Raw genomic sequence first — 281262 nt, 5'->3', positions numbered from 1 at the left:
TGGAGTGTGGGGGAAAGAACCCGGATGTCAGAGCTAGACTGTCTGGGTGCCAGTCCCTTTCCACTACTGACAGCTGGGTGACCTTCAGCAGGTTGCTTAACCTTCTCGTGCCCCTGTTTCTCCATCCATAAAACGGGGACTGTAACAGAACGTATGTCACTGGGTGGTTGTGAGGCATCTAAAGCTTTTGGAACAGCTCTCTAGCTAAATAAATGTTTGCTGGATTTAATAGTATTGTTAGTTGCTGTCATTATCATCAGCCCCCACTAGGGCTCTGACCCTCCTTTGGCCTTGCCCTGCCCAGGGGCTTGCTGAAGGCAGAAGGTTGGAGAATGAGCGGAACCAGACTGGAGGCCCTGGCATTGGGGATCCTGGCTCAGGACAAGCCCGCAATCCCCACCTCCTCAGTGTGCCCACCTCTGGCCTCCCTCTGGACCCTGGCCTGGGCACAACCCGTTCCCTTTGCCTACCCCAGTCAATGGCCCTGCAAAGCAGCCAGCCCCCTCCCAGTGCCCGGGTCCTGACTACCTCCTGGAAATAAAGCAGGGTCCCCGGGGCCCACTCAAGCCCAGGACTGCTCTGCCAGGGTGCCAGCTGGTGCCCACGGGGGCGGGGCCGCGATTTGATCATGTGGAAAGAGAAAGCTGGAGGCACCCCCAACCTTGGTGGCCCCCAGCAGATACAAGAAGAGAGTCTGGGCCACCCAGGACATCCTAGTAGCTTCTTTCCCCTGGGGACAGAAAGGAGTGGGAGCTGAGATCAGTCCATCCTGTGCCTCAGTTTACTCAGCCATCCCGGAAATGGAGTCTTCCTTCCTGTCTCCCAGGCTCCCAGGGGCCCCAAAGGCCTTGGCATTGGCTCTCAGAGCTCCTTGCCCTCTTTCCTTTCTTAAAGAATCCGAGCTCAGCCTCCTCTTCCCCGCCCAGATTCTCTCCTTAGAAGCCACTCAGGAGGACACTGAGTCACACAGTGGTAGGAAAAAGCCAATCGCACGCTTGAGACAGCCCCTGCTGAGCGCAGGGCTACATCTCCAAGTCCGCCCAGGGCGCCGGCCCCCTGCAGGGTCACCCGCGCTCCCTGCCCCTGCCCCTTCCCGCCGCCACTGGCCCTTTAAGAGCCTCTCCGCGCGCTGCCGTCCCGGATCAGCCAGAGAGACCATTAAAATTTTATGCAGAATGAAAATGGGCCAGGTCTCCAGCTTCCTCGCTCCCATCCAATGATTTATTACTCGCAAATACCACAGAACTAATTAGTATAGTAATTAATTAATACGCATTTGCATATTTGCATGTGCAATTAGTGCAGTGGAGTGATTACTGGGAGAATGAGGGGCCCCGATTGTCAGATGTGAGGGGGAAGTGGCCTGGAAAAGAGTTAGTGGGAATGAACTTTGTAGGGAGCGCGATGGCGGGGAGGGAGGGGAGGCGAGCAGGGGTGAGGCTGGGGGCGCCGGGGCGCCTGTTGGGGCGCAGAGCGGCCACGCAGAGGAGCGCCGGGCCCGGGTCCCCCGCGGTCCCCAGACGCCGGCCGGGGGTCGCGACCCGGGCGCCCCCGCCCCGCCCGGCCCGCGGCCCCGCCCCGCCCCCGCCGCGTGGCACGGCTCCAAGCGCGCGCCTGATTGTTATGCATTGTGTTTCTTGTAGCGAGCGGAGCCGGGCGGAATGGGGCTGGCACAAGCTGTTTCCCTGCCACGCGGCGGTGGCACCTTAAAGGGGCAGCGTCCTCTTCCCGCCGCCGCCGCCGGCCCGCCCCCGCAGCCGCCGACCCCACCTCGGAGCCCGGGCGCCCAGCACCCTCTACCCCGGCTCCCGGCCAGAGGGCGCGCGCGGAGCCCCCCCGGGAGGGGCGCGGTCCCGGGGGGCGCGGGGCACGTGCCGAGGGAGCCCGGCGGCAGGAAGTCGGGGCTGCGAGCGCGGATTGGGCGGCTGGGGCGCGCCGGGCGCAGTGCCAGGCGCGGGGCGGGGGTGGCGAGGAGAGACCGGGGAGCAAGCCAGGAGGACAAGGAGAAGGAGCGAGTGGCAGGGGCCCTCTGGGTGCCAGGTGCTTCCTCATAGGACGCCGCCGCTGCTAATCCTCGCGGAGATCCTGGGAGGCGGGGCTCCTTGTTCCCATTTTACAGATGGAACGTCAGAGAGGCGCCGCAGGCGGCTACTGAGCAAGCCGTAGAGCTGGCGTGCTTGGAGCCGGTCGGCCCATCCCCAAATGCTCAACGCGCTGCCAGGGGTCAGAGGAGGGAGTGGCATTTGCTGAGGGCACATCAGGGAAGACTTTCTGGTGGAGGAAGCACCTCACTGAGCCTGCAAGGGCGAGTAGGGCACCCTCCGGAGGAGCTGAGGGAAGAGGGTACAGGGCGGAGAAACCCCATGTGCCCTGTGTATAGAGGAAGCCCCTGCCTCCCCGCCCATGAGGAGAACTTGACAGACCTAGGACACCGCACTGGCTCCTGTGACCTGGGGACCAGGACGGAGGACAAATGCTGGGCACAGATCCTTCCTAGGGCACTCTCCTTTCCCGGGCCTGCCGAAAAGGACGCCGTTTATAATAGTGAATAAGAGCATGGACTCAAGAGTCAGGCAGAACATGGTTCAAACCCGGGCTCTGCCACTTACTAGCTGTGTGACCTTGACACATCAACCTTAACTTCAACCTCTCTGTGCTTCAGCATCCGGGTCTTCAAGTGTTGGTAATGGTAGTCCCTCCCTCCGATGTCTTGTCAAGAATGAAATAAGATGAAACTTGTGAAGCCCGGTGCCTGGCACAGATAACGCTTGCCATTGTCATCATTACACTGTGACACGCGTTATTACAGGGAGCTCTGAGGCCCCAGGAACAGGAGGACCCCACGGCGGGGATCAGGGTTCTGGTTTCTAGTCCCAGCTCTGCCACTCAGTTATTGCGTGACACCAGGCAAGTCGCTTCCCCTCTCTGTGCTATGGTCTTTTCATCTTCAAATGTGGGGCTGGTCCCCAAGGCTCCTTCCCCTAGACTGTTCCCTTCCCTCCCCTGGACCCCACTTAAAAAGTATCCACCTTTTATGCCAGGCCGTCCTTCCTGGGTCCACTCCTGGGGCTGAGCCAAGAGAGCTCTGGTTAAATTGAGACACCCCCCCTGCCCTGACCAAGTCCTCCACACACGCCCTGCCCCGGTGGCCCTTTGGGGCTGTCCTCCTGTGAACACCAGCACCACGGTGGCATGGGTCACCTGTGCCTACTGCAGGCCCAAGTGTCCCCTGCATCCATGCCAGGCTCAAGGAAAGCATCAGAGAACTGTCCAGTATCAGGCCCCCAGAACTCCCCAGCCAAGACCCCTGGCTCTGATTTCCAGGGGACGAAACCGGGAAATGTCCAGGTCACAGGGTCGTCCACAGCAGAGCCTGCCCAGGGGAAAGAAAGCCCAGGATGCACCTTGGTTCTGTGCTCTTCCCGCTGGCTGCACGGTCAGTGAAGAGCCCACCCCCCCCATCAGTCATACTCGGTGGCCCCGGAGTGCACTTCATAACCTACTGTCCATTGGTCCCCCTCAGTGCTGAGGTGCAGGGAATGGGTGACCAGGCTGCACTGTTCCCATTTTACAGATGGGAAGCAGAGAGTTACGTGATTTGACCAAGGTCAAGGTGCTGCTAAATATGGGGCTGTTGCCACCTGGAGCTCCCTCTTCATCTGCCGCTTCCTGCTCGGACCCTGGAAGTGGAGTTGGGAGGGGGCAGGAGCAAGGTGTATCAGCTGCTAACGTGGAAAACTGACAAGAGAAGCAGAACAAAGATTCAGTGATGAAGAGAACTCCAGGAACATTTTTTAAAAATAAGGTTGGTCAGCAGCTTGGAGTGAAATCAGCCGCCTCTGGACAGGGCTGTGGGCTGAGGCAGCACTTTCACACCTGTTAGCTCATGTCCAGCTTCTAACAGTGCCAGTGGGCAGGGCTTATCGTAATGATCACACCCATTTTACAGAGGGGAAGGCTGATGTGCCATGTCCGTGCTGGGATTGGTGGGGAGGCTGAGGAGGGACCTTCTGGGGATGGGTGCCCTGCCCCAGCTGCAGCCTCCCATTCTGGGGTGGAACTGGCACCTCCTCCAACAGTGGCAGGACAGGCCTTTGGTGCCACAACCACAGACAGAGGAAATTCTGTGTGCTGGGCTCTGGGCTCAGTTCCTGCTGGTGGAACGTGCTGCCCAGAGAGGCTTCCTGGAGGAGGTGATGCTTACGCTTTACAGGTGAGAAGGGGGAGAGGATGCTCCAGGAAGAGGGGACAGCCTGAGCAAAAGTCCCAGGGCATGAGGTTTGGGAAAGTGGAAACAGTCTAGAGCTGAGAGGACAGAGTTAAAGGCGGCAGCCAGGTCAGGGGCATGCTTAGGGTCCCCAAGGAGCCTGGCCTGATCCTCAGAGTGATGGGGAGCCATTGAAGGTCCCTGAGTGGGTGAATACCATGTTTGGATTTGCATTTCAGACAAGATTGACAGGGTGGGTAGTCTTGGTAGTGTGAAGGTAGCCAGAGGAGCCAGGCCCTTGGGAAGTCAGTGCCAACTTCCTGGAGGAGGAGGGCCTGGGCAGGCCCATAAGTCAGAAGGGTTCTGAGGGATTGGGGAGTGGCATCAGCAGAGATGAAAAGGCAGCAGGAGCGGGACTCTACTGTGTCCCTGGACCTCATCTCTCCTCGGGGAGTTGCATTTAGTGCACACCAAGCAGGAGTGGGTTTGGGGGTACGAAGAAGAGGGGGTCTGAGCCTGCTGGGGACAAGTCCTGTGGGGCCTCATGTGGCCTCAGGACCAGAGTCTCCTAGCCCCAAGCCCTCTCTGTGAGGGCCACTTTGGGGAGAATCTGTGACCCACCATCCGAGTCTACCTCTCCAGACTGAAATTTGTGTGAAAGACAAGGGCAGGGTTGGGGCGTCTGGGTTGACGGGGACCTTGGCCTTCCTGCTCCAGGAGAGTCTCTAACCCAGCCAGGCAGCAATGCAATAAGCGTTTGTCCAGTGCCAATTCAGTAAGGGCTGCACGAAGCCGGGGACTAGAGAGACACAAAACAAGTAGCACTGCAGCCAAGTCAGGGTAAATGGACCCTGACAGAGGAGGTAAGTGGCCCTGCCTGGGGAGAGGTCAGGGAGGGCTCCCAGGAGGAGGTGTCCGGGAAGCATCTTGGAGAGGAATGAGGATGCATTTTGTCAAAGGGAAACTCAGGGACCAGGCCCATAGGGAAGGAGCTCTTCTCTGAAAAACAGGGCTCAGAGGCCAGAAGTCAAAGGTTATGAGAGCAAAGGTCACTCCACTTTTAGAGCAAGGGAACAATCCTGAGGGGGCTGGCTTTGCTGGAGGACTAGTCTATCTCCTCTATCCATCCTTTATCCCAGTTTGCGGGTGGGGCGGGGGACAGGGATGCAGCGGTGGTCTGACCTAGGACTCTCCGTGCCATGCCTAACCCACCCATCTTTGGGTGGGGTCTAGGCCCAGAGTGGGAGCCCAGGGAGCAGGGAAAGGAGGTGGAAGAGAATCCTGGTAGTGAGCTGGGGATCAGGACAAGAGGTCAGCACGGAGGAGGGGGCGACACCTCACTGGCCCTCCCCTCCCCCTCCCCTATGGCACCACAAGGCACGCAGCCGCATATCACCCGTGCCAGCCCTCACCTCCCGGCAACGTCGCCGCATTCTCAGCCACGCCATCTGGCGTGCCCGCCGCTCCCCAGCACACTGCGGCGGGCGGGGAGGAGGAGGGGGCAGCGGGGCAGGTGCCCACCCCAGAGCCAGGAAGAAGCTGCAGGTCCCCCTCCCCCTGCATCTTTTGGACTTGAGGTGGGGCAGGGGGCCGGGAAGAGGGTGGCAGGCGCTGCTTTGCTTCAGGAGGAAGCTTCAAGCACCCCGAACTGCTGGAAGAGGCGCCGTCTGGGCAGTGCCAGCCTGCCCCTCCCTCCCACCGCCCCACCCCCCGCAGCACTGCTAATGCCAGGAACACAGGCCCTTCAAGGAGCTCCAGATTCCAGCCTTTCCCCTCAGATCTGAGGTGGGGTGGGCAGAGCAGGTGTGCCCAGCTCCCCATGCCCGGCGCTCACTGCTTCCTTACCTGCGGGCCCCTCCACCTAGGCAGGCCCGGGAGAGAGGTGTCGGCTGTGGGAGGGCCAGGGATGGACGCCTGGGTTTGGCCCACCTGCTGCCCGTCCCCCCCAGCCTGGCGCACTGGTGGGAAACCCAGTCTCCTTCAGCACACTTGCCCCCACCAATCTTATGGGGGGTGGCAGCGACTGGCTAGCTGCCCCTCTGCGTGTCAGGATGGAGTGGAGTACTTACAGATTTATGTGTGTGTGTATTTATTTTGGTGGAGCAGGGGGTATAATGAGAGCAGTTTTATAGAACATTCTTGCTGTCCCCTGAGCAAGATTCCCCCAGACTGCTCAGGAATGACCTAACCCCTCCCTGCCTCCCCCTCCACTCCTCCTCCGCACTCTCAGCCCCCTCACCCCCTGCCCCCCAGGACCCGAGCCTGTACAAAATGGCTGCCACCCCTCTGAGGCAGCCATTTTAGGTGCCCAGACTGTGGCCTCCCTTGGGATGGGGCTATGTCTCCATGGGAACCTCAGGCCCCCAGCTCCCGGCTCCCTCTGCGAGGTGTGGGTGGCAGAAATGGGGGTCTTCCAGGCCTGGCTGAGGTGCCCACCATCCCCCTTTTCCTCTCGGAGACCTGGAGGGGACCAGGCCCCTCACCAACTCCCTTCCCCCAATGCCAGGGGGAGGAACAGATGGCATCTCTGGGTGTCCTTCTCCTTCCGTCTCCTTCCTTCCATTTCTGGCTCTTTCTGTCTCTCCGTCACTGCATCTCTGCATCTCTGGTGTAGAGAGGGCCGCGCATGTCCCTGCGTGTTCATGCTTGCTCGTGTGTATGTGGACACACGTGTTGTGCCTCTTTCAAGCCCATGTCTGAGGCAGGCCCATCCCACACCTCCCTCTGTTCCAATTTTCCCCTGGTTTTTATTGTATCTTCTAAAAAAAAGTTGAAATGTGTCGAGTGAGAAAAACTTGTTCCATTTTTCTGAAGGAAGAAAAGACAGGGGCAGGAGACAGACCTAGAGGGATGAAGTTCTCTGTACCCCCAGGTATGCCCCCCAACCCCAGGCCTCCTTCTCTGGGGGCTTCTCAGACCCAGAGAGCTGAGGTTGTTCCTGACAGGAGACCCAAGGGATGGGAGGACCCCCCTCCCAAGGACCCCCCTGTCCTGAACAGGTTTCTGCCTCCAGCCTGGAGGGGCCTGTGAGACCTCTGGTGGGTTTAACCCCACTCTCAGTGTCCAAGGGAGAAGGCAGGGGGCATCTTCCTCCCCTAAGGAATCATTCATTCACTCCCCCTTTAATTCAGTTTCTATACAGACAAAGCATTCTGAATGTGTGTGGGGAGGGGTATGTGCAAGAAATCAATATTGTAAAGCATGTTACAGTTTACAAAGTGTTTTAATAAAAATAAGAGCTGGCGTTCATTGGAGGCTCACTATATTGCTGGTCTTGTGCTAAGCTCATTACATGTATTATTCCATTTAGAACTAACAGCAGCCCTATGAGGGTGTAGCATAATTATCCCCATTTTACAGATGGGGAAATCAAGACTGAGAGAAGTTACATAACTTGCTCAAGGTATTCAGCATTTTTTAAAGTTGGTAAGCAGATTTGGCCAGGAATCAGAAGCCCAGAGCATACACATGTAGCCAAAGTACCATAGAGCCAGGGGACTCAAGGAGGAGGGCTACTAGGATGGAGGATCCTGCCCTTGGTAAAGGGACAGCAGAGCCTCAGAGGCTGTGCCCAAACTTAGATGGGGGTCTGGCCAGCACTCCTGAGTCTCTGCCCTACCTGAGGCCCATCCGTTGACCCCTTTCTCTGCCATGCTCAGAACCCCCCATAGATGGGATAGAATCTGCCATCGAAGGGATTCACCTTCCCAGACCCAGAGTGTATGAATGGAGGAAAACTTACTCTCCACTTCTCATCCTTGGAGACCACTGAGGCAGACTGTGGGTCTTAGAAGGAGCACTGGGCTGGGAGTCAAGTACCTGAGTTCCAGACTCATTTCAGTGCTTCGCCTGTGTGTTCCTAGGTTAGTCAATTTCCCTCCCTGGGACTCTGTCCAGGGGCAGATGGGACTGTGCAGTCTGAAGCTTTTTCAGTTCCTGGCCAGGTGACTCTGAGAGCCCCCGGCAGCACCAGCATGCCCTTCATCAAGGCCCCCTTAGCCTTTATGTGCTCTATTTACAGCTGAATTCAGTCTACCCCGCACCAAATCTTACCAGCCCAAGGCCTTCTCTGGATGCTGCTAGAGGGAGAGAGTGACGGTCCAGTCCTCCTCTGCTCCCCTTTCTACCACCACAGTGCTCGGCACATGGCTGACATTAAAACGTGTGTGCTCAAAGTGTAGTTGACACTGGATGTGCGTGTATCAACCAGAGAGTGGGGAGGGGCAGAAAATGTGGTTCTAAAACACACAAATGGCCAAACTGCAGTGAGGGCAAGGGTCTCTTGACACCTGGCTGTGACTACCTGCTCACACTCCACACTCCGGTCTATCTGAGTAGGAGTGTGTATCCATTTTCTGCACCCCGGGGTGAGGAACAGGTTGGGGTGTGTGTGTGTGTGTGTGTGTCTAAGCTACCTCCCTCAACCTGGGCCATTTACATCTGTGCCTGGCCCAGTGAGAGGGTTGAAAGGTGAACTGCAAGATAAAACAGCAATTTCCTACCTTCCTTATGAAAACACCTGTCTGACCTACCTCCCCTTGGCCACTCTTGGGGTTGGCTTCGGGTATTTTTTGCAAGAGGAGGAAAATGCTCAAGTCTCATCCAGGAACTTTAGGCAGTTCCCAGCCCAGCCCCCTCCTCCTCCTTCAAATAACCAAGTCAGAAGGCCAGGAGAGAGAGCCTCTGGTGGGATGTCACCTGTCTGGCAGGGGGAGGGCAGGGAGAGGGAGAGTAAGAGGTTTCTGGGTTAGGAATCCAGACTCAGACCCTCTCCTCCACCCCCAGATGAGGTGGGTACATGGGCTCATCTCTCCAGCTCCTCCCCACCCCCACCCCAACATACAGCTGCCCCAACCACTGAGGAAATGTCTCCCGTCGGCTGACTCCACAGACACACACACGCCCATGCAGAGGCACAGACATCCAGGCAAATCTTTCCCTTTCTCTATCTTTCCCCTGGTTTGAATTTCCTTTAGCCACATATGTTGTGTGTGCGTGAGGGAGGGGGGAGGGGCAGACAGGGATGAGGAATGGCATGGTGCCAACATCTACCTATGGGGCTTGGGCCAGGGACACCCCCATGCCCACCCTGGGAGGGGGCCTCAGCTGTCCCTTTGTGGCCAAGGGAACCCTCCTGGGGCGTGGGGGCAAGCACAGAGGTCCCTTCTCCACACCCCAGGGTCTGGTCCCTGACTCACCTTGGGGGCATGCAGGAGAGGAAATGGACAGAGCAGGACCCTGGTGGGAGCACAGAATTGGCCATCACAACCCCCCAATTTCCAACCTGGCTACCCCATTGTTCCCATGTGGGGGGCTCTGTATCCGAGGGGGGCAACTCCTCCCACCTCCCGCTCAATCCCTGCTTTCCCTGCGTTGGGCGGGGAGGGGAGGGCGGCAGAAATATTTATTTATTTCCTTTATTTATTTAATTTTTTTTTTTTTTTTTTTTTTTGGAGTAGAGAGTGACAGATGGCGGCGGGTCCCGGGGGAGCCGGCTCTCCCCCAATGCAGACGCATGCCAATCACCGTCTCTCATGTGATAGCTGCTGCCCGTGACGTGCCAAGCCCATATGGCCTGGCATAGAGGCTGGTACCCCGCCTGGTAGAGATGCCACACTCGCTCCGCGGTTCGCATGGCGCTCTGAAGACGCCGGCGCCCGCCGCCTTGAGGAGCCGCTGCCCCCGCTCCCTGAAGATGGGGGAACAATGAAATAAGCGAGAAGATTCCTCTTCTCCCCCCTCTCTCTCTTGCCCCCTCCCCCCCTCCCCTCCCCTCTCCCCTTGACTCCTCTCCGAGGTAAGTTGTCCGAAAGGGAGCTGGATCTGACCCGCCGGTTGGGAAGGGGGGGCAGCTGCTTCGGCCGACAGGAGGGTCCCCAAATCCCTCCTTCCTGGGAAGATGCCCCCTCATTGGGTGGACATCGGAGGCGCCCCAGGTTCTCTCTCCCCGTGGGGCTGCAGCTCAGGGGGCTGCGGAGGAGGCGTCTCTGCCTGCGACGGGCTTGGGGGGAGAAAGGCAGGATCCTGGGAGGACGCGAAGGGGCCGAGATGGGGACCACCCCCACGGTTGTACCGAAAAAACCTGCGACCTTTCCCCACCGCCAAAAAAAAGAAGCAAACAAACAAATTTGGATTTTTTTCCATCAATCCCGAAATACAACGAGATCTGAAGAGCCGTGTGGGAGGGAGGCAGTTTGAAGGGGGAAGGGGGTCCCTGACCGCAGGGGAGACGGACAGGGCTCGCTTCTCTCAGTCTCCTCCCCACGCCCCGCTTCTCCAGTCCTTGCCGCCCAGAGCCAGCTCCCGGAGCTGGGGACGCTTCGGCTGGAGGAGCCGATCCTCCCGCCTCTGGAATTGGGGCTGCGGGGGTGGGGGCCGAGCAGGGGGCGGCGCGCGGCCAAGTTGCAAATTGGATTAGGGAGCGTGGGGGTGAGAGCCACGGGAGGGGTGGGGGAGCCCGGCCGAGGGGCCCGGGCCTCGAGAGCCGCGGTGCCGGGGCAGCTGTCCCCACCCGCGGCCGACCAGCCTCTCTCCATCGCCGGGAGAGAACAGGCTTTCAAGGCGGGCGCGGTGCCTCTTCTGGCAAAGATATCTGGTCGCCAAAGCCCCCACCCCGTCCCCGCCCTGACCCTGAGAAGAACCAGGTGCGGGGAGCGGCCCCCCATTCAAGTGAGGGGCGGAGCCGGGGCCCAGCGCTGGGGAGAGGGCCTGGGCCGGGATCCCGGGCGGGCAGCCGGGTAGGGCTGGGCCGGCTCTGGGCGGGGCAGCGCAGGCCGGGGGCATCCAGGGCACCCTGGGCAGGAACCCGCTCGAGACTTGAGGGTGGAGGCGGTTTGCTGGGGGGTTGTTGTGACCCCGGCGTGCCCCTCACTCTGTGCTGTCTGTCTCCCTTCCCGCCCGCGGGGCGCCCTCAGGCACCATGCTGACCCGCCTGTTCAGCGAGCCCGGCCTCCTTTCGGACGTGCCCAAGTTCGCCAGCTGGGGCGACGGAGACGACGACGAGCCGAGGAGCGACAAGGGCGACGCGCCGCCGCCGCCTCCGCCTGCTCCCGGGCCGGGGGCTCCGGGGCCCGCCCGGGCTGCCAAGCCAGTCCCCCTCCGTGGAGAAGAGGTGCCGGAGGCCACGTTGGCCGAGGTCAAGGAGGAGAGCGAGCTGGGGGGCGAGGAGGAGGAGGAAGAGGAGGAGGAAGAAGGGCTGGACGAGGCGGAGGGCGAGCGGCCCAAGAAGCGCGGGCCCAAGAAGCGCAAGATGACCAAGGCGCGCCTGGAGCGCTCCAAGCTTCGGCGGCAGAAGGCGAACGCACGAGAGCGCAACCGCATGCACGACCTGAACGCGGCGCTGGACAACCTGCGCAAGGTGGTGCCCTGCTACTCCAAGACGCAGAAGCTGTCCAAGATCGAGACGCTGCGCCTAGCCAAGAACTACATCTGGGCGCTCTCGGAGATCCTGCGCTCCGGCAAGCGGCCAGACCTAGTGTCCTACGTGCAGACTCTGTGCAAGGGTCTGTCGCAGCCCACCACCAATCTGGTGGCAGGTTGCCTGCAGCTCAACTCGCGCAACTTCCTCACAGAGCAGGGCGCCGATGGCGCGGGCCGCTTCCACGGCTCGGGCGGCCCGTTCGCCATGCACCCGTACCCGTACCCGTGCTCGCGCCTGGCGGGCGCACAGTGCCAGGCGGCCGGCGGCCTGGGCGGCGGCGCGGCGCACGCCCTGCGGACCCACGGCTACTGCGCCGCCTACGAGACGCTGTATGCGGCGGCGGGCGGTGGCGGCGCGAGCCCGGACTACAACAGCTCCGAGTACGAGGGCCCGCTCAGCCCCCCGCTCTGTCTCAATGGCAACTTCTCGCTCAAGCAGGACTCGTCGCCCGACCACGAGAAGAGCTACCACTACTCTATGCACTACTCGGCGCTGCCCGGCTCGCGGCCCACGGGCCACGGGCTAGTCTTCGGCTCGTCGGCTGTGCGCGGGGGCGTCCACTCGGAGAATCTCTTGTCTTACGATATGCACCTTCACCACGACCGGGGCCCCATGTACGAGGAGCTCAATGCGTTTTTTCATAACTGAGACCTCGCGCCGGCCCCCTTCTTTTTCTTTTGCCTTTGCCCGCCACCCTGCCCTCAGCCCCCTGAGCGCAGGGACGTCCCCACCTACCCCGGCGCCGGGCGCAGGGAGCAGGCCGCCGGTCCTACCGCTCTCTTAGGCAGCGTGGTCCTCTTACCTGTGGGTGGCCCGTCCCAGGGGCCTCGATTCCCCCAGGGGACTCGCCTTCTCTCTCCCCAAGGGGTTCCCTCCTCCTTTCTCCCAGGGAGTGCTTCTCCAGGGACCTCGCTCTGGGCGCTCCCTGGAGACACCCCTCCCCCATTCCCAATATCTTCGCTTGGATTTCCTCCTCCGGTTCCTCCCTGCAGGCCCAGAGGCTTTGGTAAGGGGGCAGCTGAGCTGTAGGATGCGGTTTTCCCTTCTCATTATTATTTTAAAAAGACACCCAGCTGCCGAGCCCGAAAGGAGCAGGGCGACCCCCTTTTTTGGAGAGGGCAGAAGTCAGGGTGCCGGAGCCCGTGCCTGGAGCGTCCTCACCCCCAATCCCGAGTCTCCGCGTTTTGCGATTTTAATTTTGGCGGGAGGGGATGTGAATTGAGAGGAAAGAGATAGACCAAGACAATTTGTAACTAGAATCCGTTTTTCTTTTTTTCTTTTTTAAAACAAACAAACATACATTAAAAAAAAAAAAAAAAAAAAAAAAAAAGCTAAGAGGCGACGGAGGCCGAACGCAGAGTCCGGATCGGAGAGAAAACGCAGTAAGAACTTTTAGAAGCAATAAAAGGCAAAAAATACTACTACCAATAATAAAAAAAAGACACAAATATCTATGCAAGGAGGTTCTGACTGAGCCTAGCGGCCCGGCCCGGCCCCGGGATGCCCCTCCCGGCCCGCGGGCCGCCCCGCCCCAGCGCGGGTCTGTGCACTTTGGTGAAGCGGGGGCCCGCGCCGCCCCTCCCCCTCCCCAGGTTCTTACAATCAGTGACTCGGAGATTTGGAGCCCCAGTGCCACTGCCCTCCCCCCGCCCCGTCCCCGTTGTGCGTCATGCTGTTTTTTAAAAACCTGTTTCCAAATTTGTATGGAATGGCAAACTGTTGGGGGGTCGGTTTGGGGAGGGAGGGTTTGCATGAGAGACACACACACACGCACACCACACCGCACGCACACGCAGGCCCGGCGCAGGCGTCCGGGGGCAGAAGGAGGTGAGCTCCCCGGCTCTCCCTCCCCCAAGGCATTTCCGTCCCCTCCTGGGGGTGAGGGAGTGGGGACGGAGACCCGGGGGCAACCCCACACCTGCCGGGACTGTGCCTCGGTGGGCGCCAAGCGCCTAGCGATTTCAGGTGTCTGGAGAGGGGGGGTTTTGTCCGAGGAATCCTCCTGGCTTTTGCCCGGGGGTGGGAGGGGAGAGGGCTGAGGGCTCCTGCGGGAGGTTTCCCCAAAAAGGGGCAAAAGGTGAACCTCTCCCCACAGAAGGCAGGGGCTCAGGCATCTAAACACACGATGCAAAAATGCAAACCCACAGACGACACACCCACACACTCACCCACACACTTACGCAATTTTACCTTCCTCTTGTAGCGAAGATGAAACTCCCGTCGGACACCCGAAGTGCATTGCGTGTTTCTGTTCAGTTTAATGACGATTAATAAATATTTATGTAAATGAGATGCAAAGCTGGACCCAGTTTCTCACGGTGGCCTCATTTCCTTGAGGGGGGAGAAGAGGATTGAGCTGGGGCTAGGGTGATCCAGGCAGTGTCAAGTGACTGTGCAGAGGCCAGAGAGAGGAACCCTGGACATTCCTGGGTGGGATTCCCACCCTGCAACCCCCTCACACACACCAAGTAGGCACAGAAACAGCTACACTGGCTGCCCCTCCCAGACCCGACCCAGACTCACACCAGCCTAGCACAAAGGCACTGATATCTGTACACTTCTTCAGTCCACATGCACCTCCCTGGAAGATAAAATATCTTTTCATAATGGAAAAATGATCAGGTTGGGAACAGCCAGTCATTTCACAACCCTCTGCCCACTGTTGCAAAAAGCAAGTGGGTAGAGACAAAGAGACAACCATTTGAGCCAGACAGGGATATTTTTAAATTAAAAAAATTATAAAGTCATGAGGATAAAATATTAATGGAGGAAACCCCCTTTCCATCTTAAATTTGTGTTTCAGTGGACTCAAGGAAATTGACCATTTTGGTCTCAGGAACGTTGACATTTTTAAGGGTGTTGATGAAGCTGGAGGAACACCCCAGTGGTCTGTGTGGTGGATGAGTCTGGGTGCCCACCTGGTAGAGTGGAGCTTGACCTAACCATTTGCTCCCTGGGACAGGGCAGCAGGAACGCCCTGGTCTACATCTGGGCAGCCTGCCTGGCACATTTCTGACCGAGGGAACCCCTCAATGAGTTGAGGGGCTGGGGGGGAACCAAGTGCACTGAGGATTAGCCTCTCCAGCTCAGACAGAGTGGCCTCACAATTCTTTTTCTCTGAGCCTCAGAGGCAGCTCTGAACGGCCTTCCCTGAAAGGGCCCCTCTCCCCCCAGACCGTGGCATGCATCCTAGTCCTGGAATATCTGAAGAGGGATCTGAGTCCCAAAGACCCCCATCCTAAAGCCTGAACACACTTAAGAATCCCCCAAAGGGGCTGTTTCTGATGTTGCTTGCTTAAATTGTTTTTCTTAAAACACTGTGGCTCATTTTAGAGCTGAAATGGGGGTTTTAGTCTTGGGGTTGAGGATTGAGGTCAGGCTTGCTAAGGCTTTTAAAGGCTGGGTCCAAGATCCCAAGATTCGATTGCCCTGACAGGCAGGAAAGGGAATGGCAGTTGAAGAAGGAAGTCCTAAATGTCACAGGGTGGATCCAATCATACTGTCTGAATTTGAGCTCATTGGCTCCCCTAAATGTCTACCCCTAAACCCCCTCTGTCTCTCCAGTAGAGACGATTTCCGCTGGATGGTCAGGACCTCTGCTGGGAGAGGGAGCTGGGCCGGGAGCTGTCCGCTCCAAGGTGCTGACCCTCGTCTAGCCTCTCCCCTTCTGGCTGCAAAGGCAGGTTCCCAGTGCCTGGCTCTGGGGAGTGCGTAGCATGAGGCCCTTCACAACATCCTGCCTCACAACATCCTGCCAGAATTCTCCCACAGTTTTCAGAGCATTTCACCGGAATTCTTTCAAAATTTCACTGCCGTCTCTGGAATTCTCTAGGGATCATTTCTCTAGAGTAAGATCACAGACTAGGCCCTTCGTCCCCAGGATTTCTTCCTGTCTTCAGGGTCTTACAGATCTCTGAATCGCTCCTATTCTTGGGAGAAAGGATTGGACCCACCTTCCTTCTCCCTCACATCTTATAGGGAGTGTGGAACAAGGTGCGCAGTCCAGATTCTAACCTGAAGAAGTCTGGTCTCTGTGCGTGGCGCATGGTGTAGGGCGAGGCCTGGCAGGGACAACTGGAGCAAAAAGGGACTCGGCACTCATCCCAAGACCTGATTCTTATCTTGCCCTGGGAACAAGGTTAACTGGGCTTCTCTCCCACTCAGCCAATTTCCCAGAACCTGCTCTGAAGTCCTGGCTGGGCAGGATCCAGGTGGCTTGGGGCCGGGAGCAAAGGACCCCTCCACGTGCCTCCCCTGGCCAGACCACAGACTTCTGTGCATGGCTTTTCCAGCTACCCTGTGCAGCTCAATTACGTTTTTGAAGCCAGATTCCAGCCCCTTTCGAAGGATGTTGACAACTCTTGGGCCACTGCGTCTGTGATCCTGTCAGGTGGGGGCGCATGGGCCCCTTTTGGGGCGGAGATCCCGAGCTCCTCCGCTTCTTCTGAATGCCCGTGTCCACACCAGCCGCCCCTTTCCCAGTTCCTGACCCTTCCCCCACAGTCCTTGCACTCCGGCTGCACTCCATTCTCATCGCTCTCCTCCCCAACACTCAACTTCCCTGGCGAGATGGCGAGATGAGCAGGAGAAGAAGATGTGCACGGACACCCGGCCCCAAACGTCCCCTCGCAGGTCTCTTTCTCTCGCTCGCTCTCCCGCTTGCGCACACACCCAGAGAAGTGCCAGGAACAGAAGGGGAGGGGAGGAGAAAAGGGGCCAGCGCGGTGCCGAGGGCCAAGGAGGGAAGGCGGGGAGAGGACGCCCTCCTTGCCCTAGCCGGAGCGGCAGGATCTCCAGGCGCTCACCAGCCGGGTCAGCTCAACCCCTGGGCTGCCGCACGGACGGCTGGAGCCAGGTTCGATCGGGAGGGTGTGTTCCCTTTGATTTTCCAGCCCCTATTCCAACTCCAGCGTTTGGAAACTGACAGAGAAAAAGAGATATCTCTGAGTCCAGGCCATTTGCCCATCTGATGGGAAAGGGAAGGAAATCCATCGCTCCCTCTCTCCTCACCCTCTAACTCTATTTCAACCAGGACCCGGACAGTGAGCCACTGACCCCCAGTGAACGTCCAGTTCTGATTTTGTCACCCAGGAAGACAATTCAATAAATCACTAGGGGAAACTGAGCTCCATGAGTGTTAGCCACAGGGAAACCCTGACATTCCCGAGACTCCACGGGGCTATGTTTGCTTCTCTCTTTCTCTTTCATGGGAAAGTCCACAAGCTGGTGGACACAAGAATTTCTGGGCAGAGGTCAGAGATTTCGTTCTCTCTTGGACAACCTTTGCTTCCACCTCTTCCTCAGAATCTTTAACATGAAGGCACCTGCTCCTACAGAGCCCGTGGATTGAAGGGGGGCATTAAGACTGAAGTATGGTTCTAGATTCCACAGCTTCGTCCTCAAGGAAGGTGGGAAGAAAGAGAAAGGACAGGCCAGGCCTGACCAGCCTTGGCCTCGACCTCCTCTCCCAAGCCGCTATGTGACAAGCCTGCTCTTGTCTGCTCCAGTGTGCTCAAAGGAGAAAGCTTCTTTTTGCGGGGAAGTGGGAGGGGGCAGATGGGTCTCTGCTGTCAGAACAGGCTTCCCAGCTCGCAGCCCAAGACACCGTCATTTTTTCTTCCTTCGGGGCTGGGGCACCCAGGTGCTGGCCACGGGCCCAGAGTGGAGGTGACACCTGGACTTTCAGAATCCTTGAAACCCTGTCTCGGTTCCGAATCCTGAAGCAGCTTCTGCCTTTCTGTTCTGCGTCTTTAAAAATTCTCGACAAAGTTTCCCTGGGTGAGAAGTGGCAAGAAAGGGTGAAGCTGCCTCCAGAGAGGGTGGTTCTACTCTCTGAAACTTTCTTCATCCTAAATCACCTGGGCAGGAGCAGCAACCCTGGGAGCGTGGAGGCGAGCAAATGCCCCTGGCCAGGGCTGGCTTCATAGGGAGGAAGACAACGGATTTCTAGGGGGAAACCAGGAGAGGAGTCGCCTTAGCCCTCTAGAAGGAGAGGAAGCTGGGGCGCTCCCAGGGAAGGGAACAAGGGAACCCCCAGGCGCTGCCAAGGGAGCAGGGACATGGCGTTGTGTGGAGACGCTGCCCAGATGTGCACTTGAATTTGGCTCTGGAGCCTCCAACTCTCCTGCTCGCTCCAGCGCAGGAAGGCAGTGAGGTCTCCCTGGGCCGATTGGGGCTGCCGAGTTCCATACCAGAGTGTGTCTGGTGCTCGGTTATTCGAACCTCTCTCTCTCTTTCTCTCTCTCTGCCTCTCTCAGTGTCTGTCTGTGTCTCATTCTTCTTTTTGGAATTAATTCAATTAGGAACGGTCTTTTCGGGGGCTCTCCCGCCTCCCGCCGGAGGGCTGCGCTGGCCAGGAGGCCGTGGCTACGAGGTCAGGTCCCGCTGGGGCCTCAGGAACCCCCAAGTCCCTTTGGGGACCCGCGTGCCAGTTCCTACCCTCAGCCAAGTCTTCGCCAAGGGCACAGCTGGGCGGGGTCTGGGCAGTCCGCCCGGCTTGGGACATCTGTTCTCGCCAGAGTCGCATTAAAGGCGAAGGGTGGGGGTGAGGGGCTCAGAACCAACCCCTCAAGCTCAAACCGATGCCCACTTTCTCAACCGCAGGTGGAGGCAGGAGGGGACGCCGGACTCCCATAGTTTTTTTCCTCTCCCTAGAGAACAGCGTGAGAATTGGGGTGGGGGCACAGGGGGCTTTCTCTCTTCCCTTCATATCCCCCACTTCCCAATCAGATGCCACATCCGGCCTCACTTCTGGAGGGCAGCAGGGTATTCCTGCCCTGCCAGAGCCACCGGGGAGCCCCTGGAGGTGCCCACGCCGGGAATACCGCGGAGGCTGCCGGCCGGCCGGCGCCGAACTGATCCCGCTTGCAGCGAACTCCGCTCGGCTGGGCTCCGGGGCCGAGGCTGGGGCACGGCGCAGGGGGAGAGTAAAAAACAACTCAATTAAAATATCGAAAACATTTGGGTTTACATGGACCGGAGATCAGTGCTTTAAAAAAATGTCAGAAGAACCAGAATGCCCCTAAGCAAAATCAAACCAAAATCCTTAGCTGCTGATCATTTTGTAGAAAAAGAAAAATCCCTCAGACACTTCTCCCCTGGTGCCGCCACGGAAGAGCTCCCGCCTGGCCAAGCCCAGCGCCCCAACGCCCCTTCACCACCCCAGCGCCCTGGCGCTGAGCCCAGGTCGCCCCCTGCCCACCCTTTGCTCGCGTGTTGGTGCCAGTCTGTGCCACTCAGCCGGTGCCCAGTGCCCGGTGCCAGGCGCGGGGGGAAGGCGGGGAGGAGCCGAGGCTCCAGCTTAAATTCCATGGCATCTGTTCATTATTATACAGTGAGGATTTTTATATGGACAGCTAAATTAAAGACAGATTTTTGCCAGAATTGCAGATCCCATAAAAATGATGACACAGGATGGGGGCTTTTTCTTTTAAAAAAAGAAAGAAAGAAAGATTAAAAAACACAACCTAACAAACCACCATCCAAACCCCTCTGTGCCCCGCTCCTCTGTCATGACAAGTTTCTTTGCCCCCCTTTGCCCACCTTTTCTTCCTGCACTAGCTGGGGATGCCCAGGGAGAACCAAACCCAGCGCTCTTCACACCCAGGCTGCTCACAGACGCCCAGTGGCCAAGCAGCTCACTCCCATAGCCGCTGGCGGGGGCAGAGGCAGGGTGGCCCGGTCGGGCACGGAGGGCCAGGACGGGGACAGGAGCAGGCTTGGTGTCTGGTCCGGAGGGCAGCACCAGAAGGGGACAGTAGCCAGGGGGCTTGACCTTTCTGTGTTCCTAACTCAAAGGGCAGGCTGCATTTTTGGCTAGTTGCCAAAGTTCCAGCAGCCGGTGAGGACCAGGCATGTAGGGTCCTCTATTTGGGGACACCCCAGACAGCACCCACCTCCCCCTTGCCCATGAAGAGTGTAACACAAGAATTGGGCACTCGGAACAATTTGCAATTCGGGGGAGTTCTGGAATTTTGAGATTCTAGAGTGCTGGAACTGGCACCTCGGTGTTATTCGAGAACTCCCAGGGATGCTGAATTTCTAGAATTCCAAATGGTCCTGTCTGAGGGAGCAGACCTCCAGACCTCAGCGGTCCTCTTTGCCACCACTCAACTTTGAAGCTCCAGGGTGACACTGTGGGGCCCTCAAGGCTGCTGGAAAGGACTGGACAGGCAACAGGAGGAGGACAAAAGGGCAGGGCCATTCCACAGGGTTCTGGAAGTGTCCTCTCAAATTAGTGGGAGCCTTTCTTATTTTTCTTTCTTTTTTCTTTTTAAGAAAAAAATTGTTCTCAGGGGAGAAAAACAAATATCAGTAGAGTCCTCCAGACAATTGCTCTATCTGTGTCTGTGTCTGTCTGTGACTCTGTCTGTGTAGCTGTCTGCTGGTCTCTCTCGGATTCGGAGCTGACAGAATTCATATCAGAAGAGTGAACGCAGGGACATCTGTGTGCAGAATGACTGTGCCTACTCGAACCTGCCAATCGCTCCTGGCACGAGCTGGGTAACAAATGCCTGTTACCTCGGAATGCTGGCGGGTGGGGGCAGGGTGGGGGAGAGCGCCTGGCACCACCCCGACTGCTAAGCCCTGCCAAGGCCCCCTCCTGCCCGCCTCGGGTTCCGCCCCCTTCCCTGAGTTGGGGGCCCACGGAATTGGATTATTCATTAATTAGCAGTGATTAGAAAATTTGGGTGTCTCTCCGCTGGGCCAACCCGGTCTCCTCCACCTCCCTAATTTCGATCCACACTCCCCTCCTGCCCTCTCCCCACGTTTTCCGGATTAACTCCCGGTTTCTACTGAGGGCAGGCAGCCAGTTGTTGATGGGGGGGGGGAGGCTCACGGAATGCAGGAGAAGGGGTCTCTTGAGGGAAGAAATCAGCCAAAGTTGCCAGGAGGAGTTTCTGTCGCTAAATGTGAGGGTCTGTGTAGATGCGTCGCTGGGCTGGGCTGTAGGGTGGGGCAGATAGCTACAGGGACAGAGACCGTGGAGAGATGAAGCTTAGGGGAAGCGGAAGAAGGGAAGGAAGGAAACAGAGAAGGAGGCAAGAGGCCGGGGCAGCGCAGGCTGGTTCTCTCCACGCAGGAACCGCCACCGCCACCGCCATCGCCACCGCCACCGCCACCCTGCGGGCCTCCGGGGCCTCCTGGCCTCGGGCCGTGCTCCAGGATCGTCAGCCCGCTCTGCGATGGGGGGTGGGAGGAGGAGGAGGGCGCCAGGCCACAGCGGGTGCCAGCTGGGGGAGGGGGCTATTGCGAGGAGGGGCGGAGGGGCGGAGAGCACATCTAAAATTCCGAGACATCTGTTCACCCAGGGAGGAGACACCGTGCGAGAAGCCAGGGCGCCCCCGCCCCATGCGCTCTGCAGCCCAGTGCTCCAGGGCGGGACCTCCGCACCCCAGGCCACCTACGCGGGCCGGCGCGGGAAGGGAGAGGGCGCCAGGCATGCGGTCAGGGCGTGTGGGGGTGGGGAGTGCAGGAGCTGCTGCTGCTGCACTGATGGGTCCTCAGAAAGGGAGAAGCGGGGCTCAGGGGAGGGCCGTGTGGGACAGAGACCCTGAAAGGGAGGGTGTAGGGAGACATCTGTTGGAATAGATCCCCGCCCCCGGCTCCTCCCATCCCCCCACTTGCCCACCGCATCCCTGCCAGAGCACCCGCAGACACCCCCCATGTACACGTACACAGACTCCGATCACCACACGCTCAAACATAAATGCTCCCATTCCTGTGAATACACAAAAGTCCGCATAACTGGCCCCTTTCCCACTCAATCACTTATTCCTTCAAGAAACTTTATTGGGTCCCTAGTCTGTGCTGGGCCTGGGCTGGATATTGGGGAGACAGGGGCCCCAGCCAGGAGCTGTCAGCCTGATGAGCGTGCACCTGCCCAAACCGCTGCCCTGGCTCACAGGCTCACAGGCTCACAGGCTCTGTTCCTGATGGACGGGGGGAGCTGGAGGGAGCGAGTTCCAGTAGCAACAAACTCCTCCCCCATCTGTAAGCAGCTTCCCCAGGAAAATCCAGGACAGAGTCTGGGAGCCCCAGAAGGGAGTCCCGGACCCACTGCCAGTCACTTGTCTCCTTTTTACCTACTCCCTTTTGGCAAGAGCCCCAGGCCCAGGTTTTGCCTGAACAAGCTCCAACTCCACTTCCCACCAAGCCTGGAGGACCACCTCTCTCTCCTTGGTGCCCTGGCCTGGCACCTACACCTCCACCAGGGCTGCCCTAGCTGGGCTGACAGAGGCCAGGCCTCTCAGCTGGGAAATGTCCATGTGGTTGCTACTTAAAAACTGATTTATGAGGCCGTGGCGGCTGCGGAGGCTTGGCCTGCAGTCCTGGTAGTAATCAAGGGCATATGCCCATCTCGCCTGGCACTGCCCAGCTCGTGAGCCCGGCCCTGGCCTCTGCTCTCCTGCTGGGAAGAGAGAGGCATAAAAGGCACCAAGTCTCCTTTCTCTCCAAGCTATCTCTCTCCTCCTCCACTCTCTTCCCTTTCCTCCTCTTCTTCTTCTCTTTCCTCTCTCCCTCCTCCCTTCATCCTCCTCCTTCCCTCCCTCCCTTTCTCTTCCTTCTCTCCCAAGTGGCACGGACCAGCCTGTGTGCCGGGCTGGCGCTCACAGCTGCAGCCCATCTGCTATGATTGAATGGTGACAGTGATGAGACAGGAGCTGGGGGGAATGGGGGGACATAGGGGCTGCCCTGCTACCCCTCACCCCTCCTGTGCCAGCCCCCACATGCTTCCTTGACCTACAGAATGAGACCATCCATTTTGCTGGTGCAGAGTGGGGGAATCCCAGCTCTCTAAGTAGTAAGGGAATTCTTTTCCTTCCAACTAGATTCCGGAAAAGGGACACGGAAGGAGCAGAGAATAGGTAGAAAAGGGGGAAGGAAGGGAAGGAATTGGGGTTGGAAGAGAGGTCTGGAAGAAATGACCCAAATCCACACTGGCTTGGTTAGGGGCTGGGACACCAGCACTGAGTAGGGCAGATCGTTGCAGCTTCAGGCTGGGCAGGGAGGCGCTGGTGTAGGTCCAGGGTCCAACTTCTTCAGGAATCCAGGAAACATCCTTGATAGCCCCTGGTGGGAAGACTCAGTGCCCTGTACCCTAGACTCTGTCGCCTTCTTTATCCTGGCATTTCCTCTCTGCACTCCAGAAAACCTCTTGACCCCCCTGCTCTTCAGGAGTAAATTTGAAGATCTGGGAAACAACAGTCCTCCATAGTGCCCAAAGGGAGACCCAAAGGTTGGACCTGAGGCTATACAAGAAGGTCTAGTTAAACATGAAGAAGAATTTCCCAACTGATCCCATGCAAGGCCAAGATAGAACAACAACAATAATACAGAAGCTAACATAACATCCATTTGGAGCTCACTATATATCGGTAATTGACTTAAGCATTATACATGAGTTGATAATCACCCCAACATCGCTGTGAGGTCAGGTCTGTCCTTATACCCACTCTACAGACAAGGATGCTGAGGTACACGTGCCCAGCTGTAGTCTGGGACTGCCTTCTTCTATTTTGGTAGGAGAAAAATGGAGTAACAGGAAGTCCAAAACTTTTCAGAAGGAGATCCAGTTTCCTTTCTTTCCACTTACTCCTCTCCTTCTGCCTCTCCTCTTCCTCTGCCTGCTCCATACCCTCCATCCACTCAGTGCCCACTCTCCAGTGAATGCCCACACATGTGGCTTTGCCTCCTGCCACTGCTCACACATGCATAGGTAGAAACACCCCAAGGAGGCGCCCACCCTCCCCACCCCACCATGAGGAAACCACACATGCACTTGACTGCGTCTGACCTCACCTTCCTCACCAGAGCAGCTGCTCCTCATGTCGGTAGCCCCGGCCCAGGGGGTCTTTCTGCCCGAAGCTCTGGGTGAAGGATGCCACTGTGAACAGCTGCAGGGCTGAGCTGGAATTCCACTCTAAGCTGGGCCCCTGGGAAGCTGGAGGGGAGCAGTTTGCTTCACCTGGCATATTCCCCACCCTTTCCCTGGACACCAGGGTCTGTCTGGGCCTCTCCTGCCCTCTGTCTCTCCTGCCATCTGCGTCTCCCCCTCCCCCCTCCTCCTTCTCAAGCCTCTTTCATCTTAGTCTTCCCTTCTTTCTTTCATCTTTTCATCCATCCTCACACATTCGTACTCCTTCCCTTTCCTCTTTTTTCTCTTCCAGCCTTTCCTCATCCCTTCTCACTAGTTATATGATAACCCCCTTTAGTCCTTGAAAATATCCCCCTACCAGGAGAGTGGGCATACATCACGTTCCATAAATTCCACAACTAAGGGGCTGCTGGTGGGAGAGCCATCTCTACTAAACAATCTCATTGGAGGGAAGTCTTTATCTCAAGAGAGGGAGAGAGAGGAACCCATAATCCAATCTTATGGATAAGCATTAAGCAGACGCTAAATCCCTGCAATCCCCAGAACAAATCCAGATCAACATTGTTGTCCACTTGCCCAACACAAATTGGGATAAGAAAGCAGGTAGGGAGCTATCTGCAGGGCCATTATTGGGCTTTCTTGGTGTCTGCCTCCTTCTCCTACTATTTTCAGGTCCTCCAGGACAAGGTGGCACCTGGAAGGGATGACTAGAGGCCACAGAAGCCATACACCCAGGGTCCCGCAGCCGCCACAGCGTCCTTACCAAAGTCTTCCCATTCTTGGCCCTGGAGGGCAAAGAGGGCTAAATCCTTGAGTCTGAGCCTGTACTTGGGCAGGGATGGGTGACTGAGATCTCCTCCCATCCTCACCTCCCTCTCCCAGTCCCAGGGTTCAGGCATTGGTTCCCTTGGTATCCTCTCAACTCTCTCTCACTTATCACTGGATTTGTCTCTTCCCTCTCTTCTCTCTCCTCCGTTTCTCCTTTCTTGTTCACCACCCATTCCTAAGTCCCTTTCTCCCATCTCTTTCCTGTCTGGTCCTTCTGGAGGGAGGAGGGTTAAACCGCTCTGGTTTCAGCACCACGGACAGAGATGCTGGGTGGGTTAAACAGCCTAAGTCTAGGCCGTTAACTTCTCTGGATCTGTGCGAGTGGCAACTGCCCATGAATTTCTTTGGGCAGGTGTGAGTGTGCATGTGCGTACCCGAGCCTTTGTGAACGCCTGTGTCTGTGCCTCTCTGGGGCACACGCCTGTGGGCGTCTCTGGGTGCATCTGTGTGTTTGTATCTGTCTGTGCCGTGTCCCCGGCTGCTCCCCAAGTCCCTGGCTGGGAAAGGGGACGAGATGGGGACGCTTCGTTCTGGAGGTGGGGGAGGTAGCGGGTGGCTTGGTATCCCAGCCGGTCCTGGGGGCGTCATCCTTGCCCAGACGCACGCCAGGCACCATGTGGCATGTGTGCCAGCCGGCACAGGCTGAGGGCATTCTGCCCAGCTTGGAGGAAGGTGGGGGGGGGGGGGGAGGCAGAGAGCTGGATATGGGCAGGAAGAGGTGGAGAGCTGAGCTCAGAACTCTACTCTGGGCCCAGACCCTTTCCATCCTGTGAGAACTCCACCTACAGGAAATTTACAAGTTACCTGCCTTTGCAAGGGCCCAGACAGCCAGGTAATCACCCCTCACACACACACGCATATCTTAAGAGAAATGCACAGGATGCAGGCTGTTTTGGCTTGCATGGATGTGTGCAAATCACATGGTTCTTTGCACACCAGTTCCTGCAAAAATGCAAACACACACACACACACACACACACAAACACCTAAGCCATCCTCAGAGGATAGAGGACACAAGAATCACCCCTTTGTATCACAGAGCAGGATCCTGCACTATATAGGTGGGGCCCTCCCTCCTACAATACCGGGCAACCACTCTAAGAGGCTGGTAGCTCCTATGACAGCTTTGCCTCCCTAAGAAATGGACACATTTCCCCAGCCCAGGGCAGGCCCTGGGGTTGTCATCAGGGGTGTCTGCTCTCTGTACCCAGGGCAGTCTGCACGCAGGATAATGCTGCCACTGTGCTTCATTTGAGAAAGAATAAGTGAGAAAGAGAGGAAAGGCATCAAAATGACTCCTGCGTTCCTTTGCCCATGGAGCCAAAGTTTTCTTTCCCCCAGAGAGTTTGGTATACTGGGACGATCCTAGATTTCTCATCCCAGTGCCAGTTCTAACTGTCTGTGTGACCCCAGGCAGGTTATTTCCCAGAGATTTAAAAATGACAATTCATGTAAAGGATTTAGCTCAAGTGAGTTGTCATTCAGTGGTGCCTATTATTGTTTTGCTACTATTATTGTTGTATTATTAATACTATGCAAAGAATGTTTGGCAGGATTGAATGAAATCATATAGCCAAAGCTCCCAGCGCAATGTCTGACCCATAGTGGATACTCAATGAATACAAGCATAGTATGTATGAGTTTAGTGGTAGACTACCAGGAACTTAGGCAGATAAAGGGAGCTGAGAATGACAGAATTCTCTTTCCAAACCAGAGGGACGCACTCCCAAGTGCAGAGGAGGAACGGAAGTTAGACATGCAAAAAAAGGTGAAGGATAAGCCAGGGAGCAACAGAGCCGGTGGTCAGAGTAGACCCCCTGGGGGTGGAGCATCCAGACCTCCATTTCTCAGGGCCAGGGAAACCTCAGGAGAGTCTCCAAGGCTGAACTATATTTATACACATGTCTTCCCACCTGTTTCTCCTCTTGGCTGCTTTGGCTTCTTCTTCTTCTTGTTTTGTTTTGTTTTTTTCTCTTTTTTTTTTCCCCCTCAGACATGACCTTGCTCTGTGGCCCAGGCTGGAGTGCAGTGATGTGATCATAGCTCACTGTAACCTCCAACTCCTGGGCTCAAGTCATCCTCCATATCAGCCTCCTGAGTAGCTGGGACTACAGGTGCGCACCGCCAAGCCTAGCTCTTTTTGTTGTTGTTGATGACTGGTGTTTTGTCTGCCTCCCCTCCTGGTCTGTAGGCTTGCTGAGGGTAGGGATCCTAGTATTTCTTCTGCTACCATTGTACACTCTGGACTCAGCATGGAGGAGGTACTTACAAATGTGCGTTGAATGGCAGAATTGATTAACGCTTTGTCATCTTTGAAGAGGGATGGGGAAGGGTGAGTAGGTCCTAGTGCCTGGGCTCCAACCCGCCTCATTAGGGGTTGGTTTCACCTCTCTTTCTTCCTCTCAGGAGGCCTGTCTGCTGGCAGCCTCCTAATTATGTTTTACTTGACTATAAATCTTTTTGTTAAATGTAATTGAAAAATATACTTTTCAGATCATCACATTAACCTAGCATCCGCTCTAAGGTAGTAATTAAAGGCTTCCTAGAAACTCCCACTAGGTTGAGGAGAACTGGCTCCGAGATAATCCTCTGACAACTGGCAGAGCACGGTGACTCACGCCTGTAGTCCCAGCACTCTAGGAGGCCGAGGCGGGAGGATGGCTTGAGGTCAGGAGTTCGAGACCAGCCTGAGCCTGAGAAAGAGCAAAATTCTGTCTCTACTAAAAATAGAAAAATTAGCCAGGTGTCGTGGCATGCGCTCCTCAGGAGGCTGAGGCAGGAGGATCGCTTGAGCCCAGGAGTTTGAGGTTGCTGTGAGCCAGGCTGACAGCATAGCACTCTAGCCCAGGTGACAGAGTGAGACTCTGTCTCAAAGAAAGTAGATGCAAAAAAAAAAAAAAAAAATGAAATGAAATAAAAAAATCCTCTGCCAACCCCAAATGTGTAGGCGCTAGCCCTTCTGCCCCCAGAGAAGGTGGAGGCTGCCCATGAGACGGGCTCACAGGTGATAGGCAGTGTCCTCCTCCTCTCTCCCCATTACAGGAATCATACAGCTGGGAGCAATGCCCAGGCCCCCAGCCCAGCACGCCCTCTGGGACCCAAAGTGTGCCATGGTCCTCCTCTCATTCTCTCCTGGGCCCCTGGCTCAGAGCAGTCTCAATTAGAAGGCCAGAAAAGAAAACTCACCTTACGCGAGTTAGGTCTGTCCCTATTAGTCTTTGCAGCTGCCTGAGTACAGGTTGGGGAAACTGATGCTCAGAAATACGACAGGGTTGGAATTCAAATGAGAAGGCCAGAGTCGTAGAATTAAATGCCAAGGACTGGTCTTGGTGGCTGTGCCCTCAGGTCAGCCCTTCCCCTTTCCAGGACTCCAGTGCCTCACCTGTTCTGCTCCTTTACAGCCCACACCTGATGCTCAGCGAGTCTGCATGCTTTGTCTGCCTTCACAATAAATCCGGAGTCTGAGCACTTCCCACCGCTCCGCTGCCACCACCCTGCCGTTCTCTCTGTCCTGGAAGACCACAGCTTCTGCCCTCGGTCTCCTCCGGGATGGAGGCTACTTTTGTTGCAATAGCCAGAGTTATTTTTTTAAAATAACAGTTTCATTGAGATATAATTCACCTATTTAAAGTATACCATACAATGGTTTTTAGCATATTCATAGAGTTGTGTGACCATCACCACAATCAATTTTAAACATTTCATCACCCCAAAAAGAAACCCATACCCATTAGCAGTCACTCCCCATCCCCCCTACCCCCTAGCCCTAGGTGTGTGTGGCGGGGGTGATTTTAACATATTAAGTCAGATGGTATCACCCCTCTGCTCAGAACCCAGAGCCCTCAGGCGGTGCCTTTTCATTCAGAGTAAAATCCTGCAAGGCCCTACACAATTTGACCCTAGGATTCTTCCCCAGCCTCATCTCCTTCCACCCTCCTCGTGCTCCCTCCCTCCCCCAAACACTCTGGGAAATCGGTTGCCTCCCAGTCTTTGCACTGGCTGTTCTTTCTGCTAGGAAAGCTCTTCCCCAGGTACCTGTCCTCTTTCAGGTCTGTATGAAAATGTCACCTTCGCTAAGAGGCTTTTGCTGGCTACCCCAGCCAAAACTGCACCTCCTTTTCCTCTCCTCCTTCCTTGCTCCCCCCCCCCCCCGCCTTCTCTTTAGTACAGATCGCTATCTAACACACTATGTATGTTACACAGTTATTATTAAATATGTTCATTGTCTATCTCCCCCCGCCAGTCCCACAGTCACATACAAGCTCCGTGGGGAGGGGGTTGTTTTTGGTAGGACAAGACCAGGCACATATTAGATACCCCAAAACTAAATGTTCAGTGAATAACTGAAGAATGCACTCAGTAATACAGGTGGTGATTGAGGATCTCAAAGTGGCATCCACTCTTCAGGGGGGCAAAGAGACCTATTTGGGGTCCAGCTCTTGGGTTCCCAGCTTTGTCTTTCTCTTCTCTCTCTTTTACCTCTTGGTCTTCTCTTTTTTATAAAGCCATAGCTCTTTTATCATGTTATAAAAATAGGTTTAGCGAGCATCTCCTGTGTGCCAAATGCTGTGTATTGGTTGCCTTGTGTCTTCATTGCAATAACCACAGGAAGTAGGCACTCATCCCATTTTTCAGATGAGTAAAGTGAGGCTCAAAGATGTTAAGTAACTCACCCCTAAACTCTCCAAGAATGGTGGTGCTCACTCACTGTGCTAACTTGGCCCAGGCCCTGTGTCGAGTGCCTTAGACCAATAGAACTCTCTTCAACGATGGAAATGTTCTATTTCTGTTCTGTCCATGTGGAAGCCACTAGCCAACATGAGGTTACCGAGCATTTGAAGTATGGGTAATGTGACCAAGGAAATGAATCTTAACTTTTATTTAATTTTAATTACAGTCGACCCCTTGAACAATGTGGGAGTTAGTTTCAACTCCCTGCGCAGTTGAAATTCCATGTATAATTTTTGACGTCCCCCAAATTTAACTACTAATAGTTAAGTTATATATTATATGTATCATATACTGTATTCTTACAATAAAGTAAGTTAGAGGAAAGAAAATGTTATTAAGAAAATTATTAGGAAGAGAAAATATATTTACTGTTAATGAAGTGGAGGTTTTCATCCTCGTTTTCTTCATGTTGAGTAGGCTGAGGAGGAGGAGGAAGAGGAAGATCTGGTCTTGCTGTCTTTGGGGTGGCAGAGATGGAAGAAAATCCACATATAAGTGGACCTACCCAGTTCAAACCCATGCTGCTCAAGGGCCAACTGTAATTTAAATTTTTTCTTTTGAGACAGAGTCTTGTTCTGATGCCTGGGCTAGAGTGCCGTGGCATCAACCTAGCTCACAGCAACCTCAAACTCCTGGGCTCAAGTGATCCTCCTGCCTCAGCCTCCCAAGTAGCTGGGACTACAGCTGTGCACCACCACGCCTGTTTAATTTTTTGTTTCTATTTTTATTTGCCCAGCTAATTTTTTTTTTTTTTATTTTTAGTAGAGACAGGGATCACACTCTTGCTCAAGCTGGTCTTGAAATCCTGACCTCAAGCAATCCTCCTGCCTCGGCCTCCCCAAGTGCTAGGATTACAGGTGTGAGCCAACCATGCCTGGCCCCCAGCTGGGATAAAGTTCTTTGAGTGCAAGGATCTTTATCTCAAATATCCCAGTGCCTCAAATAGTAACTGGCACACAGTAGGACATCAATGAAAGTATGTTGAATAAATGAACAAACCTGCCCCGGTACTTCTGCCTTTGCAGCAGCAGAGTTCAGATTCTAACTAGATCCCCTCTGCTTCCAAAGCAAAGTTCTTCCCCTCAAAGCCACGTTCTCTTACATATTCTCCCTAGCCTCCTCCCCAAGTTCTCTCCCTTAGGGTGATCCTGGGCGGACCCAGTAGTTCTCTGTTCATCCGACCTCTAATCTGGTGCTGAAGAATTTTACTAAATTTTACTAAATCTCAGAGATCCTTCTCCCTTCAAGGCAGGAGGCCTGGGTCTGTTTTGCAGGCTGAGGCCCCGGGGTGTCTCTTCCTCTCCCTCCCTCCTCCTTCCCCCACAAACACTACTTCCCCCTCTGCTGAGGAAGGGCCAGGGCAGGGGGCCTGGTCATTTTCCCTTTTCAGGTGGGATACTCTGGGACCCTAGCCCCCCTCCCCACCTATGAGTATGCATAAGTAGATGGAATACTCCCCCTTCTCCTTACTCCCCACCCCATGAGAAAGGATGAAGAGGTATGTCCTCATGGCAGGGGGCATGGGCAGGAGCTCTTCTTTAAAACTGGCAACTGGGGTTGTTTGTGTGACTCCATTAGGAGGGATGGAAGTTAGACAGCAAGAAGGACTTCCCAAAAATTAAGAAGTGAAGGAATGAGATATCTTCTCTTAAGAACTAAGAGAATTAAATACACTCATCTTCCTGAATGGTCAGCAACATATCCTCAGAGCTCTGGATCTCACCCCTCCCCAGCTTCCCTTCTCCACTCCCGCTCATACCTTTTCCCACCTCCCTCAGCTCAAGGCCACTTACTGGGGCCAAAACAGAGGGCCAGCCCCATATGTATCCCAGGGAATATTAAGCCAGATCAGGAGGGAAAAGCTGACCTCTGATGCGTGGCCCAGGCACCTTCTAGCAGTGGAGTGCAAGGAAAAGGCTGAGGCTTCAGGCCAGTCCTGGACCACCTGTGTGGTCCGGAGAAGTTGGTCAACTTCTCATCTGTTAAGTGGGGCTAATAGCACCTGCCCTGCAGCAAGTGCGAGTTGGGAGATGGTTCCCAGGAAGTTCCTGGCACAGGGTGGCACTTACCAGTTAGCATTATGGTTGTTACTACTTAGGTTCCGAAAGGGCCTCTCTTTCATCCACAGGAAGGGCCTTTCCCTCCCATCGTTCTCCATTTGGAACTTTCATCTGGACCAGGGCAATAGTTTCCTTACTGGCTTCCCTGCCTCCAGTCTTATCCTACACCCTGCCAGAACTTTATTTTTAAAATGCAATCGACTGCTGAAAATTCCTCCAAAAGTTCCCTATTGCTTACCAGGACACAGCAAGCAAGTGGTTAAGAGTTTGGGCTCTGGTGTCAGACCTGGGTTGAAGGCTATCTCTGTCACTTTCTGGCTGTGTCTCTTGGGCCAAGTTACTTAACATCTCTGAGCCTCAATTTACTCCTCTGAAAAATGGGATGAGAGGACCTACTTCATGTGATTGTTGTAATGAAGAAACAAGGCAACCAATACAAAGCATTTGGCACATGGGAGATGCTGGCTATGCCTATTATTATAACATGACACATCATAGCTCCTGAGCATGCCATGCAAAGTTGTCAGTAGCAGTTAGACAATAGGAAGGACTTCCCAACTTGTAGAGCAGGATTGTCAAAAAGAAGAAGCTGGCCTGCCCATTCAACCTTCTTTCCTGCCATCCTCCACGTGAACCTCACGTTTTAGCGGCAAGTGCATTACTCACCACCCCCCGTGCTGAGACTTCTCTTTAGTGCTTTTGCACATGCTGTTCTTCCTGCCTAGAATGCTCTTTCTCTCCTTGCTCATCTGGCAAACTCCTACTCTTCAGTTAAGACCTAGTTCAAGTTTCCTGTCCTCTGCAAAGCCTCCCTAGACCCCTGAGCATGGTCTATCACGGCTTCATGCTCCACCATCCATTGGGTTAACAGCCACAGGCCCCAGAACCAGGCTGTCTGAATTAGAATCCCAACTTGTCACTTCCTAGCTGGGTGACCTCAGGCAAGTCACTTTGCTTCTCTGGGCCTCGGTTTCCTGATATGGAAAATAGTGGTGATGCTAATGATATCTACTTGATAAGGTGATTGTAAGGGGTAAATGGGTTACTATGTGTAAAGTATTTGCTCCCACAGTGGGCGCAGAGTAAACGCCTGGCGAGGGTGAGCCGCCATGATTATGTCAAGGCAGGGCTTGGTCTACATATCCATTTCCCCCACCCAGCTGTGAGCTCGGGGGCCAGGGCTGGAGCTGATTGAGTTTATGCTCCAGGTCTCAACCCCAGTACAAGGCTGGCACAGAGCAGACACCTGGCACCTACGCCTGGATGGACAGTCATGAAAGCTCTTCTTTATCAAGAGCTTCCTCGTGCGCCAGGCCCTGTGCTGAGCCCCTGATGTGTACCAACTCATTTGTCCTTTAGAATAACCCCTATGAGCTGGGTACCAATGTTCTTCCCATTTTACAGATGAGAAAATTGAGGCCCAGAGGTAAGTGACTTAGGGCCCTAGTAAGTGAGCAAGTAGCAGAGCCAAGGTCCATCCCTGGGCCCAGCTGGCTCCAATCTACCCCTCTGAGCCTCAGTTTCCTCATGTATAAAATGGGATAGCTGTTCTTCCCAGCTCTCAGGTTTACCATGTGAATTAGCATATGTAAATGTAAGAGGCATCAAGAATGGGCTATGTGTCCCCCTTATCAACTGGGTAATGCTTTGTCTAGGATAAAAACAACTTTTCTGGGGGTGAAACTGAGTAGCTGACACTCAAAATGGCCCAATGCCCCAATTGACCCCCTCCCTAGGGTTTGTCTGGAGCTTGGGGCCATGGGCAACCTCTCCCCTCTCCCTGTTTCCTGGGTCACTGCCAGCCCCTCCACCCCTTCCCCTCCACCAATCGCCACTGGAGGACAATAGTGGGCAGGCCCGGCCTTTGTGAGAGGGCTCAGGCCAGTTAATCTCAGGCCGGTTGGGGAGGGGAATGTAGCGGACCAGGGGGAGGGGATAGGGGCATGAGGGGGACAGACAACAAGCGGGCTGGTGAGAGGACGTTGGAGGCAGGGGGCCTGAGAAGTAAAAGCTTGAAACAGGCTTTGGGGAGCGTTTCCTCCGAATGTAGATTTGAGCTCCTATTAAACTTGCCAAAAATTTGTGTTAGCTAATGGATTCTTAATTCTGTCTAAAATGAGAGAGGGAAAATTATGCCATTCATCTTGTATTGGTTTGAAATTACATCTGACACCTAATCGATCATACTGTGGAACATTAACTCTTTGGAAGAGACCCAACTTTTCCTCTCTCCCTTGCTTTCCAGGGCTCTGGAGCCACCCCCCCACCCCTGATTCCTTCTTTTGTATTTCATTAACTAAGCAAAGCTCTGGCTGTCTCTGGGGGTGAGGGGGTGGGAGTTGGGGAGAGGGTTCATTTGAATCACGGGAGATAACCAGGCCCCCCCATCCCTTGCCTGTGATCAGAGCCCCCACTTGCAACCTTCAAGTGACCTCCTCTCTCCTCCTGCTTTTCCCATGCATGCTGAGATGTGGAAATGCAGAATGGAAGGCACGGGGGTGTGGGGCGACCTCAGAGCCACCTTCGGGGCACCAGGGAGAGGCGGGGAGCCAGGCAAAGCTGAGCTGGCACCTGGGGCTGGGGCAGGGGCCGTGGCAGGGGGCTCACCTGCGACTTGCCTGGCAGATGGGTGAGGAGGAGGAGGGCAGATGACAATAGATTTGCCTCTGGGGATCCTGATGAGCTCTGACTGAAAACCCCAACCCAGACCTGCTTTTCCAGGAGGAGGACTTTCTGGCAGCAGGGAGAACCCACTGGAGGCCGACAGACCTGGGCTGCGATCCTGGCTTCACTCCTGACAAGCTGTGTAACCTTGGGCAAGTTATATAATGCGTCTGAGTCTCAGTTTCCTTCTCTGTCAGAGCAGAATAATAACACCATGCACGGGGCTGGGATGAGGACTGGATGACACGATACAAGGAAAACTGGGACAGAGCCCGTCGCCTGGCACACAGTAGGTGCCCAGTAAAGGTGACAAGTCAGAGTCCAGGTCTCCACTCTCTCTCGCTGCTTCTGTAGCTTCCCCATCCCCCTCACCTTCCTTCTCCTCTCCCACCTCCAACTCCTTGGTTCTCCCTGCGGGCAGACCAAGGGCTGAGAAGCCCCAGGACCAGGCCAGGCTGTGGGGGCCAGGCCAGGCTTCCTCCTGAGAGGGCATCGCAGGAGGCCTGGGCTTCTGCATGGCCCCTGGCCCTCTTCCTTCTGGAGCTCCTCTGTCTCCTCTGAAAGTTGTGGGGGCCGTCTCCTGCGTGGAGAACTCTCTCAGCAACTGCCAGCCTGCCTCGAAGGTGGGGGTCCCTTGAGGAAGAGGAGCTCTAGGAGGTTAGACCCGAGGATGGGGCAATCCAGTTGGGAGAGAGCCACTTGCTTTTACTTGGGCCCCTCTGACCTCTGCCTGTGGATTACAAAGGGCTCCTGTCCCCACTTTTGGCATCCCATAATTTTACTGCAGAAGGGTGGATTGGGCTGGGAGTGGGGGCTTGGTCCCTCAAGGGCAAAGGAGAGCAAAGGGAAACAGCTGGGGGTGAGAGAGGGCAGGGGGCAGGAACATCACCTCCAACCCTATTTCTCAGGACACACCATGGCTTCTCCCTTCACTTGGCTCTGGACACTATGGGAAAGAAGGTTCCAGGGCCCTCAAGCTCCTCCTGAAGGGGGCTATCATGAAAGGAACGTGGCATGCAGCTGGCCTCTGGTACAGGACAGTAAGGGAGAACTGAGAAGCCTCTTTCATGGAAATGTGGGTTACCTCTGGACCTTCTTAGTGTAGACTTCACTCTCAAAAAGCACCTACAAATACCTGAATGAATCAATGTGCAGATGACAGGCCCAGACTGGTTTAAGCAACCAGTCAAGGTCACACAAGGAAGCATGAGCTCCCATCAGATATCTGTTCTAAGTGCAGGAAAGAATGGCCTAGAATGCCCTGACTGTATTTTTGGGCTTTGTGGAGGAGCCCCAACGTAGGGACTAAGAATGACAAGAAAATCTCATCCAGTTCCCTTATTTTACAGAGGAGGAGGCTGGGACTCAGAGAGGGAGGTGTGATAAGCCAGAGCCACAGGGTGAGGCAGGGAAGCCGAGCACTTGGGCCTCTGACTTCTCCACTGTATCATGAATCTGAAGGGACATTGTCTAGGCCACTTGTCCAGTCCCAGCAGAACCTACAGGGGCTGGAGTTGGAGAGGCAGTGAGGAGGGCTGCTGAGAGAGGCTTTCCCTGAGGAGAGAGAAGAGCACAGGGGCTGGGGAGGTTTCCTAACTCCCTCTCCCACCCCGACATACACACACACACACACACACACACACACACAGAGGCAGGGATTTTATTTCCAAATGTCCCTTCTCTGGGGAGCTCACTGTTTCCCAGGAGATGCCTGCTGGAGATGCCCCTTCCTGCCAGCCTCCCTGGCAGCCACTAGGCGGCTATGGCTTCCTCTTCTGCCTGGAGACGCCACAGCCAGGGTCCCACGTGGCTTGTATTAATAGGAAGTGAAGCCGAGAGCGACAGGCACTGAGGATGGAGCAGGCCAGACAGGGGTGGGTGGGCCAGTGGGTAGACTGAGGCAGGCACACACGAGGCCACACTGTTCAAGAGTCCTGGGCGGCTTAGCAGGCCTAGATACACGTGCTGACCTGCCTCTGGTTACCAAAGGAAAAAAATGTTCCCTGGCATCTTTTTTCCAAACTGGGAATGTTTTTATTGTGTTTTCCTCTTGAATATAAAAGTAATGCATGATTGTTGTAAAAATAAGTAATTCCAACAAAAGGGATTGAACAAAAGCCCTAGACTCAAATTTTAGAATCTGTCTTTTCCCCATAGGAAAGTAATTAGCCTCTTACTAAAGAGTCCAGAGCAAGAGTCTGCGGTATTCAGGAAGGAGAGGGGAAGCATCATGACACTGTGGAATGTTCTAGAATCTGGGAGGTCCCCCTGCAGCAAACCCCCCTTGTATTGGAGAGGCTGCTGTATGCATCTGTTGACCCGCAGAAGATCAGTGGTTTCACAGCGGAGTTCTTCCCACCCCTTCTGTGTTCATTCCCACATGCTCACCTGCTGAGTGCACCATGCTGCCACACTGTGGTCACCAGTAAATATGGGTTGGAAGAATACATTAATGAATTTACAGAAGAGGAAACAGGCCCAGAGATAGACACTGCATTGCCAGAGTGGCCCAGATAGTGTTCACAAACACAACAGGTCTGGGAAAATGGCCTCAAATTCTCTACCAGCTCCCTCTTTTCCAGGGGTGAGGAGGACGACTAAAGGGTGGGGTTACCCAAATGGGCCAAGCCCATATAAGAAATTTCCCATGTCTGGCCCTTGGACAGGACAGGGCTGGGGCACTAGAGGGAGACTGCCAGGGATTGTAGAAAGAGAAGCCCCACGCAGAGAGGGACAGGAGTGGCGGAGAGCCTGATGTGAATTTAGATATTGAATCCATGTCATGCCACTGAGGTGGAGAGCAGTTTTGCCCCTCTACTCTGACAAGGGGGCAGCTTTGGCTGGAAAGTTCAAGGTCATCTTTCTAGTTAAGAAGGGATTTAAGCATATGGAAGGGACTCACCTCCCTCAATGGGATCCACCCAAATAGGAGGGATGGAGCCAGCCCCTCATCTCCCTTTCTTCTTGCCAGAGAACTTAGGTAGGGTCCTGCCATCAACACATTACATATCATCCCATTTAGTCACTGACAACCGTGAAGTCTTAGCCCTATTGCACAGAAGAATAAACCATGGCTAAGAAAGGCAAAGTGACTTGCCCAGTTCACAAACCAAGTGGCAGAACTAGAAAGACTCCGTTCTCAGGCCTGGCTCCCAAATGTTCTTTCTACTAAGGTCTTAGCACTAAAGTTTGGGGGTAGGTGGGCACACTCTGCCAGATTCTGGGACAGGTCCTCTCCCTCACAGAGACCTTCCTTTGAGCTTACATCCATGCCAGGTGTCCTGTGTGGCTTGGGCAGACCCTGTCCCTGACTCCCCTGAGAACTGCACTTAAGCTGCCCAGGAAGTCACGTGATAAGATCCATGTCACCAGGCCTTGGCCCACGTGACCAACGCTCTTCGATGTCACCTTTCCCATTTTGCTGGGACTTGTTCTCCTGAAGTTGTCAGTCCCCCACCGTGCTCCTTCCCCACCCGAACCCCTCCATATCCTCCTGGAGAAGGCAAAATGAAGACAGCCGTTCGTGGCCCAGAGCGGGCACTTGGGCAGACGCACATAGCCGGACGGTGCTCTGCTCCTCCTTGGGTCCCTGCCCGCCCACCAAGGGGGCAGAGGCCGGGGTCTGGCCCTCCCTCCCTGCCCTGCCAGCCGCAGCAGGGCACCAAGGGGCCGGCAGCCTGAAGAGCCGATGGGAGCGAGGGCCCAGGCAGGGGCCCGCAGATGCCGCCTCCGCCCCCCTTCCTTGGCCTGGGCCCCCACGGTGTCGGGGAGCAGGAGGAATCAATCAGGATAATGAAGCCGCAGCCTGCCACGCACTGCGGGGGCACTGAGGAGCGGGGGCCAGTGCCAAGTCCGCCAGACGGTTCGGAGTAGCCGAGCCCAGCGCGGCCCGGCGGCAGCGGCGGCGGCGGCAGCAGCAGCAGCAGCAGCGGCGGCGGAGGAAAGCCGGGGCCGGCGCGCGAAGGCCGGACGCAGCTCCGCGCAGGCCCCTGGCAACGGCGCCTTGGCAACCGGGACGCCCGAGAGAAATCTTAAAGCTGCAGCGCCTCTTTCCCCGCCGCTACCCTCGCCGCCTGGACCCCAGGGGAAAGGGTCGTGAGGAGAAGGGTTGTTGGCGGGAGTCAGGCTCTGTGCCTCTGGGGACTTCGGGGTCCGAGTCCGACTCGTACTCTCACTCGTTTATTTGTTAAATGTATATTGAGCCTACGTGCCTGAGCATGGGCTAGACACTGGGGAGGGGAACGAGCGGTGATTAAAAATGAACAAGATCCTGCCAAGAGGAGTTCACAGTCTAGCGCGCAAGGCAGACCAGAATGGCTGAGGTGAGCAGAGCCCTGTGTTATCCAGGATGAGGGGACTTCGGCTGGAGGGCTGAGGGCCGTTGTAAAATATTCCTGCAGCACCTGCCTTGCTCCACGCTGTGGGTTGGACACTTCTTTCCTGAGCGGTGTTTTTATCCCCCCGCAACATCCCTGTGAGATGGCTATTATTATTATTATCATCACTATTATCAATCACATTTTAAAGATCAAGACTTAGAAGCCCAGAGAGGTGAAGAGATTAGCCAAAAATCTCCTTTTATGTTTTGGAGACTCTAGGACTGGGTCGTAGGCCTTCTGACTCTCGCCAGCTTTCATTATGCATGATGTCTGCAAGGTTAGACCGGAATGAGGGCTTCCCAATATAAATTGTGTAAGAAGTGAGAAAGGAGCAAGGGCAGCGGAAGGAAGAGAGATGGCTGCTTCACCTTTCTGCTGCCCCTACCCTGACCCTGTCTGCCCCTGTCCTCACGCACAGGCCTGGATGTGGGCAGAGGGCTAGATGAGGTGACCTCCAGACGTCTCTCTGGTTCTGTGATTTGATAGCTCCTGCCTGAAGTCCAGGCACTGTGCCACCCTTCTGGGCAGCAGTAGTTGGCAGGGGGGCTGCAAATTGCAGGGGATTCCAGGCTTCTGAAACAAGGGGTCAGGGTTGGTGGGAGAGACTAAGAGGGTGGCAAGGGGGCTTTGGCAAAAGAAAGCTTAAGCCAGTATCACTAGGAAGCTGGGCCTCATCTTCCCTTCTCTTGTCCACCTATCTTCCTCTTTCTGAACATCCATTCAGGCAAGAAATCTGTGCCAGGGCCTGGGGTAGGCTCAGGGGCCATTGGTGAGGCAAAAGCATGCTGGCTTTGGAGCCAAGCTCATCTGGTTTCAAATCGCAGCTCTGACATTTACCAACTATGTGACCTTGGGCAGGTGACTCAATCTCCCTGAGCCCCAGTTTCCTGGTCTAGAGCCATTTATATCTACCTTTCAGGGTTATTGCAAAACTTAATTAAAGTAACAAAAATGTAGAGTGTCTGGCACATGGTAGATAATAAATGATACATTTAAAAATGTCTTTGCTTATTTTGGTAGTCTGATAATGGCTCCCAAAGATATGTCCATGTCCCAATCCCCAGAACCTGTGAATGTTACCGTATCTGGAAAAAGGGTCTCTGCAGATGTGATTAAATTAAGAATCTTGAGATGGGGAGATTATTCTGGATTATCCAGGTGGGCCCTACATAACACCACAAGTGTCCTTATAAGAGAAAGGCAAAGGGCTGGGCACAGTTGCTCACCCTTGTAATCCCAATACTTTGGGAGTGCGAGGTGGGAGGATTGCTTGAGGCCAGAAGTTCAAGACCAGCCTGAGCAAGAGTGAGATCTTGCAAAAAAAAAAAAAAAAAAAAATACAAAATAGAAAAAGTAGCTGGGCATGGTGGCATGTGCCTGTAGTCCCAGCTACTTGGGAGGCTGAGGCAGGAAGATTGCTTGAGCCCAGGAGTTTGAGGTTGCAGTGAACTATGATGATGCCACTGCACTCTACCCCGGGCAACAGAGCAAGACCTTATCTCAAAAAAAAAAAAAAAAAAAGAGAGAGAGAGAGAGAGAGGCAAAGGGAGATTATACACACACAGAAGAACAGAAGGTGATGTGAAGATGGAGGCAGAAATTGGAATGATGGGGTCACAAGTAAAGGAATGCAGCAGCCACTAGAAGCTGAAAGAGGCAAGGAACAGATTCTGCCCTAGAGCCTCCAGAAAGAGTGTGGCCCTGCCAACACTTTGATTTTGGCCCAGTGAAATTGATGTTGAACCTCTGGCTTCCAGAAATGTGAGAGAATAAATTTCTGTTGTTTTAAGACACAAGGTTGTGGTAATTTGTTACAGCAGCCCTGGGAAACTAATGCACTTATACTGGGGATTCCCAGGAGTCCATGGCCTAGTGGGAAAAGAGAGAAGTAAACAGACAGTGCATAGGGGCACCCAGAAGGGAGCCACCTTGCCAGAACTGGGGAGTGGAGGGGTAAGGTAGGTAAAGCTAGTGGAGTTAGAGGGTACTTAGCCAGATGAGGGGCCAGAGCAGGAAGGGCATTCCAGGCAGAGGAAACAACATGGGAAAAGACATGCAGAAGGAGAGACACTGCCTTCAGGAAGCTGCCCACATTTGGGAGGACAGGTGTGTGGGGAATGGGGAGTGGCATGACGGAACTGCTGAGGTGGGCAGCAGAGGCATGAGAGCCGAGGACGTTGGCTTCCCCCGCCGAATGGAATCAACCCCTCCACCCTGCACTGGTACTGTGCCCCAGATCAGAGAACCCCAGACTGTCAATACTGGAAAAAAGCCTTAGGAATCAATGAATTAATCTTGCCATTTTACACACAGAGAAACTGAGGCCCACAGAAAATGAGCCAATCCAGGGAATAAGCTAAAACCAGATGGCTGGCTGCACTTTGGCCTCTCTCTTGAGCCTGGGTGTTCCATGTCTGAGAGTCTCAGAGATGCTGCCTGGAGGGCCCTCTGCAATGTACTTCCAAAAAGCACCAACCCTGTGGTCTCTAAACAAAGAGGGTGTTATTTGCATATTATTTGCATGCTGCTAATTAGATAAGAGGCAGATTCATTCAGGCCCTCCCCTTCATGTCTCCCTGTCCTATCTCACTACATAGAGTTGTACTTCCTCATACATCTCTTGACCTCAGCAACTTCTCCCAGAATTGCAGCTCAGGCCTTACCCCTCAAGTTCTCGTACCTAGGCCCAGTTCAACACCTATTATGCACTTGGTCCTGCCTGGAAAATTTGCCTGGTGAGTCTTTAGTGTATCTACTCTGGATGGAGGATCTTGGAGAAGGTTACAGTGGAAAGAGAGGTGATGGGCTGTCCAGCTTGAGATTTTTTCCTGGGAACAGGGAGAAGTGAGCTCCATCTCCTGGTAGCCCAGGGGCCATCTAAATGGGGCTGTGAGGGTGGGGGAGGAGGGCATTCCTTGGGGATCTGGTGGGCAGGTGCCAGCTGCCTGCCCCAGGCCTGCCCCAAGCTGCTTGGCTGGCAGCCATACTAGCCCCTGGAGGAGCTGTCTCCTTCTTTAAGGGAGGGGGAATCCTGGGGAAGGTCTGGGAGCATCCCTTGGCCTGGCAGCCTAATATGGGTAAGGTTGAGGTTACCATGTGGGTTACTGTGGACCCTCCATTGGGGACAGCACATCCAGATTCTCTGGGCTGCCATCAACCCAGAAAATTGTGAGGCACTGTGCTAAACTAAGCATGGTGTCTCCTTGAGGGCAGGCACTCAAAAAATGTTTTCTGATAATGAGGGGCCATCTAACTCTTGGAGAGAGGTAAGGAGAGGGGATCATAGAGAGGCACAGATTCTGCCTCTCTCACCTCCCATTAGCCCCTTCTTCCCTCTGAAACCAAGGCTGTGCCCACCACCTCTCCTAGCTGAGATGTCTGAGCCTGTCATCTGGTGGTCAACAGAGAAGGCACCACACTGTGGCCAAGACAGGCGCACAGGATGACCTCAGGTGCTCCTGGCCCCCATCCTGGTAGAGGAGCTGGGGGGCTCTGTCTCCACAGCTGACTCCAGGTAGCTGCCAGGAACTGGGGAATTCAGATCTGCAGAAAAACCTGGGCCACAGTTTAGGTAGGTTAGCAACTTGCAGAGGCCAGCTTGCCGGGGGTTAGGATAGTGGCCTGGATAGGGAAAGAAAGACTGCCCTCCGTGTGTTGATAATTCCTCTCCATGCATGGGCGGTGTGTGAGTTACATGTACATGTGCTACAGGGACCTCAGCAAGCATCCCAACCCGCACGCACAGCTGTGTACACACATCCCACTGTGCACAAATGTATGTTATGTGTTGAGTGTCTTCATGGAATTCTACCTTCTCTCTTCTCTGCAGAGCAGGCCTTCTCTTCTTGATTCCTGGCAAATGGGAAGATAGGGAATAAACCTCAGTTTCACTACTCCCAGCCCTGTGCCCTCCATTTTGCCATTTGCCCGTGACAGCAAGAAGTAGATCCCTTCTTGGTCCTGAGTAGGGGACCCCAGCTCCTTAATGGTCCAGATGACCCTATCTTGCACCAATTCCTCTGCCCTGGTAGCTCCCTCTTCCCTCCCTATTCCCCTGCTGTGTCCCATGCCACTACCTCCTCTAGTGTTCAAATCAAAGGGAGAGGTGGGAGGAACTTGGGGTGATGCTATGGGTGTGGGAGGAGGAAGGGTGGATCAGATACTGTTCGATTTTGCCCAGGTCCCATCGGAGCACTGCTGCTCATTTAAAATTCCGATTTAAAGCCGAGCGGCTCTTTAAATTTCCACATTAGCATGCCGCCCTGATGCCAGGCCAAGATGTTGGGATGGATTTGGCAGGAACGCCTCCAACAGCGGCAAGCAGCAGCATTTGCCAGCAATAAAACAACGCATGAATAAAAGAAGGCCGCTTGGCAGCAGCAGCAGCCCAGGTAGTTGGGTAAGCCCAGGAGGGGCTCTCATATGTGGGGGCTGAGAGGCAGGAAGGCCCATGCAGGGACATGTGTGAGTGTAGGCCTCTGTGGCTCTCCTGGCCCTCACTCCCAAGGTATGCCTGCAGTGGAATGTGGGGTGAGGGCCCAGGCAAGACTGGGGTTTCTCCCTTGTGCCTATCTCACCCCTTTCCCCCAGGGTTATCTTCTTAGAGGGGACAGATGTTGCCTTTGATAAGGACACAAGGATTTGGCCTGCAGCCTGAGTTGTCCTGCTTCATTAGGGGCCCAGAGAACAGGTGGGGTCAAAGAGAGAAACACTGCTCAGAATGGCTCCCAGATCCATGACCCCAGATACCTGGGTGCTTTGGAGACTGTTAGGATAAATGGACTGAGTGAGAGGCTGCTGTGAGGACTGGGTATTGGCGCTGAGCTGGGTCAGAGAGATGCTCTGGGCTGGGAGGTCAGTAACCGTGTGTTTGTCCAAGGTTAGTAATGGGGAGTGGCCACAGAGAGCAAGGAGCTACCAGGCCTGGCCTAACTTTAAATCTTCACAGACTTGGGAATATTGTTTGAGGTCAGATGGTAAGGGCAGAAAAGGAGTCAGACAGAGCCCTGGGCTGGAGGTTGGATACCTCCTAGAGGTCATTTTGTCCACTCCCTGCTTCCTAGGGTCTAGAGAGTACAGCCCCAAAGGATTTGTTGTTCCTGGATCCTGTGTTCCTCTGCTCCAGTTATCTGGCTGAGGCTCATAACCCAGCTCCCCAGACATTTCAAGGAGCAAGCAGCCTGTCCTGCTTTTGGTAAAGTGTCTATCCTTCCTACTTGGTTTAACCATCTCCTTCCCTGAAGCCCAGGGGAAGAGGACAGAAACAGACAGAGGGGCAGTAGCAATGGTCTCGGCAGTCCCAGCTAAAGCAGAAAAGAGAGATTTTCTTCAGAGCGCCCTTCTCTGATGGAACTCCTCTCCCTTCCAGCTCACATGAGTGATCTCAGGCCGCCATGTGGGAAAAAATTTGGGGGACTCTGAATTCTCTTAATCCCTGGAGAGGCTAGAGAGCAGACAGGCAGGGCCAGACTCTGGCACAGCAGAGGCCCCGTATCTTGGAACTAGGGCTGGTCCTGTCCTGATAGCTCTTTCCAGAGAGAACGAGGCAGCTTGACCTCCCAGGTACCCTGTTCCCTGGTCCATGCACTGGGGTGGGTCAGCTCAGGGTGAGGGAGTGGCTAAGAAGCTGAGTTTAGGCCAGAGAGATATCCCTTTGTCATTTATTCATTCATTCAACAAATATTTACCAAGCAGCTGCTTTATGGTAGGCACTGTTGCTGGCACTGGGAGCACATTGGCAAGCACAGATAGATATGGTCACTGCCCTCGTGGAACTTCCTATCCAATGAAACTAGGATCATTTTTCAAATGACTACACAAATAAGTATGAGATAACTCTGCTAAGTGCTCTGAAAGTTGGATATATAATGAAAGTGTATAATTGGGAAACCTGACTGAGTCTAAGGTGTCAAGGATGAGCTTGCAAAGGAGACAGAGAAGGAACAGTCAAAGCTGTAGGAGAATTGGCAGTGACATCACAGAATAAAAGGAGAAGGTGGTCACCTGTGCAGGGATGCCGGGAGCTGATGAGACACCTATTTGCCCTGACTCCTCACATGCTAGTTGTGAGTACAGGTATGGAAAGGCTCTGGCATTATGCCTGGCTCACAGGTGGTGCTCTGTAATGTTAGCTCCTTCTCCCCCTCCCCAAGCTGAGCCTCACTCCAGGGACCCCAGATTTCTGGAACAAAGGAACTGCCCAGGTTTAGCCTCCTGTCAACTCAGGCCCCCCAGCCCCAGCCATCCAGTCTCCAGTGAAAGGCCCCAGGCCTCTCCCTGCTTCTCCAGATTAGTCCCATCACATAGAGCCCAAGTAGGTTAGGGAACCTACTCCCTCCTCTGCACTGGTCTTCCACGAAGAGGAGCTGGGGACTGGGTCTTGGAGAAAGATGCCATCCTGGCCTTGCTGCTGGAGCTGAGCCTGAGAAGAGAAGAGGAGAAAGTTGGAATCTCGAACACCTCCCAGCACTGCCTGGGGTGAATCTGAGTGCTTAGGTGGGGAGAGGGAGTAGTGGGGAGATGGGGAGGGGCGCTGCCCACCCACAACGGCGTAGAACCCAGAGCCTTTTCCATTGCAGACACTCCATCAGTCTTCCCCAGAAGGCTCGGGTTGGAAGAGGTACGGAGAAGGCGGGTGTGGCGGGTGAAACTGTACAGTCTGTGAGCTAGCACGATGGCAGTAAAGGTGCTGACCGAGGAAAACAGTGGAGGGTCAGGGTGAGGTGTCAGCAGGGCTGCTGAGGACTACAGGTCAGAGGTTGGGACTGGAGGTGAGAAGGATGATAGGGACAAGCCACATGACTCTCCCTGGAAGGCTTCAAGTTTGATTTTGATTTATAGCTTCCTGCCCCACCAACCAGAGGGCAAAGAGTGATACCCCTTCTGCTAACAAACTAATGGAAGACCAGCAGATAGGAGAGCTGTGGGAAGGGGTATTCCTAAGTTCAGGGCTGAGCTGGATTCATGATGTCTCCCTCTCCCCAGCAATCAGATATTTTTTAGGCCTTAAAATAATATTTTAGTTTTCAGAGTGTTTTCTTTCACATATTACCTTAACTGATCCTGCTACAGTTCAGCGAGGTAAACATTATTATTATTTTTCTTGGCCTACAGATGAGGCAACAAGGGCTTTAAAAATTAAGTGGATAATAATTTGGGGATCACAGGAGAGTAAGGAGAGGGGGACCCAAACCCAGGTCCCCTGACTTTTGTATACAGGCCATGTAGACGTTCCTTGTTCAGTTTTGGGTGATATTGTACAGCTCCCACTGGCAGATCAGGTGTGGGGTTTTCTAGCAGAGAGCTTAAAGGAACTCCTTCCTAGTGACTGCAAATCTTTGGGAGATACCCAGACCTTGGTGGCCACACATCAGCACAGTCCCCTCTCCTGCATACCAACATCCAGACACCAGGAAATATAAGGTCTGATGGCCTCTCACATACAGAAATACAAGAGAGACCTAGACTGGAAATGGCCTGGAAGCAGGAGCAGGGACAGGTGTGGGGAGTGGAAAATGCCAGCCTGGGAAGCCGCTGTTGGGGTCCACTCCAGGTCCTGGAGCTGACCCTTCAGAATCCCTGTGGACACCCCCTTCCCACATTCCAAGTTCTAAATACTTTTTTCCTCACTCTATACTATACTTAAGAGAATGATTCCACAGCTTCCCTTGATCCCCTACCTATTCCAGTCTTTTCTCCCACTCTTCCCTGTTCAGAAGTTCTTCCTCAGGTGTAACCTTCTTTCTTCAGGCTGCAGCTTAATCCCTCCAAGAGCCCTCTCAGACAGGTGCCAAGGGAACCCAAGACAGGGCTTCAGTTATTAAATATAAATAGACAGGGGAGGGGAACCGAATATAGACACAGATATTATATCTCTCCGTCCCTGCAAGTTATTAGGAAGAAGACACTAGTGGTTGCTAAGCAACAGGTCTCCATAGAGGACAAGGCACCAGAGGAAAAAGCCTCCTTTGACTGAATATTGGGGTGGGAGGGTAGGGAAGGTGGGGGTCAAAGGGCTCAGACTGGCAGGCCAGCTGTCCTCCAAGACCAGCCCTTTCCCCAGGCCATAGTAAACTCCGCCTTTACAACCTTCAGGATTGGTGGAATGAGGAAGCCCTCAGGCACTCCTCCCTTCCTGCAAGGAGGAGGGAACCTGGTTTCCATAGTAACCCAGAAACAATCCTAGCCTGGTTTTGCTTATGGCTTCTCTGTAACCCCCTCTTGGAGCACCTACCATCATAGATCCCTTTCTCTTACCCCTAACTTCTGATTTGAGGGGAAGGTAGAAAGGTTGTTGGGGTGCTACAAAGCTGTTCTCACTTGGTCCTAAAGCGACCTATTAAGGCTCTAAAGGAGGGGTGACTTTTAGGGGAAAGGGTTTTCAGGTGTCTTCTGACCTGTGTACCTCCTAAGGGGTTGCAGAACGCAGGGCCAAATGGTGGCATCAGATGCAAACTGGGCCCAGGCTTGCTTTCTAAAGGGCGAAAAGAGACTGGGATTGGAGGTTAGGAGAGAATGAGAGGGCAGGGTCTTTCAGTGCCCCTTGGCCACCCAGGCTCCCATCCTCTTCGATCTTAAGTCCACCGTCCTCAAGATCCGGAGAACTGAGACACAGAACATTAACGTATGTCAAGTATAAGTGAGTGGCACCGAGGGGCATAATCTGTTTTTCTAATATGACCACAAGCAGAGTGTTAGAAGAATTAGGCCGACAGCTGCTGGTTTTTCCCCCCTTTCTCTTCCCCCCTCCTTGCTCTCCCTCTCCCTTCCTCCTCGGCGTTTGCACACACCAATGGCAGCCGAGCCCTGCTCGCGATTTCTCTTAATCTTCCTCCGCCATCCTGCGCTCTTTCCGCAGGCGGTGCTGCGAAGCCGGCAGAGCTCCGCGTCACACCTTACTGCTCTCTGAGATTGCTCCACAGAGAGCTCAAGGAGATGGCAATTCGGCGCTGATGCCGGCTGGCAGCAGTTGGGAGAGGGGAAGGAGAAGAGAGAGGGAGGAGGGGAGGGGGAAAAAAGTTGGCACGGATACCAAGTTTTTCCCTAGAGATATGGGGGGGGGGGGCAGAGAGCGAGAGAAGAGAGAAAAATGACACAGAGAAAAGGAAACAAGGAAAAAGAGGCAGAGTGAGACAGAGAGAGAGAGAGAGAGAGAGAGAGAAGTTCTCTCAGACATCCACATGTGGGCATCCGTAGCTCACCTGACTCATGACCCTCAAAATATCACACCACCCAGTCGGGGTTCCCGCTCACCCACTCCCTGCCTCACCGCTCCCCCCAGCACACACAAATACACTCCCATCTAACCTGAAAGTCAAGAGAGGCCTAGGCATGTTGTGTGTATTCGGGAGTGTGTGTGTGTGTGTGTGTGTGTGTATACGCCTGTATGTTGTCTCTGTTTTGGATCGCAGTAGAATGCAGTATGTAAATGAGATGGTTATTACCGCAATGTTCATCAAGCTGAGCCGAGAAGACATTAATAGCCTGATGAATATGCATGTGAATTTGTTAATTAAGTTAATTATTCTGCTGAAAATGCATTCGTCTTCCAAGGACATTTTCCCAATGATTTTTACATGCTCTAGCCATTAGTCATGCTATATTTTATCAGGGAAATGAGTTTGCTTAAGTTGTAAAAAAAAAAAAAAGTAAAAGAAAAAAAAAGAGAAGGAAAGAGAGAAAGGAGGGAAAAAATGAAAGAGGAAAACGTGTTGAAGTTGACAGTATAAAGGCATTTGAGGCAGGCCTGAAGTTTGAGGCCCAGCTGGGCTTTTGAAGCCTGCTCTAGATTTTTATGGGTACCTCACTCTACAATTTTTTGCCCTTTTTTTGATGACAAACTTTTTTTTCCAGTGCCAAATTTCCAACACATTAATTAATTGTTGTAGCCAATTAACTGTAGTTGTGCAAATGAGTTTAGCACTAATTACCATGCAGTGCCTGTAATCACATAAAAAACTTGCTGAGAGAGAGAGAGAGAGAGAGAGAGGAGAAGAGAAAGGAGGAATGGGAAGGGAGTGGTGGCAGGAAAGGAGGGGGCCTGGAATAGAGGAGCAGCCAAGGAAAGGGAACAAGATGGGGAGGGTCTTGAGATTTCCTTACCATCTTGGCTCCAAAGAAAGGTGGCTGTCTTCCCGGCCACATTCAGGACTTCCGAGTGTCAGGAAATCTCAGTGTGAGGAGGAGGGGAAAGAGCCAGTAAAGAGTGGTCTCCTTTGTCTAAGAACTTCCAACCAAAAACAGAGGATTAGAATGGGTATTTCCAGTTGTTTCCATGATGCAGTGTGGTCCCTATATAATCCCTATAATCCCCATTCCAGGTCTCAGCCTCAGTGTTTATATCCCCCATGGCTGGAATTACTGGGCAGGGACAATGGGTGCTACTGGGAGATACGCTGTTCCTGATGGGCCAAAGAAGTTGGAGAAGAGTGATTTGTAATCTCAGCCTGGTTCCAGAGCTGTCAGTAAATGGGGAAAACTATTATGAGTGCACAGCTACTAGAGCAGGCCAAGGGAGCAATGGTAACATCAACCATAAAAGAGCCAGCTCCAGCAGGAGGTGGGAGGTGGCAGCCTTTGGCCAGACAGAGCTCCCAGGAGAGAAGCCAAACCTCCTCTTCTTCGAGTTGGCATTTCTACCATCCATCACGTCTGGGCCAATTCTAGGTTTCCACCTGTCAGCTTCGACCAGTGCCCAGAGGCTGAGGGACAGACCAAACGATTTCTCTAGCTTTTCCTGACTTAGCTGTCCATGATTCAGTCAGAGGGGAAGAGCAGTGGTAAAGTCAGCACTAAGCACCAGACTGACATTTTTGCTTACACTTTTCTTGTCCCTTCTCCACCATGTCCTAGACACTGAGCCTGCCCAGGGTATGTGTGTGTAAACAAACTATAGTTCCTCATCACCAAAAACAACAACAAAAAAGTGCTATATCTCCCTTACTCTCCAGAATAGACAACTCAATTGTCATTGGCCTCAATTTCCTCAGACCTCAGAGATACATTCAACTGTACATTGAGCACTCATCCCCTGATAGACATCCAAAGGCTAGATCCTCCCTTCCCCATTTCAGGTCTCAGGTCTGTGGATAGATTGCTCAAGGGCTCCATCCACTTCAGCCTTGTTCTTCTCTGGCAAAGGGGAAACAATTTCAAGGGCACATGCCATATTGTCCCTTGCTCCATGACACTGCTGCTCATCTAATCTATGAACCAAAGTTGGCTGTGAGGACCTGAGTCGACCCAGGCTGTTCCAGTGCTCTCCCTGCCTCCAACATCACTCTGCTAGTACTACCCACACCATACCCTCTTCCCAGCAACCTTAGTCAAATGTAGAAAGGCCTTCCCCTGAAAAAGTCTGGTGTGGTGGAAAGAACCCTATTATCTTGGGTTCCACGGTCCTCTTTGCCACTTAACAGCATGTACTCTTGGGAAAATGACTTCCTGTGAGCCTCAATTTCCTTGTCTATAAAATGGAGATAATAGTAGTGCCATCTCCAAAGGGCTAGGAAGTTTAATAATTGTGAATATTAAACACTCATGGCCAAGCATGGTGGATCATGCCTGTAATCTCAGCACTTTGGGAAGCTGAGGCAGGAGGAGGAGGCTAGGAGTTCAAGACCAGCCTGGTCAACATAGTGAGACCTCATCTCTACAAAAAATCAGTTGGGCGTGGTGGCATGTGTCTGTAGTCCCATCTATTTGGGAAGCTGAGGCGCAAGGATCGCTTGAGCCCAGGAGTTCAAGGTTCCAGTGAGCTGATTGTGCCACTGCACTCCAGCCTGGATAACAGAGAGAGAGAGAACCTGTCTCTTAAAAAGAAAAAAAAAAAAAAGATTAAAAACAAAACAAAACACTCAGCAAACCAAGTGAAATGAACTATTTCATTCATTGCTAATGAGTACAAAGTGAAAGAACCTTGCTGATGGGCAACTTGGTAATGTAAAAAAATGTTTATGTTCACACAAAAATCTGTACATGAATGTTCATAGCAGCTTTATTTGTAACAGCCAAAAACTGGAATCAGCCCAGATGTCCTCCAACAGGTGACTGGCTAAACAAATTGTGGTATATCCATCCATACCATGGAATAAATAAAAGGAATGAACTATTGATATACACTATAACTTGGATGGATCTCCAGGGAATTATGCTACATGAAAAAAGACAATCCTAAAAAGTGATATACTATATAATTCCATTTTTGAATGACAAAATTTTAGAAAGGAGGACAGATTAGTGGTGCCAAGGCTTAAGAAGGGGATGAGGGGGGTGGGAGTGAGGGAGGGAGGTGTGTTTATAAAAGGGGAACATGAGGATTACTTGTGGTGTTAGAACTGTTCAGCTTCTTGACTGTAGTGGTAGATACTTGAAATTACACAGGTAATAAAATTATATAGCACTTAATACACCCACATATACATAAACAAGAATAAGTAAAACTAGATAAATCTACATAAGACTGGTAGATTATATCAATGTCAATATTCTGGTTGTGATATTATATTATGGTTTTGCAAAATGTTAAAATTTGGTGAGAGTAGGAAAAATGTACAAGGGATCTCTTTGCATTATTTCTTACAGCTGCATGTCAATCTATAATGATCAATGTTTTAAAAAGCTATGATAGATTATTAACGTCTCTGCTGGGTATAGGAGGAAGAAGGGGCTACCTTGTGTTTTTATTGTAGAATTCCAAAGGGGAAGATTAATAGATATTATTCTCATTTGGGTACACCAATAAAATGGACATAACCATGGAGGGTAGGTATTTGTATCTGCTGACCAGTGTAATTCCACTTCTTGGAATTAACCAATAAAAGTGCATGAAGTTTTATGTGTTTGGATATTCATTGTGGTATTATTTATAACAATAAAAATATCTAAATGATTAAAAATAGGAGATGAGTCTTATAAATCACAGCATATCTAGGTGATAAAATACTCTATAGACTTTAATTAAACATACTTAAAAAATACACCCAGTATAATGCCCTGTGCATAGTAAGCACTCAATAAATGGAGTTCTCTTTTTTTTTTTTGAGATGGGGGTTTGCTCTGTTGCCCAGGCTGGAGTGCAATGGCACAATCATAGCTCACTGTAGCCTTGAACTCCTGGGCTCAAGCGATCCTCCTGCCTCAGCCTCTCGAGTAGCTGGACTACAAGCACATGCCATCATGCCTGGATAATTTTTCTTATTTTTTATACAGACAAGGTCTCACTATGTTGCCCAGGCTGGTCTCGAACTCCTGGCCTCAAGTGATCCTCTCACCTCAGCCTCTCAAAGTACTGGGATTACAAGCATGAGCCACTGTGTCCAGACACCTTTTCTTTACTAGGTTGTTGTGGGCATCAAAAGAGCTAAGGCAGGTAAATGTACTTGATAAACCATAAAATGCCTGGCAAATGCTACTTGTTGCTATCCTTCTAATAACTATCTCTCCCAGCTCCGTTCTGAGTGAAGCTGTACTTCTAGGCAGAACAGTGACTAAGGTGCTCCAGGCTTGGGAAGCATGGGAATGGAGGGGAGTGATTTCTTGGGGAGTCTGAGTCAAGGGATTGGAGCTACTTCCTTTCCAGGGGACTGCCACCCATACTCCACACTACATATAAAACTATGGACATTCTACATGATAGATGGCATTTAGCCAATAATCTTAGGAGAATCATGGAGTCTTTGAAGCAATGTCAGCCCTGCTGACTTCATAAAAGTAGTAGTGCCCTATTGCATCGGCCACTGTTGACTGAGCACCTACTAACTATCAGGCACTGTCCTAGGTGCTTTACAGACATTATTCCTGAAATTCTTACAACCTTAAGGAGTAGCTGTTTATGTGCATTTCACAGACAGGGAAACTAGGACTCCAAGAGGTTAAGTGACTTGCCAAGGTAGCACAGCTGGTAAGTGGCAGAGATGGCACTGAAACCCAGAGCCGTCTGCTTCCGAAACCTGTGATCTAACCACCACATATACCACATTTAGAAGGACTGAGCAGAGGTGCACTGTGTGGAAACTGTGCTAAGCTCTCTGGAAGAGGCCTGGAAAAGTAACCCTGTTCTTACAGTGCTCCTTGGGTAGGCATAGACTGAAACAGGCAGAAGAAAAGTCTCTAAAGTAAAGTAGACTCATTCTAAAGTCTTTCATCCTGTGAGTAAGTTTTTCCATATGGTCTAACCTCTATCCTTTCTGCTAAAATCTGATCCCTTTTTCTCTCTTCTGTTTCCAGTGAGCATGGTGAGTAGACGACATGGTGCCTCTCCATGAAAGGTCCTAGGTCAAGAGGGGACAGAGGGGCTTCTCTTTCCCCAGCTTTACTGAGGCCATGACTAGGATACCTCAGTCTCCTCAGTCTCTTTGATCTGCCCCAAGGTATCAAACCAAAAGATGTACAGGAGAAAATGAACCAGGAAAGACAAGCAGAAAGGAGCAGCCTAACCAGACCAAGAAGACTGGCTTGAAGAATGTCCTGGGAGTCTCCTAGGACCTTAGTGCTGGGCTCTAAGTTAAGGTGGACAGTTTTTCCCACCAGGCTCAGCAGTGAGCTTCATGTTTGACATCTACCCAGCTGCGGAGGTCTGGCCAGTGTCTCTCAAGCCAGAGCCGCTTTTTTGTCTCAGTATGACATCTCTATAGCTATCTCCCTCTCAGACATAAAGGAGGGGGTTGGGGATTCTGCCACACTGTATTTACCCCTCCGTTTCCATATTACCTCGCTGTATTTGCTCAGGTCCAGGCAACCCAGTTGGAGGCTTACAGACGCCCAGGGAAGAGAATAATTTTGTAAAGAGGATGCTGGGATCCCAAGGCTAGGTCCAAAAGAGCTCTTCCAGGATCTCAAGGCCAGGTCCAAAGGTCTTTCCTCTTTTCTCTCCACGTTAAGAGCCAGGAGGGCAACTGATGCCTAAGACTGGACACATAATGGAGGGAGAGAGGTGTCACTCCTCCCTCTTTCCTCCACATGTTATTCTACCCTGCTGGGGCCCAAACATGCCCACTGCTCACTTTGGCTTCCCTCTGCCCATCTACTCTATGGACAAGAGAGAGTTAAAATCATGGTATGGGCAAGCTATAAATTTCCCATCAGTGTGGGGAAAGCAGGATTGTTGGCAGGGAGGGGGTTGGGCTGGGGGGGAGGGGGAGCTGGGAAAAAGCCAGGAGGTTGTCTCTAGGTAACAATAAACACTGCGAGCAAGGAGCAGCTGTTACACTTACTCTCTCTGCATCACAATGCTGAAATAACACTAATAAACCAGTGTGCCCAATGCACAGGCATACACGCACTTAGTGCTGGGACCCCACTGCACCCCTAGGGCTGCCCTCTGCTCCGGGGCAGGGCCCTTGATGGCAGTGGACATACCAGTCTTGGCCTGGATATACTTGTGGGGAAGAATGAAGACTGATGAGTCCTCCCCACCCCAGTGGAATTCTCAGGGTCGGGGGGCAGCAGAGGCTGGGGATCCTGGGTTCAGATCCTGGTGATTCACTGGAAAGAGTTCAAGTAGGGGTAGCTCTCAGTTGGGGGATGGGAGGAGAGTGAGAGAGGGAGAAGTAGAGGGAACAGACAACTACTTACCATGTCCTCTCAGACTGGGGGGGATGAGGTAGCCAGGAGTGGAGTCGGCTAAAGGGAGGTGAAAGAAAAGGTGGGCAGAGAAAGGGATTTGAGATAAAGGAGGATTAAGAAGCACGTGGTATCTTAGAGATTCTTATACCTCCTGGGGTTGAACTCCCCACACCTGCCTACGTCCCACCTGGTGTACCCAAGCTCCCCCTCACAGTACCACTTTTATATCCAGGGCCAGGTGATGTGTTGGTTTAGTTCAGGACTGAGCTTTGTTATGGGGGGTTTCAACAGGAGACCCTAAGCTTCTGATGCTGCCAGGGAGAGCTGGAGGAGTGGTGCTGTTCTCATTTCCCTGCATGAAGAGTGGCTGGTCTGTCCCTTTCTCCAACCAGTCATCTCTGGATCACCCAGGAGCAACTGGGCAGATGATCCCTCACCCTGGTGAGAAAGCAGAGCCACCAGCAATGAAAGGAACAGAAATAGGCAAATGAGAACTCAGGCTCTGTGACAGAACTCCCCTCCTCTTAGCCCATCCTTCTCTGAGGTTAAAGGTGAGGGTGTTTACTATTACGTGTCTGGATACACTGGCATCCAAGATCCCTGTTTCTCTTTGACAGTTCTAGTCACATGCCCCTGGGACTGTGGTCATAGTCATGAACGGTTCTGCTGGTCCGCCTTCTGGCCTCTTTCTCCTGGTGTGACCTCAAACACAGTATCCTGTGATCCCCAATTCAGAATGAATGCAGAAGATGCACATTGCCCACCTGGCCTGTAAAGCAGGAGGGAATCAGCACTTTAGAAAATCTATGGTTCTGTACCCACCTCACAGCCTGTGCCAGCACCCTGGATCAGCCAGCCTAGGAGTCCCTAGCTGTTCCTCTCTTACCCCAGTTATCTGTTTCTAGGGAGGAGAGAACTGAGACCAGGTTTTAGTCTTGTAATAGTGCTTTTTTTCCCTTCTTTCTAAATATTTGGTGTCAGCTGGGTACCCAGAGTTCTAGGCAGGCAAATGAGGGCAGAGAGGAATGGCTGTGTCTGCCAGGAAAGCCCCTTCTCTGGAAAGTGCTCAGGAGCACTGAGCTGCCCCAACACATGTGGATGTCCAGTACCCTCTGTACAGCCAATGGACGTAGCAGGACAAGAATAACTGGCCTCTCCTATCCTTTCCTCCCTGGGAAACCTCTCACCAGGAATGCCCAGCCTCCCCTTGCTCCACAATCCAGATGAGAGATCTTCATCCGCAGAGCTCAGAGTAGGAAGAAATGGGGCAAAAGAGACCTCTAACAGGCCCGGACCCCGTTCCCCTCTGTTGTTTTCATGAGCCGCCCCCATTGCTGTGAGTCACCAGAACCTTGAGTTTGGCTGAGTTGCCAGCAGCCTTCTCCCTCCCTCCCTCCTGCAGCCAGGCAGCTAAGCACCCAACAGGCCCGAGCCCACCATCTTCCTACCTGCAGGGCCACAGCCTTCTTCCTCATTTCTAGGAATCTGCAACACAGATACATTGAGAGGAGCGAGCAAAGGAGTGTGAGAGACCCCAGGAGGCGCTCTGTGCTGGGGCAGAGAGCCGGCTGCCTGCACAGTAGAGCAGGATCACAGCCAGAAGAGCTGGCACACTTGGGCGCACAGCCTTGTCGACATGTGAGACAGGGAGCTGGAGAGGATGGGGTAAGGATGCTGTTTCAGGAGCAGGCATCTTCTCCTGGCTTCCTCTCTGGTTAGTTTCTTCTTGGCCTTTCTCCTCGGGTGCCGATGGACACCATAGCACTGCCACGTCTGTCTACCTTTTTCTCCACCTTCCTTCTCCTTCTCCGTGGCTTCGGAAGCTACAGAGAGGGGACCTACATAGCAACCTTCAAGGTGCCAAGGTGGGAGGTTCAGACATCCAGATCTTTCCCCAATCACTGGGAAAAACTGATGGGAGGAGGACAAGAATAATTTGCCTTCACCTGGAAGGGGCTGGAAACCTGCCTTTCTCTCCAGTGTGCACCAACACTACAAGAGCCAGTAGGGGCCTAAGAGCTCTAGGGCCATGGCACCACATGAATTCATGGGCATTTCTAGGGGTTGGGGAGAGAAAGGCTCTGTTCTGTTCCTTAGAAAAACACCTAGAGGCCTGGCAGGTGGCTTACACCTGTAATCTTAGCATTTTGGGAAGCCTAGGAGGGAGGATTGTTTGAGGCCAGGAGTTCAAGACCAGCCTGAGCATGAGCAAGACCTGTCTCTACAAAAAATAGAAAAATTAGCCAGGCATGGTGGTGTGTGCCTGTAATCCCAGCTACTCAAGAGGCTCAGGCAGGAGGATCACTTGAGCCCAGGAGTTTAAGGCTGCAGTGAGCTATAATGACGCCATTGTACTCTAGCCCAGGCGACAGAAAGAGACTCTATCTCAAAAAAATAAATAAATAAAAAGAAAGAAAAAGAAAAAGAATACCACCCAGAATCTAGATTGAATGCTTTAACGGCCTTTTAGCCCCTCTAATATGCCTGCAATATGTTAGGGTAGGGATAGACAAAGGGGGTCCATCCCTGCTCCTTTGCTGCATGTTCTCCCCCACTGCTCTGTGTCCCAGGGTAGAAACAGCAGCTTTGTAAACAGCAGCCACCTAACAAATGCCCCAAACAATACTCACTATGAATGTCCTCCCTACATTAGACAGCCAGCCCCACAGATGGGACTACAGGTCTCAGTTCCCAAACTTCACCCTCTGCCTTCTCTCCACTTTCAGGCTTTTTCCTGCTCTCTCCTAACAAGAGAATCTTTCTTTCCATACTCCTGGCACAGCTTTCCTCCCTGCCAACACCTCTGGAGCCCTTGGAAGCAGGCAGGGGTCCTAAATGATTCTTTTTTTTTTTTTTTTTCCGGATGGATTCTTTCCAGGCTGTCTTAGGGGGATTTGAGGGAGTCCTTCTCATCCTGCCTGCAGTAGAGAAGGCAGAGAAGCAGACAGTCAAGGAGATGATCCTGAGGGTCTAAAGGCAGGGCAGGGTGGGGCTGGGGGCACTCAGACAGGAAGATCCTGCTCTTCCCAGGGGTTTTGGCGATATAAAATGGGGTACTAAGATAGAGAAGAAGGCAATTCTGGGGTGGGGGAAGGGTGTTGAGGGCCTAGAGAGTGTAACAAATTTTCTACTGACACTGCTTTCCATGCTCTGTGCCTATCCTTGCCCCCACCCCAACTTAGCCTCATGTAGCATGGAACAAAGAATGTTAAATTTTCTGAGGAAGGAGGAGGATGCCAAGAAATTCCACTTTTGGCAACTTGGTAAGAGAGCCCCCTTTTTCCTTCATTCCTTCCCTCCTTAACCCTAGCATGTGAACAGAAGGAAGCAAGGGGGTTGAGAGTGGGGGCAGCTGGAAACCTGCCTTTCTCTCCAGTGTGCACCAATACTGTAGGAGCCAAACGGGGCCTGACTAAGAGCTCTGGGGCCATGGCACCACATGAATTCATGGGCATTTCTAATTCAGCCTTCAGGGCCTTGACTTTGAATTCTGTCTCTATTCTAGGCTTAGACATGAGACAAGAGGTATAAGACCACTACTTTTTTTGGCATATGTTTCTCCAGCGGTTTATAACATGGCAGGGAAACTTATAAGATTTTTTTTAAAAAGCTCAATATTTAGTCTTGATTGGGGGATTTATTTCTTGCTTAAGGAGCTGGGGTAATTGATGTATTTCTTTCCCTGTAGACCATATAGGACATGGTAAAATTCCACCAGAGTAAGGGGCTGTAGGGGATTTGTGTGCTTAGAAGCAGGAAATGGATGAGACAATCTCTACAACAGGTTGTGTGAAGCAAATGTACCCCACCCCAATAATGCTCCATAGAAGCTGCACCTGCCTATGACTCCCCTAAGTTGCTTCTGAGACTCAGGTGACAGAGATGTGAAACTTCAAGCAATGGAGAATAATATCCCACATACCCTCTTCCCTTGACTTTCTTCTCCCCACACATACCTACCTTTCCTTTCCCTGTGTTCCCAGGAATTCTCCAAACTCAGGAATACAAAGCAATTCCAGGACAGGATTCAATTGATTTCCCCTCTTTGGGTCTTGGTTTCACCTGTAAAATGAAAGGGTCAGGCAAAATGAGCTCCAGGTTCCCTCCCTAGCAACAGTAAGGTTCTGTGATTCATACCCCAAAAGGCACAGCAGGCCTCATTTGCATGCCATTTTGCATGTAATCTCCATGGCACTTATTTTATGTCAAAACGTTCAGAAATATCTCTGAACCCTGCCCTTCTCCTCCCTCTCTCCACAGTGCCTGGTTCTATGGTCCCTAGCTCTTGTCCTCGCTCTTCAAGGACCTCAAAGCTCTGTCCCCATCTTCCTTTCACAGTTTTACAGCACTCTCTGGGACAAGCCCAACCAGACAAAACCCCAGGAGCAAGAAAACAGCCTCACCTAATAATCTGGCTGCAATTTTGGGCTCCAGACCTGAGTCAACCAGTGCAGTTCCAACCCTTTTGGAGGTCCTGGCAGTTGGGGGGAAATCCTGGCACCTTTCTGCAGCGCCTCCCCTCCTCCACCTCACTATTCTCCATGCCAGAACGCAAAGTGGCCAGTGATTGATGGGCCCGGGTTCCTGGTAACCGCACCCAATGGCCCAATCCTCCTCCCTTACCCAATCCCTCCCCTGTCCCTATTCAGATATCAGATTGTCTCATGTTGGTCCCTGAGGTCCCATTAATTAAAAATACATCCAATTAAATGGCAGGTGAAAACGTGCTATTGAAGCTCTACACCCCCCTGCCCCAGCTTGGTCTCTCCACCCCCCCAACCCCCCTTTTAAGGCTCAGCTGTGCTTTGAGCTGAGAAAAAAAAATAGAGAGAGAGAGAAGGAAGCAAGAGGGAGAGAGTAGAGGAAGACATAGGGGTGGGGGTATAATGGGGGGGGGGCTATTTGAACCTCTGCCAGGGTAGCATGTGCCAGCCTAGGAGGGTGGCACCGTGCCCTGGTGTCTAATTTCTGGAGGTGTGAGTAGGTTCAGTCAGCTGGGTACCCACCTTCATTTCCCTTAAAGGGGCAGAGGGCAGTCAGAGGGCATGGCTAGCTGTGCTGCCCTCCTTCTGCACTTGATGGGTGAAGGGCAGAAGTGTAAATGGTAGAGAGACCTTGTGGGGGGGATGTGAAGTTCAGGGGCTGGGAGAGTCTGAGGTCTCCATTCTCAGCATATCTTTGCTCTTTCCCAAACTGGGAAGAATATAACGAGGAGCCAGCTGGGACCCAGGTGGCAGGGCATGGCGATGCTCCCAAGTCTGGCTGTGCCTACTTCTGCCCATAGGAAAGCTGAGAGAAAGATGGAGGGAGGGAGGAAAGAAGGAGCCATAATTTGGGTGAGAGCAGATGGGTCAGATAGGATAAAATATGTAAAGATAGATGTTCATGTGGGCACCATGTCCCCTAGTACCTTATAGGTAAGAGGACCTAGAAGGACCTGTCCTATTTGCCCTTTCTCTAGGCAAAAAGCAGCAGCAGTAGTGCGAAGTCACCTTGGCCTTGCAGTCTGGCAGACTGTGAGTAGGGCATCTCCCTTGATGAGCACTGACCGCTCTCATTCTCCTCCATACTTATGGTGTCCCCAGCATTTTGCTAGGTAAGGCCTGTGCCCCCCAAAAGCCCTCTGGCCACAAGCAATACAAAGCTAATGGACACTGCGAGCTGCTGGGAGAGTAGCTAGGAAAGTAGGGGTGACTCAGGGTGGCACTCAGAATCTAGGCAGGAGTGGGGGGTTTGCCAACCCAGGGCCCCCGCCTGGCCTCCTTGGCAGCCTCAGCACCTCCTCACTTCACTTTAACGCTAATTGGAGATTTTAATCTGCACTGCTGCTCTGCTTGGGGTGCTGGGGGGAGTGCCAGCTGTGCAGTAATTCCAGCAGCACCGACTGTTTAATCAAGCTGTCCTCCTGGGGAGGGGCCCTCAGGCATGGGGGTAGGAAGGAGGAGGAGAACCTCTGTTATCTCCCTTAGCCTATTCAGCCTGGAAGGGCTTCATGGACACTGAGGGTCAATTAGGGGGTCCTCACTCCCATAGGGGTCCTGTGGCCATTTTGCATCCCTAGCAGAGCCATCATATGGGATATGGTGGGTATGAGACTCATGGGCTGAAGCAGCCCACCCTTCCTTCCTGCTTTCTGACACCATTTTTGGCTCAGAGCCCTGGAGTGTCCTGAGGTGTATTCCAGCCACTCAGGCTGCAAACATCCTCTAGACTCATCTTGAATTCTGCAGATTTGTGCTGAGGGAGGTGACAGGGTGACTCACTCTCTCAGGCTTCAGTACCCCCCCCCCCCAACACTTTCTCACTAACAAAGATACTTTTCTTAGAACAATTATAAGAGATATTTTTCCCCTTAAAAAACTCAAACACCCCACCCTCTGGGTCAGAAAGCGACTGTCACGGAGGCAGGGGGGCAGTGGGGTGGACAGCTGGAGCCTGCTACACCCTGAGAGAGAGAAGCACCTGTACAAGGTATTCAGTGCCTGGAATTAGGGGGCTTCCCAAGTTCAGTTGAGAATGAGATAGGCCACTAGGATAGGGTGCTTAGGTTCTCAGGCCATTTTAAAGGAAGAACAAGTGGTACCAATCATTCTTTTGGCTTTTTGGGCCTTGGCTCTCTGGGGGTGTTTCTGGACTCAGTCTTGGGGAAAGGGTGCCCTCACGTGCACTCTGTCTGCTAAAGGGCATGAGTTTTAATTGGTCAGCAGCGCCCTCGTGTGGCAGAAACCAATACTGCAGCTGCCCTACTGGCCAGGCTGCTTTGTGGGATGTGGCAACCTGGTTGATAGACAAGTGGCCAAGTTTTGAATGTTGGTGCTCTCTGTGCCATCAAGGCACCCCCACTACTACCCTTGGAAGTAGTGGACATTTCTTGCTTTCTAAACCTGGGACATTTCTTCCAGGGACATTTCTTGTTTTCTAAACCTGCCCTATTCCTCTATCCATCCCATCATCTCTAACTCGGTGCATATGCCTACCAGGAGAGGGAGCACCTTATCCAGAGGTGACACTTTATTGGGTCTGCTGTTTGTGCTGTTTGGATTGCAGGGGTGAGAGACATCCAGGGTCAAGAGGATAAGCTGATGTCACTTCCAATGCCCAGGAGGCAGGGAGATGCTTTGCCCCCACCCCAATCCCACCCTCAACTCTCCACAGGCCCCAGAGGAGAGCTGACACCTGAGCTCAAGCAGGGTGGGGCGGGTGCGGTGGCTCACACCTGTAATCCTAGCACTCTGGGAGGCCGAGGCAGGAGGATCACTTGAAGTCAGTTGTTCAAGACCAGCCTGAGCAAGAGTGAGACCCCGTCTCTACTAAAAATAGAAAAAAAATTAGCCAGGCAATTCAAAATAGAAAAAGTTAGCTGGGTGTGGTGGCACATACATGTAGTCTTAGCTACCTGGGAGGCTGAGGCAGAAGGATCGCTTGAGCCCAGGAGTTTGAGGTTGTTGTGAGCTAGGCTGATGCCACGGCACTCTAGTCCAGGCAACAGAGCAAGACTGTCTTAAAAAAAAAAAAAAAAAAAAGAAAGAAAAGAAAGACAGAAAAGACAGGGTGAAACCCAGTAGTTGATTCTGCCCTACCACCATCCATTCTGCACTCCCTGGGAGGAACTGGGAATGAGTAGGACAAACAGAGCCTGAGATCCTGGTCCTGAAGAATGGATACCAGATAAAATACCTTTCCCTGCAAAGATCCAGGTACTCTCCCAGGATACCAGGCCACTAGGAAGAATGTACATCTGGGGCTTCTGACTTCCGGCCCCCAAAAGGTAGGCTGCCTGTCATTAGACTCTTCATCTCCAGCATCAAATACTATTTACTGGTCCCTTCCCACACCCTCTAAGTGTGGGAAAAGATGGTCCTGAACTACAGAAAAAGAGACGGACATCTGACACCAGGAGAGGCTCTCTAAAGACTAGAGCTGGAAGTTACGAAGACAGAGAACTGAGTCACTAAGGCCTTCACCTTGTTGGAGATACTTAACAACAGAGAGAAATTACTCCCAGAGAGAAACATGACCCTGTTGATGGGTAGGGGAGCAGCACACCTACCAGCAGGCAAGAAGGGTGAGGTTGGCACTGGAAGCTGGTGACCTGCCCCATCTGGGCATTAGGGATAGAGGAAACAGGCTTGCAGGCCTCTACTTCTGGTGTCTTGCACAGTGTTGGACAGGTGAAATCTCCCACTGAACCTGGAAAGGAGGTGGAGAAGCTGATTAGAGGTAGTGAAAAGGGACAGCACTGCCCTATTTTGATTCAGAAGAAAGGGATAGAAAATAGCTTTTTGGGAAAGAAGAGGAAGATGGCAGGGCTGTGTGTATGGACAGGGTGGTGGGCCAGTGGGCCAGTGGGGCAGCTGTCCTAGAGGAGAGGGCTGAGAGTAACCCAGTAACTGACATCAGTAGCCCACCCAGGAGAAATACTCATTAGCACAGCTGGCCAGGAGGAAAGAACAGAAACAAAATGACTGCTAATGTCAAGAAAGGGGGTTACCCACTCCAGTTGGAAGGGAGAACTTGTTAACCAGAAGGTAGAACACCAGAATAGGGTCAAATAAAAAGCTAAGGAAAAAACAAAACAAAATAAGCTGAGGAAACTCCTCTGGAGATCTTTGGGAGTAAGAAACTTCCCTGAGACTAGAGAGGGCGTGGAGGGAGGGTTATCCCATACAAAAGCAGGCCAGTGGCCTCTGATTGGCCTTAGGTCCCTACCTGGCTTTCGGTTCTGTGAAAGAGACTGTCTTTGCCAGGCTCTGGAGGTGAGGTAACCCATGTGCTTTACCAAATTCCTTGGGGGCCATCCCTGCTGCTGCTGCCACCTGTAAAGGAAAATGACAGGCTACATTAGACATGAGACAAGGGACTAGACACCAAAGAGGGTCTTTGGTCTTTCACCCAGGGAGCATGGCACTGGTAGGTAGCAGTGATGGTGACAGTTACTACTCTTCCAATTCCCTCAAACCTGATTTCCCCAGAAGGATTCACATGAACCTTAAGTATACTCCCAGAGAGAGTCATAACTGTTCTAAGATTCTGATCTCCAGGGAACTAGTCCCAGGCTGATAAAAGCAAAACCACAGTTCCTATACTTAGAGATAAGTTGGGAAATTCAACAGAAATAGAAGCTGTGAAACCTAGAATTATAAAGGGCAATGAAGGTTAATGGTTAATACAAGGCTAATGCAAGAAGGTGACTTAGAGGAGGCCACCTAGTTTTAGATCAGATCACCAGCTTAGAGTTGTGGCTCTCTTGTTTACAATAATTTCTACAGGAAGGGCTCTGAGGCAAAAAATAAAAATTAAAAAGGCGGGGGGAGGGGGGGCCCCAACTACTAAACAGAAAGGTTTGCAGGACAGCAACTTGATACAACTTGGGCAAATAGGTCTATCATACATTCCCTGGGCAGAGACAAAGTTGCAGGGAGACCAACTCCACATCCCCGCTATGCTATCAATTAGGATGTGGACACAATGTAAGGATATGTACTGGGATGTATTTCTTTGTCATCAGCAGACAATGTTCATTTTGCAGATTCCCAGCCCCTCTGACCTAGACTCATATTAATAACCCTCTCTAAGCCACTTCTCCCTTCAAGATTCTGCTTCCAGCTTAGTAATGGTCAGCATTCCCTTCTCCGCTTATCAGTGGCTCCCAGACCCATATGCCCACAGAAAGCAAGCTTTGGAATGGACTGTAGATACAGCCAGGAGAGGTTCAAAAAGGGGAGGGGAGTTTCAGCACCAGAGTGAGATGACTTACAGAACCTGCCATGCATATCAGCCAGCTAAGCACACTAAGGTATTCAGGCCACTGTGGAGTACCACACACCAACTTCCTTCTCCCTCATCAAAGAACACCAAACAACTCAAAACTAAAAACAATAAGGGACAGGAGAGGAATAGAGGGTCCCCCCTAATTTTCCTGTAATCTCAGAGAATATCTAATTTTGCTCTGAGTTCTATAATCCTCTCATTCAGAGGCTCCAGCAGATGAGATATGTTTTCTTTCTCCCTTTTGATTTTTCTTTTCAATATAGGTATACTGTAACACAAAGGAGCCTGAGTTGAGATTTAGGGTAAATTCCTCACATTGCCTCTGACAATCTTTTCCTGCTATTCAACCTCCAGATGGTAACAAAGTGTTCTTTGAATTTTGGGGTTACTTTGAGGGAATCAGCATCTTTGGCCATGGCTGCCCCTTGTTTCCCAATGAACCAAGAGAACTCCTGACTCTAAATAAAAATTACACTTGTACAATTTGCAAGTCATTGAAAGATTATTCTTTAAGGTAAAATACATAAAATTCCTCAATTTTTCTACTAATGATTTTTAAATCTTACCTTCCCCCCTCAATCTCTGTCCCTCTCTCCTCAAAATCTCAGCCCTGGCTGGATGTGGTGGCTCACACCTATAATCCTAACACTTTGGGTGGCTTAGGAAGGAGGATTGCTTGAGGTCAGGAGTTCGAGACTAGCCTGGGCAATATAATGAGGCCCTGTCTCTACAATTTTTTTTTTTTTTTTTTAATTAGCCAGGCATGGTGGTGTGTGCCTGCAGTCCTAGCTACTGGGGAGGTTGAAGCGGGAGGATCACTTGAGCCCAGGAGTTAGAGGTTACAGTGAGCTATGATCATGCCACTGCATTCCAGCCTGGGCAACAGAGCAAGACCCTGTCTCCAAAAACAAAAAACCAAAACCAAAACCAAAAAACCTCTTACAGCCCTTCTTTCCTTTCTTGAGGAAGCTCAGGGCTCTCAGGAATGGGTCGTCTTAAAGTTGGGGGCGCTATACTCATGTAGGTCAAGATTCTGGCCTCTTGGACCTAGTCCTGGCAAGTTGCCATTAACTTCCTGTGATACTGTGGGTAAGGCACTTCCCTTCCTTAAGCCTCACTTTCCTGCTCTGTAAACTGAGAGTTTGGATTACATGACCTCTTTTCTAGCTCTGTCAATCCATGATTTTATAAGGGAAAAGACATAAGTGTCCTTCCATCAGGAAGTAAGACATTCTTGCCCTTCCTGCCTTCTCTCTGGGCCACTGCAGAAAGAAGCTCCCCTACAGATGCCTGTCTTCCTCTTGCAGGCTTAACTAAAGGGACAAGTGAGTTCCAGTAGGCCTTCCTTGAAGTGCCAAACTCCTCCCATTAAGAGGAAAAGAAGTTGAGGACTCTAACCCTGAATCCTGATAAAGCAGACAGGAGACTGAAGGCAGGTATGGGGCAGGAAGGAGTATGATAAGCATGCCCCCACTCCTAGCCTGCGCACACACTTGGCTTTGCCCTAGGGAGCCCCATATAAGTAGCGGCTGCTAATCCAACTCAACTGTGTGCAGATAAAAGCAAAGACATGTGTAAATACATCCACAGCATCGACATAAATGTCCAATCAATATCCGTACACTCATTCCTGTTCTCTCCTACTTTAGGCCTGTATGTGCCTGTAAGAAGCCATGGTGCGAGGGGACACAACATCCAGTCTTCCCCCTCCCAAAGTTGGAAAGGAAGAAACAGTGAGACAGGAGCTACTTGGCTTCCTATAAATTGTTTTGTCCTTCCTCACAGCTGCAATCAGAAGCTAAGGGCTCCCGCAGGCCTTGTTCTGATCTGCTGCAGGCGATGGAGGGTTTTTGAAACAGAGAGGACTTGGCTGCCGCCCCGTTTCAGCTGCCGTTGGGGCTGGCTAATGGGCTCATTCGGGTAGACCCCCGCCTGCTGCACTAAAGAGTCCCCTGCCGACCCCCTCCCCAGTCCCAACCCAATTAATAAATGGGGGCTCCCACTTTATGGCTCTGGGAGCAGGAATCAGAGATACAAATGACCCCCAGGGAGGGACAGAAAAAGGCCTTCCAAGAATCAAGCCAGAGAATTGTGCATCCACAGGCACATGCTGCCACAGGCTAGTCATATCCCATTTTCAAAGCATTAGAGGGGAAGAAACTGGCAAAAAACTGTATTTTCTTTCCCAGATCTAGAGTAGGATAGCATTCTTGAAGTCTGTGGGCACACCCCAGCATTAGATCTCTCTTGCCTAGTTCTCCAACCTGAAAAGGGCAGGGCGCAGGTCATCATCTGGACACACAGTGCATGCTCTACTGTTCTCCAGGGGCAGCGCCTCCTCCTAGACTCTGCAACACTGAACATACACATATCCTATCCCATCAATTGGTGAATAAAGTAAACACTTCCTACTCCTTAAAAACAAAGCAGCTCCCTCTTACCAAGCTTTCACCACCATAAACAGCACAAATATATCTTGGGATCATCATCTTGAGGCTATCTTTTATTTCTCCCCTTATAACCAAGCCTTGCTAATTCCTATGGACCCTCTTCCTTTCTTCTGAATCTCCTTGTCCTACTCTAGTGTAGGCCCTCACTACCTCATGTCTCAGCAAGAAGAATAATATTCTAGTGAACTTTTCTGCTTCCTTGACCCAGTACTGCTGCAAAAGTCCTCAGCATCATTTTCATCTCATCATGCTCTGCTCCCTGTTACTGCTTACTAAATCAAATTCCTCATTCGAGCCAACAAGATTGCTTCTCCAACTTCATTTTCTAATATTCCCTTCCAGTACCATTCTAGTTAGTCAATTCACAGCCCTCTGCACAAAACACATGAGCCCTCTTCCATGAGTCTCCTCTCTCCGCTTACCTCCTCTTCCGTTCCACAGCCCTTATCTTCTTTACTTTCAAATAATTATTTCTGATTAACTCCACTTTTTCTGATTATTTCTTTGCTTTGGTTTCCTCTTATTAGGGTACTGTTTTATAACTTGCATTAACATGTTGACTTATAAATACTGATTCTCCACTCTTCACCAAGTATAAGACTCACCTCTCCTACTAGACCCAGAAGCTTTCTAAAGGTGGGACCCTCCCCCAATCTTCTTTCTTAGAGGTTATCCTGTACTCAGGACATGACTGTGTTAATGATATTAATGCTCCTCACTGAAGAAGCCTTCATGCTATAACTCTTGGGATATTATATCAAACAACCACAAGGAATACAATCTCATTCTGTCAATTTTCAGACTGCCATGTGCCCTGACCTTCTGGCACTGAGTCTTTCCAAAATTCAGTTTCACGACTTCAAAGTGTCACAAAACAAAAAAAACCAAAAACAAGCATGGTCACCAAAGGAATTTGTTTATCTCCTTGATTCATAGTATATAAATACGATTCTCTTCAAAGACAGCTTAGGATGAAAGGTCCCATTTTGTTCCTTATTTCTAAGATTAATCCTGTATTTTCAAGTCAGGACTTGATTTTCTAGAATGGAAACCAATCCCAGAGCCAAGAGTAATCTTGTTCTCTACAAGCCCTGCCTCTAATCATTACATTTTAGAAGGTACCTAGGAATGGAGATTTGTGCATCTTTTTCAACTGTTTGGCAAGTATTTCCCTTAGATTAACCTCACTCTCAAATGCAGACTCTTTACTTCCTCTAGTTTAGCCCTGTGTGGTTAGAGAGGGAAAAAGTGGTCTACCACTCCCCATTATCCCCTACATAGTAAAAGAGATTTGCCTTTTATCCTTTCCATCCCCTAGCTTCAAGGTGCTTAACCACAAAGACAATAAAAGCAAAGCACTTAGCACAGTGCCAGACACATAGTAAATACCCAACAATGTTAGTTCCCTTTCTCTCCCTTCTTCCTCCCAACACCACAGGTTTCTCAACCCTTTCTGGGGCTGTTTTTTCACTGGCCAAAGATGGCACCTGAAGGAAACTGTTCTTTTGTAGCTCTAACATTCTGTAACTAATTCACATATTCTGGTTGGTTTGTTCTATGCACTGCTCTCATTTGGATCTAAAACGAAGGGAAGAGAAACAATACTAGTCTCCAGGTTGACCTAAAACATATAAAACCACTTGCAGGAGAGTTAAAACTCAAATACAAAGAACTTTTTAATGTGATGCATCCATGTCATTCCCTTCTTACTCCTGAATTACTCTCTTGAACTATGTAGATAACAGTGTTAAGGAAATGTCCTTACCTAAGTTATTTGCTTAATATATTTGCCTACATTTTCTCATTTCCTTATAGAAAATATGTCTTCAGAGTCTCCTATGGGTTCTAGGCCCACTCTCCAACCCTAAATAAAATAATACTGTAATCAAGGGGAACTCTACTCACAATAATGCTTTATCAGGGCCTCCTAAAATGAATTGTGAGCCTCCAAAGCAATTATCCCCTACATTTTACTAACTCAACCATAATTTTTCCTTCCATCCCATATCCCTATCTCCTTTATAAGCAATTATACCCCAAGCCTCTTTCTGTAGCCCAGCTACCAGACTACTCTAGTTCTGTCCTTCTTACCCTTATTTCTATTTCTTTCTTATATTGCTTAATTTTATGAGACTTTTGGTCCCCTAACATAAATTGCAAATACTAGAACAAGGCCAAACTAAGAAGTTCCTGAATTTATAAAACGGATCAGGACCCTAAGCTTTGTCTTTGAATTCAGCCTATTTTCTCCAGGGCTGAAAACATTCAAAATTGTATCAGCCTTGGTGCAGAGGGTTGTCCGTCTACAAGCTGATCCTCACCAAGGGTGTCCCTCACTAGGCATTGTAGTTCTGAGACACAGGAGGAAGGAGGATCCCCTCCTAGAAGCAGCCCATCAGATAGGCCCCTTAGGTAGAGAAAAGACAGCCACCAAGACCCAGGCTTTGTTCTTCATTTAGCTCTGACTGCTACATTGTGGCCTTTTCAAGTTTCTTCATGCTGCCTCCATCAGAGATGGTTTGGCTTGGATAAAATGTCCTTAATTCCTTTGGAACTATCAACACTATCTTTAGTTTACAATCATGCCAGAACAAGACATCCAAAAATCCATCTATTTCCAGGCCCTAGGGAACCTATGTCTAAGTGAATTTACTTCATGGCTATACCCTCTTATGCCAGAGAATTATGCTGTAGCTGAAGGGGCTGCATATTGAGACTGCTTCATTAACTAACAACTACCCATCTAGAGGGTACTAAGACTAACTCCCCATCAGCCTCTTTCTGTCAGCCTTGGTCTACTGATTTTTGAGATAAGAGATGAGACAAACCCAGTGGTCAAAGTGTTTTGGCATTCCTGTGATTAATCACCAGGGCATCAAAACAGCTCTTATCTGTTTTCTCTTAGATACCAGAGCCCTCTTCTCACCAAGCTTTACTTCCTGCAGACACCATCTGCAACTGAGCTTAGAAATGTCATCAGCAAAAGCAAAAATCTCAGGATTTAGAAGAAGATAAAGAGGTGAAGGTGGAAAGAGCGGAAGCAGGAAGACAAAGATGACAACTCCCTGGCCAGTAAAAGAATCTCTCATACCCCATACAACATAAACTAAAAGCTCTTTTCATAGCTCCTAGCAATAAAAAAAGTATGGTTATTTTGCCTTCTACTTCACTTCCCACCCCATATATTGAGGATCTGGACAGACATTTGTCTTCTGAATTGCCTCTCACTACCCTTCAAAATTAAGAAATAGCAATAACTCTAAATACCCAGCAGGGTTAAGCAATCAATACCTACGATAGGCCTAAATCATTCCAGCTGAATAGTGAGCAGGGAGAAAGAAAAATAGGAAATGAAAAGTGGGTGGGTAGGAGATGGAAAGATAGGTACATACAATGAGAAGGAGTAGAGTACCACCTATAATGCATGCAGGTGTCATACTCTCCCAGTCTTTCAACCCTGGCTTGGAGTAATCTCCCACTTATCTTGAGAGTATTCCCAAGGCCAGGTTATAGGAACACTAGAGGTGTTCCTACAGATGAGAATTGCCACACCTGGACGGTTAAATTAACCAAAGTGTCCAGGAATGCTCACTTTGGCTCTCAGGACAACCAAAAGACTCAGCAATTCTGCCTCTCTTGGAATAGTTGATTATTTCCTCACTTAAGGAATTCCCCATTCCCATTCCACTTAGCTCTGGTTCCAAATGATCAAGTTATGAAAAGAGAAGTCACTCAATAGCTAAAAGCAGTCAAGTATGAGGAGGCAATTTTTAATAACAATGGAAATCCCAGGTCAGCACCGAGAGCATTAAATGTTAACTTCTTTGAGTCATTAACCTTAACCATACAGTTAAGGATGCCTGTCTAAGACAAGACAGTGCCTAAGAAATTAAGGTACTGAACAATATGGTTTCTAATCAGAAATGGCCTTGGTTGTAACAGAAAAAAAATGCCAGTTAGTTAGGTCCTCAGCCCAGAATTGAAGACAGCCACTGCTATGAAGTGGAAACAATATTCTCTAGTAGATTGAAGTTCACACCCCTAATCATAAACTTGCAATTTATATAAAGACCTAAAATTAATTCCCTTTCTCTGGAGACTAACCAGGAACGCATCATTCCAAAAACTGGAACATTCTTGAGCTCTCCATTCTCCTTCCATGATGTGGCTTAGCCCACAGGCAAGGGGACACCACTCAAACTTTTGAGGATTCAAAAACAGGCTAGCAACCCTCATTATCATCTGTTTTTGAATTCAACTTCCTCCTAATTTCCCTTGCTCTGGTGTATCCCTTTTATGACTTGCTCACCCCACTTGTAATCTATCTCCCCCTCTTCCTTTCTTTCTCCTGATGGATTTTATCTGCCCTTTGCCTATTTGTCATAACTAGCAGGACTGTAGCACATACTACAAGGGAAAAATTATCTTCAGTGTTCTAAACCACGAAAGGGAAGGAGAAGCAATTCTCTCCTGAGGTGGAGATGGCAAAGACTTTGGAAATAATACGTATTTTAACCTTTAAGCAACCTTGATTCACTTTCTGGATTGGCAATGCATTAGGAAATCTCAACAGCACTATGGATACTAATCCCCATGTTGACCCTGTTCTGTAATGAAATGGGGTGGGGTGCTGGAAAGTCTGGTTTAAGAGACTATCTTTTAAGTATAAACTGCCGATTACTGACTTCCCTTAATGATAGTTGAGCTCAAACCCACTTACCTCTCCTGTGAGGAGGAAGTCAGGGTACATGAAGCTCAACTCTTTTGAAAGCCTGGTACCATCATTATTTGTGTAACTGTTTTCTACTTTTTTTTTTTTTAAATCACATTTTATGGTTTCCCCCAACTCATTTGTTATTCTCTAGTTCCTAGTCTAGTCTAGTGTTCTCAAGCACCTCTTCAAACCCTAAAAACTTTGGGGGGGGGGGGTAGTTTATAAGTCTACAGTGATTCTGAGACAGAAAACCCCTAAGATAAAGTGGAGGAAAAACGTCCTTTATACATGGCTAGATATGCTTAGAGGTACAGATTAAGAAGTAAATGCAATGGAGCAAAAGTGGTATAGTAACAGGAAATATTTAATTTTCCAATCTCCACTTTCCATTTTTATAAACTGAAAGAAAAAAATTTAATATATTACAAAATATCTGTACATAGACAAGGTACACCCGATGGGGGGCAAAAACAGGAGAGAGAAAGGAATACAGTGTCAGGAACCTAAATCAGGGAGAATGAGGTGGCAACTGACACTTTTCTGATGCAGCATTCTCTCTCAAAACCTGCTGGTCACCATTTTAGCACTGTAACTAGATATGCATATTATATATATACACACACATACAAGTGGTTGGGTGATGTCTATGGCATAAGCTAACATAAGTCCTACTTACAAATTTATGCTAACTGCCCTCCTTTAAACGTATAGATCTGATGTAGTTTTCAAATCCTTATCGTTCCTATGGACAGTTGAAGAAAAAACTAAGGAAACTGGGTCAAGCATATTTGTTTTCAAAAACACAAAAATGATCATGGTCAAACCAGTTCTGCCTCCCATTCATGAACAGAATCTGATTTCTCATCTGTTCAAAATGATGTATTTAATAGACTTAATATCTCCCATGGTACAATAATTAAAACAAAACAAAGCCAAAACCACTTTTGAATGTAATTGGGTTTGTAATTTTCAAATAGTCAAGCTGAAATTCTATCAAACCTTTACTTCCATCACATTAATAGATAACATAGCTGAAAAATTAACAAATACCTTTTCTTCCTCCTCATAGATTCCAGGATATTTAAATGAGTTTTCTCCTCTGCTTTTAGAAATAGTCAAAATTACCAAACTTTCATTTTAAAGGTTAGATCCCAAAATGGGAGTGGGAGTGAGATGGGATCATACACACACATACACACACTCACACACACACTCACCCCCTTCCCTAGTAGGGCTGAGGGAATGGAGGCTTAAGTATATTATTTAGGATATTTGGCATAATTAAAAATAATGGGTGGGAGAGGGGAGGGAAAAACATTATTGATGACTGCTGATAACCAAAATACAATGAAAATATATAGAGAATTTTATTCATATTTGATGGGAAACCATTTTGTTTTCACTGAACAGATACTTTTGGAAGTATCTCAGGCTAGGGTTCTTTAATCAAAAACAGGGGAGTGGGGCCCAATACCTCAAATATTCTAAAATATTAAGGCCCATGTCTGAGGACTAAGAAGTCAACAGACAGAAGGTTCAGATGAACTTTAATGCAATTTGCCAATAGCACATAAGTGAGCCTAGTAAATCTAACTGGACACTTATACAAAAAGCCACCAATGCCAAAATGGCTAGAAGGTTCTCTTTCAGTCAATGTTTGGCCCTGAGGGCAAGGCCAGACCAAAAACCAGAGGATAATAAAGAATACACACACCAATATCTACCTATTTCAGTAACAGGGGAAAATAGTCTTCAAGTAAGTATCTGAAGAAGGTTCTTCTTTCATTTCTTTAAATTTTTTTTTATTAATGCACCTTTCTCTTATAAGTAGATTTTATTTTGTAATATAAGAACTTGGCATTGAAATATGAAACTTAACTTGAGTTTGAAAACTATACTCCACGATGCTGAAGCATGTTTGCCTTTTCTTTATAAAAGGGGGCTAACCTATGTTTCACAAAGGTCTAAGTCTGTGCAGATAAATTATATGACATGTATCTGTTTTTTAAACACTCTATATGCTGGTACTCAGATAGAAATGGAAGCCAGAATGAGAAGCCTCTCAAGTTATCCCACCCCTCAGCCCTTCCTTTTTCCATTTCCTGTTTATGATAAGGCAAAATTCTTGCCAGGAAGCCACAATTTAACCCTTTTTGCCAAAACCAAAACCAATCTCTCTGGAGGAAAATCCCTAAAAGAATTGGCAGGATATACATGCTGGGATGTGTATATGTCAATACTGTTCTTTCTAACGGTATGCTGTTTTAAAGTTATTTTTTTAAAAAAAGGTATCAGGTATCGATATATCTTCAGAAAAATACCCACCCTAAACTAGGTTACATTTCCATGTATTTTCAGGATGTATTTTTTTTTTCTCTTTGACAATATCACAATGCTCTGTTTGAAAGGCTTTTTTTGACATAAAAATATATGTGTAAACAATATGCTAAATGCTCTTATTAGCCCTCTAGATATGGAGGCATCATCTCAAACCACAGCTCAGCAGCAATGTTATAGGCTGTCCGCATTTAGAAATCAACTTCCCCATCAGAACACGGTTTTTTAAAAAACAAAAAACATTTTAGAATTGAAGAGTTACAGAGAACAATGTAGGAGTTTGAATTTCCTTTCCTTTATTTCAAAAAAAGTAAAGAATTACCCCAGGTTCTTGAGCATCTCAATGATTATATATTTTTTCCAAACAAATGCCTCAGGGAAGTGGTGGAGAGGGAGAGGGAGGGAGAGACAGGGAGAGAGAAAGGGAAGAAGGGAGGGAGGGAAGGAGGGAGGGAGGGAAAGAGAGGGAGAGAGAAAGAAAAGAGATTGAGTAAAGTCTACCTACTTGCTCCAAATACCACTTTCTACAACCTGCTTCCTGTGCAGAAAGACAGGCGTTATCTTTTCTCAAAGTGGAGCAAACTTTAAGGATGAGTAATTTATTTGGAAAAAAGGTATTGTTCAAGATGCTCAATGGGGGAAAAAGTGTTCACTTAAGAGCAAAATGTGAGATTGTGGAGAGGAAGGAAACATTTATTTAGCCAGGCCATTCTGTTTCCCTTACAGCAAAAGCCTAAGAGCAGCTCAAATTTTGTGAACACTATTGTTTTTAAAGGAAAAAAGAAACAAAAAACCCCACCTAAATTAAGATTCAAAAGAAAGAAACCACACACAACGCCCCCCTCCCCAAAACTTTAAAAACCAAAGAGCCTCTCCTGAGCCATCTCAAACCTGAAACTGTTCTCTCTTCTGCTTAAGAAGTGCAGGCAATGAGCTAATAAAACATTTACTTTTCAATTTAATGACCTTCTCCATATTCTCTACTTATATCTACTAGGTAGAGTTGAAGTAAATGTCTGGCTATAGCTCATCCAGGGAGAACTGGTGCCAACATCATTATTTTATGTCGCCTGCTAGTAGCAAGTGAGCAAGGAATACAACGGACAGCTTTGCAGTAGCCAAATGCAGATGATTACCTCGCTCTGGCAAATGATTTCATTAAAGGTTCAGAGGACTGGATGGAAGGATGGATAGGGAAGGAATCTTTCAGGACACTGAAGTCTCTGGGTTAGTAAGGAACTCCTCTCCCTCTTCCCCCTCTTGGTGGGACTCTTGTAGGCCCTCGATAGAGTTTTCCATAAGCAGAAGACTGAGTTGGGGCCCCCCAGTGAAGGCCTGCTCCTGAGCTGCTGGCCCCAGTGGTTCCTGGCCCCAGCTCCCCATAGTTTTGCAATTTGGTCTCTGCATGTACCACAGAGTTGCTGCTTCCCTCAGCCTTCAGGAATGGTTGCCCGACCGAGTGTAATGCTAAAGGGACCCTGGCAAAACGGAGGTCCTGGTCCCCTGGGAACTGCACTGACCCTGTGCCCTGGTAATTGCTGGACTCCCCAAGGTGGCTCACAGAGCCTGAGAAGGTCCTGTTCTTCACCAGGGTCTGGACCAAGGATTCTGTCAAGGCTGGACCAGAGTTGCGTTCATCAGTGTCAGTGGCATTGAACCCTGTTTCAGGCCCATCAGTGTTTCCGTAAGTCCTGTTTGGATGGGGTCTGGTGGAGTACTCCATTGGTCTCATGGCCTGGTGCTCATGTGGCAGGTGGCCAGGAGGCTCTGCTTCAGGCTGGGATAAAAGTTGCAGCAAGGCGGCTGTCACAGCTGAATTCAACTCCTGGGGCCCGCTGGAAAGATCGCCTTCAACCAGAGGGGGTGGAGGTGGCGGCGGTGGAGGTCCGGGGGGCTCAGGGGGCCTCTTCTCTGGTGGAAGAATGTGAGGAGGACATGCTGTGGAAGGGTTACTTCTTTTAAACACCATCTTAAAAATCACATGTGATTATAAACACAAACACACACACACACACTGCCCAACATAAACAAATATTAATACAAGTAACCAAATATATAAAGAATAAAATCTTGGGATTAGGAAATTGCAATTTATAAATAAAATCAAGTGATTAAAAGTAAGACAGTTGCATTCTGGATCTAACAGCTGATGTAAAAATATCACATTTTTCAAATGACTGTCCTGATTTTTGTCTGAGATTTCCTTCCTTAAAGAACTGTTCTAATATGTAGGCTGCTGGCAGCCTCTCTGCCCCCTTTTGCTGTCAGATCAAAACATTAATGAAAACAAAGCAGAACGAAGATGAGCGGGAACAATATACATGCTGTGGTCACATTTCTAAGACGTAATCTTGATGTACAATAGAGACCTTTCATGGACTTGGCTAACATATTTTACAGAACGTTTGATGATATAAGGTTAACCTGAAATAGAACTCAAAGAATATACAGGAGAGATGAAATAAAGTAAAAACTTTTCATTACCATCATGTATAAAAATACACTTGCTTCTCCAAACTTTAGTCACCTCTCCCCATAACCATATTCTGAAGAAGGGGTATTAACCACCATATTGTCATTCAGCTTCCTATATTACAGTAATGATAAAAACTCAAGTAATTTTCTATCATAATTTTCTATTTTATTTTCCTACCTCCTGCATTTTTTCCAAGCTATGAAAAAAAATCACTATAGCAATGTCACGCAGAATGGGTCTGTTGATAAATACTGGTTTATCTTGGAGGCAGTGACAAGAACTGAGTGTTTAGAAAGTATCGAACTAATACTATACTCTGTCTTTACAAAGATCTTTTGCTTTACTTGAACCACTTCCCCAGACTTTCTTTTTTTCACTGTTGGCTAAATTTGCTTAAGCATGATAATCACTGTCTGAAAATGAACTCCTGCCAAGGCAGGAGAGGAGAGATGTAAAATGGCATGAGTTTGAGGACATACAAAACTACTGAGATAGAAATACAGTCAGAACAGTGCCCTTTAGAGAACTGGGAGTCACTCTGCTGAAGAAAAGGTTTAATGTTTTCAGATATCTTTCAAATTACCAATTTTTCTTTTTCCTATGGAAGTATATTTTTAAATGTCCGTTTAGTCATTCTTTCGTTATCTAACCTGTGATGTAAAGTCATTACTCAGACGAGCCCAAAACAATTTTTAGTTATAATTAGATATTTTTGTAGCATATTTACCTCAAGTATACTTTGCAAAGACAATCAGTAAGTAAGTTTGCATTCCCTTAGCATGCAGATGAAAGCACTCTGAAAACACTGCAAAATTATAAGGTTGTACTATAGAAAGATGAGGTCAGGTGCTATACGTAACATCCAAGTAGGGTGACCAACAGTCCCAGTTTGCCCAGGACTAAGAAAGCTCCCAGGTTACCAACTTCCAGCTTTAAAACCAGAGCAGCTCAGGGATGAGTTGGTCACCCTACATACAGTATCCATTCAAGTTACTTGTGGACTGATTGACTGTTGACTGTCAAGGGGAAAATGAATTTAAAGATAAAAAAATTAGCTGTGGAAAATTCATAATTTAGACAGACATGCTGAAAAAGGAGCGCTAACTGGACTATAATCATCTATGGATTTCAGAGCCTTTTGTTTTCAACACTACATATCTCTCTATATCTGGACATCACAGTACCAGTTATTTTTATAAGTATTTTTGGACCATTCAATAAATGAAATACAGGTCTCTTAATACTGAGGGTAAACAACTTTAAAAATACATAACTGCAGAAGTGGGCAAATCTAAACTTACATTCTTCCAGCTATACCACTTTTCATATTTAAACTTTGCCTTTTATGTAAATAGACTAATTGTGTTTCAGTAGAACTAATTCTTGTGCTCACATTCTTTCACATACATAAAATGAAAATTCTGTTCCAAAGTAGCAAAGCAGATGGATTGTAAAGAACTATTAAAATAAGGTTAATAAAACTTAAGGGAATTAAAAATAAAATATGAACTATATATCATATTGTCATAAGATTTAAGCATTAATGTCCTCAATCCTTAATAGTCTGTACTAATGGAAAGAGGTATTATTGAAATGTAAAAATAACTTAAAAACTTCATTGGACTTATTAGATTTCAACCAACACCCTTTCCCATTAAGCACAGAATAGCAAAACAGTAGCCAATTGACAGGTTGTCACCTTCTCTGGCTTATCCGGGCTGCCCTCTGGTGGAAGTGCTAATGAACAGTGAAATGGCCAAATAAGAGGCAGCAGAGAAACAAGAACGGGGGAGACACTGTAGAGGCACTAACTAAATAATCCAGGAGTGATTGTAATAATCAGTTGTTGTATTTTTATACTCTCCTCCAAAAAGTAAATCCAACAACTACTGGCCACAGGCCAGGCCTTTATTTTACTTTCATTTCACCATTTGGCTAATAGTTTGTTGGCTCAATTATTGCGTGAATTTCTTTCAATCACTGTGCTATTTAACTTGAACCACTTCTTTCAGGTATTTTGATCAGAGCTGAATTTGTGTGTGTGTGTGTGTGTGTGTGTGTGTGTGTGTGGGCGTGGGTGGAAGGAAGTGTCAGACTCTGGGAGATGAGATAAAGAGGCTTGCTTTAATTGTAGATTAGCTTTTTCTGTTACTCCATGTCCTAGACCTATAGAATCTCTTAAAAACAATTGGAATCATCATGACATAGTAGCAAAATAAATTAAGAAACATGAGTAAAAGAGTTCTAGTTCTTGCCTTTGTCAATTACCAGCAATGGGACCATAGGAAGACTTTAAACTCCCTGGATTGCAGTTTTCCTATCTATAAAGTAAAGTGTTAATGTTCTTTATACATGAAAAATAGCTTATGTATTTGACCCTATACCAGCAAAAATAAAGCATATACTTTCTGCACCATCCATATGAAATGTGAATGCAGGACCCTAAAGTTGAAGATTAGTATACCTCTTCAGCCCTTGTGTCTCTTCTTATTCCCCAATTCAGAGGGTCTTCATAGAAAGTGAAAGTTTCCAAGGAGTTAAAAAAACTCTGTTAAGTAAAGATTTTGCAAATAGACTGTGAATCAGAATTGATTAGAGTACTTAAACTTCTTTTCCCTCTATTACATACCATGCTGTGGTCATGTGAGATCAAGTTATAACATATTCCCCTTTTTCAGACTTTTTTTTTGGAGACAGGGTCTCACTATGTTGGCCAGGCTGGTTTCAAACTCCTGGGCTCAAGTGACCCTCCTGCCTCAGCCTCCTGAGCAGCTGGGACTACAGACATACACTTTTTTTCTTTATAAAATGCTCACTTCCTGATCTGGGGTCCATTCAATTATTTCTTTCAGAAACACAGATTTAAAGGAATTGTTTCTATATGTTATTATTTTTTGGAAAAGAAATGCATGGTGTTAATTATCTATCTACTTAGAAATACTCCCAAATTATGCTTCAGGAAATTAACAATGATATTTTATTAGAATTTTCTTGATTGTATCTTCCAGGTAAGACTCTGGTATCCAGCATCCATTCCGCTAGAGGTAAAGACGTACAATCTGATAATGGTTTGTTTGGAAGTCAGACTTTCAAGCACTAGGACTAGCTGTGGCTACCACACACACACAGTGGTTCAAGATACATTACTGGCTATAGTTGTCATTTCCTTGGTTATAGAACACAAGGGCTTTACTTACCTACCTTCTAGGAAGTGGAAAAACAATCAGTGTATGAAAGGTGCTTTGAGAAGCTATGAGACTTAAATTAAAGAAGCTGGCAAGAAATACATCACTTGATGCTATGTTCTCCTGTAGGCTAGGTTACAGAAAAATGGAAACTGAGGCCACTGATGTGAAAAAGAAAATGTTAAAGAGATTTTTAAGAGGATCAACAGCACCTGAGCTCAATGAGATTCATGACCGGTCTGTTTACCTGCTGCCTCCTCCTGTGGCATTGTGGGAGTTCTTCGGGGCCCCTGTGGCCCACTGTTCTTGTCACTGTTGTTTTCCTCCAGGCTGCCTGCTGGCTCTTGGGTTTTCATCAGCTGACTCAAGAGAACTGCCAACATATTCTGCACGTCAGCTGGTGTGCTTGAAGCTTCAGGGGTTGTCTGTTCTGCTGAAGGCAGGGCCACTGGGGCAGGAGGTGCTTCCTTCAAAGACTCCTCTGGGGCTATGGGCTCTGAGTCCTGCTGCTGGGAAGTAGCTTCCGTTAGGGCATTGATGGATTGGTTCAGGGCTTCCAGCTGTTGTTGCATTTCTGGATTGGAGTGGATGTTAAGCAGCTGTGCCATTTGAGGGACACTCAGGTCGGTTTGGCTCTGCAGCAGGTTCAATAACACTGCCAATTCACTTTGATTCAGCTGTTGTGTGATGTCACCGAGGCCTGTGGAGAAACAGTATAGCCAATATAAGAGGATGAGACAGGGTAAGGGCCCTTTGCCTTCTTCAACTGGCAATAGCAACTTATAATATCCAAAGGACATTTCATTTTAAATGTCTCATTTTTCATGCCTGAGATTATCATGACACAGTTATTCTTTATACTTTGAATTAAAATACACGGTTCCAGGCTGGGCGCAGTGGCTCACGCCTGTAATCCCAGCACTCTGCGAGGCTGAGGCGGGTGGATCGTTTGAGCTTAGGAGTTCAAGACGAGCCTGGGCAAGAGCAAGACCCCATCTCTACTAAAAATAGAAAGAAATTAGCTGGACAACTAAAAATATATACAGAAAAAATTAGCCAGGCATGGTGGTGCATGCCTGTAGTCCCAGCTACTTGGGAGACTGAGGCAGGAGGATTGCTTGAGCCCAGGAGTCTGAGGTTGCTGTGAGCTAGGCTGATGCCATGGCACTCTAGCTCAGGCAACAGAGTGAGACTCTGTCTCAAAAAAAAAAAAAAAAATACAGGGTCTAAAATATCTCTGCATTGTTCATAAAAACAATTTCATTTTATCTGTATTCTTCAAGGTTAGTGATTTTCAACCCTTAATACATATCAGAATTACTAGGAGAGATTTTAAAATTCAGATCCTTCAAGGCTCATCCCGAGAGATCTGGCAATTATATGGGGGTATTTGTTTTTAAAGCTCCATAGATGATTCTAATGTGTAGCCAGAGTTGAGAACTACTGTTGTAGGTGGACAGGAAAGGGAAAGTGAAAAAGAAGAAAAAGAATATCTGTAGTTCACAAAAATTGGTGGTACAACATGAGAACTACTGTGTTACAATAGCACGTTATGACACAGTTTTAGAAATATTTAGACCAAATAACAGTCTACAGAACAAAGTACATTTAGCAATTATGATTAAATTTTAAGAAGGTCTTATCAAATCTAACATAAAGAGGGTTCCAAATTATGTGTGTTAGAAAGCCATGGGTGAGCTAACTTTAAATCAGTCTTACCTAACTCACTCACTTATGCCACATATCTAATTGAGATACAGTGTTTCTCATTTCAGGAAAAGAAAATGATCTGTTATAGACTTTCTGGATCATATGTTCAAAACTTGGTTTATCTCCTTCTCCCCATAATGAGGACATTAACCTCTTTCCTAATGGTTCACTGGACAAAAACTAAGACACAGGCACACACTCCTTGTACTTGACCTTCAAAATCTGCTTGATAGAAGTACAAAGGCCCCATTCCAGAACTGACCTATTGCATCCCCAGCTGCAGGCTCCACCTTGCTGGGAGCAGGCTGAGGTGGTGCTGGGCTGCTGTTCTTCACAGGCTCAGCACTTGTCGCTGAGGTAGTTTCTTTTCGAGGTGCTTTGGATGGAGGTGGCTCTTCTGCCACAACACCACTTTGTCGCTGACGACGCCGTTTCTTACTCCACAATTCATGGCAATCTTGCCAGTGGGGGAGGCTAGAAAAAGACAAAGGAAAAGGGAAATGTGTATGGGAATGTGGTAGTGAGTAAATGGAGGGACAAGGGATTAAAATGGAAAGCAAAGAGTGTAGGAAATGGAAAGAATAAGGAAAACATAAAAATAACCAGAAAATTTAGTAAGTAGATAGTAGCAGTGTAAAAGGAATCATGGCAGATGGTAGTCCGAGGAAATAAAGTCCAAAAGGTTTATATAGGGAGAAACAGGGATCTTGCTAATACAAGGGATACACCTGCTATATAAACCCAAATAGTCTAGTCAAATACTGTTCTTCCTTGGCATAACAAGAATAAAGGAGTACTTAATTGGTCAAGTTTCAGTTGGGAATAAATAGTAGGACAGAAATGACTGGCTTATATATCTAGGTCTAGGAAAGATGGTGACTTGAGTCTTGGAACCATGTAACATAATTAATTCACATCTTATGTGTTATTTGATCTTTTTGAAGATCAAAGACTGCTTCTTTCCTCTTTCTGCCAACTGAATTTCCGTGACTGCTTATTACCTTTTTTTTCCTCTATGAAGTTCAGCACTGTGTATCATTTAGTATATTTCCTAATAACCCCATACTCAACAATACAAACAGTCCAAGCAGGTCAAATCTTACAACAAAATCTCTCTATAACAAGAGTTACCAAACTTCAGTAAAAAGTTTATGTATTTCGGCCGGGCGCGGTGGCTCACGCCTGTAATCCTAGCACTCTGGGAGGCCGAGGTGGGCGGATCGTTTGAGCTCAGGAGTTCGAGACCAGCCTGAGCAAGAGCGAGACCCCATCTCTACTAAAAATAGAAAGAAATTATATGGACAGCTAAAAAAAATATATATATATAGAAAAAATTAGCCGGGCATGGTGGTGCATGCCTGTAGTCCCAGCTACTCGGGAGGCTGAGACAGGAGGATCGCTTGAGCCTAGGAATTTGAGGTTGCTGTGAGCTAGGCTGACGCCACGGCACTCACTCTAGCCTGGGCAACAGAGTGAGACTCTGTCTCAAAAAAAAAAAAAAAAAAAAAGTTTATGTATTTCAAACCACATTCAGTATACCAAAATTTTAGTGCAATAAATGAATTTGGGCCAGGCATGGTGGCTCACACCTGTAATCCTAGCACTATGGGAGGCCAACGGAGGAGGATCACTGGCGGTCAAGAGTTCAAGACCAGCCTGAGCAAGAGTGAGACTCCGTCTCTACTAAAAATAGAAAGAAATTAACTGGACAACGAAAAATATATAGAAAAAATTATCCAGGCATGGTGGTGCATGCCTATAGTCCCAGCTACCCAGGAGGCTGAGGCAGGAAGATTGCTTGAGCCCAGGAGTTTGAGGTTGTTGTGAGCTAGGCCAATGCCCCGGCACTCTAGCCCAGGCAACAGAGCGACACTGTCTCAAAAAAAAAAAAAAAAAAAAAAAAAAAAAAAAAAAAGAATTTGGCCATTCCTTTGCAGCAATCAAATTTGTAGTTACTACCTAACATCCTATCCACTTCTTTAAAATACAGTCTTTCTTAAGGTAAGAAAATACCCAAAAAAAATCTGACATGAAAGCTATAATACTGTCAGTGATAAATTCAAAGAGAAAGACTTTTTATGTCCCAGAATATGGGATATGAGTGAAGAATCTCTGGAGGTCCTATACAATACAGGAAATTCATTAGATTCTAACGAAAGAGTGAGACATGCAAAGAACATATTTTTTACATCAAAATTCAATGATCTTCTCACCAGTGGATCATTTAAAAAGAAAAACAAACAAACAAAATTCAATGACCTGATAGTGATGCAAAATTAGGACTAGCCTGGGCAACACAGCAAGACCCCATCTCTAAAAAAAAGGTGTGGTGGGTACATGCCTGTAGTCCTAGCTGAGGGAGGCTGCACCAGGAGGATTGCTTGAGCCCAGGAGTTTGAGGTTACAGTGAGCTAAGAGCTACACCGTTGCACTCTAGCCTGGGCAACAGAGTGAGACCCCATCTCAAAAAAAAAAAATAGGACTGTCTTTGCAAGTGTGAGATATACATGGTAACCACAGACATGGTGACTCAACAGATGCAAAGGTTAAGAAGAAAAACTAGAAGGAATACTTTTAAAGAGGTTGTATAGAGCAATATTCTGGGATGGGGGTCCAGGGACAAATGAAGATATCCTGAAACAAAGTAGAACAAATATCATAGCTAAATTTACTCCTTGTTTAAAAAGAAAACAAAAAACCAATAAAGCAAACCTCCTTATCAACTATAATATGCAAGGACATTTCTCCATTTGGAACTTGGCCATTTACAGTTCTTTTTAAAAACCTATTGTTTTGTGTTTCTTATCTCCTGAGGCCTTGGAGGAGGTTAAGGGGCATGACATGGACACCAGCACTTACTCTGGAGGAGCCATTTTGCTGAGCTCAACATCTTTAAGGAAGTCACTCTGTAGGGTCTGTTCAGCTGTGCAACGCTTGCTAGGATCTAATGTCAGCATGTGGTCCAATAAATCAAGTGCTGCTGAAGGAATGCTGTGGAAAGGAACAGTGAAAGGACAAGTTCACAATGAACCCACAGTTCTCAAACCTGTAACCTTATATCAAAAGGTCTTTGAATTTCCAGCTCCATGTAAAACAGAGGAAAGGGAGTTGGAAGGTGGTAAATGCAAGCAAGCAGATTTGCTTCCACACAGGATTTCATAAATGCTATTAACATAAGTAAAAAACATGAAGCCAACAGTTCCATTCTCTTTTTTCCTTGGGAAGATCAAACGGACTATGAGAAAGTTTACATATTGTTCAAAATAAAATGACTGTCTATTGTCTAAAGCCTTCAGAAGAAAAAATGACAAAAGGGCTAGATAAAAATCACATACTGTTCAAAAATAAAATGTTTTTCTACAGCGACAACAATAACTTCCCAAACCAGGAAAAAGTCAAGTCCCAATTCCAGCCAGATAGAGAAATGAGATGTACATTTTTCCCAAACTCACAAGGAGAATTCTTCTCGTAGACGCCTTCTATATTGCTTCTTCGGTTTCATGGTGTTGAAGTAGGGCAGCTTGATAACATCAGGCCACACAGCTGGACAAGGGGTACCACAGAGTCGGCTGAAAACAAAGCAGAATGCAAGAGCAAGGAAGTAAATGAGTCAGCATCATGAATTTTGGAGGCTGTAGAAGCAGAAATTATTATCTCCTGAAGCCTGGGGAATCTTTGCTTATTATATTAGAGGGCATGCAGAAAGGTAAAATATGACCTTACTGCTTTTTAAGGACAGAAGGAAGAGCACAGAAAGAACTGGTTACAAGATAGCAAAGAAAAAATACTGACATAATGCAAAATAATCCACATTATTTGGATTCGTAAACATGTTTTTAATCCCCCACACTGGTTTTAATTACTAATTTTGTTCAGTTCAGTTAGTATCAATTTCAAAGGGCTGAGCTGGTCTTTTAGTGTTCCTAAAAGGAAAACTGCAAGAAGAGAGCCTAAGACTGGAAATTTTGATAGTTAATTGTGGGTTTATTGCATAACAAATGAGTTATACATCACCTTTATGAAATGTCTACATTAAAAAACAAACAAAAAAAGAACAAATAAAAGAGTGTCTACATTAGCCTGCTGTATTCTTCCCTTTAATTTTATTGGGAGGAAAAAAAAAAAAGCCAAACCAAATTTCATCCTAACTCTAGGCCTTCCCCAAATCTTCCACTATAAATTCTATTTTGTAACTATTTACATGATGTATACCTTACTAAGTTCTTCGAAGGCAGGGACCTAAGCTTTTATATCTAAATTCTAAAGTTTAACAGAAAAATAATCTGTTATATAATAGGCTCAATAAATGCTTGCCGAATAAATTTAATCTTAATCTTACCTAAGAAAAGAATAGCCATCCTAAAAAGGGATGCTTTTACATGAAGAATAAGTAACTAAAAATATGCAAGGTAAGACCTAAAAATTAGGTGGAATACAATTTCTTTATATGTATAGCCCAGGACAAAATATATGGCAAACCTGACTGAGTGAAGAGAAACTTACTTGGACATAAGGACCATAAAATCAGAATGACTAATAAGTGTTAGAAATTAGAGGACGAGATTACCTATTACACCTGGGTACTCAAGACCACATGCACAGCTGTACCTGATCAGTTCTAGCTGAGCCAGTTCCAGATTGGCTTGAAAAATAGGCTTCTTTGTGAATAGTTCCCCCAGGATGCACCTAGAAAAGGTAACATTGAGAGGTCAGAAGAGAAATCCCTGGAGTCTATTTAAAGTGTATATCAATAAACTTATATAGTATACCAGGCTGCATCCAATACACTATGTTGTAAACTAGCTGAAAATTTCATGAGTTTCCTAAAAGAAAATATTTCTTGCAGTGAAAACAGACAGTATAAAGGATTTAAATTTGCCAGCAGATCAAACTTTTGCCACCTATGAAGGACAGCCTATAAGCAGAGAAAGGGAGTCAAGAGTTCTTTTCTATCATGCCATTGTAAATTAAGGAAATAACTAAAGACAATTTTACAAGGATGCTTATCAGTTTCTATTAAAGGTGTATTAGTTTTTGTCATTAATCTGCTCTGTAGAATATGCACTATACTATAGCCCTCTTGGCATAGTATTGCAAAGGAAATCATTTGTCAGTTTCAGTAGGACTTTCAAATAAATTATGTTTAAATACCTCTGCCATCTTGAAAAGGGCTTTCAAAACTATATGGACCTATTTGCATGGTCTCAAAGTATCTTCCCATAAATTACTCAATAGTTACAAAAGAAAAACTGGTAACCATAATAGTAAGGAAAGAAGATAACAAGTTAACCAAATGATAAAAATTAACATCACCAATAAGTGGCATACAGTCCATGTAAGTAGAGACATGACTAAGAACATAACATTGCTTACGGAATATTGCAGCCAAAAATACATAACCAGAATATATATAGTAACTGGTCTGTGTTCTTTAAAAATGTACATGTCATGAAGGACAAAGGCTAAAGAACTATTCCAGGCCAGGTGCAGTGGCTCACACCTGTAATCCTAACACTTTGGGAGGCCAAGGCCAGAGGACTGCTGGAGGCCAGGAGTTCAAGACCCTCCTGAGCAAGAGTGAGAACCCATCTCTACAAAAAGTAGAAAAACTAGCTGGGTGTGGTGGTGCATGCCTGCAGTCCCAGCTACTTGAGTGGCTGAGGCATGAGGATCACTTCTTGAGCCCAGGAGTTTGAGGATGCAGTAAGCTATGATGAGGCCACTACACTCTAGCCTGGTTAACAGAGTGAGACCCTGTCTCAAAAAAAAAAGCGGGGAACCTGCAACTTTCTGATTTCAAGATTGTTCTTTTTTATTTTAAATTTATTTTGAAATAATTTCAGATTTATGGAAAAGTTGCTAGAATGGTACATGGAACTTTAATACAGCCTTATGCAGATTCTTGCAGGATGCAAGAAAAACTTTTCTTGGGGTGCAGGGGAAAGGGCAATATAAGTAACTTAAACATTTGTACCCCCATAATATGTTGAAATTAAAAAAAAAAAAAAGCTTTTCTCTGCTACACTCCTTTTAATAAAAGGATTTGTTCTGTAAAATTTGGATTCAGTCAGAAGGCTGGACTCAAGGATACAGAAGGCCACATGTGGCCCCAAGGCCACAGGTTCCCCACCCTATGCAACTACTTTTAAACAGTTCTGGAAAAAAACATATGGTATATGATTATATAAACGTATATTCTATGTATGTGTTACATTATACAATACATATATGTGCAAATGTGGCAAGATGTTAGAAATTAGGGAATCTATCATGAATGAATCTCTAAATAATTTATGCTGATTAAAAGATGGCATAAGGTCAGGCACAGTGGCTCATGCCTGTAATCCTACACTCTGGGAGGCGGAGGTAGGTTGATCGTTTGAGCTTAGGAGTTCGAGTCCAGCCTAAGCAAGAGCGAGACTCCGTCTCCACTAAAAATAGAAAGAAATTACATGGATAACTAAAAAATATATATATATAAATTAGCTGGGCATGGTAGCACATGCCTGTAGTCCCAGCTACTCAGGAGGCTGAGGCAGGAGGATCACTTGAGCCCAGGAGTTTGAGGTTGCTGTGAGCTAGGCTGACGCCATGGCACTCTAGCCCAGGCAACAGAGTAAGACTGTCTCAAAAAAAAAAAAAAACAAACAAAAACAAATGACATAAGGGGAGAATAAAAGTATATACTGTATAATTCCATTTGTATAAAATTCTAGAAATGGAAATTACTCTGTAGTGACAGGAAGCAGGATAGTAGTCTGGGAGTAGAGGGCTAGACCAAAGGTATTACAAAGGGGCACAAGGAAACTTTTGGGGGTTGATCATTACCTTGGTTGTGGTGATAGTTTACTGATGGATACATTATGTCAAAACTTACCAAATGTACACTTTAAATATATGCAGTGGGCCGGGCGCGGTGGCTCACGCCTGTAATCCTAGCACTCTGGGAAGCCGAGGTGGGCGGATCGTTTGAGCTCAGGAGTTCGAGACCAGCCTGAGCAAGAGCGAGACCCCACCTCTACTAAAAATAGAAAGAAATTATATGGACAGCTAAAAATATATATAGAAAAAATTAGCCGGGCATGGTGGCGCATGCCTGTAGTCCCAGCTACTCGGGAGGCTGAGACAGGAGGATCGCTTGAGCTCAGGAGTTTGAGGTTGCTGTGAGCTAGGCTGACGCCACGGCACTCACTCTAGCCTGGGCAACAGAGTGAGACTCTGTCTCAAAAAAAAAAAAATAAAAATAAATAAATAAATATATGCAGTTTATTGTATACTTCAGTAAAAAGGTTTACAAAATTAAGTGAATCTGTATAAGGCCATACTAAAGTTCTCTGTACTATTCTAGCAACTTTTCCATAAATCTGAAATTATTTCAAAATAAAGAAAAAATATTACATGAATATACTTTTAGTGTGCCTGAAATATTTCATCTTTTTAAAAGTGGGGAAGCTGGGCATGGTATCAGGTGCCTGCGGTCCCATCGACTTGAGAGGCTAAGGCCAGAGGATTGCTTTAGCCCAAGACTTCAAGACCAGCCTGGACAACATAGCGAGATCCAGGCGTTTGAGGTTACAGTGAGACCTGACTGGGTCACTGCACTATGAACCTGGGTGAAAGACTGAGACCATGTCTCTTTTAAAAAAGGGGGGGAGGGGGGGAAAAGAAAGGACAGTGAATTTCTTCTCTGATGTGTGCTTTAAAATGAGACTTATTTACAAATACTCACAAAACCAAAGTTTAAAATTCTTTAGCTTGACTTCATTTAAGAAAACAAAACATACCTAGCTTTTTAAGTAATTTACACCTATTAGAATTTATTAACTTCAAATGACAAAAGACAAATTCTAACTTCCAATATTCTTTCAAACCCTATTCAGAGACGAAAAAGTAAAAGTAAAATTTAATTCTATTTCCAACATTAACTGCCAAATCAAGTTCCAAGCAGTATTGTCACAACTGGTAAAATAAGAGACAGAGGCTGGGCATGGTGGCTCATGTTTGTAATCCTAGCATTTTGGGAGGCTGAGGCAGGAAGATCGCTTGAGGCCAGGAATTAGAGACCAGTCTGGGCAACATAGTGAGACACTGTTTCTACAAAAAATTAAAAGTTTAGCCAGGCATGGTGGACCGTGCCTGTAGTCCTAGCTACTTGGGAGGCTAACCCAGGAGGATCACTGGAGCCCAGGAGTTTGAGGTTGCAGTGAACTATGATCTTGCTCAGCTGACAAAGTGAGACCCTGCCTCAAAAAACAAAAAAAAAAGAAAAAACAAAAAAAGAAAAGAGAAAACCCCACAAAAAAGTACTAGGTTTTCAGATTCCAGGCATAATTTGTTATACTATTCTTTCTAGTTTTTCCCCTGATTTTTACACTAAATTGCTATACCAATTCTCTATAAAGAACATCCCAAAGAAGTATCTTTGGAGAGACTACCATGGATCATCAAAGTAGTAAGCTGTTATCAAAAGTCAAGCAAAATCTCAACTCATTGTCATTGGGCTTTAAAGAAGGTCTGTGTTTCTATAGTTTTAATTTCCAATTGTGTTTTTCTGTTTTCTTTTATTTCAATTTCCAGTCCTTAGATGGGGAAGACATCGCCATTATGTAATCAACACTTTGCTACTGCACTGAGGTGGCAGGTTGCACAGACTGAAATAATAGTACCAACAGAGCTATGAACTTTCCTCATGCATCTTAACGGGGTGTTAACTTTAGGGCCTAATCGTGACAATTTAAATGCTAATACTGTTAAAGCAAATAGTCCAGAACAAAAACACACCCAGCTTGAATCAGTAAAATTTAACTAAAGCTTCATTTGATTTGGGTAGGCTACCACAGAAATTATGCTTTCTCCATCACCCTGTTGAATTTTGAAATAAAACCCCTGTAGTGTTCCTCTTAAAGACTGACATTAATAGAGCAAAGGAAAGAATGGAAAAAAGTGATATGCTCTACTGGGAAGGATATTTGTCAGAATCATAAAGTATGGAGGTCAAGGACAGTTTGTAAGTGGGCATAAATCATACAACATAAGACATAATGAACTAACATGACCCATTTAAAACATCTATGCCTCTAATACACTAATTGTAGTCTCTAAATATCGTTTTCCACTAAAAGGAACTAAGATTCCTTAGAGAAATGGCTGATTCCAGATATGGGGAAGGAAATCAACAGGATGAGCTTGAAACCTGAAAACGAAGAAGGCTATCAGTATCAAAGACTAATATGTCGTGTCAAAAGGACTCAAGTAATAACCTGAAAAAGCTCCCACTGGCCAAAGACTGGACAGTTTGAATAGGAATGAGGATAATAACCACAATGGATTAAAACATATCAAATATGTTTAAATCTATGAGTTCATAATGAAATTAAAAGACCAAAACAAAACAAAACAAAAAACCCACGCTTCTCACTGGTCTTCTTTGGAGGACACTAGGAAACTACCTCATTATTTTGAAAACTGGCAAATGAAAGAATTAACCATCATCCTACCTTTTCTCTAAGATTTGTACCTGGGGCTAGCCAAATAGATGACAAGTTATCTTTTTTTTTTTTTTTTTCTGTAGAGAAGGGGTCCTTGCTCTGTCACCCAGGCTGGAGTGCAGTGGTGCAATCACAGCTCACTGCAGCCTTGGTGCATGTCACCATGGCTGGCTAATTTAAAAAAAATTTTTTTAGAGATGGGGTCTCACTACGTTGCCCAGGCTGGAGTCAAACTCCTGGCCTCACGCAATCCTCCTGCCTCAGCCTCCCAAAGCACTGGGATTAGAGGCATGAGTCGCTGCACCCAGCTGAGAAATCATCTTTACAACCACAAGTAAATTAATGGATGTGGGCAATGATCATCAATAACTGATAACATCTCAAAAATAGACAATTACATGTTATGAAAAATGGTCTGTGTATGTAAATCTGCCCTTGTTTAGAACTGTCCCCACAAGGCTGTAATAAAAAGCTGACTTATTTGTTATGGATATTTTTTTGGTTGTATTTAAATTCCCCAGAGATAACACACTTACTCATTGCCTATACTCTAGGTAGATGCTCCCACTGCTCTCTACCCTCAACTCTGACAAACCACTGATTATATAACTTCTGTTATAAGTACTCAAAACCACTCGTACAGTAATTTCAGGGTTGGTGGATGGTTGGAAATCAACCTTGAATCCACCTACAATTTACAGAAAATAAAAGGAATAAGCTGAGGCCAGGTGTGGTGGCTCACACTTGTAATCCTAGCACTCTGGGAGATCGAGGCAGGAGGATCACTTGAGGTCAAGGGTTCGAGACCAGCCTGAGCAAGAGACAGACCCTGTCTCTATTAAAAATAGAAAAAATTAGCTGGGCAACTAAAAATAGAAAAAAATTAGCTGGGCGTGGTGGTGTGCACCTACAGTCCCAACTACGTGGGAGGCTGAGGCAGGAGGACTGCTTGAGCCCCGGAGTTTGAAGTTGCTGTGAGCTAGGCTGATGCCACGGCACTCTAGCCAGGGTGACAGAGTGAGACTGTCTTAAAAAAAAAAATTGCTTAAAAATAAAAAAATAAAAAGGGATAAGCTGGGTGTGGTGGCACACACATGTACTCCCAGCTACAAAGGAGGCTAAGGCAGGACGATGGCTTGAGCCCAGGAGTTCAAAGCTATAGTGTGCCATGATAGTGCCTGTGGAGAGCTAATGCAGTCCAGCCTGGGCAACATAGTAAGACCCCGTGTCTCAAAAAAAAAGAGATAAAGAACCATGCTAAAAAATACCACAAGGACACAGTCAGCAAAATCCAGACTGAAAGAAGCTCTATAGGACAAGTGACCTAGTTTTTTTTAAGAAAATTTTAAGGAAGGCCGGGCGCGGTGGCTCACGCCTGTAATCCTAGCACTCTGGGAGGCCGAGGTGGGCAGATCGTTTGAGCTCAGGAGTTCGAGACCAGCCTGAGCAAGAGCGAGACCCCATCTCTACTAAAAATAGAAAGAAATTATATGGACAGCTAAAAATATATATCGAAAAAATTAGCCGGGCATGGTGGCGCATGCCTGTAGTCCCAGCTACTCGGGAGGCTGAGACAGGAGGATCGCTTGAGCCCAGGAGTTTGAGGTTGCTGTGAGCTAGGCTGACGCCACGGCACTCACTCTAGCCCGGGCAACAGAGTGAGACTCTGTCTCAAAAAAAAAAAAAAAAAAAAAAAAAAATTTTAAGGAAACAAAATAAAACAAAATCAGGAGAGACGGAAGAGGAATGTGTAATTAAAAAATTTGAGATAATCAATTGTGATCTACGGACTTTATGTGAATTTCTCATTTGGATCCTAATCCAAACAAAGTTAAAAAAAAAAAAAAAAAAAAGACAAATGAGGAAATCTTAATAAAAAAGAAGTGTGTAGGCTGGGCGCAGTGGCTCACGCCTGTAATCCTAACATTCTGGGAGGCCGAGGCAGGTGGATCATTTGAGCTCAGCAGTTCAAGACCAGCCTGAGCAAGAGCGAGACCCCATCTCTACTAAAAAAATAGAAAGAAATTATATGGACAACTAAAAATATAAATCGAAAAAATTAGCCGGGCATGGTGTCACATGCCTGTAGTCCCAGACACTTGGGAGGCTGAGGCAGGAGGATTGCTTGAGCCCAGGAGTTTAAAGTTGCTGTGAGCTAGGCTGACGCCACGGCACTCTAGCCTGGGCAACAGAGTGAGACTCTGTCTCAAAAAAAAATAAATAAATAAATAAAACAAAACAAAACAAAACAAGAAGTTGTGTCTCTGATATTAAGAAATAATCAACAGATTTCTCTGAAATCTGGCCAAAAGTTTATCCCCATCCTTTTGAACTTAGAGCTGCAAAAAGCCAACGTAGCAAGAAAACACAGTCCAAGTCAACAATATGTGTATTTCAGACAAAAGAAAAAGTTCAGAGAAGCTTACCCACAGCTCCAAACATCTATGGCTGGTGTGTAACGCTCTTCTCCCAGCAGTAGTTCTGGAGGTCGGTACCACAGGGTAATGACTTTGTTTGTGTAAGGACGACTGAAATGGAAAAAATCACCATGACACAAATTCACAAAGGCTTCTGATGAAAAATACTCATATAAATAAATGCAAACAGAAATATCTGCCAATTAAATATGAGATTGTTAAGACAGCTCCACAGCAATCTAACAATCCAAAAGTAAACTGCACATAAGTAGGAGATGAAGAAATAACTTCCATTCCAATTTGGGTTGATTTATTTCAGCCAAGGGGACAATTCAAAAATTTAGATAGAATTTACAATCTAAAATCTAGGTGGTGATACATTCAGATAATCAGGGAGTTCTGACAATTATTGCAACTTGCAGAAATACTAGAATATCTAAGAATAAAAAGGTTTATTTCCTATTTCCCACATGTAATTTTGATGAATACCTCACCTCTCTTCAGAGTTATAGAGCCGAGCAAGTCCAAAATCTGCTAGTTTGATTTGCCCACTGTAAAACAAAAAACAATTATTTTCATAAGCAATAGTAGTCGCCTCCAAACTATACCTGAAAAGTCAAGTGACAACTCAGTTGTTTAAAAAATAAGAAAAATAGGCCGGGCGCGGTGGCTCATGCCTGTAATCCTAGCACTCTGGGAGGCTGAGGCAGGAGGATTGCTTGAGCCCAGGAGTTTGAGGTTGCTGTCAGCTAGGCTGAAGCCACGGCACTCTAGTCTGGGCAACGGAGTGAGACGCTGTCTCAAAAAGAAAAATAAATAAATAAGAAAAATAAGTTTTAACTTCTCTCTCTCTCTCTTTTTTTTTTAATAAGACAGAGTCTCACTAAGTTGCCCAGGCTGGTCTCAAACTCCTGGGCTGAATTGGTCCTCCTGCTTCAGCCTCCCCAGTGGCTGGGACTACAGGAAGGTGCCACCATGTCCAGCCAATAAATTTTAACTTCTGCTGTCTTAGTTCTGCTCTTAATGGTCACTCCTCCTGATGAAGTCTCTTTTGACTACCTTCAGTTACTGCATTTTTGGATTTGACTCCTTAACTAAATATTTCTTTTATTCTTGGTAAACAACAGTACCTAAAACCTGCTAGATTAAATACTTACTGTTGGGGAAAAAAGACTGGGCTGTTTTAGATGAAGAGAGATTTAACAGGACTAATGAACAAATGCAATTCATAATCCTTGATTGATTCTGATTTCAACAAACTAGTTGCAAAAGACATTTTTGAGATAACTGAAAAATATAAAATACAGACTGGATATTAAAAGATACTAGGGAATAATGAATTTTGTCACAGTATTTAGGATCAAATGTAATGATGTCTGTAATTTACTTTAAAATAACTCAAGCTTTAAGTTGACTGATGAGGAGCCAAAATTAAAAAAAAATAGCTCAAGTAGAAATATAAAATGTTAATTGTGTATGTATTATTTATAAACTATATTCATGTCTCAATTTTCTTATAATTTTGACAATTTTCATAATAAAAAGCAAACCACAACGCCACTGTGGCTATAACAGATATTTTCTTTTTTTTTCTTTCTTTCTTTCTTTTTTTTTTTTTTTTTTTTTGAGACAGAGTCTCACTCTGTTACCCAGGCTAGCGTGCTGTGGCATCATCCTAGCTCACAGCAACCTCAAACTCCTGGCTCAAGCGATCCTACTCCCTCAGCCTCCCGAGTAGCTGGGACTACAGGCATGTGCCACTATGCCCAGCTAATTTTTTTTATATATATTTTTAGTTGTCCATATAATTTCTTTCTATTTTTAGTAGAGACAGGGTTTCACTCTTGCTCAGGCTGGTCTCGAACTCCTGAGCTCAAACGATCCACCCACCTTGGCCTCCCAGAGTGCTAGGATTATAGGCATGAGCCACCGTGCCAGGCCAATATAACAGATATTTTCAAATGGGGATTATAGCTGTGATCTGAGCAAACAATTTTTATGATGAATGAGGTTCCTTCTACTAAAACATACTGCCATTACCTCCTATGCCATAAAGACATAGACCATCACCTTAAAGGGGTTCTCAAACTTTCACCTGGAAAGCTTGTTAAAACAGTTTCTTGGGCCCCATTCTCAGAGATGCTGACTCAGTGTGTCATGACTCATGAATGTGCATTTCTAACAAGCTCACATGCATGGGATGCCAATGCAGCTGGTCTGAGGGCTATACTTTGAGAATCGTTCCCTTAAAAGGATTCCAACCACATTTCACTCTGCTCAGTATTCTATCTTTGACAGGGATGTGAAAAATATTTTAAGAAACCACACCACAAAATTTGGGGAAACTATTTTAAAATCATTTATCAACTATTTTGGATAAATCATATTTATCTAAATTCATACAGTCTGTTTAATCGCATTTATGGCCTTGCTATCTCTTGGGGAATGAAAAGTCAGCTAACTCTTTTGTAGGGACTGGTGATATCTTGGGTGCCTGAAAATCCAATCCAAACTCCCACCTTGTTTTTGCTCCCTCTGTCTCAAACAAAATCTGAATCTTTTAGAGTGCCAACATGATAGATACCAAAGGAAATGTTCACTGGAGCATTTCAGATTTCAGTTTTCAGATTTGGGATGTTCAACCAGTAAATATAACACAAATATTTCAAAATCTGAAATCTGAAAGACTTCTGGTTCCAAGCATAAGGGATACTCAACCTGTAAAGAGGTTATGCTAAGAGGTGCTCCCCAAAGTATGAGCAATGGGACAGAATGTTAAAACAAGGTAACCATTAGTAACAAAATTCTACATTGAATCAACACTTACCATTCCTAGTAAAGATATGGGCACCGTACTCACTTGCCCCAAATATCATTATATTTTTAAGTTCAATTTACAAGCAAATTCTCAGAAAAGCAAAACATAAAGGAATAGTTAACTTATATGGAAACAAAGAGGGTGGCTCAAATTTATTGGCATCCTTACTCTGAAAGCGAAAGTTAAAATGGCAACAGATACATAGTTATATTATAGAAATTAGGCTAGAACTAACACCACCATCTAGCATATTTCTTGCCAGGCTCATATTAGGTACTAAATAAATGTTTCTGGAATGAAATTAATCTGCCAAAGAACATCCTGATAGCACTTTTAATAACTACTGCTTTTCCTTCCAAGCCATCATGGTGATACAGAATGAAGTGTGGAAGTACTGGTAAATTTTGGCAATATAAAGTAGAACAGAAAAATTATTTATTTTGTCCTATCTCAGAGGAATAAGATGAATATGGGGATAGGTAGGGAATCCTTTCTGAGATCATGGGGTTAAATGCCTTCTGACAAGATCTGCAAGTACCTGCTGATGCCTCCATTCCCTCCAAGTTTAGTCCTCCCTCAATATTATACTTCTTTCCATACCTACCCTGGACCCTTGGTCAATTAACCAAACTACTGTCTTCATAGTCCCTTTATTTGTGACCTTTGGATATATTTAATCCACAATTTCCTAATTCTGAATCAATAGAAAATTTACCTTTTCTGCTCTACCTAGAGAGTTGAACACAAGCTTAAGGAACAAAAATCTTACAATCATATTGTTTGGTATCACTGCCAATGTGTGGTTTCCTCTCTCAGTTAAGCTTTGAATGCTGCTGGTTAGTAATTTTTGTTGTTTTTAGTCAACAACTTCTGTTCTGCTTGGCTGTTATTACAAACCTCTGGCATTCTCCTTAATGCCCTAATCTATCCCCTACCCTCTCACACTCAGTAAATGACCTTCTTCAGTGAAGAAAGAAAAGTCATCAGGTGAGAGCTCCTTAACATCTTACCTTTTACCTATAAACTTACTTGCCTCTCTCCCTTCAATTACAGTCGTCCCATAGTATATGCACAGGATTGGGTGCAGGACTCCCACGTATACCAAAATTCACACCTACTCAAGTCCCACAGGACTGGAACCTGCATATATGAAAGGTTGGCCCTACACGTTTTGCAGTCAAATTCTCTACCCCTGAGCTATACCACTGAAACATGGGTTTTTTGTCCTGCAGATACCGTATTTTCGATCCATATTTCGTTGGAAAAAATCTGTGTATAAGCAGACCCATGGAATTCAAAGCTGTGATGTTGTTCAAGGGTCAACTGTACAGAAAAAGTGTGTAAATCTCTTTTCTTGCCCAAGGATAATCAATCCCTCCACCCACGGCCTTTATCTCATCTCCTCTAGAATCTTTTTTTTTGAGACAGCTTCTATTCCTGATCTTAAGCAATCCTCCCACCTCAGCCCCCTGAGTAGCTGAGACTATAGGCGCACACTACCAGGCCCAGCTAATTTTTTCTATTTTAAGTACAGACAGGGTTGCGCTCTTGCTCAGGCTGTTCTCGAACTCCTGGCCTCAAGCAATCCTCCTACCTTGGCCTCCCAGAGTGCTAGGACTATAGGCGTGAGCCACTGTGGCCGGCCTCCTCTAGAATCATGTTCCTTTAAATTACTTTGGCTCTTCTCTGAATCTTCAACTTCTCCCTTTCAACTGATTTTCTTTCCCCTTAGCATTTAAATATATTCAGATCTCTGCCATCCTTAAAATAAAAAACAAAAATTAAAGATATGGCTACCACTAACTTCCCATTGATTGTGCTACCCATCCCCTTACTCCACACTAAAGTCATCACTGACGTTTTAATTTTCAGATTCTCTTCTTAGGTCTTATATCACTGCTAGTCTGGAACCCCCACATGACCATATGCCTATTAGATATCACTACCCTGGATATGCAACAGACATTTCCAAAAGGGAGTTACCCATATCATGCCCATGCCGCTCTTCTGTATTCTTTATATTGACTGGTAGCTAGCTAGCTAGTTTCTTAAGTCAGAAATCTTTAACTTACTTTCTCTTATTCATTCTCCACCAATCATTCACTAACCAAAGTCTACTGATCTATTAATACCAAGTCCATCCTGTCCATCCTGCCCATCCCTACTAGCAATGCTTGGGTTAGTTCAAGCACTGCCCATTTCTTATGGTATTCTTAGTATGTTTCCCTGCCTCCAGACTATCACCATATAGTGATAATTTAGTGACTTTTCTAAAACAGAAGACTAATTATGTCTCTCCTCTATCTAAAATGATTTGGTCTCATTTATACATAAGTAATTAAAATATAATGAACATCATGAAGTCTAACCCTGCTCTTCTCTCTCATCACTGCTCTCTCTTTTTTGCCCAGTTGACAACTTTTCACCATTTTCTGCAGGCAATCTCACCCAGAGGTCTCTGAGTAGACATAGGTAGGCAAGGGCAGAAGCTGGATGGATTAGGCTAGACTATGGTATTCCTGTATCTTGCTTAACAACCTGAGAAAGGAGTTCAATTTGGTCTGAAACCTCATCAGCTTCCTGACTCTAGGAAGTCAGGGACCAGGCGGGACCTGATCTACCAGAAAGGACACCAAGCAGAACTGCAATTATTCCCTGTCCTGAGACATCCCCTCATGAAGGAGCAAAGGAACAATAGAAAGTATATTAATACTACACACCAGAAAGCTGCAAGCTGATAGCCATCATCATTAAGTTCTTGATACATTATTTACTATGGATGTAGAGGCACCAACCTCCAACTGTAATGGGTATTGTGAGTCAGTCACAGAGACAGAAACAAAAAGGAATAATCCTTTAACACCACGTTTTGTCTCATAATAAAGGTATTTAAGAACAATTTAAAATAACGTATTAATTGTATAATTTAAAAAACAATAAATGAACCAGCACCCTTCAATGGCCCCCTGTCAACTACAGATAAAGCTTAAGTTCCTCAGTGGAGTATATAGGATCCCAATGGGCTCCTCATAACTATCCAGGTTCATCTTTTGCCATTATGTGCTTCACTCTTCTTGCTCTAGCAATACTGACCTGTTTACACTTTTCCAGACAACATGTCATTTTCATGTTTATGTGCTTTTATGCATGCAATTTCTTCTGCCTAGAAATTTGATCCCTCATTATCAGTCTTTCTGATAAATTCCTATTCACAACACAAAATTGCATCTTTCCAGGTGCTCCAAAATTCAAGGAATAAAAAAGGACTTAATAAATGCTTAACGAATTGAGTAATTTGTCTGTTTAGCTCCCCTATTAAATTGAGCTCCACGGTGATCAATCGTCTCATGTCAGACTTCTTTTTTTTTCTTTTCTTTTCCTTATTTTTTTCCCCCAGTTCCAGAATGCACCATGTGAAACTTTTAATGCTAAAACCAAGACAGTCAGTCCTAGGCAACCCTTCATAACTGCTTATTCCACCCCATAAAGATGAAAAATACATCTTAAATCATTCCATATCCCTATTTAGATAATGTTTGTCATACAGAACTGAATAGAAATGTTTAAAATAACGGATGAATCACACAAAAATAGATATGAACAATTTAATTACCTAAAGAACAAAACACTGCCCTAATGGTACCATACTTGTTCTTTATCCCTAAACTGGTAGGGCTATTACCAAAGACTAGTGTGCATAATACATCTGATACTACCAAGGTAGTGTGGACAAATAAGCAGAAAGGAAGAAAGTAGATGATAAAACCTTCTGAAAAATTAACACCTGTTCATCACCAGATTCCTGTTCGTTTATGCTATTAAAACCTAGAAGAATTGGCAGAAAGGCCAATCACTAACTACATTTCAGTGTTTGAAAGGCAGTAACTGAGAAAGGCTCAAGAGCAGCTAAAGGAGCAGGCATGTTTCTACCCACTAAACACTAAGAAAGCAATGTGTGTGTGAATACTGCACTAATGGGTCTAACTATATGACCAATTAACTCGATGAAACTAAAGAGGGTCAGAGGAGGAGAAACTGCTCAACCTCATTTGGTTACTATGTTACCTGTTGTTCAGCAAAATGTTAGAACACTTAATATCCCGATGCAGGAAATTCTTTTTGTGACAGTAATCCAATCCTTCCATTAGCTGTTTCATGAACGACTTGATATGGTCCTCAGAAAAGTGCACCAAACCGGATTCTAGCAGTCCCATTAAGTCATGGTCCATATACTCAAACACAAGGTAAAAGGCACCTAAATAAGATGGGGAGAAAAAAATTAAAATCAAGAAAAAAAAAGGTTGCTGAACTATCAATACCTCAAATTTTAATATAATTTGGGACTTGACCATAAGGCTCTTTGGAACAATGGCTTACATTTTATAGATAAAAAAACTCAAACAAAGAGAAGTTGAATAATCTGCCCTAACAATAAATAATAGAACTATTACTTGAATTATCATCTTCTAATTCCTAGTCTAGCACTCTTTGGACTACTACCTTTTCAGGGAACTGCCCTGATCAGGTTGTATTACTAGACTTTTATAACCCAAGTAAATTAGCAAATTATAGAGTTTGTGCCAAATCCAGTCTGCTGCTATTGTTGTAAATTAAGTTTTATTTGTAACACAATGATGCCCATTTGTTACATTTTGTCTGTGACTGCTTTTGTAAAGGTCTTCATTAACAAGACTCAGATAATATGCCAGGGGCTGCACAGTATATTTATTATAAATTATTAGTGAAATTCACAGTATTTAAGAATTGAAACGGTTGGGCACGGTGGCTCACACCTGTAATCCTAGCACTCTAGGAGGCCGAGGCTGGAAGATCGCTCGAGGTCAGGAGTTCGAGACCAGCCTGAGCAAGAGTGAGATCCCATCTCTACTAAAAATAGAAAGAAATTAGCTGGCCGACTAAAAATATATATAGAAAAAATTAGCCGGGCATGGTGGCACATGCTTGTAGTTCCAGCTACTCGGGAGGCTGAGGCAGGAGGATTGCTTGAGCCCAGGAGTTTGAGGTTGCTGTGAGCTAGGCTGACGCCATGGCACTCTAGCCCGGGCAACAGAGCGAGACTATGTCTCCAAAAAAAAAGTATTGAAAGAAAGATGAATCAACTAATACCTAAATTTAGAAGCAGATAAAAGGAATGAGAAGTATGCTAAGAGAATATAATATAATCGTTAATAAATGATTTGAAATCCATACTGTCTTTCCACATTTGGCAGGGTGCATGGTAGAGGCAAATATTGTAACATAAGAAATAACAGTCAGAAATTATAGTTCACCTCTTAATATTTCACTAGATACTTGAGCTGTTCTTAGGAAATTCATTTTTTACTGATAGTACTGCATAAAGAATGTTTTTCTTAAACTTTTCTTTCTCTCTTTCCTTCTTTCTCTCTCTCTCTTTATTGACATTGAGTCTCGCTCTGTTGCCCCAGCTAGAGTACAGTTTACACCAGGCTAATCCTGGCTAAATTTTTTTATTTTTTGTAGAGAGGAGGTCTCGCTCTTGCTCAGGACGGTCTCGAACTCTTGGCCTCAAGCAATCCTCCCACCTCGGACTGAGCCACTGAGTGAGCCACTGTGTCCAGCCTAAACCTACATTTAATTAAAAGAAATACCTTTGTTCCTCAACTTGTAAATAAAACTTTTTTCCAGAGGCAAGTATTTTGTATACCACATTTTTTCATTAAACATTTTATTTGTTAAAATTAAAAAAGAAAGAAAGAAAGAAAGAAAGAATAGTCAGGCGCAGTGGCATGTGCCTGTAGTTCTAGCTATCTATATTCAGGAGGCTGAAACAGGAGGATTGCTTGAGCCCAGGAGTTCAAGCCAGCCTGGGCTAAAAAGAAACACTAGACCTACACTCCAGCCCGGGCAATATAGACCCCTGCCTCTTAAAAAGACAAAGAAAAAGAAATACTAGACCTAGTTAGATAAAGATTTATCCAGTCTAAAATTCTAGCAGCACTAGTAGCATAAAGTCAGGGATTCTCAATCTGAGGAGTAGGCTTCGAGGAATCTTTGAACTTTCTGAAATGGTATGCAACATTTTAAACAAGTGCATTCCTTTGAAGAGGGGGTACAGAGCTTTTCTAAGATGTTCAAAGAGGCCTATGATCCCCTCAAAGTTAAGAACCACATTAAAGAAGTATTTTGAAGAGATTGAATTAAGACCTCATACAAATTAATAAGAAAACCAGTAAGATTACAAAAGATAAGCAGACAAAGGATACCTCAAAAAAGGGAAAGTAAAACATGGAAAAAACTCAGAAGTAATATAAGGAATGCAATCAAAACAATGATAATAATACCTCACCTATCCAGATGACAATTTTTTTAAAAAGATATACTCAATGTTGGGGAGGATACAGTAGAATGGGCACTTACTAATGGGACATAAATTGTTATTGTAAAAAGTGGCAATTAGGCACAGTGGCTTATACCTACAATCGCAGCACTTTGGGAGGCCAAGGTGGGAGGATCACTTGGGGCCAGGAGTTTAAGACCAGCCTGGGAAACATAGCAAGATTTCCATCCCTATCTATAAAAACTAAAAAAAACCCAAAAAACAAAAAACAATTTATCTGGGCATGGTAACATGCACCTATAGTCCTAGCTACTCAGGAGGCTGAGCCAGGAGGATTGCTTCAGCCCTAGAGTTCGAGGTTGCAGTGCACTATGATTGTGCTACTGCACTCAAGCCTAGATGACAGCGTAACACCCTATCTCTTAAAAAAAAAAAAAGTGGCAACTAAAAGCTCAACAGAGACTGGTAAAGTAAATTTGGGTTCATCTATCTTTATGCACAGCCATTAAAACATGTTAATGATATGAGAAATCACTTATGACAAGTTATACAAAACTAAATATAGTTTGATCTCAGCTATGTTAAAATAAACACGTATGGTATAAAGTACTAGAAGCAAATATACCAAAATGTTAATACTATAGTGGTTTTCTATGGATGGTAGTATATTGGAACAGAAGTGATTGCCATTTTCTTTTTCTTACTCTTCTACATTTTCAATTTTTCCACTGAGCATACATCATATCCATTCATTCATTCATTTACTATTTTATGGTTTTTCAAAAAAAGAATTTAAACAGTATATGACAAATGATTTCAACAGTACAGAATGGCATTGATGAAATGTAAGCCCGTCTCCAAAAGCAACCAATTAACATTTTTCTTATGCATCCTTACAGAAACTAGATACACATTATTTTCATAATCAGAAAAGGTTAAGATACATCCCAAAATATACTTAGTATTCTTAATTCTATTCAGATCTAACTTTCATCAATTTACCTAAATACTGTTGCATAAGCAGAATTTCCTTTTATTTATTTATTCCTTCATTCATTCATTTCTTTATTTTTGAAAAAGCATCGTACTCTGTCACCTGGGCTAGAGGGCAGTGGTGTCATCATAGCTCACTGCAACTTCCAACTCCTAGGCTCAAGCGATCTTACTGCCTCAGCCTCCCAAGTTGCTAGGACTAAAGGCGGGCATCAACACACTGGGCTAATTTTTAAAAAATTTTTTGTAGAGGCCAAGTGCAGTGGCTCACACTTGTAATCCTAGCACTTTGGGAGGCCAAGGTGGGAGGATTGTTGAGGCCAGGAGTTTGAGACAAGTCTGAGCAAAAGCAAAACCCCATCTCTACAAAAAATACAAACATTATCTGCGGCTTGCCTGTAGTCCCAGGCACTCAGGAGGCTGAGGCAGGAGGATCGCTGGAGCCCAGGTGTTGGAGGTTGCAGTGAGCTACGATGACACCACTGCACTCTAGCCCAGGTGACAGAGCAAGACTTTGTCTCCAAAAAAAAAGAAAAAAATTTTTTGTACAAAAAATGTTGCCCAGGCTGGTTGTGAACTCCTGGCCTCAGGTGATCCCCCTTCCTTGGCCTCCCAAAGTACTAGGATTACAGGTGTGAGCCACCACTGTGGCCTTATTTTTTTTTTTTGTTTTAGAGACAGGGTCTGGCTCTGTCACCCAAACTGGAGTGCAATGGCACTTTGAACTCCAGGGCTCAAGCAATCCTTCTACCTGGGTCTCCTGAGTTGCTGGGATTATAGCAGTAAGCCACTGCGCCAGGCAGAATTTCTTTTTATTTGCTTTAAAACTACTTCTATCAAACTCAAGGGGTGCTGTTTCCCTAGTGATAATATCCTTGAGGCCCTGCACAGGTGAACTTTATCCTTTAACTTCCTAATTTTTAAAAAAAGTTTTATTTTTAATTATTATGGGTACAAATAGTTGTATATATTTATAAGGTACATGTGATATTTTGATATAGGCATTCAATGTGACTAAGTCAAATCAGGATCACTGGGATTATTCATCATCTCAGGCACTTATTACTTGAGTTAAGAACATTCTGATATTACTCTTTAATTATTTTAAAGTATACCCTAACTTATTATTGATTATAGATCTTCCTAGTTTTATATACTTCAATCACATTCTCTTATAACATTCCAGACTGTATTTGCAGATGCCATTTCTTCTTTTGACCCTAAAAGCTCTATTATCTCTAAACCTTCTTAACTGCAAAACCATCAATAGGTTAGATGATGTCATATGTAGACTATTTCAAACATAAGTACAGAAACAATGAATAATTTTATTTCCCAAACACAGACAAAAGCTGCAACCCCAGGAAATCAAACCACGATGTGACGTGAAGAAGACTGTTTTAGAAATGCCTGCTTTAAACTCTAAATTTTACCAGTGTAAAACTATGTAAAAATATGGATGCATATAAACAATAACCAGAATGAATGATATAAAAATGAGAATAACTGATAGATCTGGGTATTAATTTCCATTTCTGTTTTTTAATTTGTAAAAAGACAAAGCAAAAAAACTTTAAAAACCTGGCAAGAGTTGTTTGGAAGATGATCTTTTATCATTTAACTGCAGGCTTTATTAGGTGTTATAGCAAATCCTACCTACCTAATGCATATTTTAATAATTAATATAGTGACTTTTATATATTTAAATTTTTAAATTCTGTTTCTCATTAAAAAAAATTTTTTTTTAATAGAGACAGGGTCTCACTCTTGCTCAGGCTGGTCTCAAACTCCTGACCTAAAGTGATCTTCCTGTTTCGACCTCCCAGAGTGTTAGGGTTACAGGCATGAGCCACTACACCCAGTCCATAGTGACTTTTAAAAGTATAAAAAGCACACTAATGAAGAATGGACATTTTGTAAAATAAGCATTGTTCACCATAAGGGCAATCTGCATCTTAATTCTGGTATGGATTGTAGAAAGAAGCTAGACTTAGTACAATCTGTTAAAAATCCACATAGTCGAATAAGCTAAGAAAGACAAATAAGATTGTACCAATTCAACCCACAGAAATGTGATTCTTTGATGGTACCTTTATCCTTCTTGAAATCCAGTGCATCTTGTTTATCTGTGACAATTTCCTTCATGTTAACAACACTTCGATGGATTAACTGACGAAGGATTTTGATCTCACGAATGGCTGTGATTGGGAAGCCCTCTTTCTCATTGTCTAGTCTCACCTTCTTCAGAGCCACCAGTTCTCCTGCCAAAACAAATTCAAACCATAATCATTATCAATTAGCATTTTTTGTCCAGCATCACAAACTGGCAATATGTGTCCTTGCCCTTCTGAAAGACTGACTTAATGCCTACTTTAATGCTTATATGCCAGATACTTTTATGTCTTTAAAAAACAAAACTTTATGTTCCCTTTCTTGTCTTTGATTTTTTTTTTAAGACTTAGAGTTAATTTTTAATTCAACATTCAATTAAGCCTAAAAGTTTGGGACTATTGAATATACTAGTAATTCAAATACTTCATTTTATCTTCAAAGACTTCCCTCCCCCTCACCAAACAAATAGCAACCTACAAGTTTTAATTTTAGCCTCTCTAAAAATTCCCAGCAAGCTATAAAATGTTTAGAATGAACAACTTTAATAAAGAGGAGGATTTTAAAACATTAAAAATTATGCTGTTCTTTTGGAAAACTTTATTCTATTTAATAACTTTGGAAGCCAAATTAGAACTCAAAATTTACTTTTGCTAAATCACTTGCAATATTAGAATGCTAAATTGTTAGCCTTCTAACATCTAGAATTTCGTGGCAATATTTACCTGTGTCTTTGTCCTTGGCTTTATATACTTGGCCATAGGTTCCCTCTCCAATAATCCCAATAATGTCAAACTTGTCCACACAGCGTTTCCCCCAGTCGCTTTCTGTTTGTCTTCTTTCTCCATAACGAGGACAACAAATTCTAAAAATAAAAACAAAACAGTTATTTTTAAAAATTAAATCTAGTCAAAGAAAACAGAATTCTTTTATGATGATTTCACTGACTTCTGTATCTTTTATGAATTTTTTTTTTTTTTTTTTTTTTTTGAGACAGAGTCTCACTCTGTCACCCTAGCTCACAGCAACCTCTAACTCCTGGGCTCAAGCAATTCTCTGCCTCAGCCTCCCGAGTAGCTGGGACTACAGGCATGCGCCACCATGCCCGCCTAATTTTTTTTTTTTTTTTGAGACAGAGTCTCACTCTGTTGCCCAGGCTAGAGTGAGTGCCGTGGCGTCAGCCTAGCTCACAGCAACCTCAAACTCCTGGGCTCAAGCGATCCTCCTGTCTCAGCCTCCCGAGTAGCTGGGACTACAGGCATGCACCACCATGCCCGGCTAATTTTTTCTATATATATTTTTAGCTGTCCATATAATTTCTTTCTATTTTTAGTAGAGATGGGGTCTTGCTCTTGCTCAGGCTGGTCTCGAACTCCTGAGCTCAAACGATCCGCCCACCTCGGCCTCCCAGAGAGCTAGGATTACAGGCGTGAGCCACCGCGCCCGGCCCGCCTAATTTTTTTTTTTATATATTTTTAGATGTCCAGCTAATTTCTTTCTATTTTTTAGTAGAGACGGGGTCTCGCTCTTGCACAGGCTCATGTCGAACTCCTGAGCTCAAACAATGCACCCGCGTTGGCCTCCCAGAGTGCTAGGATTACAGGTGTGAGCCACCGCGCCCGGCCCTGAATTCTTTATTAAAGGGAAAAAAATCCCACATCTATTAATTTCTCAATGTGTACATAGCTGACACCATGAATAAAAGAGCTTTTATTCTTCTTTAATACTCTGAATACTAATTCAAAAAGACAAAATGGGATCAGTGTTCACTATATATCTGGATTTGGGAATTTATTGTTTTTCTAAAAACATAGCTAGGAATCTGTAGATGGAGATGAACAGGTCTCCTAGAAAGGCTTTTGTCCATTAAAATAAAATAAAATAGATATACTTTAGGACCAAACTTCTACAATAATACAAGTGTGGGCTGTGTAAGAAATTTGAGATTTAGCTCAAAACTAAGGAAGAAAATTACAATTAAGAATGGATCCCTCCAAGAACTTACTTTGGTCTCTTTTTATATGGTTGCTGAGGTGGTGTGATTGCCTTTGGTTCTGGAGAATCTGGGGGAGATAGATCCCCACCAGGGAGCTCTGGAGGGAGAGGAAGGTCTGTAAGTAAATGACGTGTCCTCTGTTCCTTCTCTTTCTTTATCGGTTTTGAAGGAAGAGTTTCTTTTGGACTAAACAATAGAGGAGAAGAAAAGAAAAAGATTATAGTGACTTAAAGGATATGCAAATAAAACTTTCAAAGAACATTATAATACCTAGTCACTAAAAGATTATAGTGATTTTACTTTTAAGGAAAAAAAACTTATAATATATCATAAGGAAATGAAATTTATCACAGCTAAAGATACTTAAATTTTACAAAAAAGAAATCTACAGCATTTTAAGAAACAATGATAAATCTGTGATTTTACTTGTAGACTCCTTACCAAACTATTTCCTTAACATCCTTCCTAAGATTCTACTTGGATTTTTATCGAGATGAAATAAAATACAGGAAGTAATCATCTTAAATTCACAAAGTACCACCACAACTCATGTAGTTCACCAAACCTACTCTATATTTTAACAAAGATTTAAATAATGAACAAGAACTCAACAATTTAATACTACTATATTACTAAAGACGTGGAGAAGAACTTGGAAAAAGGAAATAGTATTTTAGAGTGTTTTATAAGAAATATAGTTAAATTGAAAATCCAAACTAGTAAAAAATATACTCAATTATTCTACTCATTTGGAAGTATAAGATAACCATCTCTGACCGCCAAAATAAATAACTGTCAAACTAAAAATCTAAGGAGAAAGAGTCCGAGCTTCAGAATCATTAAGGCAGCTGGTAGCAGAAGGCCTCTCATAATAATCAGCAAATTACAGTAGTCAGTGGGGCAGGGTGGGAAGGACAGCTTTCCTGAAATAGATCAGAAAAGTCAGTTTTCAGATCCAATTTTTTAATCATCTCAATCTACTTATAAGTAAAGGACGAATTTTATGCCATGCACATCCTTGGACACCTACAGTACAGCATGCTAATTTGCACCTCCAAATAAAACCAGGCTAAATAGTAGGTCTTTTCTATTCCTTCACAATATCAGAGGGTTGAAAAAGATCTAAGAATCCTAACCACAGGGAACCTTCTCCACTTTTTTGACAGCAATTATTAAAAAATAAGTGCTTTGCAGGAATATTTCCTAGGACCATAAAGAACAGATCTATCTCTTGCAATGTATCTTTTTTAAAGCATACAGCTGCCTTTTTTAGTTCGGTAAAATTGTAGCTTTTTTCCATAAAAGAATGTCATTTATTCAAAATATAAGAACACAGGACTGACAAGATCATTCACACCTATAATCCCATCACTCAGGGAGGCTGAGGTGGAAGGATCACTTGAGGCCAGGAGTTCAAGACCAGCCTGGGCAACAGAACAAGATTACGTATCTTAAAAAAAGAAAAAAAAAAAAAAAAAAGGAACACAAATCTCAAGAGCACTTCCTACTAATTTTTCATTTTAATGTCCTATAAATCACACAGAACTAGGTTAGTTTTTATTTATTTATTTTTTTTGAGACAGAGTCTCACTCTGTTGCCCGGGCTGGAGTGAGTGCCGTGGCGTCAGCCTCGCTCACAGCAACCTCAAACTCCTGGGCTTAAGCGATCCTACTGCCTCAGCCTCCCGAGTAGCTGGGACTACAGGCATGCGCCACCAGGCCCGGCTAATTTTTTCTCTATATATTTTTTAGTTGGCCAGATCATTTCTTTCTATTTTTAGTAGAGACGGGGTCTCGCTCTTGCTCAGGCTGGTCTCGAACTCCTGACCTCCAGCGATCCACCCGCCTCGGCCTCCCAGAGTGCTAGGATTACAGGCGTGAGCCACCGCACCCGGCCTGAACTAGGTTAGTTTTTATCACATCAATCAGAATGGGGGGTAGTCAATGGGGTACAAAATAATCACCTGAAACTTTCTGCTGAAATACTGGTAGAGATGAACACACTCTACCAGACTGACTATTATAATCTGCACCCAGATTTTTCTACCCTGGGAACAAAGTCTAATACCAGAAAATGCTTGAGTCAGGGTACAATAGAGATTTTTAAAATTTCTCCAATTTTTAAGATGTTCAAGGAAGGAAAGTTCATAATCTGTCAACTACTAATATCAGATTATTCTGTAGAAATCTCAATTCCTCATAATTCAGAAATAGATTTCTTCTTGGCTTGGCTTTCCTACAAGAGGAAGAAAAATCAAAGTATCTGAATTGTTTTACCATCATTTCAAGTAAATTCAGTCTACCTTTTATATTTAGGTTTTATTTTATACAAAGATTACATTATGGGTTCAAATACAGTTTCCTACTACAAGTTGAGTATCCCATATACGAGATGCTTGGGACTATGTTTCAAATTTTAGATTTTTTTCAGATTTTGGAGTATTTGCTTTATACCAGTTGAATATCCCTAACCCAAAAATCTGAAATCTGAAATGCTCCAATGAGCATTTCCTCTGAGTATCATGTCAGCATTCAAAAAGTTTCAGATTTAAGCCAGGTGTGGTGGCATGTGCCTCCAGTCCCAGCTACTCAGGAGGCTGAGGAAGGAGGATCACTTGATCCCAAGAGTTCAAGGTTGCAGTGAGCCATGATAATGCCACTGCACTCCAGCCTGGGCATCAGAGCAAGATCCTGTCTCAAAATAAATAAATAAATAAATAAATAAAAATTAATTAATTAATTAAAGAAAAAAGTTTCAGATTTTGGAGCATTTCAGCGGACTTCAGATTTTAGGATTAATGATAATCTCAACCAGTCTGACAAATGTACATTGAAAAACTACATTTTTAGCATGTTTATTTCAAGAATGAGTATTTGATAGAATATGTACCTCCAGTTCAGGGCACACAATTTGAATAGAGGTCAAATCCTGTTTCAATAAATTCTAATGTTCTTAAAACCTTGAAAATGTAATGATAGCCCATAAAACTACAATGCTTAACAACATTAGGGCCTTTAGCCTTTAGTGTAGGGCACTAAGTATCACACAAGGATGTGGTAGATGCCGAGAGTCTAGCATAGGGGAGCAAATACTATGATAAAGTCTTTATGTGAAGATTCAGTACCAGAAAGTGCTGATGTACCTTGTCAATATTAGTAGTTCCTGGGTCCCCATGTACACATGTACACAGGTTCACATGTGGTAATTAGACTGTGGAACACTTGTGTATAAAAAAAAAAAAAAGTTGCCAATCTCCAGGACTGCCCAAATTTTAGAATCTGTATAGTATCTTGGAATTTATGATGATAGGATTTAATCTGTAAGTATAATATAAATATTTCTAATAAATACTCCTTCCCCTTGAAGCAGGTTGTTTAAAAAGTGATTACTGGGCAGAGTGGGTCACGCCTGTAATCCTAGCACTTTGAGAGGCCGAGAGGGGAGGATTGCTTGAGCCCAGGAATTCAAGACCAGTCTGGGCAACAGTGAGACCTTGTCTCTAAAAAAAAATTTTTACAAATTAGCCAGGCATGATGGTGCACAACCGTAGTCACAGCTATTTGGGATGGTGATGCAGGAGGATCACTTAAGCCTAGAAGTTTGATGTTGCAATGAGCTATGATTGTGCCATTGCACTCCAGCCTGGGCAATAGAGCAAGACCCTGTCTCAAAAATCAAACAAAAAAAATACATCTTGAATTTAAGATGAAAAAGTAAAATTGATCATTTCTATTTTTTCTCTTTCATTATTTATTTATATGCAGAAAACAACTGATAATAACCATATATACATTTTAAAATAATACAAGAAAAATAGTTTTGCTTACTTTATTCTCTCATACATGCTTTTTTTTTTGTTTTTTTTAAAGAGACAAGGTCTTGCTCTGTCACCCAGGCTGCTAGAGTGTAGTGGACCAATCATAGCTCACTGTAACCTCAAATTCCTACGCTCAAGCAATCCTCCTGCCTCAAACTCCCCAGTAACTGGGGCTACAGGTTTGTGCCACTATGCCCAGCTAGTTTTTCTTACTTTTTGTAGAGATGGGGTCTTGCTATGTTGCCCAGGTTGGTCTCAAACTCCTAGCTTCAGGCAATCCCACCAGCTTGTCTTCCCTAAGCACTGGGGTTACAGGTGTGAGCCACTGCACCCATCCATGAGGTGGATACACACTCTCACATACACATTAAGATAGCCACACGTACTCAAGTAAACACTGAATAGTCTTCCTCCCCCATTTGAAAGACAGAAATCTCTATTTCTTCTATCAAAATCATTCTACCTCTGGAAATCTGCACTCTACTCTGACACATGGCAGGTTCAACAGTTATGTGCAGACTTGGTTGACCAAGTAAACATTTTGAAATTAAGATTTTTAGCCACACTGGGCCGGGCGCGGTGGCTCACGCCTGTAATCCTAGCACTCTGGGAGGCCGAGGCGGGTGGATCGCTCAAGGTCAGGAGTTCGAGACCAGCCTGAGCAAGAATGAGACCCCGTCTCTACTAAAAATAGAAAGAAATTATATGGACAACTAAAATATATATAGAAAAAATTAGCCGGGCATGGTGGCGCATGCCTGTAGTCCCAGCTACTCAGGAGGCTGAGGCAGGAGGATCGCTTAAGCCCAGGAGTTTGAGGTTGCTGTGAGCTAGACTGACGCCACGGCACTCACTCTAGCCCAGGCAACAAAGCGAGACTCTGTCTCAAAAAAAAAAAAAAAAAAGATTTTTAGCCACACTGATGTTCTAGCCACTACGTAAATACTGAAATGAGGTTCCTGTGGGTAGATAATTGGGTAGGGTCCCTCTGGATAATGCTCAACTATTTTCTTTTCCAATAAAAACTATAAAAAATATGGCTTTCATCTACAAGTAGTACATTATATACCTCAAACAAATTTTTCTACATAAATTTCAAGTTCTGTCTTTTCCTTTGTAGTTCTCAGAACATGGAAGAATTCATAAATACCTACATTAGAAAGAGTATGTGAAATTTTTCTTTAAAATTACATCTACCACTATGAACAGTAATGGAGCCATTGTTTAAAATAATCTGTTTTTTTTCCCTTCCATTTACTGCACTTGCACCGTCTTAAAAAGCACAAAGGGTAAATATGAAAGAAGACAGACCTCAAGGGCTGAAATGTACCATCATTCAAATTACTGATATCACCTAGAAAGGTGATATCAGTAGATACTGGAGGCTTGGGAATTGGGCTGGGATTCAAGATAAGTGGCACTTATTTTTGTGCTTACAATGAAAAGTTTGTTGCAATAAATGCAACTCATATCCGAGAGAAGAGGGCAGGGGCAGGATCTCAGTAGGAAAAAACAGTAATACAAAGACTGTCATGACATTTCACTGCTAAAGCATGTTTATTTGGTGGTACTTGCCGAGGTAGTCCTACCAAGAAATTAAATATTTTTCTTAATGCCTTCCATAAAATCAGATTCATGCTTCATTATCATTTCAGTTCTCAATACTCAGAGGACTCATTAAAATTAAAGCTCTCCCCATCATCCCATTGTGAATTATATTCTAATTAGCAAAGATTCTACATATTGTTCTTTTGCTTCTTACAGTAGAACTAATTTGTTTTGAAAAGCAGCCTTTATCAAAATAAATCTAGTTTTGACCCCAGATCCGAAGGAAAAAAACAAGCCCCACTATAAATGACATTTGGGGACCACTGGGGCTATTTAATATTATTATTCATATAACTATTGATATTATATTATTAAATCAATGCTAAATTTTCCAGGGCAATGAAGGTATTGTGGTCATATAGAAAAATGTTACTATTTAATATCAGGAGAGACATGCGTAAATATTTAGAAGTATCATAATAGCTACAGTTAAAGCAAAAGTGGCAAAAATTTAACAATTGGTGAATCTAGGTTATGAGTACAAGGATGTTAATTATACTCCTTTAATTTTTCTATAAGTATTAAAATTCTCAATATAAAAATTTAGGGGGAAAAACTTGATTTTTTCAAATTTGAATCAAAATTAGCCTTATCAATAAACTTAAGAGAAAATGGGTTACCTAGGCCTCAAATTCTAATTCTCTCTTCCCAACTAATAATGTCATAAATATGGACTTTTCCACTGAAAACCAAGCATCAGAGGCATTTCCTACTCATAAAAGCATTATGGTAGTTTTGACAAAATTTAAAAACAGAAAATGCATTACACTTAGATCAACAGGGTTAATTTTTTCCAGTAAACTGTGGGACTTACCTATCCATGTCATCATCTCCAGGTAATAAGGGTGGTAGGGGCAGAGGAGGCAACGTTGAAGTTTTTAGGTGTGGAATAGCAGCTGTTATAGATACTTGAGTCTTCACAGAAACCTGTACAGGGGGCTGAGAATTTGCCTGAGAGGACAGAGCAGATGTCCTTGCATGAGTAGAAGTGGGCAAAGTTGAAGAACTGGAAGCAGGAACCTGACTAAATGCTAGTTGGGGAGGAGGCAGAGGTGGCTGCTGCTGCGAAACAGCTGGTAGTGGAGGCAAAGGTGGCAAAGGGGGTGTCTGAGGTGGAGGGGTAGTAGTTGGTAAAGGGGGTGGAGGAGTAGTAATTGTGGGGAGAGTTGGTGGGGTCTCCTTTTCTGATGTCTCTGTCTCCTTTGGAGTAGCAATCTTCTCTTTCAATGCTATGGGTTTAGAGTCTCTTGTTCCCTGTGCTTTCAACTCTTTAAGAACAGGATGCTTCTCAGAGTTCTCATCCAGCTTTACTTTCCCTGTATCTAAAGAATTTTTGACCTCTGTGTTTAGATGTGTTACATTCACCAGTTCAGTATCTGGGGCAGACTTTTCCAATTTTACACATCTGGGTAACTTTTTAGACTCCACACTTGAATCCTTAGCCTCTACTGAACTGTTCTCTTTTTTAGGCAAAAATATAGGTGAACCTTTGGATTCTTTTCCATCCATTTTTGCTGCAGCAGCAGCAGCTGCTCTTTCCTTTTTTTTCCTACTGAGTTCAGCTCCCAGGCTGGAATTCAGTGGAAGCCTGACAGGTGAGATACTGGAATGGCGACTGCGTGAGCCGGATCTCTTCTTTTTACCATGAGAAGATGAGTGTCTTGAATATGCAGGACTTCTACTTCTGGACTTCATGGATTTCCTACTGAAAAAAGAAAAAGGAAGTTTAAAATGGACAGACTACAGTAATACATGGAGGAAAATAGATCAGCAAAACAAACTATGGAGAACTGTAACTTTAAAACCCATTTGAGTAATTTATCAATCTTAAAATAGATTAGGTACCATCAAAAACCAGGAGAGTCTAAGAAACCAGCCCAACCAATAGAAGCTTAAGGAGACTAAATGTAATACAGTAACATAGATAAGTTCCCAGAACAAAAAATGGACATTAGGTAAAGACTAGGTAAATCTAAATAAAGTATGGACTTTAGTTGATAATTATGTATCAATAGTTATTCATTAATTGTAACAAATGTACCACACCAACATAAGATGTTAACAATAGGGGAAACTGGGCACAAGAATATATGAGAACTCTTTATACTATATTCACAATTTTTCTGTAAATCTAAAACTATTCTAAAAAAATAAAGTTCATTAAAAAAAACAGACTAGGACAAACTAAATCCTTCATAAAAACATATGTGAATCCTCCAGCACTAAAAATTATTCACTACTTATTCAACTGAAAGAAGACAGATCAGGCCGGGCACGGTGGCTCACGCCTGTAATTCTAGCACTCTGGAAGGCTGAGGCGTGAGGATTGCTCGAGGTCAGGAGTTCGAGACCAGCCTGAGCAAGAGGGAGAGCCCGTCTCTACTAAAAATGAAAGAAATTAGCCAGACAACTAAAAACATATAGAAAAAATTAACCGGGCATGGTGGCGCATGCCTGTAGTCCCAGCTACTCAGGAGGCTGAGGTAGAAGGATTGCTTGAGCCCAGGAGTTTGAGGTTGCTGTGAGCTAGGCTGACGCCATGGCACTCTAACTCTAGCCTGGGCGACAGAATGAGAGGCTGTCTCAAAAAAAAAAAAAAAAAAGATAGTTCAATACTTTTTTTTTTTCTCCTCATGGCAGAAAAGAAATAGCCATAGTCACAATCATTACATTCAGAATTTTGGTTTTAATCTTTTTTTTTTTTTTTTTTGGAGAAAGAGTCTCACTTTGTTGCCCCAGGTAGAGTATGGTGGCATCATCATAGCTCACTGCAATCTCAAACTCCTGGGCTCAAGCGATCCTCCTGCCTCAGCCTGCCCAGTAGCTGGGACTACCAGCATGTGCCATATTATTAGTAGAGACCGATTCTTGCTCTTGCTCAGGCTGGTCTCGAACTCCTGAGCTCAAACGATCTGCCTGCCTTGGCCTCCCAGAGTGCTAGGATTACATGCATGAGCTACCATGCCTGATGGGTTTTAATCTTTGATAAAGTGAAAACACGACAAAGTTATACTCTATGGTACATGACAGTGGGTTATATCAGTGAGGAAGTTAAAAGTAACTATCATGCTTTACCAAAACATAAATTTTTAAATTAGACAGCTACTTAATTGGAAGATCCCAGGAAAATATGTTGTTCCTTGTATCCTTAGTCTGTAATAAAGTTGAAAAGTTTACAATAAAGCACTAAACAAACCCAACATACAAAAGTTAGGATTTACAAAACAGGTAAATTGGAAAAAATGTTTTACTAAAATAATTTATCAGAAGTTCTCGGGGATGGGCATACACACACCTAATGGGTGTGGTGTACACCATCTAGGGGATGGACACACTTGAAGCTCTGACCCAGATGGGGCAAGGGCAATATATGTAACCTAAACATTTGTCCCCCTATAATATGCTGAAATGAAAAAGAAAAAAAATAAAAATATTTTATTGCTAATCAATGCTAACAATCAGAAAAAAAAGTTCTCAAAATATGATGGCTTCTGGTACCTTTAATGTAAAATGATTTCCAACTTTTCAAGAACTCAAAGCAAGGTATTATTGCACATTCAATTAATTTTCTTCATAAGGAAGGACTGGGACAATTTAGGGATCTATGGGGCAGATTATTCTAAGTTCAAATCTAATTCTTACTAATTCTTTTTGCGTTTTACTAAAGCTTAATCTGAATGTGAAGGGAAAAAAGCACTAAAAATGGGACTAGACAAAACAATTTGCCCAGTGGTCTGAAACAAGTTGTTCCCATTCTAGATCATCAATGTCTCCTTTTACCTCTGATCATTCGTAAGACTGACAGGAATCAAAATATTTCAAAGCAAACATCATATATGTATAAGGCAAACAACTCACATGATGACAGCCATGGATTTCATTTACCTATGCTGCTTTTTGGAAGTTTGCTCCAAAAAGTTAGTTAAAATATTAAATTATTATTAGAATCAATAGTACTAAAAAACAATAACAAAAACAGATATATGAACATGAGGATATAAAATACCAAAAGCATCACATCCCAGAGAGGCAGATTAAAAAAATACCAAAAGCAGTTAAATAGATTTACCAAATATCCACTAATACTTAAGAAAACTACATTCCTCTTATAAATATTTGGCTGAAATAAGAGATTTTTCTCTCCTTGAATTATAGCTGAGATAAACAATATCTCTACCTCAGGGAAAATGTCTATAAACACTAAGTAATGCAGCTACCACGCTCTACTATTGTTTCTTTAGTCAGCATGACCAAATCTTCCTAACGAACTCTGCTACAAACTCTACAATTTCTGAATAGAACCCTACGTACTTGTAGTATTTTTAGCGATACAAATGCAATATTTGAGTTCCAGGTCCACTCTTCCAGAAAAAAAGGGAGGAATGGACAACAAATAGGTAAACACAAGCAACAGTAAGAAATGTGTCTTCAAAACCAAATATATTTTCCTCCCTGAATTAAGTTAGGTTCCACTCATTTGAAATGAAATTGCTACCATTAGTCACTGCTAAATTTATTGGCTACAAAGACATTGAATTTCTGTCAAAGCATTTTCAGACTTTTAAAATGATGTTGCCTGTTTCATTTTGACTGTCTCCAAAAGAAAAAACACAGAGATTACCATAGAAGGCATCTGTATGTTCCTCTACTTTGACTCTACGAAATTTTTGTACTTACTGTTTGGAATTTCAATCAACGAGGAAAAACATGTATGATGCAAACATCCAAATATAAAATGCTCTCTATAGGTTAACTCAAAATGTGCATGTGTCTCTAGGAATATTATGTAATGTTTATATTTGCATCCATATTGTATCTCCAATTCTTTCTAGATTTATTTTTTTACCATTACTGACTAGTTTCAATTAAGTGAGTAGGACTTTCTCTACTTGCTTAAGAGAACTTGAGATATGCTGTTTTCTCTAAGAATCCAATAGGAATCAATGCAAAGAAATAGTTCTTACTAGTTCAGTAAAAATAGTGTTTTAGCCTCAACGCCTTCTGTATTCCCATATCTCAAAATAATAACTTAGAACAGCCTTAATGGAACTACTCTCTAAAGAAAACAAATATTCTGAGAATACTTCTCAGGCTTCCTTAAAAAACTAAGCAACTTTACAAATGGTACATTTCAGACTCATGTATTTCATTGCATATAAATTTTACCTCTCACCGCTCCAAAGAAATGAACTGTAGCTAATGGTATACATGTTAAAGTGTTTATAGTGAATTATACTGATGTCTGCAAACTTACTTTGAGATGAATGAAAACAAAAGCTGAATCGATGGAGAGATGGATACATGATAAAATATATAGCAAACACTAATTGTAGAATCTAAGAGGTAGAAATATGGGTATTCACTACAATTCTTTCGATCTTTCTGTGTTTGAAAATCTTTTATAATAAAATGAGGGGGAATGCTAAGGAACTTCAGCTCTTGACAGCTAGTAAGTCTGCAGCTTCATGAATTCACACTTGTTTATGAATAATTATAACTTTAAGTAACCAAAATTTACCCTAAAATATAAAAGACATGCATGGAACTTCTCAGATTAGCATAATTTCCCTACTAGTGTTCAACATTATCCTCACTCATAATTTACTGAGAGGCACTATGTACAAGGCACTATGCTATCCACTTCACATTTAGTAATTTAATCCTAACAACTCTAGAAGTAGGTAGTTATCATTTCCATTTTACACCTGAAGCAACTCAGGCATGGAGAAAGGTCACAAAGTAGTATTAGGATCTCACTCAAGTCTAACTAAAGCCCATGTTATGTATGCATTTGTGGACAGAGGTGAGTCCACAAAGGAGGCAGATCTCATCACGTAGGAACAAGAACAGTTTTTTTACACTTAATTCACTCTAACGTTGGAATGAAATTTCAAACTAACATGCCTCTCTCACAACAACATCATAGTAAAGGCATTATTACCATGTTTTTATAGAAAGATTTTGAAAATTGCCAGTGGTCACAAGGTAGGTCAACAGTGATGCTGTAAAGAAAATCAAAATGTCCTTGGAACCAATTTCTCCTAGGCTATACCTTCAAAAGAAAAATGGACTAATCAGATAAATTTCCACTAAAACATTAGTCAAAAGACAGGAATCTTTTGTAAGTTATTAAAACCTTGTCAATTAGCAAATTAATAAACTTACAGGTTTGGAGACTGAGTGGACAGCACAACTGGTAGGATGACCTAGGCAAATAACTTCAATACAAATGAAAATTTGTAATTTCTTAAGTCTCCAATCAGGTGCAGTAAAGTCTAAAACACCAATACCAAAGTGATTTTTTAAATATATAAGTCAAAGCAACAGAAATAGCTAGACAAGCTCTGGGAAATAGTTATCAATTCTATGCACTCACTGAGCAGAAGCCTATGATTTTTCTCACACAAAAGCTTACAACTGAAGATCCCACCACTGGAAGTACCTACCTTTAGCTGTTTGAGGCCTATGAACTCTTCAATTCCCCAATTCTGTGTTAAGGGGAGACCAGATTCACCTACTTGAATGACTAGCCAACAGCAAAGTGTCCTAGTCAATAATGAACACTGGGGGCTTCAACAAAATGGTAACATGACTAATTGCCAGTTTCTCACAACCCACCCTAAATTAGGAAGGACTGTTAGACAAATAGCTCACCTGGGGAGTGGACTCCGACTCAGAGACCGCTTGCTCATGAAAGGGCTGCTGGACCGCCTTCGACCATAGGGACTGGGTGATCTCCCACTGTAAGAGCCACTCCGTTCATAGCTGGATGACCGTCTCCTGCCATAGGGACTCACAGACCTCTGTCTTCTACTGTAGGGACTGGGTGACCGGGTACTGGACTGGTAGGCCGAAGGCTCCTTGTAAGGTGGGCTAACTGACTGCCTTCTTGAGGTACTGCCAGGACTTTTCTTGTAGGAGTCATAATTGCTAGAGGTGTGAGATCTTGGAGGACTAAGGTCATAATCTTGGCCATAAGAAGCTCCTGAGGGGCTATCATCTTGCTTGGAGCTGTCAGACCACTTCCTGTGGGGACTCCTGGACCTCCGTTTTGGGCTGTCCACTGTTTTGTAACTTTTGGGTGTTTCCCTTTTCCGATGACTTTTACTCCGGTCTTTGTGCCCGGACTTCAATTCACGTTCTTTCCGGGTCTTTTCCTTACGGAGTTTGGATGACCTGGATTCCTTGCTGCTGTTTTTGGATATCTGTGCCTTTCCATAGTCATCATTCTCCTCATTCGAACGCTTTGAACTTCCAGATGTCCGGTCCTTCATCGATCCTGACTTACTGGAGACTTCCTGGTTTTTTTCTTTTTCGGTCTGCTTGGTTTTTAGTAAGTCCCGGGAACGCCTGTGCTGGTGGTGACGATGTTTGTGCAGGCGGTCACTCCGATCAGTCCCACGGCGTTCATCACTCTCCCTTCTGTCTAGTTTAAAGGTCATGTCATCAGAAAAGGTGTCGGAATCAGAGCTGATATCATCATACTCCACCAGAGGTTTGATAATTGTACCCAAGGATGCTGCTTCGGGGGTCACCAACCCCATCTCTTTGGAGTGCTTGGACTTATGCCGCTTGTGCTTCGATACCAGGCGGTGACGCTCTCTGCTGTTGGCGCTGCCACCTCCCGATGACGGCTGCAAAGTTCCAGAAGCTCCCCCACTCCCGTCCTTCTTGCCCCCATGTCTCTCTGAATTGGGCATTCCCTTTCCCCTGGCCTGAAGAAGGGGAAAAAGTTCCCCAGCACTCCAAAAAGTAACCCCCACCCTCCCCCCCAACCCCAACTCCACGCCCACCAAAGCGCCCCTAGAAGGGGGTGGGGAGGGAAGGGACAGCAGCCCAGGCTCCTCCTCCCTCCCGACTCCTCAGCACCCTCCTACATGAGGGGGGGTTGAAGGAGCGAGGGAAGAAATGAGAGTTCCTCAGCAGTGGAGTTGCGAGACAACGGGTAGCTGCTCAAGTCTGTTTCCCTTTCTCCCCTCGTCGAGCCAATCCTCAAGGCCGGGGGCCGGGGCGGTCGAGGAAGTAGGAAGCCGGCGGCCCGGGGCTGTGGGGCCGACTTCGGCCCTGAGAAGACTGCGCGGGCCCTTCCCCTACCCGGTAGACCGGCTCGGGGCGGCTTCCTGTCGCCAGGTCCTGTGGCCTGAGTGCCTCACACCCCCTTTGTCCCTGGCTCCTAAGGGAGCCCCTTTTTCTGCCTCCGCCTCACCTCAGTACCTCACACACATTCGCTCCCTCACACAGACTCACAGTCACACACTAGATTAAACCGAAACGGCACTTGGAGAAGGGGGGAGGGGCAATTCCAAAAATATCGCGAGAGTCCTGTGGGCTCTCGCGATGCTTTGTGCTTCTCTTTCACGTCTGTTCGCTGCTTGATCAAACAACGCGAGAACAGGTCCCAACCAAGAGCTCTTCAGACTCTCGCGATAAGCTCTCCACTCCCCGTTTGAGCAAATCTTTAGTGAAACGGAGGTACCAGAATTTTTTTTTTTCAACCAAAACTTTATGGATAACTCATTGAACAAACACTCCCAAGCTTTCGTGCAAACTAATTTTAGCCTGCTTTATAACAAGTTTTTTAACTACCAGGATAAGAATATTTTTAACAGGGCAAAGGGTGAATGTGGGGACTTCTCAACCCAAGTCCTTGAGATAGTTTAAACAATGCTGTCCACTTATATTGTATATACTGTGTGCCAGGCATTTTACAAACCTTATCTCTAATTTTCACAACTACCCTGCAAGACACGATATTCTCATCTCTATTAACAGAAAAAGAATCCTAGACAGACTCATTCTGAAGTTGAACAATTTAGGGTAACAAAGCTAGTCCAGTAAGTGCCACAGCCGACACAGCCGAGATTCAAACTCATGTCTTTCTGACACCAAAGCACGAGCTCTTCCATCCTGTGGCACTACTTCTCTCTCCACCCTTTGCTTCAAATCTAAGGACTTGAAAGGTTAACCCATCTTGGAATCCTCCCTTGGCTCTTATGTAGTGTTTAGCCTTTCTTTCTTTTCTATTTTTTTGAGACAGTCTCACTCTGTTGCCGGGGCGAGTGGAATCGCGTCAGCCTAGCTCACAGCCACCTCAAACTTCTGGACTCAGTTTCCCCCTTTTTTTTTTGTGGAGACAGAGTGTCACTCAGTGTCCTGGGTAGAGTGCAGTGAGGGTGGGTCACCGCAAGCTCCAGGTCCTGGGCTGTGAGCGATCCTTCTGACTCAGCCTCCCGGGTAGCTGGGACTACAGGCGCTTGCCAGAGCGCCCGACTGGGTTTTGCTGTTCTTGAGTATTTTTTTTTTTTGTCTTTTTTTTTTTTTTTTTTTGTAATTTCTTTTTTTAGAGATGGGAGATGGGGTCTCACTGTGCTCAGGCTGGTGTTGAACCGCTGAGCTGCACCTATCCTCCCGCTGCCTCAGCCTCCCGAGTAGCTAGGACTACAGGCACGCACTACCATGACCCACCAATTTTTTTAATTTTTAGTAGAGACGAGTCCTGCTGGTTTCTCAGGCTGGTCTCGAACTCTTGAGCTCAGGCAATCCTCCCGCCTCAGTCTCCCAGAGTGCTAGGATTACAGGCGTAAGCCACCACGCCCAGCCGATAATTTAGCCTTTCATCCTCACACAAAAGATTACAATCTGGCCGGGCGCGGTGGCTCACGCCTGTAATCCTAGCTCTCTGGGAGGCCGAGGTGGGCGGATCGTTTGAGCTCAGGAGTTCGAGACCAGCCTGAGCAAGAGCGAGACCCCACCTCTACTAAAAATAGAAAGAAATTATATGGACAGCTAAAAATATATATAGAAAATATTAGCCGGGCATGGTGGTGCATGCCTGTAGTCCCAGCTACTCGGGAGGCTGAGGCAGTAGGATCGCTTAAGCCCAGGAGTTTGAGGTTGCTGTGAGCTAGGCTGACGCCACGGCACTCACTCTAGCCTGGGCAACAGAGCGAGACTCTGTCTCAAAAAAAAAAAAAAAAAAAAAAAAAGATTACAATCATGAACAAGAAAAACACGGTGCTAATGAACAAGAAAAAAAAAATACAATCTTACACTGGCCCCTCATTTTTTACTTTTCAAAACTCCTTAACACACACTAATTCATTCCATCTTCATAGTAGCCATCTGAAATACGAATGTATAGGTGAGAAAACGAATGCCTGGAAAAGTTAAGGGACTTGTCCAAAATAAGATCAGGGCTGGATTCGTTGACTCATGCCTGTAATCCCAGCACTTTGGGAGGCCGAGGTGGGAGGAATGCTTGAGGCCAGGAAGTCAAGACCAGCCTGGGCAACGTAGCAAGACATGCCCCCCCCCCTCCCGTCTCTACAAAAAATAAAAGAATTAGCTGGGCATGGTGGCTGTTGTCCCAGCTACTAGGAAGGCAGAGGTAGGAGGATTCCTTGAACCCAGGAGTTCCAGGCTGCAGTGAGCTATGATGAGCACTGCACTCAAGGTAGAAACAGTGAATCCCTGTCTCAAAAAAAAAAAAAAAAAAAAAAAAGAGAGAGAGAGAGAGAGATCAATCACTAGAGACCAAAAAATATTCTGAATGAAGGTAGAAGCCAGTGTCAAAATCACTTCATGAAAATGTTCTTGTTTTTGTTCACATGGCTACCAAAGAAAAATTTTATCTAAATGTCCATAAATCTTGGTTATAAATTAAAAGATCTAGCTTTTCATGGCAACTTTTTAATCTGTGGAAGTAAAAGTAATGTTATTAAATAAAAACAAAGAGGAACCAGGTGTGGTGGCGTGCCTGTAATCACAGCTACTGGGGAGGCTGAGATAGGAAGATGGAGTGAGCCCAAGAGCAGGAGATGAGCCTGGGCAACAACATAACTAGGGAGAGGATACTCTGTCTCAAAAAAAAAAAAAAAAAAAAAAAAAAGAAAAGAAAAGAAAAAAGAAACGATAGAATTAAGTATTAAGTACTGGAACTCAGGCAGGTGTGGTAACTCCTCATTCACTGCTACAAAGAGGGTGAGGATGTAAGGGTACCCAACCAATGTTTTACATGATGACAGGTGTGAGACTTCTTAGGCTAACTAGATGGAGTGACTGGCCCACCTTACTAAAGATTTGTGTGAGTTCAACAGTATTTAGCCTGATTTTCTTCTGCCTTTTATATAAGGTCAAGTTTTTGACTCTGGATGGACCCAGGATAAAATGGAAAAGGGATATGGCAGAAGGCATTATGGTGATGTGTTAAATAAAATCTGGAAGAAAAATTCATCATTCAGATCAAACAGCAGTAGAAACTTTCTCATTATGTTATTGCCTCTTGATATAATAGACTAACGACTACTGATGAATGAATGAATGAATGAAGCTTTTTCCTGAATTTTTGACATTATTTGGATTTCTATAGCATTTTTTAATTTTCCACAGAACTCTTTTCAGCCTGTCAATAAATTTCAGTTGAACAAATAAATAAACTAGTGAGATGACCAGGATGGTTATTATTACATATATCTAATAAAGGTTGAACTGACCCTCAGGAGGAGTTGGATTTGACCATGTTTACACCTAAGTGTAGGAAGTGCCAGGAGCAGGGTCAGCTCTTTTCTTCATCCTAAACCAGTACTTTGTATTGCACTACATTTTCTCTTTCTGGTAGATAAAATTCTACTCTAGAAAATTCAGATTATGTCCAAATTTTTTTCTTTTTAAATATTCTTTTCTTTTTTTTTTTATTTCAGTATATTATGGGGGTACAAAAGTTTAGGTTATGTATATTGCCCTTGCCCCCGTCAGGCCCCCCCCCATCAGAGCTTCAACCGTGTCCATCCCCTAGATGGTGCGCATCACACTCATTATGTATGTATACACTCATCCCCTCCCCCCCCCACATCTGCCCAACACCCGATTAATGTTATTCCTAAATGTGCTCTTAGGTAATGATCAGTGAAACCAATTTGATGGTGAGTACATGTGGTGCTTATTTTTCCATTCTTGGGATACTTCACTTAGTAGAATGGGTTCCAGCTCTATCCAGGAATATACAAGAGGTGCTATATCACCATTGTTTCTTATAGCTCGGTAGTATCCTATTGGTATACATATACCACATTTTATTAATCCACTCATGTATTGATGGGCACTTGGGTTGTTTCCACATCTTTGCAATTGCGAATTGTGCTGCTATAAATATTCGGGTGCAGATGTCTTTTTTATAGAATGTCTTTTGGTCTTTTGGGTAGATGCCCAATAGTGGGATTGCTGGACCAAATGGTAGGTCGACTTGAATCTGTTTAAAGTATCTCCGTATTGCTTTCCACAGAGGTTGCACTAGTTTACAGTCCCACCAGCAGTAGTGTATGAGTGTCCCTGTCTCTCCGCATCCACGCCAACAATTATTGTTTTGGAACTTTTTCATAGAGGCCATTCTCACTGGAGTTAAGTGATATCTCATTGTGGTTTTGATTTGCAGTTCCCTGATGATTAGAGATGTTGACCATTTTTTCATATGTTTCTTGGCCATTCTTCTGTCTTCTTTTGAAAAATTTCTATTCATGTCCTTTGCCCACTTTTTTTTTTTTTTTTTTTTTGAGACAGAGTCTGGCTCTGTTGCCCAGCCTAGAGTGCCATGGCATCAGCCTAGCTCACAGCAACCTGAAACTCCTGGGCTCAAACAATCCTTGTGCCTCAGCCTCCCGAGTAGCTGGGACTACAGGCATGCGCCACCATGCCTGGCTAATTTTATATATATATATATAATATATATATATATATTTTTTTAGTTGTTTGGCGAATTTCTTTCTATTTTCAGTAGATACGGGGTCTTGCTCTTGCTCGGGCTGGTCTTGAACTCTCGACCTTGAGTGATCTACCTGCCTCAGCCTCCCAGAGTGCTAGGATTACAGGCGTGAGCCACCACACCCGGCCTTTTTGCCCACTTTTGATAGGGTTGATTTTTTCTTGCTGATTTTCCTAAGTTCTAAATAGATTCTAGTTATCAGTCCTTTATCGGATGTGTAGCATGCGAACATTTTTTCCCACTCTGTAGATTGTCTGTTTGCTCTCGTGACAGTTTCTTTGGCTGTGTAGAAGCTTTTTAATTTAATCAGGTCCCATTTATTTATTTTTGTTGTTGCTGTGATTGCCTTTGGGGTCTTCATAAATTCTTTGCCTAGGCCAATGTCTATAAGAGTTTTTCCCATATTTTCTTCTAGAATTCTAATAGTTTCACACCTTAGGTTTAAGTCTGTTATCCACTGTGATTTGATTTTTGTGAGAGGTGAAAGGTGTGGGTCCTGTTTCAGTCTTCTACATGTGGCTATCAAGTTTTCCCAGCACCATTTATTGAATAGGAAATCTTTTCCTCAGTGTATGTTTTTGTCTGCTTTGTCAAAGATTAGATGGCTATATGAGGATGGTTTTATATCTGGATTCTCAGTTCTCTTCCACTGGTTTGTGTCCCTGTTCTTGTACCAATACCAAGCTGACTTAATAACCACAGCCTTATAGTATAGTTTGAAGTATGGTAAATTAATACCTCCCATTTTGTTCTTATTGCCTAAAATTGCTTTTGCTAAATGGGGTCTTCTCTGATTCCATACAAAGGGTAAAATTATTTTTTCTATATCTGTGAAAAATGTTGGTAATTTAATAGGGATTGCATTGAATCTGTAGATCACTTTGGGTAGTATAGACATTTTAACAACGTTGATTCTTCTGATCCACAAGCATGGTATGGTTTTCCACTTGTTTACGTGCTCTGTAATTTCCTTCCTCCTAAATTTTTAAATATAAAATCTACTGTAGGCCGGGCGCGGTGGCTCACGCCTGTAATCCTAGCACTCTGGGAGGCCAAGGCGGGTGGATCGCTCAAGGTCAGGAGTTCAAGACCAGCCTGAGCAAGAGTGAGACCTCGTCTCTACTAAAAATAGAAAGAAATTATATGGACAACTAAAAATATATATAGAAAAATTAGCCGGGCATAGTGGGGCATGCCTGTAGTCCCAGCTACTCGGGAGGCTGAGGCAGGAGGATCGCTTGAGCCCAGGAGTTTGAGGTTGCTGTGAGCTAGGCTGATGCCACGGCACTCACTCCAGCCTGGGCAACAAAGTGAGACTCTGTCTCAAAAAAAAAAAAAAAAATCTGTAAACTGCAGATATTGGCCCAATAACTAGTGAGAATAGTGCTCTTGTAAAATAAGGGTTCCTTCATTCTACAGAAAACCTTTGAACTCAGAAATTCCAGTACCATTCCATTTGCTTTATTTGTATAACTTCTAGGGACAAAGAGTCAGGACAACTCTGTGAACCCCGTGGTGATCAGCCAAGTGATGGCAATAGTTTCTCTATAAATCCCCCAAAACAGGTAAGAAAGTTTCTGTGTAGGCTGAACGTAAGAGGAAATATTTAACTAAGTTTAATAGATTTTTTTTCCAAAAAAAAAAAAAAAAATTTGTGAGTTTAGATTTTAGGTTTAAAGGGTCCTCTGGAGCCTGCCTCAAAGTTCAGTCATTTAAGCCTGAGCAAGAGTGAGACCCCCTCTCTATAAAAAATACAAAAATTAGCCAGGCATGGTGGCCTGCCTATAGTCCCATCTACTTGGGATACTGAGGCAAGAGGATCGTTTGAGCCCAGGAGTGTGAGGTTGTAGTGAGCTATGACGAAACACTGCACTCCAGCCCGAGTGACAGAGTGAGATCTTTCCAAAAAAAAAAAAAAAAAAGCTTAGTCATTTAAAATTTGCCCATTGTACCCATTTTGCCATATATGAAGATTGTTTCTATGTATACCTTGAATGCTTTTCCTGTTTAATGACATTTCTATTTTTCGTTCTAGAGTACATATTTTTCAACGATGTCCTTTCATCTGCATTTTCAGATTACCAGTGATAACTTCTGAATCCATTCTGTGAATGAAATTTGATTAAATGTATTCTATTTACAAGTTTTTTTTTTTTAAACAGGGTCTTGCTCCATTGCCTGGGCTAGAGTACAGTGACATGATCATAGCTCACTGCAACCTCAAACTTCTGGGCTCAAGTGATCTTCCTATCTCAGCCTCCTGAGTAGGTGGGACTACAGGTATGTGCCACCATGTCTGGCTAATTTTTCTATTTTTTTTTTTTTTAGAAACAAAGTCTTGCTATGTTGCCTTGGCCTCCCAAGGTGCTAGGACTACAGGTGTGAGTCACCAAGCCCAGCCTCTATTTATAAGCTTTATAAGGTTTAAATTTTACTAGCTAGTATAGCTAGTACAGACATTTTTTTTTTTTTTTTTGAGACAGAGTCTCACTCTGTTGCCCGGGCTAGAGTGCCATGGTGTCAGCCCAGCTCACAGCCACCTCAAACTCCTGGGCTCAAGCAATCCTCCTGCCTCAGCCCCCACCCCAACCCGAGTAGCTGGGACTACAGGCATGCGCTACCATGCCCAGCTAATTTTTTCTATATATATTTTTAGCTGTCCAAATCATTTCTTTCTATTTTTTAGTAGAGATGGGGGTCTCGCTCTTGCTCAGGGTGGTCTTGAACTCCTGACCGCGAGCGATCCACCCGCCTCAGCCTCCCAGAGTGCTAGGATTACAGGCGTGAGCCACCTCGCCCAGCCCAGACATTATTATTTACATAGAATTTCCATGACAAAGTGAAGCTGTGTTTCTGACATTGGTTGACATTGGTACTTTGGACATATTAATTAATTAACAAAAATTTTGAGCATCTATGATTATGGCAGCCAATCATATTTTCACAACTCTGAATCAGGTGAGCCCATCAAGGGCTAGGGCTATTGTCATGTTTTTATTCCCACCTCCAAATACACATGCACATATTAGGAATCCACAGATATTTAATGAAGGACATTTCACAGGAAAGGACACAGCATTTTAAATATGAACTATCTTTTAAAATTCTTGCTTGAATAATTGCTTTCTGTACTTCAATTTTAGGGTTGCTAGATTTATACCATATAATATTTATGTTATAAAATATCTGAGACATACTTTATACTAGAAATACTGGTTTATTATCTGAAATTCAAATTTGTTTCTCAGCATAATGAAGTATGAAGGAATGAAATTCAAATTTAACTGAGTGTTCTGTATTTTATCTGTCAACCCTATCAATTTATCCCAACAATATGCATTGAGTCCCAGATACCAGTCAGAAGCTGTGTTAGGAACTGGATAGACAGCAGTGAAAGAAACAGACCCAGTGAAGCCCTCCTGGAATTGACAGCCTAGCAGGGAAGACAGGCATTGAACAAGTCATCACACACTTAATTATTATGATGGTGAGAGTGCTATTAAAGACAAGTTTGAAATAAAGTAACAGAGGACTTCAAGTTAGGAGTCAGAGAAGTCTTGCTACTCTAGAGGAAGAGACATTTAAATTGGGATCTGAGTAAGAAAGCCTTAGTAAAGTGAAGAGGAGGAGGTGGGGGAAAGCTTCCCAGGAGTTAAAAAGGCCTGTTGAAGGACCTTGGAAGACATACTGCAGGAATTTCCCACAAATGGAAGGAATCCAGCATGTCTGGGGATTGGCAAGGGGAGGAGAGTTGGGTCTAGGTTTTGTAGGCCCAGTAAAGGATTTGTTTACTAGTCCTAGGTATAGTGTTAGGCAGTGGGAATTCAGGAACAAGGGGTAATTTCTGCCCCCAAGAAACTCACTGTGTAGTGACTCTAAGGAATCAGGATAAGAGAAATAAACAAGTAAAACTTGAATTCTTCTTTCTAAGGGCTTGATGTAGATATCTTTGTGGCAATAAACAGGTTCCCAGGGTTTTCCAAAGATTTGTTCTTATTAAGTTTACACTGCTGTGGCTGCTCACCTGAACTACAGTATCTGTTTTTTTTTTTTTTTTTTTTGAGACAGAGTGTCGCTTTGTTGCCCAGGCTAGAGTGAGTGCCGTGGCGTCAGCCTAGCTCACAGCAACCTCAAACGCCTGGGCTTAAGCAATCCTACTGCCTCAGCCTCCCGAGTAGCTGGGACTACAGGCATGCGCCACCATGCCCGGCTAATTTTTTTTCTATATATATTTTAGTTGGCCAGATAATTTCTTTCTATTTTTAGTAGAGACGAGGTCTCGCTCATTGCTCAGGCTGGTCTCGAACTCCTGACCTTGAGCGATCCACCCGCCTCGGCCTCCCAGAGTGCTAGGATTACAGGCGTGAGCCACCGCACCCGGCCTACAGTATCTGTTGAAATAGTTTTGGAGGATGTTTGTTTTGTTTTTCCTCCTCCTTCCTCCTTCTCCTGTCACCTTTTTGGAGGATGTTTGAATAGTATTTTTGAAATGTGGGAAAAATCTGAGACTAGAGAGCTAGTAGAAATCTACTGTTTAATATTCCTGCAACAAGCTAGGTAAAATCCAAATTTTCAGCGATAATTAGTTATTTTTAAGGATTTGTATGGGAAAAGAACATTTAAAAAAATAGGCTAAACTGTGTTAAGAACTTTCACCCAAGGTTAACACTGCTGTATTTTAGCCTGGTTCTTCAGTTTCAGTGGCCATGAACTTCTCAGTATTGCTCTCGATTTCCTGAGGGTTTACGACTTCACATTCTTTGTGATTTGCTGTGTAGAGAACGAGCTGTTTGTTTTCACTAGGACTACAAAAAAGAAACACAATCAACTATAAATACGACATATAATTAATATAATCAATAGCATCAGATGCTTTGCTGCAAACAAGTTTACCTTAATCCAAAATCTTTCAGAGCTTCAAAAATATTGTAACTTCTCAAGAAATATTTCTGAAATTAAAAAAATTATAAAATAGTAATTAACTGTGCTGGGCTCGCCTTCAACATCATGTTGCAAAGCTGCAAAGCGCCAGTTTCTTCCTTACGACATAATTCTATCTAGTATCTCAGGGAAAACTTATTACAACTGATAAAACTTTCTTTTATCAAATGTAATTGGTTTTACTGATAAAACCAATATTCTTTGAAAAGCAAGTCTTTCAGTAAAGAGATCTGGGGATTTTAATTTGCGAGCTAACTGCCACAATAACAACAACAAAAAAGCCAGTTATCGCACAGCAACCTAAAGCTACACAATCGCAAATTCAACACCTAGCAGCATGAGGCCTGACGGACCCAAGAGCGAAGGGAAGGCCGCGTTGGAAAAAATCTCGCGAGAATCACGCATTCCAATTTCTGCGATGTCTTCATGCCCTGCCCTCTTCCTCTCTCTCGCAGGATCACGGTTAATCTCGCGTACTTTGGGAAGTTCCGTTGGGGAAGATGGCGGCGGCCTCGAGCACCCTTCTCTTCTTGCCGCCGGGGACTTCAGATTGAGCCTTTCTGGGAAGAGTGGGGACTGCTGGTGCTCTCAGTCCCGGGAGCCCGAGCCAACTTGTTTCCCCCGTTAGTGGTGGGAAAGGGCTTATTCCCTTGTGGCGGACCCAGGCCCTCTCCGCCTTCAGGATGAAAGCTCAGGGGGAAACTGAGGGTGAGTGACTGAGGGGGGAAGGAGGGAGCGGGACACAAATGGAGGGAACCAATTTGTGAGAGGAGGTGGGGGCCAATTCCCCATGGGGGCCACTTTATGGAGGGCATAGAGTCCAATAGGCAGAATGTGTGTGAGTTTTCGATTTTGATCATCCCTTCCTTGGTGATGATAGAGCTCAGACTTAGGGGTAATGGGAATCTCAACTTCTATGAAGGTTTCCTGCTCAACTAGAGAAAATTAGTTGGGCCTCAGGACACGTTTAGGCTAAAGTGGTGGGAGGCCTGGCCAATGAGCCTAAAATCTGCTTACACCTCCTTCCAGAAGAAGGTGTAATCGCCTGAATAGTGACATAAAAACAATGATACGGAGCTTTGCGTAAACGTATTGGAGGATGTTTTGGTGTGAGTGGAATGATTAGGTCCCTATGATATTAAAAGACAGCAGTTCCCTAGAATGTCACAGTGCTATTGTATATTTTTAAACTGCGTTGAATCTCATCCTTTGAATTCAGCCGAACTCAGAACTGCTGAAAAACAACTCTTCTGTGGAACTTTACTCAGATTTTCTAAAAGTTCCACACTCCAGTTTAAATGCTTCCTTAGTGTTTTGGACATAGTTATATTACTACGGCTTACTGTATTATTGTTATTTACCTGTCTTCTCCAGTTTACTCTGAGCTTTGTAGATCAAGGACCCTGCCTTATTCATCTGTGGCAATTTTATTTTTTATTTTATTTTATGTTTTTACAAGCCCACACCCACAGCTAACCAGCTAGCATCTTTTTTTTTTTTTTTGAGATGTGTTCTTGCTATGTTTCCCAGGCTGGTCTCCAACTCCTGGGCCGGGGGGAGCCTGCCTCTGGCCTCAGCCTCCTGAGTAGCTGGGACTGCAGTCATGCTCCACTGCATAGTAGTGGCTCAAAAATGTTTGATTTGAGCATCAAAGTAAAAATATTTATCAGTAGGCTTTTAAAGAAAAAGACAGTACGTGTTCTGAAAGAGAGGAAGAAAGGTGTGTTCCTTGGGTGCAAGGGGATTACAAGTGTAAAATGGAAACTGCATGAGGCAGTTTTTGTCTAGTTTACCTGCTGCTGTATCCCTAGCACTTTTTTTTTTTTCTTTTTGAGACAGGGTTTTGCTCTATTGCCCTGGCTAAAGTGCAGTGGCATCATCATAACTCACTGCAACCTCAAATGCTGGGCTCAAGTCATCCTCCTGTCTCAGCTGCAGTCCCAAGTAGCTGGGACTGCAAGTGCAGGCCACCATACCCTGCTAATTTTTCTATTTTTTGTGGAAACGTGGTCTTGATATGTTGCCCAGGCTGGTCTCAAACTCCTGGCCTCAAATGATTCTCCTGCCTCATCCTCTCAAAGTTCTGGGATTACAGGCATGAGCCACAGTGTCTGGCTCCCCGGCACTTATAATAGTGCTTGAATGAATGCTTTAAAAGTGGGAATTTGCAGAAATGTGTCCAGAACTATAAACTGGCTGAAACAGCCCAAAAAACAGTTTTCCAGAAGGTGAAGGCATTCAAGGAATGTGTTTGAATCTTGATTTAGAATATCTCACTGCCTTAATTCTGATTGACCTTCTATTCATCCTTCAATACCAATATCAACTGTCAATTTTTCTGTAACCTCCCTGAAACTAATTATGAACTTTTCTGAATTTCAATAGTAACATGTCTCTGCTTTTAAGAGCATTTCTCACTTTGCAGTGTGTGATGGTTATTTCCACGTTCACTTTTTCACATCTTTTCACAGATGTCACCTCTGGCATATTGTAGGTTTTTCATCTCCAGTGGTTTGTAGCACAGGTCTTTGCTCATACTAGGCAGTTCGAGAGTTAGAGGAGGGTTGGAGGGCTTAGGAAGTTCATTCACATGCTTAGTCCAGGAGCCAATCTTTTCTACCTTTTTCTTACCACTGCTGGAAACTCATCCTTTGGTTATTGATCTCTTCCCTGTCCATAGAATTTTAGTTTGAATTCAAATAGGAAAAATCTGAATGGCAAATAGAACCTGTTGTCTTATAAATTGATCTCTTAAAATTATGACAAAAAATTAAGGAAGTTAGTATTTTCACACTGAAAACCAACTAACCATAGTAAGGCCACGTTCAACTGTATGCTCTGCATATGCAAGGGATTTCACGCGTATCATGAAATGACTTTGTCAATAAATTGTAGGCTTGATCATGAAACATGATTAGAGATGGCTCTTTTTTTGGTTCCCATTAAAAAGTTTGAATAGAAAGAAGTCCTGTTCTAGGTGTTCCTTACATCAGACCCATAATTTTTTGTGTCTTCTCACCATTAAAAATATCTTCCTTGTAAATTTTGAAGTAAGTGATACTGAAAACTATTTTAATTGAAGTGTGGGGGTTTCTTTTGCAAGAAAAACCATGGAAGGTCTTGATAGAAGAGTTTTTAATGATGTTTTCTCCCATCCAAGTATTACCCAGGCCTGACCTTGCCTAGCTTCTGTGATCAGATGAGAACTGGGAACATTCAGGGTGGTATGGCTGTAGACTCTAATGATGTTTTCTGATTTATATCGTAGAGTCGGAAAAGCTGAGTAAGATGAGTTCTCTCTTGGAACGGCTCCATGCAAAATTTAACCAAAATAGACCTTGGAGTGAAACCATTAAGCTTGTGCGTCAAGTCATGGTGAGGATTGTGGTGAAGTGGGTAAAGTGTTGTGTTTAGATAATTATTTAATAACCTAAGCTACCCATGTGGACTCATTCAGAGTAGTTATAATAGTGTGTCTTCAATATTATGTATCACAAAATGCTGGAATACATGGTGGCTATCAACTTTAGGAGTTTACCTAAGAAGGAGGTATATTTACAAAATTGTGTTACCGTGAGTTATGGTATATTGGGGTACTTCAGGCAAAGGTTCTAAGAAATAACACCTATAAGAGACACATTCGATAGACTGGTATAAAGAGACATATTTCACTTCCTGTCAAGCTCCTTGATTTTAATGTGATATTACTTTGATTGCCTCTGTCATCTACAGATTGAGTATCCCTTATCCTAAATGCGTGGGACCTGAAGTGTTTCAGAGTTCTGAATTTTTAAAAATTTATTTTGAAATATTTGCATGTACATAATGAGATATCTTGGGGATGAGACCCAAGTCTAAATACAAAATTCATTTATGTTTCATATATACCTTAGACACATAGTCTGAAGGTAGTTTTAGACAATATTTTAAATAATTTTGTGCATGAAACAAAGTTTTGACTGTGACCTGTCAAATGAGGTCAAGTGTGAAATTTTCCACTTGTGACATAATGTAGGCACTCAGAAAGCTTTGGATTTTATAATTTTGGGTGAAGTATGCTCAGCTTATACTGGTAGAGTTGGTGATTCATTCTTAATACAGGTGAACTGTGGGTTTTCACCCATTCACTGTCAACCTCTTTCTCTAGACTACTACTTTCCAAATCATTCTCCAGTGTCGGGATCCCTTGGCCAGTTAGGTAGAAGATGAGGGGTTGGAGGGCATGTGGTGGCCAGTTTCAGAGCTGGGTGTTAAAAGTTTATCCGTATAATTCTAGTAGTAGTCAAATCAAATTGGAAAACTTTAGTCCTATTTTTTGACCTGGGCAGTGGTTATATGGGTGTGTTCACTTTGTGATCTTTCCATTTATGATTTGTATACTTTTCTGAATATATATTATACTTTTATGAAAGATCATCTTTCTCCCTGCAAAATTTTATATTGAGTCCAGAGTAAGTTCATTTTAGTAGTTTTATTAGTATTTAAAATGATGATATAAGTATAGCACGACTAGCAGAAGAACTGAAGTTGCTCTCAAAAAACCTGTATTTTACTTAGGATTGACTCCAGTACTTACTATGTGACTCTGGACAGATAATTTAATTTCTCTTGAGTCTCAGTTTGTTCATCTGGAAAATGGAGGCACACTAATACCAATTTATTTTTCCACATAGTTTTGTCATAAGGATCAAATGAGGTAATGGATAGCAAAATGTCATGTTGCTAAAAGATTTCTGTAACTGTAAATTATACAAATGCACGTGTATTTTCTGGTTCAGGTTTGTGTACAATGAAGGTATTGAAAAACATGTCTGCAATAAACAAATGGCAATTTTTCAGGCTGGGAATTCAGAGATTGTTATTTTTGTATCTTAAGACAACCATATTCTAGTTTGAAATATGCTCTGTAAAGGATATTGTCATTAGAGAGACATCATGAGATAGAGGGATTCAGGTGGCTACTGAGGCCCTTCTTAGGGTACCAGTATCTTGGTTTGGTCACCATGGCTTTCCTTGTCTATTTATCAGTTCAGATTCAGAAACCTAATTTTATTGGTATATCAAGATTTTAAAGAATTTTCAACAGCTGACATACTAACCAAATCTCAGTAGATTAACAGGTAAATCAGGATGCCAAGTTATTCATTTACAACAAAGTTTATCATTCCATTTTCCAATGTACTGGTATTCATTGTCCATAGCACTCTTCCTCTAGTCTGGGTGCAAGGAAAGTCAGACTATTAATAAATCACATGTTTGTTTTGCAAGGGTGGAATTAGAGTAGAGAGAGATGTTTATTTAGGGCATAGAAAAGACTGAAAAACTATCCTTGTGCTATAAAACTGTTGACATTTTTGGAAACTGGAATGTTTTACAGAGAGAAACTTCTTCCCTGGATAGGATTAGAAAACTGCTAAACTTTTTATTTGGTAGTCCCGTTTCTGGACTATATGTTCTCTTTCACCGAGTCAATATAGTTTCCCTAAGATTTGGTTATATTTCTCAGATTACATTCATATCACCTTGTTAAATTTGGGAATTGCCAAATCCCCTGAGCTACCTCATTTGTCATTTAATTGGCTAAATCTTAGGATATAGTTACTTCCAGAGGAGGCAGGTCTGATCTATTACATTTTGATGCTTTCTAATATTTCCCTGAAGGTTATCTTATGTTAGATTTGGGAATATGTTTTCCTACCCTCTTATATATGGATATGTATATAGCTATGTATATGAATTTTTCTTTCTTTGGATGGATGGACATAGTGACAGTTAAGAGTCTATAAACTACATAGAGTCTACAGACTATCTTGAATATTAATACTAGAATAATGTGTATGCTTACCTAAAACACTGTTAGCTTGGTTAATTTTTACCTCAAATGTTTTCCCACTTGATCTAGGAGAAGAGGGTTGTGATGAGTTCTGGAGGGCATCAACATTTGGTCAGCTGTTTGGAGACATTGCAGAAAGCTCTCAAAGGTTTGTAAACACCTTTGAAATATACTGATTTCATAAAACTCCCAGGCTAAGAAGGACTATTTTATACTTACATTAGAAATATAAATTGAGGTAGGTTAACTTTCTATACTAGATGTTGCTCTTGCTTTCACTTAGGGAATTGGGATGAACTCTTTCCTGAACTTTGGAAACATCTAGTTTTGAAGGATCAAAAATATTTTGGAGGCTGAGAGACTTAAAGATAATTGATGAAGGGTTACTGTAAGATAGTAAGGGAGGCTGGGCATGGTGGCTCATGCCTGTAATCCCAGCATTTTGGGAGGCTGAGACAGGAGGATCACTGGAGCCCAGGAGTTGGAGGCTATGTTGAGCTGTGATTGAGCAGCTGCACTCCAGCCTGAGCAATAGAACAAGATCCTATTTCTAAGGAAAAAAACAAAAAAGATAGTAGTTCCTTTTTTTCCTTCACATGTTCTCTTCTAATTAACTCTCAATAAGAAGATGTACATTTTCACTTTATCTAAAAAGATTTTTATAACATTTATGGACACAGTTTTCAGGAAAGTAAACATAAAATTTAAATCATGAGTAATCAATCATTGATTATTCATGCTTATAATGACTAATTCTACTTTTGGGGGAAAATGAAAGTAAAAACAGATTTTACTTTGCTCTACCACAAATGAACCTGATTCAGCTGAGTATTGTCTTTTTTTGAGACAGGGTCTTGCTTTGTCTCCTAGGCTAGAGTGTAGTGGCGTCATCATAGCTCACTGCAACCTCAGACTCCTGGGCTCAAGCAATCCTCCTGCCTCCTCAGTAGCTGGGACTATAGGTGCATGCTACCACACCTGGCTAATTTTTCTATTTTTAGTAGAGACGGGGTCTTTCTCTTCGTCAGGCTGGTCTCGAACTCCAGGCCTCAAGCGAGTCTCTTGCTTCAGCCTCCCAAAGTGCTAGGATTATTGCCGTGAGCGACTGAGCCTGGCCTGTCTTTAAGTTGAAAACAACTATCCCAAACAAGGAGTAATGAAAAAGAGAGAGAAAAAAGGTCTAATAATTTTTTTTTTTTTTTTTTTTTTTGAGACAGAGTCTCACTCTGTTGCCCAGGCTAGAGTGAGTGCCGTGGCGTCAGCCTAGCTCACAGCAACCTCAAACTCCTGAGCTCAAGCGATCCTCCTGTCTCAGCCTCCCGAGTAGCTGGGACTACAGGCATGTGCCACCATGCCCGGCTAATTTTTTCTATATATATTTTTAGCTGTCCATATAATTTCTTTCTATTTTTAGTAGAGATGGGGTCTCGCTCTTGCTCAGGCTGGTCTCGAACTCCTGAGCTCAAACGATCCGCCCACCTCGGCCTCCCAGAGTGCTAGGATTACAGGTGTGAGCCACCGCGCCTGGCCTAATAATTTTTTGAATAGATCTTTTTTTAACCCTTATTACTTCTTAGGCCACAGCTAAGCTTTACCAATGAAATTTGTGCAGATTACAAGCATTTTAACTATTGAATGTGTTTATAGCTTTGGAAGGACAGATACACTGTTTAGGATCTTTCTATCTTTGAAGAATGCCATTTAAGTTACTTGGAACATTCTTTGTGATTTCTTTGTTTCATCTTTTTCATAGTAACATCTTTACCAGCAATGACTGATCGTTTGGAGTCTATAGCAAGACAGAATGGGTAAGTAGTCTATCTGTAGGCACAAATGTTTAACTTAGTGTTAACTTTGGGAGGCTTTATTTATGTGTCTTCTATTAATTTTTGTTTTGATTTGTTCCTGCTAGACTGGGCTCTCATCTCAGTGCCAGTGGCACTGAATGTTACATCACGTCAGATATGTTCTATGTGGAAGTGCAGTTAGATCCTGCAGGACAGCTTTGTGATGTAAAAGTGGCTCACCATGGGGAGAATCCTGTGGTATGTGTTGTTGATATTTCACTGGAATCTGTGGGGTTTACTTAGGGACATTAATTTTAAAATGAATTGTTGGGGTTGAAATAGCTTGGGTTTAGGTTTTTTCATGAGCCACTGTAGAGATGATGTGATGGGCTGCAACAACAACAGCTATAGAATGGAATTTAGAATAACACTGGTCCCATCTCTGACATCATCCAAGGGCCTTTTTTTTTTTTTTTTTTCCTGGGACAGAGTCTCGCTCTGTTGCCTGGGCTAGAGTGCCATGGCGTCAGCCTAGCTCACAGCAACCTCAAACTCCTGGGCTCAGGCAATCCTCTTGCCTCAGCCTCCGGAGTAGCTGGGACTACAGGCATGCGCTGCCATGCCCGGCTAATTTTTTCTATATATTTTTAGTTGTCCAGCTAATTTCCTTCTATTTTTAGTAGAGACGGAGTCTCGCTCTTGCTAAGGCTGGTCTCGAACTCCTGAGCTCAAATGATCCACCTGCCTTGGCCTCCCAGAGTGCTAGGATTACAGGCGTGAGCCACCGCGCCCGGCCCATCCAAGGGCTTTTGACAAGTAGAAACACCAGAGGAACCCTTTTCATTTCATATCAACAAACATGAGCCGCAATTGAACGATAGGTGCTGGGGATACAGAAATAATAACTTATGGTTCCTATCCTCAAAGAGATTATGATCAAAAAGGACAGATAATCTAAAAAATCCTATAATAGAGATGAATGTAAAATGTGTGTAACCAGACAATTTGATATGTATTCCAGAGATGGCATTAAGGAGAATTTCTAATGTTTTAAGCAAGCTACTGGAAATTGATTCCTTTGTAAACTATTTCATGTTTTGATTTTAAATTTCCTACCCCAACCCCATGGTTCACCAAGTAGGAAGAAGATGCTTTTTGATATTTTGATATAAGGATCTTCTGTAGTTTTAATATTCTTTGCTATAAAGCATGTGCTATTAATAAAAGAAAAACTTTTGATGTCTTCAAAGGTGTTAAAGTAGTTCAATGTTTAAACATACTTTCTTTGATTTCAGAGCTGTCCAGAACTTGTACAGCAGTTAAGGTAAGCAAATAACATTTATATTCTTTGATATTAACAAACAGTGCTGTTCTTTACAGCTAGGTTTTGAGACTGGCCAGGAGTTCAAATTTATTTTCTTGGGCCCAGATTGTTCACGTCTGTACTTGTTCACTTTCAGAATTGACTTAGCATGATTGTGTTACCCTACTCAGTCTATTCCAGGTTATTATTAATAACACCAGGTTATTATACCAGGTTATAATAATAACGCCAGGTTATTATTAACAACCTTGGTGTTAATAATTTTTTTCCTCCAAATTTCTGGTTTTATAAGGACTTGTTTATCTTGAGGGGGGGAAAAAGTCCCAAACATCAGGCTGTTCACAAAACTAATGACAATTTGGATTGGAAAATTCTTTGCTCTAGGGGCCTACCTGGTGCACTGCAGGATGTTTAATAGCATTCCTGGCTTCTCTCCACTAGTTCCAGTGGTGTTCCTTCATTTCTCACGAACAGAAATATCTTGACATTGTCAAATGTCCCCTGGGGTGCAAAATCACCCCTGGTTGAGAACTATTGATTAGCCTTAAGAATTCCATGTGGAACAAAAGAAATAGAACCTAGTCATTCAATCAGAGAAGGCTTGAGAAAATTAAGTCTATACCATGAAAAGAACTTTTTTACTTCGATTTTGAGAAAAATGGTTTCACATTGAAGGGTATATGTGTGATAAACTGTCACAGGAAAAGTGCTAGGCTTGAAGACAGTCTCTTTAGTAGTTAATAGTTTTTTTCCACTGACTTATCTTTTCTCTTTCAATTGAGTGGAAGTTTACATGCTTAAATTTAAACCCAGAATTAAGACTTTTTGATAATTTAAGAAAGCTATTATATCAGTTTTGTTTTAAACATAGTCAAATTCTCAGGTACCACACTGGGATATCTTGGAGTGTTAACATTGAGGAAATAATGTGCTTATAGCCAAATTTGAACAGCTTTAAAAAATTGTAATGCATGGAAAAAAATTACCTTTTTATGATTTCATTCAATCAATAAGTCTAGCATAGGTTACCACAATACTCCAGAAAGAGCCAGTATTTCTGGCTGTCACCTAGAGTGGGAGTCTGTACTAACTCATGAACTGGTGGTATTATAAAGTTAATTTGTAAGCCTGTTTGGAAGTGGGAGCCTCAGAAAGAATGTTAATTTTCACTGATATTTTTAGTCAGTATAGATGGTAATACTAAGGTAGGGAATATATTTTGCTTCTACTCTTGTTTCTTTTTACTGTCTTCATCACATTATGGCCTGTAAGTGCTCAATAAATGCTAACAGAATGTCTGATAAAGTGTCTGACATTGTCATGGCAGTTTAGCTTTCCAGAGAACTTTTTCTTTTTTTCTTTTTTTTTTAAGTTTGCAAAAAGATAGAGTTAGAATTGTTGAGATAAGTCAGATTCCTAAACCTACCCACAAAAGCCCATTTGGCTAAGAATACAAGCCTGAACATCAGGTCCTAGAAAGCCAGGTAGCAGTTTCTTTTTTCTGGGTGGATCTGGTCATAGGAATATTTTGGAATCTGTGGTTTGGCTCCAGAGTACCCCAACACACTCCTTTTTCTCTAGGTCTTCATCTCTCTCCTAGTATTTGTTTTCCCTCTTAACCTCTGCTCTTAGGTTGCTGTGTACCTGTAAGTGTTTTGTCTTCTCAATTTATTTACCTCTACAATCAAAACTTTTATTTTCTATCTACATCCAATCTCAGTTACATATTGAAAGGAGCTGGGTGCATTAACATGTACCTGTAGTCCCAGCTGCTTAGGAGGCTGAGGTGGGAGGATTGTTTGAGCCTAGGAGTTTTGGGTCCAGCCTGGGCAACATAGTGAGACTCTTTTAAAATTGAAAAAAATAAAATACCAGCCTGGGCAACATAGCGAGACCCCATCTCTACAAAAAATTTTTTTAAAAATTAGCTGGGGGCTGGGTGCGGTGGCTCACGCCTGTAATCCTAGCACTCTGGGAGGCCGAGGTGAGAGGATCACTCGAGGTCAGGAGTTCGAGACCAGCCTGAGCAAGAGTGAGACCCCGTCTCTACTAAAAATAGAAATTATATGGACAACTAAAAATATATAGAAAAAATTAGCTGGGCATGGTGGCACATGCCTGTAGTCCCAGCTACTCGGGAGGCTGAGGCAGAAAGATTGCTTGAGCCCAGGAGTTTGAGGTTGCTGTGAGCTATGCTAATGCCACGGCACTCTAGCCCAGGCAACAGAGGGAGACTCTGTCTCCAAAAACAAAAAAAAAATTAGCTGGGCATGGTGGCATGCACCTGCAGTCCAAGCTACTCAGAAGGACTGCTTGAGTCCAGGAGTTTGAGGTTGCAGTGAGCTATGATTGTGCCACTGCACTCCAGCCTGGACAATAGAGTGAGACCCTGTCTCTAAATTAATGAATGAATGACTCAAACCAGATTTCATTATTTAGGAACTAATTAAAATATGAATTATCATGTGGTTTGACTGGTATCCTTTTGACTTCTATACTGCTTATTAGCACCTTCTCCAGAAAAATGGGGCAGAAAGAGGAAGGAAAATATTTCCTTTTCTTTTGCTACTTTCGATTGATGAGAAAACCTTGGAAGAAGAAGATTAAAGCAGATTATTAAAATCAGTTTTTATAGTCATTATTTTGGCACTTTGTTGTAAGATTGAGTAGTAACTATATGTTGTATTCTTCTCCCTTTTACCTCTTCTCTGAACTCCCTTTAGGGAAAAAAATTTTGATGAGTTTTCTAAGCACCTTAAGGGCCTTGTTAATCTGTATAACCTTCCAGGGGACAAGTAAGTATTTTTTTTTTCTTTTCTTTGAAAAAAATCAGTATAAATCTATAAGCCATTTTGTCCTTATAAATTTGCCAACTCTTCTGCTGTGTCTTATTCTTGTTTCTACTCATGTTATCTATAGCTCCAACTTTATGTCTTCTACAGGTATTTTAAACAGGCAATGTCTACATTAATGAATTATAATGCTAGAAGACAGAGTATAGTCTTTGACATGTCACACACATTGATTTCCAAGTTGAAAGGAATTAGTTATTGTGGATCTGGCTTGTCATTTCTATTCTTAACCTGGGATTCTTAACCTTGGGTTTTTTAAACATAGATAAAAATAAGCTTTCATAGTGCTAAAAATAAGCTTTAATAGTGATAAAAATCACTATTTTTTTATGTTTTAAAGTTTTTTTTTAGGGTCAGGTGTGGTGGCTCATACCTGTAATCCCAGCACTTTAGGAGGCCAAGGTGAGGATCCCTTGAGCCCAGGAGTTCAAAACCAGCCTGGGCAACATAGTGAGACACCGTCTCTATAAAAAAGAAAAAAGAGAAAAATTAGTTGGGCATGGATTTAGTTGGCACGCACCTGTAATCCCAGCTACTTCAGGCTGAGGCAGGAGGATCCCTTGAGGCCAGGTATTCTAGGCTGCTGTGAACTATAATTGTGCCACTGCACTCCAGCCTGGGCAACAGAGGAAGACCCTGTCTCAGAAAATAAAATTAGTTATTTTTTAAAAAATGATTGTAGTTGCCTCTAATATAGACTTGCCCTGTAGCCTTTCCATGTCAATGTTTGTGTGTGTATGTATAAATGTGTATTTTTCAAGTATTTAACTCATGTTCTCCTCATCTACTTTCCAGCAAACTGAAGACTAAAATGTACTTGGCTCTCCAGTCCTTAGAACAGGATCTGTCTAAAATGGCAATTATGTACTGGTAAGACTGCTAAAGCCTCAATTTTATATGACCCTCTGAGTTTTTCTCCCAGGCAATTGGAGTTCTATTTTATACATCTATATTAATGCCTGTATTATACATCTTGACCATCTCCTTTCCATTTCCAAATTATGACTGTTTATAATCTGAGTATCAGTATCACTAAGTTGTTGGTTCTTATTCTGTAGGTTTTATCTGAAGACTTGTCAAACCTCGATTCCCATCTGATAAATAATAGTCTAGTTGTAATTTTTATTTACCATATTACATACTGGTGTGTACTTGGAAATAATCCTTTTACTTTGAAGTTGAGGTACACAAACTATATGCCCCATTACAGGAAAGAATTGTTAGGATAGCATTACAAGACTTTTAAGAGCTGAACTCAGTATCACACTGTGTACCAAGACATGTGGAATTAAATATAAGCAAACATAGATCATTTGTCTTGCAGGAAAGCAACTAATGCTGGTCCCTTGGATAAGATTCTTCATGGAAGTGTTGGCTATCTCACACCAAGGAGTGGGGGTATGGGATTCTGTTTTGGTTATTTAACAAAATGTCTAGTTTTAGTTGAGGGATCTTTATTTTTAATTTCACCTTGGCTTTATAAAGATAAAAGCAGAGTGAGAAAATCACTAGTCATTTGTGTAATTTGTAAAGATTTCTAAGTTTTCAATACCTGCCCTCCCCCAGTTTGTTTGTTTTTTTTTTTTCAATTGTGTGAAGTAAATTGATGCTCCCAGAATCAATACTTCATCAGCTGCTTTGGAGCATGAATCCTCATATATGTGAATATAGGTTGAATATAGGTTTATAGAAATGTGAATACTTTTCTTTATTTGTAATTTATCTGATAAAGATACAGTAATTAGTTTTATTTTTCATAGGTCATTTAATGAACATAAAATACTATGCCTCTCCTTCTGACTTGCTGGATGATAAGACTACATCTCCTATAATTTTGCATGAGAATAATGGTAAGACTTCAACTATAAAGCAACTGAAGGTTTTGTTCAGTGTTTTAAAAATATTTTATAGCCGGGGATGGTGGCTCATGCCTGTAGTCCCAGCTACTTGGGAGGCTGAGGCAGTAGGATCGCTTAAGCCCAGGAGTTTGAGGTTGCTGTGAGCTAGGCTGACGCCATGGCACTCACTCTAGCCTGGGCAACAAAGCGAAACTCTGTCTCAAAAAAAAAAAAATTTTTTTTTTAAAAATTTGAATGCCCAGGCTGTCTGTAATTTCTGGTTTGCTACTCCCTAATGAGTTTGCTATCCTTACTATTTGCACCAGATACACACCTCACACACACATATACATATGTAAATACATATCTATCTATACACATACAATAACAGAAACTTAATAAGTATTTTTGAGTAAATAAGTAAATGAGTGAATGAAGAGATGTAAGCCATCTGACCTGATAGAATCAGCTTTACTTATTACCTTAAAGGTGTAGAATGCCGGGCTTTTATTTACTTAGAAAAAGAATTATTGTATGGTTAGAAAGGTAACTTGAAGAATTTCTAAGTTATAAAGGAATTATAGTATCTGGAAATTATGGGTGACAAATAATGCAGAAGTTAATCTTTTTTTTTTTTTTTTTAAATGTTGCAATCCCCTTAATTTGAATTACTTTGAAGAATACCTTTCCTTTCCTATTCCCAGTTCCTCGATCTTTGGGCATGAATGCATCAGTGACAATTGAAGGAACATCTGCTATGTACAAACTCCCAATTGCACCATTAATTATGGGGTCACATCCAGTTGACAACAAATGGTAAGTTAAATACAATTTTAGAGTAGCAAAGTCCATTTTTTCAACTTCAAGTCCAGTATGGAACAAGTGTTTCACTTGGCTGTTCCCCACTTGAATTTCTAGAGGTTGGCTTGTTTTATCCATTAATTTCTCTTTTGTTCAGTAACTGTTAGTTCCTCTCTGAAGTCTGCTCATAGAACATATTCTCTTCCCCGAGAGAGAAAGAAGAGAACTGTGCTGATTCCTCTGATTTAATGATTGGCCCATTTTATCTTATGTCGATTTGGAGTTACATTGGAGTAATATTGGTACAACATGCCTCAGGACAAGTGTTTGAATAAATACTACCGCCTTAACAAATAGCATGTTGTGGAACTGGGGGAAGGAATTTCAAAGAGTGAGCTTTTGATAGAGTTTATAAGTATGTGTCTATGTGATACATACATTTATAATAATGTTTGGATTTTTCATTTCATACCGAGTCAAAATCAACCCTTCCCTGCCTCTTTGTTTTGAAGGACTCCTTCCTTCTCTGCAATCACCAGTGCCAACAGTGTTGATCTTCCTGCCTGTTTCTTCTTGAAATTTCCCCAGCCAATCCCAGTATCTAGAGCATTTGTTCAGAAACTACAGAACTGCACAGGTGAGTTTTGAGCATCAGGAACCAATATTCATTTATTGTAAATATGAGAAGGAAACTTCAAATTCAGATAATTTATACCCCTTTCAGTCTTGTAGTTCTCAGTGAAATACTGAATGGGTGTAGAAGTCATGGTGCTTTGTACTAGTAAATGTTTAGTGAGTGCTTTTTGAGTAAATGCGTGAATGAATGTGGAAATCATAAAGAGGAAACCAAGGTGTCAACTTTTTTATCTTAATGTAATCATTATGTTAATCTTTGTTTTTCTAGGAATTGCATTGTTTGAAATTCAACCAACTTATGTACCCCTCTATGAACTGATCACTCAGTTTGAGCTGTCAAGGGACCCTGACCCCATACCTTTGAATCACAACATGCGATTTTATGCTGTAAGTAAGGCCCTCTGGAGCTGGAGTGTTGTCAGTTATGTTTAAACCCAAGATCATGTCCTATTTCTTCAGTAAGGCAGGAAATTACAGAAATCTCTGAAACATATTGAAGAAAAAGGTTAGGAGCTTCCATTAGGACACAACAGTATATATTTCTTTGTTGAAATTTCAGATGAAAGTCTCTTAATGGTATTTCAGACTTTTACAAGCATATAGGTAGGTGTTAAGAATTCTTATTGTTAATTCCTCAAGTGCCATGACCTTATAATCTGGGAAGGTCCCGCAGGTACTTACAGAGAAGAAAGTGCTGGAAGGAATAAATTATGGAAGGTTCCAAAAGCTCATCTGGGCTTCAATTTATTTGAATGTTTGACATAGTCTAAAGTAGTAGTTGCTAGATTCTGGCTGCATTATATATTTTAGGGTGTTTTATTAAAAATAGAGATTTTGCACTTATAGTTTAGGTACCTCATTAACATGGATTTCTGAAGTAATTTTTATATTATGAATCCACTAGTATATTTATTAAAAAGATATCTTTTTAGCTAAATGAGTTATTGACATTTATAATATCAGCCCGTCAAAGAATTCACTCTGTAGTATTACTCCCCAAGACTTTGACTTTGCTGCACTTTTTTGAGGAATAGGGTTGTTTTTGTTTTTTTTTTTGAGACAGTGTCTCGCTCTGTCCTCTCCTAGCTCACTGCAACCTCAAACTCCTGGGTTCCCTCCAAGGGATCCTCCTGCTTCAGTCCTGAGTAGCTGGGACTACAGGTGCATGCCACCACTCCTGGCTAATTTTTTCTCTTTTTGGTAGTGATGGAGTCTTGCTTTTGCTCAGGTTGGTCTAGAACTCCTGACCTCAAGCTGTCTTCCTGCCCCAGCCTCCCAGAGTGCTAAGATTACTGGCATGAGCCACTGTGCCCGGGCAGGAATAGGTTTTTTTTTTTCCCAGCATAGTTTGTGGTTGGAGTACAATGGGTAACTAAATAGCACTCATTAGCTTTGTTCTTTTTCCCCAGGCTCTTCCAGGTCAGCAGCACTGCTATTTCCTCAACAAGGATGCTCCTCTTCCAGATGGCCGAAGTCTACAGGGAACTCTTGTTAGCAAAATCACCTTTCAGCACCCTGGCCGAGTTCCTCTTATCCTAAATCTGATCAGACACCAAGTTGCCTATAACACCCTAATTGGAAGCTGTGTCAAAAGAACTATTCTGAAAGAAGGTACTACATTTCCTTTGATATACTTACAGGAAGATGGAAACTGACTACTGTAGTTGTTCTTTTATTTGGCAGCCCATCAAAATCACTTGTGGAGCTTTTTAAACTACAGATGTTTGGTTTCCACACCCATATGAACTGAATTAGAACCTCAATGGGAGGAATTGGGAATCTAATCTCTACAAATGATTTTGATGGAACCATTGTGTAGATTGGCATTTGGAAACCCCTGTTTTTTGCAATGTTCTTAACTCTCTTCCTGAACATAGTAATGTATTTGGGTATATTAGGGATTATACCTTGCAGCAGGTAGAATTTGGAGTGCTATAATGAGAGGATTTCTCGATATCCAAGTTTTGGTTGGTAGGACAGTGTTTCCCAGCTTTAGTCCTGAGTATATTTTCTCTCCCCATTCTTTGGAGAACTTAATCATATAGCTTTAAAAAGGTGAGAGGTGGCTCAGGCCTGTAATCCTAGCACTCTGGGAGGCCAAGGCAGGAGAATCTCTTGAGGTTAGGAGTTTGAGACCAGCCTCAGCAAAAGGGAGACCCTGTCTCTACTAAAAATAGAAAATTAGCCAGACAACTAAAAACAGAAAAAATTAGCTGAGTATGGTGGTGCACGCCTGTAGCCCCAGCTACTTGCTACTCGGGAGGCTGAGGCAGGAGGATCACGTGAGCCCAGGAGTTTGAGGTTGCTGTGAGGTAGGCTGACACCACAACACTCTAGCCTGGGTGACAGAGCAAGAGTCTCTTTCTCTCTCTCAAAAAAAAAGTGAGACCTGTGCCCTTTTCTTTTTCTTTCAGGGTCTGGAATGCCGATGTTTTTCAAATATAGTTGCCTATTAGAAGCCTGCCTGTAAATTTTCGCTGCTCTAGCTAACCACAGTTGATTTTTTTCTTTTTTTTTTTTTTTGAGACAGAGTCTTGCTCTGTTGTCCAGGCTAGAGTGCCATGGTGTCAGCCCAGCTCACAGCAACCTCAAACTCCTGGGCTCAAGCGATCCTCATGCCTCAGGCTCCCACGTAACTGGGACTATAGGCTCAAGACACCATGTCTGGCTAGGCTAATTTTTTCAATTTTTTTGTAGACACTAGGTCTTACTCTTGCTCCAGCTAGTCTTGAACTCCTAACCTCAAGCAATCCTCCCTCCTTGGCTTTCCAAAGTGCTAGCATTATAGGCATGTACCACCATACCTGGCCCACAGTTTATTTATTACTGTATTCATAAAGCACTCCAGTAATACACGTATTATCAGTGTAAATGATAGGCAAGAAGAAACAGGGAAGGTAAATCAGAGGACACATTTCATGGGAATAAGAATTGCTTTAGGCCGGGCGCGGTGGCTCACGCCTGTAATCCTAGCACTCTGGGAGGCCGAGGTGGGCGGATCGTTTGAGCTCAGGAGTTCGAGACCAGCCTGAGCAAGAGCGAGACCCCATCTCTACTAAAAATAGAAAGAAATTATATGGACAGCTAAAAATATATATAGAAAAAATTAGCCGGACATGGTGGTGCATGCCTGTAGTCCCAGCTACTCGGGAGGCTGAGACAGGAGGATCCCTTGAGCTCAGGAGGTTGAGGTTGCTGTGAGCTAGGCTGACGCCACGGCACTCTAGCCTGGGCAACAGAGTGAGACTCTGTCTCAAAAAAAAAAAAAAAAGAATTGCTTTAGAAATGAAAAATTTTTGGATGTTGGAGTAATGACATAGAACATATGGAAGCAAACTTGTGGCCCTTCTATTTTGTGTGTTTGAATGCTAGGAGAATTCTCCAAATAGATTTTGCGCATTTAAAAATGAATTTTTATAGGGTAGTTATGGAGCTAATCCTATAGAGATGCAGGTTTTTTCCTAAGAAAGTATATGATCCTTGTGTTTGGGCTGCCAGCATGTCTGGCTTAAGAACCTATGATGATAATTAGATATACATGTATTTGGCATAAATGTATCATTTTAGATTGTAGCCTGTACATCTCTGCTTACCAAACTATGGGCTGCACAGCTAATAGCTGCAAACACTGATAGAAAGCAGGGTTTATGGTAATGGTTCTGGATGTCTGCATACATCAAACAAAATGAGAGAGACACTCCTCCTGGCCACTTTTATTTTCAGAATTTACTTTCAAGGTAGTGTGTTTAGGCCGGGCGCGGTGGCTCACGCCTGTAATCCTAGCACTCTGGGAGGCCGAGGCGGGTGGATTGCTCAAGGTCAGGAGTTCGAGACCAGCCTGAGCGAGACCCCGTCTCTACTAAAAATAGAAAGACATTATATGGACAACTAAAAATCTATATAGAAAAAATTAGCCGGGCATAGTGGCGCATGCCTGTAGTCCCAGCTACTCGGGAGGCTGAGACAGGAGGATCGCTTAAGCCGAGGAGTCTGAGGTTGCTGTGAGCTAAGCTGACGCCACGGCACTCACTCTAGCCTGGGCAACAAAGTGAGACTCTGTCTCAACAAAAAAAAAAAAAAAAAAAAAAAAAAAAAAAAAAAGGTAGTGTGTTTATATCTGCCATGGTCTTTTACATTTTAGGTATTAAATACCTTTATCTTAGAAAATTGAAAGTTTACTTTTTTTGTTCTGGAGAAATTTATAACAACTGGTAGATTCCTTGGAATCTGGTTCCTTCTATCATCTGTGGATGAAGTAAGTTTTGTGTGTGGAAAAAAATGAGATTTAGTTTCCAAGGAGGAAGAGAAAGAATTTCACTCTGTATATTTAAGGAATATTATTTATTTGTCACAAGTCTTATATAAGTTGATTGCTTCATGATTTTTTTCTTTGCCTTTTAGATTCTCCTGGGCTCCTCCAATTTGAAGTCTGTCCCCTTTCAGAGTCCCGTTTCAGCATATCTTTTCAGCACCCTGTGAATGACTCCTTGGTGTGTGGTGAGTTGTGTGGTGGCTAACACCTCTCTCAGAGCAGTTCGGTCTCTGTATGTTTTTTGGAAAGTCAGAACCTGAATCTATGCCAAATATCTCCTGTATATTTTGTCTTTCAGTGGTAATGGATGTGCAGGACTCAACACATGTGAGCTGTAAACTCTACAAGGGGCTGTCAGATGCACTCATCTGCACAGATGACTTCATTGCCAAAGTTGTTCAAAGGTAGCACTGGCCCTTTTCCATCAGAGTCCCATTAAGAGATGTATAAAGAATGTTTTCCTTATTAGAGTGAATTAGAAATAGCGGAGAAAAGCATTTAGTCATTGCTTTGAATTCACCCTTCTCTGCTGCTTTTCCATTCAAGTGATCTGAGCTTTGGGGTTTTTAATATCTCTGTGAGAGCAATAGGAAATAAAGTAGGAAACTTCAGGCCTCGCATTAGGGTACTTTAAGGCAGGAGAGAGCTGAAATAAGATGCAATTTTTTCTCACCTATCTTCTGTGCCACTTTTTAACAGGTGTAGCATGTTAAACAGCAGAGTGTGGGAAGATACTTAAGCCAGTCAGCTTCCCAGAAATGTTAATATGTAATTTTGAGATTTTTCTAAAGCAGATGCTGGCAGCCTATTTTTGCAAATAAATTTTATTTGAATACTGCCATCATTTTCAAGTCTGGCAGCTTTTTAGCTAATATGTGAGAGTAGAGTAGTTGGACATAAAACATATGACCTCCAAAGCCTATGAAATACTGCTATTTGGCTCCATAAGGAAAAGTTTCCTGACATGTTGCATACCAAAACATTTTCAAACATGGCTTTATAGATATAAATTTATCTGGAAGATAAAATGCTTTACTTTTAAGATTTTGTAGCAGCAGTAACACTTTTCACAACAGTGTAGCTTTGGGATGATCTAAGCCATTAAAATTTAGAACTTAATGGGTCAAGAGGTTTTTCTAGTGGTTCATTAATTAAAATAAAACATATATCCCATTATTACCATGTGAATCCCCTAAAGGAAGCAATTTTCTTACTGTGTTCCATTATTGCCTATTAGTTCAATATGAAATCTAATTATTTTGACTCATTTTTGGTTTGTTTTTGGTATTTGATTCGTAAGAGGTTGACAGATCAGATTCTTTTTAGCATGAATTTACCCAAAGCTCTGCCATTTGATAGAACTACTCTTACCTTATAGATTTCTTACAGATTACTACAAACCTCTGATGGTTTATCTAAAATCTCAGGCAAAATTAGAGCCTGTTTTTCCAAATGATAAATTGGTTTAATTCAGCAGCTAGTACAATGTTAACTTTGTTTTTTCCATCTTATCTTGCAGATGTATGTCCATTCCTGTGACGATGAGGGCTATTCGGAGGAAAGCTGAAACCATTCAGGCCGACACCCCAGCACTGTCCCTCATTGCAGAGACAGTTGAAGACATGGTGAAAAAGAACCTGCCCCCGGCTAGCAGCCCAGGGTATGGCATGACCACAGGCAACAACCCAATGAGTGGTACCACTACACCAACCAACACCTTTCCGGGGGGTCCCATTACCACCTTGTTTAATATGAGCATGAGCATCAAAGATCGGCATGAGTCGGTGGGCCATGGGGAGGACTTCAGCAAGGTGTCTCAGAACCCAATTCTTACCAGTTTGTTGCAAATCACAGGGAACGGGGGGTCTACCATTGGCTCGAGTCCGACCCCTCCTCATCACACACCGCCACCTGTCTCTTCGATGGCCGGCAACACCAAGAACCACCCGATGCTCATGAACCTTCTTAAAGATAATCCTGCCCAGGATTTCTCAACCCTTTATGGAAGCAGCCCTTTAGAAAGGCAGAACTCCTCTTCCGGCTCACCCCGGATGGAAATGTGCTCGGGGAGTAACAAGACCAAGAAGAAGAAGTCATCAAGGTTACCACCTGACAAACCCAAGCACCAGACTGAAGATGACTTTCAGAGGGAGCTATTTTCAATGGATGTTGACTCACAGAACCCTATCTTTGATGTCAACATGACAGCTGACACGCTGGATACGCCACACATCACTCCAGCTCCAAGCCAGTGTAGCACTCCCCCAACAACTTACACACAACCAGTACCTCACTCCCAACCCAGTGTTCAAAGGATGGTCCGACTATCCAGTTCAGACAGCATTGGCCCAGATGTAACTGATATCCTTTCAGATATTGCAGAAGAAGCCTCTAAGCTACCCAGCACTAGTGATGATTGCCCACCCATTGGCACCCCTGTTCGAGATTCTTCAAGCTCTGGGCATTCTCAGAGTACCCTCTTTGACTCTGATGTCTTTCAGACTACTAATAATGAAAATCCATATACTGATCCAGCTGACCTTATTGCAGATGCTGCTGGAAGCCCCAGTAGTGACTCTCCTACCAATCATTTTTTTCCCGATGGAGTAGATTTCAATCCTGATTTATTGAACAGCCAGAGCCAAAGTGGTTTTGGCGAAGAATATTTTGATGAAAGCAGCCAAAGTGGGGATAATGATGATTTCAAAGGATTTGCATCTCAAGCACTAAATACTTTGGGGGTGCCAATGCTTGGAGGTGATAATGGGGAGACGAAGTTCAAAGGCAATAGCCAAGCTGACACACTTGATTTCAGTATTATATCATCAGTAGGTAATAAGACTTTGGGTCCTGCAGATTTTATGGAGCATCACAGTGGTAGTCAGAGTCCTTTATTGGCCACTGGGGACTTAGGGAAAGAAAAGACTCAAAAGAGGGTAAAAGAAGGCAATGGCACCAGTAATAGTACTCTGTCAGGGCCAGGATTAGACAGCAAACCAGGGAAGCGCAGTCGGACCCCTTCTAATGATGGGAAAAGCAAAGATAAGCCTCCAAAGCGGAAGAAGGCAGACACTGAGGGAAAGTCTCCATCTCACAGTTCTTCTAACCGACCTTTTACCCCACCTACCAGCACAGGTGGATCCAAATCTCCAGGCAGTTCAGGAAGATCTCAGACTCCCCCAGGTGTTGCCACCCCACCCATTCCCAAAATCACTATTCAGATTCCAAAGGGAACAGTGATGGTGGGCAAGCCCTCCTCTCATAGTCAGTATACCAGCAGTGGTTCTGTGTCTTCCTCCAGCAGCAAAAGCCATCATAGCCATTCTTCCTCCTCCTCCTCTTCATCTTCTGCTTCCACCTCAAGCAAGATGAAAAGCAGTAAATCAGAAGGTTCATCAAGTTCCAAGTTAAGTAGCAGTATGTATTCTAGCCAAGGGTCTTCTGGATCTAGTCAGTCCAAAAATTCATCCCAGTCTGGGGGGAAGCCAGGCTCCTCTCCCATTACCAAGCATGGACTGAGCAGTGGCTCCAGCAGCACCAAGATGAAACCTCAAGGGAAGCCATCATCACTTATGAATCCTTCTTTAAGTAAACCAAACATATCCCCTTCTCATTCAAGGCCACCTGGAGGTTGTGATAAGCTTGCCTCTCCAATGAAGCCTGTTCCTGGAACTCCCCCATCCTCTAAAGCCAAGTCCCCTATCACTTCAGGTTCTGGTGGGTCTCATATGTCAGGAACTAGTTCAAGCTCTGGCATGAAGTCATCAGGGTTAGGATCCTCAGGCTCATTGTCCCAGAAAACTCCCCCATCATCCAATTCTTGTACAGCATCTTCTTCCTCCTTTTCCTCAAGTGGCTCTTCCATGTCCTCCTCTCAGAACCAGCACGGGAGTTCCAAAGGGAAATCTCCCAGCAGAAATAAGAAGCCGTCCTTGACAGCTGTCATAGACAAACTGAAGCATGGGGTTGTCACCAGTGGTCCTGGGGGTGAAGACCCAATGGATGGCCAGATGGGCGTGAGCACAAATTCTTCTAGCCATGCCATGTCCTCCAAACATAACATGTCAGGAGGAGAGTTCCAGGGCAAGCGTGAGAAAAGTGATAAAGACAAATCAAAGGTTTCCACCTCGGGGAGCTCAGTGGATTCTTCTAAGAAGACCTCAGAGTCAAAAAATGTGGGGAGCACAGGTGTGGCAAAAATCATCATCAGCAAGCATGATGGAGGCTCCCCCAGCATTAAAGCCAAAGTGACTTTGCAGAAACCTGGGGAAAGTAGTGGAGAAGGGCTCAGGGCTCAGATGGCCTCTTCTAAAAACTATGGCTCTCCACTCATCAGTGGTTCCACTCCAAAGCATGAGCGTGGCTCTCCCAGCCACAGTAAGTCACCAGCATATACTCCCCAGAATCTGGACAGTGAAAGTGAGTCGGGCTCCTCCATAGCAGAGAAATCTTATCAGAACAGTCCCAGCTCAGATGATGGCATCCGACCGCTTCCAGAGTACAGCACAGAGAAGCACAAGAAGCACAAAAAGGAAAAGAAGAAAGTAAAAGACAAAGATAGGGACCGGGACCGGGACAAAGACCGAGACAAGAAAAAATCTCATAGTATCAAACCAGAGAATTGGTCTAAGTCACCCATCTCTTCAGACCAGTCCTTGTCTATGACAAGTAACACAATCTTATCTGCAGATAGGCCCTCAAGGCTCAGCCCTGACTTTATGATTGGGGAGGAAGATGATGATCTTATGGATGTGGCCCTGATTGGCAATTAGGAACCTTATTTTTTAAAACAAACATGGCCAGAGAAAAAACTATTGATAAGTTGATAGGGAAACCAACATAAGGGGTGAGTCAGGTCTGATATTTGTTTAAGAATCCTAAATGGCATGGCTTTGACACCGAGCTGGGTGAATTTAGAAAGGCATGTCCAGACCCTACTAAAGAGACCACAGGGTTTGATTCTGGTTTCCGAGAATTTCTTGTTACTTTACCAGAAAGAAAAAATTAAAATACTTGCTTAAGAAAGGGAGGGTGGGTGGGAGGGGTGTAGGGAGAGGGAAGGGTGGGAACCAGTTTTGTGGGAAATATCCATATATATTTTCTTCTCCCTTTTTCCATTTTTAGGCCATGTTTTAAACTCATTTTAGTGCATGTATATGAAGGGCTGGGCAGAAAATGAAAAAGCAATACATTCCTTGATGCATTTGCATGAAGGTTGTTCACCTTTGTTTGGGCAGTTGTCCATTTGAGGCATGGGCAAATGAAGGACTTTGGTCTTTTTGGACACTTAAGTAATGTTTGGTGTCTGTTTCTTAGGAGTGATTGGGGGAGGGCAGATTATTTTAGCTATTTATTTGTAATATTTTAACCCTCTGTTTGTTTTTATAGTGTTTCTTTCTAAGTCTGAGTTTAGGGTTCAAAATGATGGGAGGCAGAAGAGCAAGACTTATTTGGTGTTAGGAGCTTGTAGCTTGTGCTGATACTGTAGTATCGAGCCCAAGCAGATTAGTCAGAGCCTGCCTTTGGAGTTAAATAGAAAAACCCAAATGATACTTTTTATTTTAGGAGGTTTTTCATAGGGTTCAGACATCATAGGAACATTAGGAATTGCCTCCCTGTGGAGGTACTGATGTGTAATCTCTTTTTCTTTTTAAAAAAAGCTAGAGTGGCTTTTTGGGATGTAAACATGGTTTCAGATGCAGTAAGGTGTAATATGGGACAGCCTTCCTGACCCAGTAGCATGAAAACCATTACAGAATTAATAGTTCTCCTATTTTCACAATGTGCCAAAAAACCCACATCCCAGCATTTTGTTTGTAGGAGAACTGATGCCATTCCGTAGAGCTGGGCTCTTTGTTTCTCTTCATCACGAGAAGGAGTCCACACTTTAATCACTCCACTGTATGCTCCCAGAGATAAAACAGTAAAAAAATTTGCAGCCATAGTTCACTTAAAACAATTTCAAGCTCACTTGAAGTAATGGGGGCCCAGAATGCTATGTGAGCATGAAGATAAACCCTTGCTACTATGTAGCAATACAATTGGACCTTTTTGGAGAAACAGGTCTGAGTCTGGATTCTGGGGGACATCAATAAGAAGCCCTTCTCATAAATATAGAAATCCAGGAGACCGTTTTGAGTGCAACAGAAGTTCTCAGTATTTGGAAGGTCCTCTCAAAATTCTGCGGCCTTACTTTGATTTTGACACCTGCACTGTGCCATTCCTGATGATTCCATTCAGGAACTATATCAGCGGGATGGGGCATGGTCCCCAGCACAACTCTTCTGGATTAAAAAAAAAAAAAAAGCCAGGTGATTCCTCTGTGTGTATGTGTGTATGTCATAAGTGGAGTGTCTTCATCAGATACGGAAGAAGATTTCTATATTCAGCTCTTTCTGCAGGTTGGAGGTAGCATAGAGTTGGAAAATCAGCTTTGGCTTTCTTTCCTGACTGTCTCTCATTTCCTTTAGTGTTCTCCCTTTTCTGGTCATCAGCTCTCAACAACTCTGCCACTTTTGTGTCCCAAGGTAATAAGAAGTAGGAAACGAAACATTGCAAAGTGGAGCAAGAAAAGTTATCGGTTACCGTATCAGAGTCAAATGTCTTGGGTGACACTAAGGAGGACATGGGCAAGGTGATACCAGAGTGCTTTATCTTGTGATGCTGATACAGTAGCAGCCTCTCAGACATACAACCAGGTTGGATTTCTCACAAGTTTGTCACCTAGTTTTGAATCCTATCCCAGTGGTTTCTGCAGGAAAAAAAGTTACATTGTTTTTAAGTTTGTTCTGGGTGGGGAAAATCTTAAGGGGATTGTACTGCATAGTATCAGGGGCTCAGCTCCCCCAAGCAGAGCCAACAAATACCAAAATGAGTAAACTGGGAAGCTTTTTCTCTCTTTCTGTCTTCATCCCAGATCAAAGAATCCCGAGTTAGGATCTGGATGAAGGATAAGCCCCTGAATTGTCGATGGGCACACCCCACACACTGACCCAGCATCTGAACTTGCTTAACAGGGAGCCGGGGCTAAACTGCTTCACCCTGCCTGAGAACCAGGGAGCACTGCATTTCTCCACAGGGTGGAGGAGAAGAGGCAGAATAAACCAAGCCTGGGACACCTCCCTCCCGTCTAGGTGTACTCATTCTCCTGTTTCAAAAGACGGCAAGGACATGAAGTCAACTTCTACCTATCTTCTGCTGGTGTCTTATGTATTCTTAGTTTGACCTGATTCCCCTTCTGTCTTTTGGCTTCACGTTAGGGGTACTTGGTCAAAACCTGCTCTGATGTACATAAAGATTTCAGATTCAAAATCAATGTCTTAAAACAAGTATTTTTGGGGGGTGGGGTACGAAGCAGGATATAATTGCCAAAACTAAGTTGGAGGTTGGTGACTCTTGAAAGGATTTTCCTTCTTCAGGCCTAGGTCTGAAAATTTAGTACAGCAGTATCTTGAATTCTCAGAAGAAACCCTTTCAGGGAGCCAGTGAATCATACAGTATCCACAATTGAGTCACTTAAAGCAAATGTCAGTACAGGAAACTATTCATAAACCTTAGGCAATCTCATTTTCTTTTTTTTTTTTTTCCTATCTTTTCCCCTCCCCCACATTTGTTTCTATCCTTGGGTTGATTTTTTTAGAGGGGGGCAGGAAGTACTTAACATCTCAGAAGCTAGGTTGGGAAACATGCTCAGCTATAGGAGCTGAACTTTAAATTTTGACTTTAAACATGTACATCAGGAGCAGTTGGGGAGGGTCTTTTTTAAAAAAAATCTTTCAAATTTGATTTTCTGTGCATATGGCCGTTCTGTAAATACTTTGGGGTTTTTCATTTTTTTGAAAGTAGACAAAATCTGTTGTGGGATTTTTTTCCCTGAAACATTAAAAAATAACCTGTTTATTTACATGCAAATAAACTTCTTTGATAAAAAGTAATATGCCTATGTGTAATAAATTTTTAAACTTTAAATAATATTCATTTGTTCAGCATTTCAAAGATCCAGTTAAAATCAGTCAAAAAGTAAATGTCTTCCCTGAGAACTACTTGAAATGGGTCCACTGGAATACATAATTGATAGACCTGTGAAACAGTTTATTCATTATGTTTGATTTATCTGTTTGCCAGTTTTTCTAAACTCACCAAACTCATCAGTAGTTTTTGCTGGGAAAAAACAGCTCTTAGATGATACTCAACCAAAAACACTTATTCCATTGAGGTAAAACAAAATCATTAATAGTATCAGGGATAGGAGGAGAATATAACACCTAGACCTGGGTTTGTGGGCCTGAGAATGAGTTTTCTAAAACTAGTTTCCTTACTATTCTTGAAGCCCCCTCAAGAATAAAAATGAAAAAGTTTATAAAGTTCTTAGTTTGATAACAAACCTTTCGGCTAAAATATGCCTATTCTTAAAGATCTGCAGTGCTTGTTGCCCTTAAATTCATTTCTTAGAGTCATACCAAGCCAGTCACTTAAAACTACTAATTAAAAGGGGTGTGAAGACAAACTCTGTAATTGCTTTGGAAGCATACAATTAGTAAGGCTGCTTCTGTCAGGTTCGCTGGAATTTATGATACAGTATTTCATGTTTCGGACAAGATGTGTAGTCTGTCGCCCTTACAAGGGGCAACTCTCCTCTGGATTATTCTTTAATTCACAGAAATTCGATCATAATAGTATGAGGACACAGACCAGCTTCTATACAAGGAGCCGGAGAGTCAGATAAAGTCATAGTTTCACTGGGCAAACGCCCCCGCCTACTCGCTCACACACGCTTGTTTCTCCCGCCAAAGTGGCGTCAGGCTCAGGTTCTCACCAACCAGCGCCCTGATTGGAGGGCGGTCGGGCACTACAGCCCATTGGGCGCCCGCCGCGGCGGAGCGGCGGAGGAGCGGGGGAAGCCAAAGGCCCTTCTTCCTCGTCTGCCCCCTCCCCCACCAACGCACGCCCCTCCCCCAGCGACAGGAATGGTTGCCCAGCTCCACCACTGCACCCCCTGACCCCTGAGGCCCGAGGTGCGGCCTTGCTGCGATCCCCGGACCAGAGCGGGGCGCTCGGCCTGCCCCGCAACGCCATTAGTCCCTGCCCTCCCGAGCCATGCACGGGGAGACACACGTCCCGAAGCGGGCCCCCAGGCCTCCCTGCAGCACCCCGTAATGCAATCCACCGGGACGTGGGAGGCGGCGGCGGCAGCAGCAGCTCTGCCCCAATCTAGAGACATCCAGAAAGAGGAAAATGGCTCCGAGCAGGGACCGCCTGCTGCACTTTGGGTTCAAGGCGACAGTGAGTGACAGGGGAAGGGAATAGGGTGGTCGGGAAGGATGTGTGTGCCAGCACAAGCTCCTGGGGAAGAAGCGACAAGACTGGCGGTTGGGGGGTCTAGGCAGAGAGCTCCGGTTCTCTGTGCGTGTCTGTTTGCCCGCGGAGAGGAAGAAGAAGAGGGGGACACTGGGCCGAAGAAGGGGTTCCCGTGCAGTGTGCGGTCCTGCTTTCCTCTCCGTCACCCGTCCGCGAGCACCAGCACACTCGCACCCGCCCCACAGCCGCCCCCTTTTTCACAAACACACACAGACATATAGGCACTTCCCTGCCTCTCCTTCTCCCGGCGGGCTCGCCTGCCTCGGAGGCGGGAGGGGGCTCGTGCCGCCGCTGCAGCCGCACTCCGGCTGCTCCCGGTCGCACGGTCAGGGGCTGCGCCCGAGGTGGGGGAGGGGTGGTCTGGCGGCGCTGCCGCGCGCTCCTCCCCCCTCCCCTCCCCCTTTCTTCCCCTCCCCCTCCCCCCTCTCCCTCTCCTCCCTCTCTTCCCCCTTCCCCTCCCCCTCCCGTGGCGTTCCGAGGCCCGGGCGGCTCTGCCCAATGAGAAGCGCCGTTGCTGGCAAGTGGGGAGTGTTTTTGTTTTGGGTTGAAGTTGAGGCTGGGGAGAGAGCCGAGCTAGCGACGAGCAGTCGTCGCGGCCGCCGGCGCCGCGGGAGGTGGTGGAGGCCTCGCCGGAGCTGAGAGGTCTTTCCTCCGCGTCCGACGGCCCCGGCCTTGCCCCTCCTCCTCCTCCTCCCGGTCCCGGAACTCCCGGGCCTGCCCAGGGCCCCCTGTGTTTGCACTCCGCACGCCGCAGCGCCCGGCCCGGGCCGCACCCGCCGGCCCCATGAGGAGGGACGTGAACGGAGTGACCAAGAGCAGGTTTGAGGTGTGAGCTTGGGGGGCTCGGGCGGCATGAGTAAGGGCAGTCTTGCTCTCTTACCCCGAAACGTTTGCTCCGCACGGAGCCTCCTCCCTTGCAGGCGCCGCCACCCACCCACCGGTGGGGTTGCCAGACTTCTCTCCCCTTTCTCGAGAACCGAAAGCCCGGTGTTGCCTGGCTGCCCTAGTCCCCCAGAGTGTTCGCCTCCTGCCTCTTCCCACCGGCGGGCCCCGGCGAGGGATTAGCTCTGGCGCCCTAATTCCCCCCTCCCCCCAGGATCACTCAGCTTTCCATTCTTTACACAACCCTTGGCTTGCCTCCTTCCACCCGGCAGTAAAAGCATCACGGCTCCCTTCGACCAGAGCCTGTTTCTTTCCGCCACCTTCGTGAAGCGTTTGTTGTCTGTAGAGGGGGAAATAATGGACTGGGGGCCGTTTCTCCGGGTTTGAGACATTGATTAAACTAGGGAAGTGGGGGTGGTACACTGGGATGGTAGAGGCGACCACGGGTTTTCGGTGCTGTTTGGTTTGGGTATTGTTCTCATATTTCCTCTTCTTTCCCGTTTAGTCTGTACTTTTGTAGCTCATTGTTTCTGGGAACCCTTAGATGTTTGCCTGCTTTGAGATTGGGACGAAAGTCTGAGAGACTTCAGAAAATCCATTCCAGTTAATCTGTCTCTTAGGAACTTTTCCTTCTCTGGCGAGGGAGGTTTAGAGTCTTGGAATTGAAGAATGGATGGTGTGAAAGCGCCTGTAGGGAGTAGTTACCTTGTAGGGAAGGGATTCCTTTGGGAAGTGGAGTATTGTTAACCACCGATGAATTACAACAGTATAATAATACATTGGAAGGTTCACTGAGGGGGTAAGAGAGAGAAAAACTTCTACAACAAGTAGAGTAACTGTTATCTGGCCTTTTCTGGCAGAGAATCAGGCTGACCTGGGATCACTCACAACTTAGTGTACATCTCGGTGTTTTTTTAATCTCCATTTGAAAGATGAAATTGTAAGACGGTGAGACACAAGTGTCAAGAAACTTGCCAACGAGGTGTAGGGGGTGGAAATTTTGCCTAAGGGTCTTCAGTTTAGTCTATTCCTTGATTTCTTTTTATGCTTACGGGAAAAAAATGTTTGAATTTATCCACAAAGATCAAGATAGGAAGAGTTTGGAGGAAGTTTAAATTTAGAGCTACAGCATTACTGTTGCAGATGAGTGGAGAATATCAAAGACTTGGTCTTGGCCGGGGGCGCGGTGGCTCACGCCTGTAACCCTAACACTCTGGGAGGCCGAGGCGAGAGGATCGCTCAAGGTCAGGAGTTGGAGGCCAGTCTCTACTAAAAATAGAAAGAAATTAGCCGGACAACTAAAAATATATAGAAAAAATTAGCCGGGAATGGTTGCGCATGCCGGTAGTCCCAGCTACTCGGGAGGCTGAGGCAGGAGGCTCGCTTGAGCCCAGGAGTTTGAGGTTGCTGTGAGCTAGGCTGACTCCACGGCACTCTAGCCCGGACAAGAGAGTGAGACTCTGTCTCAGGAAAAAAAAAAAAAAAAAAAAAGACTTGGTCTTCTTAGAATCTTCATACTTAATTTAATCATGAGAAGACAGTATTACGCTAGGTATTATTTGGTGTTTAATAGGACATTGTGTTGCCCTAATGTAGAGAGCCCCAGTAAGGTTAATTTATGGTGGGTTCATATTCAGTACTAATGTAAAAGTTCAGAATTTCATTAACATTACTGAATAGACACATAGCAGTTAACAGGAATCTTGAGAGGGAATCCCAAATACTGAAGATTTGAGTGGGGGATAGCCTTTTTGATGCTGCAATAATAGCTCTTTATCATTTTGCTATTCATTTTAGGTTGAATAATTGTTGGAAAGAATTCTTGCAGTGTGTTTTTAAAAATTACATAGCTATTTCCTATTTTGATAATTGTCTTCTATTTTAATTTATAATTTATGTGTAGTGATGGCATACTGACGTTACAAGAAAGTTTATTGCTTTATTGAGCATTTCTGTTTACCTTGGTAGCTGGCAACTAAAGCTTTCTAAATGTGATCTGAGAAGGAAAAATAAGAATTAAGTGGGGAACCCTCTTTGTATAATGTTCATGATTGAAAGTGTTTGCTTATAAACCAAAAACTATTCTTTTAGTATGATGTGAAGTGTTCCGTGCCAGGATACAAATGAGAATGGCTAGAAATGATATGTGTTAATGAGTTTCACTACCTGAGTATTAAAACCATTTACCTTTTTATTGACCTAATTTATAAGTAGTGAGACAATTAGTAAACTGTTTGGCCTCTTATGAAATAATAACTTATTGCTAATTTGTTAAAAATATCTTAAGTGTTTACTTTCTTTCCATAAAAGATATAGGTAAATAAAACAGGCTTTTCATATCTAAAACATTTACATCAAATGATTTTTTTTTTTTTTTTTTTTTGAGACAGAGTCTCTGTCACCTAGGTAGAATGCAGTGGCATCGTCATAGCTCACTGCAACCTCAAGCTTCTGGGGTCAAGTGTTCCTCCTGTCTCAGCCTCCCAAGTAGCTGGGACTACAGGCATATGACACCACACTTGGCTAATGTTTTCTATGTTTGGTAGAGATGAGGTCTTGTTCTTGTTCAGGCTGGTCTCCGGACTTTAAGTGATCGGCCAGCCGGAGTGCAAGGATTACAGGTGTGAGCCACCATGCCTGGCCAGATTTCTTTTTCTTGGAGAAGATAGCTATCTGAAGCTTACAATCTTACAATCTTTCTGTAGTTCATTCATTATAATCCTTTTATAGGGAATGTTTTGTGTGGTATGCTTTGGATGTTGTAACTAGAGGCTATATACTTTAAATGTCACAGTAGGGGATAAAGTTGTAGAAAAAAAAATTTAAGGTAAAAACCAAGGGATAGTACCTGTTAGCCAGATATGTAGCATCCTGTAGAATAGCCAAAAGTACATGACTATTGGATAAAGAGCTAAAGAGATCTAGAGATGTAAAAATTCATGTTGTTCTTGCTGTATGATTTTGGCATTAAATCTGTGCAATGAAAACCCCTACAGGTTAACACAGAGTGTGCTGAATTGTATTAGTCACTTAATTGAAATTCGTTATTCAAATACTTTTTTATTGTATTACTCTGTTACCCTGCTCTGTTTTTAGCATAACTTAGCAGAAAGCCCATAAAACGTGTGGAAAAGAGCTTCCCTAAAGTTCTTCATCCAGTATATTTTATTTTGTATTTGCTATCAAAAGAATGAATCTGTCCCTCATGTTAAGTGCCATAACTTACATTATCTTAACACTAAGTGAGATTAGTCTCTAAACATCTAGGCTAGCCCTTGAATCCAAGTTTAGACTGTTTTTAGTAAGCTTCTCCACTTTGTCATGATCTTAGTAGCTCCATTATGAGGGTGTAATACTGTTGAAGGAAAAGTCTTATTTGGGTTTATTAAAAAGCCTGATGTTAAAAAAAAAGTCTTAGGGGCAACATTAACTGACATTCAGATACCATTTTACAGTTTAAACAGTGCCTGGAGGTGTAAGGGCACACAAGTTGAGAAGCGATACACTCGGTTTGGTGTTTTGAATCCGTGTTCGTTAGTGTTTTTCATTATACCTCACTGCCTTTCTTGCAGATCTGTAATATTACATACAACCTGTAACACTAGGTTGTAATATTTCTTTGCCTGCTTTCTTCATTTTATCAACTCAATTTATCAAAACTAACACAAATCATAAAATGTGGCATGACAAAAAGAACATAACTACATTGGGGATTAAGAGAACTGGATATTAATTAATCTTGATTTTTGCCATCAACTAATTGTAACTTTCATCATTTCTTTTCACTTGTGTAGCCTGAGGATTTCCCCTCTGTGTAAAACAAAGGTGTTGTTAGATCAGTCATTACTTTTTGTTTCAAAATACTTTGAACGTGTGATTTTTTTTAAATAAAAGCAGAGGACCATATTTCCTTGATTATTTCTTCTGAGACAGCCACTCCAATATTTTGTTTAAGATTGTAGCCTTAGACTTACAGTACTGTTACATAGTAATAATTTTCCAGTTGGGTGAGAGTCATTTGTTTCACTCTTTCAAAAGCCCTGCAATGGGAAAGAGTACTAGTAAAACTAAGGAATTTTGTTTTTAACTAAACTGTAGAGATAGATTTGAAAACAGTTATCTAACATTATAGAAAATCCAAATTACAGGTCTAGGCTTATTAGGCCCTAATAGACAATCTGTCCTTTTCAAATAGTGTTTATTGATGTTTCTTTATTGAGTAATCAGTGGTACTGTTATCTTTTGAAACAGTGCATTATATCTGGTACTTATAGTATCCATTATTTAAAAAGCAATGTGTATTAAAAAAACAGATAAACCATTACATATTGCAAATTGCTGTGTTTTCCATTGAGTCATTAAAAATCTATTGCTTGGCAAAAATTTTACAAAATACATTGATAAATTTAAGTGCTACATTCTTAGGTATAATCTATTTTTATGTTGAAGATTTTCATTCATTCAGCCTAGAATAGTCACACTTTGAAAGTCTTATATTCTTATGTTTTAGGTCATTTTGTCAGTTTTAATTGTCAATACAAGTGATGCTTTTTAATCTTAATTTTAAAAATCCATCTATTTCCATCCCCAGAGTTGGGTCTTTTCAGATCTTGATCTCATTTTTTTTTGCAAATTTGTAAGTGATTTTGTTGTAGGCTGAGGATTCCTTTCCTATCCCTTTACTGTTTCCTAACTGGTGACAGATTGGAAACTGAATTAAAAATTTCAGTAATCTAACTAGTACTGTGGTTTTGCAAGGGTATTTTTAGATGTTCAAAATAAAATATTCCGTGACACCAGGAAAATCCAAAGGAGGGAGGGAGAAGAAAGAATGTCCTTAAACTGACCAAATTTAGCTGCTTGTGCATAGTTGTCTTTACACTGTTTTCCTACTTGATCTTCTAGACTAAGTGAATTCTTCGATTAGACCCCTTCACCCAAATATTGACTGAGAAAAACTAAGGCATCTAACTGTGGTTTTATAGTTTTATGTCTTAATGCACTTGAGTCCATTTGATAAAAGATTTTAACTTAGTAGCAGCTAGCAATAGGTGGTGTTACTGAAGTGTGCGATAGTATTTATGTTTGATTCATCTTAATTATATACCTCGAGAAAATAAAGATATGTATTCAAATGTGATAAATACAAAAGAAAATTTGTGTAAGCTTTTTTATTTTTTTGGTTTATTTATTTATTTTTTTTGGAGATAGAGGCTTGCTCTTTATGAGGGCAGTGGCATCATCATAGCTCACTGCAACCTCAAACTTCTGGACTGAAGCAATTCTCCGCCTCCTGAGTAGCTGGGCCTATAGGTGCGTGCCACTGTGCTTGGCTAATTCTTCTATTTTTTGTAGAGATGGGGGTCTCATTAAGTTGCCTAGGCTGGTCACAGACTCCTGGCCTCAATGATCCTCATGCCTCAGCCTCCCTGCCAAAGTGCTAGGATCTCAGGTTTGAACCACAGTGCCCAGTAGGCATTAGCTTTTAAAGACTGTTTCTGTTAAAAGAATGACTTTAACTAATTAGTAGGCATGTGAGTTACAGCCATAGGCAACTAACCTATTTATTCCCTAATCATGTATCCTCAAAGTTGATTTTATGATATTCTGTTGGCTTTAATAAGCCTCATAGCTGACGGTTGTAGTCATGTGGAAATGTAATTAATTTAATCCATTTTTACTCGGTCTCTTAAATAGCTGTGAAGTTCAAGTCACATTAGATCATGGTAGGTAAGGATTTAGACAATTATTATGAAAGAGATATTGGCAATTTCTTTTATCATTTCTGTCTTTGTTCCAAGGAATTTCTAGTTAAAACTAAATAAGGGAAATAGAACATCATAAAAGTGAGTAGTAAATTGATGTTAGGCATTACTTTGCTAAGAAAGAAATTATATTGAGAATATATCAAATCCCTGCCCAAACTTACACAATCAAATGTACCAAGTACTATGGTTGTTGTTGCTGTGACTTTCTGATGGACGGGAGGATGCAGGCAGATGTAATTTCATAATCATTTCGAAGTGAAAACTGGAAAAGCAGTCTTAGTTTCTCTGATAATTTGCAATAAGAAGAAGATAGCACCGTAGGTATAGATATTCTGAGTACCTTGTATTTGATTTACTATCTGCAAAGTGAGGGATTTTATGTGGCAGGAAGGACAGGCAAAAAGAAAACTGTAAAATTTTTAGATTAGAGCAGGTTCTTAAATGTAGAATACCTGTTCTTATGCATATGTCACTCTTTGTTGGCAGGCCCAGGAAAGGTCATAGCCAACTCATTGTATCCTGAATTGCGGTTATCACAGCTAGTTGTTTTTTGTGGGGTTTTTTTTAGACAGAATCTCGCTCTGTTGCCCTGGCTAGAGTGCTGTGTTGTTGGCCTAGCCCACAGCAACCTCAAACTCCTGGGCTTAAGCAATCCTTCTGCCTCAGCCTCCTGAGTAGCTGGGACTACAGGCATGCACCACCATGCCCGGCAAATTTTTTCTATATATATTTTTAGTTGTCCAGCTAATTTCTTTCTATTTTTTTAGTAGAGACGGGGTCTCGCTCTTGCTCAGGGTGGTCTCAAACTCCTGACCTTGAGCGATCCTCCTGCTTCGGCCTCCCAGAGTGCTAGGATTACAGGCATGAGCCACCGTGCCTGGCCTCACAGCTAGTTTTGTTTTCTTTCTTTTTCCTTTTTTAGAGGTGGGTGGGGAAAAGAAAAAGAAAAAGGGAGGAAGGGATTTGCAATTCACAGCAATAAAAAATTTAAATGTTAGCTTCTAGGTTTTCCAGAGTTCTTTTGTTAGGATATGTCATTTTTTTCATCTTATTTTTTGAACCAGATCATCTGTATCTTCTAATGTTCTAGTTTTGAAATCAATTTGGGTAAGGAAAGAATGAAAGCTTCAGGCGACATCAGGATTTTACAAAGGGAAAAAATTCACTTCTAAACTGTGAAACAAAAAGCACTCATATATATGTTTGTGTATTATATATACTCTAATGGAGTTCTAGTGTTACAGTTATTTGTGTGACCTTGGGTAAGGTACTTCTCTGGACCTACATTGTGTCAACTCTAAGGTTCCTTCTAGCATGGAAATTCTGTGATTCGCTGTAGAGAGATTGGATAGTTAATTTATTGCCAATGTTCTTAAATTTCTTTGCTTACTACTACTAGTAAAGAAAAGCCAGTTAGCCTTTGTAATCTTATCCTGTATGCTGCTTTGGATTCCTGCTGTTTCTGCCCTGTATTCTGATTTTAAGAAAAAGATGGACACTGAAAAAAAACAAAAGAAAACTCTACCGTATATCTGACCAAATAAACACCTTTGCTAAGGGGGTGGGAAATGGATGTAATGACTGTGTGATATCATGGAGTTCGTGTGCTGTGATTCCTATTTCTTTGGATTTATGGAATTCATCTGTGTATACCTATAGAACCTATTTAAGAGCAAGAGCATTAGCTTTTTTTTTTTTTTTTTTTAACACATAGGATCTCAACTCAGCCACCCAGCCTGGAGTGCAGTGGCACAATCATAGCTCACTGTAACCTCAAATTCCTGAGCTCAAGCGATTCTCCCACCTCAGGCTCCAGAGATGCTAGGATTACAGATGTATGCCAGCATACACAGCTAATTTTAAAATTTTTTGTTGAGTTGGGGTCTCCCTATGTTGTCTAGGCTGGTCTCAGACTCCTCCTGGCCTCAAGCAATTCTCTTGCCTTGGGCTTCCAAGAGCATTAGCTTTGAAGTCTAAGTTTGAACCCTCAGTTTGCGACTTCCATCTGTGTGACCTTGGACAAGTTATTTAATCTCTGAGTTACAAATTTTCAGTCTCTAAAATGGTATAATTAATTCCTGCTGCACTGGATTGTGAGGATTAAATTCAGTAATGTTTATATAGCATTTAGTAAGTTGTCTGCAATACAGTAAGGGCTCAATAAATGATGTTTATTATTACTTTGGGGAGAAGTGTTTTGTAAGTAGGCTTTTTGTAGAAGTGTTTGTAAATAGGTTTTAAATGCTTCAAAGAAACTTAGTAATGAAAGGAAAAAATCTGTTTACAAAGAGAAGAATGAAACTAATCTCTTTATTTATCTGATTCTGTTTTATATATTGGGTTTATTAAACAGGAACAATTATGAGTTTTAATGTAGTTGAACAGTAATAATTTAGTAGTGTTTCAATCTGAAGTTTACACTGCAATCATTGTTGTATTCATTGTTAGGCAAATGTGGATAAATGCCTCCTAAAATGAGAATCTGGCACCAAGCTGTAAGTTGACATTTAAAACACTGAATTAGTCAGCTTTTGCCCCCAGAAACTGGTCATTCTTTCTTCTTTGATTTGTAGAAAATAAGCTATGATGTGACTAAACACAGACAAGTAAAGATATATTAATTTTTTTAAAAGAGCACTGCATTGCCAATACCCTTTCCTGACACTCATCATTATCAGCTTTTTGAAAATTTTTTCCATGTACTTCCTCTAAAGAAATACACATTGTAAAAAAATTACATCACAATTTATTTCGACAACCCACTTTTAGCAAAGAAATTCGATATGTTTTGGATGCTCCTTGGATAAATTAAAACATTTATTTAATGCTATAATTTTTCTATCATAAATGGTAACTGCAGGAAGGTAAGAGGCTTCATTGCTATTCAGTATTCTTAGTCATAGCTAACTGGGGTTATGCAAAAGAAGCTTCCCAAATCTAGATCTAATTGTTTTAAGCACAGCAAAAAATGCAGTTTTATTGAGGTGAACATATTCTGTAAGAAAGAATCATTGTATTTAGATTATATTAATGTCTTAAAATGTAGATTATAGGTCCTAAGTGACATAAATTTCATATGAGCTCTTCAATGTCTGGTCCAGATGGAAAGGTTTGGCCTAAATATAGCAATCACAATCTCAATGGACCTGATCTTGGCACTACTCTGAATTTACATTGAGACCCGGGGAAAACTACTTAACCTTTCTGTGTCTTTATAGCTCTGAAATAAGATTGCCAATATCTGTTTTCTTATCGTAATGCAAACTAGATATATGTGAGTTAAAAATTAAGAGCAAGGCAAGGCAGGGTGGCTCATGCCTGTAATCCTAGCACTTTGAGAGGCTGAGGCAAGAGGATTACTCAAGGCCAGGAGTTCCAGACTGGGCTGAGCAACATAGCCAGACTCCATCTCTACAAAAATAAAAAATACCAGCCAGGCATAGTGGTGCCCTCCTGTAGTCCCAGCTACTGGGGGAGGCTGAGGCAGGAGGATCACTTGAGCCTAGGAGTTTGAGGTTGCAGTGAGTTAGGATGATACCACTACATTCTAGTCCAGGCAACAGAGCGAGACCTGTCTCAAAGAACAAAACAAACAAACAAAAGAAAACCCCCAAAACAAAAAATTAAACCCAAAACCCTTGCTTTTTAATAATGCTCACCAAGTGAAAGGAATATTAGTAAGGCGAAATAAATGAAAATAAATGTATTAGGCTTGGCACAGTGGCTCATGCCTGTAATCCTAGCACTTTAGGAGACCTAGGTGGGGAGGATTGCTTGCGGCCAGGAGTTTGAGACCAGCCTGGGCAGCACAGTGAGACTCTGTCTCTAAAAAAATAAGAAAAATTAGCCAGGCGTAGTGGTACATGCCTGTAGTCCCAGCTACTCGGGAGGCTGAGGTGGGAGAATTGCCTGAGCCCAGGTATTTGAGGTTGCTGTGAGCTTGATCTCGCCTCTGCACTCCAACCTGGGCAGCAGAGTGTTTCTGTCTCAAGAAACAAAAAAACCATAAATACATTTCCTTTATTGCAACTGAAGCCGCTACTAGAGGCAAATAGGTAACCTGGATGGCCTTCAAATCACCAGTAAAGTTTTTGCCTAATACAAATCCCTTGATACCACCCAATCCTTTGATTAGGAGTCGATCTGGGCATGCATGTTTCCCAGAAGTTCCCTAAGAGATAATGATATAATTTTCTGTTGAACATTGAGGTAAGGAAGACAGAGGTTACTCATTTGCAACTGGAACTCCAAGGGGAGTAGATTTATATACCATGAATTTGACATCTTTTAAAAACAGTACCACTTTTCTCAGGTTTCTATTCTGGATATTTTAGCTCTAGAAACAAGGTACAGTATCTAATGTATAATACCTAAAATATACCTGTTTTACATGATCAAATACATCCATTTTGACTACTGAAACTAATAATCCATGCAACACTGCCCTCCATACTCCCAAGAACAAATAGTCTGGGAGGTTAGCAGAGTTTATCTGACCTTGTCCAGGGTTTAAAAAGTCACAGTATAGAAAACCAGAGCATGCTATTGGTAGGAGTTTAGTTCTGGTCAACATTTATTTTGCACCTACTATGTCAGATTGATAGGTGTTAAAGGTACAAAGGTGCCCCAAGGTGGTGTTTCTGCCTTGGGGAGTTTGTGGTCTAGTTAGGAAGAATGATATATGGGAAACATAATTTAATGTTTTGGCAAATGTAGTGATAGATGTACGGATAAGAATCAATTTCATGAGAAGCATTCACACTTTCTGTGGTCCTCACATTGCTTGTGTGAGATACATTACATTTTATTTAGTGCTTTAAAAAGAAAATAAAATTCATTGATCCACCTTTTTAAAAACAGTAGCACTTTACTCTCAGGTGTATTTTTTTGTTGTTGTTGTTAATATATAAGTACAGATTACTTATCCTCCTGTGTGACATTCTCTCCATGGTACAAGGGAGGACCAAGGGAGATAGTCAGGTTTTTACTAGTAAATTCTTTTGGTTTTACTTTAGGGGACTAAAACAGTAACACTACTAATGATAGAGTTTATCACACTAGCTGCTTTTCTCTAGAGCCAGACATTCCCCAGAGATGTAGGCAGAAATTAAGCAGGATTAGAAAAAACAACAGGAAAGTAACTTTCACCAGTTTCTAGGAATTCATTATATAGTATGTAGTATTCCCTTCTTTTTTAGAGAGGGGATCTCGTTACGTTGCCCAGGCTGGTCTCAAACTCCTGGCCTCAAGCGATCCTCCCACCGCAGCCTCCCAAAGTGCTAGGATTACAGGCATGAGCCATCATGCCCAGCTTCCATTTCTTTTTAAGACAAGGAATAAGTCTTATTAAGGGGATTTATGAATGATTTTGAATAATGCTGAATCTCGTATATGTAGGATATCCTGCTGAGCCCCCTTTAGTAGGATAGATATTTTGAACTATTTCAAATGGCAAATTAATATAATGTTTTACACACTAAAGAGCACATTCACATTTATAATTTCATTTGAACTTAATTGAAAAAACTTTTATATTAGGTAGAGGATATTTCTCTGTTTTTTGATAGATAAGAAAGCAGATGCTCCAAAAAGCTGTTATTTCCCCAACATTAAATAGCTAAGTATGAAAGCCAGAACTTCAATCCAGTTGACTTGAAGTCTGTTTTACTTGCCTGTAGGGTATGCTGGCTAAGAATGGGTTGTTTTGAACTATTCATCCCTTCTAACTTAGTCTTTCTCTGATCCATAGCAGACATTTATGTTTGGTTAGGATTAATTAAGACTTGAGTTTATGGCCATAGAATTGAACAAAGTTAATTGTGTAGGGACTACAAAGTATGAGAGTTGGACCTATACTTTGGTGTATTAGCCATACTTACTAGCCAACTTAAGTAATTCCCGTAAACAACTATGAACAAATACTCTGTGTAGAGCACACCAAGCAGTAAATTCCTTTCAGATGCCTTGCAGTAAATCACAGTTGGACCAAAAACTGTTAATATATTATCCATATATTGAGTAAAACTGATCTGATTACCTTTTTATGTGTAATCCTTCATCATAAAGAGGAAAGTGAGATATTAAAAGTTTTGTAAAGCACCACATGTACTCACCAGCAAACTGGTTTCCCTGAGTGCACATTTGGGAATAACACCAATTGGGTATGGAACAGAGGTCGGGGCTGGGTGGAAGGGATGGGTGTATACCTACTTGTTGAGTGCGATGCGCACTGCCTGGGAAATGGACACGCTTGAAGTTCTGACTGGGGGGGATGGGGTGGGGGGAGGGGAGGGGTGCACACCTACATGATGAGTGTGATGTGCACTGTCTAGGGAATGGACACAACTGAAGCTCAGACTCGGGGGGATGGGGAGGCATGGGCAATGTATATAGCCTGATCTTTTGTACCCCCATAATGAGCTGAAAAACAAACAAACAAAAAAGTTTTGTAATATTATTTGTAGAATCTTGAGTATAACTTTATGACTTCAGTCTTCAGCCTTTTTGCAAGTTTAGTTCATGCGTTTGACTTACAAAGACTGGGTAGTGCTTTACTTAATTTTAGATAGCATATTATTAAAGATAAAAGGTAGCAAGTACAGTTGACCCTCCATATTTGTGGACTCAACCAACCACAGATCAACAATACTTGGAAAAAATAATTCCACAAAGTTCCAAAAAGCAAAACTTAAATTTGCCACATGCCAAATACTATGTTGAATTCACAAAAATGAAGTGATAGGTAGATATTGTTGTAGATATGATAAACAATCTAGCAATGATTTATGAGTAAGCATAGACATTTCTAGATAAAAGATCAAGTAGATTTAGCAGAATAATTTTTATTTGTTTGTTTGTTTTGAGACAGAGTCTCACTCTGTTGCCCAGGCTAGAGTGCTATGGCTGTCAGCCTAGCTCACAGCAACCTCAAACTCCTGCGCTCAAGCGATCCTCCTGCCTCAGCCTCCCGAGTAGCTGGGACTACAGGCATGCGCCACTATGCCCAGCTAATTTTTTCTATATATTTTTAGTTGTCCATATAATTTCTTTCTATTTTTAGTAGAGATGGGGTCTCGCTCTTGCTCCAGGCTGGTCTTGAACTCCTGAGCTCAAATGATCCACCCGCCTCGGCCTCCTAGAGTGCTAGGATTACAGGCATGAGCCACCGCACCCAGCCTCAAAATACATTTTTAATATCAGAAAGAATACCAACAAATAATATTACCATTTTCTTAAGCATTTAGATTATTTATTATTTGAACAATGTGAAATTTGCATTAAGTGGTCCCACCCATAAATGGTGGTCGGGGGTTATGGTCAAGATCTAGCTGACCCACTAACCACTGTCAAATATATTAATATATTCACATAAATTATATAATTAATTCATCACATTACCTTTTTAGTCTTGGTAATACAAGTGGGGCTACATTGTGAGAAAGCCACTACAAATTGAATATATTGTAAGTCATAAATGCATTTAATATACCTAACTTACCGAATATCATAGCTTAGCCTAGCCTACCTTGAATATCCTTAGAACACTTACATTAGCCTACAGTTGAGCAAAATTATCTAACACAAAGCCTGTTTTATAATACAGTGTTGAATCATGTAATTTGTTGAGTACTGTACTAAAAATGAAAAGCAGAATGGTTGTATGGGCACTTGAAGTACAGTTTCTACTGAATGCATATCACTTGTGCACCATCATAAAGTTGAATAATCTTTAATTGAACCATTATAAATTGGGAGCTGCCTGTACTACATACCTAGCTAGCATCCAGTTCTTTACATGTTCTGGTTGTTGTCATATGGCTAATGTTTGGTCAGTATTCCCAGTAACAGTATTTCTTCAGGGATGAATTAATGTGAGAATGAAAAACCACAGGATTCAAGGCAGCAGCAGGCTGGGAACTGGGGGAGAATATATATGCTCCATATTGTCTTTATTGGAAACAGTGTTCTTTTGTGGAATTAAGACTGAATACACATTCAGGTTGAAGGTCCATAGCCAGTCATATAGTATTTATAGGTAGGTACTATGCTTCATGCTAATGGTACTCTTTTAAAAAGGAAATAATGAGATTTAAGTCTAAGCAAAATTTAATGAAGAACTGGCTCAGTAAATGTCTTGTAGCTTCATTCAATGCAGCTGAGTTGGACTGTGCAGTCTCTGCGAAGTGTTACCATTATTTTAGCTAAAGGAAACTTGAACATTTAACCCCTTTGGCTGTCCTAGAGTAGACTCAGGTCCCTGAGTTTAATGTGTTTCAGAGACATGTCTGTCTTCCACCCACTTCTGTTTTATAAAAATAAGACAGAGGAGTAGGCCTATGGTTTAAGTTGGGACTGGAAATTGAGGTTAAACTGTTGCTTTAGTTGGAAGAGAAGTTAAAATAAAATTTTCTATTCATCTTAAAAAGAGTTCCAAGTGAAAAGTAATTTCTGCCCCCTCCCCCCACCTCATTCTTCACAGGTAACCATTGTTAATTGTTCATGTGTTCTTTTATAAATATGTATCTATTTTATATTTTCACATTTTATGAGCAAGTAAGATTATACTGGATATGGTTTAGCACCTTGTTTTCCCCTCCTTTAAAAATAAATTTTAATTTATATTAGTAGATGAATAAATATTTATTTTAAAAATTAAAAACATTTTTAAGTATAACAGAAACAATCTCTGACACTTCCTCTTAGCCTGATCCTCTCCACTCTACCCTTCTTCACTTCAAGAGATAAGGACTGTTACAAACTTGATGGTGAAACTTTCTCTTCAGTATATCTAAAGATTTACTAGATATAGGTCGGGCACGGTGGTTCACGCCTGTAATCCTAGTGCTCTGGGAGGCTGAGGCGGGAGGATTGCTTGAGGTCAGGAGTTCCTCACCAGCCTGAGCAACAGCAAGACCCCGTCTCTACTAAAATTTAAAAAAAAAAAAAAAAAAAAGATATATTTCTTTTTTACCTGCGCCATGGTATTCCATTATATAAATGTTCCAGTTTTATGGCTACTTTGCTATTAATGAACTTTTAGGTTATTTCTCCTTTCTTGGCATTATAAACAAAAATGCAGCAAATGTTACTGTATATTGCCTTCTTGTGTACATGTGCTAGTGTTTCTTTTTGCTAAATAGAAAAAAGTGGGATTCCTGGGACATAGGGGATATATGTTTTTTTGATTAGGGCTGGTTTACTTGAAAAATTCCAATATTCTCTAGGTAGGTATATTCTGTTACTTCCCTAGAATCTATAGGACTTTGCTTACAGTTCTATTAATAGAGCTTAATTGCCTGAATAGTTAGGCAATTACTGTCAGCCGTACAGAAGTCAGATTTGTACTTTGGAGGAATCAAATTTGAGGAGTTCAGGACCCAGGATCCCAAACCCAGAGGAAGATGGGGCTAAGATCCCAAACAGAAAATGAGAGGCAGGAGCCAATTAAGTGGGAAGAATACGCACTGAATAATGGCACTCCCAGCCCAGAGGATCTTCCTCCGCAAAAACAGAATGGCCCCAGAGGAAGGATAGCTGAATTTTAAAAATTCTGTTTATTCATCAAGGGGCTTGAGCCTATAAGTGGGTTTTTTAAAAACATCTGTGAGAATGTTTTTCTTAATTTTTTATGGCCTCATAACGTCATTCAGAACCAAATTCTTTGTAGAACTCTTCTATAAAACAGGAAATCCACAGAAGCCTAGGATTAGTAAAATAGTAGGGAAGAGGGAAGGAGGAGCTAACTAATAAAAGGTTGCTAATGTTTTTAAAATCGTATACCATTAATATTTAAAAGTAAAATACAGGCCGGGCGCGGTGGCTCACGCCTGTAATCCTAGCACTCTGGGAGGCCGAGGCGGGTGGATCGCTCAAGGTCAGGAGTTCGAGACCAGCCTGAGCAAGAGCGAGACCCCGTCTCTACTAAAAATAGAAAGACATTATATGGACAACTAAAAATATATATAGAAAAATTAGCCAGGCATAGTGGCACATGCCTGTAGTCCCAGCTACTCGGGAGGCTGAGGCAGTAGGATCGCTTAAGCCGAGGAGTCTGAGGTTGCTGTGAGCTAAGCTGACGCCACGGCACTCACTCTAGCCTGGGCAACAAAGTGAGACTCTGTCTCAACAAAAAAAAAAATAAATAAAATAAAAGTAAAATACAGACCAGTTCATACCAAATCTGAAGGATATAATCCCAACATTTAAAAAACGGAATGCATGTGGATTTATGAAAAATATGATTGCTCTTGTTTTTTTCGTTTTGCCATGGATCACCACTGTTGGTGGATAGGATTGAACAATTATTGCCAAAGAACAGTTATCATCAAGCCTGTGTTGTAGGTCAATTCCTAATTTGTTCGTATATCCAGCAGTGATACTGGCCTACTTTTTCTTCAATCTGCATTGATTTTAATTTTGATATTTCTTTTTGTGGTTAAGAAAAATAATTATAAATGTAAACCTATATTAATCCTAGTATATTCTATAATCCTTACATAAATTATATTTATTTCTATTATTTCCCTTTTTGTTTTCTTTATTTCCATTCCTTTTATTGTTAGGAATCTTAAGGTCCTATATTTCAAGCTCCCCTAAATGAAAGAATCCAGTCTATGATTTTTTTATTTTGTTTTGAGACAGGATTTCAGTCTGTCACCTGGGCTACAGTGCAGTGGCATCATAGCTCACTGCAACCTCCAACTCTTGGGCTCAAGTAATCCTCCCACCTCAGCCTCCCAAAGTGCTAAGATTATAGGCATGAGCCACCTGGCCTGGCCTTAAGATATCCTTGACATTGAGAAGGCTGGCTGACTAGTAATGGAGAGAGCTCACTGCTTTACAAATTTATTTGAGCCACATCTGTCTTCCTCCTCCCCTACCCACCCAGAGATGGGGTCTCACATTGTCCTCTAGGCTGTAGTACAGTGGCCTGATCATAGCTCAGTGTAGTCTCAAACTCTTGGGCTTAAGCTGTCCTCCTACCTCAGCCTCCTCAGTAGCTAGGACTATGGGTGTGTGCTACCATGCCCCGCTAATTTTTTATTTTTTTAATATTTGGTAGAGACAGGGTCTCAGTATGTTGCCCAGACTCACATCTGTCACCATATATCTTGTCTCCGTTTCTTCTAGGTTGGTTATCTGGAATAATATAGAATTACTTTATTCTAAAGACAGTTCTTCAGATATTCCAGAAAACTATAATCTTCCATTCTAGAGTTTGAATATCTCTCATACCTTAACCATTTTCAGACTTAGTTTTTAGATCATCTCACTATCCTGGGATTGATCTGTCCTCTACATATTTAGTTACCTTTCTCAAATGTGTCATTGATATATTCTAAAATTATACTTTGTTGTTCCAGCAAGTCACATAACTGACTCAGGATAGACCAAAACTCCCTAAGTTTTTTTTGTTTTCCAGTTTTGTATTTATGTAACTGGTAGACATTTAATCTAAATGTGAGATTTTGGAACTTAACCTCTGTTCAGTTTCCTCTTGATACCATCCTTTTGAAATCGTTTTGAATCCTAATTCTGTTATCCAAGGCATTATGTATTCTAATGAGCTTTGTCATCTCCACAAGTTTAGTAAATATACTGTACTTTTTATGATTTTATCCAAGACATCTAAAACTGTTGAATGGGACTGATTAAACATGGAGGTTTGACCCAGTATATCTATTAACTTTCTTCAAATAGCATTAAAATTATAACGAATAAAACAGGCCTGAGAACATCGGGACAAAAATGAGTGAAAGAACAAACCACAATAGATGAGAAATTTCAACTATTTTTTTGAAGATTAAAAAAATAGTGTGGTATTATGTAGTATCCCAAAAGTCGCCATACCTAGGGAAAATGGGAAATTGTAGCTAAATGTACCTTTATTTACAAAATATTCATTACAGAATCTCACAAAATTTTTTTCTTTGTAATCTCCATATAAAGGAGACTACATATATATTGATTTTCATCTGTGTTTCCTGGCTTATAACTCCCATAACCCTTGTTATAGTCTTTTTGACATTGTTAAGTGTGGTAGGCCTCAGGAGCAGTCCTTGGGGAACAGAATCTCTCTGACTTTTCACCTGCCCAAGGCAGGACTCTAATCTTCCCTGCCTTTCTGTTTGTGGGTCTTAAGACCCTCATTCCAGAGAAAGTCTCTCCTCATACCCTGGAGGCTAACCTCATTTTGGTGGTTCTCTATAAAAATCCAAGTGGCCTGAGTTCAGAGAGCTTCCAGATAGCTGAACATGTGGAGGTTCTTAGAGGGTGATGTGCCCCTTCCCCCATACCTCACCCTATGCATCTCTTCATCTCTATCCTTTCTGTTAATATCCTTTATACTAAACTCACAAGCGTAAGTGGTTTCCCCGAGTTTAATGTGCTGCTCAAATCCAAAGAAGGGGTCATGGGATCTTGGAGGCATAGCAGGTCAGTCCGAAGTTGTGGAGGACCACACTTGGAAATGTTGTCTAAAGGTAGGGGGCAGCCTTGGGGACTGAGCCTCAATCAGTGGGCTCTGACACTGTCTCCAGGTAGATAGTATTAGAATTGAATTAGAGGACGCCCAGCTGGTGACCACTGCTTGGTGTGTGTAGGGACCCCTACCCCCCACAATTTGGTCATAGTTGTTTTCTTCTGTGTTGATTATTGTACTATGTGAACAGAGAGAAATACATGGTTTGAGAATTTTCCCTTAGACAGATAGGATGGTGTGAAGTGATTTAGCCAAGTGGAGGAAGTTACACCTTCAGTCCTCTGCAGAGAGGACTATCAGAAGCAAGTATACCCAACAAAGCCTCCAATAAGACTCATGACATGGTAGCAAAAGGTCTCATAAAATACAAGGATAAGGTTTAGGATTAAAAGCAGGTAATAGTTGAAAGTCATAATTATATGAAGTGGTTAAAGACTATCCAAATTACTTCCTCTAGGAGACTGGAGATTTTTTAATCTAAGAAAATGGAAGTTGAGGATTCTGGATCCAGGAACATCAGATATGTGACAAGAGTAAGGAAGCCAAGGAAACTAAATGAAAATCTGCGTATAGACTGTGGGTCATGGAAATTACAAAGAGCTTCATTTAGTTTCTTAATGCCATGAATATGATGGACAGCCAAGGATAAGAGACCCCCATCTCTATTAAAAAAATAGAAAAAAAAAATTAGCCGGGCAACTAAGAATAGAAAAAATTAGCCAGGTGTGGTGGCATACACCTATAGTCCTGGCTACTTGGGAGGCTGAGGCTGGAGGATCTCTTGAGCCCAGGAGTTTGAAGTTGCTGTGAGCCAGGCCGACGCCACTGCACTCTAACCAGGCAACAGAGGGAGACTCTGTCTCAAAAAACAAGGAAAAAAAAAAAAAAATACACACAAAGTTATTTTCTTCCCTTCTGCTTTAAAGAATCTTTGTTCTTATTTAACATACTGTTTCTTTTGATTCCTTTATAAATCTAAAATATAATTTCTGGCACACAGGAAATCTAGGATAGTATATACTTGTTCCTTATATTTTCTAAAGCAGGGGTATGCTTTTTATCCAAATAATATTTAATAGCATTGATATATTAAAATACTATTGCTCTGGAAATATTTCCATATTAGTAAGATGACTTAGAATGTGTGTTTGTGAGTGAAATGTAAAATTACTATCTGACATATGTCTTGGAAAATTTCACAGATTCTGCCAGTTGTCAGTTTCTGGCACATGGACTAGATTTGTACATGAGGAAATCAAACTACTTTCCCTTGATTTACCAACTCCTGTGGTATTTTGGAATATGAGATTGGCTAATCCAGAGTCAGAGCCCATTGTTGCTGGGTGCAGTGGCCAGTGCCTAGTCCCAGCAGTCCCAGCTACTAGGGAGGCTGAGGTGGTAGGATCGCTCCAACACAGGGATTTGAGACCAGCCTGGGCAACATAGTGAGACCCTATCTCTAGAAACAATTTTTAAAATCCCATTGTTTATCTTACAGGATCTACCTCCTAGTTGTTGTGTGTGTTTATAGGTGGGGTAGAACTGGGGGAAATGGGTGGGGGGAGAAGTGAACATGAAATTATTTTGTCACTTAGAATTTTTGGTTCTTTCCTTTCACTTCATAACTTCAAAAGAAGTTTTCAGTAGATTTCCAGGATTGAGCAGCACTAGTTCAACATGACATCCAGTCATATCCAGGAGTTCTTCAAAGTTCACAGAGTGAACATAGATTTTGGTTAAGTAAACAAAACAGAAGTCAGTGTAAAAGAAAGCTCAGAATATTAAGTCAGATGTTAGAAGGTGTCCAAAGCAGAAAGTTTGACCTATTAAGTAATTTGTCTGTTTTCTAAATGTATCCTTTCCTTGGTGTTTTTATCTAGAGATTTCTTTCTTAGGAGAAATTTAGTCATGAGATGGCAATGCACAGTAGTTGGCCTCTTTTTTTGAGACAGTGTTTCAATCTGTTGCCCTGGCTAGAGTGCAGTGGTGTCATCATAGCTCACTGCAGCCTCAGACTCAGGCTCAAGCAATCCTCCTGTCTCAGCCTCCCCAGTAGCTGGGACTACAGGCGCATGTCACCACACCAGGCTATTTTTTTCTATGTTTGGTAGAGATTGGTCTCGCTCTTGCTCTCAGGCTGGCTTTGGAGTGCTGACCTCAAGTGATCTTCCTGTCTCAGCCTCCTAGAGTGCTAGGATTACAGGTGTGAGCCACTGCACCTGGCCAGTAGTTTGCTTCTAAAAAGCAATTATATTTCTACTTGGGACAAGAGTTGGGTGGAGGAATTATAAACTTATTTTGTTTTAGGTTTATTTAGCCATACAAAAATGTTTTTCCTTTTAGATTCTGGCAAGAAACCCAGCCAACTGGAAAAACATCTGGTGTTGGTTGAGTGAGGGAATGGCATAATCAGTAAAAATTACTTATGGGAAAAAAATATTTTAAAAATCTGCTTAAAATCTGGATTTCTTTATGAAAATTCATTTAATATCTTACTAAAATTTTCTTGCCACCAAAAGATTTGACCTATGTTAGGCTATCTTTGTATGTTAGAAATGTTCTATGAAATTTAGATCATGAGTCAAAAACTTTTTAAACTTACAATTTGTTTTTGCAGTATTTGCTGTCTGTCTAACCACCCTACATCTGAGTGGCTTAAAACAGTTATTCAGTCTGGCAGTTCTGCTGTCTCTCCAAAAGATCACGCGTGAAGCTGTAGCCATTTGGTGACTTGTCTGGGGCTCAAGTGTCTAAGGTGGCCTCATTTATGGTCTGAGACCTTGGTGTTGCTGTCAGCTTGTTCTCTTTCTCCACACGATCTCTCATCATTCAGAAGGTTAGCCCGGACTTCCTTACATGGCAGCAGGAGTGTTTCAAGAGGGCGAAGCTTCAGTGTCTCTTAAGGGCTAGCCTTGGAAATCACACAAGGTTACTTCCAACACATTCTTTTGGTCAGATCAAGTTACCATGTCAACCTAGATTCAAGGGTGGGGAAAAATAGACCCCATGTTTTGAAGGGAGGAGCAGCAAAATCACATTGCAAAGGGTCATTGCCACAAAGAGATGAGTCATTGGGGATTGGTTTTTTTAGGTATGTAGTTTGATTTATTAATACATATTTGTAAAGGATGAGAAGGACATTTAATGCTGGTTTTGATTATCTACAGTAAATTTTTAATTAAGGAAAGTTTACTAGAGCAATTTTTTTACTTTTTTTCTTTTTTGAGATAGGATCTCTCTGTCACCCAGGCTAGAGTACAGTAGTACAGTCATAGCTCATTGCAGCCTCAAACTCCTGGGCTCAAGGGAACATCTTAGCTCAGCCTCCTGAGTAGCTAGGACTACAGGTGTGCACCACCATGCATGGCTAATTTTTAAAGATTTTTCTGTAGAGATGTGATCTTGCTGTGTTGCCCAGGCTAGTCTGGAACTGTCCTCAAGGGATCCTCCTGTCTTGGCCTCCCAAAGTACTAGGATTACAAGCCTGAGCCCTAGAGCAGTTTTGTAAATAATAGAACTGGAATTTTTTTAAATTAGAAGAATGATTTTACTTTGCTAAAACAACATTTACAAGCTGTCATCTGATATGCGGGTTCATTTTAGTTCCAAAGTAGACTAAAAGCACAGTGTGACTTCTTGTCATAGCCTCTGCCATCACCAGTTACCCCTTATGGTGAATATTGGGATCACACCATCAGGCTCACAGACTATAACAATAGAATGCCTGGTGAGGTATAAATCAATTTTTTACACACCTTCATTGAGGTATAATTGACAAAAGGGTGGGGGGACATTACTACAAGTTTCTATCACGGCTGGCCTTCTGGCACCAATGATTCATATTCTTAACACCAGCAAAATATCTCCTCCCAAGACCTCCAAAGTCTTATCCAAAATCAAATTAGCTTAAGACCTGGATTTTGTTAGTGTCAAATTCAGAGGTGTATAGTGCTCCTCAGGTGCACTTCCTTTGGATACAGAGATCTATGAAGTAAAAAGAAAATTTATCTATCCCACACATGAAACATACAGTGGTATCTCAGGGATAGAATAATGGCAACAGACATTCCCACTCTAAAAGGAAAGGATGAGGCCAGGTGCAGTGGCTCATTTTCTCTGCCTCATTTTCTTTGAATCTGACTTGGTTCATTCCATGTCCCAAGTCTGTATCCATATTTCAAGACGGATCTCTCTCCACTTTGTTTATATTAGGCTTCTGTGGCACAATTTCTTAAGCTTCTTAGAGGCCCTTTTAACTAGTTGAGAGAATCTGTTAGGCATGGCCTTAAATCTTTCTGAGGTCTTAAGAAGAATTTAGAGCCACACCCTTGATCTGATATTTACCTTTAGGAAATTTCTTGTTTTGAGAATCTTAAAGGCCCGAGAGACAGAACATGAGGAATAGTTTTATTTTCCGATCAAGTTAGTTCTAGGCTCTCTATTTACTTAATTTATTTTGACCTCCAGCTTTGTATGGATCCATATTTCTTCTGAAATTCTTTGCAAACTGGACTGTTCTCTCTTTAGCTTCTATCTCACTAAAATTACTTTATTATTTGCAGCTTACAGAGTAAAAGCCTCCCATCGACCTCTCCACAAACTCCTCATTGACAGCCTCACCTTGGCAGTTGTATGTCCTTAGCTTATCAGGTTGATTAGATGATGCCTCATTCTCTGATCCTCCCATTCCCTTTTCTAGACCTTCACTCCTCTAGGTCTTCGCATAATTGCATTATGCTGTGATTCATATAATTAACTCCTATTCTCTAATACTCTGGTGACTTTGCTGTTCTGACTGAACTTTGCTTGATACAGAAATTGGTACTTAGAAGTGGTAGGGTATTGCAATAATAAAAACGTAGAATATGGCATTGGCTTTGGGATCAGGTAGCAGACAGAGGCTGAAAGAGGGGCAAGAAGTCTACTGGTGGAGGCTGGAAGAACAGTGGAAATATGCTATTGGAATGGGGGGAAAGTATGATTCATGTCATGTAACTGTGGAACAACTGGCAAAAATACCACCTATGGGAGTTTGTGGAGAGGTCTATGGGAAGCTATTACTCTGTGTAGCTCTTGTCTCTCTGATCCTCAGCTAGCAGTGGTTTGGGGCCACTATTGGTTAGTAAGGCCAACATTTGAAATCTAAGTTGTTTTTTTTTTTTTTTTTTTTTTTTTTTTTTTTTGAGACAGAGTCTCCCTCTGTTGCCCAGGCTAGAGTGCTGTGGCATCAGTCTAGCTCACAGCAACCTCAAACTCTTGGTCTCAAGCAATCCTACTGCTTCAGCTTCCTGAGTTGCTGGAACTACCAGCATGTGCCACCATGCCTGGCTAATTTTTTGTGTGTATATTTTTAGTTGTCCAGTTAATTTCTTTCTATTTTTTAGTGGAGATGGGGTCTCACTCTTGCTCAGGCTTCCTCGAACTCCTGACCTCAAGCCATCCTCCCACCTTGGCCTCCGTTTTTTATGATGGTAAAATATATGACAAAACTTAACCATTTTAACCAATTTTAAGTGTAGAGTTCAGTAGCATTAAGTACGTTCACATTGTAATGCAGCCCATCACCACCATCTATCTCCAGAACTTTTTTCAGAAACTTTCATTTTTTCAAACTAAAACTCTTCTCAGGATTAAATAATAACTCTGCCTTTCCCCTCCTAGCCCCTGCCAGCCACCAGTATCCTTTATTTCTCTATGAATTTGACTGCTCTAGGTACTTTATATAAGTGGTACTTTTGTGATTGGCATATTTACTTAGCATAATGTCTTCAAGGCTTATCCATATATCAACTTTTAACACTAAATATTAAAATATTTAATATTCATGTATTTTATATATATTATTAAGTTTATATATTCTGTTGTATAATTATAAAATTGTGAAAAGTTTTAAATATTTATGTATTAAAATAATTGAGTTTTATATGTAATAATTCTTTTTTACTACCAAATAATGTTCCACTATATGTAAAAAGCACATTTTGTTCCTTCATTCATTTGTAGATGGACACTTGGGTTACTTCTACCTTTTGGCTATTGTAAATAATGCTGCTGTGAACATGACTATAAATACCTGCTTAAGTGCCTGCTTTCAATTTATTCTTTTGGGTATATACCCAGAACAGGAATTGTTTGACCATATGATAATTCTGTTTAATTTTTTAAGGAACTGCTGTATTGCCATACCATTTCCTTATCAGCCACACCATTTTACATTCCCACCAGCAATGTCCGGGGTTTCTAATTTTTCCACATCCTAGCTAATGCTTGTTATTTTCTGTGGGTTTTTTTTTTTTTTTTCCTTCCCCGTTAATTATAGCCTGCCTTTTTTTTTTTTTTTTTTTTGAGACAGAGTCTCACTCTGTTGCCCAGGCTAGAGTGAGTGCCGTGGCATCAGCCTAGCTCACAGCAACCTCAAACTCCTGAGCTCAAGCGATCCTCCTGTCTCAGCCTCCCGAGTAGCTGGGACTACAGGCATGCGCCACCATGCCCGGCTAATTTTTTCTATATATATTTTTAGCTGTCCATATAATTTCTTTCTATTTTTAGTAGAGATGGGGTCTCGCTTTTGCTCAGGCTGGTCTCGAACTCCTGAGCTCAAACGATCCGCCCACCTCGGCCTCCCAGAGTGCTAGGATTACAGGCGTGAGCCACCGTGCCCGGCCTTTTTTTTTTTTTTTTTTTTTTTTTTTTGGATACACAGTCTTGCTTTGTCACTCTGGGTAGAGGGCAGTGATGTCATCGTAGCTCACTGCAACCTCCAATGTCTGGGCTCAGGCCATCCTCCTGCCTCAGCCTCCCAAGTAGCTGGGGACTACAGGCGGGCACCACCACACCTGGCTAATTTTTCTGTTTTTAGTAGAGATAGGGTGGGGTCTCGCTCTTGCTAAGGATGGTCTTGGACTCCTGGCCTCAAGCAGTCCTCCCGCCTTGGTCTCACAGAGTGCTAGGATTACAGGCGTGAGCCACCGCGCCTGGCCTATGGCCTTCCTAATGCATGTGAAGTGGTATCTCATTGCAGTTTGGATTTGCACATTTTTCTAATTGTTAGTGATGTTGAGCATCTTCGTGTGCTTATTTGGCTCCTTGTATATGTTCTTTGGAGAAATATCTATTCAAGTCCTTTGCCCATGTTTTAGAGGGTTGTTTGTTTTTGAGTTTTTAGGATTTCTTTATGTACTCTGGATATTAACCCTTTATTAGGTATGTAATTTGCAAATATTTTCTCCTTTTCTGTAGGTTGTCTTTTCATTCTGTTCATAATGTCTATACTAAGAGTTTTAAACGTAAACCCCAGTCTACTACTGGTGATAAAAGGGGCCAAGGAATCAAATTCTTTCTCCAAAGAACAAGGATAAAAGTGGACAAAATTGTCAAAAATAACTATTTCAGGACTGTGAAAATTGAAAAGTGTTCATGGAACAGAAAGTATTGGTTCTCTGGTAAGAAAGTCAGAGTCTCTGGTGTTTTGCTTAGAGTTGTTCCCGTTATCCTTGCCCCCAGGGTAGATAAAGCCGTGAAAACCAGTAGCTGTGCTGCTGAAGGGCTTTCACCTGATTTGAAACAGAGTGCACAAAAACTCCACACCACTGGACATTGTTGGAGTAGTGATCTCCATAGCAAACAAATGGGGAAGGCCAGTGTCACGGCTAGCATGTGGTTGTTATTGTGATTGGGGAAAGCATCAGACCAGCTGAATAGATAGAAATTTAATGGTGAGATACGGAGAATGAGACAACCAGTAGTGGACTTTGATATCCATATATCCTTGGTGGCCAGGAAGGCTTCAACACACTTAGGATAAACTGGAGGGGGCTCTGGCTGTCTAACTGAATGTAAGACTTCGTGCATGCATAGAAGAGACATTAGAAACTGCTAGAACTTTGGTGAATTCCTAGCCCACACACCATAACAAAGAATAGCAGCTTTACTGGCTCTAGATGTTTGAGTACAACCTTTAGTCGATTATTGGCTGACTACTAAGCAATGTTGACCAGGGGGCAGCTCCTGGGATTAAAATTAAAGACGAGAACAAGCACAGCTTGCCAGCAGTAAAAGCCAAAAAAGGGGGGGAAAAAACCCTAAAGTTAAAAAAAATCCCGGCCGGGCGCGGTGGCTCACGCCTGTAATCCTAGCACTCTGGGAGGCCGAGGCGGGTGGATCGCTCAAGGTCAGGAGTTCGAGACCAGCCTGAGTGAGACCCCGTCTCTACTAAAAATAGAAAGACATTATATGGACAACTAAAAATCTATATAGAAAAAATTAGCCGGGCATGGTGGCGCATGCCTGTAGTCCCAGCTACTCGGGAGGCTGAGGCAGTAGGATCGCTTAAGCCGAGGAGTCTGAGGTTGCTGTGAGCTAAGCTGACGCCACGGCACTCACTCTAGCCTGGGCAACAAAGTGAGACTCTGTCTCAACAAAAAAAAAAAAAAAAAAATCCCAAGAACAACAGTAACAACTAAAATAAAAAATAGATTATCGGATGTACACTGTATTGAAGGCAGACTCTACAGAATTAGTCCCGGCAAGTGGCTAAACATAAAGACAAAAAACATTAGTGGTAATCTCAGAGTGGGGGGTAGTCAGAATACAGAGTTGTTACATTATCTGAATTGTCCAATTTTCAACAAAAAATGATGAGACATGCAAAGAAATGGTAAAGTGTGACTCATAGGGGAAAAAAACAATCAACAGAAACTTTCTAAGAGGGGCTATGGTATTGTACTTAGAGGATAAAGATTTCTTTCTTTTTTTTTGAGAAATGAGTCTCACTCTATTGTCCCGGCTAGAGTGCCGTGGTGTCAGCCTAGCTCACAGAAATCTCAAACTCCTGGGCTCAAGCAATCCTTCTGCCTCAGCCTCTCGAGTAGCTGGGACTACAGGCATGTACCACCACACCTGGCTAATTTTTCTGTTTTTAGTAGAGATAGGGTGGGGTCTCGCTCTTGCTAAGGATGGTCTTGGACTCCTGGCCTCAAGCAGTCCTCCCGCCTTGGTCTCACAGAGTGCTAGGATTACAGGCGTGAGCCACCGCGCCTGGCCTATGGCCTTCCTAATGCATGTGAAGTGGTATCTCATTGCAGTTTGGATTTGCACATTTTTCTAATTGTTAGTGATGTTGAGCATCTTCGTGTGCTTATTTGGCTCCTTGTATATGTTCTTTGGAGAAATATCTATTCAAGTCCTTTGCCCATGTTTTAGAGGGTTGTTTGTTTTTGAGTTTTTAGGATTTCTTTATGTACTCTGGATATTAACCCTTTATTAGGTATGTAATTTGCAAATATTTTCTCCTTTTCTGTAGGTTGTCTTTTCATTCTGTTCATAATGTCTATACTAAGAGTTTTAAACGTAAACCCCAGTCTACTACTGGTGATAAAAGGGGCCAAGGAATCAAATTCTTTCTCCAAAGAACAAGGATAAAAGTGGACAAAATTGTCAAAAATAACTATTTCAGGACTGTGAAAATTGAAAAGTGTTCATGGAACAGAAAGTATTGGTTCTCTGGTAAGAAAGTCAGAGTCTCTGGTGTTTTGCTTAGAGTTGTTCCCGTTATCCTTGCCCCCAGGGTAGATAAAGCCGTGAAAACCAGTAGCTGTGCTGCTGAAGGGCTTTCACCTGATTTGAAACAGAGTGCACAAAAACTCCACACCACTGGACATTGTTGGAGTAGTGATCTCCATAGCAAACAAATGGGGAAGGCCAGTGTCACGGCTAGCATGTGGTTGTTATTGTGATTGGGGAAAGCATCAGACCAGCTGAATAGATAGAAATTTAATGGTGAGATACGGAGAATGAGACAACCAGTAGTGGACTTTGATATCCATATATCCTTGGTGGCCAGGAAGGCTTCAACACACTTAGGATAAACTGGAGGGGGCTCTGGCTGTCTAACTGAATGTAAGACTTCGTGCATGCATAGAAGAGACATTAGAAACTGCTAGAACTTTGGTGAATTCCTAGCCCACACACCATAACAAAGAATAGCAGCTTTACTGGCTCTAGATGTTTGAGTACAACCTTTAGTCGATTATTGGCTGACTACTAAGCAATGTTGACCAGGGGGCAGCTCCTGGGATTAAAATTAAAGACGAGAACAAGCACAGCTTGCCAGCAGTAAAAGCCAAAAAAGGGGGGGAAAAAACCCTAAAGTTAAAAAAAATCCCGGCCGGGCGCGGTGGCTCACGCCTGTAATCCTAGCACTCTGGGAGGCCGAGGCGGGTGGATCGCTCAAGGTCAGGAGTTCGAGACCAGCCTGAGTGAGACCCCGTCTCTACTAAAAATAGAAAGACATTATATGGACAACTAAAAATCTATATAGAAAAAATTAGCCGGGCATGGTGGCGCATGCCTGTAGTCCCAGCTACTCGGGAGGCTGAGGCAGTAGGATCGCTTAAGCCGAGGAGTCTGAGGTTGCTGTGAGCTAAGCTGACGCCACGGCACTCACTCTAGCCTGGGCAACAAAGTGAGACTCTGTCTCAACAAAAAAAAAAAAAAAAAAATCCCAAGAACAACAGTAACAACTAAAATAAAAAATAGATTATCGGATGTACACTGTATTGAAGGCAGACTCTACAGAATTAGTCCCGGCAAGTGGCTAAACATAAAGACAAAAAACATTAGTGGTAATCTCAGAGTGGGGGGTAGTCAGAATACAGAGTTGTTACATTATCTGAATTGTCCAATTTTCAACAAAAAATGATGAGACATGCAAAGAAATGGTAAAGTGTGACTCATAGGGGAAAAAAACAATCAACAGAAACTTTCTAAGAGGGGCTATGGTATTGTACTTAGAGGATAAAGATTTCTTTCTTTTTTTTTGAGAAATGAGTCTCACTCTATTGTCCCGGCTAGAGTGCCGTGGTGTCAGCCTAGCTCACAGAAATCTCAAACTCCTGGGCTCAAGCAATCCTTCTGCCTCAGCCTCTCGAGTAGCTGGGACTACAGGCATGTACCACCACACCTGGCTAATTTTTCTGTTTTTAGTAGAGATAGGGTGGGGTCTCGCTCTTGCTAAGGATGGTCTTGGACTCCTGGCCTCAAGCAGTCCTCCCGCCTTGGTCTCACAGAGTGCTAGGATTACAGGCGTGAGCCACCGCGCCTGGCCTATGGCCTTCCTAATGCATGTGAAGTGGTATCTCATTGCAGTTTGGATTTGCACATTTTTCTAATTGTTAGTGATGTTGAGCATCTTCGTGTGCTTATTTGGCTCCTTGTATATGTTCTTTGGAGAAATATCTATTCAAGTCCTTTGCCCATGTTTTAGAGGGTTGTTTGTTTTTGAGTTTTTAGGATTTCTTTATGTACTCTGGATATTAACCCTTTATTAGGTATGTAATTTGCAAATATTTTCTCCTTTTCTGTAGGTTGTCTTTTCATTCTGTTCATAATGTCTATACTAAGAGTTTTAAACGTAAACCCCAGTCTACTACTGGTGATAAAAGGGGCCAAGGAATCAAATTCTTTCTCCAAAGAACAAGGATAAAAGTGGACAAAATTGTCAAAAATAACTATTTCAGGACTGTGAAAATTGAAAAGTGTTCATGGAACAGAAAGTATTGGTTCTCTGGTAAGAAAGTCAGAGTCTCTGGTGTTTTGCTTAGAGTTGTTCCCGTTATCCTTGCCCCCAGGGTAGATAAAGCCGTGAAAACCAGTAGCTGTGCTGCTGAAGGGCTTTCACCTGATTTGAAACAGAGTGCACAAAAACTCCACACCACTGGACATTGTTGGAGTAGTGATCTCCATAGCAAACAAATGGGGAAGGCCAGTGTCACGGCTAGCATGTGGTTGTTATTGTGATTGGGGAAAGCATCAGACCAGCTGAATAGATAGAAATTTAATGGTGAGATACGGAGAATGAGACAACCAGTAGTGGACTTTGATATCCATATATCCTTGGTGGCCAGGAAGGCTTCAACACACTTAGGATAAACTGGAGGGGGCTCTGGCTGTCTAACTGAATGTAAGACTTCGTGCATGCATAGAAGAGACATTAGAAACTGCTAGAACTTTGGTGAATTCCTAGCCCACACACCATAACAAAGAATAGCAGCTTTACTGGCTCTAGATGTTTGAGTACAACCTTTAGTCGATTATTGGCTGACTACTAAGCAATGTTGACCAGGGGGCAGCTCCTGGGATTAAAATTAAAGACGAGAACAAGCACAGCTTGCCAGCAGTAAAAGCCAAAAAAGGGGGGGAAAAAACCCTAAAGTTAAAAAAAATCCCGGCCGGGCGCGGTGGCTCACGCCTGTAATCCTAGCACTCTGGGAGGCCGAGGCGGGTGGATCGCTCAAGGTCAGGAGTTCGAGACCAGCCTGAGTGAGACCCCGTCTCTACTAAAAATAGAAAGACATTATATGGACAACTAAAAATCTATATAGAAAAAATTAGCCGGGCATGGTGGCGCATGCCTGTAGTCCCAGCTACTCGGGAGGCTGAGGCAGTAGGATCGCTTAAGCCGAGGAGTCTGAGGTTGCTGTGAGCTAAGCTGACGCCACGGCACTCACTCTAGCCTGGGCAACAAAGTGAGACTCTGTCTCAACAAAAAAAAAAAAAAAAAAATCCCAAGAACAACAGTAACAACTAAAATAAAAAATAGATTATCGGATGTACACTGTATTGAAGGCAGACTCTACAGAATTAGTCCCGGCAAGTGGCTAAACATAAAGACAAAAAACATTAGTGGTAATCTCAGAGTGGGGGGTAGTCAGAATACAGAGTTGTTACATTATCTGAATTGTCCAATTTTCAACAAAAAATGATGAGACATGCAAAGAAATGGTAAAGTGTGACTCATAGGGGAAAAAAACAATCAACAGAAACTTTCTAAGAGGGGCTATGGTATTGTACTTAGAGGATAAAGATTTCTTTCTTTTTTTTTGAGAAATGAGTCTCACTCTATTGTCCCGGCTAGAGTGCCGTGGTGTCAGCCTAGCTCACAGAAATCTCAAACTCCTGGGCTCAAGCAATCCTTCTGCCTCAGCCTCTCGAGTAGCTGGGACTACAGGCATGTACCACCACACCTGGCTAATTTTTCTGTTTTTAGTAGAGATGGGGTCTCCAGGCTGGTCTTGAATTCTTGAGTTCGAGCAGTCTTCCCTTCTCGGCCTCCCAGAGTGCTAGGATTAAAGGCATGAGCCACAGCACCCGGCCTCAAAAATTTTGATGATCTCCAAGTAAGATAAACATAAAGAGATCCACATCTGGATACCTTGTTATCAAATTGTTTAAATCCAGATCCAAAGAGAAAATCTGAGAGGCAAGACAAAAACAATTGATGATATACAGTGGAAGAGGGGAAGAGTAATGTGATTAATAGCTGACTTTTCATCATAAACAATGGAAGCCAGAAAGCAGTTATATGACATTCAGAATGCTGAAAGAAAAAACTGTTAATCAAGAATCCTAGGCCGGGCGCGGTGGCTCACGCCTGTAATCCTAGCACTCTGGGAGGCCGAGGTGGGCGGATCGTTTGAGCTCAGGAGTTCGAGACCAGCCTGAGCAAGAGCGAGACCCCATCTCTACTAAAAATAGAAAGAAATTATATGGACAGCTAAAAATATATATAGAAAAAATTAGCCGGGCATGGTGGTGCATGCCTGTAGTCCCAGCTACTCGGGAGGCTGAGGCAGTAGGATCGCTTGAGCTCAGGAGTTTGAGGTTGCTGTGAGCTAGGCTGACGCCACGGCACTCACTCTAGCCTGGGCAACAGAGTGAGACTCTGTCTCAAAAAAAAAAAAAAAAAAAAAGAATCCTATATCCATGTATGAACCCTGAAGAAAGTGAAAAGACAATCTAAAAGCTCGGAGAAATTATTTGTATATCATATATCTAATAAAGGTCTAACATCTAGGAAATAATGAAGAACTCTTACAAGTCAACAACAAAAATCAAACAACCCAATTTTTAAAAGGGTAAAAGATCTAAATAGACATTTCTCTAAAAAAGATCTACAGATGGCCAGCTAGCACATGAAACATCAGCAAGCATTAGGGAAATGCAAATCAAAGCCACAGTGAGATACCACTTTACAACACTACGATGGCAGTAATTCAACAACAAAAAAGAAAAGACAGAAAATAACAAATGTTGGCGAGGATGTGGGAAAATTTGAGCCCTTGTACATTGCTGGTGGGACTGTGTAATAGAGTGATGAAGCCACTATGGAAAACAGTTTGGCAGTTCCATAAATAGTTAATGGAAATACCATACGATCCGGTAATTCTACTTCTAGATCTATACCAAAAGAATTAAAAACAAGCATTCATATAAATACTTGTATATTAATGTTCATAGCAGCAGCATTCACAATAGCCAGAAGATTGAAACGACCCAAGTGTCCATTGACAGATGATTGTATTAAAAAAAAAAATTGTGTGGAATATTATTCAACCATGAAAAGGAACGAAGTACTGGGACCTGGTACAATGTGGACGAACCTCAAAAACATTACAAAAAGTAAAATAAGCCAGACATAAAAAGTCAGATATTGAATGATTCCATTTATATGACATACCCAGAATAGAGAAATCCATAGGCAAAAAGCAGATTAGTGGTTGGCTTGGGGGCATGAGGCCAGTAGGCTTCAGAAGTGATTACTTACTAGCTACAGGGTGTTGAGGGGGGTGAGAAAATGTTGAGACTAGAGAGACAGGTGGTGGTTGCACAACATTGTGAATGCAATAAGCGTCACTGTATTATATGCTTGAAAATTGTTTATGTGAATTTCCTATCAAAAGATAGTTTTAGGCTGGGCACAGTGGTTCACGCGTGTAATCCCAGCGCTTTGGGAGGCGAAGGCTGGAGGATTGCCTGAGGACAGGAACTCAAAAGACCAGCCTGGGGGAACACAGCGAGACCCCAAGTACTTTAAAAATTAGCTGTGGCACGAGCCTGTAGTTCCAGCTACTTGGGAGTCTGAGGCAGGAAAAGATTGCTCAAGCCCAGAAGTTCAGGGTTACAGTAAGCTATGATCAGGCCACTGCACTCCAGCCTGGGTGAACAGAGTGAGACCTTGTCTCTGAATAAATAAATAATTTTTAAAAGAATTCTGTATCATTCAAAACTATTTGTGATGTTTTATGTGGCATCATTTTGGCATATATTTTATATGCCAACTTGAGGAGGCTAAGGGATGCCCAGATAGCTAATAAAACATTATTTCTGCAAGTGTCTATGAGGGTGTTTCTGGATGAGATTAGCATTTCAATCAAAGTATTCTAAGTAAAGAAGGGCAAGCACCTTCAGTCAGTTGAGGGCCTAAATAAAGGAAAAGGTGGAGCAAGGGAGAATTGTCTCTCTGCTTGAGCTGAGACATTCCTTTTCTCCTGCCCTTGGACATCAAAGCTCCCAGTTCTTTGGCCTTTGGAGCAAGAAATTTAAATTTTTTTCAAATAAGAATTTTATTTTTTTTAAGCCTCATCACAATGGTATTAATCAAGAAATTTAATGTGGCAAACATTGCTTGAAATAAATGGGCCGTAAACTGGGTCTCCAAACTTTTGTTTCTTCAAATACTTTGTTATGTTTTTTGTTGTAGTGTGATTCAATCTCTCTGTTGCTGTGCTGATATCATTTACATCTTATTTGCTAAATGGGTAATATTCAATTTATTAATTATCGCTTTTTTTTTTTTTTTTTTTGCAAGGCACTCTGTTACAGTGATACAAAGTGAAAAAGCCATAGAAGGCTGCTGGGAATTTACAGTGAAAAAGAGGGATTAGAGTACTTCCAGATCCCTAAAGTTTAAATAACATTCATTGATTCAGCAATTTCTAGACACTGTGCTGGTTGCTGACAATATTGTAGTGAACTAAACAGACAGGGTCCCTTTCTTCTCAGAGCTTACAGTGTGATATAAAGGACACTACACCAGCCCCAAACTGCTCTTGTGAGCTTTGGGACTGCTTTGGGGTTTCACAGGAGAAGGAACAGTCACATCTACTTAAGGAGATTGGGAAAAGCTTCATGGAGTAGGTAATATGTACAATGGGCATGAATTTGTTTCTGTTGACAGACAGATTTGGTTGCACAGGTGCTCTAGAAAGAGCGTGAACAAAAGAGCAAGAGCCTGTTTGAGAAGGAAATGGTCGTTAGGTTCTGTATTATTTCTGTTTTCCTCCTATTGGTTATACTTTACTATATGTGTCACTAAATCAAAGACACCATGAATTATAAAATATATTATTTTATACACAGATGTTTCTGATTTTAATTGTAAGATACGTACTAATTTCACAGATCCTGAAATATGAAAACACTTGTACTTTTAAAATTTTTGTTAAATACATGTAACATAAAATTTAATGTCTCAACTATTTTTAAGTTTACGTATAGTTCAGTAGTGTTAAGTACATTCACAATGTTTTACAAGTCCTCAGAACTTTTCATCTTGCAAAACAAAAGGTATCTTTTAAAATCAAAATATAGTGCAGTAATCCATCCCTGCTTACTTGAGGGGAATCTGTTCCAAGACCCCCAGTGGATGCCTGAAACTGAGGATAGTACCAAACCCTGTATGTTCTTATGTTTTTTCCTATACATACATACTCTGACAAAGTATAATTTATAAATTAGGCACAATAAGAGATTAATAATAACTAATAAAATAAAACAATTATAATACTATGCTGTAATAAAAGTAGTTATGTGAATGTGGTATCTCTCTCAAAATATCTTATTGTGTTTTACTCACTGTTTTTGTACTGTGCTTGACTACAGGTAACTGAAACCATGGAAAGTGAAACTGCTGATAAGGGGGAACTTCTGTGTATTGGTTTAGCTGCATATGTCAGAGACCCAAATTAAAAGTGACTTAAATATGATAGAAATTTATTTTCTCTCATATAAAATCCAAATGTAGAGAGTTTTTAGCTGGCATGGTGTCTGTGTAGTCATTGCAGACTTTTTCTGGTTTTCTGCTTTGTCTTTAAAGATATGGCCTTCAATTTCATGTTACAAGAGGGAGTTCTAGTCATCCTAACCTCATTCTAAGCAGTAGAATTGAGGAAGGAGGAAAGAAGGGGCATTCCCTTTCTCTTTAAGGACTTTCATAAAATTGCTCACATCACTTTTTCTTACATCCCATTGGCCAGGACTTAGTTACTGGAGCATATCTAGCTGCAAGGGAAATAGTCTTCTTTCCACGCAGCATGTGCCATCCAAAAATTGGGAATTATCTATAAAGCTTGAATATAATATGTCAGATCTTTTAATTTCCTGTGTAAGACTTGGTAACTTTAAGCAGCAGGGGCACTATTGAGCAAGTATGTATTTCTTCCTATTTTTTTCTTTTTCTTCTTTCTGGTTTTTTTTTTTTTGGTTTTTTATTTTTTTTATTTATTTTTTATAAAATAGAGATGGGGTCTCACTGTTGCTCAGGCTGGTCTTGAACTCCTGAGCTCAAGGGATCCTCTCGCTCCAGCCTCCCAGAGTGTGAGGATTATAGGCATGAGCCACCTTGCCCAGCCCTTTTTTTTTTTTTTTTTGAGACAGAGTCTCGCTCTGTTGTTGGGGCTAGAGTGCCATGGCGTAAGCCTAGCTCACAACAACCTCAGGCTCCTCGGCTCAAGCGATCCTCCTGCCTCAGCCTCCTAAGTAGCTGGGACTACAGGCATGTGCCACCACACCCGGCTAATATTTTCTATTTTTAGTTTTCTGGCTACTTTCTTTCTATTTTTACTAGAGATGGGGTCTTGGTCTTCCTCTTGCTCAGGCTGGTCTCCAACTCCTGAGCTTAAGCAATCCTACCACTTCGGCCTCCTAGAGTGCTAGGATTAGAGGGGTGTTTAATTTTCTTTCTTTTTTTTTTTTTTTTTTAATTTTTTAGAGGAAGGGTCTCACTATGTTGCCCAGGCTAGAATTGAACTGGGCTCAAGTGGTCCACCCCTTTCATTCTCCCGAGTAGCTGAGATTACAGGTGCACACTGCTGTAACCTGGCTCTTTCCTGTTTTCTTTTTCTTTTTTTGGCCAAAGTTCTACTTTCTCTCCCTGGCTGGAGTGCTATGGCATAATCATAGCTCACTGCGACCTCAAATTCCTGGGCTCAAGGGATCCTCCTGGCTCAGCCTCCCAGGTAGCTAGAACTACAGGTGTGTGTCACTATGCCTGACAGGGCTAATTTTTCCTTCTTTCTTTTCCTTCTTTCTTCTTTCTGCCTTCCTTCCTTTCTTTCTTCCCCTTCTCCTCCCTCCCCTCCCCTCCTCTTCTCTTTTCTTCTCTTTTCAACATGGAGTCTCACTGTGTTACCTAGGCTGCTCTTGAATTCTTGACCTCAAGTGATCCCCCACCTTCACCTCCCAATGTGCTGGGATTACTGGTGTGAGCCACTGTACTCAGCCTCTTTCATATTTTCTTTGTTCAACCTATTTGCCCTTTTCTACCCAGATTCTGGCTTTAAAGCCTCTTGATTTTTTTGGATCTTGTTTGTGTACTAAACATTTAAATTAAAATCATTCTGTTAGTAAACTAATCCCCAAAATGTGCCAAACTGAGATTTAAAAAATGATTGGAAAGGCTAAAGTAATAGTAAAAAACAAAGGTGCTTAATATTCAGAAAGTCTATTAGATGATTTAATTCCAGTTTGGGGCAAGGGGTTTCAAAGTTATTATATGTTCCTCAGATATGTCATCTATAGAAAAATAATTGCAATTTTATGCAAATTAAAAATCTGTGCTAATGTATATAAACCAAATCGCTTAGCTTTTTAAAAACCTGAATATTTAAGAAAGTCCTACTCCTAGAAGATGTGGCTATTGCAGTGTCTGCTTGCTTGTTTAGGTGACATTGTCTTTCCTTGAAAGAATAAGGAGAAAACAATCTAGTTGCTCCCATGTTTTTCCCCTGACCACTCCTTGTAATTGTTTGTAGATAGATTATAAAAATACATCATGATATATCCTGTGTCAGTACAAAATCAGATTAAGGATGTCTAAAGTTTGAAGAGTAGTTATTTCTACCAGTATTGTATATAGAATCCTTCACAAATTTGTTGTGATTCATTATAGCCTTGATCTAAATTGCTTTGGCACCCTTTATGTTTTTGCATGAGAAACCTAGAGTTTAGATTCAGCTAAAATAGTAAAATATCTAAAACAGATATATTCTGTTGCTTCTGAAATACTTGTTTTACACATAATAGTGTGAGCAGGAGCAGAAGCTGTTTGGGTTTCCTAGAAAACATCTAGTGTTATTGTGTCTATCTGGGATTATTTTCTTTCTGTCTTTTTTTTTTTTTTTCTGTATGTCTCAATGAGCACACTAAACTGGGATTATTTTCCAAATTCCATTGCTGTGTCACTTCAAATGATAATAAAATATTCTGATTATGTGTTAGAAATATAATTTCTTACATCCTGAGATCCTCAGTCTACTTTATCTAGTCCATGGGTTCTCAAACTTTACAGCACATTAGTATCACCTGGAGGTCTTGTTAAAATACAGAATATAGACCAAAGCAAGGGACGAAATTAGCTGCTGTGATTTTTTTTTTTTTTTGAGACAGGGTTTCTTTGTTTTATATATGGAGGTGTAGAAGTCATGTGAACAACATGTAGCGGTTTTTTAAAATTTTTGATTACTGTGTAAATTCAAGGAAGCAAAGTGCATTATTAGGTGAAATATGCAGCATTTAGTAAAATACTTTGAATGTACCAGACAAAGAGCTTAGCATTTCTAATATAAAAATAAGTGTGTTTTACTCTTTGTGGGTTTGAGTTGGGCATAGTCCTAGTAGATTAGGTGTTTGGTGATACAGTTTGAATATCCCTTATCTAAAATGCTTGGGACCGAAAATATTTCACATTTTGGGTTTTTCAGATTTTGGAATATTTGCATATGCATAATGAGGTAGGGGGAGAGGACTCAAGTCTAAACACAGAAAACATTTATGTTTCATATACACCCTATACACATAGCTTGAAGTAATTTTATATAACATTTTTAATTTTGTGCATGAAACAAAGTTTTGACTGTGTTTTGACTGTGATTTGTCACATGAAGTTAGGTGTGGAACATTTTTGCATTTCAGATTTTTAGGTTAAGGATGCTGGACGTGCATTATTTTGCTTTTGCAGACTTTGTTTTTTCCCCAGAGATCTTGAGCTTAAGATGTGTGTTGTTAGCTATCCAAATCTGAAAAGTCTCCTAGGTTATAATCTTTAATACTTTAGTTATCTTTCTAATATGTTATTTAATTTATATCATGAATCTTTGATTATTTAGCTTTCTAAATACAACTTCATGTATTACCTACAGAGAAGAATGACCATAATGGTACAATGTCTTAAACCATGTTATTTGACAACATTAGAAGAACCTTAGCTTGTTTAGGAGGAAATGTGATGGTTTCTTTTGAAAGATTGCCTTGTAGAGGAGGGATTGGATTTTTTGTTTTTACATAGCTTCCACTAATGGGTAAATGTTACGAGGAAAAGCAGGTTATTCCTTGGTATAAGATACTTTTCTAAAAAATGGTAATTCTCAATCAACAGCATTAGTTCTATAGTCTAACTATTATACTGAACCTTGCTAAATGATCCAACTTTCTGTCACCAAATATTGTTACTTTAAAAATCCTTCTTGACTCCAGTTTCTTTTCTTTATTCCCACCATCCCTGTAATCTTACAGAGGCTTGCATCATCTTTTACTTAGACTATGATTTGAGTGGATTCCAAATTTATTTCTTTGCTACCAGTGCAGAGTTTAATACTTTTAGGTTTTTTAGAATTTGTTTCTAATTTATTCCCTAGGGAGTTGTTTCATATTTCTAGCTTAGTATACGAGTTTCCTTTGTGCTCTAGCCCCACCATCCGTTTAATAATTTAGACCAGGCACGCTCTCTCATGCCTGTAATCCCAGTGCTCTGGGAGGCGAGATGGAAGGATCACTTGAGCTCAGGAGTTTGAGGCTGCAGTAAACTATGATGGTGCCGCTGCACTTCAGCCTGGATGATAGGGGGAGACCTGCCTCAAAAAACAAAAAAACCCAAAAGACAATTTGGTCATTAGATTTAAATTGCAATCATATATTAGACTCTATGCTCAATCCTAGAAATATGGCAAACAGGACAGGCATGTTCCCTGCCCTTACAGAACTTTCTATTTAGCTGGAAGATAGGTTATTATAATTATTTTTTTTTATTGTTGTAATTACCCTTTGATGTCTGAGATTGAGGGGGAATACATTCTGTCCACTGCTCCCTTGCCCATTCTCCTTCCTTCTTCTACTTTGAATATCCATGAAATGCCAGGACCTTCATGTATGAATCTCTTATTTTGTACATATTACGTCCCTCCCTTTTCCTATTTAATTTCTGGACTTCATTTAAGTACCAAATTAGATATACCTGCAGGCAGAATTTAGTTACATCCTTTGTTCTCATATACCTCTTGTCATCTGTCTCTAATAATGAGTAAATTATTTGCTTATTTCTGTCTTCTTCATTGTAGAGTAAGGGCTCCTTAAGGACAGAGATGTCTTATTTTTTTTTTTTTAATCCCATTGCCTAGAAAAGTACCTGATATTTAAAGGCCATTCAGTAATGATCATTGCATGAAGTCAAGAGGAATTTCTGCAATACTTAATAGGAGGAACTGAGCATACTTCTCTCATTTTCAGTGACACGTGTATCTGTTGTTTTTATTGTGCTTTTTATCGGGTATGGATATTTGTTTTCCTTCACATAGCTTACTAGGCAAGCTTACAGTCATGATCTCCTTTGTGGAAGAAGTGGTGGCTCTGTTTCAAAATATCCGTTGTGAGTAATTTGATTAATTTGTTAAATGATTACTTCAAGGCATCAAGAATGATGTGGTAGTGGTTATGAAGCATTATTGGTTTTCTGCATGATAAATAAAGCACGAAAGAGAATGTTCCCTATACCAGATTTCTGAACACCTCCTTGAACAAGTAAATGTGGGCCAGGTTTGGGGAGTCACCTAATCCTAATGGCATTTTAAAATAGTCACTCCATAGTGGTGTCACCTTGAGTAAGCTTTTTGTCACTCAGTTGCCTTATCTATAAAGTGAAGATGATAGGGATAATATGAGGATTAAAAATATTAATACATGAAATACTTAAAACAGTATCTGACACATGATGTCATCTTCTGACTGCTATTAAGTCTTTTTCTCTGAAGATAGGGAATGAATTAAAAACCTCAAAGATCTTTTTCAACCTAAAGAGTCTCTAAAAATATGACTTTGGTTTATAACACCCACTATTCTTTTTCACCTCTTTCTTAAGAGAAAACTGTTGAGTAACACTTGACATATGATTTTGTTTTTGCAGATGTTCTCAAATAGCGATGAAGCTGTAATCAATAAAAAACTTCCCAAAGAACTCCTATTACGGTAAGTCTGAATGCTAATTTTGTGTGTGTGGGGGCGGTTTGTGTATGTAATATTCGCCTATTTAAAAAATTTTAACCTTTTTGCCAATTTTCTTTATAGTATCTGTTACCTGAATTTTTAAATTTATTGATTCTTTTAAAAAATAATCTTGCTCTACACTTTCTAGATGTGAATAAGAATATTTGAAAGTTTAATTTAGTCACAATTTTTTTCTTTCCAGCTCATACCTATACATCATTTTGTTTTTGTTTACTCATTTTCCCTTTGCCCTATTCTTCTATATTCGGTAATGTGAAAGAGGTAGTCGTGTTTTTTTTTTGGTTTTTTGTTTGGTTTTTTTATTTATTTATTTTTTTTGAGACAGAGTCTCACTCTGTTGCCCAGGCTAGAGTGAGTGCCGTGGCGTCAGCCTAGCTCACAGCAACCTCAAACTCCTGAGCTCAAGCGATCCTCCTGTCTCAGCCTCCCGAGTAGCTGGGACTACAGGCATGCACCACCATGCCCGGCTAATTTTTTCTCTATATATATTTTTTTAGCTGTCCATATAATTTCTTTCTATTTTTAGTAGAGATGGGGTCTCGCTCTTGCTCAGGCTGGTCTCGAACTCCTGAGCTCAAACGATCCGCCCACCTCGGATCGTGGGGTCATTGTACCTCAATGCAACCTCAAACTCTTGGGGTCCAGCGATCTTCCTGCCTCAGCCTCTTGAATAACTGGGACTACAGGATTGTACCACCACACACTAAGTTTTCTATTTTTGTAGAGGTGGGGTCTCCCTCTTGGTCAGATTGGTCTCAAACTCCTGACCTCAAGCGATCCTCCCCCCTCGGCCTCCCAGAGTGCTAGGATTACAGGCGTGAGTCACCATGCCCAGCTGGAACTGACCCTTTTGTGCATTATAGCTTAAATTGGCTCCTTTTTAAGCTAAGCAGGGAACTAACAACCACTTATGATTTCTATGGGGAAATAAGCTTGAGTTCCAAGCAAACAATTCTGAACTTAATGTTGGAAAGCAAGTCCCTTCCTCGATGAGAGACCAAGTGAAATTGATATCCTTGGAAGGAATGAAACTGATATGACACCCAAAAACATAGTACTTATGAATGCATTTAAGTGTGTATAAAAATGGCTTAAGTATATAAAACAATTGGTTTAAACTTTGTTTAAAACATTTAAGTCAAATGGGGGAGAGACTTTCTTGATATCTTTGGCATGATGCTAGATAGATAACAATTGGTCAGTGTAAATAATAAATTCATTCTGGAGCATTTGAAATTTAAAGTGATGCCACTGCACTCAAGAGTCTGTGAGACTCTCAGAAAAAACAAACAAACAAAAAAAAACAACTGACCAAATCAAATGGTATGTTTTTTAAATTTTTATTTATTTATTGTTTTTGAGACAGAGTCTCACTCTGTCGCCCTGGGTAGAGTGCTGTGGCATCAGCCTAGCTCACTGCAACCTCCAGCTCCTGGGCTCAAGCGATCCTGCTGCCTCAGCCTCCCGAGTAGCTGGGACTACAGGTGTGCACGCCACCACACCTGGCTAATTTGTTTCTATTTTGGTAGAGATGGGGGTCTGACTCTTGTTCAGGCTGGTCTCGAACTGACCTCAAGGGATCCTCCCGCCTCGACCCCTCAGAGTGCTAGGTTGATTTGGATAGATTTTTAAGTTACATATTACGTCATTCTATCCAGCATATATTAGCCTATAATAAGAATTATATTGTTAGGACCATACTATTTCTTTGTATATGCAAGTCTGCAGCCAAGTTATAATGAATTAAGCAAGTATTTTTATTTCCTCTCATCTTTAACTTATTTATTGATTTTCCCTTTTTCCTTTTTGAAACAAAGTTTATTATTAATGTTTAGCAAGCTGGAATCTACTGTTCTCATAATATGACATTCAGTTAGCCGAATTGACAGTACTCGAATTCAGAGCAGGACCATATGCATTTATTTAGGATACCACTTGAAAATTGAATGTCAATGTTTATAAAACAAAGACTGTGTGTTTTCTAAGAGCTATTGTGAAGTCACTTGTTTCTCAGAGACTCCATCTGAGGATAATACTGATAACTATGAAAATGATGAGAAGTAATAAGACTTCTTGAGCCCACATATTCCCTTTTAGCTATAAAACTAAATGAGGTTTCAGAATGAGGATTGTTATTATTTATAAGGATATGAAAATTTTTCATTATTTTTTTCAACTCTTGGGGTTATTGGGTCATAAGTGTGATGTAATATATAATAGGTATGTGTAAGTGGACAGATGAACTTTATGAACTTAAATACAAAGAATGGAAAAGCTGAGATTTTTTTTTTTCTTTGTAGCATAAAATCATGCTGTGTTGTTGGGGTCTTCCAGACACACCCCCAGGTTTGGTGATTTACTAGGAGGACTCAACATACAGTCACACTCACAACTATGATGTATTATAGGAAAGGATTTATTATTAGCAAAGGGAAAAGGTGCATGGGTGAAGTCCGGAGGAAACAGGCACAAGTTTCCAAAGTCCTCTCCCCGGGGAATCACAGGATAGACTGAATTCCTGCAGCAGCACGTTATGATGACACATGTGAAATGTTGTCCACCAGGGAAACTCAGCAGGGCATAGGAGGAACCCTCCCTAAACCCAAGTTCTTAAATGCCAACCAAATGCTAACCTTGCAAGCAGGACTTTCTGAAGATAGCATTCTCAGGCCTTCTATGTTAATTTGTTCCACATATATAGTGTCTCCTACGCTTTTCAGAGAAGCACACAACGTTAATGATTTCTAGTAGTTTTCCTTCAGTTTAAATGCTAGAAGTTCAGGGTGGAGAAATATTTGTATGTGTGTTTTCCTTTCTTTGAAAAACATAATAGGGCCAGGTGCGGTGGCTTGTTCCCATAATCCCAGAACTTTGGGAGGCCAAAGTGGAAGGATGGCTTGAGGCCAGGGGTTTGAGACCAGCCTGGGCAACCTGGCTAATCTGATGTCTACAAAAAGTTTTAAAAAAAGTAGCCGGGCATGGTGGCACACACCTATAGTCCCAGCTACTCAGGAGGCTGAGGTGGGAGGGTCCCTAGAGCCTAGGAGTTCAAGGCTGCAGTGAGCTATGATCATGCCACTGTTCTTCAGCCTGGGCCACAGAGAGAGACCCTGTCTCTAAAAAAAAAGGAAAGAAAAAATGCATAATAGTTAAGAACATGGATTTCGGAATCCAGCTACCTGGGTTTTGTCATTTACTGGCTGTGAATCAAAAACACAATGCTTGGCACATAGTAAATGGTATAAAAATTTTAGGTATGTATTATTTTAATCTATTGATTTTACCTTTTACTCACAGACCATAAAATGATGTGATTAGATTCCAAAACTGTCAAAAATGACCTCTCAACTTTAAGATGCAAGTTGGCAGATTTTCCTATATCAAAGAAACGAACACCAACATCACTCTTACCCAGCATTTAGTTTTCTGGCCTTCTCAATTATCCAGAACAAAGCAAGGAAACAGAAAGTAAGCAGAAAGATCAAATGTGCATGTTACTCAGAGAATGCATACGAGCCATTTCTTAGGCCCTATTTAACTCTTTTTTTTTTTTTTTAAGACACAGTTCTTACATATTTGATTATGAGAAGCAGTAAATTAAAATGGGGCCAGAAGAGTAATGCTGTTAGAAAGTCCACTGAATTTTAAGAAGTGGCCATCCAAAAGCTGTGGTCTGAGTGTTTGCGGTCCCCAAAATTCATATTAATATGTTGAAACCCAATCACTAATTCAAATAGTATTAAGAGGAGCAGGCTTTAGGAGGTAATCAGGTAACACAGCTAGAACGTACCATCTTTGAAGCAGAGCAAACTCTCACCAGATACTGTATCTGCTGGTGCTTTGATCTTGGACTCCCAGCCTCCAGAACTGTGTTTCCGCTAATATTCCCAATTCTAATCCAACACTGCTTCATTTAGTCTAGTTTTCTCCCTTCCCAGTTTGGTAACTCCCTTCTGTGGCAGAAGCCTGGCTTATGTTATGGTTAATGTCTTTTGTTATTTATTCAGTCCCCCTTATTATAACCAGTTTCACAGTACCGCTGCTCCCTCCCTCACAGGATCCCTTGTTCACCCCATTGGGTTCAGACACCTCATGCCAGGCCACCCTCCTCTTGCACAGAAAAATCCTACTTGGGTTCCAAAATCCACACTTGGTTTCTCCTCTATAGGAATACCTTCTTCACACTGCTCAGGCTCTGACACCCTACCCAAGGCTGCCCACCCACCCTTCTTGTGTCTCAGTGTCTCATGCTAGGCCACCCTCCTCGAGGATGCTCTCCTCACTCTGCTTGGACTCTGACATGTTGCTCAAGCTTCTGCCCCCACTCTGTGACCTGGAATTGATGCCTACCTTTCTCTACCCCTCCTAATGTATACTCTTTCAGGAGGGGAAGGGAAGAGGAAGAAGAATATACATGTTTTCAAGACATTTACTATATATGCAAATTATTTACATCTTTGGCAATTCAACCTTCTTCCCTTCTGAAGTACAATGTGAAAGCCTTAATAAAAGCCTACTGCTTTCAATAAGCACATGAAAAGATGCCCAACATCATTAGCCATCAGTGAAATGCCAATTAGAACCACAGTGAGATACCACTTCCCACTCCCTAAGATGGCTAGGATCGAAAAGTATTGTCAAGGATGTTGAAAATTTAAAACCTTCATAAAGTGCTGATTGGAGTGTAAAAACTGGTACAGCCACTGTGCAAAAAATAGCTTGGCAGTTTCTCAAAAGCCAGATACAGAAATAACAACAGGCTGGGTGCAGTGGGAGGTCAAGGTGGGAGGATTGTTTGAAGCCAAGAGTTCAAGACCAGCCTGTGCAACTAGCAAGACACGCCCTTACCCGCTTCTCTGCAAAAAATAAATTAGCCAGACCTGGTAGCTCACACTTGTAGTCCCAGTTACTCAAGAACCTGAGGCAGAAAATTAGCCAGACCTGGTGGCTCACACTTGTAGTCCCAGTTACCCAAGAACCTGAGGCGGAAGGATCACCGAGCCCAGGAGTTCGAGGTTATAGTGAGCTGTGATTACACCACTGCACTCCAGCCTGGGTGACAGAGACTGTGTCTCAAAAAAAAAAAAAAAAAGAAAAAGAAATACAACTTAACCCAGTATTTCTACTCTTATACCCAAGAGATTTGAAAATATATTCACAAAAAAATTTGGAATGTTTGTAGCAGCATTATTTATAATGGTCAAAAGTAGAAGTTAATCCAATTGTCCATCAACTGAAGAATAGATAAATAAAATATAGTATAAGTGTACAGTTGAATGTTATTCATACATAAAAAGGCATGAAGCATGTACACCTGTTACAACATGGATAAGTACCTGGACACAAAGGGCTTCATTACTATAGTATTCCATTTATATGAAATGTCCAGAATAGGCAAGTCCATGGAGAAAGTGGTTCCCCAAGGGCTTGGGTGAAGAGGGTATGGAGAGTTACTGCTGATGGATACGGGAATTCTTTTGAGGGTGATGAAAATGTTTTGGAATTAGATAATGGTGATGGTTATACAACATTGTGAATATACTGAAAAAAATCACTCAATTGTGCAATTTAAAGGTAAATTTTAAGTGATGAGATTGTCAATATATTTGCTAATTGATTTGATGTGGTATTATAATGGGGGTATTGGGAAGGAGTCAAGAATGATGCCCAGGTTTTTTGCTTTCTACTGAGTAGACTGTGGGAACATTCACTAAGCTAAAGAAAATAGAAGGAACATGTTTAATGGGAGGAAAATAATTTAAATGAATTCAGTTTTGGTAGTTGTGGATAACCAAGTAGAAATGTCAAAAGGCAGATGTACGGTAGTCCCCTGCCTTACGCACAGTTTCACTTTCTGGGCTTTGAGCTGTGGTCAACCTCAGTCAGAAAATACTAAATGGAAAATTCCAGAAATAAACCATTCAGAGTTTTAAATTGTACATCTTTCTGAGTCCTGTGATGAAATCTCATGCCTCTCCACTTCGGGACACAAATCATCCCTTTGTCCAGGGTTTCCACGCTGTGTATGCTACCCACCCGTTAGTCAGCCCGTTAGTCAATTAGTAATGATCTTGGTTATCATATTGAAAAGACATAGTATATATAGGGTTCAGTACTATCCATGGGTTCAGGCATCCTCTGTGGATCTTGGAATGTATCCCCCATGGATGAGAGGGTACTACCGTCCTGTATATGCAGGTCTAAAGCTTTGCAACGTGATTTAGAAGTGATGAACATATATAGTTAACTAAAGCCATGAAAGAGCAAGAGACTATTAGGTTTAGCTCTTTTGGATTTACCAATACAGGGGAAATAAGGAAGCCAGGAGGCAACACAACAAAGCCTCTCTGACACTAAAATGGAGTTTGGAAAATGAAAGGTAATTCAGGATTTAAAACAGCTCTAGCAGTCAGGTTATACCATTATTTTTGACACCCCGAGTTTGTCATTCCCTGTTGTTGTGCTTCATTGTAACTATAACTTGACTGTTTTCAGTCTCTGTTTCTCTGTGTCATTCTCTGTTATTCACTACCAGCTCTGAAACTTTATGTCTCAAATCACCATCCACCCAGAGAAAGCATGTCAGTGGTCTAGTTTGTTTCATTCATATATTTAATAAACAGTTACTCAGTGCCCTTCCCGTGTTAGGTACTTTGCTAGTCGGGAGTATGGTGAACAGGGCTGATCAGGCCCATGCCTTTATAGAACCCTAGTCTATACGTTTGGATGGTGGGGAAGAAAGACCAACATCAAGTGAATGCACAGTTATAAATGGTGGTTTGCTGTGATGGAAACCAGCAGGTCATCGAGATACAGAATATCTCAATGGAGAGTAGAATCCTATCTTTTGGGCAAGTCAGAGAAAGACCTCTGACAGAAAACATTTTTACCAGGACCTGAAGAATGAGAAGAAGCTGGCGATGAGAAGAACAGTGTGGCAGACATATAGGAACAGTGTGTGCAAATGTCCTGAGACAAAATAGCTTTGGGGCCAAAACCATAGTTAGAGATTGGCAGCTTTAAGATCAGTTGTCCATCCAGGTTCAGTCAGTATGACAGGATGCCCACCTGGTGTTGTTACTTGGTGATTGATGTGGTAGGAACTCTAGAAGAGAGCTCTGCATGACTAATATTGAAGTTTGGCCATATATCCAGATACTTGTACCCTTATATATTCTGTCTTGGCTTAAATGTGCTATATCAGAGTTATTGAAGTCTTGTGAGTTAGCAGTATTTCATATTTCATACATGTCTTAATCTTTGTAAAATCAATGTTAGCTATAATTCTGACACCTGTTTGATTTTTATTTACTAATTTAATTTGTCTCCAAGGCTTTTGAGGTGACTTACATCAGGAGCAAATATAATAAATACAAATAATCAGGACCAGGACAAATGTAAAGAAAAGCAGTAAGTCAAAGCCAGAAAGGCAACAGATGCATTCTTATATGAGCCTACATGGTTGCTATAGAGGGGTCTCAAATTTAGCTTTAAACTTCTTGGTAGCATAAATGAAATATCATTATTAACAGAAAAGAGGAAATATACATATCACTCCATGGAAACAGCTCTTCCTAGCACTAACTTCTAAGAGAAAATTTTCAAATTGGGAGTCTACTTAGATTTTGCGGATAAATTTCCATAGCAAATTTAACCACAGATTTTATAGGATCACATCTTGTAGCATCCTTTATAACGATTAAGAACAAAATAGTAGGATCTAAAAATGTGGGCTTCTGACAGTACAGTTGATCCAAAGTTGCTTTCAACTGCAAGTAAATAAAAACTCTAACTCAAATTGGCTTAAGCAGTAAGTGAGCATTTCTCTTAAAGTTTGAGACCTGAGGTAGCTGCTGCATTCATGAGGCACAGGCAGCGCTTGTTTGCTGGTGAGTAGCCTGCAGCATTCACTCATAGTTAGGATGAGTTTACCCCTGAATCCCAAACCTTTCCTCAGTGGATTAACAGGAAAGCCAGTGATGGTAAAACTTAAGTGGAGAATGGACTACCAAGGCTACCTGGTATCTGTAGATGTCCGTAAGAACATGTAGCTTACACATATAGAGGAATACATAGATGGGGCATTGTGTGGACATCTGGGTGAAAAATTTTAATAAGGTATAACTATGTCTTTTTATATCAGAGGTGTTGAAAAAGATGGGAAAATGAGAGAACAGCATATTTTCTGGAAGATTTGTATTTTCTTTTTTTATTTTTTTTATTGATTTTTTTCACCCCCCCTCTGGGAGATTTTAAAAAATACATATTTCTAGCCATAAAGACTTGTTTATTTTTCAACTTAGAAAAAAAAAAATAAGTGAGATTATCTCACATAAAAGGAAATATAGGGGTAAGCCAGGCCACTAGGTTCATTGATTTAGGGGATCTGCAGTGTCACCAGCAATTTTCTGTGTTTTGCCATGAACTGTATCCCCTTGGTCCCACAGTTGCTTTTTCTTACGGGCACAGGATGGATGCCAGCAAATAATGGCATTATTAATTCTGAGTGAAGACATGGACTAGCATCCATGTCCCAATAAAGCCTCTTCTCAGACTTCAGCCCAGTTGACCTAGGCCTGAACCAATCACTGTAACACGCTTAGACTAATGAACTGGGATGACCTGGATGTTAGCATGTTTCAGTTACAGTGCCAACCACAGATAGAAGGTAACATAGTTAAAGGGATCATGAATATTTTTCAGTCTTCCATAACTAGTTTTCTAAGCTTGACTTTTGACAGGATTAGGTAGGATAAGGATGATTGTCCTAGTCCTGTTTTGCTGCTATAACAAAATATCTGAGACTGGGTAATGTATACTGAACAGCAATTTATTTCTCATAGTTCTGAAGGCTGGGAAGCCAAAAATCAAGGTGCTGGCATCTGGCAAGGGCCTTCTTGCTACATCATAACATGGCAGAAGGCAAAGAGAAAAAAGGGGGCTATTCTCCTTTTATATGAAACTCATCTCTGTGATAATGGCATTAATCCATTTGCCTCATGGCCTAATCATCTCTTAAATATCCTATCTCTAATACTGTTACAATGGCAGTTAAATTTGAATATGAGTTTTGGAGGGGAAAAACATTCAAATCGTAGCAGATATTTTTCTTATAGAGGTCCTTGAGTAGAAACATTCTTAGTTGTTAATTGAAGATTGATTCTTATACTTGTTTTGTTTGTTTGTTTGTTTTGAGAGAGGCTCTTACTCTGTCACCCAGGCTGCAGTGCTGTGGTGTGATCATAGCTCATTGTAATCTTGAGCTCTTGGGCTCTAGCAATCTTCCCAGAGTAGCCAGGACTACAGGCACATGCCACCACGCCCAGATAATTTTTTTAATTTTTTGTAGAGATGGAGTCTCACTGTATTGCTCAGGCTTTTCTCCAACTCCTGGCCTCAAGCTGTCATCCCACCTTGGCCTCCCAAAGTGCTCAGATTGTAGCCCTGAGCTATCTATCACACCTGGCTGATTCCTATACTTTTAATCAGGTGAACAAGTATTCATAGTAGGTTTGTCATCCTTTGATGAAAAGTAAACAGTCTAATAAAATTAGTTGTTAGTTATACAGCTAGAACTAAATGATTTAATGTGTTCTGTGGGGTTACCAGACATGAGTTGATTAGGTTTGTGTGGTGATTTCTGCTGGTGATGTCACGCCTGTAATCCTAGCACTCTGGGAGGCCTAAGTGGGAGGATCACTTGAGGTCAGGAGTTGGAGACCAGCCTGAGCAAGAACGAGACCCCGTCTCTACAGAAAAAATAGAAAAATTAGCCAGGTGTGGTAGCACGAGTCTAAAGGCCTAGCTACTAAGGAAGCTGAGGCAGGAGGATAACTTGAGCCCTGGAGACTGTACTCTACCTGGGGCAACAGAGTAAGACTCTGTCTCCAAAAATAAAAATAAAAAGAATAGTTAACTGAAAATAGCTGTATAACAAGACCAGTTGTCTGCTATGGCCTCTTCAGATTTTTGACAGTGGTATCTTTTCAGAAAACACTTAGGATACTTATTTTTCTATTCTTTATGGCCAAGAGTATTATTTAAGAGGAGTTTCACATTGAAATTCAAGTTTTAAAAAAGTAAGGGGGAAGGCAAGGGCCCAAGGGCCGGGCACAGTGGCTCGTGCCTGTAATCGCAGCACTTTGGGAATCTGAGGTGGGAGGATTTCTTGAGGCCAGGAGTTTGAGACCAGCTTGAGCAACATAGTGAGACCCCGTGTGTACAAAAAATAAGGAAGTAAATAAGTAAAGAGGAATTGAGGCCAGAGTCATGCTTGGTTATTGGCTATTACCTTAGTGTGCTAGAGTCCTCAAAAAGTAACTGCTGACCTTGTTCACTGGTTATGGCCCCGTGGCACAGTCAGTCACCAGGTTAGTGACATGCTTCAGACCGACCTATGTAATGGTTAGACTCACTTACACCCACAAATTAAGGGATGATGTCTTTTAACTATTCCTTCAGAAGACCTCTGTCATAGGAATGTGTATATTTTCCATAGAGTACTGTCAGTGACTTGAATTTTAGTCTTGGCACTGCCTCTCAATGATTTGTCCTGGTTCCGTGAAATAAATAAGGCTAGCCTTTTCCATGGTGGTTTCTAAAGATTTGTTTAATTCAACTAATGAATTGAGTGCCTGCTATGTGCTGGATAGTGTTCTACACCAGTGAACAGTTTACACTGTAATGAGGGAAATAACAATAAAGATAATAAACCTAAGCTTCTTAATTGGAGTGAGGTTATGAGGGTGGTTAGAAAGAAAAGTAAAGAGGAGGCCTTAATTTAAGAGGTTGAAGATTATTTGATTTTTCATACATTATGTGCCAGCTCTGATTCACTTAGTAATAATATGGATAATGTGCTCTTTGTGTTCACATTATAATCAAGTATGGGCCCGGCGTGGTATTTCACGCACGTAATCCTAGCACTTTGGGAGGCTGAGGCAGGAGGATCACTTGAGCCCAGGAATTGGAGACCAGACTGGGCAACATAGCGAGGGCTCACCTCATTTCTACATAAAATAAAAATCAGCTGAATGTGGCAGTGCATGCCTGTAGTCCCAACTACTCAGGAGGCTGATATGGAGGATCACTTGAGCCCAGGAGTTTGAGGTTACAGTGAGCTATGATCACACCATTGTACTCCAGCCTGGGAAGCAGAGTGAGCCCTGTATTTAAAAAAAAAGAAAAAAGAAAGAAAGAATTATGTAAAAGGTTAAAGAAAATGACCACTGTATACGTAGTCTAAGATACTTGGCCTGAAGAGGATGAAAAGCAGGAAGGTGCTAAGGATAATGTAGTTTATTATTCTGATCTATCACATAGAGATATCAATATCATTTTCTTCTGATTTATCCTACAAACAACATATTTATAATTTTTTTTGAGAAATCATTTATCATCTCGATGCAAGTAATTGAACTTGTATAACATTTATATGTATATTATCAAGTAAAAGATTACTTTCTCTTATGATGTTTTATTTGGGCAGTAATTATCTTTGTAAATTTCTCAAGCTTTTTGTGTTTGTTTAAAAGAAGTTCTACCTTTGTGTTTGTGTGTGTATGTGTGTACATAGTTATTGTAGGCTAAAATCAAGGGAAACTATCATACAATAAGATTTCTCTCCCTCTCTTTTCCTTTTAGGATATTTTCTTTTTTGGATGTCGTTACCTTGTGTCGCTGTGCTCAGGTCTCCAGGGTAAGAATGGTTTACGTGGTACGGGCACCTGTCCTCTTACTGATGACACCCTCTTTAGTAGGCTAACCATTTATTTTAGATGTTACTTGTATGTTGTCATGTTTCAAAGGGTGTTATTTCACCCATGGCATACCCAAAACCCATGTTACTGTGTGATGGTATTCAACTATATATACTGTCTCTAACTTTTTGTAACTCCAATTTGCATAATATAAACAGGAAACGTTTTCAATGAGAAAGCATTAAACATGCATATTAGAAGGTTATTGACTCAAAATTGTAATGAAATCATGTTGCATAATGTTTTCCTAGTTTATTTTATACAAGCACACACACAAACACATAAATATAAGAAGGGTTTTTGAGAGTTTAATTCTCATGTTATTTCCCCATATTCTTCAAAGGAGGGTAGCTATAATTTTTTTCAAAAAAGTCACAGAGTAAACCGGATTTCATTTCCAAAGTCAGTTTCTATATTACACAAACCATCCACTTTTTAGGCCGGACAGGTGGCTCACCCCTATAATCCCAGGGCTTTGGAAGGCCAAGGTAGGAAGATGACTTGCAGCCAGGAGTTCAAGACCAGCCTGGGCAATGTACTGAGGCTCCATCTATACAAAAAGTTTTTTAAAATTTAGCACGGCATGGTGACATGTACCTGTAGTCCTAGCTACTTGGGAGGCTGAAGTGGGAGGATCACTTGAGTCCAGGAGTTTGAGGTTACAGTGAGCTATGACTGAGCCACTGCACTCCAGCATGGGTCAGAGTAAAATTCTGTCTCTTAAAAATAAAAATAAAAAACCAAAAAATCCATTTTTGTCAGTTGACATTGCTATGACAAAATGGCAAAATATCATCGTCTTATTGGCTACTGCTAATATAAAGGGTAGAATCTCTGCTATAGGAAAATTGCTTTATAAGAAAAGAAAAGAAAAACAAAGCAAAAAGCAAAAAAAAAAAAAAAAACTAAAAAAAATCACTTTATGAACCATTTCTAATCTCGTTTTTAATACAGATACATAATTAACTTACCAAAATGAATGAGTACCTACAATTGTCATCTTTTAATAAATCCAACATTGGCTTTTTGTTTGCCCATTTATTTAACAAATATGTATTGAGAACCTACTATGTACCACATATGGTCCTAGGTGCTGGATATGTAATATGGTTGTATCATAAAGTATTGTGTTTATCTGTGTACGTGGACCCAAATGTCCCTTTAAATCACCACCATAACCACCACTACCACACTGAAATGAAAAAAGAAAAAAAGGAAACATAATACAGAAAATTTGCCTTGTCTAGCTAACTTTAAAGTAATTTCTTCATCCTCAAAGCCATGCAAAATTTGTGTATCAGCTATTGTGGGAACAACAATAATTCTTTGATGATTTCTTCTATGACATTTCTGTCCCTGGTACTTTTGTGGTCTCTCTAGACGTGGCCATTATACTTCCAAATGAGTGGGTTTTCCTGTCTGTATCCATATGAAGCTGAGGTCATGATTGAGAAACAAAATACCCAGACCAGTATCTAAACCTGTTTATTAATAATTGTAGAGTCTGTCCCCAGGAATGTTGATTTGAATGAGTTTTAATTATTGTTTTCATTTACAAATTCCTCTTTCTTCTTAGTATGTGTTAACTTTAAAGAAAGGAAGGCACAATGCCAATTTTCATTAAATCTGGTAGTCAGTACATCAGTACTTATCCTGTTGTTCTCTGTACTTGAGGGTTTTTTTGTTTGTTTGTTTGTTTTAATGCAGACTCTAGAGAGGAACCTGGCATTCCTAATTTTAGTCTGAGTTCTGCATGTTTCCTGCTTGCTGGAGAAAGTAGCGTAAGGAAATGAGAAATACCATGCCAAATCAGAGGTATATTTAGTCCAAGAATCTATTAAACATATGATTTTTAAAAGATTTATCTGTTGCCTCCTGTGGCTAGTCATCTAAGAAACCATTAGAAATATTTGAAGCCACCAAAAGAAAGCAACATTGAACTTCTGAGAAAACTTTAGACATATCTAGAAGGTTAACTGCTTGCTTACCCTCATACCCCCCTGGCATCTTTTTTGGTGATTGTATGACAGTTACCCTGGTGCTTATAAGTATAACCAGAATTTCTTTTTTTAAAAAAATTTCAGACCAGTGGCTATAAGTACTACAGAGAAATTGTAAGAGAAATGATAATGTCTTTTCTAAGTCCAAAATCAACATATCACAGTTTCAAGCCCTACCAAATGATGGTATGGATGGCAAATAAATATAGAACAGAGCAGTATTCAGAGTACTGTCCCCTTTATTTCATTTCACCCTCATCTTGTTCCCAGGTTAGGAATAGAGAAAAGACTTGCTTTTCATCAGCTGAACTTCCATCTCATTTTGTGGTTAGAAACTAGAATTTTCTAGTTTGAAAACACCTTCTTGCTCTGATGCTTATCACAACCTCCCCTTTCTTCAACCCTTCTAATTTAAGATCTTTCATAGCTGCTGGTTTCTGTACCCACTCATTTATAAGATAGTCTAATTGGAGAATAAAGTACAGATTAGGAGTAAGGCACATCATTTGGGAGTTAGTGGTAGGAACTGAGATTTTTTGGTCCATTTCAGTCATTAGGTGGTTGAATTGTGAACTTGAATATTTCTGCCTTCTCCCCTTTTTTTTCAAATTTTTGCTCATTCTGTCTCTTTTTCTTCAAAATAGGCCTGGAATGTTCTGGCTCTGGATGGCAGTAACTGGCAGCGAATTGATCTGTTTGATTTCCAGAGGGATATTGAGGTATAATTATGTGGTGTATGGCCCCATTTCTCTTGTTAGTAATTACAGCATGGAACAGATTAGCCCCAGCAATATTAATCTCATTTTCCCTGGAGAGAGAAACTATTATTTTCATCTGAACAAGTTCTGTTATTGAGAATGAGCTGAATTATTTCACTGAAATTATAACTAAGTTATTTAGTATTAATGGACTCAATAGAACTATCTGGTCCCGGAGTAGGACTAAAACTTTTTTGTTTTTGCAGTGGAAATGTGAACCTGTGGTTGCAAATTTTAAAGAAGTCATTTCATATTTGCTTATTGAAGAACAAGTAGTTACAGCTTATTGGGGGATGATACTTGTATGTATTCTCCTTGAGATGTGCATTTTGGTTTTTGGGGAGACTGCAGGTAGTTTTTGTGGAGAATGAAAAATGAATAAAGCCAAAGTCAGTAATTGAATTGCTTTTGCTAAGGAGAGAGTTTTTTTCTCTCACTTTTACCCCATGTTTTACCCCTTAGTATAGTCTATTATCTCTAAAATGGAAAAGCATAATGGCTTAAGCTTAAGTTATTTTATCCTGCATTTGAACTTTGAACTCTGTAGTCCTTAACTTTCTCATCAGGAGAGTGGAAATAATAGCTTCCTCATAGTGTTATAAGGATTAAATGAGAATCTTTTTAAGTTCCAGTAGAGCTAAATTCTCATGAGGGCCCATGTAAGTTTTTAAAAGCTTCACATGAACCTTCCATTATCTTCAGAAAGTGCTTTTAAAATAATACCCTTTGGCATTATACTGGATTTTGTTTTTCACTGTTCTCTAATCTTCATGGATGTAAATGTTTAAAGCAACACAACACAGAGAATTATTCAGCAAGGTTTTGTTAAGTTTTCATTGAGTCCCTGCTATGTGCAGAGTACTATAATAAATACTTTGGAAAGGATGCAAAAATAAATACAGTTGTAATCCTTCAGTAGCTGTGGTTTAACCCAGGTAGGCAGTATACATGCATGTAGTGCCGTAAGAGAACTATAGAGCACCATCTCCTCAAATACAGTATATCTTACAAATTGAACAAAATAAGAGTATAGAATTTAGATATGTTTCAAGTAGATGGGTTAATCAGGAAAGCTTTCTCAGAGTAAGTTGAAATTTTCTTATTAAATTAATGATATCTTAGTAGAAACCTTTTCTCTTTGTTTGTAAAACTGCTAAAAATGAGAATGTATTCTTTTCAAAAGCAATAAGATGGGTTATCTTTTTGTTTACCTATCTCTTCTTTTCAGGGCAGGGTAGTGGAGAATATTTCAAAACGATGTGGTGGCTTTTTACGAAAGTTAAGTCTTCGTGGATGTCTTGGAGTAGGAGACAATGCATTAAGGTAAAAATATAACTGTTGATTAAATCTTCTTGATTGAAGTAAAGAGCTGTACCATCTCACCCAGAAAAGGCTTAAGTAGTTTTTCAATTCCTAAGCTATAAAAAATGTAAACATAAGGCCGATTGTGGTGGCTCACACCTGTAATTCCAGCACTTTTGGAGGTCGAGGCAGGAGGATCACTTGAAGCCAGAAGTTCAAGACCAGCCTGGGCAACCCAGTGAGACCTCATCTTTCCAAAAAGTCAAAAAAGTAGCCAGGCATGGTAGTGCAAGCCTGTAGTCCCTAGCTACTCTGACGGCTGAGGTGGGAGAATTACTTGAGGCCAGGACTGAGCTGTACTCAAGCCTAGGTGACAGAAGGAGACCCTGTCTCAAAAAAAAAACAAACAAAAAAACCCACATATATATTGCTTATTATACAAAAATATCCAGTATTTGGAATAATTTTAAAAAATAAACAAGAATAAATACTGCCCCCTCAAGAAAGCCAATTTCCTATCATAAGTGGTTCTTTGGTTCTTTGAGTAAGTTTTATTTTCTTTTTTGAACTTTTATTTGCTCAAAGATAGGATAATTTTAACTTAGGTTAATGCAAAGATCAGTGATTACAAGTTTTGGTTAAAAAAAAGTTTATAGCTGAAAACTAATTTATTATAGTTATGAATTACATTGGACCCTTCTGAACCATTCTTATTCACAACACTTTTAACACCGAATGTGTGGGTTTTTTCCTCCACCTAACGACCAATTCTCCCATTCTCAGGACACCAACTGTGTTCTGTAATTCAATTCAATTCTGACTCTACCTACCAAGAGTTAACTCAGACCCCATAGGCTAAAGGCTCAGTCCTGCAGAGTTGCCCGTTTCAGATGCTAGTCATATTCCCACATTGTCATATACTTCACACTGATGGGCTGTATGTCAGGGGCTCCCATGACCACTTCTCAGGTTTAATGATTTACTAGAATGGCTCATAGCACTCAGGAAAGTGCTTTTCTGTATAATAATACTATTACTGATTTATTATAAAGGGTACAAATGAACAGCCACATAAAGAGGTACATGGAACAAGGTCTACAAAGGTCTCAAGCACGGGAGCGTCTGTCCCCTTCAAGTTGGGATATGCTGCCCTCCTGGCATGTGGTTACGTTCACCAATCCAGAAGCTCTCTGATACCTGACATTTAGTGGTTTCTACAGTGGTTCCATTATGTAGGCACGATTGAAGACCAAATATTATAACAATAGTTACTATTACTCCTCTCACTCAGGAAATTACAAGGGTTTTAGAAGCTCTGTGCCAGGAACTGGAGGGAGACAAAGACCAAATACGTGTTACTTACTAAGTTATAGTATCATAGGTACCAACAACCAGTATTACCAATAATATGTGTGGGGTTTTTTTTGGTTTTTTTTTTTTTTGTTTTTTGCTTGAAATTTTCCCTATTTCATTTGAAACCTTTTGCTTTGTTTTTTCCTATAAAGGACCTTTGCACAGAACTGTAGGAACATTGAAGTACTGAATCTAAATGGGTGTACAAAGACTACAGATGCGTAAGTATTGTGTTTTAGAAGGGTAAGTCATAACATCTTGTGTCTGGCCTATACTGGCTTATATACAGAATGCTATATATTATTTAGCAGATTTCATCTTGGTTTTATATAGGAAAGATTTTAAAAGGAGAATGCAACATGAAAGTAGAAATGGAATAAGAAACTTATTTTCGAATCCTATCATTGATATTTAAAGTGAAACTTTAAAAAATTGTATTCAGTAGGTAGGGACACTAATAATACATATTACTATTACTATTTACATTTCACGACAATACTAGTAGCTATCATTCAAAAGCCACAGTAAACAGGTAATTCTATAAAAAGATTAAAATCTTAAACACAAGACTAAGCAGCTTATGATAATGAGTGCTGAGAACAGTTATTAAATGAAAATGATTTGCTAAATGTGCTGTGTCTGTGTCAGTCACAACATAAAAGAAATTAAGGCCGGGCAAGGTAGCTCACACCTGCAGTCCTAGCACTCTGGGAGGCTGAGGCTGGAGGATTGCTTGAGCTCAGGAGTTCAAGACCAGCCCGAGCAACAAGGAGAGCCCACCTCTATAAAAAAATAGAAAAATTAGCTGGGCATGGTGGCACGCACCTGTAGGCCCAGAAAGGACTGATTATAAAACTGACTGATAAAGTATTCACAAATAACAATTACAAATCAGGCACAGTGGCATACACCTGTAGCGCCAGCTACTCAGGTAGGGAGGATAGCTTGAGGCCAGGAATACAAGGTTGCAGTGCACTATGATCACATGAATAGCCACTACACTCCAGCCTGGGCAACATATAGAGACCCTGTCTGTAATTAATAAGTAAATAAGTAAATAAATAAAAACAATTACAAATATGTATAAGAATTCAAAAGAAAGCTTAGTGAGAAGATTAAGAATAAAAGGATAGGGAAAGATAAACTATCATAAATACTAATTGAGAAAGTTGGAGTGATCATTAATATCAAATGGAGTAAACTTAAGGAAAAGATTAGATGAAAAAAGGTATTAGGCCAGGTGCAGTGGCTCATTCCTGTAATCCTTGCATTTTGGGAGGCCAAGGTGGGAGGATTGCTTGAGGCCAGGAGTTCAAGACCATCTGTGCAACATAATGAGACCCCTTCTGTACAGAAAATTTAAAAAATGAGCCAGGTGTGGTGGTGCATGCTGGTAGTCCTACCTACTCAGGAGGCTGAGGCAGGAGGATCTTTTGAGCCGAGAAGTTGAGGTTACAGTGAACTATGATTGCATCATTGCACTCTAACCTGGGTGACAGAGCAAGATCCTATCTCAAAACAACAACAACAAAAATCCTCACTACTGTACTTGATCAGTCAAAAAAAAAATTTATGGTAACATTCAAAAATATAAAATACTTAGATTAGGTATACACTTGATAAAAATATGTACAAATCATCATATACACTGACAGTTATAAAGTGGTCACTAACAGAAATTAAAGAAAACTTAAATGGAGGAATATTCCATGTTCATATATTTAAAAACTCAATGTTGTTAAGATACCTGTTCTTCCTAAATTGTTCTTCAAATTCAACCCAGTCCCCATAAAAAATCCCAATAGGTTTTTTGTTGAAATTTAAAGGCTGATTTTAAAATTCATGTAAAAATGCAGAGGACCTAGAATAACCAAATAATTTTGGTAAAGAATGCAGTTGGGAGACTAACACTACCTGATTTCAAGGCTTACGATAAAGGAGCAGTCACCGGGACAGTGTGGTAGTGTGAGTATAGACATGTATCAGTCAGTTGACTCAGGTAAAGTACCTAGAAAGGAGCTCGGACATACTTGAATTTTGACAAAGACACCAAGGTAATTCAGTGGAAAAAAGTTCATCTTTTCAGGAAATGGTTCTAGAAAAAGTTGAATCCATGTGAAAAAAAATTAATCTCAATCCTTACCTCACAATATACAAAAATTAACTCAAAATTGATTATAAACCTACACATAAAAGTGAAAATTATTAAACTTCTAGAAGAAAACTTGAGAATATTTTCTCAAATATGGGCTAGGCAGAAATTTCTTTAGATAATAAAAACACTGGCCCCATAAAAAGTTTTTTTGATAAATAGGACTTAAAATTCCTATTCTTTGATAGACATTCTTAAGGAAATTAAATGGCAAACTACAGACAGAGAAAAGAATCAAAACATTTACACTTGCCTTATTCATTGTGTCTCAGAACTGGAAGTAAAGAAATGACCGATAGCAAGTCAATAGATTAACAAGTTGTGTTATGTTCATACAATGTAATACTACGAGGCAGAGGGAGGGTAAGGAGGAAATAAAACTTGCAGTAACATGAATGAATTGCAAAAGCATTACGCTGAGTGAAAGAGGCCAGTAACAAAAGAGTATATACTGTGTAAATCCACTGTTTGAAATTCTACAACAGGGAAGCTATTGTGGTAAGAAAGCAGATCAGTGGTGGCCTTTGGCAGAAGGAAGTATGGAATTGACTACAGAGGCATGTGCTGTGGGGGAAGTTTGAAAGGTTATGGAAATGTTCTATATTTTGATTGGAGTGATGGTTATACAGGGGTCTGTAAACTCTCATTGAATTGCACATTTAAAATGGGTACATTTATTGTATATAGAATACACCTCAAATAAAGCTAATTGTGTTTCAGTTACCTATGACTTCCCCAAAACTTAGCATCTTAAAAGAGAAGCAGTCAGTGGGGGATTTCCAGCATGTTGGAGTAAGGATGTCAGCAAATCCTGTCAAAATAGGCAACTATAAATGTGGACAGAACTGTTGTAAACAGCTATTTCAGAGCTCTGAAAATCAACCAGAGACATTTACCAAGCTGAGAAGAATTTATTCGTGAAAGCTACTGAACTTTGGATGAGAACGGTATGAGTCTGTGACATTGTTGCCTGGGGCTGCTTCCATCTGCCCCGATCTCTGTCTGAGTAGGTCACCAGAGCACGGCAGGCTATGGGAACTATCAGCTTTCGTGCTGCTGCAAGAGCAGGCTCACTTAATTTGGAGCAGTCACTTAAAGTGACAATAAAGGCCACTGGCTCTGGTAGCCTGAGGTTGTGGACCAGCTCAGGATTTAACAGGGAGTTCCTGGAGTTGAGACAGCATAGGGGGCTTTTATAAACCACATATTCTTTGTTGACTAGAGGCTGTGCCCATGATGAGCAGAAATTGGAATGGGCCCAAGCTAACAACATATTCCTGGCCAGTGGAGCTTATTCCTGGCCAGTGGAGCTTGTGTGCATGCACAGAGACACAAAAAGGTAAAGATTAGGTCAGACTTGAAAAGAGCCTGAACTTTGAATGTTCTCTCCAGCCCACATACAGATTTATCAGAATAGAGGCCGGCCTTCCTTAGGCTGAACATTAGGCTGTGAAGACTTAGGATTGACTCCTAGGAAGCCAGGGTTAAAAATAAAAATAAGAAAAAATACTTAGAAACATCAGTGGTCTCACACATTGTAGGAAAGACAGAGTCTGTTTAAGCAATTACCAAACAAACAAATAACAAAATAATGAAACTCCCTCAGGGGGAAAATCAAATCCATGGTTGCTACAATATACTACCCAAAATGTCCAGTTTTTAACAAAAACATGATGAGACATGCAAAGAAACAGGAAGGTATAACCCATAGTAAGGAAAAAAGTAGTCAGTAGAAACTGTTGCTGAGAAAGGAGAGTGTGGATGGTAGACTTAGCAAAGATTTCAAAGCAGCTATTATAAATATGTTCAAGAAACTAAAGAAAACCATATTTTTTATAAATTAAAGGAAATATGACATTGACTTATTAAATAGAGAATGTCAGTATAGAGATAGAAATTATAAAAAAATAAGCCAAGTAGAAATTCTGGAGTTGGAAATAAAACAATTAAAAAATATGCCAGCAGTCTCAATGAGAGAGTAAAGATGGCAAGACCGATAACTTGAAGATAGATCCATAGAAATTGTCCAATCTGAAGAACAGAAAGATAAACAATTAAAGAAAAATGGTTAGAGCCTCAGAAACCTATGGAACATCAAGAGTGCCAACTTTCCTATAATGGAAATCCCAGAGAAGAGAAAAAAGAGAGGCAGAAAAAAAAATTGAAAAAGTAATGGCTAGAAACTCCCCATATTTGACGAAAACATTACAGATGTAGAAGCTCAACATACTCCTAATAGAATTGACACACACAGACCGATTTTCCATCTAGCAAAAACTGTCCTTTAAAAATGAAGGCAAGGCTGGGCGTGGTGGCTCACGCCTGTAATTTTAGCACTCTGGGAGGCCGAGGCGGGAGGATTGTTTGAGCTCAGGAGTTCGAGACCAGCCTGAGCAAGAGCGAGACCCCATCTCTACTAAAAATAGAAAGAAATTAGCTGGACAACTAAAAATATATAGAAAGAATTAGCCAGGCATGGTGGTGCATGCCTGTAGTCCCAGCTACTCGGGAGGCTGAGGCAGAAGGATTGCTTGAGCCCAGGAGTTTGAGGTTGCTGTGAGCTAGGCTGACGCCACCGCACTCTAGCCTGGGCAACAGAGTGAGACTCTGTCTCAAAAAAAAAAAAAAAAAAAAAAAGAAGGCAAAATAAAGATTTTCCTTGATAAAAACTGAGAGATTTGTTACCAACAAACATGCCTTAGCATAAATACTAAAGGACATCCTCCAGGATGAAAGCAAGTAAGTATTAAACAACAACTCAAATCCATAGGAATTGGTAAATGAAGAGCACCAGAAATAGTGTGTGTGTGTATATATATATGGGTAAATCTAAAGGACTCTGTAATTTTTTCGTATCTTTTCCTCTTTAAAAAATAAAAATTTATAAAGCAGTAATTATAACACTGTATTGTTGAGTTTATAACATATAGAAGTAATATAAGAAATATATTTGAATATTGAGACTACAGGTGTGCACCACCACACCTGGCTAATTTTTTCTATTTTTGGTAGAGATAGGGTCTTGCTCTTGCTTAGGCTGGTCGTTTTTTTTTTGTTTTTTTTTTTTAAGACAGAGTCTCACTCTGTTGCCCAGGCTAGAGTGAGTGCCGTGGCGTCAGCCTAGCTCACAGCAACCTCAAACTCCTGAGCTCAAGCGATCCTCCTGTCTCAGCCTCCCGAGTAGCTGGGACTACAGGCATGCGCCACCATGCCCAGCTAATTTTTTCTATATATATTTTTAGCTGTCCATATAATTTCTTTCTATTTTTAGTAGAGATGGGGTCTCGCTCTTGCTCAGGCTGGTCTCGAACTCCTGAGCTCAAACGATCCGCCCACCTCGGCCTCCCAGAGTGCTAGGATTACAGGCGTGAGCCACCGTGCCCGGCCTAGGCTGGTCTTAACTCCTGAGCTCAAGCAATCCTCCCACCTCGGCCTCCCAGAGTACTAGAATTACAGGTGTGAGCCACCACGCCCGGCCTGTTTTGCAAGAATTATCCTGAAATAGATTATGATAAATTAAGGTGCATATTGTAATCTGTGAGCAACCTGTAATATAGTAAATAATAATAATAATAATAAAACCAACAGAGGAGTTCAGATGATACAGTTCACACTAGAAAATAGGAAAAGCCAGGTGCAATGGTTCGCACCTGTAATCCTAGTTAACTTAGAACCTGAGTTAGATCCTCAAGGAGGATCTCTTGAGCCCAGGAGTTCGAGGACACAATACGCTTTGATTGACCCTGCGAATAGCAGCTGCACTACAGCCTGGGCCACAGCAAGACTCTGTCTCTTAAAAATAAAAGTAGGAAAGAGAAACAAAAACAAAAAAAGGTATAAAACATACAGGGAAATTGGAGACAAAATCCAACTATGTCACTAATTCTATTAAATGTGAACTGACTGAACACGTCACCAAAAAGACAGTTTGTCACATTTTAGATTCAACACAAACAGGTTGAAAGTGGAAGGATGGATAAATACTCTTTATACAATCGGAACACTCCACCCGGCAGCTACAGAACAAACATTCTTTTTGAATACACTTGGAATATTGTCCAGAATGGACCATAGGTTGGGCCACTAAATAAGCCTTAAAAAATTTAAGATTGAAATCTTATAAAATATGTTCTCTGATCATAACTAGAGAGTTAAACTAGAGGTCCCCAGCAGCACATCTGGGAAAACCCCAAGTATTTGGAAATTAAGCAACACATTTCTAAATATAAATAATCCATGTGTTAAAGACAAAAATAACAAGGGAAATTTTGAGTTGTTTTTGTTTTTACTTTCAGAGATGGGGTCTTGCTCTGTCATTCAAGCTAGAGTGCAGTGGTGCTGTCATAGCTCACTGCAGCCTCAAACTCCTAGGCTCAAGTGATCCTCCCGCCTCAGCCTCAGCCTCCCAAGTAGCTAGGACTACAGTTACATGCCACCAAGCCCTGCTAAGGTGTTTGTGTTTTTGTTTTTGTTTTTGTTTTATTTTGTGAAGAAGATGGGGTCTTGCTGTGTTGCCTAGGCTGATCTCTCCTGGCTTCAAGCAATCCTCCTTCCTCAGCCTCCCAAATTGCTGGGATTACAGGCCTGAGCCACTACACCCAGCCTAAGGAAATTTTCTTAATGTTTTGAACTAAGTGAAAATGAAAAGCTATGAAAATTTATGGGATGCAGCTAAAGCAGTGGTATAGCAGAAAAGAAAGATCTCAAATCAGTAACATAACCTTCAACATTAAGAAATTAGAAAAAGAAAAGCAAACTAAGCCCAAGGTAAGCAGAAGGATGGAAATAATATTAGAGTGGATCAGTGAAATAGGAAGTAGATAAACAGTAATAAAATTAATGAAATCAAAAGCTGGTTCTTTTAAGAAAGTCAACAAAGTTAACAAACCTAGACTGATTAAGAAAAAAAACAGAAAGAAAATACCAATTACCAAAATCAGAAACGAAGTTTGAAGACTAAACATTTTACCCAAAAGATAGATTAACAGGATTATAACGGTACCATGAATAACTTTATGCTAACAAATTAGACAACTTAGATCAAGTGGATAAATTTCTGGAAAGGCATAAATTACCCAAACTGACCGACAGGAAAAAACAGACAATCTGAATAGACCTATGACAGGTAAATTCATTGAATAATTTAAAATTGTCCCCTCTAAAAAAACCCAGGCCCAGAGATGGCTACACTGGTGAATTCCATCACATGTTTGCAGAAATAATACCAATCCTGAAACTCATTCAGAAAATAAAGGATAAAACACTTCTGAGTCATTCTATGAGGCCAGTATTAACCCTGATAGCAAGACATCACAAGAGAGATATCAATATCTCTCAGGAACAAAGATGCAAAAAACAGTTAACAAAATTTTAGTTAACTATATCAAGAAACATATAAGAAGATTTTAGATCATAACCAAGTGAGATTTATCTCAGAAATACAAGTTAGGTTTAACATGTAAAAACCAATTAATGTAATGTGCCATAAGAGAATAATTGATAGAATAAAGTTACAAGAATCTGTAAACTTTTTCTATATAGGACCAGATAGGTGGTAAATATTTTAGATTTCATAGCCCATATAATCTGTTGCAATTACTCGACTCTGCCAGTGTCAATTATAGCTACGGAAGCAGCCATAGATAATAGATAAACAAATAAGCAAGGCTGTGTTCCAATAAAACTTTATTTCTGGATGCTGAGACTAGAATTTCATATAATTTTCACATGTCACAAAATAATATGTTTTTTATTTTCTTTCAGCCATTTAAAAATGTAAATATCATTTAGTTTTTGAGCCGTATAAAAACAGGAGGTGGGCAAGATTTGGCCATTGGGCCATAGTTTGTTGACCTCTGGAATAACGTACAAAAAAACCACATGATCATCTCAATGTGATAGGCAGCCTCCAAAATGACTCTCAGATAATCCCCACCTCTTGGTATTCACACCTTTATATAATCCTTTCCCCTTCAGAGTTAGCTGTACCTAGTGACTCATTTCTAACAATAGAATTTCAAGAGATTGGATGTCACTTTTGAGATTAGGTTACAAAAAGACTTCTGTCCTGCTCTGCTTTCTCTTGGGGCTCTGGCTCTCAGGGAAGCAAGCTGCCCTGTTAGTACTTCTTTGGAGAGGCCAACATAGTAAGGAGCTGATGTCTCTGGCCAGTAGCCAGCAGGGACCAAACCTACCAAAAGCCAGGAGTGAGCTTGGAATTGGATCTTCTGCGATCTGCCAACAACCACCTAAGTGATCTTGGAAAGGGATCTAAACTCAGCTCAGCTTTGAGATGATTGCAGTCATGGCCAATACCTTGATTGCAGTCTTGTGAGAAACTCTGAGTCAGTGGCACCCTGTGAAGCTGTCTATCTTCCTGACCCACAAAAACTGTGAGATAATAAATATTTATTGTTTTAAGCTGGTCAGTTTGAGGATAATTTGTTACATAATAATAGATATAGAAGACACAGAAAAATGCATGCCAAAATCCAACACCCATTCACAATGAAATAAAGTAGAAGGGAATTTCCTCAACCTGACTAAACGCATCTGTGAAAAACCTACTGCTAACATAATAATTAATGGTGAGAGACTGAATGCTTTCCCCTCTAAGGTCAGGAACATGGAAGGGATGTTCACTCTCTCCATTTCTATTCAACATTGTTATTGAAGAGTCTAGCAAATATGGTAAGATTTTTTTTTTAAAATCCACTCCCACTGCTTCACTTGACTAGCCTTAAAAAAAAAAATTAAAAAAAAAACAAAAACAGAAAAGAATGAAGTAAAACTGTCTTTACTTGCAGATAATGTAAGTCTGTATGTAGAAAATTCTAAGGAATAAAGAAAAAAATTACTAGAATTCATAAACAAAGCTTAACAAGCTCGCTGGATACAAGATCAGTATACAAAAAGTAATTGTATTTCTATACATTAGCAACAAACAATCCAAAAGTAAAATTAGGGAAGTGGTTTCATTTATAGTACATCAAAAAGAATAAAATATTTACAGATAAATGTAATAAAAGAAGCAAAAGATCATTACACTGAAAACTACAAAGCATTACTGAGAGGAAAAAGATGTAAAATTGAGAGATAGTCCATGTTCATGCTTTAGAGTATTTGATATTATCAAGATGGCAATTCTGTCCAATTTTTTTTATAGATTCAGTGCAACTCCTATTAAAATATCAACAGCCTTTTTTTTTTTTTTTTTTTTTTTTTAAGAAACTGACAGACTGATCTTAAAATTTATATGGGAATATAGTGGCCAAAACAATTTTGAAAAATGAAGAACCATGTTGGAGGATTCATGCTGTCAGATTTAAATCTTAGTATAAAGCTGTAGTAATCAAGACAGTATGATGTTGTAAAGGACAGGTGTAAGTCAGTGGAACAGAATGTATCATAGACCTAAATCTAAGATCTGACACTTTAAAACTCTTAGAAGAAAACATAAGGAAAAAAACCTTTGTGATCTTGGGCTAATAAAACTGTTATTTATTAGATAACACCAAGAACACAGCTATAAAAGTGATAAATTTAATTTAAAATTAAAAGTGATTTAAACTTTTATGCTTCCAAAGACACCTTTTAAAAAAATGAAAAAACAAGGCACAGACTGGGAGAAAATACTTGCAAATCATACATCCAGTAACAAGATTTCTATTGCTTCTTGGCCTTTTGGCTAAGATCAAGTGTAGTAATAAGAATTCCATCAAGAAAATAGGCTCGGTATGGTGGCTCACTTTGGGAGGCCAATGCAGGAGAATTACTTAAGGCAATCAACTTGGCAAAAGCATATATGAGACAATTGGGGAAAATTTAACATAGGCTGGGTATCAGATGATAATTAAGGAGTTAAAATACTGGCAGGGCGAGGTGGCTCACGCTGTAATCCTAGTACTCTGGGAGATGGGAGGGTCACTTGAGGTCAGGAGTTCAAGACCAGCCTAAGCAAGAGCGAGGCCCTGTCTCTACTAAATACAGAAAAATTAGCTGGACGTGGTGGTGTGCGCCTATAATCCCAGCTATGGGAGGCTGAAGCAGGAGAATCGCTTGAGCCCAGGAGTTTGAGGTTGCTGTGAGCTAGGCTGATGCCAGGGCACTCTAGCTTGGGCAACAGAGCAAGAGTCCATCTCCAAAAAAAAAAAAAAAAAAAAGGGAATTAAAATACTTATGAGAAATATGTACAGAAATATTTATAGGTAAAATAATATGTCTGGAATTTGCTTTAAAATACTGAAATGGGGATGAATAGATGAAATAAAAATAGCAGGATAGATAAATGTTGAAGTTTAATGATAGTATGTGTGGGTTCTGTGTATTATCTACTCTTGTGTATATTTGAAGTTTTATTTTTATTTATATATATATATTTTTTTTTTTTTAGTAGAGACAGGGTCTTGCTATGTTGCCCAGAGTGGTCTTGAACTCCTGGGCTCAAGGAACCCTCCCTTCTTGGCCTCCCAGGGTGCTGGGATTACAGGGATGAGCCACTGCTCCTGGCTCCATATATATTTGTAGTTTTCCATGATAAGTTAAAAAAAATTAAGTTGAGGCCGGGCGCGGTGGCTCATGCCTGTAATCCTAGCACTCTGGGAGGCCGAGGTGGGTGGATCGTTTGAGCTCAGGAGTTCGAGACCAGCCTGAGCAAGAGCGAGACCCCATCTCTACTAAAAATAGAAAGAAATTATATGGACAGCTAAAAATATATATATAAAAAAAATTAGCCGGGCATGGTGGTGCATGCCTGTAGTCCCAGCTACTCGGGAGGCTGAGACAGGAGGATCGCTTGAGCTCAGGAGTTTGAGGTTGCTGTGAGCTAGGCTGACGCCACGGCACTCACTCTAGCCTGGGCAACAGAGTGAGACTCTGTCTCAAAAAAAAAAAAAAAAATTAAGTTGAGAACTTGACCACTGTGGGAAAAGCCTTTAAGAAATCATTAAGGAAAGTGGGTAGTGGTATTATGTAACTTACTTGTTTCAGCCCAATACCAGTCTACACTTTGTATACCTTGCAAAAATCTAGTTCTTTCATTACTACCATGCAAAAGTTGTCTTGAGTAGAGATTTAAGAGCAGAGGCAGACCTTTCAGTGTTCATGTTTGACCACATGGTAGTAGGTACTGATTAGCTTTTTGGTGTTCCTGGATTTCCAAAATGCACATAGATCTCTTAGAGCCCATGTAAGTAGTGTGCTGTTAATAGCCGTTAACATTTCTAAATGTGAATCAGCACCATCTTCCCCTCATGCAAATTCTCATACACAGCACAGCCTTCTCCTTTGTAAATGGTATCTGCCTCTTCCTCAATGTGAAAGGTCCCAGGATTTATAAACTGCTTTTCTTAAGGGCATAAAAATTTTACAGTTCTTAAATATATACACTTTTAATGATTATGGTGGATGATATGCCAAGGATATGTTCTTATTTTGTTTATTCATTATTTTCTCCTTTTTCCATTTTTCAGTACATGTACTAGCCTTAGCAAGTTCTGTTCCAAACTCAGGCACCTTGACCTGGCTTCCTGTACATCAATAACAAACATGTCTCTGAAAGCTCTGAGGTAAATTTCTTAAAATAAGCATGTCCAATAATCAGAAAAAATATGTACTTTTTAAAATAACTGAAATAAAGTTGGCATTCCAGGCAACTGTGTTTTATGGATATATACTATAGTTTAGAATAGGTGTTTTACTGCTTACCCAAATTACAATTATGGGACACATTAAAATAAAATGACTAGCGGTAACTAGGATTTCTGAACAGAGTAGTATAGTTTATACATGAATGATTAGATTTTTATAAAGGCTTGTTTTCAAAAAAAGAAAAAATGGCACTTGTTAATATAACTTAGTGATTAAAACAGGGTTCTGGAGCCCTGTTATTAACAAGGTTTAGTAAGCAAACATAACCCTACTGAGCTTTTTTAAAACAAGATAATTTAAGGCTAAACCATAAAAAGTTGTGCCAATATTTGCCAGTTTTTGTGTTATAACAATGACAGCTTAATGTGGTTCAATCTAATATATGTAAAGTGCTTTAAAAAGGTTCCTAGCATATAGTAAGCAATTAATATATCTTATTTTAATGTTCATGTATTTTTTAAAGCATGTTACAGATGTATCTTAAAAGGAAAGCGAAATGCTCATTTTCTTTGGAAACTTCTCTTTTAATCAGCTTTTTATAAATGATTATGGTCTGACATATTGGCTGCAGTTATGCATAGTAAAAATTAAGCTATTAAAAGAAGAATATAGATTGAGTTATGTAGAGCATAAGTAATCTAAATATATGGTTCCTTTTAGACCTTCCTTGTGAATATTGAATACATGTATCTTTGACTGTTTCCCATATAGGATAATAAATTTGATAATGTAACAACTTCTATCATTTATAAAATGTTTTCACATAAATTATTTATTTGAAGGCCTTGTGAGGGGCACAGGGCAGACATTTTACAAATTGGAAATTCTAAAAAGTTGTCTAGTGCCGGGGATTGTGGCCTTCAAGTAAAAACTATTAAATGTGTATCATGTGATAAGTACTATGAAAGAAGTGAGTGCATCTGTTTTGGGAGAACATAGAAAGGACTATGGCTAATCTTGGACTAAGAGAAGTTCAGACAGGCTTCCTAAAATGACTTGCCTAAAGTCAGACTATTAATGTTGAAAAAGGAACTTGAACCTAGATTTCCTGACTTTATCTTCTGGGTCTTTTCTATAGGCAAGAATATTTAAAACAATTTATTCACTGTTTTCTGAAGAATGTCGTAGAAAGCTTGAGGTTCCTCCATAGTCTAAATGTTAAACTAAACTGGTAAGAGCAGAAAGGATCAAAGATGAAGCTGGAATTTTGAAGGCAGAGATTGAACAGAACAGAAGATACTGTAGATTCAGCCTACAGAAACAATATTCTAGAAACGTTTCAGATGAGGAAATATAGAGAGCCTTTGTAAATTCTTAAAAGTCCTCATTATTACTTTGATACTGCAGATTGAATGTCTCTAATCTGAAAATCTGAATTACTCAAATCCAAAACTTTTTGAGCACCAACATGACACGCTCAAAGGAAATGCTCACTGGGGCATTTCAGATTTGGGCTGCTCAACTGTGTAAGTATAATGCAAATATTCCAAAATCTGAAATCCAAAACACTCTGATCCCAAGCATTTCAGATAAGGGATACTTACTTTGTGATAGCACTATATGATGAGAATCTGGGTTTGAATCTGAACTCTTACTAATCCATGTCCTGTCAGGAGACCTTTGAGATATGTGATCAGTGCAAAAAGAATATAAAAATATTTTGAAAAGCATAAACCTCCATAAAAAATCTCATATATCTGAAAGACAGTATTGTGCTTTGTGCTTGTTGATTAAGCTGGATTTGAGGTGACCCTATTAATGATATAGTCCCACATGAGCACCACAGACATTGATAAATCAGTTTTTTTGTGTGTGTTCTATGGGAGTGCCTATATTCACATTAAGTAAATATGTATATTCTTGTGGGGGAGAATGGTACTATATCCATTCCTTTATTAAATAGCAAATAAAATGAGACTTTGGTGCCTTGGGATTGGATTTAGTGATATGTTTGTCTCATTTTGTTTTATCCTAAGTGAGGGATGTCCACTGTTGGAGCAGTTGAACATTTCCTGGTGTGACCAAGTAACCAAGGATGGCATTCAAGCACTAGTGAGGGGCTGTGGGGGTCTCAAGGCCTTATTCTTAAAAGGCTGCACGCAGGTAATACTCCATGTAGTGCTTGTGAAATTCCAAGGAACCATGAGCTCTTTATAGGTAGCCTCAAGGTGTTTGTCTTGAGGGAAATGTTAGTTGTGTGTATTATTGACGAAAGATACACACTTACCAAAAATTAAGCCTTAGAGTAAAAGAATGAGAAGAATTAACATCTGGCCAACATAAATTTGGGGTGAGGACAAGGTGGGGAGATAACATACTCAGGATAAACCATGAGCAAAAAGAGTTTCATGCAATTAAGTTTGTACTGAAAAGAAAACTTGTCATGTTGTTACTGCTGATGCTTTGTACTGGATAGGCAAAGAAGGCAGTCTTGGCAATTTCCACTTGTTTTTTAACCACCAGGAGTTTTTCTTAAATGTGCCAAGTATACAGCAACCTGCATTTTATAGCGTTGATGCTTATTTCCTGCCAGTCACATTACAAATCCAACATATTTTGTCGTTAAAAACTTTACTATTTCAGTGTTTTACAGTGAAAAAGGGAATTGACTATAGTACCTGGAAAGAAATGATCAAGGGTGGATTTAAATGTAATTGACAAAGTAGGGCTAGGCTCTACCTTATTTTATTAATAGTAACTAAAATGATAGCATGGATTCCATTAAAAATGCCTTCATTCTTTTACCATGATGGGAGGGGTTCTATTGTTTGAAGCAGAGCTTGGGATATATGACTGCCTTACAACAACAGCTTGAGCTTCTGGTTATTTATGGGAGCCTGAAAAATATTGATTGGAATGCATCATTATCATCAATTACTTACCATCTGCTCTCAGCACTGTAAGCATGACGATAGAAGTGTGAAAATTATTTTAGCTTCATAGTCCCTCAACAAAATGCTGTGTGGTATATTTATAAGAAGTAAAATCCATAAAAACTAGGCAATGTTTATTCCATCTTTTCCTTGATTTGATGATAATATGAATTTGAATGTGGCCAGAACTGATTTTAAAAATACTGATAACCATGCTAATAATATGAATTCTATTGTTATGTGGTCATAGTTCATTATTTGGTGTTAATTGTCCCTTTGAAACTTGGTTTGCTATATTTAGAATATATTGGTGAATGTGTACATTCTTAAATCTTTCTCCTTTGAAACAATATCAGTAATCACTTTTTCTCTTTTTTAATCTTTCCAGCTAGAAGATGAAGCTCTCAAGTATATAGGTGCACACTGTCCTGAGCTAGTGACTTTGAACTTGCAGACTTGCTTGGTAAGCATCCCTTCCCACAGCTCTTCTGTTTTAGTAGTTCGTTTCAGTAATATTATTATGGGAGTTTTAGTCATCAAGACCAGTGGTTTTTCCACTACAACCCTAGGTACACAGTAGACACACAGATGACTACATGTTTGACAACATTCACTCCTAGTGGCTTTGACATAGATAAGATAGAGGGCAGCTCATGCAGAATTCCAGATGAGCTAACTGTAACTCCATCTTTTTCTTACCTTCTTAAGAAAACTGTCTACTTTTTCAAAGTAAATTGTTCAGAAACTTCAGTATTTAAAATTGCAGTCACACTTTATAACTGATTAAGATGTGTCAGTGGGCTGGGCACAGTGGCTCATGCCTGTAATCCTAGCACTCTGGGAGGCCGAGGCGGGAGGATCGCTCAAGGTCAGGAGTTCAAGACCAGCCTGAGCAAGAGCGAGACCCCGTCTCTACTAAAAATAGAAAGAAATGATCTGGACAGCTAAAAAATATATAGAAAAAATTATCCAGCACATGCCTATAGTACCAACTACTTGGTAGGCTAAAGCAGGAGGATCATTTGAGCCCAGGAGTTTGAGGTTGCTATGAGCTATGCTGACACCATGGCACTCTAGCGCAGGTGACAGAGCGAGACTCCATCTCAAAAACAAACAAACAAAAAAAGGAAGTAGAAGGAAGAAACAAAGTGTATTTGTTTTCATTTAGGTCTGCTATCTGATTAAACCTATCTGGATTTCTTTTTGGTACTTATTTTCACAGAGGTATCATTTTTTGCTTATTTTTCTTCTATGATGCTAATGTCTATGGTTTTCTTTTTTTGCTCTTGTTTTTTTTTTAGCAAATTACAGATGAAGGTCTCATTACTATATGCAGAGGGTGCCATAAGTTACAGTCCCTCTGTGCCTCTGGCTGCTCCAACATCACAGATGCCATCCTGAATGCTCTAGGTCAGAACTGCCCACGGCTTAGGTAAACATTTCTTGTTTAGCTCAAAAAAAAATCAGAGAAAAGAAACAAAAGTCTCCTTCACCCATATTTATTCCTTGGAACTTTAAAATTTTAATGGTAGACACTGCAGAGCCACTACCCATCTAGATGCCCACCTACTTGCTTTGTACCTCATTTGATTACATGTACTTGGCATGAACCAAGGGGTAACAGTCCTCAAAGTCTATCACTTGTTAACCATACTAGAAAAAAAATCAACATTTTATTTCATTACTTGAGAAAGAAAGAATTTTCTCTTATTAATGCTTTTATATGATTTCATATAATAAAATTCCTTTCTCAAAAAGCATTTAAAGGCCCACACTGAGGTCATTTGTATTGTAATAATGATGCCAGGTATATAAAAGGGAGTACTATATTTGAAAAGAAAAAAATCCTTGCAGGAGGACCTCTTTTGCATTGATGGTCTTTTAGAACAGCCTTATTTCTCTGTGGCTCCTCCTCAGCTTGAATATGGGATTGGCTGAATATTTACTAAGAGTGCTGTATTAGTGTGCACATGGTGTCAAACCCTTGCTGATTCTGTAGGAGCACACAAGATGCTGGTTTGTAATGAGTAGGGATGATCCCCATACACCTTTTTTGTTTTTTAAAACAAAACTTATATAACACTTATAAGTTAGATACCGTTTTATTAGGTGCTTTACAGATATTAATTTATTTAATCTCTGTAACAGCATATAAGCACGTTATTATCTCCATGTTATAGATGAGAATACTGAAGCACCCGGAGGTTAAGTAACCCTCTCAAGGTATCACAACTAGTAAGTGCAGGAACAAGGAGTCACACCCAGGCAGTTTGGCTCCAGACCCATAAAACCATTTTTCTTGTATATAATCATCATTGTAAAGCAATAAAACTTTCTGTTTTGATTATCACCTGGCCTGATCATAATTGTTAAAAAAACTTTTTCCTACAACATCAAAATTCCTTAATAGATGGTAGACTTGTTGGTCAAAATTAGTAACATCAGAAGCCTAGAGTACTTCTCAGGAGCTCAGGAGGTAAGCAAACCTCTCTCTCAAAATATTACACATTATTCCTTTATATTTTAGAGAGAGAGGTCTTCAGCTCTGTCTTTCTGTATGGTTCATTATATTGTTAGAATAGAAAGGCTCTTAAAAGTTGTGTTGCAGTCATATCATGTTCTCCCATTAGAGATAGCATTCATTTGTAATTGATTTTCAATTGATAATGATTTCATTAGCTTTAATGTTTTTCAGCTTCTGTAGTAATTTGTAAGCAAACATATTAAATGTTCTTTGGTACCATTGTACAGAGGTCATCAGACTTTTCACAGAAAAGAGCTGCTTTTGGTTCCCCAGCCCTGTGATTGGTATTTAGGTTGGTGTTTAGCAGTTGCTGAATAATAGGAGAATGGCTGCCAGCTCAGCTTCCCTCTCCACTGGGCCTCTCTGGGAGCGTGTGGGAGGAGGCAGGAAGCTTTCATAAATCTAGAATTTCATATTTGGGACAAACCTGTAATTAAGCTGTCCCTTCATCACATTTTTAAAAAGCTATTTAAATCTGAGTGAACCTACATCTAAAACAGGGAAAGAAAATAATTTACTTCGGCAACAGATTAACTGAAATAGAGTATTTATCTCCATTTCCTTTGTTTTCTAGGAGCAGGCTGCCCTCTGGGGGTAAGCGGTATGCCATCAAGAAGGCTTTTAATGCATTTCATGCATTTTGGCATTAACTACAAGCTTCAGTTATATTCTTCTGTGTTCTTTGATTGTATCATCCTGAAATGTGGTATTTACAGCACCACTTTGTGATGACTCCATAAAAACGAATGGCGAGATCTGTATACAGACTTGCTTAGCTGTTAATGTCATTCTATATTATAAAGTCCTTAGGGAATAGGAGATTATTTTCTTAAATTCTTGATGTTTTAGTAAACCCAGTTTTCAGAGACCAAGAACATGACTTTCACTTTGTTTTTTTAACAGAATATTAGAAGTGGCAAGATGTTCTCAGTTAACAGATGTGGGCTTTACCACTCTTGCCAGGGTAAGTATTTCCATTGGATTCCATAGGTTAGGGATTTTTATTTCTTTTTTTATATATGTATTTTTTATTTTATTTCAATAGATTTAAGGAGCACAAATGGCATTTTGTTACATGGATGAATTGTATAGTGGCGAAGTCTAGGCTTTTAATGTACCCATCACCTGAATAGTGTTCATTGTACCAAATAGGTAATTTTTCACCCTGCACCCCCCCCAACCAGCCTGCCTCTTTTGAGTCTCCAGTTTCCATTATGTCACTCTGTATGACCATAGATTAGCCCATTGCTTAGCTCTTGTTTATAAGTGAGAACATGAGGTATGTTGGTTTTTGTTCTTGGGTTACTTAGGATAATGACCTCCAGTTCATCTAAGTTGCTGCAAAAGACATTATTTCAATCTTTTTCTTTTCTTTTTTTTTTTTTTTTTGAGACAAGAGTCTCACTTTGTTGCCCAGGCTAGAGTGAGTGCCGTGGCGTCAGCCTAGCTCACAGCAACTTCAAACTCCTGAGCTCAAAGGATCCTCCTGTCTCAGCCTCCCGAGTAGTTGGGACTACAGGCATGCACCACCATGCCCGGCTAATTTTTTCTATATATATTTTTAGCTGTCCATATAATTTCTTTCTATTTTTTTAGTAGAGATGGGGTCTCGCTCTTGCTCAGGTTGGTCTCGAACTCCTAAGCTCAAACGATCCGCCCACCTCGGCCTCCCAGAGTGCTAGGATTACAGGCATGAGCCACCGCGCCCGGCCCATTTCAATCTTTTTCATGGCTGAGTTGTATTCTGTGGTGTGTGTCTATATGTGTGTGTATACACACATACACACACACACACACACACCCCCCCCACATTTTCATTATCTACTCATTAGTTGATGGGCATTTAGGTTGGTTCCATATCATTAAAGTTGTGAATTGTGCTGCAACAAACATATGAGTGTAGGTATCTTTTTTTTTTTTTTTTTTTTTTTTTTTGAGACAGTGTGTCGCTTTGTTGCCTGGGCTAGAGTGAGTACCATGGCATCAGCCTCGCTCACAGCAACCTCAAACTCCTGGGCTTAAGCGATCCTACTGCCTCAGCCTCCCAGGTAGCTGGGACTACAGGCATGCGCCACCATGCCCGGCTAATTTTTTTCTATATATATTTTAGTTGGCTAGATAATTTCTTTCTATTTTTAGTAGAGATGGGGTCTCGGTCTTGCTCAGGCTGGTCTCGAACTTCTGACCTCGAGCGATCCACCCGCCTCGGCCTCCCAGAGTGCTAGGATTACAGGCGTGAGCCACCGAGCCCGGCCGGTATCTTTTTTTATAAAATGACTTCTTTTCCTCTGGGTATATTCCCAGTAGTGGGATTGCTGGATTGAATGGAAGATCTACTTTTAGTTCTTTGAGAAATCTCCATACTGTTTTCCATAGAGGTTATACTAATTTGCATTCCCACCAACAGTGTTTAAGCGTAACAGTGTTTAAGCGTTCCCTTTTCACCTCAACCAAACCAGCATCTGTTGTTTTTTGATTTTTTAGTAATGGCCATTCTGACAAAGGTAAGGTGGTATCTCACTGTGGGATTTTCCATTTCCCTGTTGATTACTGATGGGAGCATTTTTAAATATATTCGTTAGCCATTTGTTTCTCTTTTGAAAAATGTCTGTTTACCCACTTTTTGCCCACTTTGCCCACTTTTTAATGATGTTTTTTTTCTTGCTGATTTGAGTTCCTTATAGATACTGAATATTAGTCCTTCATCAAATATATAGCTTTTGAATATTTTCTCCCATTCCGTAGGTTGTCTGTTTACTCTGTTGATTATTTCTTTTGCTGTGCAGAGACTTTTTCATTTAATTAAGTCCCATTTATTTATTTTTATTTTTGTCATATTTGCCTTTGGAGTCTTAGTCATAAATTCTTTAGCTAGGCCAATGTCAAGGATAGTGTATCCTTGGTCTTCTAATATTTTTATGGTTTCAGGTCTTACATTTAAATCTTTAATCTATCTTGAGTTAATTTTTATGTATGGTGAGAGGGATCCAATTTCGTTCTTCTGCTTGAGGCTATCCAGTTTTCTCAGTACCATTTATTGAATAGGGTGTCCTTTCCCCAGTGAATGTTTTTGTCTGATTTGTCAAAGATCAGTTGGTTGTAGGTATTTGGCTTATATTTCTGAGTTCTCTATTCTATTCCATTGGTCTGTGTGTCTGCCTTTATACCCATACCATGCTGTTTGGTTACTGTATACCTTTGTAGTATAATTTGAAGTTGGGTAATGTGATGCCTCCAGATTTGCTCTTTTTGCTTAGGATTGCTTTGGCTATTCATGTTTTTTTTTTTTTTTTTTTAGACAGAGTCTCACTCTGTTGTCCGGGCTAGAATGCTGTGGCGTCAGCCTAGCCCACAGCAACCTCAAACTCCTGCACTCAAGCAGTCCTTCTGCTTCAGCCTCTCCTGAGTAGCTGGGACTACAGGCATGCACCACCATGCCCGGCTAATTTTTTCTATATATTTTTAGTTGTCCAGCTAATTTCTTTCTATTTTTAGTAGAGATGGGGACTTGTTCTTGCTCAAGCTGGTCTCAAACTCCTGAGCTTAAACGATCCACCTGCGTTGGCCTCCCAGAGTGCTAGGATTACAGACGTGAGCCACTGCGCCCAGCTTACAATTTCTTTCATCAGTGTTTTTGTTTTTTTTTTTTTTTGAGACAGAGTCTCGCTCTGTTGCCCGAGCTAGAGTGAGTGCTGTGGCGTCAGCCTAGCTCACAGCAACCTCAAACTCCTGGGCTTAAGCGATCCTCCTGCCTCAGCCTCCCAAGTAGCTAGGACTACAGGCATGTGCCACCATGCCCGGCTAATTTTTTCTATATATATTTTTAGTTGTCCATATAATTTCTTTCTATTTTTAGTAGAGACGGGGTCTCACTCTTGCTCAGGCTGGTCTCCAACTCCTGACCTTGAGCAATCCACCCGCCTCGGCCTCCCAGAGAGCTAGGATTACAGGCGTGAGCCACCACGCCCGGCCTCATCAGTGTTTTATAGTTCTTGTTTTTGATACTTTATCTTCAATGAAACTTCACCAGCAGGATGGGATTTTTATTTCAGAAGAATGGGTAACAAAGGAAATATAGAATAGTAGCAGAATTGGGAGTGAAAAAGCCGAGGCGGAACTCTTCTATGTCTGGTGTTCCTGAGCATTCTCACGCTATAGCTACAGACTTGCTGATAACCAATAAGAACACAAACTGCTCTGGAATTGTAGACATGCATTGAGAATATGACACTCCTTCATGAGACTTGATTCTCCACAATTTCATAAGATGATAAAATAAGCAGGGATTTCTTAGTAATCTGTGAAAGAAACTTGGTTATCTGGTATGTGACTAGTGGATGAAAATAAGAAACACACAAGTCTGGTTTTAAATGGAGAGGTTTTAGGAGATTTTCTGTATCCTCCTGAAGATTTTAGTACTTAGAGTAGTTTATAAGTCACTGTGTAGTAATAGTATTTAAAATTATATGGACGTTGACCAGTGTTATGAAACGGGGAAGGTCATCCGCTTTCATACAGATTGATGGAATACTAATTGGGTAGGAGCCAGCACATGGCATAAAACTTGCTTTCCTCCCTCCAAAAGAAATAGTTTTCGTTAAGTTATTTATGGTTGAAAGAATCTCTATGGTAGCCCAATATTAATGTTCAGCAAATTTATTCCCTTGCAGTTCTCAAATGTTAGGTACTTTAAATGTGAAATAATTGAGAAATTTCTGCCGGATGTGGTGGCTCACATCTGTAATCCCAGCACTCTGGGAGGCCGAGTCGGGAGGATCGCTTGAGTTCAGGAATTCAAGACCAGCCTCAGCAAGACCAAGACCCCATCTCTACTAAAAATAGAAAAAAATTAGCCAAGCATGGTTTCACGTGCCTGTAGTTCCCAGCTACTCGGGAGGCTGAGGCAGGAGGACCTCTTGAGCCCAGGAATTTGAGGTTGCTGTGAGTTAGGCTGACGCCACGGCACTCTGGCCTGGGCAACAGAGTGAGACTCTGTCTCAAAAAAAAGAGAGAAAAATTTCATTGTGATCAAAGTAAGCGTTTTACTTTTAAAAGTCAGGTGTGGCCGGGCGCGGTGGCTCACGCCTGTAATCCTAGCACTCTGGGAGGCCGAGGCGGGTGGATTGCTCAAGGTCAGGAGTTCGAGACCAGCCTGAGCGAGACCCCGTCTCTACTAAAAATAGAAAGACATTATATGGACAACTAAAAATCTATATAGAAAAAAATTAGCCGGGCATAGTGGCGCATGCCTGTAGTCCCAGCTACTCGGGAGGCTGAGGCAGTAGGATCGCTTAAGCCGAGGAGTCTGAGGTTGCTGTGAGCTAAGCTGACGCCACGGCACTCACTCTAGCCTTGGCAACAAAGTGAGACGCTGTCTCAACAAAAAATAAATAAAAAAAAAATAAATAAAAGTCAGGTGTATAACTAATGGAATAAGATAAACAGTGAAATTAGAATGACAGCAACTCTGTTTTCTCATGTTTTAAATAATTTGTCCTATAATGTTTTTGTGCTTTGTAGAATTGCCATGAGCTTGAAAAGATGGATCTGGAAGAGTGTGTTCAGGTAAGATTGTGGATTTTAATTCAGAAATGCAGTATGATAGAAACGTAGATAATACATGTACATCAGAATGTCCAATTTCTTACCCTAGTGTAGCACACTGTAGTGCCTGGCAGCATTGGTGATTTCCTATTTATTGAGATGTCTTCCAGGCATACTGGGCAGAGGTGTTCATGGTATGTGTGTTAAAGAACTATGAAAATACAATCAGGTTGCCATTAGAGAGAAGAGAGGCCCAAGTGTTCAGGCCATAAAGTTGCTAAAATATTTCCTTAGACCAACAGAGTTATACTGGTAAACAATTAAAGCCCATCACACTGATCTATAGTACCACCTTTTTTTTTTTTTTTTTTTTTTACCTTTACTGTACCCTGGATCCTTAAATCAATTGCCCTGGGACCTGACTCTGTATGAAACTCATCCCTTAGGGGATACTGACCTCCTTATCAATAATTTTTATTACCAATTTTAAGAGCTTTGAAATTATTGATTAGAGGGAAACTTTGAGGGGAGGGATTCCAAAAGCAAGTTAGGTAATGAATTTTTTTTTAATGGTAAAACTGAAGATACTTCTGTAACTGTAAAGGTCACTTTTTTTTTTTTTTTTTTTTTTGAGATGAAGTCTTACTCCTTACTCTGTCACCCTGGCTAAAGTGCAGTGGCGTCATCATAGCTCACTGCAACCTCAAACTCCTGGGCTCAAGGAATCCTCTGCCTCAGCCTCCTGAGTAGCTGGAACTACAGGCACACGCCAACATACCTGGCTAATTTTTTCTATTTTTTTTTTTTTGTAGAGCCGGGGTCTTGCTCTTGCTCAGGCTGGTCTTAAACTCCTGACCTCAGGCCGTCCTCCCACCTTGACCTCCCAAGGTGCTAGGATTACAGGCATGAGCCAGCCAGGCCACTTTGTTGTTGTTGTTGTTGTTGTTGTTGTGTGTACTTATTGTCCAGACACTTACCAGCTATTAGTTCTTATTAAACTAAAACTTGTTCACATCCATTTATCTCTCATACATGCCTGAGTGACCTCTATGTCCTTTCTAATGTTAGTCCTTCTGAATGGACATGTCTGCCTGTTCCACTCTCTCTCTCTGCTATTTCTCAGCTCTTGTGAAGCTGTGTGTAGTAGTAAATAATGATAATCTCAGAGTTGGAGAAGAACTGTAAAAGAAGCACTGATTTACTTCCAGTCCCAAATTATGAAAGGCTGTTCTTCCTCCTTGAATGTTCACAGTTAACTCAGATTCCAGCAGCACCTGTCTACCACCCTTGGGGAAAAGGACACCCAAGATATCAATCCTGAGTTGTAGCATGCCTTATTAAAAAGATATTTGGGCTGGGTGTGGTGGCTCATGCCTATAATCCTAACACATTGGGTGACTAAGGCTGGAGGATCACTTGAGGCCCAGAGTTCAAGAACAGCCTGAGCAATATAGTGAGACCCTGCCTCTACATAAAATTTTAAAAATTATCTGGGCATGGTGGCATGCACCTGTAGTCCCAGCTTCTTGGGACCGGAGCTGAGGCAGGAGGATGGTTGGAACCCAGGAGTTGCATTGAGCTGTGATGATGCCACTGCACTCTAGTCCAGGCAACAGAGCGAGACCCTGTCCCCCCCCCCCCAAAAAAAAAAGATATTTTCTGGGTGTAGTGGCTCATGCCTATAATCCCACCAAACTCTGGAGGCTGAGCAGCGAGGATCATTTGAGCCCAGAAGTTGAAGACCAGCCTGGGCGACAGAGTGGGGGGAAAAAAAGTTATTTAGGTAGGCCAAATTATCTAAAAATTTCATGATTTGCAACCTTAATTTTTTTCATGGAGCACTGTCTTCTGATTCTTTTCTGTGATGGTTCTAAGGAGACAGAACAAAGTCCAATGAGTTGTACTTAAAAGGGCAGATTTTGATTGATTTCAAAAACAAAACAGAAATTTGAACAGAGCTGTCCAAAGATGAAGACTAGAGATGTGTTCAAACCTAGTTTGGGTGGATTCTTATAGAACAGGTTCAGGTAGCTGATGGGATTTAAACCTTCACATTGTGTTCTTTGATAATTGCTTATCAAGCTGTCTAGACCAGAAATGTAGTCGAAAATGAGGAATGACCCATGATTTTATTTGGAATTATACACAAAATAAACTTACTTGTTTCTTTCAGATAACAGATAGCACATTAATCCAACTTTCTATACACTGTCCTCGACTTCAAGTATTGGTGAGTTTAACTTTCAGTGTTATATATCTTTGTTGGATTTAATCAAAACCCAGTGCTCTAGTTTCAGAATCCAGCTCTTGACTTTCCTCTCAGTGTTTGGCTACCATTTGGGGAAGGGATACTTCTCCAAATTGTCAGCTTACCGAGGACCAAGGTTGGTCCTTGAGTGAAGTGGAAAACTGAGATAGGAACTGGAAAAGTGAAATGTTTTTTCTGTTAAACATGACAGATGAAGGCTTTGCTAAGAGAATTTCTTGCTGTTCTTTTCAGTGACACTATAGGAAGGGTTTCTGTTTAATTGTTCTGTATCCAGGCTTATTTTTGGTGTTTGGTGGCACAGTACTATCCAAAGTTGGGTCAAAGCTTCTAAGTTTCCCAGAACCAAGAATTTAAGGAAAATTGACGAGAGTTTTTTAAGCCTGTCTTATTTTGTTTATGAACTAGTTCACAGTCATTACATGAATTTGTAAAATATATTTTTTAGAATCACACACAAAAACATCAGTCATTGATTGCCAAAAGCATAACCCCAGCAACTCTAGTTTGCTTCCTTCATTTTACCACGTGGATCTAGTGATAGTTCTGTATTCATCAAAATCAAATCAAAAAGGTCTGCTTTCTGATTTTACACAAGCCTCTGGCTAGAGGGATGCCAGAAGATATTTCAACATCCTTTCTTGCTCTATTTGGCTGCAGAGTCTGTCTCACTGTGAGCTGATCACAGACGATGGAATTCGTCACCTAGGGAATGGGGCCTGCGCCCATGACCAGCTGGAGGTGATTGAGCTGGACAATTGCCCACTAATCACAGATGCGTCCCTGGAGCACTTGAAGAGCTGCCACAGCCTTGAGCGGATAGAACTCTATGACTGCCAGCAAATCACACGGGCTGGAATCAAGAGACTCAGGGTAAAGATGGCTACATAACTCTCCAGCTCTGGTGTTCTCAATACTCTTCTTTTCTTTTTTCTTTTTTTCTTTTTCAGATTTAGATTCTTGTTATATTTACATGGACATTTAGCAAGGATAAAAATGGAGTGCAAACCTAAAGGTAGATAGTTTTTTCCTGTGGTTCCAGATGGAAATTTAGGAAGAAAATTCCCACTGAAGGGAAGTAAAGTAAGTCTCCTCCCAGCAGAGTCTCTCCCATAACATCTAGGGCTTAGTTACAACTTCAGAGTGAAAAAAAGCACATTTTGGTTCTAAAGGACAGAAAGGAATAACATAAAGAAAATGTTTAGTTAAATGGGATTTAAGAATTTAATTTGTATTTCCTTTTGACATGAAACCCTTTTCCTGGGGTTCTTATTTTTTAAGACAACACATGAAGTAGATTTTTACCTTTTATTTTGACCCCATCCTCCATAATACAGAGATCCATGAATAGCCAAATGACTACAAAGACAAGTTGTAAGCAAGGAAGTTATAAAAAGCTGGATGAATCTATATGTTAGATTATTCTGCTCAACAGACATTTATTGAAACATCTGCTTCACACCTGGTGTAGGAAAGACACTGTGCTTAGTCCCTTACCACCAACCTCTAAAGAAAAATCCACATTGGCCATGTAGCCTTGAGCAAATATTAATAAAAGAACACCAAACCTCATCTTGAGTTCCAGTTGGCCTCAGTTCCTCCTCTCCCTTCAGACACAGAGGACTGAGAGCGTATCTGCACTGGGGAGGCCTCGCAACCATATTTCTTCTACACCAAAAGAGAAGAGCCGCAGGTCAATCAGAGCCTCGACTGTGACCTGCATATACTAGGGTTCCTAGACCTGCGTGGCTATCAGTAATCTCTTCCATTTCTGAATCCTGAGGAAATCTGTTATCTGTACTTCAACTCCCTTAGCACTTTTCCACTTTAATTTAGCTATTTATGTGCATGCCGAGGCTGTAATCGCCCAAGAGCAGAACCCCCGTCTTGATCATTTTTGTACTCCTCTCACTTAACTAGCACATTGTCTTGAACATAGTAGGTATTCAGAAATAGTATTTAAGACTAGAAGAATGTTATTAAAAGAAGATAATGAGGTTTTTTTTTTATGTCAGAAAAAAACATTGTCCATGATGACTTGGAAAAACGTAAGTTTAAATTTACATAGCTTCTTTCAGCAGTGGGGATCCAACTGGGAATCCCTTGGGGACAAAATAAGAAATGAGTGTGATGTTTTCCCCCAGTTTTATTATTAAGAAAACAAGTACCAAAGTTACATGAGTTGATCTGGTCATTTAGAACAGCCTCGGACGGAACAGAGTAAAACCCAGTCCTCCCGGCATCCTGAGCAGTGCTCATCCTCTTCCCTGCTTTCAGGTTTATTCATCCCCTTGGTGGTTTTTCTGAGAAGCAACATTATACTTTCTGTTTATTCCCTCTCTCAGTTATGTTTCTGTCTTGTTTCAGACCCATTTACCCAATATTAAAGTCCACGCCTACTTCGCACCTGTCACTCCACCCCCATCAGTAGGGGGCAGCAGACAGCGCTTCTGCAGATGCTGCATCATCCTATGACAATGGAGGTGGTCAACCTTGGCGAACTCTGAGTATTTAATGACACTTCTAGAGTTACCGTGGAATCTCTCCAGCGGAAGCGACCCCAGTGTTCTGGGCAAGGGTTACAAAGTGAGGGCAGTGTCCGGATCCCCAGAGCCACACGTGCATACATACACATACACACCCTCATCCCCATCCACTCACATTTTGTGACCATGAGACTGACGTTCATGCTGGCTTTATCAAGTGGATTGGTAAAACTTAACCATTCCTGTTGGAGGTGCCCAGAAGAAAATCATAGGCCAAGGTGGAGGGAGGGGGCATTCCAGCAAACCCAGTGTTAACTGCTACTGTGGTTTCTTTATTTTGTCAAAGGGTTTCTTTGAGGATTTTGGTACAGTAACTGCAGTCCTCCAGGGTCAAGAAAAGCATGGAAAAACAATATATGATGTATCCAGGGACCAGAAGGAAAATTTCTTTGTATCCTAAAAATGGTAGCCATCTATTGTGACTACAGAGCTTCTGTGCTTCCTTGTTTCCATGCCAACATGCTGAGCATGCTCACAAAGAAGGCTCATCCATTCCTCTTGTGTTTTAGTATTTGGCCCAGAGGTTTCCTAAATGGTTGCATTGAAATCGCTGTGGTCCAAATGTGATTACTTATTCACTTAAATTGTCACTGTCTGTAGCACACATGTGCACCTGTCTTCCATTCTCTGTTGCTCCCTCCCACACTCTTGCTCAGTCTGTCACCTGTTCATAATCTGCCTATTCACACTCAGTTGTTACTCTTTTGCTGTTGTGTTTACAGTTTGCATTTTGGATGATTAGTTGGGGTTACCAAACATTTATAAAAGACATTATCAATAAATATTTTTTTAATTCTAAATTTTACCATTAGGGGACCCTGCCTGAATCTTTGCCAATCTGAAAGGAAACTATAAAAAAATCAAGAAAAGTTATGAGAGGAAATTGAGCTAAAACTATTTTGATGAAAACAAACTTTGCCTTTTGTTTTCTGTTACATCTTGTGACATATGATAATTCGCATGATGTGCCCAGTATTCCCCCTGCACATTTTTCCTTCTGTCAGACTCCACCAACTTAATCAGGAAAGAGAGAAATGCATTGTAGGAAAAAGTGGAATGGCAAATCCAAAAACTGAGCCTGAGAGCCCCTACTACCCAAGTTCAGATATTATTGATGAGCATTATCGTATGTTCGCTGAAATCTAGGAGTGATCAGTGGCATCTCTGACCTGTGTCTGTGAGGTGGTTTTGCTTTAACAGGAATGCTGCTGTAGGAGCTGTGCGGTCCAGCCAGTCGGTCGCTCGTTTTCCCCCATTTCAGCCTATCAGGGATAGAAGAATGGCCCTGTAATAGCTGGTCAACTGTGTCAGTGTTAATGGTATTGTATCTAATACTGGTGCCTCAAAGGACCAGAACTTTTTTAGAACCTGTCAATCATCACTCTCTCCTCCATACTTGCCCTAAATGAAACACAAGAGTAGCCAAGTGAAGGATTTGGGGCAACCAAAAAGAAACATTGAGAGGAAGTAGGGGTATCTCTGCGCAGCCTGGGAACTTGGGCACCAGAACTGAGGGGAGGGGTTCAGTACCCAGGACTCAGAAGAAGCACCGCCCCCCCCACCATAAAATCATAGAGGATGAGGTAAATAAAATGAGTTTCTAAAGCACATGAAGTAGATTTCTTAAACCCCAAGATTAGAACCCTAATGTGATTTTTTCTTAGGGCAATTTTTATTTTTGGTCTTTTAGTACATAAATGTGAATACACCATGATATTAGAGCATCTTCTATATCAGCGGTCCCCAACCTTTTTGGTACCAGGGATCGGTTTCATGAACAGTTTTTCCACGGACCAGGGCGGGGAGGCAGAGCTCAGGCGGTGATGCAAGTGATGGGGAGCAGCTGTGAGTCTGTAAATACAGATGAAGCTTTGCTGGCTCACCCGCAGTTCACCTCCTATTGAGCAGCAGCCCCCCCAACCCCCTTTCCTAAGTTTCATGTAAGACAGTTTTCCCATATCTTTCATGGAGTGGGGCGGGGGACAGTGGAGCTCTGAGGCCCAGTCCCTAACAGGCCACAGCCCAGGGGTTGGGGACCACAGTTCTGTATGATCCATACTGTTAAAAGGCTTATTTTTGTTTTATTTTTATGTGTTAAGAGACAGGGTCTCACTATGTTGCCCAGGCTGGCCTCAAATTCCTGGACTTAAGTGATCGTGCCTCAGCCTCCCAAGTAGCTGGGACTAAAGGCATGTGCCACCATGTCTAGCTTAAAAGACTGGTTTTAATGCTATAGTTGCTGGTTTTACCAGCATAAATAAGAATAAAGTCTGATTTATTTCTCCACTGATTTAGAAGGCAATCAGATGAAAGGGTCCTAGAAGTCTATACTGCCCTTCATTATTTAGCATATTAAATTTATTTTAAATCCTGTTATGGCCCTTTGAAAGCTCAATTTTTTTTCATTCCTTTTCCCACTTATCCTCTTTTTAAATTACCTTATTTTTTTGTTTTGTTTTTGTGAATCATAGTTCCATGTCCATTTTTAAATTACCTTATAAGGAATATATATTTTTTATTTATTTTATTTCAGCACATTATGGGGGTATAAAAGTTTAGGTTATGTATGTTGCCCTTGCCCTCCCCCCCCAGGAATGAATATATATTTTTTAAAGTGAGACTCACTCTCCTGGCCATATACCCCACACATACACGTACACACATGCATGTACGTGCACTTCCACATGTAGCTGATAATATTCAGATGCCTAGTTCACTCATTCAAGCAGAACTAGAAGAGAAACATATTTAGGGGCCATCTGCCCTAAAGTATAAGTTTTTGGTTGAGGCTATCGAGGTACTTCTTTACTTAAAAGAAATGATAAGTTTAAAAGACCCTATTCACCAGTTCTTGAAGATCTTGGAAATGCCATGTTTCTCTACACAAAGGGTGTACCCACATGCAGGTCTGTGTGGACTTGGGCTCTCGATCCCTGCTATTAAGGCAAACTCCAGCCTGTCTGGGCCATGAACAGAGTCAAGTGAGAGAGAACAAAGACCCGGAGTGTGCAGCACTGGCTTGTATGTGGTCAGGCAGGAGCCTTGTTCCTTTCTCAAGAAAACTTCAGGACCATCAAGCTTGGAAAGAAATACGTTTTTAATGCTGTTTTGCAGCCTATGCCAGCTGAGGAATATGCTAGGACATTAAGAACACAGAACATGGTAAGTTTTGATCAGGTGTTAAGGATCCTGCCGTGTGAACATAATGCTTCCTGTCTCAACATACTTTTGAAAATTACACAAGGCTTAATATAGGAAAAAATTCTCCCTAAGAAAAGCTTATTGGTCCAATTGTCTAACTCATCAGCCACTCAGACTATGCCTTTTGTAATGAAAAAATATGGAGTGAACAGAGAGAGGAGATTTGGAATAAGTAATAAGGTACTTCAAAGCTAATGCCATAAACCTGCAGTTGGGGGAGGAGGAGGAATTATTGTTGTGTCTCTAGAGAAAGTTCTTTCTTTCTCTGTCACCCAGGCTGCATTACGGTGGTACAAATCATAGCTCACTCAAACTCCTGTTCTCAAGTGATCCTCCCCCCTCGGCCTCCCAAAGTGCTGGGATTACAGGCACGAGCCACTGGGCCTGGCCTAGAGAAAGGTTTTGAACACCCAGATCATCTCTTTTCTAAGCAGCCTTTCCCCCAGTCTCATCCCTTACATTTTCCAGCATTATTTGCTACATCAATGTCTTCTACATCTCCTACATTGGCCCCACTGGAGTGATTCTAGCTCCTTTTTTTTTTTTTTGCACTGATGTCTACCATCCTTCCTTTCCCTCTATTTAAAGCCTCCATCTCACCACCAGTAATGCTGCTGATTTAGTCTCAAATGTCTCCAGTCTAGCTGCTGCTTTTAATCCTTGTCCTGATGCAGGGGCTATCATGGGCAGCCTTATATTCAGTAACTGTCAGGTGGCCTCGGCCATTTTTCACTGGGTGGTCTTTGATATTTGCTTACTGGATGTGAATTGAGTTTAAAATCAATCTGTTGGATATGAGGAATAGGGGATCTGGCCTCAGCCTTTTTTCCAATATTTGGAATATGAAAGCACATTGTGCTTTATGTAAAAAATGTTTTCTCCTCCTGTTCTGCTCTTTACTGGATGTAAAAGTTTTCATCAAATCATTTTTGTAAATTTCCAGTCTGATTTCCATATCCATTAAGTTGGTTTAGCAGACATAAGTCAGAAATTTCACATATCCCTTGTATCAGACATATTAGAGGGAAACCTGGTCAATAATTTTATGATGCTTTATTTTCGGCTTTCTAGAGTATTTGAATAGTTCAGTATAGCCATGATGCTTCAAAGTAGCCAAGTTCTTTTATTTCTTCTTTTTTAAAAAAAATTTCAAAATAATACAGGGGTACAAATGTTTTTGGTTACATGGATGGCTTTTGTAATGCTTGAGTCAGGGCTATAAGTGTCCCCATCACCCAGATAGTGTTCATTGTACACCCAGATAGTGTTCATTGTACACCCAGATAGTGTTCATTGTACTCCTTAGGTAGGATTTCACCCCATCCCTCCTCCCCCTTATTTCTTGTAATTGTCTTGTAAAATGCACTGTTACTGGCTTGATAGCCCACAAGTGCCATGGGGGACTAAACAAGGTATGTGATGGAAGCTGTCTTGGCTTGAAGTTGTTAGGCAGTGTGAAAGCGTCCCTGGAAAGAAGAGAGTGGTTTCCATTCCAGCCTGCCTGTGTGGGCAGTATATTCTTAGGCAACTGTGTTTTGGGGAGAAGAACACTCAAAGATCATGGTTGACCCTTGGCCATTTATTGTGCTGAAAGTCACAGACTGCTCATGCCAGTTGTCACCAATGAAAGGAGTAGTTTAAAGGAAATTGCTCTATTCTGCCTTTTCTCTCCTTATGTGCGTGATTTAAGTAAGGGTAGGTTTCTATCCCTGTTGTGTTTTCTGGCTGAACAGACTCTTTCAGTAGTGTGCTCTGAGCTCTGGAACGTTTTACAAGAAGATTGCTGCCTCTGTCTGCCTACCAATTCTAGGGTCTTCAACCACCTCAAACCCAGGCAATGTGAATTAGCCAAGTCTTGTTTGAGAAGTGTAGGATGTTTGGTTGGAGGTCTTGGGCAGACCTTCTCCCCTTACAATGATCTTGGACCAAAGAATTCTAAAGCAGTAGGAGGATAAGGGGAAATATAGAGTCCTGGCCTCTCCTCACCTTTATTTTTATCATAAATCTTAATTTTCTGATTAGAAGATACAGAAAGCTATCTAAGACCCTGTCAATAGGGTATTATTAACCCAAGTAATTTGGGAATAAAATTTGGCTATAATTGATACATCAGAACGCCCTAACTTGACATCTTGATTTTCCAGCAGAGAATATAGGCTACTCAAGCAACAGCTACTCTAACCTTGCCTTCTCACCTAGGCCAGCTTTCTACAGCCAGAAACTACCATGTGAGGCAAGTGAGCTTTTGCATGAAGGGCTTCTGCAGCTTCCCCCTCAAGTCAGGCCTACCTGTTTTATTTATTTTTTTTTCTCAGAAACATCAATTCTGTGTCTCCAAAGACTTTTATCCTTAGGAAAATCAGTATGTAACCTCTCCGCTGAGTTTGAATGAATCTTTGGAGCCCAAGAGCGTTACACTTAATTTTCAGGAGAAAAAAAAAATTTGTTGGACTAGCTCCTGTGTGGGATGTTAAGAGAAAGTCCATATGCACTTCTTCCATCTCTGCCACATGTGTTTTTTAATAAGTCCTTGTAGAGTTCAATTTGCAGATGTTGAGTCTCAGTGCTTCCTCAGCCAGGGGGGTTTATTGCCCTTGTAGCAAGAAGAACCATGAGCAAGGAAAACCCATCAATGGCCCTTTCTATGTTACATGTTTTCTAGTGTCTTATTTTGAAGAAATGGCATGGGGACATGGCAGATGGGGGTCAAAGTAGAGAATTGGTTCTAGAACTGGGGTCTCATGTGCAGCATCTGTTCTGAATATGTAGTGACAGCTGCCTCACACGTGGGTACATTTAATTTCTTTTCCGTCTGATGATCTCCATGCCCTTTTCACTGACAGAGGGCTTCCACTTTCTACACACTTAACCAGAGTCATCCAGATGGGTGAGTATTGGCACCACTGAAGAAGCCCCAGTGCTTCCCAGCTGTGTCTGGGTGTGGTTTGGATACTAGGACAAGAGCAGGTGGGCAGCACGTGAGAATCCTCACCCTAGAAAGAGATGGGAGAAGAGGGGCATCCAGACACATACCTTTTCTCTTCTGCCAGGTCCCAAGAACCCAGGGAAATCTTTGAAGTGATGTCTTTTTTGTTCAGGTGGAAAAAGAAAACTTTGCCCCACTAAGTTTCTCTTGTCATTGTCTCTTATTAATTCAAATTTGTACCACACTGCTGCTCACACACATGTATGTGTTTCTTACTTTAACCTAAACCTTCTCAGCCCCTGAAGTCATTATTCTACTCTTTTTTTTTTCTTTCTTATTTTATGGCACTAGAGAATGAGAACCTAAAGTCTTAGAAATCCTAACTTGAAAAAGAATCTCTAACTGGCATGGTTTGATTAATTACCTTTCCCCTGAAAGATGAATGGTTTTCTTTCCTAGTGCTATATAATAGATCTTGAATAAGTGAAACCTTTGCTGCTACTTTCCTGGGTTTACATCAGTTTTTTTCTTCCCTTAAGAATAATTTCTTATCTGTGCTTCTCTGATGACTGTTATTTTTCTAACAAGTGCAGGAAGGGGTGAGCTTGTGATTTCTTCTCTTAATCCCCTCCTCACCCTACTTCCAAATTACACACTAACCTCTATCTCCTAGAGCCTGTTGGCACATACACAAGATCACTGGGACCGTGCTCATCAGAAGCTACCTGTGTTCCTTCTCACCATGCTGCAGCTCTCAGAGCTGATCCCTGAGTGTCTGTGACTACCCACCCCAAAGGGTTACTCTTGGGGGAGAGAGGCCCTAATTTCGCTTTTCTCCATTCCTGTTTTATGACTTGGCCTTCAGATCCTTCCCACTCTGGCCGCCTCCTTTTTCCTCCCAGGAATTGTTTCCAGGTGACCTGCCACATGCATTTCCCAGCTGCTCTGCTCACCTTTGCCCACCTTCCAGTGACCCTGAGAGCACAGACCTGAACCATGTGGCCTGTGCAGAGCTCAGAGAACTGTGAGGACCACCCATGCCTGTTAAGACTCTGCTCGGGGACAGAGACGGATGGGTAAATGGTGCTGTTGGAGAAATTTTTACCTTCAAACCAGGCTCTGTGTCATCCCTGCACCCCTCACCCCACCCATTCCCTGAGGGGGTAAGAGGCAGAGGGTGGTCCCAGCCACTTGGCCCACCCTGGAGCGCTGCGGGGTGTGGGAGCCGCTGCTTGCTTGTTTCTCCGCCAGGCCCGCTCCAAATGCTTAGCCAGTCTTTGGGGCCAACACAGTCCCCTACGTGGCGACTTAACACCAGGCTCCATTAGCTGTCCAAGTGACTGTGTTTCCACCCAATACTTTTGGCACTTCAGGATGGGGGGAGGGGGGTTATTTAAAATAAATAAAAATCTAAGGTGGCAGTAGAGGATTTCTTTTGCTTTAAAATCTTTGGACTAAAAAGATGTTTTTATATTATAAATATATAAAGTAAATTGTTATGTAACTATTATTGTTTCCTGTATGTTCTAATTTTGTTTTATGATGTAATTAAAAGAAATAAGCTGTGAAGACTTTTCATTTTCCTGTGGAAATAGCCTGACTTGGAGCTGATTCTTAACTTCCTTGACGCCTCCAGCTGCAAAGGCTCCGAAGGCTGAGTGAAGGGACTTCTTTTGGTATCCTTACATTTTTTTAATAGCCTTTATTAAGTGCTCATTTATTTATTCATTTAGTAACCTATTTAATATACTTTTAGTAGCCACTGTTTAATACCCTGAACTCCGCTTATCCTCAAGAAACACAGAAGACATAATAGAAATCAGAGGTGCCTTCATTAACTTGATGGCTAAAACCTGAGTCCCTTATCTCCGTGCAGAGCATTCACTGTCCTTACCTTGACTAGGAAGAGGTGAGGGTGGAGTAGTGTAATGGTTAAACACACAAGCTCAGAAGTCACATTGGCTGAGGTCATATCTACACCTTTCACCCATATGACCTCAGCCAGTTAACCTCTCTGTCTTCCTTGGTAAGATGGGGATAACAGTATCTACTTGATGGAGTAAGGAAGATTAAATGAGATCATGGCACATAGTAAACACTTATATGCTGGCTGCTGCTATTCCCTTCATTTCAGCCAACCTTTCCATATCTAGTCTGTGCTAAAGGCTTCCAGGACTGAGATACACAAAGGTAAATGCAACAGAGTCCCTGTCCTTTTGGTAGAGATGAGCAGTGGAGCCAAATCGGCAACCTAAATCTAACTCACGTGTTACCTACCCTGCCGAGAAACACGCTTGGATAGACCTGTGGACTCCTTCATTATCCCGCATAAGGTAAACACCTGGCCCCGATTTCTGAGGCCAACACGGTCCCAGGGATGCAAGCAGTGGCTGCTCAGCTGTCCACATTAAATGAGTGAGCGCTGGACTGGTAAAGGAGGCACTTTGTAGGTTTTTGAAATAGAAAAGCAGACTTCTTTGTCCCCATCCATTGTTAATTCAGCCAGTATTTGGAGCCTTCGCCCTTGCTGCCCTCCCTAGCCAGATGCTACCTGGTTTAAGACCAAAGGTGATCGATAAATAATAAATGAGGTAAATGATCAGTAAGTAATTATGCAAGTATTTATAAGAGAGCACCTTGACTTGTCTTCTACTTCATGCATATGAGTTTTTACTTTTCTGTGCTTTTGGTGATTTTCATAATAAAACTTTGAGGGAGGGGGCATGGGGGAAAAATCAGAACAATTTCAGGTGGATTACTGACCTTAAACCGAAAAACAAAACTCTTTAAAATATCTATAGGCATAGAAAACAGGATTATTTTATGACCTTAATATAGAGAAAAATTTAAGACCTAAAAGAATAAAAGATTAATAAATTCATCTGCAGTTTTAAATTTAAAAAACAGACCCCTAGCTTCAATGCTAGAGAATAGCTACAGTATTTCCCAAATCTCTGGAAATGGAGTTTTAAATAGGCACAGTGATTTGAATATTGTATGGTCTTTTGGAGGCTTTAGTAATTAGTTTTTGCCAAAACGGGGGGGAGGGGGGGATATCCAGCCAGATTTATTATATTGTTTTAGACCCCATCCCTTGCCCTAGTTTATAGTTTAAGCAGAGGGCATTTGCCCCAGGGGATCGTTAAGCCAAGAAAATTGAATAGGCATTAAACAACACACTAAATATATATACCTTTTTAAATTAACTTTTAAAACTTTTTAAAAAGGGATAAGTAATTTTTTCTACCATTCTACACCCAGTTGATTTTTTAATTTTAATTTTTACATTTTAAAATGAAATTTTAACACATTCATAGTGTTCATCCAGCACTGCTAATGGTAAAAGCTCCATATCCATATTGCCAGTTTTTTTTGCCTCATAAGCTTGGCCTGCTCAGAAGAGTGGGCAAGGGGGGCTGTGTCCAGGACTCCAGCAACCATTGCTGCTAAGCAGAAAGAAAAGTGAGGTTGAAAGCTACTGGCCTCCCCTGGGGTAAGACACAATACAGTTCCACCTCAGTCAGCGGAGGGTTTTAATAAGGCTTCTGATGAACCAGGAGAACCAGGCTGGCATCAGTCTCTTTCTGTAGTGGAGCTCCACTGGGCCTAGGTCAGGACCAAGTAGTAGCCATCTGGATTCTGCACTGAAAGCAGTAAAAAGGGCACCACTGGGATGAGCCAGGACCCCAACCTCCAAGCTGCCTGCAGTGCATCTGCCACACCCAAGCATTCTTCCAACCCTACTTCAAATCCACCTCTCGCTAGCCTGTGAACTGTATACCAGGCTGACCAGCTCTGGTATGGCAGCGGGGTGGAAAGGCAGGCATCTAAATAACCAGACCACAGCAGACCGCTCAGAGGTGCTCTATACCAGGTGATACCCAGCAAGCACCTGCCCTTCTGCCTTGTAAGATTGGGGGAGGCGGGGGAAAGGATGGAGGCCTTACCTTCTCTAATAAACTTCCTGACAACAGAAACTGGAGTATATTTTCCTTCATGAGAATGCATTTATTCAGTCACATTTTTCCTAAGCAATCAATTTTTATCTATGTGAAGTCATCTCCCTGTGAGACAAAGCTGGCCTTCAGCAGATGTTTCCCAGTTGGTTGGGACACAGCCTCCCCAGCACACACAAACCTTCCAAGAGCCTTTCAGTCTCTCCTAGGAGACAGTGTACTCTAGACAGTCTCATCACCCTTTCTAGGGCCAGCCAGACATACTCCTTTCACTCCAAAGTCCCTACCTTTCTTCACCATGGCCACAAAGTGTGACTCATCCTTAAGATTCTGGACCACCTGTAAGGGAGAAATGGTCATGAAGACAGTTCATTCTTAGAGCCGGACAGAATAAGCTGTAACGTGGAAAAAGAACCTGGATCGGAAAAGAAAGCTGGCTCTGAGGTGAAAGAGTGATCAAGGCCTCTTCTGGGACTTGTGGCAGGGGACAGCCTTTTACCTGGTCACTGAGGAGAATGAGGATGCCCCCAGGGCCTTGGTGAAAAAGACGGTGGATCTGATTGGCTGGGAGGGCCAGTAGCTCCGCCAGTTTCCCCATCAGCTCTACAGCACTGAGTTCATCCAGAGAGATCTCTTGGTAAAATCCTGGGGGAGTGGGCAGCACAGAGGGAGGGGTCGGGGAGGAGAAGTAAAGAAGGGAAAAAGCTTATAAATCTCCACCTTTCATCTTTCACCTTTGGGGAGGCCTCTGAGGGGATCCCCCAGTTTAAAGATAGGACACCCACATAGGAATGACTGAAACCCAAGTACAAGATTATAATGTTCGAATCCCACATAAGGAATGACAAAATCAATCAGGGTGGGGGAGTCGAACATGGTGGGATGAACCCAAGGAGGAATTCTGGAGAGAGGACTAATCTGGTCATGGAAGGCAGGGGAATGCCAAGGAGGGCATACTGGGTCCCAGGAATGGTGAGGCATCACCCTCTCCCCGGACTAGAAGAGGTTTCATGCAGCCATACATGAAGTTCTTGTCTTTTGGAGAGAGGCCACAACCTCACCTGGGTCGGGGTTCTCAGGAACCTCGTTCTCTTGCCTAGAGGCCTCCTGAGCCACATATAAAGTCAGCCGGTGACGGATGGGCCTGGGCCAGAAAAAGTCTATGTATCAGCCCTTCATACCTGAACTAACAGCTCCCACTTCTAGCCTCCATCCCTAGGAGAGACCCCTGCCTCCTCTCAGGTCCCTAGGAAGGGAGGTCACTAAGCAATTATTGGGCACTGAAGCGATGCTGGACGCTGAGGGAGAAAAAATGAGAAAAACCCATCTCTGTTCCCAGAAATTGAGTGATGCAGGTGGAGTGTTCACAGGAAGGAGGTTACAGGAGGCTAACTTTTCAGCCCAGCCTTGCTAGCTTTGCTCTGTGACCTTGGACTCATCACTGTCCTTGGGTCTTTAAAAAGAGGGAGTAGGACCAGGTGGTCTTTAAGGTGCCTTCCGGCTTGAACACTCCATGAAACACCTCTGCTAGCTGAGTTGGTAAGGGCCACTACAGTGGGAAGGGGACCTTGGTTGGCAGTGCCCAGCACCTGGCTCTAAGAGTATTGAAAAGGCGGATCCCGTCGGCAGCCCCACAGATCTGGATGAGGTCCTGGCGGGTAAGCTTCCGCAGATCCGTGCCTGCGGGGTCAGACAGGGCCAGATTGGGGGAAGAGGCCTGGGGTGAAGGGTGGGAGGCAAGGGACAGTCTATTAGTCTACAAATAGCCCTAGTATGCCCAGACGTAGGGGTCAGACTTGGTTTCAAATCCCAGTTCTGCCACTTGCTAGCTGTGTGTCCTTGGGCAAGTTATTTAACCTCTCTGGACCTTGTCCTCAAGGGGGGGGGGGTAGTATATAAATCATAGGGGATAATATATAAGAAGACAGGCTAGAACAGTGCCAGGTAACTCTTAGTCCTTAATAAATGTTAAAGGGCACAGAGCAAGCCAAGACAGACAGGTTTCCTGCCTGAGTGTCCCACCCTCAGTCCCATACAGGTCTGGTCCCTGCCAGGTGCCAGCCTCACCGGTGAAGTTGGCCAGCATCCGGCAGTAGCTGGAGAACCGGTGCTGATGCAGCCACTGCTGCGTCTCTGAGATGGAGGCTCCAGGGTTCAAGTCCTGAGGCAAAAAGGGAGCGGTCCAGGTAACACCTTGGACCCATGGCCTGGTAACAAGGGAGAATGGAAACAGCCCCTCCCTTGGGGGGTCCAAGTCTGAGAAGGGGAGGCTCCTGCGCAGTCCTGTATGTACGTTACAATCTGCGGCCATACCACATCTGGCCACCAGGGGGCGGGACCACCCTATTCTGGATAATCCTGGAGCAGCGAGACGAAGCCGCTGAGCAGCTTTTGGTTACAGCGGTTGGGGAGTCGGAAGGGGAAGACTCACCTCAGCTGGGCTACACCCCAAGGTGTCCAAAGCGAATGGCGGCGAGGAACAGAGCCTGTGAGGAGGAGCAGAGGTTCAGGGACCCTGCGGAGCCGTGCAAGCTCTCTCCCTCCCCACCCACCCTGTCCCCAGACCTGCCCCAGGATCAGAGCTGCCGGGTCCTCACCCTAGACGTTCCCTTCAAACCTCAGGCGCACTCTCAGCCCTGCCCCCTTCCCGAAGGGCCCACAGGAGGCGCTCAGCCCGCCTCACCTCTCTGGGGACAGGAGCTTGCAGGAGTTAGGGGAGGTCACGGCAACAGGGCTGAGAGGCCGCCGGTGGGGCTCTGGCCACGGTGAGCACTGTGGGCAAACAGACAGCCGGGTGTCCCAAGGGCAGTGGTGGCTGTGCGCTCACCTCCCTCCACCCGCCTGCTCAGAGTGGACAGGGGGCCTGCCTTGGCTCTGACCAGTACACTGAGTGTCAACACAGAGGATGAGAGCAAACTAGCGGCAGGTCCGGGGAGTTGGGGGAGGCCCCTGGAAGGGCCATCCAGGAGATGCGGCAGCGGGAAAGTAGGTGGCGAGGCACAGGGAGCCTTGCGCACAGGGAGGTGGTGGCGATGGCGGGACACAAGAGAGGCTGCCCGGAAGGTGTCAGCCCCCAGGAGCCTCCAACAACAGCCAGGGCAGGGGGTGTCCTCTGCGTAAGCAGAAATCACCAGGGGGCTGCGATAATCCTGGAGCAGTCACGGCCCTTGCAGCCTCCATTTCCCCGTCTTTACACGGGGGTTCTTCTCTCCAAATCTCCGCTCCTGCTCTTGCCACCCAACACACACACCTCCAGGAAGACCGTGCTGGCACGGGCGGTCTGATACTTGTCTCTCTCTTGCAGGGGCTGTTTCTCGATCTTCTCCCGGTCAGTCTTCAGTTTCCGGTCAGCTCCTTTAGGCTACAGGGAGGGGGGGTGACGATAAAGTCCAGAGGCCCCTTCTGTACCTGCCCACCTCCCTTTAGCGGGCGCTATTGGGTGGGCTCTGAGAAGGAGATCAAGCCGCGTCTCTGTGCACGGAAAAGGAAACAGTCCGAGAGCGGGCACCAGAGTGGGCACGGCAGGCTGAGGGTCCCGGCAAAGCAGGGCCAGAACCCACACAGCCAGCGAGGCAGTGACAGCCCTGCAGGGGAGGGGAAAGGGGCCCCAGAGCTGCCTGTACCTTGAACACCTTGATGAGGCAGCCAGCCGAATGCAGGTGCTCTGGCAGAAGCCCCTTGTCACTGGGCTTGAAGGTGTCGATCTGGAGACGAAAAGGGACACCTTTCTCTCCACCTTTCTTCCGAGGCGTGAACTCAGTGCTGATGCAGTGAACCTGGAGTGGAGAAGAAGCCACGAGAAAATAGGGTGACTCCAGGTCCCACCCACTTTCAAAGGAGACCACCTAAAACCTGTTAGTTACCTGCCTGTCACCAGTCAGCCACTTACCACAATTTCCGTCACCAGTGTCTATTCTTTTTTTTTTTTTTTTTTAAGAGCCAAGAGATGGAAGTAAGAACAGTGTCTACTGGTTTTGTTTTGTTTTGTTTTGTTTTTTGAGACAGAGTCTCACTCTGTTGCCCGGGCTAGAGTGCCGTGGCGTCAGCCTAGCTCACAGCAACCTCAAACTCCTGGGCTCAAGCCATCCTTCTGCCTCAGCCTCCCGAGAAGCTGGGACCACAGGCATATGCCACCATGCCCGGATAATTTTTTCCATATATTTTTAGCTAATTTCTTTCTATTTTTATTAGAGACGGGGTCTCACTCTTGCTCAGGCTGGTCTCGAACTCCTGAGCTCAAGCGATCCTCCTGCCTCGGCCTCCCAGAGTGCTAGGATTACAAGCGTGAGCCACTGCGCCCCGCCAGAACAGTGTCTGTTGGTAAAGCATCACTTTAGTAGGTTCTTTCCCTTATTCTAAATCCTTCAGTGGTTCCCCGTAGTTGTGGGATAAGAAGCCAAGTTCCTAACCCAGGCATTGAAGTACTTTAAAGAGTCAACTCAAGCCTTGCTGCGTAGCCACTCTTCTCACCATCAGGGAACCCACTGGCCGGCCTGGGCCACCCTAGTCATGACCCCAACACACCAGCGTAGTCCGCTAGAGGTCTCTACCCAGAATCCTCTCCCTACTTCCATCTGAGCCAAGTACTGCATGGGGCATACTTACACTAAAAAATGATTTATTTAAAATTCAAATTTAACTGAACATCCTGTATTTTATTTGCTAAATCTGGCAATCTACTCCAGGAAGCCTTCCTAGCCTGCCACCCCACACAGCCTGCAGCCCTGTGTTCTGCCTGGCACCAGGATTCTAAGGGCAAGCAGCATCTCCCTCTATTCACACCCGTGATAGCCCTACCACACTTCCATGAACAAAAGCTAGAGGGTCTAACTTTGCAGTAAGGAAACTAAGGTTCACAGAGAGTATGGGACCTAGGCAGGGTCTGTGCTGGGGACAAACTAGAATTGTGTCACATCTGCCTAACTCCTAGTCCAGGTGCTTAGATCACTGAAAAAAGTGGTGACAAATATTGTTCAAGGATAAAGGGAAATGTATTTCATGTAGAAAGTGCGGAGAACACTGAAAAAGTATAAAGAAGAATGCAGGCATCTGCCATCCCTCCACCTCTCAGAGACAGCTGCTGTTACATTCAAGTATTGTTTCTTCCTATCTTCTCTGTGCAAAGAAAAAAAATGTTCATCTTTTACCCAGTAATTCCATTTCAATAAATATATCCTATAGCGGTTTTGGTAAGTACACAAAGATACATTTACCAGCTGTTCATGGTAGCAGCATTTTTCTTTAAATTAAAAGATTTTAAATAATCAAAATACCTATCAGAAAAGGATTGACTTGGCTGGGCACGGTGGCTCACACCTGTAATCCTCGCACTGTGGGAAGTTGAGGCGGGAGGATCGCTTGAGCTCAGGAGTTCGAGACCAGCCTGAGCGAGACCCCATCTCTACTAAAAATAGAAAAATTAGCCAGGCATGGTGGTGGATGCCTGTAGTCCCAGCTAATCAGGAGGCTGAAGCAGGAGGATCCCTTGAGCCCAGAAGTTTGAGGTTGCTGTCAGCTAGGCTGATGCCACAGCACTCTAGCCCGGCGACAGAGGGAGACTCTGTCTCAAAAAAAAAAAGGATTGGCTTTTAAATAAGTTATAGTACTGGCATACATACAATGAAAATTTTGTAATCATTAAAATGATGTCCCTGAAAAATATTTAATGACAAAGGAAACTTCTTTCCTATAAGTTAAGAAAATATAGACTACAAATTTGAATTTCAATTTTGATTCTTTGTTCCTGATCCATTAGTGAATAAAGGAATAAATAAATAAATAAATTTTGATTCCTATTTTGTTAAAAAAAAAAAAAAAAAGAAGGAAGGAAAGAGAGGAAATGAACATTAGCGCTTACTTTGGCAGCACATATACTAAAACTGGAAAGATACAGAAAAGATTAGCATGGCTCCCACACAAGGATGACCTGCAGATTCATGAAGTGTTCCATAGTTTTTAAAAAAGAGTATGAACATTAAATTTAATCAATTTACCCAAATGGCATCCTATCTACAGAATGGGTGCATCAGTTTGCGTTCTCAGGATGTAAAGATGTCTATTTCCTCAAACCTTACCAATAATAGCTTTTTTAAAAAAAATCTCTGCCAGTTATATATATATGGAATCTTAACTAGCATTTCTCTGACTGGCTTTGAATTGTCTATATTTATTGCAATTTAGTCCTTCTTATATATAAATTATCTGCTCATATCCTTTGCCAAATTTTCTATTGATCTTTTATCTATTTTTCTTATTGATGTGTAAGAACTCTTTATATATTAAGGATATAATACATTGTGTATCATATGTGGCAAATATTTTCCCTTTTGATGTCTCCTTTTGATTTTGCTTATTTATTTCAGACCACTGCTTTTTATGAAGCTAAATTCTGCCCTGTGTTTTGTAGTTTCTTCCATCGCTTTAATATTTAACAAGTCCTTCCCTATGTTGAGATTCAATAAACATTTATCCATAGTTTTTCTTCAAGATGCTTTCTGGCAGAGCTTCATTCTTATTGTTGCCTCGCCCCTGCTCAAGCTCACCTTCCTTTCCCACCTACACTGCTGCCACCCCCATTTGACCTCCCATTTGACCTCCCGCCTCCTCCCAGGACCAGCTCCAGGCTCACCTGTAGGAAGAGGGACGTCTTCTTGGTCGGGTCCCAGTGAAACTCCACTGTGTTGAGTTGTGAGGGCAGCACTTGGGGTTCTATCACGCCCACAGACAGTGGCACATCTACAGGTGCAGGGTGGCAAGCAGGGAGCAAGGCTCAGCCCTCCCAGTCCACAAGGACTTCCGAGCCAGAAAGTGACTTGAAGAGTCCCTGGTCCCTTCCTACTCACCGATGTCCAGGATGCGGTCCCCAGGCCGGCTCCACCTCCACCCGTCCAGCTGCTGCTGCTCCATGTACTGCAGGCGCCGATCATGGAATGCCACCCGCACCACGCTCTGCGGTCACAGGACGGTGTGACGTGCAGGTCAGAGGGTGCCAGGGTTTCATGCCTGTGTAGACCAGCTTTCCCACACTCCACCCCACTTGCTTCCCATGCCCAGGAGGCGTTAGGACCTAGAATCACTAAATCTGTGTTCAGATGCCCATCTACCACTCACACTGTGATACTGGGGATGTCATGTACAGTCCTTGAGCCTCAGTTTCCTCATCTGTAAAATGGGGGAGTCAATGCCTTCCCACCCTCAGTCACTCTACCCTTTTCTTTGCAGCACGACACCGTTTGCAATTGCACATAATTTGTGTAATTACTTATTTGTCGTATAGAATGCAAGCCTGCCGAGGAAGGAAACTGTCTCTTCACTGCTCATCCCTAGCTCATGGAACATTTCCTGGCATAGAATGGGGGCTAAATAGATGAGTTTTTGAGAAAAGGTCATGTGCGTGAATGACACTGTATGAATGTATTTCTAAATCTCAGTTCTGCTACTGACTGGCTCTGTGTCCCTGAGGAAATACTTAATCTCTCTGTGCCTGTTTCCTCAACAACTCCTGCCGCCCCTGAGCTGGTGTGAGGGTCAGATTAAGTGCTGGGACTTGAGAGGGTTCTACCTGACAATGACATCACAGTGAGGACATCGGCTTCCTGCCCAGAGGGACAGTCACGCCCAGCCTTTGCCAGTTCTAGGGAGGGGGTGTACCTACTTTGAGCAGCCGGGGGCACTGAGTGGCATCACCCAGCTTGGGGTTGCAGAGCAGCCGCACCTCGTATGACTGGCCTGGGAGGATTAAGGGGATGTGTGAGCCGCACTCCGAGGGCAGAGGGGCGCCTGCCCCCTCCAGCCCACCCTGGGCCCAGCTTTCAGAGCCTGCTGCCCACTTCGCCCCTCCCCTTTCCCGGGCCCGGCGTACCCTGGTTCAGGTAGGTGAGGGTCTCCTCCTGCTGCTTCACGGCTGGCGAGGTGGCTGCACAGAGCACGTACTGGAACACCGGGCAGGGTGGCTCCGCGCTGGGGATGTCGGGCAGCTCCTCCTGCTTCAAGTAGGGCAAGGACAGGGGCTCCCTGCCAGGGAGAGGAGGGCACTGCTGGCTTCCTGCCCTGCCCATGCCATCCCCTAAGGGGCTTAGACTCTATGCCAGACCGTCCCTCCAGGGAACCTACAGTTTCCTGAAGCAGGCACCCCAGCAGCAGCCGGGACCTTAGGGACCCCCATTCAGCTCCTCTGGCCTCAGGGAGACCTCCCTTAAAGTGCTAATCCCAAATCTGTGGCTGCTCCACTCAGCGGCTGCCATCAATCCCTTGTCTTTGCAACCGCAGGGCCTGCCTGATACCTAGTAAATGCCCAGCAAAAATATCCTGTGTGGGTGGGTGTTTTGAGATGTTCAGGACCCGCTAAACTCCAGGTGCAGTTGACCACTTCTCTGCTTTCAAAGGAGCCCAAGAGCAGGAACCCTGTTCCCCTTGGCTTGAACGAGACGGCTCTACCATGTCGGCCCCAACTTTAGACCAGGGCCTTCCTGGGGGCCGGGGGACCTGGCCCTTACCTGAGCAGGCTGCTGGGGGGCCCTGGGTACGGTTCTCCAGGACTGGGCCACAGATGCTCCGGCTGGTTGTGCCAAAACAGCATTTTGGAAAAGGAGCAGGGCCAGCTGTGTGACAGCTCAGTGCAGGGTTGGGCTGGACCCGCTGGCCTCCCAGCTGTGCCTCCACCTTTATACACAGAAGAGCCCCTGCAAGGGTGGAGCAGGGCTGGGGCCTCCTATTGGCTGAGCTCCCAGGGCTCTAGGGAACTTGGCACCCGCTGGGGCAGCCCAGATTGGGGGGAGTCAGCGCTGGTGTCCCCAGGGCTGCCCTCCAATTATTAACTGGAAGTGGAGATGGAGTTACAGCAAAACAAAGTCACAAGGATGGACATCCAGTCCCACACTTGTCCCCAAGAGGCCCAGGGACAACAAGGGGCACACTCAGGCTTCAGGACTGGCCCCAGATCCACAGCCATGCAGAGTCCTGGAGACCCCTGAGCCTGGAGGGAGAGGAGCCTGTCCACTCTAAGGGACAGGACAAGCCAACACAAAGCATCTCTTAGACCCACGAAGGGCGTTTGCTGCCCACTGCCCTCCCTCCCCCGCGGGTGCACGGGAGCGCGCACGGGAGCGTGCACACAGGCACAGTAGGGGCGGGCACCTGTCCTGCCTGGTTTACAGAACACAGCCCAGCTTGTTGTGGCAACACCCCAGGGGCGGTGCTGGGAGGAGGGGGCGGTGAGCCAGAGTGCCCCCTGCTAGGGCAGCTCAGGGGCTCCAGTGGGACCAGTTACTTTGTCCCCTCCCTGCCCTGGGGCTCGGAGCGGGCTGGTGTTTATGGACAAATACAGTCTGCCTGGTGGTGGGGGCTGGCGTGGCTTCTTTCCTCACGTTCAGCCCCTGTTGTCACTGTACACAGACGGCCCCAGCCCCCTGCCCACCTCCCACTACTATGTTTGGTAGAAACAGACCTAGGGCCGTGCACAGGGCAGAAACAGGTCTCTAAAAATGTGGCCTGACCTCGTGTGACCCTTGTTATCCCTCTCCCTTCCTGATTCTAGGGGCCCTGTCTGGGGGAGAGGCGAAGCCAGAGAGGTTCCTCCTCCCCTGGTCCGGCACCTCCATCGCCAGGTAGCTGGGCCCCTGGTCCATACTCACCCTCTCCTCCCCTGAGTCCAGGTGGAATGCTCGTGGGGAGAATGGGGAGGAGAGATGAGGCGACAGAAACAGTCCCATCTGCAGGCCAAAGAAGCCCAAGTCCCTGAGGTCCCCTCTGTAAGATCTCCCCAAGACAGTGAGAACCGACCCCTTGCCCAAAGTTGGATTCCAGGCCAGAAACACTGGAACCCTCCAAGGGAAGGCAGAGCAGGGTCCCAGGAAGGGCGGGGTGTGGGGCAGGGGTGCAGGAGGGGTCCTTGAGGGGCCCAGGGAGAGGGGTGGTCTGACTGAGGTGGGACAGGGGAGATGAGCAGGGGGTGAGGCTTGTTCTGGGGGGACAGAGAAAAGGGGAGAAGCTAGTGTGGCTGCCCTTCAAGGACACCAGTGGGAGCTGGTACAGGGTGGGTCTGCGACTCCAGCACCCGATCCCCCGACCTGCTCACGGCCACTTTCTCCTCCCACCCATCTCAGAGTCCTTAGGGTTCTCTCCCATCCAGGTATTGCTGGGCCCGGTCCTAGTTTTTCCCCGGTCCTCGCCCTAAGGGAAAAAGCCGGGGCTTGAGGCAGATGGAGCCGGGCGGTCGCACCCCCACCCAGTCTTTCACTGTGCACCTGGGCTAGGCAAGCACAGGGCTCGAACAACCCGTCCACAAGTCCAGAGGAGCCTGAGGAAACTTCTGGTCCAGCCCTCCCGCTCTGTGGAGGAATCGCAGGCCCTGGGTTGGTCTGAGGTCCCAGGAGGCAGGGGCACTGCCTGGACTCATCTCTTTACATTCCTGAACCTGTTTCCTCACCTGTGAAATGGGGACAAGGTCTCCCTCCCACTCGGCGTGGCAGTGAGGGTTCAAGGAGACTCCATGGAGTTACATCTTACTCCAGAGCTTACGCCCCAGGGCTCCACTCAAGGCAGCGGGAGATAATACCAAGGACCCCAGCGCCCTCAGCAGAGCTGGGTCCTGGGGGCACAGACGTGACCATCCGGGAAACGCTCCCCCATAGACCATTTCAGGGATAATTTTTTGGGTGCAATTTTTTTTAAATGCATTTTTTTCTCACTTGAAATGCTCTATCATTTCTGGACCATGCACAACCCAATCCTAATAATAAATACAATTTGGTGTTCCCTAAGCCCACAAAGTAATTTTTTATCTGTAAAAATTGCTGAAAAGCAACAATTTAGTGTCCTTCTTCTCTAACCAAAATGTTTGTTTTGTTTCCTATCGCCAGGCAAAGTTCCAGCCGGAGAGCTGGAGAGTGAGGTCTACTCCTCCCTCCAAAAAATGCCGAGAGGGCAAGCTGTCTCATTCATTCATTCAACAAAACATTATTGAGTGCCTACTGTGTGCCAGGCTCTCTTTCAGGGTGCCCAGGGGGGTGGAATCCTGCCTTAGCCAGAGCTCAGACACCCCGTGCCCCCCCCCCCACAGTGGTGGCCAAAAGGATGTGCCTGAGTCCCGGGCAAAGCAATGAAGAAAGGAATGGATTGGAGCACGTGGGACTTTTCAGACATTACACACACACACACACACACACACACACACACACAAACAGCTGACAATTCCATATGGCAATCTGTGATCTGTGTGTCTCTGTACACAAATACCCCCACCCGGGGAGGGGCCGGGAGGGTCCCTTTTCCCAGCAAAATGTCTCTGACGCCTCGGGGTGCACAGCTGCACAGGGCACCACCCGCACACGCGGACTTCCTGAGAGTTCTCTCCGTGGGCAGCTCTCTGTGTTCAGGGTTCAGATTTGCCACCGGCTTAACCCTTCCTGCAGCCCAGCCGGCGCTCACTTCCGCTCTCCACGCCCTGTCCCTGTGCTTTAGCACCCTGCCAAATTCCTGCGTAGCAACTCTCCGATGTGCAGTTTATTCTTTGTGTATTTTGTCTAATGTCTCTTTTCCCACCAGAGTGGACGCTTCTTAGGGACTAAGAGAGGTGCGCTAGCGCTGGGGTTAAGAGCATGTTTTTCAAATGGGACTCTGAGTTCAAACGCTGCTGTGTAGCCTTTGGCAAGTCACTTAACCTTTCTGAGCCTCTTGTTACAACTGCATAAGGGGGATGATGAGAGCTTCTACCCCATAGGTAGAGAAAATAATTGCACCCTCAGTAAATGTCATTAGCTTTTTCTCCATTGTATCCGAGCACCTAGTACATAGTAGGTTTATTTATTTAGCACTTAAAAGTATAGGTTTAGTATATAACACTTATAAGTGTAGGGAGTTTGTTTAATAAACAGTTCTTTGGTTCTCACTATGACTTCAGAGTGCTTTTCGAACTATTAATATCTTTCTTATGCAGTAGATATGATTTTCTTCTAGTATTCTATTAATTGCTATCCATTCTATAGATGGGGAAACTGAGGCTCAGAGAGGTTAAGTAGCTAACCCAAGGTCACACAGCTAGGAGCATACAGAGTCAGGATTTGAACCCAAGCCATCTCTGTCACAGTCTCTGCTCTTAATCACTGCACTGTGCCCCAATCTGCCAGATAAATATATGTGGGCTTTTAAAGCAAATCCCAGGCAAGGCTGGGCACGGTGGCTCACACCTGTTATCCTAGCACTTTGGGAGGCTGAGGTGGGAGGATCACTTGACGCCCGGAATTTGAGACCAGCTCGAGCAACGCTCTACAAAAAATAGAAAAATTAGCCAGGCGTGGTGGCTCACGCCTGTAGTCCCAGCTACTCAGAAAGCTGAGGCAGTCGGGGCGCGGTGGCTCACGCCTGTAATCCTAGCACTCTGGGAGGCCGAGGTGGGCGGATTGTTTGAGCTCAGGAGTTCGAGACCAGCCTGAGTAAGAGTGAGACCCCGTCTCTACTAAAAATAGAAAGAAATTACCTGGACAACTAAAAATATATAGAAAAAATTAGCCAGGCATGGTGGCACATGCCTGTAGTCCCAGCTACTCGGGAGGCTGAGGCAGGAGGATTGCTTGAACCCAGGAGATTGAGGTTGCTGTGAGCTAGGCTGACGCCACGGCACTCTAGCTAAGGTGACAAAGTGGGACTCTGACTCAAAAAAAAAAAAAAGTCAGAAGGCTGAGGCAGGAGGATCACTTGAGCCCAGGAGTTTGAAGTTGCTGTGAGCTGTGATGACACCACGGCACTCTAGCCTGGGAGACAGAGTGAGACCCTGTCTCAAAAAAAAAAAAAAAAAAAAATCCCAGGCAACACCCCAATCTGAAGAACTAGAGAGTGAAGTCTACCCTTCCTCCAAAGACTGAGAGGAGAAGCATTCTTCATGCACGCATTCATTCACTCACTCAACAACTCCCAAAGAAGCATCAGACCCAGTGATGGAGGTGACCTAGGGCCTTTCTGAACTTCAGCCTCCCCAGCTGCAAAATGGGCATAAAATACTTTCTGTTCCACTCCTGGTCCGTGAGCTGCGAGGATGGGTAATGTGAGCGACAGTGGCTGGGCTGCTGCGGTTTTGATAGACAGGGAAGGGTTCTGATGACATGGTGGAAGGGTAGGACACAGGACTTGGGGTCTCATCACAGTGGCTATGACGGGGGTCCTGCTCCACTTGCGAATGCCCTTGGGATGAACAGCAAGCAGCGCACGCAGGAGGGAGGGAAAGAACTTGCAAGCGAGGGAAGCAGTTTGCTCTGAGGATTCAGGGCTGTGCCACCTGGCTGGAGGAGCCCCAGCCCCACTGCACAGGAGGTAGAATCGGGCCCGTTACAGACAAGGAAACAGAGGTATGCAGCTCGTCCAAGGTCATAGCAAGGAAGGAGTGGGCTGGAACGGGAGTCACCTCCCTGTCCTGTAAACCCACCACCTACCCAGTCACCCAAGCCAAGACACAGGACTTCTTCCCCTATCCTATCCCCACTATGAAGCCTTGGGTCAGAGGATGCTGGGAGCCCGCCACCTCGGCTCTCTGTTTCCAGCATGCTGCCCTTGGGAGCCTGAGGGACCTCCCTAAGACACAGGAATGACCCATTCGCAAGCTGGGCTGAGGAAGCTCCTGGGAAACCATGGCCCATCTTCCAGGCCATCCGTGGTACACAATTGTTAGTGCTTAAAATCATTTTTTGGTAGGAAACCTAACATGGATATTCTTGGGGTCAAATGTAAGGCTTGCAGAAATGTTTAAAATAGAGCCATGTCTTTATTTCTATTTTTCTTTGTTTAATAGAGACAGGATCTTGCTCTGTTGCCCCGGCTATAGCCCAGTGGGGCCATCATAGCTCACAGCAACCTCAAGCTCACCTCAAACTCCTGGACTCAAAACAGGCTTGGTATTTTTGTAGAGACAGGTTGCCCAGGCTGGTCTCGAACTCCTGAGCTCAAGTGATCCTCTCACCTTGGCCTTCCAAAGTCCTGGAGTACAGGTGCGAGCCACCGGGCCCCACCTGAGCCATGTCTTTAAATGCCCTTCAAGTTCAGGGTGAACCACTTTGCCTACTCCCCCTACCTCCGCCGTGGTATCTCTGGGTTGCACAGCTGGGCTCCAGTGAGTGAGTCTGGGAAGCCCCTTTGTGCAGGAAAACCCGGCTTCCTGACCCGGCACTCAAGGCCATTTGTCCATTTTTTCCTGCCTTCACGCTCACCACTCCTTCGCCTCCTTGCTTACTGGCAGCTTCCGGAACAGGCTGTTCTGTTTCACTCCTCCATACGTTTGCTGTTCCTTCTGCCTAGAATATTCTGGTCCCTTCTGCCTTCCAGACTACTCAATAGCCTCTGTGAACTCAGCCTGAAGCACAGCCCAGGTGAGCTCAGAGAGGCCCTCTGCATGATCGTTCTCTCTGTCAGGACTTACAGGAGGGCCTCAAATGCAGAGACTAGGCGCCCTCGGTGCCCAGAACCACCCCAAGCACTTAGTAGGACTTCAAGGCTTAGATGTCTCAAATGTAGACCCTCACAGCCCCGGCCTTGGACCCCTCCCTGAAGGACGTCCAGTGCTGCTTTCTGTGTGGTCTGCAGGGGGCGGTGTGCACCCAGGCTGGCCCCAGGGTCCCCATGCTGCTCCAGCTGGGTCTGGCGAGAACCTCTCCCAGGGGCTAACCCTTAGGGAGGAGTTAGAAGTAGGTTCCCTCCTCTCTGTTTCGGCGTCTCCTGGGCATCTCAACACTCACACTTGTCCAACACAGTCAGCCGCGGGCACCCTCCCCTCTAGCATCCCGTCCAGCTGCGTCCAGACTTCATCCTCCCTCCTTTCCATCAATACTCCCACCCCAGGCTGTGCCAGGCCTCCTCTCCAGCAAACGATGCTCCTTTAAGACTCGGGGGCCCACAGTGCTCATCTCTCCAAAATTCTAACCCCTAAACATCCCCCCCTCCACTGGGCTCCACCCCCTTGCTCACCCCAAAGTAATGACATTGCCGTTACCTTGGTAACAGATGCTTTGTGGGTGGGTAGGGGAATGGACCACAGAAAGAAAGCGGCGGCTTCAGGACACTATCGGAGGCGTGGGGGGCGGTATAGACAAACTGGCACAGGGCTGAGGAGGGACAGCCAGGGGCTACGATGCCCAACCCCCACCCTGCCATGGCTGCTGTCAGCCCTGTGCCCCCAGCCTCAAGGAGGAAAGAAACAGAACAGAAGAGGATGTCTTCCCGGAGAGAGGGGTTTCTTCACTGAGGAGAAGGAAACATCCCCAACCCCACTATCTTCTCACAGAAGCACGGGTCTCCCAGAAAGCCTGGCCTTTGTGAAGGGGACAGGGGAGGGAGTGTGGGGGGTCACACACAATGGAGCCCGTGTTGTTCCCCTCCAGGAAGCCTGGGGCACAGAGAGAGGGAACAGCTCACCCAAGCTGTGTTACGGACAGTGCCACGGGCAGCAGGAGGGCGGCTCTATGCCAGTGTCCTGAGCATGGCAGGGGTGGGGGGGGAGCCTCCTCCTGCCCCTGGGGACCTGGCTGTCCCAGATGCCACAACCGGGAAGTGTGTCAGACACTTGTGTAAGAGCCTTATGTATTTCCATAAAATCATGATTACTGTTGCCTGCCATGAGCCTTAGCTCATTAGAGCGGTGTCTGGCGGCAGGGAGGTAGGGGAGCCTGGGGCAAGGCCAGGGCTCTCTGTGCTCTCTGCAGCCCCCGGCTCAGCCTGGGCCTCTTCTTCTCCCCCGCTGGGAGTTGGGGACCCAGGCTCAGCTCCCAATCGTGATGGACTCTCCCACTCTGGAAACCCTGATTCTAGAGCTGGAGGAAAAGGCTAGCCACTCATGTTTTCAACTTGGGCTGCCCTTGGCGACCCGTGGGATGGGGCAGAGGCCACGGACAGGAGGGGCTTGCACTAAAGGTGTTTATGGCAGAAAATATGTCAGTCCCTATGGAAGGAGGAGCAACTCCTCACATGGGAGGATCTCAGCCATTCAGAGTGGCAGGCCCTTGAGGGTCAAACAGGCCGGTGATTCATAATCTTTCGGGGATTTCAGATTGTCTGAAGAGCAGATGAAAGCTCTGGACTCTTTCCCAGAAAATGTTTATTTTTATTTATTTTTTAATTTTAATTTTTTTTTTTTTTTGTAGACAGAGTCACACTCTGTTGCCCAGACTAGAGTGTAGTGGCCGATCATAACCCACTGCAACCCTGAACTCCCCAGCTTAAGGGATCCTCCTGCCTCAGCCTCCGAGAAGCTGGGACTCCAGGTGTGTGCCACCACCCTGGCTAATTTTTCTTATTTTCTGTAGAGATGGGGTTTCTCTATGTTGCCCAGGCTGGCAGAGAATGTTTTTTTTTTTTTTTTTTTGAGACAGAGTGTCGCTTTGTTGCTCAGGCTAGAGTGAGTGCCATGGCGTCAGCCTAGCTCACAGCAACCTCAAACGCCTGGGCTTAAGCAATCCTACTGCCTCAGCCTCCCGAGTAGCTGGGACTACAGGCATGCGCCACCATGCCCGGCTAATTTTTTTTTTTTTTTTCTATATTTATTTTAGTTGGCCAGATAATTTCTTTCTATTTTTAGTAGAGACGAGGTCTCGCTCATTGCTCAGGCTGGTCTTGAACTCCTGACCTTGAGCGATCCACCCGCCTCGGCCTCCCAGAGTGCTAGGATTACAGGCGTGAGCCACCGCGCCCGGCCAAGAGAATGTTTTTTATCTTCCAAAATTTCACAAAACTTTAGGGGGTTTAATGAAATCCCTGAAGCTCACTGGCAAGTCCAAGGTTAAGTATCCCCAAGAAAATAACAACATTAATAATATCCATTTATTGTACACTTATTCTGTACATCCTTTACATATATTAACTCACTTAATCCTCAAAAGGACAGGAAGAGATATATCATTATTGCCCCCATTTTAATCCAACTCCTTATTTCAACCTAATCTCATCCAGTTCTGCCAATCTGAAAAGAAGGAAGCCAAAGCCCTTCAAGAGATGGACAAATCGCTGCCTGAGGTCATAGAACAGGAAGTACAGGGCAGAACCAGGCTGTCTTAATGTGCTGGACATTGTGCTGCATGCAGATTTGAAGTCATCTGGTCCATCCCTCTGTCCCAGGGCTCCCAAGAGCCCGGTGCCACTCTCCTAGTAAGAGGCACCCCAGTAGTTCTAGTGCCACTTCCGAGGGAATCCTTCCAAACTGTGACTGCCATTAGTCCTGCTGTAGCACCTGGCCCTCGCTCTGCCCACCCCTCATTTCTGCTCTCTCAATCTAAGATGGGGCGATGTTCCTCCCTCCCCAGGAGAAGCTGGCCTGGCTGTTTCTGTCTTGTCTCTGAGCCTCTGCAGCGGGAGTTGTCAGTACCGAGAGCAATGACTCAGACTCAGGAAAGACATCTCCGAAACACCAAAGTCTGCAGGCCAGAAAGGACATCCAGAGGTCATGACATCCAGCCCCCTGCCTCTCCCACGTTTGCCCCACCTCAGACTTCTGATGCCCACACCCCATGGGCCCCAGGGTCCACACGCGTCCCCAGCTGTCCTTAGTGGCCAGTTTCACTGCTCTACCTGGACACTCTTCCCTGTGTCTAGGCAGCATCTGTGTTGGTTCCCCCATGGCATACCAGGCTCCAAATAGCCACAGAAAGTGAGGGAAGGAAGTACTTTCTCTGCCTCAGAGAAAGTACTGGGAAGGGACAAATGTCCCAGACGAAAGGAGGGAAAGAAAAAATGAACTTCCTTTGCCTGTCCTGCCTGGGCTAAGTGCCTCACCACACCAGCTCACTCATTTCCCTCACAGTGAGGGAGGCACAATCACCATTTTGCAGATGAAGAAATCAAGGATCTAAAAGATTTAGTTACCTTCCCAAGGTCACACAGTTAATTAGCAACTATACAGGTATTGGACCCTAAGGAACCCAAAGCCCCTGCTCTCTGGGAGGAATCAGGGGTGATCCCCCGGGAGGTCTCCAAACTTAGAAGGCCCTGTTTGTTCCAGCCCAGGATGGAAGGAGGGCCTGATGACCCCATGTCAGGTGCTGCAAGCAACCCAAAGTCTGAGTCCCCGGGGAGGGGAAGTCGGGCTGGCCTGGGCAAGAGGGAGAAGGACACTCCTCCGAGGGGATGGGGAGAAGCCTGCTGGTGAATGAGCCTTTGGGAAGACCGATGTGAGGGCTGAGCTCAGGCTCCGTCCCAGCTCCTTTCAGGAAAGCTAGAAGTCAGACGGAGTCTGCGGCTGCAGTGGGTGGACCTGGAGGGGGAGGGGACTAAGCCCCCACAACCATGAACCCTCACTCTGCCCTTGTCCTACTTCTGCCACTGGCAAATAAATCTCTATTCCTGGACACAGTAACCTGAGTAGTGCTCCAATGGTGAGCTCATCCTTGGAAGGACAGAAATTGCATGAATGGCTATGTGCATGGGGTGGGGGTGGGCGTCACCTGTCCTCCAGGGCTAGCACAAAGGCAGGACCTCTTTTGTTACCCAGGTCCCCCTGAGTGCCACCCCTCCCCCATCTTACCACCCACAGCAGAGAAGGAGGGAAATCTAAACCTAGAAGTCTCTCTACCCACACCCAGGGAAGGGTTCTCTCAGCCACCACCCTATCTCCCTTTGCTTGGACAGGCCAAAGAGATGAAGCTGGACCTGTTGGTCAGGGCCAGAGGTGGCAGAAGGGCAGGGGGCTGGGGGTGAGGGAGAGGAACTTGGAGAAATGGGTCCCAGGTAATCAACATGCATCAGAAGACCAGATGGAGAGAGCACCTGGGAGGGGAGGACCTCTTCCCCCACCTCTCCACACCGCCCCCATCTAACTCCACTCCGGGCAGGATCTTTAGGAGGAGGCTTGTCTTAGAGAGGTTTGGGGACCTTAGGTGTGAGGCCCCCTCTCTGCTGAAGTTCAGACACCCAAGACTGGAAAGGAATACAGTTGTCCTGCTTCCCGCTGCAAGGTAGGAATGTCTGGCCTTTGACACCTATGCCACAGTTTAGAGGTGGGTATATTTCAACAGAGCCTCCCCAGGGCAGAGAGGGGTCCAGTTAATGGAGCAGACAGGTTCCCATTCTTCCTTCGCCAACCTTCGGCATCTTTCAGTCTTCACCATCAGGAAGTCCTAACTTCCATCGCACTCCCAGCTACCCTGCTGCAGCCTCAATCTATTTCTATTCCCTGGAACCCCATCCATACTCTAAAATGATCTCCCAGCGTCCCCCAATCCTATCGCGCCCCTCAATCTCGGGTTTCTCAGTGTAAAACTACCCCTCCACTTTTTACCTCCAAGCCCCTCCCCATCCTGTCGAGCCCCCCGAGACTCCGCCCATCTCGCCCTCCTGGCCACGGCGGCAGCCAATAGCCGAGGACCTGATTTGCATGGCGGCGCCGGGGAGCGGCGCAGGGAAGGGGGAGGGACCAGGCGACCTCCTAAATCAAAGTTGGGAGGCGAGGACTGGGCGGAGGGGCCGCCGGGTGCCGGGCTGGGGCCGGCGTGGTGGGGGGGAAGGAGGAGGGGGATGGGGGGCGGGCGCAGAGGACGGCGGGGCCGGCCGGACACGGACAGCTCCGTCGCTCCCTCCCTCGGCTCATCCTCGCGTCCCCACTTCCCTTCTCCCCTCGCTCGGAGCAGCATCCTCTGCAGACCCTGGGTCCTCACGCCCGGGGTCGTCCCGCGCCCGCGGCTCGGTGTAATTGCCTCCTTCTTCCCTGTCAACCCCGCAACTTTCTCCGCCCGCGCCCGAGGGTCGAGGGAGGCTTTGCCTGGGGTACACTGGGGGTCAGTCTCTGGAGGAGGGCTTCAGAGTCCCAGAGAGACGCCCGCCACCCACAGCCTGCCCCAGCGGGCCTGCCGTCGGGTCTCGGCACCCTCTCTTGCCCACTCCCCCTCTCCCCCAACCATGACCGAAATGAGCGAAAAGGAGAACGAACAGGATGACGCGGCCACCCATGCCCCGCCAGGGACCGTCTCCGCCCTCCAGGAAACCAAGGTAACTCGGGGGGCGCGAGGCCTGGCCCCAGCCGGGTGCGCTCCCGGCCCGGGTGCCCTCTTCGCGGCGGGGTCGCTGCTGCGGGCTCGGGCGCCCTAGGGTGACCCTAACGGGGCCCGCATGATGCCTAAGGCTCCGCGCCGCGCCCCAGGGGAGGAGTGGGTTCGCCATGAGAAGCCACATGGAGCCCCCAGTCACACAGGCACGGCACGCCCGTGCGCACGACAGGAGCGGACGCGCTATCGCGACCCTCCCGTGAGGCTGTAACTCGGCTTTGTTGGAGGGAATGGGCGCAGCGAAGGCAGAGGGAGTCCGTAGCGGTGTGTAGCCGTGTGGGCCGGTGTACGCGCCGGTGTGTGCGTGGGAGGCGCACCCCCTCCGGTGGCGCCAGGTCCCTGTCTGTAGCTCAGTTCGTCCGTCTCTCTTGCTTGTGTCTCTCTGAATATGTCTCTACAACCCGTCTCTGTCTCGCTGTCTCTTTGTGTGCGTCTCTCCCGGTTTTATCTCTGAGTCTCTGGGTGTCTCTCGGACCCTCTGCAGTCCTGCATTCCCCCTCCCGCCCGGATTGGGCTCGGGGACAGGAGGCCGCAGCTGGGGGTGCGCAGCTTCCGAGTCCGCGCTGGGGGCTGCCGCAGCGCGGGCCGTCCGTCGCGGGCGGGGACCGGGGACTGTTGTTGCGGCTCCAGACCAGAAAGACAGGCAACCCCACCCCCCACCCCGGGAGCCGACGGGGGTGGGGGTAGAAGCAAAAAGAGAAGGCTTCGTAATTAATGAATGTCATAATTAACCCTAATTATGTATGACTGTTACTCCTGCGGGAGTCACAATGAATAAATTATTCCCCATCAAGGAGGGCGGAGCCCAGACTTCGGCGCTGAAGGGGGGGGCGGATGCCGTCGCTCACATTCTACCCCCCCACCTCTAATCTATCTGCTCCCTCCCCAAGTTCTAGGTGCTGGCGACTGACCCGCGCGCGGAGAAGTTCTGCGGGAGCCACTAGAGCAGGCCGGGGAAGGGGCAGAAGGGCTGTGGCAAGGGTGCTCCCTCCCCCATCCTCAGACTTCAGGCCAAGACCTCCTTCCCTCTCCTCTCCACCCTGGTATTTTTATTCCCATCCTGCTCCCGTGACACAGAGAAGGGAGGCAGTGAGGACCAGAAATGAATGGGGTCTTGGGTTCCCTGGTATCGCTAGCTCTCTATAGCTCTTCCCACCGTCCCTCTTCCTCCTCATTCCAACTTGACCACCTTTCAGGATCTGAGGTTAATTCAAGGTCAAGGTCATCTAGGGAGTGTCCAGGGGGAGATAAGTAAGGCCAGAGTAGAGTCTGACTGAGGCACCCAGGTAGCTCCCCATCCCTGAACCAGGGGTCCCTGCAGGCCTCCATGTCCAAGTCTTCAGATGCATACTTGACCTTCTCCTGCCTGCTTCTGAAAATAAGACCCCAGCCTCTCAGACCACAGAGTTAACTCCCCTTAGACAGCCAGGTCTCTCCTGGGAAAGGAGTAAGGTGTTGGGATGGGAGGATATTGCTTGGAATATTTGTGACAGCTTCTGTCAAGCAGAGGGTCCTAGGAGCTGAGCCTCCCAAGTTCCACTGCCCCTGACTTCTCAGTTGCCCTCTAATCACCCCGGCAGACGTACACAGTCCCCCTGCTTGCTTCCCAGGGGCTTGGGTGCCTCCCAGGTCCCACCCTGCTTCCCACACCGAGGCCTGTCCACTCTAGCCACCTCCTTGGGAGCTTGGAAGTCAGGCGCTCTGGGCAGTGCTGCCTCAGCAATCCAGCAGGCTGCAAGCTCAGCTGTGTGGGGAGGGGGAGGTCAAGGCCAGCAGGTCTGTACCTCCCTCCTCCCAGGCCAAGAGCCCTCCAATATTGTCACCCCCAGTCTGAGCCGTAGAGATCCAAATGCCAGGGAAGAAGAGGGATTTCACACCTGACCTGGCCCCTCCATGCCAGGCCAGTTGGAGCCCTGCCCCTTCCCCCCATGCTTCACCCTGTGAAGGACTCAGGACTAATAACACAGGCTGGCTGTGGGTTGGGTTGGGGGCATCAGCAGAACAGAGGGTGAGAAAGAGAACTCGGGGCCCTTTCCAGCCTCCTTGCATCCCCCACCTCAACTTGGCCCAAAGAAACTGTGTTCCCAGACTGTGGGAGTGGGGGAGATGGAAGGGGAAGGGCTGATTGCTGCCCCCAGCTCAGTGTGAGGCAGGTGCAACAGAGGGGGTGGTGCCCATCAGACAGTGCAGCCAACATTCCAGCCTTATTCATCAGAGTTTGGTGCCTCCTGGGCATTTCTTGCCAGCCTGAGAGTCCAGCCTCCTGCTTATCCCAAGGCTGAGTCCCAGCCCTGTACCCAAGCTACTCAGCGACCCTCCTAATGGGTCCCCCTCCTCTCTGGGTCCCTATCCCATCCTCCCACATAGGGCCTGCCCATCACCCCCTTTGGTGCCATCTCTGGGAGGACCCTGCCACGCCAGCTCTGCCATCTGAGTCAGCTTGCGCCATGTCCGCCACCACCCACTGCCAGCTGCCTAGCGCCCTTTCGGGAGATGTTGTGGGGAACTGAGGAAAGAAGGAGCCTCCAGGGTGTGAGGAGGAAACAAGCAGGTCGGCCGTGTCTCTGGGAGGGGGTTCAGAGAACAGACCTGGCGGCCCAGGCTTCAAGCCAGATGAGCTCTGGGTGCACTGGGAGGGAATAAGCTCCAGGCTGGACAGCTTGCCAGGGTACATGGCAGCTTCTTCCCGTGCCAGGGAATCGGTCCTGGGGACGTGGGGGCACCAGAAAGATAGCTGGTGGGGACTCGGGAAAAGGTCCTTTCTGGGAACTAGGAGTCCCAGGAGCAGGAATACCTGGCCTGGCGGAGCCCAGATGAGGTTTGGGGAGCCAAGCCAGATGTCTCTGGAGTGGGCAGGCAGCAAGCCATTTGGCAGAGATGCCCCAGTCCTGCCCTGTAGCCACAGCCCTTGACATCTGCCAACCACCCCAGGTGGCATGTTATTCCTTCCCACTTGTCCACCCTCCTGGGATCTGGTGCCCACAGCTGAGCCAGGAAGCTGGCGGGCAGAATTGGGGCTGCCCTGGTGCTGGGGAACATTCTGTTCCAGAGGCCTCTGGTACCCTGCAGAGGTGGCTCTTGGCACTGAGACGGGGGGTACCAGGAAAGGGCACAGCCTGGAGAGTAGAGAGACTTGAAATCTCATCTCATGAGGATTACTGTGGAAATAATGGCCTTGGGGGTAGGGGGAACATGATGGATGTCTTCAGATATTCCAAGGGCTGATGTGTATGAGAGGGAGTGGCCCTCTCTGGAGCCAAGGGGGGAACAAGGGCAGATAGGCAAAACCCACAGGGAGGCGGGTTTCAGCTCTATATAGGGAAGCACTTTCCAGCGATTGCAGCTGCCCAAAGATGGAATGACTGTCCCAAGAGAGGGTGTGCTTCCCATCGCAGGGCAGGGGCTGACCAAAGGAATCAGACAACGATTCAGAGGCATGTGGCCAGAGCATCGTGGGGCAATGGGGTGGGGACTGCTCCAGCCAGCCAGTATTTCAGGTCCCTTCTAACCTGAATTCCATGACTGGAATTCCTGGTGGACTGGGCGTGGCACGGCTGAGGGGCAGGGGGGAGGGCCAGAGCATCAGGATGCTCCTGGTCCATTGGGCTCAGCAGCAAGAGCCACTGGTTCAAGTCCTGGCTCTGCTGCATACCAGCTGGCTCATGGGTGAGTGATTTAACCTATAAGCCTGGGTTTCTCAATCTGAAAAGTGGGACAAAAATCCTCACCACCCCAGAGGGTAGCGTCAGGCTTAATGAGATGCTGCATATAAAATGCTAGTTCAGTTCCAGTTCTCTGACAATGACAGCCCCTCATAAATAAGTTTCTGGGTTTTGGGGGAGGTTTCTTTTGGGGGGGTGGACCTAGAACCTTGTGTGGCTGAGAGAGCATCCAGTCTTGCCCCTTCCCTCTTGGAGGTGGGAAAACTGAAGCTTAGAGAGAGGACGCGAAGTGATTTGCTTTCAGGCAGCAGGTTTTGTTTTATCCCCACGCCCAGCACATCCCCCCAGAAACCCCATGTGCCCTGTGCCCAGGTCCCTGGGCAGAACAGTGAGCGGTTCACCTGCCTCTTGGGGCCCATCAGAGCCAGGCTGGGCCCTGGATGGCCCATAGCTTGACCCCGGCTGGTATTTGTATTCTAATTATTGTCTCTCCAGCCCTCCGCCTCCGCTCCCATGCCCAGGCACCCGGGCCGTGCTCCTCACAGCTACACAAAGAGGCCCACAGCGCTGTCCAGGAAGCTGAGTCTGGAAGGAGCCGAGCAAGTCAGCCGCCAGCCACCCTGGGGCTCTGGCCGCCCAGCTGGCACACCAGAGCCTGCCTGGTGCCCAAACATCCCCATTTCTGCTTCCCCCTCTGTCTTACTGCCTGCTGGCCTCCCAGAGGCTGGAGGGGCCACCACTCCCACCCCCTTGGCACAGTTGCCAGGCAGGCAGCCATGGCACACAGGCTGCCCGGCGTGCCAGCTGGGAACGCTGGCCAAGTCTCTGCCTGGAGCCCAGCCTGTGGCCCCCTTTTTCTATCACTGGTAGAAAGGAGTGGGCAGGGCTAAGGCGGCTCTCCGTGGGAAGGGAGAGGTGCAAGGCTCTGGGTAGAGAGGTTTCCAGACCTTTCTGTGGGCAGACTCAATAGCGTGTGTTTGGGTGAGCAGTGGAAACGGCTCTGGCATCACTGCAGTGCCAACCCTGTGCCCCAGAACACGGGCTCCAGGTAGGAGTCCAGCCACTCACTACCTGAGGCTCACTGACTGAGTACCTACTGTGCGCTGAGGCCTGGCGTGGGGATTCAAAGCGACTTCATCCACCCCAAAGAGGCTCACAATCTCCCGGGGGAGTGAGGAGTGAATGACACAGTACCTGATTGGAGCTGTGGTGGCAGTCGAGGCTGGGAGCAGTGGGCGCCAGAGGAGGGGTGGGTCCAGGGGATGGACTTCCTGGAGGAGGAGCGACAGCTTCCCAGAGGAGGAGGTGCCGTTGGAAGGTTATTGGCAGGATAACCAGGGTATCCACTGGGTAAGGCAGAGAAGAGCACTAGCATGTCAAAAGCCCAGAGGCATAAAAGCGTGGATGAGTTCGAGAATCCGCCTATCTGGGCTGTGCGAGGAAAGCCGGGGCTGGGAGGACAGGTGTGGCCAAGTTGCAGGGAGTCTCATGGCTGGGGCAGGGCCTTGGGCTGTGTCCTGAGGAGCCATGGAAGGTTTTTAGCAGGGTCAGGGATCGCCTCCCTGGCAGCTATATGGAGGGCAGGTGGGGACAGGCCTGGTGGAGGGGCAAGGAGCTGTGGCCCTGACCCAGGCTGGGGGCATCGGGGCCTGAACTAAGGCAGGGCTGTGGCGGTGACTGCAGGGAAGGGGCTGGAGAGGTGTTTCAGAGGGAGAATCAGCCCTGAGGATGAGGGTCCAGGGTGACCGCACCCCACATCCTCTCAGCCTGTTCGAGAGCATAGGTGGAAAACAGAGGACCTGGTGTGTTTTGCTTGGCTGCAAAATGTTATTTTTTTTTCTTAACTTGCGTAAATGGTACACCCATACAATGAAATCCTTTGCAGCCATAAAGAAGAATGATGAAACTTTATGTGTTGGTATGGAATGATTTCCAAGATTTACGGGTAAGTGAATAAAGCAAGGCGTAGGAAAAATAGTACACTACCATTTCTGCGAAGAAAAAGGAAACAAAAATTCTTAAATTTGTTCCTATGCAATTTCACATAAAAGTCTAGATTTTTCTTTTTGCTGTTGTTGTTGAGACAGGGTCTTGCTCTGTCACCCAGGCTGGAGTGCAGTGGCATCCTCATAGCTCACTGCAGCCTCCAACTCCTGGGCTCAAGCGATCCTCCCGCCTCAGCCTCCCAGTAGCTGGGACTACAGGTGCACACCACTATGCCTGGCTAATTTTTTTATTTTTTGTAGAGATGGGGTCTCTCTATGTTGTCCAGGTTGGTCTTGAACAGAACTCCTTTCTTCATGGAGATTACATGTCTCGCTCTTGTAGGCATCTGAGAGCTTGGGAGCCTCTCAGTGCTTCATCTCATCTCTGAGCCTCAGCCCCACGCTGCCACCAGAGACATCCTGAAAGGAAGCCCACCGTGGGCCAGTCCCCTCTGGGCCCCCACTCACAGCTCCCTCTTCTCTCAGCTCCAGCGATTCAAGCGCTCGCTCTCCCTCAAGACCATCCTCCGAAGTAAGAGTGTGGAGAACTTCTTCCTTCGCTCAAACTCTGAGCTCAAGTGCCCCACTGAGGTGCTGCTGACACCCCCAACCCCACTGCCCCCTCCCTCCCCACCACCCGCATCCACAGACGGGGGCCTGCCCACCCCAGCCCCCTCCCCATGCCCAGTCCCACGCCCCCTGGCACCACTCAAACCAGTGAGGCTGCACAGCTTCCAGGACCATGTCTTCAAGCGAGCCAGCCCTTGTGAGCTGTGCCGTCAGTTCATTGTGGGTAGGTGCCTGGGTCCTGGGGAGCGCAGGGAGGGCGTTGGGGATGGGGCCCTGGGACTGCCCGGTACTGGCCTCCTGCTGTTCAGGGCCTCCAGCACTAACTAC

General features: G+C 43.9%; 5 protein-coding genes and 2 non-coding genes across 9 annotated transcripts in view; 6 read left to right on the top strand and 1 right to left on the bottom strand.

Moving 5' to 3' along the window:
* The first annotated feature begins 11126 nt into the window (after positions 1 to 11126).
* NEUROD2 (neuronal differentiation 2) lies at positions 11127 to 12275 on the top strand. Its single transcript, XM_069481333.1, has one exon. It carries the CDS (start codon positions 11127 to 11129, stop codon positions 12273 to 12275), a length of 1149 nt encoding a protein of 382 aa, XP_069337434.1.
* A 31574-nt stretch (positions 12276 to 43849) lies between these two features.
* CDK12 (cyclin dependent kinase 12) lies at positions 43850 to 120220 on the bottom strand. Of its 3 annotated transcripts, XM_069482446.1 has the most exons (22): positions 118595 to 120177; positions 112755 to 113645; positions 106524 to 106700; positions 105244 to 105383; positions 104500 to 104670; positions 99163 to 99352; positions 92774 to 92830; positions 92289 to 92390; positions 84983 to 85060; positions 83827 to 83943; positions 83234 to 83365; positions 80637 to 80848; positions 78912 to 79364; positions 74524 to 74914; positions 62441 to 62547; positions 61782 to 61921; positions 57692 to 57793; positions 55180 to 55216; positions 53741 to 54500; positions 52877 to 53074; positions 48269 to 48392; positions 43850 to 44588 (listed from the first exon to the last, which is right to left on the bottom strand). In XM_069482446.1, exons 1-17 carry the CDS (start codon positions 119638 to 119640, stop codon positions 57728 to 57730), a joined length of 4470 nt encoding a protein of 1489 aa, XP_069338547.1. In that variant the 5' UTR covers positions 119641 to 120177; the 3' UTR covers positions 43850 to 44588; positions 48269 to 48392; positions 52877 to 53074; positions 53741 to 54500; positions 55180 to 55216; positions 57692 to 57727. The 3 variants fall into 3 exon arrangements, with proteins under 3 accessions (XP_069338547.1, XP_069338545.1, XP_069338548.1); XM_069482444.1 differs by lacking the exons at positions 43850 to 44588; positions 48269 to 48392; positions 52877 to 53074; ... (3 more) ...; positions 61782 to 61921; positions 62441 to 62547 and having other exon boundaries at positions 71013 to 74941; positions 118595 to 120220; XM_069482447.1 differs by lacking the exons at positions 43850 to 44588; positions 48269 to 48392; positions 52877 to 53074; ... (3 more) ...; positions 61782 to 61921; positions 62441 to 62547 and having other exon boundaries at positions 71013 to 74914; positions 118595 to 120220.
* A 9930-nt stretch (positions 120221 to 130150) lies between these two features.
* MED1 (mediator complex subunit 1) lies at positions 130151 to 154016 on the top strand. The gene is made up of 17 exons (XM_069482442.1): positions 130151 to 130346; positions 132907 to 133013; positions 135541 to 135619; positions 137225 to 137279; positions 137384 to 137516; positions 138554 to 138582; positions 141306 to 141377; positions 142230 to 142304; positions 142759 to 142832; positions 143195 to 143284; positions 143977 to 144088; positions 144586 to 144710; positions 144978 to 145096; positions 146119 to 146320; positions 149111 to 149206; positions 149320 to 149425; positions 150541 to 154016. Exons 1-17 carry the CDS (start codon positions 130322 to 130324, stop codon positions 153791 to 153793), a joined length of 4752 nt encoding a protein of 1583 aa, XP_069338543.1. The 5' UTR covers positions 130151 to 130321; the 3' UTR covers positions 153794 to 154016.
* Positions 154017 to 158014: 3998 nt separating this feature from the next.
* On the top strand, positions 158015 to 247114 carry FBXL20 (F-box and leucine rich repeat protein 20). The gene is made up of 15 exons (XM_069482443.1): positions 158015 to 158303; positions 199801 to 199862; positions 211545 to 211599; positions 214305 to 214379; positions 215647 to 215741; positions 217226 to 217294; positions 228696 to 228791; positions 230850 to 230976; positions 232135 to 232209; positions 233048 to 233178; positions 235174 to 235234; positions 239791 to 239835; positions 241988 to 242044; positions 242741 to 242953; positions 244448 to 247114. The coding sequence occupies exons 1-15, from the start codon at positions 158256 to 158258 to the stop codon at positions 244553 to 244555; spliced, it is 1317 nt and encodes a 438-aa protein (XP_069338544.1). The 5' UTR covers positions 158015 to 158255; the 3' UTR covers positions 244556 to 247114.
* On the top strand, positions 210156 to 210284 carry LOC138392769 (small nucleolar RNA SNORA3/SNORA45 family). The gene has a single exon (XR_011235045.1). It is a non-coding gene; the product is annotated as a small nucleolar RNA SNORA3/SNORA45 family (small nucleolar RNA).
* Positions 247115 to 260558: 13444 nt separating the features above from the next.
* On the top strand, positions 260559 to 260665 carry LOC138392713 (U6 spliceosomal RNA). The gene has a single exon (XR_011234998.1). It is a non-coding gene; the product is annotated as a U6 spliceosomal RNA (small nuclear RNA).
* A 13907-nt stretch (positions 260666 to 274572) lies between these two features.
* STAC2 (SH3 and cysteine rich domain 2) overlaps positions 274573 to 281262 on the top strand; it is a 10815-nt gene continuing 4125 nt past the window's right edge. The window contains exons 1-2 of the mRNA XM_069481332.1: positions 274573 to 274662; positions 280852 to 281158. Of these exons, the coding sequence (XP_069337433.1) occupies positions 274573 to 274662; positions 280852 to 281158 (397 nt within the window). The remainder of the gene's footprint in view (positions 274663 to 280851; positions 281159 to 281262) is intronic.

Source organism: Eulemur rufifrons, chromosome 9, assembly GCF_041146395.1.
Source record: "Eulemur rufifrons isolate Redbay chromosome 9, OSU_ERuf_1, whole genome shotgun sequence".
NCBI classification, from domain to species: domain Eukaryota; kingdom Metazoa; phylum Chordata; class Mammalia; order Primates; family Lemuridae; genus Eulemur; species Eulemur rufifrons.
Note: the sequence above shows the minus strand (reverse complement) of the source record. Positions and strands in the feature narration are given on the sequence as shown.

Bases quoted from the DNA above. Each gene is read 5' to 3' on its own strand.
- NEUROD2 (XM_069481333.1), top strand. From the start codon at position 11,127: ATGCTGACCCGCCTGTTCAGCGAGCCCGGCCTCCTTTCGGACGTGCCC.
- CDK12 (XM_069482444.1), bottom strand. From the start codon at position 119,640: ATGCCCAATTCAGAGAGACATGGGGGCAAGAAGGACGGGAGTGGGGGA. The intron at 113,646-118,594 runs GTGAGCTATTTG...TTCTTTTTTCAG, and splicing joins AGTCGGAGTCCACTCCCCAG to TAGGAAATCCATGAAGTCCA. The intron at 79,365-80,636 runs GTCAGTTCTGGA...GTTTCTCCACAG, and splicing joins TGCAGCTGGGGATGCAATAG to GCCTCGGTGACATCACACAA.
- MED1 (XM_069482442.1), top strand. From the start codon at position 130,322: ATGAAAGCTCAGGGGGAAACTGAGG. The intron at 144,089-144,585 runs GTAAGTTAAATA...TTTGTTTTGAAG, and splicing joins CATCCAGTTGACAACAAATG to GACTCCTTCCTTCTCTGCAA. The intron at 149,426-150,540 runs GTAGCACTGGCC...CTTATCTTGCAG, and splicing joins ATTGCCAAAGTTGTTCAAAG to ATGTATGTCCATTCCTGTGA.
- FBXL20 (XM_069482443.1), top strand. From the start codon at position 158,256: ATGGCTCCGAGCAGGGACCGCCTGCTGCACTTTGGGTTCAAGGCGACA. The intron at 214,380-215,646 runs GTATAATTATGT...TCTTCTTTTCAG, and splicing joins ATTTCCAGAGGGATATTGAG to GGCAGGGTAGTGGAGAATAT. The intron at 233,179-235,173 runs GTAAACATTTCT...TTTTTTTAACAG, and splicing joins CAGAACTGCCCACGGCTTAG to AATATTAGAAGTGGCAAGAT.